General features: G+C 42.8%; 3 protein-coding genes across 8 annotated transcripts; all 3 read right to left on the reverse strand.

Annotated features, from left to right (window-relative positions):
- Nucleotides 1–14495: 14495 nt before the first annotated feature.
- On the reverse strand, nucleotides 14496–39062 carry AXIN2 (axin 2). 2 transcript variants are annotated; one of them, XM_088065526.1, is made up of 11 exons: nucleotides 38942–39062; nucleotides 36981–37911; nucleotides 31033–31173; nucleotides 25875–25977; nucleotides 23845–23985; nucleotides 23197–23693; nucleotides 22908–23087; nucleotides 22405–22623; nucleotides 21806–21901; nucleotides 20333–20500; nucleotides 14496–16293 (listed from the first exon to the last, which is right to left on the reverse strand). In XM_088065526.1, exons 2-11 carry the CDS (start codon nucleotides 37802–37804, stop codon nucleotides 16167–16169), a joined length of 2496 nt encoding a protein of 831 aa, XP_087921652.1. In that variant the 5' UTR covers nucleotides 37805–37911; nucleotides 38942–39062; the 3' UTR covers nucleotides 14496–16166. The 2 variants fall into 2 exon arrangements, with proteins under 2 accessions (XP_087921652.1, XP_087921651.1); XM_088065525.1 differs by having other exon boundaries at nucleotides 22908–23090.
- A 6470-nt stretch (nucleotides 39063–45532) lies between these two features.
- Nucleotides 45533–219606, reverse strand: CEP112 (centrosomal protein 112). Of its 4 annotated transcripts, XR_015774320.1 has the most exons (28): nucleotides 219524–219606; nucleotides 218724–218844; nucleotides 217608–217798; nucleotides 216759–216904; nucleotides 211372–211462; nucleotides 209074–209148; nucleotides 201449–201490; nucleotides 201233–201310; nucleotides 189666–189752; nucleotides 187759–187858; nucleotides 186484–186602; nucleotides 185373–185516; nucleotides 183005–183159; nucleotides 182584–182701; nucleotides 181490–181585; nucleotides 180629–180688; nucleotides 178074–178153; nucleotides 163467–163602; nucleotides 160173–160280; nucleotides 149032–149214; nucleotides 122284–122514; nucleotides 106867–106929; nucleotides 102579–102728; nucleotides 80360–80449; nucleotides 67787–67888; nucleotides 65242–65300; nucleotides 64313–64369; nucleotides 45533–45579 (listed from the first exon to the last, which is right to left on the reverse strand). XR_015774320.1 is itself a non-coding variant. In XM_014255886.2 (27 exons), the coding sequence occupies exons 2-27, from the start codon at nucleotides 218821–218823 to the stop codon at nucleotides 64366–64368; spliced, it is 2805 nt and encodes a 934-aa protein (XP_014111361.1). In that variant the 5' UTR covers nucleotides 218824–218844; nucleotides 219524–219606; the 3' UTR covers nucleotides 63978–64365. The 4 variants fall into 4 exon arrangements, 3 of the variants coding, with proteins under 3 accessions (XP_014111361.1, XP_014111359.1, XP_087921537.1); XM_014255886.2 differs by lacking the exon at nucleotides 45533–45579 and having other exon boundaries at nucleotides 63978–64369; nucleotides 181490–181582; XM_014255884.2 differs by lacking the exon at nucleotides 45533–45579 and having other exon boundaries at nucleotides 63978–64369.
- A 3653-nt stretch (nucleotides 219607–223259) lies between these two features.
- On the reverse strand, nucleotides 223260–230115 carry APOH (apolipoprotein H). 2 transcript variants are annotated; one of them, XM_005526659.3, is made up of 8 exons: nucleotides 230003–230115; nucleotides 228753–228929; nucleotides 228074–228170; nucleotides 226678–226754; nucleotides 225949–226137; nucleotides 225175–225354; nucleotides 224508–224705; nucleotides 223260–223687 (listed from the first exon to the last, which is right to left on the reverse strand). In XM_005526659.3, exons 1-8 carry the CDS (start codon nucleotides 230064–230066, stop codon nucleotides 223617–223619), a joined length of 1053 nt encoding a protein of 350 aa, XP_005526716.1. In that variant the 5' UTR covers nucleotides 230067–230115; the 3' UTR covers nucleotides 223260–223616. The 2 variants fall into 2 exon arrangements, with proteins under 2 accessions (XP_005526716.1, XP_014111362.1); XM_014255887.2 differs by lacking the exon at nucleotides 228753–228929.
- Nucleotides 230116–243029: the final 12914 nt, after the last annotated feature.

Genomic DNA, 243029 nt, shown 5'->3' on the forward strand with positions numbered 1-243029 from the left:
AGAGGTGAAAGGACCATGAGTGGTGTGGGATCTCACTCCTGATAGTGTGGCAGTGGGATGGGGCTCCCCAGGACATGGCTCTGTCTGAGCTGAAGGCAAAGCTCTGATCAGCACATGAAGTTTGGGTGCCAGAAGAGATCCCCTATTCTCTGGCTTCACCTGGAGGCACCTCAAAGGAGCATCAGCTGGGGCCACCTTGAGGTGTGCTGGCTGTAAGGGCCGAGGACAGAACAAGGCCTCCCCAGGAGCCTTGGGCTGGAGGGGCTTTGTCCCAGACCTGCTAAAAGTGAGGTTTAGGTGGGTTTTCAATGTGGGGTTCAAATTCTTGCCTGGCCTTTCTGGAGCATCAAATGTCGCTGAGCCAAATCCCTCCCCTGATGCAGGATCTCCTGATGCAGGATCCCATGATGCAGGATCCCCTGATGCAGGATCTCCTGATGCAGGATCCCCTGATGCAGGATCTCCTGATGCAGGATCCCCTGATGCAAGATCCCCTGATGCAGGGTCCCATGATGCAGGATCCCCTGATGCAGGATCTCCTGATGCAGGATCTCCTAATGCAGGATCCCCTGATGCAGGGTCCCCTGATGCAGGATCCCCTGATGCAGGATCTCCTAATGCAGGATCCCCTGATGCAGGGTCCCCTGATGCAGGATCCCCTGATGCAGGATCTCCTAATGCAGGATCCCCTGATGCAGGGTCCCCTGATGCAGGATCCCCTGATGCAGGATCTCCTGATGCAGGATCTCCTGATGCAGGATCTCCTGATGCAGGATCCCCTAATGCAGGATCTCCTGATGCAGGATCTCCTGATGCAGGATCTCCTAATGCAGGATCCCCTGATGCAGGATCCCCTGATGCAGGACCAGCCTCTCAGGGTCCTGTGGGGTGGCAGCAGCACCAGAGCTCCTCAAACAGGTCAGTCCTGGGATCCCAGGCTCTTATCCCAAGGGATATCAGTGGGTCCATCTGCCCCTCAGTGAAGGCTGCAGCATCAAGCCTCAGTCCTGTGTGTAACCAGAGAGGGAGGTTGTGTTAATTAACCTCCTAACGTGTGACCAGGGAAATTTCACCTGGAATATCCATCCCCTGAGCACCTAAAGAGCAGAACAATGTCAACAAATTGGGAGGGATTCAGAGAAGAGCAATAAAAATGATGAAAGGGCTGGGCTGATTTATGAGGAAGGATTAAAAGAGTTACATATGTTTAGTTTGGCAAAATGATGACTAAGGGTGGGATATGGTGTCTGTCTGCAAGTGAGAGAGGGGTGTAAATACCCCAGGAGGATGGGAATTATTTAGCCTGGTTCAAATGGGAGTAATAAGATTAAATAAAGGAAATAATCTTTGTGGCTGGGTAGAAGGAAAAAAAATTTCAAAGTTAGAACCCAGTTCCCATGTGGAATAATCTCCCTGAGGAAATAGGTGAAGCCTCAGGACCTGAACTGTTGGAGAGGAGTTTGGGAAGCAGAGCAGAGGGGAAACAACTCGTGAGGTGGAAATGCCAATTGCTGTGTGTGATTTCAGCCATGCCATGAGAGCTGTTAGGACTTACACCCACCCATCAGCCAGTGCTTTGAAAAGAGAGGGGGCAGAGGGGAAAAAAACACCCCAACCAACCCAACAAAAATGGTACAAATTTTCTACATGCTTAAAACTGAGGATTCAAAAGGGAAGAAGTTCAAACCATTAATGCAAACTTCCCAAAGAGTGCCACTGCCAGGGAAGGATTGTGAAATCCCATCCCATGGCACGATGGGGGAAAGAGTGACCTGGTGCATGCACAGCCCCTGAGTTTCCCCAGCTCAGGATGGGCTGGGAACCAGCACAAAGCCTTTAGCAGGCTCCTGGTTACCCTAATGGCTTCTTATTTGCACAGGGCCTAACAATAATTAAAAGAAAAAGTTTTCCCCCCTGTAATTGTGAAAAGAAGTAAAGAGTAGGGGGAGAAAAAGGTAATAATATGAAGAGAGCAACTCCACGTTCCAAACAAGAACCATATGTTGACTTATCATGGGAAATATGTAAATACAGGCTGGAGCTGATCCGGAGCACATGTTGTTAGTCATGAAGCAGCTATTTAAAATTCCACGGCTGGATCATTAACTTCACAGTATCCTTTATGGAGGACAACAGAGGGCAAATAATCAGAGTGGCACTGAAAATAGCCTTTTTTTCTGAAGAAATCTCGTTCAGCTGGGTTTTATAGGAAGGGTTATATAGGATCCTTTGTGATCTGTCAGCTGAATCAGAGAGGGCTCTCTGTGCTGGTGAGCTGGGATGGATTTCTGCTGCACCACTGAGGTGTCCTGGCTCCAAAATTCCCTCTGCATCCTCGGGAATGGTCCATCCTCATCCCAGCTGGGAGCAAAGCAGGAAGGGCTGACTGATGGCTCACCCCTGGTGAAGCGTGGTTCACCTGGAAGGATGTGGTGGCTGATCACACACAGGAAGGTTTGTCCTGAGGTTTCTCTAAAGCTGCTGTTCACATCTTTGCTTTGCTGTGTATTTCCTTCGTCATCCCGGGCAGGTCACTCCTGCCTCTCATCTCTTTCTCTGCTCAGTCGATCCAGACGAGTTCTCTCTGGGGCCAGCAGTGATCAAAGGAGGGCTAGATTGAAAGAGATTCCATAATTAGGGAAAAAAATCATAAAATGCAAGAAAGAGATCCTAGACCCCAGAGAAGGCTCTGCCTTAAGCAAACGCTTTAGAGCAGTGAAAGGATGGATTTAGACTAACGCAGTCCACGGGATCAGCATCACCTCGTCCCTCCTGGGCTGCACAAGGACAAAAACCTCCCACAGATTGTTCTGTGCCCCCTATTTTGGTGTTTTTGTGCAGCAGCATCTGCAGAGAGGCCTGGGCAGAGGCAGGGTGAGAGGCTGAGTGGGCTGCAGGGGTTAAAGACATCGCTGTATAAATTGGGACCAAACCCATCAGCATCCTCTGTTTCCATCCCAGAACACTGTCAGGAAGCAGCTGTTTGCCAAAGTCTTGATTTTCTCGTGCTTGGGTGTTGTTCAGTGGTTTAAAAAAATAACTAAAAAAAAAGAATCTGTTTCTGTGTCATCCTGGACAAATTTCAGAGGCCAGCTTGGTCAGATGAGAGCTCAGCAGTGCCCAACATGAGCTCCATTTCCAGCAGGGAGGGAACAGGGACAGCCCCAAACAGGGATTTGGGTACTGGCTGCTCTCTGGGAGATGCTGTGTTAGTGGTCCATGGGATGAGCTTATTTTGGTGGAGATGAGAAGGGCTGAACTCAGGAGCAGCTCAGGCCTCACCACAGCATCTGTCTCCACACACCTCAGGGGCTGCGGAGAAGTGCCAGCAGGATTTTGGTGCAAAAGAGACCCCATGGTATTGGGAAAGGTCTCTACAGACTCTTTTATAGGGGGCAGAACAACCTGTACCAGGATTTCCCCCCAGATTTAAGTATTTTGGCTGTAGTTTGGAGGGACAGAGGGAAAGGGAACAGCTTGGCCAAGGTGCTTCAGATCTGCTCTTGGCATCTTCAGTGAATGCCCTGACATCCCCAGAGCTGCCCCAGCATCGCTCCCAAGCCCTCATCCCACCTGCAGCCCTGAGGGCATCACCCAAACCCCTGAGCCCATGTCCCTGCACAGCTCATGTGCCACCAGTGCCGTCCCAGGGCACGGCTGGGGATCAGAGCAGACAAGCAGCACAAGGACGGGAGAAGAAAGGAGTCTGGAGGAATCAAAACCATCAAAAAGTTGTTGGAAGAAGGGTGAGCTAAAGGAGAAGCTGAAAGGAAGCCATTAATATTAATTCAGGGAGATAACAGGAGTTCAATGGCCGCATGAAAGAGCAGAGAAATCACAACTGTAAGTGCAGGAGCCACTGGGGAAGACGGGAGCTGCTCTGGGATGCTCCCCACTGAAACAAACTCTGGTTGTAAATCTGGAGGGCTGCAGGGAGCTGCAGGGAGCTGATGTGACAGGGGAGGTCCAGGAGAATCAGGGCTGCAGATTGGCTGTGTCAGCCAAAGGGATCAACTTTATGGGTGTCTCTTGACTCAGCTGTGACTTACCAACCCAGCTAACCCAAGTTACTGCTCAGAATTCAGGTTTCCAGCTCCCCTTGTGCTGTATGAGGGCAATCAGCAGTCCCAGGGGTCAGTGCAAGGCTGGGACCCTGCCTGTGCCCCAAATTAATGGTTAATTAATAGTTAATTACGTGCAGAGCTGGAACCTGCTGCACTAGGGGTGCTCCAAGCCCCAGGATGAAGCCAGTGCAAGGTGAGGTCTGGTAATAACAACCAGCTTGTCTTAGAAACCCACCCAAAATACACCCCAGCCTCTCCTGACAGTGCAGAGACCCAGACTGGAGGAAACTCTCACCTGCCAGCAGTGTCAGCTCAGGGTTTCTCTTTGCTTCCCTGCAGGATGGGGTGCCTGAATTGCCTGGTTCAGGTGTGTTATCCAAACTGCCTCTTGCTTTGTCCCCAGAGAGTGCCCAGCTGTGAGGCTCAGGGCCTCCAGGGAGCTGCTGTCCCTCAGTTTTAGTGTCTGATTTCCTTCTGACTGTCTGGGTTCTGTGTCTTGTTTGTGTTTTATCTCTGTTCTTGACCCTGTTTTCTGCTCAGCCCCCTCAGTTCCCCCAAAAGAAACATCGCTTCCTCTTATTTTATTATTATTAGGATTTTCCTGTGCTTTTGCTGCTCATGTAAAAGTCCAAGTGGGGTTTGGAGAAATGATGAATGGATCTGTAGGAGAGGATTTGCCAGGCTGGGGACCAGGGTGTGGTTGTGATGCTGTCAGGAGCGTGTCCTGACCCTGTCCCCACCCTGTGGCCAGCCTGGATCACAGTCCTGGCTTTATTCTCCTCTCTGTGCACATTCAGTCTAAGTGGGAATCACGAAACTGGCATCTTCTGTCTTCCCAGTGCTGAACTGACAGCCTAAGCCTGGCTTATTTTATGCCTCTTATTAAATATCTTGAGAGGAACTTTGTTAAAAGCTGTTTATATATAGCCCACAAATACAGCAATTCCCCAGTCAGGCAGTGCTGGCAGGGTTCCCATTGTCCCTTTTGCAGCAAAACGACATGAAAAATGCAAAAAGTTCACAAATATGAACCTTTGGGCATGTTAGCAACAGCCCCAGCCCCAGCAGGGTGTTGGTGTGGGGCAGGACACGTCGGTGTGTCCCTCCAGCCCCAGGTGACAGCAGTGGTGATGGGGTTGAGATGAGCCAGGGGTGATGTGGGGCTGGGATTTGCATGGCAGCCCAGCTTTTAGGGGCCTGTGGGGCACAGGAACCGTCTTGAGGAGCTGTGGATGAGCAGGCAGGAAGCTGGAATTGAACCACTGGCTTTGGGGTCTCCTGATAACAGAGTTTAAACTTCCATGATATTTTGAGAGGAAGCAATATTTGCTCTTCTGTTGTTTTGTTGTTTTTTTTTTCTTCTTGTGTTTTGACAGTTTTGTTTCACTGGGGCACTTTTATGAGGAGCTTTTTATTATTTTACTGTGTTATTCATCTGCATTTTAATTGCACACAATAAAACTTGAAAGCTCCCAGCAGAGAAAATCCTATAGTACTTCCCATCCTGTCCCACTGGGGATGAATTGCTGGGGTCACATCGTTTGTCAACAAACAGGGCTGAATCCTTTCTGAGAAACACTGATTTTCCTGAACTATAAAAGTGACAGCTTTTAATTGGTGTTTTCAAATGGTTAAATTTAACCTGCCCTCGTTTTGGTGTGTTTGGAACGGGTCTGGAGGCAGGATGAGAGAGACTGAGAGCACCAAGAGTTCTTGGTGGAATGTGTCATCCCAAAATCCCTGATAAATGTGCCAAGGGAGGATCCTGTACCAGCTCCCCTCTGTGTCCTGCGCCACCAGCACTGCTGGGCTTGGGTTAACTCTGCAGAGAATTGCCTAAAACCCCTTCACATTCATCCAGTACAGCTGGGTTTGTTCTCTGAGCTCCAAACCCCAAAATTCCCACCTAAATTCTTCCGGGTAAATCCCTGAAAAGCTCCCCTGTGAAGCTCAGAGGGGATTGGAGAGAATTCCTCAAGGGCTGAGCCCACCCTGAGCCTGGTTCCTCACCCACACATCAGGATTCCACCCCACAGGCCCAGCAGAACCAGCTAATTCTGCAGAAAACAACCCAAAATTCATCTCTGTCTCACAGTTTAGGCCATGGAGCTCCTGCTGGTTCCCTCACAAGCACATCAGCATCTTGTGCTTGAAGGATTATGGTCTGTAAATCACTTTACTCTCCACCTCTCCGTGGCTCTCCCTTGCCTGAGTGTTTCTTTCTCCATGTGATTATTAAAGGAGAAAATTAAAAAAAAAAGCAAGTTAAAGTTTTCATGCAGAAAGGGAAGCAGCTCAAATTGCATCCAGAAAAAAAAAAGAAGCTGTTCTTCTATGAAAACATCATCCCTCCGTTCCTTCTGCCCTCCCCAGCTGATATTTAAGGGATCAGGAGCAGCATTGCAAGGCAGAGTTTAAATCAGCCCAGCTCCATGGATTCCTGCACCTGTGTTTCTCATCAAACCTGCTACCAAAAGGACTGGTTAAAAGTGCTTTGATCTGACTTTAAATATCCCCAAACATCAGGAACTGGAGGTATTTTAATCAGATTTTACTGGAGCTGCGCCGATTTAAGGAAAACAGAGCCCAGAATTAAGTTCATATTTCCCATCAGTCCCCTGGAGTTGGGAAGGAGGAGATTTTTGCTGGGAGTGGGGATGGCAGCAGGATAATTCCAGCTCTGCACTGTGCCTGTGCCTGGCTCCAGGAGCATCTTTGGAGCAGCACTTTGCCATTGGCTGTGCTTTTCAGGAAGAAATTTTCTCCTTTCTGTAGTTTTTGTTTGTTTTGGTTTGGTTTTTTTCTTCTTCAGTTTCTTTCCCCACTGCATTTAAGATCTGAGTTTAAGTATAAAGCAGGTGACACATTTTCACATCACCCTCCACAGCAAACATCTCAGTCCAGAGGATGCCGTTCCTTGTCCTCAGGTTTGAACGCAGCGACTCCGACGCAAAATCCCGAGTATGATTTAAATGCTCAGGGCCTGATCTCACCTCGACCTGCCCTACTCCATCACACACACCCTCTTCCCTCGAGGGAGTCCTAGAAATCCTGTCTCCATCCTTCCCCATCCTGCTGCACCCTGCAGCCCTCCGGGCACGCAGAGCTTCTCTGGAGCATCTCTCATTAGCTCCCAGCCACGTCTGCAGGGCAGGAGGGAGCCACAAACTCCAGCAGCCCCCAGTTTGCTGCCTCACATCCTCTTTTCCCTCCTGTCTGATGTGTTTTGTGTGAGGGTTTTGACAGGACACTATTTTTAGCTCTTTTTCTCCTGCGTCAGAGGCACGGCCGATGTCACCTGGCAGCACCCCCGTGACTCAGAGCTGAGGATTCAGCCTGGAGAGCAGCTTTAATAAGGAGTTTATTCTCAGGCTACCTGCTCAGCAGATGTTTCTGTTTGTTTTGGTTTATGTTTACTTTAATTCTGCTCCTAATGTGCCTTTTATAACATCTTCTGGCAGTAATTCTAGACCCTCTGTTGTTCAAGGCAGAGCCTGGGCGGCTCTGAGCTGTGTTATCTTCAGATCTCTGCAGTTAGACTTAAAGAACTTGCTAAAACACTCAGCTGCAAGCTTTATTTCCCAGGACAGCCCAGGATTTTCCCGGTGCTCCTGTGTGCCTGCTCTCCTCACCCTTGCAGGAATTGTGGCATCTTGCTGTGACCCTGGCCAACAGCACCAAGCTGCAACACGCTGCAAATTCCCCTTCACTCCTGGATAAAAACCCTTCACTTTAAAAAATAGGAGTTTTTTTGGACAAATGAGGCTGGCTGAAGGAGAAAGAGAAGTGTAAGCACAGAAAAGAATGAGCCTGCTCTAGATGTGGTGGTGGGCTCTTCAAAAATGAGATGCGTGCCCAGACAGGGCAGGCTGAAGGATTATCTCCCATCCTGAGGGGAAAAAAGAAGATTTTTTTGGTTTCCCAGTGGCCAATTGTTTGGAGGGACATTGGTGGAGAGCTGAGGCTCAGATGAAGGCTGGAGGGTTGGCAGTAATATCAAAAAGGCAGTCGGAGTCTGGGGCCAGCTAAGTTGTCATTTCCTAATTCTGCTGCTGCTGTCATCCAGCCTTCTGGGACACTGCAGAGTCTGGAGTGAACTGTTAAAAAAGTATTTAAAAAATCGTGGCAAACTCTTATTCCAGAGTGGTTCTCTCCACCACAGCCCCAGCTCAGCCTCGGATATTGTGCTAAACTTCAGTATCTGATCCAAAAAAAAAAAGAAAAAAAGAAAAAAAGGAGGAAAAAAAAAAAAAGAAGATAAAACACATAGGTAGAAATCAATGGAGCCTTTAAAGGCTGTGCTGTGAAAAAGGCTGCACTTCGCTGTTGTCTTTCTGAACCCTGTGAAATGCTGGGAAACTGTTTTTAATAAACAAGAGTTCAAACAGTGGGGCTCCGTAGCCAACAGTCACGCCTTAAACTCTAAACTTTACATGAAAACTCTCAGATCCCTTTGAACTCTTTTTTTCCTTCCCTGGCAGAGGATTCCAGTGTTTATGCATTTTTTTGAGATTGCTGGCGGGATCATGAGGAGGGTTTTAATATTTTTTTTAAACAATCTCCTGCCTTCAGAAACCATTAATGCCCACTAAGAAACATCAAGGCATTGCTTTGAAGTGCCTTCTGGCTACAGCCCTCTTACACTCTTTGGTTACTGTGCAATCAAATAATTAAATGGAGTCTAAAAAAATTTGTTTTACCTGGTAATTAAACACCCCACACTGGACAGTTGTGAGTGGTTTTAAAGGCACTGCAAATCTACAAAGACTTGGAACACAAAAGTGCTCCTAGAATAAGTGAGTAGACATTTTCTCCCTGCTTTGGCAACCTTTCACACTGGCAAGGTGAGAGCTCTTCTTCCTCTTCCCCTCGTATCCAAGGTCAGGGCAGTGAATCCCCGAGGAGAAAGAGCAGAGCACAGAGTCATAAATTAGCAAAGCTAAACTCTTGAACGTATCTTTTCTTTTTTTCTTTTTTTTTTTTTTCATTTGTTTGTTTGGTTTGGAATAAACAGCAAGGAAGAAAAAAAAAAAAAAAGCTGGAAATAGTATTTTGGCTACTCCATCAAATGTTGGCTGTGGGGCCAGCAGCCATCCCGAGGGCCGTGGAGCCCAGTTTGGACAGGAGCTGTGTCTGCACAGAGAGTTTGGCTCTCGGGAACGCCGGGACAAGGATGCCACACCAGGGCTGGCAGGAGCTCCAGCTCATCCTCCTCTGCAAGGCTGGGCAGGAACAGCTCGGTGACAGCTTCCAGAGAGCGGGGTGGGAGCGCAGTGGGTGGGAGGGAGCCGCTGGCCAGCAATAATTCCGTGTCTGGGAGGACAGGGAGAGGGCAAGAGCCACCTCCTCCGCTCCCGCGGAAACTCCTCTCCCTTTGGATGGGAGCTCTCTGAAACCTGCTTGTTCCACTTCCCAGAAGTTAGCTGAGAAAGTTTTCTCTGGTTCCAACCTAAATTGGCTCTTCCTTCCTGGAGCTCTGCTTTGATCTGGGCATTTGAATCTCAATGCAAAACCCCGGAGCTTTGCCTGGTTTCTGCATGGCAGCACCACGGGGAGGGTTTAACCCCTCCACAGCTGTTCCAGCTGGAGTGGCCTCCTCACTGACCATCACCTGTCTCCTCATTATTCCTGAATCACCTTTGGATACCAGCTGGTTCCACAGCATCATTCCCAGGAGCAGTGTCCAGTCCCAAACCTGGCCTTTGCCTCTGTCCTGCAGGGGTTGGGGGTGGGTTGGTCCCTGGAGGTGAAGACCTTCAGGTGCCGTGTGACCCTTTGTACCTGCAGAGGGGAGAGTTTGCTGTGGAATGTTTTGGAGAAGGATGGTTTGTTTGTAGAGACCCCAGAAACCTTCAGGGATGTAAGAATTGCAGGGAACAAGAGCTTTGGAATAGGCACAAACCTTCTGTTCCGAGCTCGGCCAGGCTGCTGCGGCCACCTGTGAACACTTTGAAGGGGTGGAGGGATTTTGGTGGGCTCCATGCTGTCCCTGTTTTAGGGCTGGATGAGACCTTGAGGTGCCAGCTGGGCTCCCTTGCTGGGACAATGCTGAGGGTGCAGCCCTGTGACAGGGGCGAAAGGGAAAAACCAAGGCAGGTAGGACCACCCCTGCCATGCACCCCATTTATCCTTTGACTTTTGAAGGATCTGGGGGGGAATGAGAGCTCTCTTTGAGCCAACACAGCAGAAGCAAGAGGAAAGGGAAGGCGAGGAGAGCTGCCAGGGCAGTGGGAGAGGGAGCAGGGAGCCGGGAGTGCTGCGACTGCAGATGAGGAGGCAGCGCGGGCGCCGTGCATCAGCAATGACAAGGCGGTGGTTTCAAAGCAGGACCAACTGTAGGGTTCAGAGATGTTCCAGACTCCTGCAGGGCCCAAGACAAATGTTGAAAGCCAGGATTCCCAGAGGGTCTTTCTGTTTTATTTTTAAAAAATAATAATAATAAAAAAAGAAGATCTACCTGTCAAATCTTATCATGTGAAGAGCTGAATTAAGGAAGGCAAGACTTAATGGGCTTTCTTCCCTAAAAATAGATCTTCTCATGAAAGAGATGAAGGGCATTGCCCAGGGAGGTCAGCCAAAATTGTCTGAAATTATGCTATCACCTAGATCTGATGTCCAAAATTAGCCTCCTCTCTCACTCTGCGAGTTCAGCGCTCCCTGAAGATTAAACGCACCACAACACTCATTTAATTTAAAAGAGAGGCTAAAACATATGGCAGGCCGTGGTTTAAATGTTAGAAAAATTCATCCTGGGACTCTTCATTATGATTAGTAGCATGCTAATGAGGGCGAGGGGCAAAGGAGTGTGTGCAGGGCTGTGTGGGGAGGCTGGGCAAGGCTGCGGGCAGGAATCGGGGACGTTGCTGGGAAAAATGGAAAGGACCTGAACCAGAGCTGCTCTCACCATCCAGAACTAGTCTGATCTTTTTTCAGAAGAGGAAGGAAGATGATTTGCCTTAAATAATTCTCCAGCCTCCAGTGTGTGGGTGTTTTCTGGGCTCTGTGATTAAGAGAGAGCATTTGAAAGCAATGGGATAGGAACCTCATTTAAAGACAGTGTGCTCCTTTCTTTTTCTTTTTTTTTTTTTTTTCCTTTTTAATTAATCTGAGGTTGCTACCGGAATGGAGTAGTTGGATGAAGGTGTTTGAGGAACACGAGGTTAATGGAAGGTGAAAGAGGAAGGGAATAAAGTTGCCAATATGAGGCAGGCAGAGTGTGAACCAGCTGACTCATGGGTTTGGAGGGAATAAACTCCCAAGCCAGGGGGGAGAAAACAAACCCCAGGGAGACCTGAGAAAGGCTGGGGGCCACTGGACATGGTCCTGATCCCAGCACCTGGGGAAAGGAAGGAGTTTCTGTGATACTTCACCCGTGCAAAGCATCCTCCCAGTGCCAGTGCCCTTCAAAGTAACGTGTAGTGTCTCTGTTCATGAAGGGAGGGGGTTTTATTTCTCATTTATTTCATGTGATTTCAAGCTCATGATCTCAGGGGCAGTTTGTGGATGTTTTGCACCCTCTGGGCCAGGGGATGCCAAACATTCAGGGTAGAGAGAGAACAAATCTGTCACTGTGATCAACCCAGGCCAGCAGAGAGGCCCACCAGCAAGGGCTGGGAAGTTTTGTGCATCCAAATGCAGCCTGGTTTTTGCTGAAGAAAACCAAATGCAGGCTTCCAGGGCTCTTGCCCCCTCTCAGAGGGGAGAACCAGCCCTGCAGCTGTCCCTCCCCACTCAGCCCATCCCCACTCCCCACTGCTTCCAGCCTTGATTTGGGATGGAGCAAGACCGTGGTGGCTGATCGCCACACGCCCCAACAAATTCCAGCTGTGAAACACTTGGGAAAGTGTTTCTTCTTCCCAAAAAAGCACCTCAGGCCCTGCTTATGATTCCCAGCCTCCAGGCTCCACATCCCAAATGCTCCCAAGGACTGTTAAAGGTCCATCAACACATTTGAATTGGGCAGTAACCGGGGCTGGTGTTTTTGTTGGATGGTGACCCGGAGCCAGCACACGGCTTTGAAGCTCCTCTGGCCACCACTCACCCCGGCAATTATCCACCACAGGCTGAGGCCACCTACCTCTGTGGGTGCTGTGAGGCTTCAGGAGCCTTTCTGAGCTGCTTTGAAGACAAAGAAATGCGCTAAGTGTTAAGAATCAGTGTGATTTGAGCGTGTGGAATGGTTGGGGATCACTCGCTGCAGCGCTCGAGCCCTGCTCAAGTTTGCTCCTGCAGAGCAGAGCTCTTGTCACTGATGCTTCTCCTCTGGAAAGACCCAACTCAGGACATTTTGGGTCCATCCTCTGGAAACAGACACAAATCTGGGACATTTTTGGGTCCTACCTCTGGTAAAGGACCCAAACTGAGACATTTTGGGTCTCTTTCCTCTGGAAGTACCCAAACCAGGACATTTTGGGTCCATCCTCTGGAAAAGGATCCATGCCAGGATATTTTGGATCCCTCCCCTGGAAAAAGACCCAAACAGGGGTATTTTTGCATCCTTTCTCTGGGAAAGGACCCATGACAAGATATTTTGGGTCCTTTCTCTGTAAAAGGACTCAAACTGGAACATTTTGGGTCTCTGCTCTGAAAAGACCCAGCACAGGATATTTTGACACCACAAGCAGCTCTGTGGGCACCTTTTTTCTGCATGAATTTACATAGTTTTTGTTAAACCTGATAAACTTCAGCTAAACTTGAAAAAAAAGAAACAACCCACTTGGGTCAAAATAAGGTTCTTACTCCCTCTCAATCTTCTGTACTGTGTAAAAAAAAATTTGGTTGGATGTTACTTTCAAGCTGTAAGAGCAGAACTTTCCCACGCTGCCTCCCCATTTAGCAGGGAACATGCCAGACCTGTAATCACGATCTTTATCCCGAGACAAGCTAAAAAACAAAATGTTTCTGAACTGCTGAAGGTAGGTGAACATTTTTCAGAGTGTCACATATTAAGGTGGTGTCTAACGAGCTCCATGTCCCACTTATAATTGAAACAGAAGAGAGTATTCACTTTTCATTCATTTTAAAAAGACTATTCAAATACCCTTTCATCTCCACTAAACAGCCTGCCATGTATTTGAAGCCATTTTATATATTGTTTCTACAGACATCCAAAAAAACAGAGGTGAGTATTTTGGAACATTGATAGAAAGATGCAAAGGCTTGTGAGGCACTGAATGGCTTCAAGCTGCCTCAAACACATTCATCTTCCCAAGAAGAATTAGGCACAGTGTGATTCATTTTAATAGCAGAAGAAAAATAATACTACGATGTAGTGCTAAGTTCCCAACCTTTGATGGTAGACTAAAAAAAGAGAGAGAGGGGGAAAAAAAAAATCTTTCTTCCCTTATGTTGTTGAAGTCTCCCTACACCCATCCGTTATGTCCAGCTTATCAATTAAGATGAACCCCATGAACTTCAGATGGTTTTTTTAAAACAAGGCACCATCCATTTAAATGTGTAAAACTGCCTGCAGCTCCCTTGAACTGCAGGATTCAGTCCCCAGCTCTGTGTACTCAGTGTGAAGTTGAGCCCTTTGATACAAGTTTTACTGATGTTTTAAATGAAGTCTTCTCAAACACACAAAATAACCCAGATAATTTAAAACCTCATAGAAAAAATCGGGTGGAGAGAGGGGAGGAAGAAAAAAAAAGAAGCCCTAGTCAGTGCCATTGGTGAGGCAGAAGCAAAGGGCTGGCTCTGGTTACCAACAGGACAGACCAAAAGCAGCTCCACAATTGCCTTCCCCGCATTTCTCACTCGAGCCGGGGAAGGTCTGGGCGACAGCTGGGAGACAAATCCATCCCTGGTATGGGCAGCTCCCCTGAGGAACAAATTAAGCTCATTCAGCTATAAAATAGGGTTTGTGCCACAAATACGGGTGAGAGCACGGGGAGGAGCTCCCTGTGCTTGTCCTGCTCAGCAGCTCCCCACAAACCTCGCCCCAGTTCACCTCGGCCAACGTGGCCACGGGCGCTGGGGCTTTACAGAGCTGGGGATTATTGCCCTGAACTTCACAAAGCTGAGCTTGCTCTGGCATGGGATGCAGGAGAGCAGTCCCAGCTCAATCCCATCTGGGGAAGGCCGTGACCACCCCCAAATCCCAACACCAAGCCCACCACGTGTGCCATGACAGGAGCTCCAGCCCGGGGACCACCACATCCCTGCGGATGTCACACCCTGGCTCCATCAGGTGAGCTCAGCCGTGCAGTCTGGAAGCCAGACCAGGTTAAATTTGCAAGTGAGGTACCTGAAGGAGCTGTAAATTATTTAATCCTCATACTGAAGAGCAGCTCCAGCCTTTGCCTTGCCTCCCTCCCAGCAGGAACAGCCCCTGCCAAGGCAGGGAGCTCCCCAGCTCTTTCCAGCTACCACCACAGATGAGAAAAAAACCCCTTTTAGGGCATTAAGGGTGAAAAAAACATCAAGACAATATTAATTTGAAAAATATAAAATTTTAATAAAGGCTACATCTCTTAATTACAATAATTATTGTACCAAGTAATTTTTTTTTTTTTAAATGAAACTCTTTATAATGCATAATTTACAGTATAAGTAGAACAAAATGCCATGGCAAAAGTCATGAGTACAGGACTTGTAATAAAAGGCATAAAATATATTTATACATAAACCCCTTAAACAAGCAAGGGAAAGCTTGAACCCTGAATATAGGGCGACGCATGGTCTGTAACACCATGCAGGCACAGGTACTGTACTGATTAAATTTAAAAAACACTAGAGATAGTGTATTAATATTTCCACCATACATTTTCTACAATATATACAGACTTACACAAAGTAGCAATGGCAAACAGAACGCACAGATTAACTTAATCAACACAAAACCCAACTGTTGAAATGCAAGGTCTTTCTCGGGGAAGGGTTGTTCTGCCCCAAAAGAAAACCCCACCCCGCAGAGCTCCAGAGCCTTCACCCACATCTCCCACAGCCTGTGGGTGTTCAAGGCGAGGCAGAGAAAAAACCCCAACCAAAAAAAAAACCCCAACCAAACCCCACCACAGGCAGACTGACACGCTCCACGCCGAGCCGAGCGCGCCCCGTCGCAGCGACGCCTCCAAACACGAGTAGTGCTAACACTGAACAGCTAAAAACCTTCAGCTCTGTGGAACCCACACGGGCTTTTAACCTCCTGGCGTGCTAAATACGGACATGGGAATGGGATGGCTCCTTCTACAGCTCTCCCAGGCTCGGGGTTTTGTTCTACCTTGGGCAGCACTGAGAGCAGCAAAGCAAAAACCTCACCCCGCCGAAATCCATGGACAAAATGACCTGCTGTTGTTATATTGCATCTAAGTAGAGTTAATGCTTAAGACCTTTATTTCAAATTAGAGCAGCATAGATTAAAATGCACCGGTCTCTAGATGAATGGATTTTTATTTCGGCTTTTATTATTATTATTATTATTATTAATAATAATATTATTATTTCTTTAGAAAAGTTTTATCTTCACTTGGAGAAATACTGGGCATGACCTCACTCCTTCCCTCCTCCCCCTTCCAAAAAAAAGAAAAAAAAATCATCATGAATGCGCTCATCGCCAAACTCGTAAATTTTAGATAGTGGGGAAAAAACGTAAAAAAATAAAATAATCCTTCCTCCCCTCACCCCACATCCCAGCCCCTCTCTTCTCCATTGTTAAAGCAGCATATCCAAAAACTGGACTTAAGGGAAAACAGACTGTTCAATAAATATCAATAAGGATTACTGTTAAGGTAAGCTATACACAGTTTCTCTTAGTCCATAGATTTCAGATCCCCAGGAAATCATATATTATGTATGGAAGTCTCTCAAACACGGTCTGCATCTCCAATAGCCAACAGTGGTCATGTTTCTAATAAATAGTCCAGGGTTTTTATCATCTCAGTACCCAACTCATGAATAATAAATGCCATTTTTTTCCTCTAAGGCTAATTCTGCAAAGTCTTCGTAGACTTCACTTTTTTTTTTTTTCTTCATTGGTTCAAAACTTTTCCTTCAGAGTGTTGGTTTGGTTTTTTTTTTTTTATTTATTTCCTCTTCCCTTGTCATCACTACTGTTGTGTGTCCAAAGACTTTCCTAGGTTTTCTTGAGAAGCACAGATGCCATCAATCGATCCTTTCCACCTTCCCGAGGATCCTTCCTTCGTACATGGGCAGGATGGTTTCGTCCTCCCAAACCTCCTCAAACACCGCGCCGCAGTCGAACTCGTCGCTGGCCTTTTTGAAGTAGTATCTGTGGCAAAGGCAATTAAAACACAGGGTTTAAAAAAAAAAATATATATATAAATCAAAGGTAAAAAGGCGAAGGATGCTTTGCCGGTTCTTTTATAACCACAAACATTTCCAACTTCTCCCTCCTGAGGATGTTCCTCCAGGAACACCTCAGGGGTGCTCAGGTCTGGTGACTTGAAAGCATGCCCAGGGATGTGGTGGGATGGAAGGAGCAGGGCTGTGAATGCTCCTCAGGGGTGACAACAGCCTGTCCAGTGAGTAGATCACACACTCTGGCAGTGGGTATCCCCAGCCATAAAGAAAATTAGAAAGCGCGGTGCTTTCTGGTCAAATATCTCATTTAAAAATAAATAAATAGGATTTCAAAGCCAAGCATTCTTAAGGTTCCCCTCTCTCCCCACCTTATTTCTTTCATGTGTTTTCTTGTTTCAAAGCTGAAGCCCAACATTAAAATTAGCAACTGTTATTAAAAGGATGGATGAAAAGCAAACCATCCCAGTTTCCTGCAATGCAGGAGCTGAAACTCTGCGGTGTTCCCGCTGGAAAAAACATCCCAGACTTGGAACAGCCCCACTCCCGGCTCCAAGCTAAGGGACACAAACTCCTGCCTGGCTTCCCGAGGCTCAGGAGCATTCTGAGAGAGGCTGGTCCAGCCCCTGGGCCGTGACACGGGGAGGTCAAGTAGCAGTGTCCTGCATTCCTGCTCTTTTGCTCCGGGTCGTTAGATCATGAAGCCAACGCTCCAAGAGACAAAAAGCACCCCCACCCCTCCTGTGTCAAACAGTAAGGACCCCTCTATTATCCTGAATTAGACCGTTCAGCTTCTTGATTAAAGGTTCCTTTTATCCCGTTTGGAGCTTTCTTCCTTCTAAGGCTGCTTAATTGCATATGCACAAATGAAGGGCTTCCATTCAGAGGGGTAGCATTTAGGGAGTCTGTCCGTCTGCCGCCCAACACCTCCTTGGAGATGCCTGCTTTCCCTTGGAAAAGGCCTTTGCCATCTGATTGCCAGGGACGGAAAATATTCCAGCAGATGGATTACAAAGAAAAACATGTATGTATCTATAAAAAAAAATACATATTTTTTAAAAAAATTAACCCCTCCCCTGTAGTTTCCAGTCAACTTGGGTTGGCAGATGTTTGCCAGGGAGAAAGGGGTTTGTAATTATGATTTTCTTTAGGATGGCGAAGGACACCAAATGAAGCTCACTTTTACTGCTAAAACTGGAAGAGCCACAGCAGGGCCTTGGAATCTGACATTTTTATTTAGTGACTTGTTTTATGAGGCACTTCTGAAATAACCAGATTGCCCTGCAAATCTCTTTATTTTCAGGGATATCAAAATTATTTTGGTAGGGGGATAAAAGATGCCCTCGTTTCAGTCAAAGACATGAAACCACCTCTGATTAGCCCAGGTACAGTTAGGATGTATTTTTGTGAAGGCATTCCAAGCCAATTCCAATTCCAATTCCATGAATTAACACATGTTGCATCTTTAATGGCTCAGCGAGGAAAAAACATATTATTTGAGTCCTTCAGAGCCTGCACTCAGGGAAGTCAATGGCCCAGCTCCCACCAACTTCCATGCTGCAGGTCAAGGCCACAATTCCCCAGGACAGCAGCCTTGAAATAAATCCAAGAAACCCAAGGAAAGTTTGAATGAATTACAAAGAACTTTCCCTTCCCTCTCCCCTGTCCAGATAACAGCCACTCTTCCCAAGAACTTCCTCCCCAAGCCAAAGCCCTGGCTGTGTTTACAAAATTTTTATTTGAGAAAACACGCTATGACCTTTTACATAATTACAACCTTATTTCACAGAGAAACGAGGAAAAATAAGAAAAGGAGGAGGCAAAGCAAAAGGGAAAAAAAAAAAAATCCACCCGCACAACATCTTCAAACAAGTCACTCTGCTCTTATTTGCTCAGCAATGGGCTTTCCATTGAAACATATTTTATGTGGCAAGCTTTGCTCCTTTTTTTTTTTTTTCCTTTTTTTTTCTTTTTTTTTCAATTTTATTTTTTGGGACATCTGGCACCAATCGAGGCACACGGGCCTGGCCTTGCAGCTCCGTTTTGAACCGCTGCCATCCCCAGATTACCCGACACCACCCACTTTTTTCTGTGCATGTATGTTTGTTTTTTGTTAACGCCATCAGTATTAAATCACTGCTTAATTCTTTTTTTTTTAAATTTTTTTTTGGGGGGTGGGGGCTGTGGGGAAGCCAAGGCAGCGCTTCCCCGGCGGGGCTCTGGCATCGCGGGAGCCCGAGGTACCCGCCTCGCAAACTGATCCAATCAATAAAGAATTTGGAGAGTGGAGCATTTCTGCATGTCTTTGTGCATTAAATGAAAGGCAAGGGCTTCAAAGACATGCTTATTAAATGTGCCTTAAAAAGAAATCAATGCCAGATGTGACCAAAGCAGCCTAGTTAGTGCCTGCCCGTAACACACACGCTACTCCGGGCACTGCGGACCTCTCCCCTGAAGGTCACCCGCAGTTTCACTCAAAGTCCAGCCAAAAGTCAAAGCTTAGATCAAAATGATTCCCTGGAGGTACACACATTTGTGTAATTAGTTTCACCTTGTGTCTGTGCAAGATAAAATACTGGGCACGTACCCAAGTTCCTTTTATAAATTTCTGTATTGTCTTTACCCAGGTGTAAAGGGGTGAGATCTAAGCAAAACGTTGTTTCATCCTTGTCAGTCACTTAAAAACATTTTCTAAAGTAATTACAGTCCGACAAGGCACAAATAATTGCACCTGGAGGGGCTTTTGGGCCACAGAGTTTTTAGAAGCCTAGTCCTGCACTTGGGCATCACATGAAAAATGTCACAGAAAACCAACAAGTATTAAAAAAAGTTGGGTTTTTTTGGGGAGGATGGAACTACACAGCCACTGAGCAGTGGCAGAGCAGTGGTGAGGCCAAGGAGACTGCCTGCAAATGAGGAGCACCATGGGACAGGCTTTAGGGGCTGGAAAATGGCACAAGGGTGCCAGAAGCCCAGGGACTACCCTGCAGGGTGTCCAGGTTGGGTGCACTTGCAGGCTGGTGCCATCCAATGGCAGCTGGGTGGGCTGCAAAGATGGTTTGGAGAGGAACTGGAATATTTCAGCCCCACTGTGCAAGAGCCATGGAGAGATCCCAGCTTGGCATCCCCCAGCCTGACAGTGCCCAGGGCCACCCAGCCCTGGCCTGTACAGGTGGGCTTTCCACACCTTGAGAGAGGCCAGTGATGGGGCAGGGAGCTGGGAATTCCTTGTACCAAACCCAAAATGACCATCTGCAGGTTAAAAACACCAGCTGGAATGTCCCTCTCCTGTTCACCCTGCAGGAGCAGCGGCCAACAGAGAATCCCAAGAGTGCCCAGATCCACTGGGAAAGGGCAGCCAAAAAGAGCCAAGGTGAAGGTACTGCCACAGCTGAGCAGAGGCAGCAGCAAACTGGTTAAACTGGGAGATGGGAGCTAGAAACCAGACCAGCAGGGTTTGTTGGAGTTTCTGAGGAGGAACTGGGTATTGTTGGTGGAGCTCTCCCTGCAGGGCAGAGGTTTTTTTTTCCCTTCTAATGAAAAGGGAGTGAGCTCCATCTCCATGCCTCTCAGCAGCACCATCCCAGCCCCTCACTGACCCCACTTATGGCCACACTATTGCAAAAGAATAATCAAAAATTAAATTATTAAACAGCAGGCAAAGCAGGAGGCCAGCACCCAGGTGAACACTGACCCCAGTTTGGAATCTGAATCCCACTGCTCCATGCCTTTGCCACAAAGCCATCCCAGACTATCGAAGCTTTTTGGACAAGGGCTGGAGCACAGGTCCTAATGTAACTGGGAAAAGGCTGGGGAGGAAGGGAGGGGTGGCCCTGCAGCCAAGGCACCTCTCTCCATCTCCATGTTGCTCCTGCTTTGAGTGGGAGAGACTAAGAAGATCCACAGCCTCTGAAAATCCAAAGTGCCACTGCAGCAGCTCTACAAAATATCTGCTAATTCTTTTGACTTGCTGTAACACACTAAAGAACAACCAAATCACACATTCTTACCTGTAATTTCCCTTTTTGCTCAGCTGTTCTTTAAAGTGCCCAAGTGTCAGGCTCTGGGCCTTTAACATCCTCCTGTAGGGAATTTCTTCTCCGCAAAAAAAATAGGTGACAACCAGCTCACCAGACTGAGAGGTGTGAACAACTGGCAGTTTCTTTGGCTCTTTGTGACTGCAAAACAGAAAGCACACACAAAACCCTCTATTTTTCCATCTGAGAACAGGCTGTTTCACCTCACTCCAACCAGCAGTGGAGCTGGTGAATGCTGTCAGAAATATCCTGGGTGTGACCTGAAAATCAAATATTCCTGTGCTGCCTGGGAATTTATTGGGATGTGTTTGCACAGCCTTTTGCTGGATTTCCACAGTGGGAATCGTGGAATGGTTGGGATTGGAAGGGACCTTAAAGATCACCCAGTTTCAACCCTCTGCCACGGCAGGGACACCTTCCCCTGTCCCAGGACGCTCCAAGCCCTGTCCAGCCTGGCCTGGGGACACTTCCAGGGATCCAGGGGCAGCCCCAGCTGCTCTGGGCACCCTGTGCCTCCCCACCCTCACAGGGAACAATTCCTTCCTAATATCCAACCTAAATCCACCCTCCTTCAGCTTGAAGCCACTTCCCCTTGGGATCATGGCAGAGGGGAGCTGAGGGATGAAGGCTGGGCTCACCCTCCCCAGCAAACCCCAGGACTGCACCCCCAGGATTTTAAAAGCTTCCTCCTCATGCCCAAACCCTGCAACCACCAGGCCCCAAAGCAAAACCCTCTGCCAGATGCTTCACCTCAAGCACCCAGGTAACCTTGTTTTTCCCAGTGAGGATAAAATTAACTGGATTCTGTCCATTTGCACCCAAGCAACGCTTCTTAAAGAATAATTAAAACAATATTACCCAGCAAAATGGCAACACTCTAGTGAATACCATGCAGCCAAATCTACAACTGCTTCTGAGGCAATGTACACTTGGCATGTCAAAAGGTCACAAAGTGTTAGTCCGCAGTAATTTAGTCTTCCTAATTTGTTCTAAGTCTTTGTAGAGTGGTTTCAGAAAAAAAGCTGCTAGCAAAGACAGCTGGTGGACTTAAGGTCAACCAATTAAAAATGAAAGGCTCTAGTCAGGTGGCTCAGTCTGGACTTCAAACATTACTCATTGCTTAAGATGAAGAGGGTAAGAAAGAAAACTTTAATTATTTAGGCCATTTTAGACCTCTCTGTAGCAGATTTCTTGTTAAAAGAACCATCCTGTAATTAGACTAATCCAATCTTTGTCCACTTTACAGGAATGCAAGTTAAAAAGAGCCAGAGACAAGATTTGAAAATGTTTTGTTCTTTCTTTAAGAAGGATGTTTGAAAGATGAAATTTCAGATATAAGAATTTCCTCTCCTTTCAAAGTGCAATCCATTTAATGAAAATATAATTATTATATATATATATATATATATTTATTTCCCAATCCTTTTCTGCATGTGCAATACTCACTCTTCTGTCGTTAGACTTGCATTGCAGAAAGGGGAACTTCCCCCCTGAATGGCAGCGGAGTGGTTTCGGTCCCTCTGCTGATTTGAGGTTGAACATCTGAAGTGGGGAGGGGAAAAGCAAGTGGGGAAGAAGGAGAGGAGGAGGGGGAAAAAAAAAAAAAAAAAAAAAAAAGAGAGAAAGAACAACTTTAAGAAAAAAATTGTTGAAATACAATTCGTCTTAATTGAAGTCTCCTGTGGGTCGTTAAGTTCGCTCTTTGCATCAAGCCTCACATGTTGTAAACAATCAAAGGAAGAATTAAAAATGCTGTGGGCTAATTTATCCTTCCATACCCAAATGAACGATAACCAGTCCAATTCCCCACTTGCTATGTAGCTGGAGCCTGTCCCAGAGGAAAAGCGGGCAAATTACAGCCATCAAAAGAGTGGAAGTAATAGCCTCGGATTCCGACTGTTTGTGCCGGAGCATGGCGGGGCTGGAACAGGGAGGCTGTCACACGTCCCCATGGCTGTCCCCCTGCCTGGACGGGCAGGACACATCCACGTCCACCCTCAGCAAACCTCCCCCAGCCCCGTTTGTCCCCGGGACAAGGACGTTACCGTGGCTTCTGCGGCTTGGAGACCTCGGCCAGGCGGCGACACGCTTCCTCCAGCTGTGCCAGGGTGTTGGGTGGTGTCAGCGGGGGCATGGCGGGGTCCTGCACGAAGGGGTGCGCGGGCTGTGCCCCGCGGGGGTGGCTGCCTGTCCCCCACGGGTGGTGGCGGCCGGGGGCCCCCTTGGCGCAGTCGGAGCTGTAGGCCTTCTTTGTGCTTTGTGTGCTTGGGGAAGGGAAGAAGTCGGGTTAGAAAAGCTGGAAAATATGACTTTAATAGCAGCTCCTATTCTGCTCGCTCCCTCTCAAAAGTCTGTCATAACATGAAAGGAGGTTTATTGCCAAAAACATGACATTTTTGTGGTTTTTCTGGTTCTGCGGAACAGCTTTTATATTAAACCGGAGGAGCAAAGAGTCTCATTTGTTTTTAGCGATTGTAAAAATAGACAGCCCATGTAATATATAAATATTTACCGGGAGCGATATTGCTGTAGACAGCTGCGTATTTACCTATGGGTCTTGTGCTTATTTTGTCTCTCGCTCTCCAGCATCCACTGCCAGACGTTCTGCGCCCGATCCGCTTCTCCCCCCGGGAGCTGCACCCCACCGGGGCTGGGCAGCCCCCCGTCCCCGGCCACCGGGGCCACGCTGTCCGCTCCTCGGCCCGGCCTCTTCAGCAGCGTCCCCGTCCTGCTGGTGGCAACAAGGGACACGAGCCCACGGTCAGCCCCCGTCCCCACCAGCCCCACCGCAGCGGGATGACGGCTGATGGTTTGGGGTGGGTGATGCTGGCACTTACCCGAAGGGCTCCAGCGGAGAGAGAGGGGGGTCAGTGTTTTTGGGGTGGCCCTTGCACTTGGGGTAGCAGTAGTAGTCGCCGCCCGCCGGGCAGCAGCACTGCACCCGCTGCGCCGCCTCGGCCTCGATCTGCTCCTTGGTCTTGGGCACGGTGTGGTGGTGGATGTAGTGGTGGTGGACGTGCTTGGTGGTCTGCTTGGTGACGAAGCCCTTGCCCAGCAGGGCGCAGGCGGCCAGCGAGGCCGTGCCGGGCGGCAGCTTGCCCGTGGGCAGGCGGTCGGGCGAGCGGGCGCGGGGGCTGTGCCGGCCCACACCGGGCGATTGGCAGCCGGGGGTCTTCAGCACGCGGGAGAGGTGCTCGTCCAGGATGGCCTGGGGATCCTCCTCGTAGCTGCCCGAGGGCAGGAGCGACAGCGGGTGCTGGGGGTGCTGGGGGTTGGCCGTGTCCCGAGCGCTCTGCAGGCCGGCGGGGAGCTCGGCGCCCTCCTTCTCCTCGTCCTGCCAGACAAGGGATGGCAGGGAATGAACGGAAGGGGCCGGGAGCTGGCGAGGCGCTCGCCGGGGCATCCCCCCTGCCACCCCGTGGGCAGGGAACGGCCCCCTCCCGCCGGCCGGGTGGCACGCGGAGCTCTGGGAACGCTAATCCTACCTCCTTGATCTGCTGCAGCCTCTCCTCCAGACAGTCCATGGTCTCCTGCTCCTGCTTCAGCTTCTCCAGCCGGGAAATGAGCTCGGCGGCGAAGGCAGCTGGCTCCACCGGGGTCATCTCCTTGGGAAGCCGGTGGGTCCTCTACAAGGAGCGGGGACAGAAGGCACAAGGCAATGTTTAGCGGGCGGCGCGGGGCGCGGGCGCTTCGCCGCCGCGGCATCGCCGGCCCCGCTACGCTTGTTGTGTCTCCATGTTTGGATGAAAAGACGACCGCAACTAGGCATGGGCTGCTCTGGATTTTTATGAGCTAGTGCTGTGGCCTCATGGAGTGACATCCTCCCCACCAGCGTTTGCCTTCGGCAGGAGCAGTTGGTCGCACTCTGAGGAACCCCGCTTGTTCTCTCTGTAGTACAACCAGCCCATCAGTAGCTACTCTGAAGTAGAAAATCTTCAAAGACTGTTGTCAAACATCAAAAAAAATAACAAAACAAAAAAAAAAAAACCAACAAAAAACCTCTGAGGTGGGAGGGAGAGAGACTTTAACTAAAGGAATAAAGTGAGTATAAACAGAAAGGAGTTGGAAATTAAAAAAAATAAGATGGGGGAGAAAAAGGGAAAGGAGGGAAAAAAAAAAAAAAAAAAAAAAAAAAAAAAGAAGTCAAACGGTTGCAGATCAGAGAAGTGCTGGTAATTTATTTCCTGGCTACACACTGGGCACCTTTGAGGTAGTGTTGTCTCAACAGTGTCCTAGATCTCTCCCCCCCCCTCTCCATCTCTTTGTACAGAAAATGAAGAAAGCTGCTGCAGGCTAGCGGTGCTACACTGCTGAGCTTGGCTGCCTCAAGCAGATCTATCAAGGGAAAAAGGGAACATCTCCAAATCAAGTGCAGAATATAAAAAGGCAAAACGCGAATTTCTGCCAAAAGAAGCAAACATGGCAGGAAAAGGGGAGGAAAAGAGGAAAAAAAAAAAAAAAAAAGGAAAAAGAAACCACCCACTTGACTCTGCCCTCCCTCCTGCCATCCCCACACACCCCACTCCTCGCCCCCACTCTCCCTCTTTTTTCCCCCCACCCCAAAAGCAGAAAGCTGAACTGCCAACTCTTTCACATACTACCCACCAGATGAGGTGGGGCCTCTCTCCGGCAACCACTTAGCTCCAGAAATGATGTGAGGGTAGAAAAAGGCCACTCTGCTGGAAATTGTCACTCTTACACAAGCTGGCTCTATTCAGTCCCTGATCAAAGCACTGCCTTACAGAGAAAGTCGATTTGCACGCCCTGGGACAAAATAATCTAATTTACAAGCTCAGGCTATAGAACTTTCTTTAGGAAGGAAGGGGAAAAAAAAATACCAAAAAGAAAAACCGCATAAACCACCCCCCCACCTTCCACCAGAAATATCATCTATGACTTCTTGCTGCTTAAGACAGCAGAAAGAGGAATTTTAGCATATTAATCTCAAGACAAGATAAGTTTATACTTGTCTGTGTAAACAGTTTATTCACTGCAGGAATCGAGAGGCTGCAAGTCAAATGAATTAGCAAGTCAGCGAGTTAATTTTGAAGAGCAGGGCAGCACCGTGCATCGGATCCCCTCAAAGCCAGGCATGGATCTGCTGCCAATTCTCATTTTTGGGAGATCCTGCTCGCCCCCAGCTCACAGACAGACACCCAGCTCTCGCAGCGATGCGCACGAGGCCAAGGCCTGCTCGGCACTGTCAGGGTGGTGGCCAGAGCCAAGGCTCCCACTAGACCCAACTGGGACATCTCCAATTGGGATTTAACCACCAGGACAAATTCAGTGCCCCTGAAAATTCCCGGTTAGTAGCTGGTTTCAGGAAGAACCCAGACGTGACCGTGCCCAAGCAGGGCTCTGGAACGATGCTGGGAGCACGTGGCTCCTGCCCAACACCTGGCAGCACCCTGGGATGGAAATGCTCTCCTCCCCTGCTCCCTTCCCTCCACCGGTGCCTGTGCCCAGCCCATTTCCCACAGCCCACCCAGACCCTGCAGCTCCCTCCTGCACTCACCGGAAAATGAGGTAGAGAAACTTGACCGTTGGCCTTGACGCTCCGGTGCATTTCCCGCTGGAGCTGCTTCTTGCTCCCAATTCTGTACGGGGGGATCCCATCTCTGCACATGGAAGAGAGGCCACCGTCAGCTGGGGCTGTCCCCATGCTCTGAGACACTTCTCCATCCCCTCTGGAACCTCCCAGGCAGCCACAGGCCCTCGCTTCAGGATGTCACCTGAAGCCTCAAATATCTGGCGGTGTGGGAAGAGCCTGTGTCACCAAAGGATGCACATGGATGTGCAGTAATTAAGCAAAAGCTGAAGGCAACTCTACGTGGGCAGACATCCAAAGATCCCATCAGCTTCACTTCCAAGGCCCTTCCAACACCACGTTTCTGCTCCTGACCTTTAATTTTCGGTTCTTCCCCATCCAATTACTCTCTCCAGGACCACAGCGTTCCTCAAGCTCTGGAACGCCCCATGAACTGCTGGCACAGTGGAAATGAGGAGGAGGCTGAGGCTGGATGGCCATCCAGAGGCTGTTCCCCATCTCTATTCCCATTTAAGATCCAGGATGTTTCCCCTGCCCTAAGGCTGGCCAGTACAGGACACCTCGAGGCGTGAACATGGTCATGGCCTCTGCACAGGACACTGCTGCCCACAGCCACCCCAGCTCCTGCCAGGAAGCCACGAGGAGAGACCAGGCCAGGAGCTGAAGGCTCTCCAGTGGGAACAGCCCCCTGCACATCCCACTCCAGGCACCACAAGGCATCTTCACCCAGCCACACAAAGAATTACCCCAGTGAGGATGAAAGGGCCTTCCACAGACAGTGGGGCCAGCAGGAAGAGCATGCCTGGAGATCCTGAATGTCTAATTCCACCACTTCCCTCAGACTGCCTGAAGAACCTTGATCTCCGCTGCCATCCCTTTCATCCACCTGCCCCCACACCTGACTCATCTCCTGAGAGGAGAAAATAACTCCAGCCCAAGGAGGAGCAGACAGAGCTGGCCCCACGCTGCTGCCAGAGGAGCCAGCGTGGCACAGTGTCCCTGAGTGTCCCCTCCCATGGCCATGGGGATGGTGGGCACACAGCAGAACACCAGAGACACCGTGTCCCTCCCCTGGGGGAGGATGATCAGATGCCACCACTCAAAGCTCGAAGCAGGCGATGGCAGAGCTTTGTGAAGATCTTGGCTAAAGCCTTCAGTTGCCATTAATGAGCAAGACGAAGCTGCAAAGCCTGGACTGAAGGATCAGAACAATCCCATCTTAACAAACTTGGGAAAGTCTTTGTAATAAAAACGAGCATGCTGGGAGGCCCTTGATGCCACAAGATGAACACCTCCTCTAGACACAGTTTTGGAGCACATGTGACATGGAACATGAAAGGAGCTGATTGTCCCCATGTCCCCACTGCACAACACAGGGCTCCAGGAGCTTTCTGGAGGAGCAGCCCAGCACACAACAGCCAACACAGCCACTGGTGGCCACCAGGCACCTCCCCACTGCTCCCTGAAGCATTTCTGCTCCACAAACCCGTGGGGAAATGGGGCGTGGGGCACATGACATGTCTTAGCTTTGGGGGAGGATGGGGGAAAAGCAAATCTAAGGTGAAGACAGAACCACCTGTACCTTCAGAGATGTGTTTGTTAACTGGGGCTTCCCGAGGCAGGGGTCTCTTAGGGAAGACCTTCAGCACAGGGAATGCCCAGTGAAACAGGCATTTCAAAGGTAAGTGAAAATGAACCCATGGGATGAATCCCATTAACACATTCCGTGGAAAAGGAGGTGTCCTCTGTCCATGGAGCCCAAGAGGCCAGCTGGGGAGGAGCAGGGAAGCAGCTGAGGGGTTGTTTGTCCACCACGAGGACAGGGACCAGGGAGCCCTGCAGCCCTCCTGCATTCCCCACCTCCCTCCAGCCCTGCAAGCACGAGATGCTGTCCCCAGCCCCTCTGTGTGGCACACATCTCCTTGTGGGGTATCCCCAAGTTCCCAGCTCCACAGGGATCATCTCTGCCCAAAGGGACAGTCCTGGGACAGGTTCCTCGCTTTTAAGATTTGCCCTCATTCAGGTTGAAACAAGAACTGCTCCTTCCCCCTAAAATCCCTCTGGTTACAGCAGAGAGCCCCACATCAAACCTCCAGCTCCCTGCTTCCACAGCCCTGCCTCGTCAGAAGAGTTCTGCAACTTGTAACAACATGCAGAATTAAAGAAAAAAAAAAAAAAAAGAATTAAAAAAACCCAGAGGTATTTCTGTGGGATGGGAAGGCTGTAGAGCAGCTTGGGAAAGTCAGCCTGGGGAATGGGAAGGGACCTTAGCAGCCACTTTGCTGAGTGCTGTCTAAACCCTTTCCTAGAAAACAGGGGGGAAAGGGACAAGGCCAGGGTTGAAGGGGTGACCAAGGAGTGACCCCTGACTGCAAGAGGGACAGATGGACGGAGCTGGAGCCACCTGCAAGAGATACGGGGGGCAGGGGGGAACCCTGATGCAGCAGCAGAGCCCCCAAGCAGGGGGGATTTCACCTCTGAAATGGAAGAGCTGACCTTGGCCTGAGGTTTTGGGGCAGGCCAAGGGTTAACCCCAGCTCTCCAGGTGCCACCTCTCCCCCTGCTCCAACAGCCAACATTTGCACTCACTTTCCTGGCTACTAAAAGCTGCCGCTGAAGAGCTGCAGAGTTGAGGCACTAAATAGTAGAGTTTAATTATAAACATTTCAGCTAACCAGGCTGGGGCTAAGCCAATCTGTTTCTGGGGGAAACACTAGTTTGAAGTCTTCTACCCAGTCAGCTGCCATTTAAGCTGAGCCAATTATCTTAGCCTTTTGACTCAGATGTGCCTGACCTAACCTGAATGTAGTTTTACTGCTGCTTTGAAATATCAGACTCATGCGCATATGCATTCACTCCCATCTTCATTTGGCAACGGCTCTGAAACAAGCCTCTGATCTTGCCAACATCAAAAGCCTGGTTTGTAAGATAAGGTAATATTTGAAGTTTGCTCAGCAGCATTCCCCTGTGTCCAAAGTAAATCCATAAATAAGATATAAGCAAATAAAAAAAAAATCCCCTTTCCTCACCCCCCCCCACCAATCAAGAAATGGAAATAGAAATTTGCATGATGCTTTGTGGCTACTACAAAATATATAGGGACAGACTGATCCCTGGCTTCTGGAATAAAATAAAGAAGGCAGATTATGCATTATTTGGAGATTTCTCCTCATCCCAGTGCAGTTCAGACTTAGATTTGTTAAAAAAAACCAACAAACTCCAAACTCACTTTACTGCTATGTCTGACAGACTTTTCCAGAACAAGTTTTTCCTCTTCAGTCGATACCAATACGAGCCAAAAGACCTAATTTGCATTGGCACTGCTGGAACAGAACGAGGCCCCCGTTCCAGGGGCCAGAACCCGACAGGCTGAGCACCTGGGCTCAGCTCTGTGCCCCCGACACCTCAGCTCAGCCAGTGCCAGCTGTTCTACAGAGGTGCTGGCAGCAGCCCTGCTCCTCTGCAAAGCAAGTTTTACATCAGCCTGAACTCCAAGGCCAGCCTCCAGCAGCAGCAGCTCTCCCCTGGCAGCCCCAAGGCCGGAGCGTGGCGCGGGGGCTCGGCCGCCCGAGCTCTCCCTGTGCCACCCCCGGGCTCCCCAGCCTGGAGCTGTGGGCAGTTTAATCAGCCAAGCTTCCCCAAACTCTCACAGCCTGCGCGGGCCATTGTTACGGCAGGAAAAAACAGGCAGCTCCTTTCAGGCGCTGCTTTATGGGGAGCTCCTATTCACTTGTTCAAGCAAATTTCAAAGCGGGCTGCTGCCCTCTCATCCCCGCTAAGCTCCCCTGGACTAACAATGGGCTGAAAGCGATTCAGTTAAGCCTTTCATCCACCATGCACTTTATTTCTCACTCAGTGCTCTCATCTGTATAAGGCCTACAATTGGCATTGCTGTGAAGAGAGGGTATAATCCTAGCCCTGTGAATCCCAAGTGACCCTACACTGGTCCAGAAATGACTAACCCAATGAATGCTCTGTTGACACATGATCACATACAACCAGAGCCAGTAAGAAGAAATAAAGAAGTCACCCTATGATTCAGCTCTTTTATTTAATGCCAATATTGTTCAATAAGGGAATCTGCTGGGACAACAAACTATTTTTTTCCGTAATATCGGTTCAAAACACACATGTGTGTTAAAAAAAAAAAATAAAATAAAAAAGGGCTTTTTGTTTATGCATCGAGGATTTTTGGTAAATCCTGTTTTCCGTTGTGCATCTTCACGCATGTTGATTTCAAAAACCAGGCATTAAAATCTCTCTGAGGAGCACACAGGGACCACTGGACACGTCTGACACAGACACTGGGGAAGTTTCAAGATGAAAAACCAGCAAGGCAGCACTCTGCTTGCAGGTGGGCCCTTCTAGAGCACTTAAGTGAAAATCATGAAATACAAAATCTGCCTTTTGCTCAGCTGAAGAAAATGGTCCTCAGGAGCACTAAGTGAGCCTGACTGTCCCCTCTACAGAAACAAAAGCACCATTTCTGTCCTGCTGGGGAAAGCAAACTGACAGTCCATCTGAGGAGTCCACACTCCTCAGCAGCCAGGAGAAGACAGATCCTGCAATTCCTAGGTTCAGCCACAGCATCTTCTCTCATGCCTGTATGCTGCTGAAACACCCACACCTGATCCATGCAGCTCCATCCAAATGGCCCTTTGAAGACTGCCCCAGCCACACTAGATGAGCAGCTATTTGCCCCTTCAGGTCACTGGCCCTATTACTGTACATTCTGACATTAACGACAAACGTTAATTACAGAAAGTACTTCCTACAGGAAGTAATCTCCTCTTTGATGACTGATAACTACTTAAGGAAGCCTGGCCTTAAGACAAAGGCTCAGGGAGATTCATTTGCTCCTTGGGTTAGTCAGGCAGCACCATGGGCCAGGGCAGAACATGTTTGCTCAGCTGCAGTTGCAAAACGGCAAGAGAGGGATTCATTATTTCCCTGCATCCCATACCTGCGGCGACGGCGCGAGAGAGGGAGAGAGAGGCTGCCGTGCCCTGGCTGGGGCACACACCCCCTTTGGGTCGAGCAGGGTGATGCCCATCCCTCCCCTAAGCCCCACGGGGCTGATTTAGAGGTGTCCCACCCCAAACTGTGGCCAGCACCAGGTACTCACACGCTGCTGTCGGTCATGGACATGGAGTCATCCGTCAGGGCATCGCTGGAGATTTCGCTGTCGTTGGCGCTGGTGGCCGGCGCGAAGACATAGCCCGAGTTCACGTGGTAGGGGTTAACAGGGTCGTTCCTCTTGAAGGACCTGGCACAGAACAGCAATCCAGTTACCACACAGTCCTGGCCTTCGTGGCAGCACCATCCTCGTGGGAACCACGTTCATCATGGCCCAACCTCTTCAGAACCAACCAACCATCTGCTGCTCAGACCTCAGCCAGCACACTGCCCAAACCAGGACACTCGGACTAAACGCACCCAGAGCACAACTTGAAAGACTTTGAGCATCTTCTAAAGTGCTCTAGAAAATCCCAGGAAGTGCCTCTGCATCCTTGGATACCCCGAAAAACTCAAGTCCTTAAGGTTTGATGCTGCACTGCTGAGGTCAGCAGGAGTTTTGCTGTTGGCACCCACAGGTAGAAGTCCAAGAAGTTCACATCTCGAGTCCCACTGAAAGTCACGAGGAACCAGCCACCAATGCTTAGTTCTACTGTGAAGACAAGGGTTGGGATCCCCTTGGAAACACGAGTTATTGGTATCTCTGTTGCCTGAACCAGGAGAACTTCCTGGAACTACACAAGGCAGGGCTGAGATCTGCTGCCCCAGGCTTGGCCTCCCAAAGACGGATGCCACCTTCCTGGCACTATAAAAACACACAACAAAAAGGCCCAGCTTTTAGGAGAACTTCCTGATGGGTTTTTTTTTGCGTAGAGTTGGGCGGGGAAGAGAAGGATGGATGGGGGACGTAAGGAGAGGCCAGCACGTTGTATTAATGGGCACGTGAATTACTGACCCCAACAGCTCTGGGTTACCCAGAAAAGCCAACCCAAAGCCCAGCCTGGATGTTTGAGCTGAGCACCCAGGAGCAGGTCAGTGAAGAATTCATGGGCAGTCACATGGGCTGTGATGGAGCAGGGCCAGGTCACCATGGCAGGGTCACTGCACGGCGGGGCCTGAGGGCATCCCCCTGCCCACTGCCTCCAGCACTCCAACTTCCCAGCCAGGACCAATATACAGATCCTGGCAGGTGATAAGGGGATTATGCAGGGAGGTTTGGAAGCCGAATGTTAAGGTGCACATTTTGTTCCTCTTCCAGGGCAAGATGGGGTTGTTAAGCTTCTGCCTTTGTATATCAAAGCAAAAGGCCTTGTCATCTGATAAGGACTGCTGATTTTAATAATTAGGGCCACTTACCCAGGACTTGGGGGCCTAAGGAATGTGCCAGCAGGCTCGGCAGCTTTTTTTTAATGGGCTTTCCATCTCCCGCCCCCCTGGGGCTGGAGGGACCAGATGGGCTCAAGTGACAGCAACATCCTCCCACCGCCCCGCTCTCAGTCTCCATCCTCATCCCTGTGCCCCCATCACCCCGTCCCTCCTCCCCCAGCACCAAAAGCAGGAGCCTCAGCGAGGCTAAAGTTTGTAAAAAATAAGGGGAAGGAGAAAAAAAAAAAAATTGAAAAAAGGAGGGGGAAGGCTGGTGGGGAAGATGGGCCTCTCTGGTATGAGCAGCGTGGGGCTGGCTGCAGGCAGGTATTCAGCCCAGCCAGAGCTGCATTCCTTTCCAAGGAGGCCAAGGCATTTCTGATGGGGAGATCAGGATGTTAAAAAATATATATATCTGGGAAGAAGAAGAAGGGAAAAAAAACAGATAGTAAGGAATGCCACAGGAAAGAAGTTAAATCTTCAAAGATAAATTAATTCCACATGTGGGTGAAAGCAAAGTTATCCTGCTGCTACTACAAGAAAGTCCCTCTAAAAACCATGGAGTCTTCTGCTCCAGGTCAGAGGGATGTGCAGTCCCAGAGACCCTTCCTAGAGCCCTGGTGGGATTTTGGATAAAGGTGTAAGGGATGCTGCTCTTCCCACAACTTGATTTGAAACCATCTCGGCTCCTGAGAGCGCATCTGAGGACCACAAAGGCTCAGGATGCTCTGAGAGGCTCAGGGGTGTGGGTGCTCCCCAGACAGGAGCAGCACCTTGCTGGGAGGTGTCTGTCACCCCTGTCACAGCCAAGGGCTGGATCTGGCTCCTCTGGCAGGAGGATTCCTGCAGAGGCTGAGCTGGGGGCGGAGGCAGCAGGTCCGTGTGGGTATGGCACAGGGAGAGGGAGGTGTGTCCAAACATATAATTAGAGAAAGTGGCCGGAACTAACTCATCTTCCCAGCAGTGCTGCAGCATCATTCACCTACCAACACCTCGTGGACAAAAAAAATAATAACCCCTAAAGCTGACATATATTTCAAGTCCTCATCCCACATCCAACAGTGCCCCACAGAAATTTCCCCATCCTTTCCAAAAACCAGTGGGGGCCGTTTTGCTACCTTTAACATTTTTTTAATTTTTTTTCCTTTTCCCCCCTTTTTAATTTGACCACCTTACTCCAGTAATTGCAGCCAGATGCATCAAGTTGCCTGCGAGGGTTTTAAATTCCAGGGAAAGCGGTGGTCTCCTGCCACAGATGCTGCACACACAAACACAGCCCAGCTCCAAACTCAACATGCAAAGTGTTTTCAGCTGTCAGGTAGCAGTTGCTCTGGAGCTTCAAGGAGAATGTCTGATGTCTCTCAGCCTATTCTTATCTTGATGCGATGACACACAGCATGTAACGCTCCCCCTCTCTCTGCTATGTTAGGCAATGGCCATATCAGAGGTATTATAATGCCCTGAAAATTTCAGGGGGGCTCCAGGTCATATCCCCTGTTAGAAGAGTGAAGTTTGGGTGTGGGGGGTGTTTTTTTATTGTCAGATTGCTTTTAGAAATAAAAGCACTTGGGCAAGTCAAACCACAGGCTTATACAGAGAGAGAAAAACTGTACAAGGAGCAGTTGGAGGCAGCACTGAATCTCATTAAGTATTTTCTTGGGACAAACATCACTGGGCAACCATGGGTTTGAAAACATTAAAAAAAAAAAACAAGGCAAAAAAAACCACACATGCACAAACCTGAAAAAAAGTATATTTTAACACAACTATGTAAATCACAGCTTCCATGCTCTAACTGTAGAACAGTGCTTGCAGCATAGCTTTACAATGGCATCATTTACTTCAATAATTGAAGCCAAACTTGGTTCCAATAACTTCACACACAAGGAGCTGCACCAGCGGGTCCTTTCAAAGGCCAGGAAGCACGGGGAGCCGGCAGAAGGCCATCTGCAAGCCCCAGCCTTCCCCCAGCAAGGCCAGTCCCACTGATGTTGGAGCCTAATGGGAGGCAGATGAGTCCACCTTGGGCTGAACAAGCCCACGTTGCCCCGGCGGCACAGCAAAGGAAGAGGCGCTCGCTGTGTACACAAAGTCGTGCGTGATAAATTTAGAAGCGCGTATAAATAATAGCTGGAATTCCTGGAGCATGGGGCCAGGTCCAGCACAGCAGCGTGGGGAGGCCAGTTTTAACCACACCACAGCCCAGAGGGGAGAGGAGTCGCCCGGGAGGACAAGAGGGAGGTCCTGATTTTAAAATATTCCCTGTATTAGGGCTCCAAATACACAGCCAGCAGTTTGCTCCCCAGCCAGCTGCAAACTCTGTGTTTTCACTTGACTTCTCCTGTTCCTGTCCGTCACCGGCGCTGGGGCCAAGCAAAGTCTTTCAGCTTGTCCGTTTGCTGCGGTCTCCCGTGGGTTTGCCGTGGGTTTGCCGTGGGTTTGGCCGTGACCCCGTGCCCTGGGGTTCCCAGGTGCTCTCCCCTGCACACACCAGGCTGGCCCCACACCGCTGCGCTCCCACCGTCAGGTGGGCTCAGCCCGGGGCTCGCGCCTTTCGCCGGGATAATCACATCGAAACCCACGGGAGCCTGCACGGCCCTTCAAAACCAGAGCACACTGAGCAGAAATTCCTTAATTCCAACACACACATGAGGGAGGTGTGGTTTGGCCACTCACCAGGAAAGACTTTGTGCGAGCTTCAGCTCCAATCCTAGCCGCGATCCTAAACGCTGAGTGATGAGAGATAACCCATCCATATGCTCATCAGCTTCGAGCACATGCACGCACAAGTGGCTTCACAAACGGGAGGAACTGAGCAGCATCTCAGCTTGACCTCCCTTCTCTTTGCATTGAGATCTCTTGGCCCCATGGAGAGCAAAAGCTCCTGGAAATTCAACAGAAGGTGATCAAAGCAAAACGCACTACCTAATGTCCTAGGAGGGTAGATCTGACATGTGAGGAGCAAGCTGCATTAATCCCTGGACAAAAAAAGAAAAGAAAAGAGGGGGGGAATAAAAAAAGAACAGGAAAAAAAGCCCAGCACTAATCAGGCAAGCAGCCACGGCGCTGCAAGAGCTCTCCTGGACAAGGCACATGTGGGTTTAGCACGGCCTGCAGCTCTGGTAGAACATACAGCCAAGCCCTTCCAGCTCTGAATCCCAACAAAGGCTCAGAGATAAAAGCATCAAACATCCCCCTCCTGGAAAGCCAGCGAAGGGCAGCAGTTCAAACCAAGTTCTGGAGAACAGCAGATGCTCAGGCAGAACCGCTCAGGCACGAGATGAGGATCCCAAAGCCCAAGCCCTCCACGGAGCAGCTGCCAGCGCTGTCCCCCCACAGCCCCCCGGCAGGAGGGGTCCGGAGATGGAGCATCCCTTCTGTCCCCACTCCAGCACCTCCATCCCGCCGGGCCGGCAGCACAGCCTCCGGCACCGGGAGAGCCCCAGAGAGGCTCTGGAGCATCCTCCGGGGTACGGGGGACCCTGCCAGCATCCCCCGACACAGCTGGAAGCTCTCCGGGGGCAGGAGAGGAGCGCTCCAGCAAAGCCTCCCCGGGAGAAGCCTGATGCCCTTTGATGTCCATGAATCACAGACACACTCTCAAAATTCCTGTAAACGACATGTCAAACACTCACCATACCAACCCCCAGGCTGCCGGGCCGGCGGAGGAGAGCGCACATCTGCAGCAGAGCCCTCTCCTCTCAGCCCTGATTCAACAATCCACATTTATGGCAAGGGTGGGGAGAGGAAAGAATACATTTTCAGAGGATTATACAACTCATCATTTGCTCATCAGAGTCTCTCGTTCCCATCCCCCCCATGCACTTGGAGATGGGCTCTACTTTCCTCACCCTCACACCGCTGTACCACCATTTCCAACAAAAGAGAAGGGTCTGGCACTGCAGATGCACCCCGGGACCAGGGCACAGGGACACCCTGTCACTGCCCACATCCCTGTGGAGACAACCACCTCCTAACGAGGTCAACCCTGAGCTCACGGCCAACACCAAAGCACCTTCCAAAAGATCTATTATGCCACACCTGGAATGCCTCTACCACCTCAAACACTCCAATTTTAGGTATCCTCCTGTATGCACTGGCTCAAAGCCACCCTAGATGGCTCTGACATGACACCAACACCCCGCGCCACGGAGAAGCTGCACATCACACACACACACAGAGTCAAAATAAAAGCAGATTCTGCCCAAGTTGCAGAGTTTGATGCAGTCAGTGCACACATTTCCTCTTCCACAACCGCACAATTGCTTCCCACATAACCAACATGGTTAAACACCGGTTGATGGTGGAGTTGGGGAACTGGTAGGTTTCATTATTCATGTGTCTCTATGATCCACTCCACTACTGCTCTTAATAGGTTTGAAAGTTGAACCAATAATTAACGTATGTCCGGAGGACATAGTTGCTATGAAGTTTTTGATCTATAAAAGAACTGAAAGAGCCAATAGGTCTTCAGAGCACAGGATCCTGTTTTCTTCTGTAGAGGGGAGGAAAAACCCCACACTCAGACAACACCCCACAAATTCCAGTGTCTGGAGGTGTGGGGAAGCAGCTGTGCTGCCAGCCCTCCAGGAAGCCCTGCCTCCCCTCGATTCCCACCCCAACAACCTTCTGAAAAGCACTCTCAAAGTCCTTAAAGTTAAAACAAAGCACAATTTCCAGGGGTTCCCTTACCTGTATCCGTTCTCGATCGTTTCCGTGGCTCTGACATTCGCTGTAACCCTCAACGTCTTGCTGGATAGTCCAACTACTGAAGGCAAGATTTTGTTTTTAAAGTCTGCACAGCTCCATTCCTCTTCTTCATTCAAGGTCGGGAGATAACCACAGACAACTTTTAAGCTCCCCAGTCCATTGGTGTTCATGTAAGCGGGATTCTCTCCTCCACTCCGTACATATTCGAGGTATATATCAGAAGTTAAAAACATCTGGTAAGCATTTTCCTCCATCACAGTCTGAATCTCAGTCTGTGCCTGATCAAACATGATGGAATCTATCTGCTGCTTCTTGATGCTGTCCCTTATGTAGGTCTTGGTAGCAGGTTTGAGCTGCTTGGAGACGATGCTGTTGTTCTCGATGTACCTTTTGTAAATAGCTTTGGCTACTCGTAAAGTTTTGGTATCCTTAAGGTCCATCTGCCTGAAGCCATTGCAGGCAAACCAGAAGTCTAAGGTATCCACACATTTTTCCCTTTCCAGAAAGGTCCGAAAAAGATAGGCACCATCTTGATCTCCCAACAGGGAATGCAAGGATTTGGTCCATCTGGCCAGAGGGGAGTCTGGGGACGCGCTGCCCTCCGGCTCCCCGAGCCCGTTCTCATTCCTCCGCGGGGCAGGAGGCACCGGCATGGCCTTGAAGCTTTGGCTTTTGGGGAGAAACGAGCTGCCGAGTTGCGGGCATGGTGCTTCTCCTTCCTCCCCCGGGACAGGGGGTCGGGGGGCGTCTTCCCTGAAGCTGCTGCTGGGGTCTGGGAGGTGGGCGAGGACCACGGCGCTGCTCATGGCTCCGGAGCTCGCTGGGGAGAGGGGCTCCCAGTTGTTTCAGGAGCTGCCTTGTGCCTCTGCCTGCCTCTGCCTGGAGTCAGCAGGGGATCCTTGGAGCCTCCTCTCTGCAAAGGGGAAGGGAAAAAAAAAAAAAAAAGAAAAAAAAAAAAAGGGGGGGGAAAGAAAAAAGGAGTATTGATCTAATCAAAACCAGATCCTCCCAACATCAAAGGCAAAAAGTAAACAGGCTTTTCAACTCCTCACAGTCAAAAAAAAAAAAAAAAAAAAAAAAGGAAGAAAGAAAAGGGGAGAGAGAGAGAGGGAGGGAGGCAGGGCAAGGGAGCGCGGCTCTATCGCCAGCCCGATCGCGACTATCAGATCCGCTCCGCTGAACTCCCGGCGCACTTTTAGCGGGGCCGGGGCCGGCGCGGGGGTGTCAGCGCAGCCCCCCCGCAGCCCTCGGCAGCTCGGGGCGTCCCTGCCCCGGCATCTGGTTTCCATTTGCCCCTCACCCCAGCCCCGCTCCCCCGCCCCGCGGGTGTCCCGTGTGTCCCCCCTCCGCCAGAAGCGATTTTGGGGCGCTTCTTTGCGGGAACCGGGCTGGAGCAGGGATCCCCTCCTTCCCAAAAAAGCACCCCCGGGGCTGGGTTAAGGCGAAGCGGTCGTACCTGGGCGCTGCGGGGCATCCCGGGCCCCCCGCATCCCCCCTGGAGCCGAGGACAGCAACCCCGGCTCCGAAAAAGAGGCAATAAATGGGAATGGGGGGTCGGAGGTGGGCAGCCCCCAGCCCCGGGCTTCCCGCCGTGCAAAATAATAATAATAATAATAATGATAATAAAAACCTGCTCCAGAAATGGCGACGGGCTGGGAGGAGGGAGGTCGGAGGGGGAGGAAAGGGGGGGAAAAAAGTCCGGAGCGACTTGGAGGCTCCGAGCCGCGAGCAACAGCCGAGCCCCGGCGGGCACGGGCAGCGCGGAGGCTCCGCGCCCGCGGAGGGCGGCAGCGCGGGCACCCCTCCACAAGGATATCGGGGAAAAAAAAAATATATAAAAATTTAAGAAAATAACTGAAATTAGGAGGGGGGGAAAAAAAAAAAAAAAATCCGTATCTGGAGCAGAAGAAGCGGCGGCCGCCGCCCCCGAAGTTGCCACTCACCGCCGAGCCGGAGCTCGCTGCGCGCCCGCGGCCCCGCCGCTCCCCGCCGCCGGCAGCGCGCAGGCTGCACCCGCTCCCCCCGCCGGCCTTCCTCCTCCTCCTCCTCCTCGCCTTCCTCCTCCTCCTCCTCCTCCTCCTCTCCTCCCCGGCGGTGCAACCGCATCGGAGAGCATCGGGAAAGAGGGGGGTAAAGGGAGGGGGGGGGGGGGGGCTGCGAGGGAAGGAGCCCACTGCGATCCGCGCCTCCCTCCTCTCCCTCCCTCCCCTGGTTATTTATTTTATTTATTTTAAATACAAAAGCGCAGGTCCCGCCCCCCCCCCTCCCTCCGCCCCCCGCCCCGGGCTCCCCCCGCAGCATCAAAGCGCAGCCCGGCCGAGCGGTCCTGCAAGGGCGGTAGCGCACTAAGGGAAAAAAAAAAAAAAAAAAAAGAAAAAAAAAAGAAAAAGAGGTGAAAACAGTCCCCAAAGAATTTTAAAAATTAAAAAGAGAGAGAAGGAGAAGCCGGGGAGCACCCTCTGCTCCTCCCGGTGCTCCCACACCCGGGGCATCCCCGCTGCGAGTCGTGCTCGGGGGCGGCTTCAGCGCGGGCGGGGACGGGAGGAGGAGTGCACAGATCAGCGCTGCTGAGGAAAATTAAATTATTATATTTTTTTGGGGGGGGGACAGGATTTATTTTTTTCTCCCTTCTCGCGGCATCCCGCGGCGGCTACAGAGTTGCCAGGACCTTATCAAAGGGAAGCGATCGCTGCCGCCGCTCCGCCGCCTTAAAGGCGCAGGCGCCCCTTTTCCTGCACCGCCCCGCGCATCCCCCGCGCATCCTCCGCGCATCCCCCGGGCATCCTCCGCGCTTCCTCCGCGCATCCTCCGCGCATCCCCCGCGCATCCCCCGAGCATCCTCCGCGCATCCCCCGAGCATCCTCCGCGCATCCTCCGCGCATCCTCCGCGCATCCTCCGCGCATCCCCCGAGCATCCCCCGAGCCCTTCCCCAGCCCTGCAGGGCAGAGGCTACTCCCCGGCATTAAAAACTTTGCTAAAAGTTTTCATGTCGGGGAGAAAACTGGGCTGGTCTCCGTGTTATTATTATTATTTTATATGTATATATATTTTATGTATATATATATAATCTGCGGGCCTGTTTTCGCTCTGCAGGCTAATTAAACAATCCCTGATTGCAATAGAACTGGCACAGCAGCCAAAGCCCGGCCGCAGTTGTGTTCCCATCTCCGGCCCCAGCTGTTAAATATTAACCAGGCACGGAATGGAGGGTTTGGAACTTCATACAAAAGGTTTTAATTAGGGGTTGGCCCCCAAACCTGCCCTCCAGATCCAAGGAGCCTCCTGCCCTCCTCCTCCTCAGCCTGCTCCGAGGCTGGACCTGGGGCTCCACAGTTCCCCCAGCAGCAGAGCCCACCTTGGTCCAGCTGGCAGAGCTGCTGGGGTCCAGCTTGGCCGGAATTTTGTCATTATCACAGAGTCACAGACTGGTTTGGGTTGGAGAGGATCTTAAAGCTCATCCTCTTCCATCCCCTGCCATGGCAGGGACACTTTCCTCTGTCCCAGGCTGCTCCCAGCCCTGTCCAGCCTGGACTTGGGCACTGCCAGGGATCCAGGGGCAGCCCCAGCTGCTCTGGGAATCTGTGCCAGGGCCTCTCACCCTCACAGGGAAGGATTTCTTCCTAATAATCAACACAACTCTGCTCTTTGTCAGTGTGCAGCCACTGCCCCTCGTCCTGTAACTTCAGGCAGGGCAGGTGGCAAAGCCTTTGGTGAAAGAAAAGGTTCCACCTTTGGTGAAAGAAAAGGTTCCACCTTTGCTGTGCCTGAACATCACCAGGGCACCTCCTGGGAAATGCACCTCGCTGGCCCAGCCCCTGTCCCCAGGCCGTGGGGCCACACCCTGCCCTGTCCCCACATCTGGGGACACCACACTCCAGAGCTGCCCATTCCAGCCAGCAAAGGCACCCTGAGCCCCAGGGCTGGAGCCCAGATGGGCCCTGCTCCCAGCACCACGGCCGGTCCCAGTGCCTCACCCCGCTCCCTCCTGCCCTGCAAAGGAAATCCCAGGGGAATGCTGGGGGACAACCCTGGCACCCCAGGGATGCTCCAGTGCTGGTCCCAGGGACTTCACCTGGTCCTAAATGTGAGCTCAGAAACCAGGGCCATGACCACAGAGCTGTCCCCCTTCCTTCCCACCCTTCTCCGTATGGAGGAGCTGCTGGTTTGCACCACCCCTAAACCCACAGCGCTCCCATTCCTCCTGCTCCAGGCCCTGCTCAACCCCCTCTGCAGCACAGCAAAAAGCAAACACCCCAGGAGGCCGAGTGTCCTGCTGGCCCTGGACATGATGTCCTTTGAAGCACAGCTCTGTCCCCCATCCATCCAATGCTGAACCCATCCGGGAGCCTCGCACAGCGCCACGGAACTGACCGTGCCCAGACTGGGCAACCTGGGCTAATAATGAAATAACACAAGGGTGAATTTGTTGTTGCTGCCCAATTACACATTTTCCAGGCCTGGGAATGGCCACCACTGGACATGGAAAGCAAATGTCCTGCCAAGCCCACGAGCTGAAGAGTAAAAGCCTTTTCAAGGCTCAACAAGCAGTTATGAATTATTAGTATTATTAATATTTTTGCTGCTCATAATGCCAAGTATCAGCGTGCCATGATGCCAGATGCTACTGAGCCATACAACATGGTCCTTTCCTGGGAGAATGAACAGCCTGCACCCCTCTGGGCTCCCTGGGATGGTGACAGTGGTGTCACCTCCAGCCCAGGATCTCCAACCATCAGAAGGTGACTTGACCACCTCTTTCTCCTTAAAACTTGCTTTGAAACAATATTGGATAAAAACCTCTCCAAGTCCCATGTACTGCTACAGCCCAGAAAATTAAGCCATTATAATGGAGGCTGAAAACCTCGGACTCATTCCCTTTGGAAGAAAAATCTCATTAAGTCTCATTCATCCTATTTCATAAAAATGTCATTTAACCAACTGGTTCTCTCCAAATCCCCTTGTGCAATAACGCTGCCCTGGGAGAACAACCCAGAAACTCAGGCAGGGACTTCATTTACCAAATTACCCGGGACTGCAGATGCAGAGGAGCAGCCCACCCAAACACCTGCCTGAGCCAGCATCCTCCTCATGCCAGCCACCAAGAAAGGGACACTTAGGGAAGAAAAAGAGGGGAGGGCGAGCCCCTGGGGCCGTGGCTTTGTGTGCAGGTGCCCAGGGAGCAGCTTGTCCTGCCCAGAGCGGTGGTGGCCCCGTTCATGTCCTGCATGTCCAGTCAGGGAGTCTATTTTCTCCTCCTGCCAACAGGGAAGAGTCACGTAGAGCCTGGGATTTGAAAGCAATCTGATGAACTAGGCAGGCGGTGGCAGGTACAGGAAGGTCTTCCAGAGTTTTCTTCATCTTTATCAGCTTCTGGAAGTCCTTGTTCGCAGATCTACAGGGAATCTCTGTGTTCAGGTAGCAGCTGCAGTCATCAAGAAAGCAGAGTATCTTTGAATTTCCTTCTGATTTTCTTGTCTAAACTTGAATCTGAATTCCCAGGTTGAACAGAGGGAAAATTAACTATTTATATTTTATTTGTTAGCCTTCCTGCATCTGAGATAAAAACTCAGTTAAATGAGGGAGAAAAGGACTGCAAAAAGCTGTTTAAAGCAGTGTCCTCCAGCCGTGCTCAGCCCTCCTGGTGCCCAGCAAAGGCCAGACACAGCCTGTCCCCTCCTCTCTGGCTGCTGCTGTGTGTCATGTTCACAGGCAGCAAAGAAGCTTGAAGTCAGATTGTGGCACCAAAAAGGAATAATTTTAGATTAAAAGAACCAGTTCACAGTGAAGCTACACAATAAAGAGAAATTAATTTTTTTTTTTTTTTTTTTTTTCCTGAGAGCTTTTTGTAGGGCAGGTAGTAAAGGAGGAAAAAAAAATAAAAAAAAAGAGGGAAAGAAAAAGGCAGAGGGGCTGGAATGCTCTGGGAGCTTTGCAGATGTTCCAGTCCACACTCCCTGGGCTCCTCCTGAGTGCACCCAGCTGAGCTGGCTCCTGTCTGCCCACAAGGCAGGTGCTTTGCTCCGAAAAAGATGCTCCAGGTTGTTGTCTTCCTGCAGAACCCCAGCTCAGACAGCAGCAGTGCACCAGGGCTGTTCTCTTGGTCCCTGTAAGGGTCTTTGTGGAGGTGACAGAGGACAGGAGCTCGATTAAATCAAATCCAGCAGCCCCAGCACCTCAGAGCGACGCCCACACTGTGCTGGGCAGGAGCCACAAACCAGGGCACCAAGGCAGAGTCCTTCCCTGTGCACAGGGAGACACCGTGGGCAGGGAACTCATGGACAACCTCAGAAAACCCAGAGAAGCCACCACAGCCTGTCCAGCCCCCACTGTCGGGCCAGAGCTCGGTGCCTGACACTGATTGTGCTGATGAACCTCTGCTAAACCACGGTGGGATCATTGAATCAGAATCCCAGAATCACAAACCCTGGTTTGGGTTGGAAGAGACCTTAAAGCTCCTCCTGCTCCACAGCCCTGCCATGGACAGGGACACCTTCCACTGGACCAGGTCCAACCTGGCCTTGGAAACTTCTAGGGTGTCACAAGGACGGTGGTGGAGAAGGAGGAAACATGAAACAAACATGCTGAGCCCCCTCCTCTCCATGCACAGCCCCCACTGGGGGTCAAATCCCCCCAAGACCCCTCCCCTCCTGCTCCCCACTCCATCCCTGTGCCTGCCCTTCCCTGGCCAAGCAGGAGGGCAAAGCCCTACTTACTCTTCCCACCTCGGTGATTTAGACCCCAAGCCAGAGCAGGCCAGGGGCTCAGGGTCTAAAAATCACTTTTCCAGCAGGAAAACTCCCCAGTGACAGGCAGAGCCCAGGGAGGACCCACAGAGGGTGGGATCCAGCCCCAGGAGCGTGGCTGATGTCACCCTCTGTCACCGGTGGTCACGTTGATAAGAGATCAAAGGCTTGAGACTATTTCAACAGAAGTGCTGGGAACAGTCTTGATCAAAATAAGAGGAAGGCCCTGTATACAGAAGACATGAGAGGTTTGCAACCCACATGTGAACCTTTGAAGTTATTCTCTTCTCTTTTTTTCTTTTTAATAAACTGTTTAACATCATTAGTTTAAGAGGTATGAACCCGATGGGCTGTGTAATCTCCAGACATACTGCAGGGACGGGGTATTATCCACACAAAGACACGCTTTTCCAGTGGGGGGAAAAAGCACTGCCAGAGATACTCACAAATAAGACAAGAAAACACACAATTAGTTTTGTGGGATTTGAAGTTCATTTCATAAACTGACACACTTTTGTTACCGAGTATCGCCAGATAAGTCCGATACATTTTCTCTCCTATAATCCTTTTACCATTTCCATTCCCCCCTACAGACTCTTTTCCTTGATGTTTTGTTCAGTGCACTCCCTGCTATCTGCACACGCTTGCCCAGATTTTTTAGACTTGAAAGGGGCACCATATCAGCATTAACCATTCCAGGAGAGCTGATAAAACACACACGAGCACTTTGCTATCTATTAACATTTCTGAACTCCTTCCATCACCTGCACAGAATAGTGATTGAAGAGAGGGTGGGGGCAAAAGAGGTAAATGAGAATATTTATGACTAACTTCCCATGATTTATTTTTTCCACAACCCCTTCCTCACCGTGCACAAATGAGGTGTCGCTTTCTCTGCCACCTCCCTGTTGGAGTAGCAGGGACAGCAGGGCTGAAAGATTCCCCATCCCTGGAAATGTGCAGGCCCAGGTTGGGCTGGGAACAACCTGCTCCAATGGAAGGTGTCCCTGCACATGGCCCTTGAATGGAACATTTAAATCCTCCTGAATTTTTTTTTTTTTTAGTCAAATACAGATTTTTTTGATGGGAAATTGAGCACTGCAGTGGCTCTTGGGGATGTTCCCGTGATGCCATGGCAGAATGATGAGTGTGGGTCTCCTGTTGTGTCTGTGATGACTCCTTAAAGTCCAGTTCAGGACCACATTCCTCCTTTTTCCACCTCTACTCACTGCTCCTGCTAAACAATGGTGATTCTGGGCTTCTTGAGTGCACAGTGCCAAGGAGAAGCTGGATCTGAAGTGGTTCAAAGCCCAGTTTCTCCATGCTCTAGCCCTGTGAGTGTTTATGGAGTGACTTTTAGACATCCCATCATGCAAGAAATCAGCTCTACACAACTTGTGAGCATCCATCACCCTGCAGGGACCAACCGGGCAGTGGGACAAACCCTCCCAGAGGATCTGCTGAAAGCATCACCAGACACCTTGTCTCAGGCAGCCTGGAGCTTTATCTGCCACACAGGCTCAGAGCTGAGGACTTCCCTTCCAGCCTGAGGTGCCTCAGATCCACCCAGGTGTGCCCTCCTCCCTCCCACCCACCCGCGCTCCCACATCGCCCTGCCAGGACCCGAGAGGTGCTGCAGGAGGAACGCGGGGAGGTGACAGGAGCACCGCTGCCAGCAGGGCCTGGAGGAGATTCCACTCCATTCTTTCATGGAAACAGGAACATTTTTTCCAGGCATGCTCAGGGAAGCCCTTCTCCTGCGTGCACAGAGGGGTGTCCTGGCTCTGGATGCTCCTGGAGGAGAACACAACGCGGGGCTGATGGTATCTTGGCCTGACTGCAGAGGAAGGGAAATATATGATGTGTTACCAGCCTGAACTGATGTGATTTGGTTCTGCAATTTAATCTGGTTTGTTTTCTGGCTGGCTCCTATGGCTGTGTAAAAATGGCTCCTTGAAAACCCAACTAAGGATGAAGCGCACTCCCTGCAAATCTCAGCGAGGGAAGGAAACCCAAATGTTTTGAGTTTAACTATTAAACATAGTTTCCAGCCAGTGTGCTCAGAATTTGAAATTAAACAAATGAAAGAAACATGTTTCATTGGTTTTATGTAGGCAATAATGTCATTAACAGGAAATAAAGAAATTGGGCTTTGCAGCTGCAGCATGAGGTTTAACCCTTCCCAGGCAGCTCTTGGTGCTTGTGGGGCTGCTCAGCCTGCTCCCACCCTGCCTGCTATTGGGCATCCCAAAAAACCTTCCTGGACCTGAATATCCTGATCCACACAGCCCTCAATGCAAGATGGTAATGGGAAAAACAGGAGGAGAGACAACGGTTAGGAGAGAACAGGCTTTCCTGACTAGTGGAAAACTTTCAGATCATAAAGTCAAATAAAACTTTTCACTTCCAGGGGTAAAAAAAAAAAACAACAAACCCAAGTCCTTTGTGCATGGTTATTTTTAGGTGTGCTGTCAGAGTTGAGTACCCTGAAATTATACCTGCTTTGGTTTGTTTCTGCCTGTCCATTCAATTCTCAGAATTAAGGACAGTGAGGGGTGTGAGATTCCAGCCCCCTGGTGCTGTCAGGAGCTGGGTGATGCCTCTCAAAAGCTGGACCAATCCTGAGGCCACAAAAGAAACATTAATTTTCTTAAGGATGTCTCTGTTTCCAGGTGTGAAATGCAGGCTGGAGAGAGGAGGCTTTGCATGGAGAAAGCCTCACCCCACATCCTCAGGTCACCCCTCCTGAGCACCTGTGTCCAAACCAGCACCAAATTATTGGTGCCATTTCATCCAAAGTCACATTTTACTGCTCCCCCTTCTCCCACTTTATCTACATTTTTTTTTTTAGTTGATTGTATCTTCTTCTGCCAAAGCCCCATTGATTGTATGAAAAGGTGTTTACTTCCACTGTGGGAACCTCCACCATAATCCTTAAATAATTAATATTGGCAGCTTTGTTTTCCCTTTTCATTAAAAGGAAAGGAAGCTTGGTGAGTGTGAGGTCAATCTCTCTCCTGACCAGACCCAAAAAAGGCTGCTTGGACATACATTTCATTAATGATTTTTTTTTCTTTTTACAAGAAATCTTCATCCTGGGGGAGACACCATCAAAATACTATTTCAATCTTTTCTCCTTTTGCTTTCTAATCGTTTCACAGAAGCCTGGAAATTACCCAATATCCTTTCTCCCCATGACAAACTGGGGGGACTGAGAACCCCACACTATGGAAACTCAGGAGAAACTGAAGTGTTACCAGACCATTTCTGCATCCCCAGCCCCAAACATGCTTCTGGGCTTTTCCTTCTTTTCCCATCAGGCCTGAAATTAGAACACTTTGGGGTTTCTTTAATATTTGAAAACAAATCTAACTCAAATCTCCTGTTATCCTGAGAGCATATTCCAGGCTTTTTCACACCACAAGTGAGAGTTCCCCCCACTCCTTTTTTTGGTGGCATTCACAGGTGTCTGGATAATCATTTCCCCAGCACTCCTGTTCCTCCAAGAGCCCTTCCAGGGAACAAAACCCATCCCCAGGAGCATCCTCTGGCACTGAAGCAGCCCCAACCTTGCTGCTATTCCCTGGAAAGGGCCAGCACATCCCCTCCACGTGTCTAATCAAAGCCCTTCTAATCAAACATGCAGATCAGCTCATTAATGATGATGCAGGGGGAGCCCCTGGCAGGGGAAGGTGACAGTGGCAGGAAGCACTGAGGGGAGCAGGAGGTTGCTGTCACCTCCTAAGTCCCAGCTGCTGCTTCCTGAGATAAGTTTAGTTTGTAAAGGGAACATTTCCACCTGGGGGAAGCCCTAAAAACTCCTAGAAAGCTGTAAAAGCTGAAATCCTGCTGTGGGTAACACAGAGTCAGGTTGGCTACGGGACAGCCACACTGCTGTGGTGTTTGACACCTCCAAAAAAATCCAGTTCTGAGGAATTTATCAGAGATACATTTAGGGTCTGTTCACCTCTGTGCATGGAATGGAAATAAGAGCTTCCACACCATCCCCTTGCAAGCTGGAGGGAGAACACTTACCTCATCTCAATCATGGATGAAGGAGTTTGCTTGGAAATGGAAAATAACACTTTGGAAATCATGGAAGTAACACTTTGATTATGATCCCCATCCCATGCCTGGCTGCTTAAATTAACTGAGAGCACTGCCATGATGTTTGTCTCTCAGTGGAGGTCACTGGGATGATGATCACCTCCTGCTCCATGCTGGCCTGGGGGGTGGCACAGGAGGGGAGCAGCTCCAGGGACACGAACTGGCCACAGGGACAGCGATTCCTGAGCACCTCAGCTCTGCAAGGGCCTGCCTTGGGCACCTGTGACATGTTCCAGTGCTGGGTTCCAGTTATCCACCCTGTCTGATAATGGACTCAATGAAACAACTGCTGAAATAGCTGATGATTCTTCTTGCCATAACTTTAAACAATAAAATTAGATAAATTTCATAGATTTAAGCAATACACCATTGTCCTTTCATTACACAGGCACATGCCCAAGCCAAGAACAGAGAGAACATCTTATATTAAATTGATTTCAGCTCATGGAGAATGTAATATCGGAGCAGGCTCAGGACAGAGCTATTTAACACATTTAAAAGGATGTGGTTTCCACAAGCTCAGACATGTTGACATCTGCTCTTGAAGTGAACACGGATAATGAGGCTCTCCTGTGATACACCTGACACCAGCCAGCACTGGGAATGTGGATCTGTCACTTGTGGCTCCAAGGGAGATGACAAAACCCCTTGGTCAGAGATCTGGGGTGGTCACTGAGCCCTGGCCTTCAGCCTGAATAACCCCCTGTGCTCCAGCTGGGATGGCTCTGCATCTCCACACTGGAGCAGGGGGACTTCAGAGCTGTCCCAGGAGCAGCACCCCAGCCCTGGCAGTGCCCAAGGCCAGGCTGGAAGGGGCTTGGAGCACCCTGGGACAGTGGAAGGTGTCCCTGTGGCAGGGGGTGGAACAAGATGAGCTTTAAGGTCTCTTCCCATCCAAACCCTTCCATGATTCTGTGACCACTGGAGCAGCTGCAGTCACAGCTGAGACACTGTTAAACACCCTGGAGTCAACCCCAGCCCTTTGTCCTGGAGTGCACTAAAATAATAACCTGCCTAATATTGCCATTACACCGATGCAAATCAGGAGGAGAGGATTGCACCACTATAAAACCTGCTACACACCAGCAAGAAAAAAAAAAAAATCCAAGTAATTTTTCTTCTCTTGATGACTTTACAGAGGCTGGGGAGGCTCTCCCTGACCAGCGAAGTTGCACAGAGCCTGGGCACCAGCTGAAGTGGCAGCAGCCCCTCTGCAGAGGGGAGCAGGGATGTGTTTTTTGGCAGCAGGGCCAGCCCGTTTCCTTGGGCCACCCCCTTCATTGTGAATGCTTCAGGCATTAGCTCAGGGAACTCACCCAGCTAAAAATAACCCTTCCCGCACAAAAAATAGACAAAGAAATGGCTATTTATACCCTGGATCAATTCCTGGGCTCATTCACCGTGTGGCCCCTGCAGTGGCTGCCCTGGGATCAGGCACAGGGAGTTGTGCAGCTGCACCAGCCCGGGGTGACCACGGCCACATCCCCGGGCACGGGGGGCACTGACCCCATTTGGCTGTAAAACAACTCAGCATCCACAGATGACCTTTACCCCTGGCCTTAGCAGGGGCTGGAGATGGGACAACTGTGGGTGTTCTTATAATTTTCATTTTAGTCTCTGTGTTTTCAGTTTATAAATATATTTTTTTAGGTTTGTCTCGCCTGGCTGCCCTCCCAGCTGGGTCAGGGCTGTTCCTCTATGTGCTGTTCCCAAATTTTTGGGTTTAAATGCCACAGAAAGCTTCAGGGCCAGCTCCAAAGGCCCAAAGAGAAACAAGAGGACAGGCCAAATAGTTTGATAAAACTCAGGAAGAATCCTCCATCCTCATCTGCCTCAGCAGACAAGTTTAAATATGGATAAAGACAGTTGGAGTAATATGGATGTATTTTTTTCCCCCTTGTTGTTTTCTGTTTTGACTCCTTTGGAATCATTCAAAGGGAGGTTCAGGCTTTGATCTTCTCTATTGGCAATATTTTCTTCATCTAGATTTTTATAGTTTGAGAAGAGATGTTACATGCTTGCAAGAGAGACTATCAATATGATGTGGGCCTGAACAAAAAACCTGGTGTCGGGTTCTCCATTTGGAGTGTTACCTCGAGCTTTGAAGTTTGTAATGATTCAAAAGCATCTAGAGCTGCTACAAATGTTAATAAAATTAAAGCCATCTGAAAGTGAGGCTTGCATGTGCCTTTGAAAGTAGGTCTGTGATCAGTTATTACCCTCAATTACCTTGTTGTCCACTCTTTTAGCTCGAGGTTAAACTCTTAACACTTTGCTTTGAAGTGGTTATCCTTTTATCTATGACCGGACTGAGGAATTTAAGGGCAATAATCAATGAGAGCTTCATAAGAATAAAGGGGAGACAAGGCAAGGAAAAGAGGTGTGAATGTGCCCTTAACAGCGGGCTGGGGGTTCGGGGGACACCGATGGGAGCCTCGGGAAGAAAAAGAAAAGGAAAAAGGAAAAAAAGAAAAGAAAAAAAAGGAAAATGAGGCGAAAAAAGTGGGCATGAAAGAAAAAAAAAAAAAAAAAGAAAAAAATGGAAATAAAGGAAAAAAAAAAGAAAAGAGGAGCCCCAGCAATTTCCAAATCACTGCTAAAAATAAAGCAAAAGCACCAGCCCGGGGTGGGGCTGGGCGTGGGGAGCACGGCGAGGTGAAACCTCATCCAAGGCGAGGAGAGATAGGATTAAAGAATTGCCTTAATCACCCTTTGATGTGTGCCACAGCACCGCGCCCTGCACGGACGGGACACGGGACGGGTGTCCTGCGCTGGGGACCCTCCCCGGCCCCAGCAGTGACCCCAAAACAAGAGGTCCCCAAGCGCTGGCAGCGGGCGATGCCCGGCAGGACACGGGCGATTCCTTCTCTGGAAGGATTCCATGGCACACAGGATGCTCCGGAGGGAATCCTTCCTGCAGCAGCAGCATCCCTGTCACCTGCGCTGTCACCTTGGTCCACCTGGACCACGCTGGTCCTTGGCCAGCCCTCCCTGCTGCCAGCACCCACCACAAAGCCACCGTGGGATGCAGCAGTCCCTTCTTGCAGGATGGCAAACCCAGGGAAGGAGACTCAGAGAATTCACCTGGCCCTGCTGTCCTGGTGCCATCCCTGTCACCCCCTCCCGGGCTCCAAGGTGTGAGGCAGCCCTCTCCCCACAGAGCCACCGCCGTGCTTTCACCGGCAGGGAAAATCACAGCAACACTCCCAGCCAACTCTTTTCCTTTAATTTTTTTTAATCCGAGGTGCCTAAAGCGAGGTGTTGAAACGCATGTTGAGTGCACCTCGTTTGGCAGGGGACCAAGCCCACATGGCTTGGGTTTGTGAAGTCCTGAGCACAACCTCGGTGTGTGCTCAGCATCTCCCAAAAAACTCGCGCCGCCGCGCTTTGATCCCGCGCCAACCTTCGGAGCTGCGTGTCTAATTTAAGGTGCTTGGGTTGGAAAATGTTGACAATTATTGTTACTCTAAAATTAAATCAGTGCTTAATTATCAAAATTGATGGTAACTTAGAGTGGCGTTTTCAAGAGAGCCTCAGGGAGTCAGAAGGAGATTTTCAAAGGCGGTTTAATGTCTCAGGGCCACGTCTCCCTCTCCGTACCTGCATTTTCTTACTGACTGCTCCTGCTTCAGCACCTTCTTAAGGCCACCCGAGTTGTGCTGAGCTCTCTGCCGAGATGCTACAAGGTGGACCTGAAACCATGAGCACAGACCAAAACCTCCAGCCCTCCAAATGCACTTGGCTAATTCACAGTGAAAAATCAATTGGCTTTGGGTGCCTAATTCTCCTATAATCCTTTAGATAATCCCAGCTTTAGGCTTTCAGATACCGATAAAAAAACCAAACAAACCCCACAATACAAGAAATTCGTGCAGATAGAATAGAAAACCAACATATATTTCATATAACTTTCAGATACTCTGAACTTGATACGAAGTTGGTTGAGGACAATAGCAATAAAACATTGCTCAAGAGAGAGTAAAGGCACAAGGCCGTGAAGCCCGAGGCTGAGAACAGAGTTTCGTAATTAAGTAGCCTCCAGACAACGATTGTCATAGGCAGGCATTGCTCAAGGACCCAGCCATTATTGCTTTCATTATAGTTTTTCAGGAGAGGATCTTTTTCTGGCCTGGCTCCACCTTCATTCAAAGCTCTCAGTGGCCCCAGCCACTAATGAGAGAGCGTTGATTGAGAAATGCTAACGAAGCCTGCACAGACACGGAGCGAGGGGTGGCTGTGGAGCAGGCACGTGGCACTGGGGGTCCAGAGTGGGGCTGGTGGAAGAGGTGGCACTGGGCAGGGCCATCAAACACCACATCTGGGATGAAGAAATGGAGAGAGGAGGTGACAGCTGGTGGCCAAGGTGCTCGTGCTGCCACTGCCTAGACAGGAGGGTCACTTGCTGGTTCAGTGGGGTCCTGCTGGTCTTGTCCATCAAATCAGTGGAAAATCTTCTGACAGGAAAGGTTTTCCAAAAAAAACCCCTGAGACAACTCAAAGAAAATCCTGATAAACCCCATACTGCAACTAAATAACCTTCTTTTTTTAAACTGGGCATAAGAAGGGAGGTGTGGTTTTTACTCTCTGCATTTCCCAGCCCCAGATAGCATCACCCATGGAAGCCTGGGCAAGGAGAGCATGGGGGATTGCAGGAGCTCACAGTGGCTGGGCCATGGCAGTGTCACCCAGGCATGTCACACCACCGTGCAGCAGGTCACTGCTGCATCCCAGAATTCCCACATCCAGGGGTTTGAAACTGGAATTTCAGCTTTGTTACAGAAGGGATGAAAAAGGCCTGAATTAGAAACTCCTCTCTGCTTGTAGAAAATTTTGATTTCCCTCAAATTTTGACTGAAAAGATCCAGTTGATCACCATTCCCCCAGCTGGTGCTGAGTGAACCCCACAGGAATCACAGGATTAACTCCCATCCCCTGACGTTACGCTGAGCATGACCGTGCCTGTCTGCACTTAACTGCTGACCTATCTTAAACATCCCACTAATTAATATGCTGAACCAAGGTCGTGTTCCAACACGGTCTCGTTTTCCAGTGAAGGGAAGAGCCAAGGAGGATTAAGAACAAATGGGAGCAGCCCAAGATGCTTCCTCACACCCCAAGCCATGGCGGCTCATTGCTCTCCACCTCAGAGCCCTCCATGCACCAACCCAGAGGACCAGGAGGGACCCCTGTGCCAGCTAATTCTGGGCTAAATTAGCCAAATCTCAATCTGTGGGATTAATCCCGAATTGTGGCAGCAAAGCCAGGGCTCAGCCACTCGCTCCTGCTCCAGCTGCTCTGATCTTTGGCCAGTTATCAGCACCTGGATGCTCAGGGAAGAGGGAGGTGATCCAAGGAGGCATCAAAGGAATAAAGTTCTCCTTGTTCCTGTAAAAATGCTGCTGCTGCTGGACAGGCTGCCTGGGCTAGGTCAGGGCACAGCCCAGCTCCTGGGGAGGCTGCTCAGCTGCTGGAAACCCCAGCCCTGGGGAGCAGGGCTCATCCCATAGGAGGGGCTGGCTGCAGCAACACCTCCTCTTGCACTATGATTATTACTCAATCTCTTTTTCAGCTCATTATATGGAGGAACAGAGTCAAACACAGCAGAGAAAAATCTCTCGGCCCTACATGATCCCAGTCCCTCTGAAAGCAGCAGGATGGCCAAGCACACTCCCCTGTGAGCTCTGCTCCTGACACACACAGGGGGAATTCTGTCTCCCAGGGGCCAGGAGTGACCCAGGCAAAGGCTGCAGCCCATGGTGCCAGCAGCCCCAGAGCTGCTGCTGGGCTCACAGGTGCACAAACCCCACCTCAAAACCTCCCCACACCCAGGCAAACCTTGCAGGGAGGGGAGCTCCTTTCTTAATCCTTGAGAGAAGGAAAGAACAGCACTCCCAAAAGCCCACCTCCTGAGAGGAGCAGTGCCTGGAGCCACAGGAGCCCTCACAGCCCTGGCCCCATCACACCTCCAGGGAGGGAGGTCAGTGTAGCAGCAGTTTTCCCCAGCCAGACAGGAGTCATGGGCTGATGAAGATGAATCAGGGTCTTTTAAGGCTTTAATTCATTTTCTCCTCTGCTCAAGACAAAGGGTCCTCTCCAGGGTCTCCTCTTGATGGTCTCCCCCAGCCACCCCTCCTCCAGCACAATCCCTCACACCAGATCTTCCCTTTTCCTCCCTCCAGCAGGTTTAGGAGAGAAGGCAGATAACAGGAGAGCAACTCCTCTAACATATAACAGATAACAGGAGAGCAACTCCTCATGTTTTACCCCCTCCTGTAATGTATTGCCCCAAAACCCCTCCAGGACACACTGGGGCAGACTGGTCCTAATGGGAACTTCTCCTCACCCTGATCCACGACCCAACACCGCTGCTCACACCAAAATTCCCACCTCAGGTGTCCCTGGGAAAGAGCAGGGGACGACGCCAGGCTCCTACAACACATCCCTCTCTCCCAGGGGGGAGCAGGGCTGGGTGAAACCCCCTGGATCCCCCCGGAGCGGCAGGGAAGGAGAGGCACGCCGCCCTCCGCGAGGTTTTGTGACTCCGGAGAGTTGGCAAATCCCCGGATAAAAGGGGAAATATGTTCATAATAAATAAGGCTGAAGTAACACGTTGCGAAATATTTACTCCCTCGGAAAGGCGGCGGTTTGCTTTCAGTGGAGCTGCATCTGATCCTCTGCCAAGCGGGGCTGAGCGCCTGCAAAGGAGACTTTGCTGTGGTCGGCCAGGGAAAACCAGGTGCCCAAAAAGTGCAAGCACAGGCACACGTGAGCAGGGGGAAGATGGGCACAGTCCCAGGGGTCCCCAGCTCCCGAGAGCCCCACCAGTGCTTCTGTGAGCAGAGCCGGCCTGGAGATGGAACTTTAATTTTAATGCAGCTGATCAGATGTCAGTGTAGAGACTGAAGGAAGGAGAATAGAGGGGAGGAAAAAAGAAAGAGGTGTTGATAAAATACTTGTTAGAAAGAAAATTGGATTAGTGGTGCCATTCTGGCCATGAAGTTCTTTGAGCCAGAGAAAAGAAATAATAATCTTGTTCCCTTTTTTCCCTGTCTCTCTGCAGCCCACTGAAGGCCTCACAGCCAAAACATCAGTCCTTCTAATCTTATTTTCTTTTTTCTAGCGTGTATTTTATTAACCCCTTTTCTCATTTAACTGCTATGAATAGCTCAGTGGGTAACATCCTTCTTAGAAAGTGAAAACCTCCTTGGAGATGAGGTGCAAGGAGAGAAATGCAGACAAACTTCCAGCTCCCGCACTCAGAAGAAAAGCCCCCTCTGTAATCCTGTCTGGTGAATCCCAACATTGTACCCCAAGGTAACTGCCAGCTCCAGGTCCTTTCTTTGGAGGAGGAACAATCAGGGAATTTATCTGGACACACCAGGAGATTGCTGCAGCTCTATAAACTCTGTGGATGTGGAGCGGAGATTAGAAAATAAATAAACGCCCTTGCTGCTTCTTGGGAAAGTGTCTGTGTGTGTGTGTGTGCATCCAGCACCCTAAAGTCAAGTCAGGCAGCTGAATTACCTTTTTACAGCTTCCCTCTAGACCAGCTTTCCTTTACAGCTTCCCTTGCCAGCTCTCAGTCACGTCCAGTGAAATTCCCAGTATGGATTGGGATGCTCATGGGAGTGAGCCCAGCACTCCTGTGCCCAGGCTGGGGGCTCTGGGCCTGGCATGTCCTGCTGCTGGCACAGGGGCTCCAGTGGCTTTATCCCACCAGCCCAAAGCAAGGCTGGATTTCTCCTCTCACACCCACTGCAGGATTTTGTGCCCCAAGTAAGACGTGGGATGTCTGGAAGCTCAGGACCAGCTTTCCCACAGCAATATCGATGTGGCCAAAAGGGGAGAAAAACCATAATTAAAACATCAAATCCAAAGGAGACAGTCCTGCCCTGAGCTGCTGTAAGTGGGAACAGAGATTTGGCCTCTCCATAAAAGAAAATATCAGCCCCAGCAAGCTTGGCTGCTGCCTCCTTCCCTGTGAGCAGCAAACCTTCCTGGGAGAGGAGCGGGATCCAGCCCCACGCGATATTGGTGTGTTATTTTCCTTGACAGCTGTGGTGCATAGTGGTAAGTGCATGTTTAATTCATTCACAATTTATGGTGTAATGAGAACAATGAATGTGTCTGAGGGAATAATTGCTTCACGGCGGGGATGCTGGAGAGTTCAAGTTGGTTGGCACCTGGACTTTGAATCGGGGCTGCCGGGGATTGGCTCCGGCGGCCCCACAATAGCCCCGATAACAAAGCTGTGGGGACGGGGAGGGGGTTCAAAGTCACCCCAGCCGAGCTGCAGCAGCCTCCCGATGGCAGGGGCTGGATCCCAGCCCCGTTAGACCTGTCTGGCCCCAGTTACTGGGCACCCAGGGAGGTTTGTGCATGTGGGAGCTGCTTTCCCAGCCCGTGTTTACAAGGGAATTCTGCTGCGCTGCAAATCCGTGTCCCCGGAAAACCAGCGCTTCCCCCACCTCCCTCTAGGACCTTTTCACTGCTTGGTCCTGGCTGTGTCTGCCAAACCCTCCTTTTGTTGGGGTGTGGAGAGGGGGTTGACCCTTTCCAGTGTCCTCAGCAGCCACATGGAGTTTCAGAGGCCTCAGAGGTCAAGAGCATCCATATGGAGGGCCCAGGAGCTCCGTGCGTCTCCCAGCTGTCCCCACGGCAGCTGTGCTTGCAGCCCCCAAACAAAGCTCATTAGGGGGCTTGCTAGGACACTCAGGGGGTGCTCTGAGCTGTCCTGGAAGAGCCCTGAATCACAGCACTCCCAGGAGTGGGCACCACGTTTGGCTCCACGTATGAACAGCTCCCATCCATCAGATTGGGAGCAGGGAGATCCCGTTATCCATCATGGGCTCTCTCCCACACCGCTCAGTGGGGCAAGACTTTGAGCCAAAGAGATGCCAACAAATCATCCCTCAAGCCTTGGTTCATGCAGGGGGGTCTGCAGCAGCCCCTTCCACAGCTCCCAGTTCTTGGCACCCAGCAGAAATGCAAATGTGATTTCTCGAACAGATGTGCCAAAGCATGAGCAACAAATCTTCCATGCCTCAAATCCACCCCAAGGAGATCAACAGTCAAGATGGGGCTCTTGGACCCAGCATCAGCTCTGGGGGGAACAGGCTGTGAGGAGCTGTGAGACTGATGCTGTTATTAATTATTACACCATTATATTGGGGAGCTGTGCTAGAGACCATCAGCCCTCGAGCTTTTCCATACATGGACCGTGCAGGATGGAGCTGGGTCCCTGTTCTCCTTCTCCAGATGGGAATGCCACGTGCTGGGGATGGATTTGCCTTGGACAGCTTTCAGAAACGCTGAGCTGAGAGCCCTGCTACGCATTAGCTCCCATGCAAAGATGTTTTGAACACGTATGTAACACTTGGGACTAAATGGAGGCTGCTTTAAGCTGGGACATCTGGGTATGAGCAGATGCGGGCCAAGCTGGTGAGCAAATCACTTCAAGAGCTTTCTTTTAGGGACTGAAGGCATTTTTCCATGGGGTTAAGTGGTTTAGGTACATAAAGTGGAAGGACACCTAATTAAGATTAAAAAGATCAAGGTTTTAGGCTGCTGTGTCCCCTCAGAAACATCCCACCTATCTGCACGGTGGAAGCAGCCACAGCTGGGAGTGGAAGACAGAGCTTAGAAGCATACAGAAACATGAATTTGTAGTCCTGACAGAGAACCTTGTTTTATCCCATCTACTCTGAGGTTAAACACGATGTTCTGTCAAGCCACACGCGGAGGAAAACACGGTTTGGCAGCGGCGCCTCGCTCGCATAACCGCGTTAAACACGGCACAGCTCCGCAGGCCGAGATCGCATCGAGAGCAGAGGCTCCCGACTTTCATCTGTGCTCAGGAACATCCAGCAGGCAGCACTGCTGTAAATACATCACTCCTCTGTCCCCCCTGAAATGCTCTGCCTTGTCACTGCCCTGCCTTGACACTGCTCTGCCTGGCAGGGAGAGTAACAGGGCAGAGCGCTTACAGAGGGACCAACCACATCTTCACCTCTCCATGGGCAAGAAAGGGTTAAACCCAGAGGTGACTGCAGATGCGAAATGTGAATTTCACCGGGGTTCACACCTTGTCCCCCTGCTCCATCCCCTCCCGAAGCTCAGCTGTCAGCTGAGCCCCCCCAAAGTCCCATCCCTGCAGGAGGATGCAGAGCCGCCCCATCCCAGTCTCCAGCACAGCCCAGATGACAGGACAGGATACAAATAAACCCACCCATAATTGCACATCGTTAATTACCGAGGGTGTTTGGGTTTCTTGGAGAACATTAGGTTGTGAAGACGCTCAATCAAAGAGCCCTTGGGGCACTCAAATCAAGGCAAAGCATCAAAACCCAAGCGCTGTTTTGAAAACACAGCTTCAAATGCGGCGGGGGGAGGAAAGGCTTTTCCCCCTGCCTGCCCGGCAAGGAACGCACCCGGGACGGCTCCTGCCTCCAAAAACCGGGGGCAAAGGCTGTGACCTCGGGGTACAACATCTGCAGGAGCCTCCGGGGACTCCCAGCACTGCTCCCAGGGTGATTCCAGCCAGGCTTTAACCACAGGCACTCACCGAGGTGTTACCTCCGCTGGCTTTTCCCTGCTCTTCTCCCAAACCCAACCTTCTGTGCCCGAGCAGGGCGGATCTGAGCTTGCCCCTGCACAGAACTGGTTTCCACCAGCCTGGGAACAATTAGGAGAAGAATCAACTTAGGGAGAATCTTCTGTTAAAAAAAAATTGTGACTGATGACTGCAACCTCTGGAAATACTTTTAGCTATGCTGGCCTATGTATAATACATAACTATGCTTTTATAATGATGGAACAGTACTGCAGGTGAGGTGTGCAAAGAGGGAGTGAAAACAGCAAAAAGTGACACCAAAAAGTAATAATCACAAATTAAAAAGAGAAGGTAATTAGTAACACCAAATTTAGGGGAGGAATTTCTGATCACAGTCAGGAACAAAGATTTCAGTAATATTTACATAGTAGTTCTTTTTCTAACAGAGATGATCTTTTTCAGCCAAACCCTCTGTATTTAAAGCAGAAAATTAATTCAGAGAAGTTTTAAAAACTGTATCCCTAGGCCACTTGTCAGTCCCTTTCAGTCTTCAGGTCTCTAAAAAGAAGTTTCTAAGCATCCATGCAGCTATTTCACAGCTTTGCACTCATATGGGTATATGTACATTTACTTGAAAATGGCTGTTATATGAAAACAAAGAAAAAGAAAGATCCAGAGAGATTTTCTCACATCAGTGAGAAAGCTTCTGGGAGTTGCACAAATTAAAAAATATTATTTTAGTTTACACTTGGCATTTCTCACTCTCTTGCTCACAGCCCTGTACCTTGCACTGATCACACTCCTGGAAACAACCCCATGGGTCAAACCCAGCATCTTCTGCCAACACAGAGGGACCACCAAGCACTTCCCATCCCATTCTCCTACAGGATCACCACAACAGCATTTGTTTTCCAAAGTGGCACCAGAAAAGCACGTTCACATCACAAAGCTCCAGCCCAGCAAAGCCCTGCTGTTCCTCTGTGAGGATAAAAGTGCAGTGACTGGGGAGGGCTCCCTGAGGTGCTCACCTGCCTCCAGGTGCTGACACCCTGAGGTGACACCACACCAAGTCCTGCACCAGGCTCAGCATCACAGGCCAGCTGAGCACAGTCACAACAGCTCCTGAGAGCAAAGCTCCTGCATCCATCCTAAAATACGGGTTTGCATTGCCTGGAAAGAAAGGATCGGCCCCCACTAGAAACATGTGAAAGGAAATCATTTACAGCCCTTACTGGAGCCACCAGAGAGGTTAAATATGCTGATTCCACCAGTACACCCCAATGAAAATCCAAAGAACAAGCCCACTCCACACAGAAAGCTGCTTCTACCCCACCAACTTACCAGGGATAAGAACTTCAGTCACCCTTTGTGGAGCAGATGTTTGCACCAGCCTTTCCACAGTCACCCAACAGCAAAGCTGCCACCAAGGGCTGTCCAGGCAGCTCACAGGGTGCTGAAGGATTTTTCAGGCAGGAAGATGGTGGAGATACGGTTGGACTCAGATGATCTTAAAATTCTTCTCCAGCCTGAATGATCTGCCTTCTTAGGTCTGTTTTTCCACCACCCTCAGATGCTCAGTGACAGTCTGACTGTACAAAAACTGACTCTGTAAAATTTAGGTGAGAGATTTAGATGGGCTCTGAATTAAAGGAATCAGTCAGACTGAGAAATCCCTTTCTAAAAACTCTTGCTCTGGGAGAAGATTGCTCAGCTGTGGTCCTGAGACTCACTGCCACATCTTCAGTGCCATCTAAACCTCAGTGAACGAGTCCTGCACTCTCCAGCACTTCCCAGTAAACAGCCAGGGGTGGTCTTACATCCTTAATTTCAGCCCAGGATCACTTCCACAACAGGTTTCCTATGGATTCCAGGGTTAGAGTTCTAATGAATTCCTTGAATCCTTTCTTTGGGTAAAACTGGCAAAGTTAACTTCAGTGTAAGAGAATTAGGACTCACAACCTTATTTTGAAAAGATGGTCAGCTCTGCCTGGTATTAAACTTTTATATGAGGTTTCAATGGGAGAAGAACAAGATTCCTAAAGTATAAATCTTGAATAGATTTTATAAAGGTGGAAGTATTGTTACAACATCGCTGCCCAGCTGAGATAAAGGTGTTCCTTTACTTTGCTCATTCTACCAACACACATTTCCTTGTTTTCAGCCCCCAGTACTGAGGCTGAATCATGTGTTGCCATATTTAAAGCTCATCTCCATTCCCACTAAGCTGTATGTCCATGGATAATTTGAAACAAACAGGCTTTTGGGACCCAGCTCTGCAGATAAAATTGTTTTAGAGAGCTGCTCAAAGGTGTCAGCTGTAAATCCTCCTTGTGTGAAGGTGAGCTCTGTGTCCACCTTCCCAAGAGTCTGCTGGAAATACTGCCCTGAATGTTGGACATATCTGGGTTGAAAGTTAAGGTTTCCCATTAGAAGATGGATTAGGAAAGAAAACATCTCTTCTCCCAAGGATGCCTGAAAGGAAGCAAAGCTCTTATGACCCGTAGCCATAAATTCATGGCATGAACTATCCCACAGTTCATAAAGGGATGAAAAGAGATTGGGATTAGGGATGGCAGAACAAGGGCACGACACTCTTTTTGTTCCCTGCTTCTCTGTCAGTGAAGGAGAGACCAACTGTGGCAGCAAATGGTAAATAAATGATATTTAATCCAGGGGTTTGCCTTATTTACATTATGCATAATGCAGATAACAGCACAGAGCTGCTCAACCGCTGTGTAAAAGTGCTACAAACTGCTCCCACATGCAGCACACTCCCTCTTCCTCTCACACAAGACACGTTTTTACAGGATCAGACCCTCATTCAGTTCTTTCAATGCTTTTTTTCACAATTTTTTTTTTCCAATTTAGGGAATAAAAGTTTTATTTAATTATCTTTTTTTTTTTTGTAGCTTGAATTGACCAACTGCATATCATCCCTTGGCTTTATCAAAGAAACCACCAGTACCAGAGCACATCTAATTTTAAGAGGGCTTTAGTAGGCAGACTTAAAATTGATCATGCATTTTAGTTTCAGTAACTTGCAATTTCTGCCTGCTTTGATAGCACACTTTAAAGAACAAGTCTTTAATGACAAAGGCTTAAAGGAAATGACCTTTCTGAAGAAAATATCAAAGCTTGGAAAAGATAGCTCCTTGGGAAAAAAAAAAAGGCTGAATTAAAATGACCTTGTGTTCTGAAACTTCTTCATACAGTATCTGACGTCTTACTTTTCCTTTGTACCCTCCAGAGGGGACCAAGGATAATTTAGCAGTGTGGTGCCTCCAGTCCATTCTGTGATTTGGGGAGGACTTGCAGTGCAGTAAGAGAATTTAAAAAAGAAAAATAAAAATCAGATCCTACAGAGATTCTCTATCAAGACCTCTCTGCATCAGGATCAAAGCTGTGCACGTTTTCCAGAAAATTCAATAAATATTTTCTTCTAATCACTATAAAATATTTTTTTTCTGTGCAGCAAAATCATTTCTCAGTTTGAAACCACCACAGTCAGGAGAGATTTGGGTGAGCACCAGGAGTGCCTGCTGTCCCCAGCACAATTAAAGCTCTGTTGCAGATGCAAGCAGAAGGAGGGACCTTGTATCCCTTTTCTCCCAGCTGGGCCAAAAAGGAGCATTTTTGTTCCATGTAACACAAGAACTGTGAGTGGCACTGAAATAAAGTGTCACCTTGATAAGGGTCACCTCCCTTGGTACTGGTGAAAAATGTTACGGTGACTTTTTTGGGGGGGGGGTTTACAGGGGATGAAACAATCTTCTCTCACGGAGCAAACTCGGTGAATTAAATAAATATAAAATACAAACAACTGAACCACACTGAAGCTGGTTTGGCCAGAGCTTGGTTAGGGACAACAAAGCCAACTCCTGGCAGCTGGCAATTCCTTACCAATCGGGGTGAGAGAGGCAGAAAACAAGAAATAACTGTGGAAATCTTTATAATCCTTCAGCTTAGACTGTAATTATTACTTGTTACAAAAATGTTCAGTTAACAACTACAAGAGAATTCCACCTAAACTTATATTTAAATTCTTACAAGGTTCATAAGCAGCTTCAAAGTGGTCCTCAAGATGTAGCTGCTGCTGGAGAGAGTTTCACATGGGTTTTGAAACCCCCTGATTGACCAACATCTATCTTTCTCAAACTGCTTTATGACCATCAGCAACATCAGAAACCCAATTCCACCAAAAAGAAGGAAATTCAGGAATTCAAGTGGCGAGAAGAGTGTCCATGTGTTTCTTTATGGATGTTTCCTGATGTCAAAAGCACTAAACCCACACGGATTTAATGCAAAAACACCAGCAGAGAAGCAGAATCAAAGATGCCTCATTTCCCTCAAGCATCAGAGTTGTCACTGTCCCCATCTCTGCCATTTGGACACGGGGCCATGTGCAGTGGGTACATCCCAGTGCCCACAGCCTGCTCCTCCTGCAGAGCCCAGCCACCGCTGCCCTGCACCTTTCAGGAGAAAAACATTTTACTGCCCACAATTAGCTCAATGCATCCCAACAATTCCTGCTCCTGCATCTCCCAATTCCCCCAGGCAAGGCTTTGTGGCACCTGCCACAGCACCTCCTCCTTTATCAGAGAAGCCTTATCTGTAATTAGAAGAATCACTTGTTGATTCAAGGAAGGTGCAAAACCTGCCCAGGCCCTGACTGGGCTGACAAGCAGCGCAGCAGCCAGAGCCGGAGCTGGGTTTGGCACAGCTGCCAGGAGGAGGGGTGGATGGAGCCAGCCTGCCAAAGCCTCTCCTCCTTGATCTCGGTGCCAGGAGCAGATAAGAGCCCAGCTGGTGAGCTGGGACTTGGCAGCACAGCCGCCTCCACCACGGCACTCAAGGGAGCGGGACCCTCCAAACTGCGCCCGGGCTGCGGCGTGGGAGTACTGGTGACACTGGTGAGGTGGGAGAGGTGGCCATCCCCACCAGCAGGGCCTCCCTGGTGCTGCCAGGGCCACAGCTGCACTTGGAACAGGAATTCCTGGTCCCTTCTCAAGCACTTTGCCTTGATCCCAACACCACCAGCAGAAGGGTGCCCAGGAAAACCAAAGCCACTCTCGTGCCAAATGCACACGTTCCAAAGGCTCCAAGGGCTGGAGACAGCAGCACTGCTCCATGGCCGGGAGTCAGGGCCAGCCTGAGGCCTGACCAGCTCCTTCAGCTTCCCATTGCCCCTCAAACCCCATCCCAGAAAACCCTCTGGAATCCGCTCCGACTCCCCGGGATCGGCACGGAGAGCCGGCGCGTGCCCTCGCTGCACCGAGGCCGTGTCACTCGTGACTCCTTTCCAGCAACACCCATGGCTGTGTTATCAGCCCATGAGCAAGGAATTCATTCCCTTTTCCCAGAGTATCCAACCCCACCGACAGCCAGAGCTGCCTGCAGTGCCACCAAGCTGCTCTCATCCCTTGAAACACCACACACATTCCCACTTTACAAAACCACACAAAACTCCCCTGGCTACTGAGGTGAGTGAGATGCTCAAGCAGGACAATAATGTCAAAACAAAAAGATAAGAAAATAAGAATATTTTAATATTATGTAAACACATGGACACAGAACAATGTTAAAATATGTTGAAATATCTTGGGCAATAATAATAGAAAATGGGATTTTCTTCATGTTTAAAAGTGAAAAAGATGGTATTGGAAAGGAGTAACAAAAATATTAGTAGAGCAAAGTCTACTTGCTCGGTAAGCGAGCTCAGCATGGTGTCAAACCGTGTATCAAAAGCATAAATCTGTAATAAAATAATGATAAAAAAAATAATGGAAGGAAGATACAACAAAATCCAGGCTGGCATGAGCTATGAATATGTTTTCATGAAGTTCATTTTTTTGTGCTAACAAAAGAACCACTAATCTTTGCATTAAAATTTACAAGAGCCAAATCTTCAAACCTATTCAAAGCAGTCCATTTGGCAATCACAGAGATCCCACAATCCATCAATGGTTACCTGAAAAGGAAGAGATTTCTGTCAGTTATACCTCATTATTTTTTTTATAGAAACACAACATGCTGAAAGCAGAGCTGGGTCCAGTGGGCAGCAGTTCTGGAGCTTTCTATTTATCTAACAAAGTTACCTATGCTGGACTTATTACCAAAATCTATGACATTTTCAGTTTCCAGTTAGCTTTAGCTAATTCCTGTTAACAAATAATTTAGGATTAATATTTTCACACGACTCTCACACCGTTAACCTTCTCACAGTCGCTTAAATATCTCACAAATGCTGACACTATTTTTATGAGCACACATTCTTAGCTGCAGAAACCCTTCATGTGAGATATGAAACACCATCAATGTCTAAAAATACAGTAAAGATGGAGTGGCTTTCCCAGGAAGTTTCCCTGTACTCACCTCTCCATGTGAATCACTTACTCTAAAGGCACGGCCAGGCTTTTTATGGCTGCAGCACTTGCCATAATTTATATTGGAGGGTGTAAATGTTTCAAAAAAAAAAAAGAAAAAGCTCAGGCTCATGGAGATCCGGTCCTTTGAAGATGGGATCTGTAATATTCTGCCTTGCATCATTGTCTTCTATCTTTAAAGGAGGTGGCATCACTGCAGAGCCGCAGCTGTGCAGGAGCCGCCTCATCCTCGACGTGCAGGCAAAGCCCAGACTTGCAAAGCACCTGCAGCTTCTCTAATCTCGCTCTAGCACTACTGCCTGAGCACTGGGGAAACCTTCTCTGATGCCTGTTTACTGAAAATAAGGAGCTTTTAAAACTGCACCCATGTTGGAGGGTTTGAATTAAGCCATAAAACTTCAAGAACTGGGACCCACAGGGGTGAAATGGTACAAATGGATCAAAGATAATCCCGTACTTTTTGGCGTGGTAGGCGTTCAGGTCTTCCTGGAGGACTCTTTTCTGCAGAAAACTTACCTGTAAAATACATCCCACATGAAAACAGGGTACAAAATTCCAATTAATATATTTGTGCTCATTTCATAAAAGGAATTTTTCTGATCTCACCTGTCTAAATAAAATGCAGTAATACTTTAGCTGCATAGAAGAACTAATATTTTATAGAAGACTTCTCTTGGCTTCTCTGGCTGTGCTCTAGCTGTGCACTCTCTACTCCTTCAGGAACAGTTAAACCAGTTGTTAAACCCAGCTGGTGGCACCATCTGGGTTGTGCAAGTGCTTGGGAGCTCCCGTTCTCCTGGCAGCTCCCATGGGATTCCTGTGCTCTGATCCCTGCACTTTTGCTCTTGTGATGAAGGTACTCACCTGTTCCCCAAGTGTATGAGAATTAATGCTTAGTAACACACTGCATCCCCTGTTGGCCATCTCACCAGGAGCACACAACCAGGCAGCAAATCCTTTATATTTAGCAACATGTTTAGAAAACTTCACCCGAGCCTCAAGTATTTTCTTTTCCTGCTGTTTATTTTTATCCCCGCACGGTGCTTCTACCCAGCCTATCCTCTTCATCCTCCTCCAACAATAAATAATCCTGACAGGTGCAGGGATTCCAGTGCCCTTCTTGTCTGATGTTTTCAAACAGGAATTTCAACAATTTTCAAAGAGCAGGACACCTGTGCTTCAGAGAGAGCCCAGCTCCCCGAGCTGCGCGTGGAGTCGCAGCCAGCAGCGATGGATTTCTGGGAGAGCACCCAGGTTTTCATGTGTGGAGTTACTTTTACTCCTTTGAAATGCTGCTGCTGCTTACAGAAGCTCTGCAGGTGGATATCAGGTTCTATTTTTTAATTTTTAAAACTCATTTAAAGGTGTGGTAATTCTTGTATTAGCTCAGAGTGATGCTTCCTACCAGGCGGTGTTCAGAGTCCTTTTAGGAGTCTTTAAAAATAGCTTTTTACTATCAAATGGAAATAGATCTCCCCAACAGACCCTTGACTCTTTATTTCCCAGAAATATTTAAATGAAGAAGAGCATCATTTCCATTAGGGATCCCTTGAGGTGGAAGCAGAATGTTTACTACCAGAGTGCTGAAGCTGTGTCACTCCTTGCACACAGAAAAGTTGAGTTTCCACTGTGAAAATTTCCTACTTCCATTGAAAGTGGCCTCTGCCACGGGAAGTGTCTCATGCAGAGCAAAATATGCTATGGGATAACTCTTATGCATTGCAAAGAGAAAAAAATGGGGAAAAAAACCCAAATACATGAAATTACCAATCATCTCCACAGAGGTTGCATAAGAAAGAGAAATGAGATGTTGTAGATTAATAATTTCTTGAAAAGTGGTCCTGAAAACTGGCATGAGGATGTGATGATAATGGGCCTAAACTTGTACTCCGTGTCCTCAGGTTTCTGCTCTTCCCAGAGCTCAGGGCAACTCTGAGCTACCAGCTTGGCACTGTCCTTGTCCCAGCTCTTCCTTCAGCCAGGACAGATCCCAGAGCCCAGATCCCAAATCCCAGATTCCAGAGCCCAAATCCCAGATCCCAGATCCCAAATTCCAGAGCCCAAATCCCAAATCCCAAATCCCAGATCCCAAATCCCAGATTCCAGAGCCCAAATCCCAAATCCCAGAGGCCAAATCCCAAATCCCAGACCCCAGATCCCAGGTTCCAGAGCCCAGTCCTTTCCAGCTTGGTTGCATGCACACTCCTCCAAACACTGGTGGCATTTTCCTTGGATTCCCATTATTCCACAGCAATGATCACCCTGCTTTATGGCTGTTTATCCTTCCTCACTGGAGTTCAGGCAATGATGACATTTTGTTTTCTTCCAGCTCCCCATACACTGAACAGAAAAGCCCCAAATAACTTCTGTGGGAACCAGGGATGAGAAACACACCCAATTAATCAGCAGTTCCCTATTTCCAATGACATTGGATATTAGGAAACGTAGTAAGTCTAGTTTATAGAAATGATACTGATTCTGCATTTATCTAGAACTGATGGTTAGCAATACTCAAAAGATTACAGAGCCTCTTTATACAGGAAAATGTAAAAATATCACAATGACCATTTAGACAAATATCTTCAAAAAATACCCAATTTGCTTTATTACATAGGCTGGAAAGAAAATAAAATTATTTCTAATCCTTTTCTTTGCCTGTTATAGGCAGCCTTTAAATGATTCCTTCAGGAGAAACAGTGCAAGGAAGATGAAAGATAACTGTGAGCTGTATCTGAAAGGCTGAGGAAAAACCCCTAATACTGAATAAAGCACAGGTTTTCCTGGAAAAATAGTCTGGGATCAAAAAATACAACATGGCAGCTCTCAAACTGGAGGGGAAAAGTTTTGTGGAATATGACACTAAGTGAGAAGAATGTGGGTTCTGCCTTAATTTGGTTTTGACACTTATTTGGTATTTTTGGCCAAATTTCAGATGGTCATAACCTCCTGTCTAGGAGAGAGGGCTTTTACCCAACCCAAAATGCTGAAGCATAAGAATTTACCTGAGATTTTAAAGATGAAATGATGTCTTCAAGTTCCTTTTTGGAAGATGCTGGCATCAGCCCTTTGAGTATTTTTTCATATTCTTCTCGTATAGTAATCAACTGTAACAGAACAAAGAGATATTTATATAGAGATGGCTGCTCTTAGATGCTGTAAATTTTTTGCTTCTTTTGCCCAAATTGGAGGTCAAATAAACACAGAATTAATTGTGGTATCAAAAGGGAGAGGGAAGGAGACAGAAGATCAGCAAATACCTGTAAAGAACAAAAGAGGTAAAAGAAATAAAGGCAAAAGAAAACATAAGAATAAAAAATATATATGGAGAGGAAAAAAAAATCAGAAATGAACATGCAATAATTATTCTTCAATCCATCTGAAATGAGCACTTAGGCAGACACATCTTGCAAATTGACAGAAGTTTTCTGGTTGTTCTTGGGATCTGAAGCAGGTCGGGGGGGGACATTTGTCCATTGCTCCCTTAGACAAGGTGACTTACTGTTTCCCAAAACGTATTTTACAAAATTTCTCAACTTCTAGGTGCTTTTGGTGGACTTTTTATGATTATCCTTCATCCTGCAACTATTTTTCATTGCACTTTGTGTCCTCCTCAGCTTCATGGAGACTACAGAACTTTCAATGAGTAAATCTGAGCATCTCAGGCCCCAAAACGAGGAGGTTCCTACAGGGGGAAGTTTTCATCTGCAACTTTATTTAAGAGATGCTGAGGAAACAGGATTTACAGAGCAGAGTTACATGAAGAGAGATCAGATGGAAGGGTTGTGCTTCTTTTCTCTGCAGAGTGGTTGGATTTGATGAGTTTTGACCTGTGATGATTCGGTTCAGGTCAGCCCATCACGTTCCTACCTGGCTGAATCAGGGCCTCACGTGTGTACTTAACTCCCAATAGGATTAACTGCTTAATTCAAATTAAGCAAGGACTTTGGTGTTTTTCTGGATTAGCAGCTGAATATGTAAATAAAGGATCAAAGGGCTTCGATATCAGATTAACGCATAAAATATCTTGAAACTTTCAAATAGAATTTTTATTTCCCCCCCCCCCCCCCAACACCATTTGGTGTTGGTTTTTCATTCCCAAATGGCTGAAATCCACCACTACAACCACAAATCCAACCTGAAGGAGCCACGAGTTCCAAATTTCAGCTCCCAGAGCTCCCACACGTGAGAACCCGAGGCCGAGTTCATCCCGGCACCATCCCATGGGAAAAGCAGCTCCCGCCAGAACCCGCATTATGCAGAGTGCAATTATCGATACAAAAGGAATAAAACAATCTGATGAAACGTTAGGAAAATTCTCCCTCTGAGTCACCCCGACAGGCAGGAGGAATCGCCAAATCTCTATGCAAATGGGCAATTAGAGGCTTTCCTTGGGAACTGCAAGGAAGTGATGCCACTATGCAAATCTGAAAGGAGAAAAAAAATAAAGAGGTGAGACAGGAAACCTCGTTTGAACTTCGCTTGTGTATAAGCCAGAGATCAAAATTTATGTTTTTGAGAGCTACACCAATAAATTCATGCTACTATTTCTATCAAGGCTTCCAAAGTTATGCATAAGTGGTCTGCCAGGATAAATATTTTCTGAGCCAACAGCTCATTTGGGTGGGGACCCTGATAGAGCAGAAACATATATTTCAGTTGATTCAACATGTTCCATTTATTCTTGGTGAGACGAGACCAGAAACAGGCAGCCAGAGCAGCAAAATGCTTTCATTTCCTAAATTTTGATTAATAATGATCTGTTTAATGGGTAAGAGGATCTGGATGATCACCTGGCTAAGATGCAGATGCAACAGAAGTTTTAATACAACTCTGTGAGGGAAACAATAATTTTCTAATTGTGCAAGAGTTTTCTTGCAACCAGGTCACTGGTTTTAACAGTTTAATCTGCAGTTGTCCTCTAAATAAATGCTTTCACAATGCTGGGAACATTTGTCATTAACTTTGCAGAGCAGCAGAGGATAATTCACTTTTGACAAAGGTGTTTCTTGGAAAGCCAGGAAGAAATATTGTATTGTGCTTAAAATATGGAGATATCTTAGAGGGTCAGCTGAGAATGGAAAGAGAAAATGAGAAACAAGCCCTGGTAGCTGCAGTTTGGCTTGGGCCTGATCCCTTATTCAGTTTCAGAGACAAGACATACACTTTTTTTTGCAGTGAAACCTGTTCTTTTGGATACAATTCCAATTTGTTGGAGCAGACAAAACACGCTACTCTCAGCTCTGCTCACTGGTAATTGCATCACAATAAGATGAAAATAAATGCCCAGCTGTTTCCTGCCGTGGTATGGTAAACAACCTGCTGGTATTTTTGGCTGAAGTCACTATCAAGGTTTATTGACCCAAGAGATTAAAATAGTGCATGGCAAAAATCTAAATCACTTCTTACAACTGAAAAATAACATCCAGTGGGCTAATGGGTACTCATTTTAATGGCAGAAGGTTTTCATTTTTTAACACTTATTTTTCACCAATGAAAGCTCTGTCTGCAGGGATAGGTTTATTTGTGCCTTAAAGGCTTTTTTGTTCTTTTATAGCCTCAAGCTGCCTCCCTAGGATCCACAAATACTGTGTCTCCTCTTGCACTCTTGAGGGATGTTTAAAATTGCAATTCTTCATCCCTCAGGAGGCCTTTAGTCAGCTGGATGAGGATGGCTCTATTTCATTTACTTGTGTTCGTTTTTCTTCGGTCCTGAGAAAGCTTTCTTCTTTTTTTTTTTGAAAATTTCATTTTGGTGAGCTGATTTAATCCTTGAACCCCCAGGAAGGTTTTATAGCTTTTAATATTAAGCTGCCACACTGGTCTTTGTTTATTCAGGTTGGTGGGTAATATATGAGGTTTGGAGTTTGACCATCAATCATCTCTGGTGTCAGCGGAAAGCTGAAGTTGCCACACATAGCTCATGTGTCACGTGGTGAATCAGTAAAAAAAGAAGAGACAAATAGTGACACAATTATATAAAGGGGTGTAAAAAGCAGGGGACTTGGAATTTCACAGACTACACTGAAATTGTGTCGGGCACTGACCATTCTCAGAGAGAGAAAAGTTGGGTTTGATGCCCAGAAGAGAAATATCCAAACCTGAGCTTTCCAAACCAACCAACCCATGCTTATCAGAACAGGGAGCATAAAGAAACTGCAAAAGAAACTCAGAAGTAAATGAAGGGACCACAAAAAGTTATTCAAGTTCCTTTAAAAAAAAATCTTGTCTTGAAGGGCATGAAGTTAAATTTGTGTTTGTGTCAGATAAGAATCAAAAGATAGTTGCCTTAACCAGGGTGTTGTGGCTTTTTTAGTATCTTAATTTCTGCCTGTCTATAATATTTATGTAGGATAATGTGTGCCAGGGAATACTAGGACAGTGACCAAAAGGTATAATTAGGATCTTTTAGTTGTTATCAAATTTTCTCCATGTTTCAGGGTGAATAAAATGAGAAAAGTAATTTCCTGTCTCTCCTAAATCCTTTCCTGTATCAACAGTTGTGTGCTATAATGCTGTTTAAAAGAAAAAACCTCTTTAAAAAGGTTATGGATCTGTTCTGCAACATCTCTAAATGGAGATAGGAAAGATCTGCTGCAATAAATCTGAAGACAGATGAGGGTTCCAAAAAGGTAAAAATAACCCCTTCAAAGGTAAAAAGAACCCCTTCTTAGGGAGATAATTTAATCCCAGAATAAAGTCTCCTCCTTCTAAATGAAGGTGGTAATAATAATAATAATAATAAGAATAACAATAACAACCATAATAATAATAACAATAATAATATTGCACAGGTCAGCTTCATTCAGGTGAAGGAATTTTCTGGAAGTGCTGTGAAAAGGGCAAGTAAAAGACAAAATATTACAATGCCATCCCAATTAAAAACAAACCCTAATCAACAGAAAAAGAATCCACCAAAAATAAAAACCAAAATGCAAGCAAAAAACCAAACTAACATACAAAGAATGATTAATCACTTGTTGTTTGTGTCCTCCCTAGTTGCAGGGACTCCTCCTTTGCTTCTCAGCACTCCTGAAGTCTAAGTGAGCACAGCTCCACTCCTACAAAACCTCTGTGAGTCGAGATGTGCCCCTTCCTCCCTCAGCTGGCCTGGGGGACGCTGAGCAATGTCCCCAACCCAGGAACAAACCAACCAAAATTGGCAATTCGCTTAAATTTCAGATCCCTCCGGCCTCTGTCGTAAGAGAACATTTAACTGGAGCTTGGAATCTTCTGAAATGATTTTTCCTAAAGAAGAATCCAGTGATGTATCAATTGTTTCAGTGAAGAGCAAGGTCTGCACATTTGTCTTTTCAGAAAATCACCAAACATGATTATCCTCTGCTTTCGAGTCCACATCCTCTCTGGTTTCAGACAGAGGGAATTTTGACTCTCACTGTGCAAGGGCTGTTGAAATATGGTTCTCCCAGATTTAGAGGAACAGCTTGCAACTCAATACAAATGTTCTCGAGTTCTTAAGAAAAGTAATGAACGCCATAAATCCCAAGGATTTGGCTCGGCTGAAAACAGCGACCGGGCGAGATCAGCTGAGCAAGTTATTTTGTCAAGTGAACACCATGTTGTTCTCCACTGAGAAAATCCTGCTGGAGCACCTCCCCAGTCCTGACAGTTCCAATAAAAGATAAATTGGTGGCATAGCCATCCCCTTTGTGTGTCTGTCTGTAGCCAGTAAACCATCCCAGCATCCAAGACATTTTTGCCTTGTTGTTTTACTGACCCACAAGGACCTCCAGCCACTGAGTTTGCTGTTCCAGGTCATTTTTTTTCTCTTCCCAACCTGCATCGAGGTGGTGGCTTTTTACTTCGATGGTTTGTGTTTCCATCTCTCTTTTCCAGAACAAGATCTCCCACCTGGAAAATTCTCTGATTGTAGTTAAGCAATCTGAGTCCATATAATTCATAGCTGCAAAAGAAGCTTTTGGAAAAAAAAACACCAATGGGCTGCATATGGCAAGAACAGCATTCCAGGGACTACACAACTTGGAGAGGAATAAAAGCTTTCACTGTCAACACCATGGAACAACCAGGAATGTTGTGGCTAGAAAATTCACGCTGTTCTCTCTGCCTTCCCCTCTCCAGGGCTCTGCTATTGTTCCAGCTGGGATTTGGAGGATCCTGGATTTATTTTCTTCTCCTTCCAGATGACTCACGGCAGATGCCATCTTTGTTCCCCCAGCACTCTTCCCCTCAGCTCCTGTCAGTGCCATCTCTTTGCTGGCCCAGGAGGTTGGGGCTGCAGCAGGAGGGCTGTCCCCTCCACGGGGTGAGGGGGACACGGGGGGAGACCCCACTGACACCCCCTGATCCAGAGGAACCAGACCCAAAGCAGCCCAGCTGCTGCCCTGTGCTGCTGGGCCAAAGCTGAGAACACGGGATCCCAGAACATGCTGGGCTGGAAGGGACCCACAAGGATCATCAGGTCCAACCCATGGGGCTGATTTCTGCCTCTGGCCGTTCCTAATGATCTATCAGGATAATTGAGTCCGAAATGAAGCTCTGAGCATCTCTGACACCACATCAAACATTTCTGTGTTTCAGTTTTACATTCCAGCACGTGTCACCTTCCACACAATCCCTCCCAGCCGGGAGTGGGATCACTCCCATCTCAGTGGGGAGAGGTTCCAGTGCCCAATCCAGGAGCGCTCCCCAAGGCCAGCGAGGTCTGACAAAGCTCAGCAGCAGCAGGATCAGGACCTGGATTTTCACACTCACCATGTCAACAGGCAAAGCTCTGTAGGTAATAATCAGAATCTACTTTTACCAGCACCATTTCCAAGAACAAAAATCTAACCAGCATCTCAACTGGAAAAGCATCTGCCAGGCTTGCAGAGCCTCAGGGCTGGCCAAGGATGGCCAGTGCAGAAGAAACACAGCTGCACTGCCTGGATGGAATTCCCATGGATGGCATTTGGTGCTGATTAAACTGATAACCAAACACTACTTTAGACTATACATGAATATACAGGTAAAGATCACCATAAAGTTGGCCTTTCCCAGTCCTTTTCAGCTCCATCTCCTAGAAAAAGAGACTGGGACAGTTCCCTTATTGAACAGGCATTGCTGGGAGCACAACTGGAGATGAGGTTTGGCTGCTCTGTTCTTCTGTCATCCACTGGCTCCTCCAGACATTCCCGTTTCTTTTTGCTTTTAATTCCCTGCTTTAAGCACCAGTATCACTGTTCCTTGTAGTCCTACTTTAACAGCTTCTGAAAGAGCAAGTTCCCTTCATGGGTAATATGTAAGCAAACCACAGATGCTCCAATATGAGGTACTGCCCTCTTATAAGGACAATCTCCCTCATTCACTATTATTTAAGACAAAGAGCAAGAAAAGTGACATTTTAAAACACTCTAATTCCTGCATGCTGCCATATGCTCCTGTTCTCTTTTGGTAACAATTCCCTTTTCCCTTTCGACTATTTGTCCTGTACTTTCTGTTTGCTGTCTTGCTCCAGCTGGCCGCCAAGCTCCAGTAATTCATTCTGTTCTGTTCAGGAGGTGTGTATTTGTGTATTTTCCAGTTGTGTCTGATTACCAAAGCTAACATTTGATCACTGACTTCCACACATGCACCACCATCCTCGACTCTTTTCCCTTTGACAGCTGCACAGTTGGTGAGAGCCTCCTCTCCCGCAGCTCCTGCCATATGGAGCTCCTGGGAACTTTTAACTCCATTGATTTCCACCTCCTTTCAAATCCCACCTGCAAAGCTGTTTTTCTGTCCTTGAATCTCAGCTTCTATCTCCTCCTGCTAATCTGAAACCTCATGCTATACAGAATAATTTACTATATTCATTGTAATTCTCTTTCCTTTCATAGCTCGCCATTAAAGGAAATAATACACAAATATAAAATGTGGCAAATGCAAAATGGTGATTTATCCTAACAATCTCAGTCTTAATTAAAAACTGAGGGGTGCTGTTGTATCAAAGTGATTAATGAATATATCAATGGATTTGAGCAAAAGGTAGACACCTGCTAAGGTAAAAAGTGGTAGAATTGGGCTCCAAATAATGTCTGTGGTAATTTATGGTACCTGAAGTCCACAATGCCCCATCCCTGGAACTGTTCAAGATTGGGCTTGGAGCAACCTGGTCAATGGAAGGTGTCCCTGCCCAGGGCAGGGGGTGGGAATCTTTAAGGTCCCTTCCAAGCCACACAAAATTCTATGAAATCCACATTGCCATACACCCATGGAGCATCTATATCCATGAAACGCCCCTGACAGAGGCAGAACCAGGATCAGAGGGATTCCTGCCCACCAGTCTCCACTGGGAAGGCTGAAAAGAGACCCAGAACCCCCTCAGAACTGGATGCTGTGCTGTTTGTGAGAGCCTGAGCAGTGCTCCCACTCCCTCTGGATTCTCCAATGCTTCTCTGTGGCTCTCCAACATCTTCTTTTCAATAAAAGTACATTTGAAATTTCCTCACCACAAGTAGTTAGAAAAGAAATCCTTCATCGTGCAGATGTGGAACCGTCAGATTTTCAGCCTGTGGGGAGCTATGTCCCTCTGCCTGTTGGTCACCTGCACTTTTCACAAGGTTTTATGGTAGGAAAAGAGCTGAAACACACAGGTCCCTCCTGGCCCCAGTGCTGGGGGTGTCAGCAGAGCAGTGCATGGAGGAGATGACAGAAGGTCCCTCCTCAGCCACACAGAACTGCTCAAAAACACTCTTCAAATCCACCCATCTGTGCTGGTCACAGGCAGAAACTGCAGAAGCTATTTTAATGTGACAATATTTGGTGGTGCAGTTCCTGAAAGTCGCAGTGGAAATTTCTTCCGGGTTCTCACTCTTTTCCCCGTGGCTCCAGAGGCTGCTGAGCCCCGGCAAAGGCTGCTCTCAGTGAATCACTGCTGTGGTTTAAGATCATCCACATCCAGGCTGGGCTTCCCATTTCTGTGGGAGCAGAAATGGGTCTCTGGAGGAGCAATTCTGGAAGCGTTTCAGTGACGTGGGTTGAAGCAAGTGGAGCAAACGGCAGAATTTCACCACCACCTCCAGCCCCTCCTGACTGCTTGGATCTCAAAGTGTCCCTTGGCTTGGTGACACAAAGGCTCCCTCCACCCTCCTCACCTGCAGCTGGCCACAAAGCCAACCTGGGCTTTTAGATATCCTCATCTGGAGCTTATTTGCCTGATTCTGGGTGACTGTATCATGTTCTGAGGATGACAACACTGGGACAGTCTGGGAATTTGAGGCAGGCACCCCAGGCTGCCATCTGATGGTATTTAAAACTCTCTGATACCTTTAAAAATCACAGAATCATGGAATGGTTGGGGGTTGGAAGGGACCTTAAAGATCATCTCATCTCAATCTCACTGCCATGGGCAGGGACAACTTCCACTAGAAAATTTCTAAGAGGAAATATGGCCAAAAAGCTCTAAACTAAAGAGCTAATATTACTCAAGTGTTCCAGCCATCAGATTAAGAACTACTTGGGACTCATACCATCGACATCAATGTCTATTGCTCATCTGTGTCTCACTGATTCCTTGCTCCCAGCTCCACAAATCCACTGGCAGCAGCACTATTCCCACCAAGGAGAAGGTGTGGCAAACCTTAGAAGTTTCTCTGTGCTACACAGCAACTGAAATTTCAGAAGGATGCATCACAGCACTCATCTGAGAACAAATATATTTAGTTGGCATGGAAACAGTAAGTTGGGCTGAATGTGGTAAATATCCAGCAGTCATAAAAAAAAAATAAAAATCGAGCAAGTCAGGATAATAAACATTAGAAATGAAAACTGGCTGAATGCTTTTCAATCATAGGTCTTTTACAATTATCACTCCTGTTTTCATTTGAACATGAGTGAAATCCACTTAAACTAAGCTGCTCCATTTTATGCCAAATACTTCTATAACATCCTCATTCAGATAACTCCTTTCTCTTTTTTTTATAATCTGTTTGAGGAAAAAGAAATTAAAGGGCTGAAAACTTCCATTGCTATTTTCCTTCATTTCCTCAGCAATATTAATGAATTGAACATAATTGATTTTCTGTCTCAGAATCTCCTTTAAAACTCTGTTTATGACTTGACTGTTTGGAGGTATCCCTGTGGTTTGAATATCTAGAGTGTTGCTACTTCAGTTGTTCGCAAACACGAGGAACTTTTTTCTCCTCTGTTATCCAAATTTTTATATCATACTCAACCCAAATCTATGGCTAGAAACATTAGGACAAGGAATGAAAAGAATTCTTTTTCTGAGAAAATTCTTGTGAAAGACATATTCTTGGAGCTTTTAAGTAAACTGAGTTGGGGTGATTATCCTTCAAAAAAGTATTTTAAATGAAATGAATGCTAAAGAAATCTAGGTAGTGTAGAAAAAAAAAAAAGATCACTACCATGAATTTTCATATAGGCCCAAATTCAGCAAAACTTGTTGCACATGCCTAAATTCCTGGGTTCATTAAGCCCTCAGTGATGTGTGTCATTTTTAATTACACATTCACAGGATGTAGTCTCCTGTATGAACAATGGAGATTCTTTAACTCTGACTGACAAATGCACAAAGCCACAGGACCTAAGAAATAATGTTAAATAGGAAGTCTTGTCTCACATCAGATCCAGGCACACATCAGAGACAACCAAAGGACACATTCACTCCACAAGTACACGAACAGGAACACAATGGGATCACTGGGCAGGAAGCTGATCCCACATTTATGAAGGATATATGAGATATAAGAAACTTCACTGCTGCTTTGCAAGGAAATTGTTTGGACACACCCAAATTTGCCAGAAACCTTCCCAGGCTGCTTTAACAGTCTTGTGACCATATCTATTCAACAACAACAATATAAATAGAACTATATATTACAGTTTTCACATTTACTGCCAGTTTATCACTTTCCATGAATACAATTATTTAGGTCTCAAGAAGCTGGACATCTAATTTTTCAAGGAAATATCCAACATTTCGACCTGAAGAAGGATGAGACAGCTCTGGGACTCCACTCTCGAAGTGCAGCATTACACTGGAAAACCAGGACAGAGACAGGACAACCTTTGTGGAAAAAATAAAATTATTTAGGCCAGCACTTTTGAGAAATGGGATTGGAACCCATCATCCAGAGATTGTTGCCATATGGCACCACTGGTGAGAAAACACAGACACGAAGTGATTGCACCGACCCACGCTGTAAAATGGGAGAGAAAAAGAAAAGAGGAGTAAACATGAGTTCATCCAAGAACACAAAGTATGGGAATGGAAAAGCTCCATAAAAACATCAGCTCCTCTCCAAGTGCAGTGCCATGCTCGCCTCCAGAACAGCTCAGGGCTTGCTGACAGCCCAACATCTTTTCTCCCCTTTATTTTTAGGAGAGTTTGTCTCTGTGGATGATTATAATAACGAAAGGTTAAGCCTGTGTGATCACCAGAGGGTCACTGTGACAAAGAGTTAAACTTTGTGGCTCTGTCAGTCACTCTTACAGGCTGAGGAGTTATGAGGACATTGCACTGGAAAAACGGCCAACATGGAGCACTAAGATACCACCCAACAAGCCATAACGAGAAACAGCTTTTTAGTTTCAATTAAAAGCACAACAAAATGTTTTTTCATGTCTCATTCATTTGTTTGTTGTTGTTATAGAATCAAAACACGAGATTTTTCCTTTTAATGAAAAACAGAAGCTCTTTAACCCTCTCTCCTCCTTATTTATAGACATGTAAAAGCTTGGAAAAGTGGCTTCTGTAATGGTGCCAGCACAAATCTCCATGTTTTATGCAATTCTGATTCACACAGTATTTGGTAAAAGCAGAAAGCAAGTTACTGCCCTGAATATTTCAAATCCCTGACCAGCTGATGAGTTGTTAACTACTGTTAACACTTGATGAACATGTTTACAGGTAGCCTGGCCAAACCCAGTAACTGGAAACATGTCAGAGCTGTCACTTTTGCATTTTTCTTCTGGAGAGATAAGCAGAACTAATGAATTAACCGGTCACAGAGGAGACAAGTAACAACTTCCAAAATGCTTGTCTGCAAAATCGACCGAGGCCACCTAAAGCAAAACAGCTTCAGTGGCTCCAGCTGCTTCAGAAAGTCCCAATGGATGAAAGGCAGGGACAGGACCATTGAGGAACTTGGATATGAGCTCTACCAAATCTGCCAACACATCAAGCTCAAAGATGGACAGCACAGTGTAACTTAAATAACATTCCTGTTCCATTATACTGGGGAACAGGATGTTAACATCTGAACTAGTCCTTCACTAATTAAGTCTGGACAGGAGAGTTCTGTAGGTTGGTTTGGTGCAGATGTTCACGTGGGAGGAAACTTTGAAGGCACCCTGTGAATCTGCATGTGCAGCCTTCTACCTCTGTATTTCATGAGTCACTTTTTATTTCTTCTGGATCCTTCTCAAAACGGGTCAAAAAAACCAAAACAAAACAAAAAAAAGCGCAGCAGAATGGCAGTGGCAGAGACTAAAGAAAAACATGAAAAAAATTAGAAAAGGACATCCCTCACAGCGTGCAGCCAGTGCTGTTCCCTAGGAGGGACAACCATGCTTTAAAGAGCTGATTTTCCTCTTTCTCTTCCAGGAGACTCTGAAGCCAAAATGCAATGTTTGTGGGCCAGCTCACTCACTACACCAAACTCCTCCAGTGCTGCAGGCACTGCAGTTCAGGATGAGCCCAACATCTGGACTTGGGAGGCAGAGGGGGGACAGAAGGGAACAGCTCATCACTGACACTCCAGAGAGGAAATACATCAATTAAACACCAAGGGTGACAGAGAATTGCCATGTGCCAATAGGATGACAAAACAGAGGAAAAATACATTTGAAATTAATGATTATTAATCTTCTATGCCCTCCCCAACTGATTATTCCAGCAGGTATAGAGTTAGAAATGCTTTATGAAGGGTATGTGCTGTTGATACTGTTTACTCAGCACCAAATAAAGTTCTCAAATGCTTCAAAACCTGATTAGTGTTAGAAATACATAAATTCCTATCTGATTCAGGCATTCATCACCTGCATATTCTCCTGAATATTTTAATTTAATCTGGTTTGAATGCAGTTCATTGACTTTCTGTTCCTTCACTGCCTGCAAACACGTTTTATTTTGCTCAAAGCACACTAAATAGTCCCTGACTTCACTGGAAGTGTCCAGAAAAAATTTAGCACTATTAATCATCTGAAACTGTTTACAGACATGTTTGGACAATGAATGCAGAAGATCAGGACTAAAGATTATTTTTAGCTGTTATTGTCCAATTATACTTCTCTTCATACAAACCATTAAAGAACAGGTTCAGATAGTCTCAGAAACCTCTATTAAAACACTACAGTCAGCTGCAAACAGTCAGTTCAAAATAAATGCATCATTTAACAGCTAGAATAGCTGAAATACCAACTTGCAATAGAGAACAGCAGATAAGTATTTGCCTGAAGGGTTCAGACAGTTTGATTCTCTTTTATTACCAACAAAACAGAAGAGAAAGCTAGCTGAGAATTTTGCAGGGAAATATGTGCTTTTGCTTTGAAGGAAGGGATTCTTTTTAACCATTGCACCTCTGTACTCAAGGGATGGGGACAGCGTCCAGTACCTGCTCCTGGGCCTTCAGCTCATTGCGCTGGAGCCTCCTCTGAGCATCATAAACCTGCCCACGGTAATTCTCCACCTCGTCCTGCAGGGCCTGGAACAACAGCAAGGGATGAAAAACACACGTGAGAAACGTGGGATGGCAGCAAAACTTGCAGGTCACAACGAGCTGGGGAAGGAAGTGGAGCACTGTGAGTCCAGCTGAACTTGGTGCTAAGACATGACAAAGGCAGCTTGGCCACTCAGAAGAGTTACTTGGCAGAGGTGGGACCATTGACTGAACAAGAATAGTAAAAGTCCTATCTTATTATAGGCTGCACATCCTAAAAATAAACTATTTTTATATCTTCTTAATGACTTCATGCTAAAAATGTAAGAAATACCATCAAAGGTTGGAAGGCCAATGGAAATATTGCAACATTTGCATCAGCAAACGTCCCAGGTTTTTGTTGTCATCCTATCTGCACAACCTGAGCTTCCTCAGAGCAGTTTTGCAGTGTACCAACAGGTTTTTTTCTTTAAGCCAGAATAATCCTCTCTCTGGAAAACAATGTCTGGAATTTGGAGTGGAAATGTATTCCATATTACTGATATGGGATGCTGGCTGAGATAAGGAGCTCCCCTCCTTCCCTGTAGTCAAATCTGGCATGTGATCTACAAATGAAGTATAAATGGCAATAAATAAAAGGAGTAATATGATCATGTCACTTACCAAAACTACCCAATCTTTATTTAGTTCAGAAATAATCACCCCTAAACCGAGCTCATAAAATGCATCGACAAATTTATTTTGTCATGATTGTTCTCCTTATATATTTATTTTTATTCCAGCAGTTACTCAGAGCCTTGATCTTTTTGTTACATGCTTAACAAAGGAACAGCGTGCCCCAAGGAACTGATAGTCTGTGTTATTTCTAACAGATACACACCAAACAAACAATACAAAGTTTCAAAGATTTTTTTTTTGTTTGTTTTGAAAGTTTCCTCCTCATTGTTGGATGTTTGAATACACGCTTAACATTTACTTACACATTTACTAAAAGCTTAGTGATGTTGTCAGCTTGAATAAAGGCATTGTTAACTGCAAGTGCTGACTCCAGGCAAAGTGCACAATGTGGATGGGGGATTGACACCAACACAGAGGCGGCTGTAGCTGCAGAAAGGGAATATTTGGAGTTATCTTTTGTATGGCAGGAAATTGGGGCATTGATACCCATCAGTGAAAAGCAGCACGGGGCTGGGGCTCATGCTGCAAATGCCACTGAAGGAGTCTCCAGGGCTGCTTTTAAAAAAGCTGGGCTGCACAGAGACCTTCTGCACAGCACCCTGGAATCACAGAGTCATCAAGGCTGGAAAAGACCTCCCAGATCATCAAGCCCAACCTTTGAGCAACCCTACAGTGGTCACTCAATCATATCACAAAATGCCACGTTCACTTGGTTTTTGAACACTTGAGGGATGGTGACTCCACCACTTCCCTGGGAAGTTCCAGTTCCTGACCACACTTTCAGTGAAGAAACTTTTCTTAATATCCAACCTAAACCTCCCTTGGTGCCCCTGCCTTCCCCTTGAGAGGAGAGACCAACGACCCCACGGACTCAGGGAGCTTTGCAGGACCTGCCATATGGTTAATGTTTGCTTTCAGCAGCCCAGGGTACCTGTGCACAACTCAGGATCGTTAAAAGTCCTCGTGGTGCAAAGATTTAACAGCAAAAAATGCCTTGCTCTTTTCCACAGCACTGAAATCCTGCACTCTCCAATAATTTACAGGATAAAATTGCTATTGAGATAAGATAAGAGGACTACTTATGATAGATCTTGCACGCTGTTTTGAAGTGATGCCAGGCATTAACTTTAAAGTCTTATAGCTGTAAGTCTGTTACATGTTCTGATGCCAAAAATTGTAACCAGACCCAAGCATGAACTTCAAATCTGCCCAGGGACTTTTATGCTATCACAGCTTCTGAGAAATATTGAAATCCAGGCCTTGAATACATAACCCATCTTCAATACTCAACAAGCCTTGCAGTACAGGAATTTGCATTAATATAATGAAAAATATGTGGGAATTATGTGGGAATTGGAGGCTTTTTGTTTGCTTTTTGTACATCTATCTTGTGAGGTAAAACACAAACAAGTGTAAAAGGTAAAATGAGCAATGTAGAAACGCAATAAGGAGTAGGGTCGTTCCTCGTACCAAGAAGATCACCAAAAACCCAATTAATTAGACAAATGTCCTGCCAAAACCCCAAAGTGTCCATTCATAACCAGGCCAGGAACATTCCTGGAGCACATTTTGGATAAACTACAGAGTATGACCCATCTTCTGCTCTTTCAGGATCAGCTTTTCTAGCCCAGATGGTGAAAAATAAGGAGGGAAGAAACCTCATCACACATCACTCTTCCTTCCCTTGTGCTGAAGAATAAGTTTGTCTCTTTCACAGGACTTTGAAGCTGGCCAAGAGATAACATTTCAATGTATAAATACATGTGTTTAATATGTATAAATATATGTTTTTGTGCCAGAGAACAGATTTGTATCACCCCCATCTGCAGGTCCTGAGTACAAAACTGGATCCCAAATTGATCCTGCACGAGACAGCAACGCCGTGGTGGCAAAGAGTGCCCTGCTCCTTCCTTCCTTCACTTCTCCATTCTTAATTACAATAAACTTCTGCAGAGGATAAAACAAGAGGTTCCTTTAAATCTGAGGGTTTGCAATGCATCTGAAAGTCATTTAATTTGGGAAATTCAGATAACACAACCTTTGTTAGATTTACCTACTCTAGATAGTGTTTGCCAGCATGGAGCACACATGTTTTATTTCATTAGGAGAGCAGAAAATGTCTTAAATTTAAATTTAGAAATAAGGTATTTTTACTATAGCATGTAAATACAGCAAACTAACAACTCTTCCAGTTATCCATTCAACATTTGTCCAAAGCAGAATTTACTGTATGAACTCACAGATTTTTCCAATCACATCATAACTGGCTGTTGGCAGGTTTTGTATTGGGATGGCAGAGAAACAACTCAGCTAACTCCTTGGATCAATCACAAATACCTTTAACTGGAACCTTTTTGGACTCTTCCTGTGCTGCATAAATTCCATGAGTAATTAATGTTCATTTGAGTACTCCAGCTATTCTATGAGCGCAATGGCAAAAAAAAAGTAAAACCAAAAGTTCAGCATTTGATCAAAGCCGTGCCAAAATGAAAAAGTAACATCAAAATCTCATGGTTGCTGTAGATTCCTGCATGTGATTAACTCTGAGAATAGCAATTAGAAGTAAGCAAGTTTGTTGGCCGTGATTTTAATTTTCTAGGAGGGATCATGAGAGATGTCATGAATAATGCACCGTTTTGAAGATCACACTGAAAATTCTCTCTGTAGTCAAAAAGCCTCACATGCAGTGGCCAGAGCCTGAATGCTGATGGTGATTCCTGAAGCTACCAGAACCTCAAATCTTTCTTTGAATCAGACAGGGGAGCTTTAGCCATGTAGAACACTCTTAAAAACAGCAGAGGACTTACCCCAGGTACACCCCAGAACATCTCTTTTGTAAAATTAAACAATGTTTTGTTTTGTTTAGAAATGCAGTTTTTGTTCTACTGCTTCAAAGTGACACATTTTGCCCAAAGAGCAGTGGAGCTTATGATTAATAACTGCTGAGATGAAGAAAAAGGGATTAAAAATAAAAATCTGGGCCGACTTTTAAGCATCAGAGGCTTTTTTCCCCCCAAACAGAAAACAAAACTTAACTTATTTAGTTAAATTTTTCCAGGTTCAGATGAATTCCTGTTCCTCAGCTGTGCTAAGCTGACTTGCATCACTCTTATAAAGACAATATTCTTTTTTTTTTTCAGTTAAACGGGCTTTCAAATGCCATGTAAACATGTTTGCTGTTGAATGTCTACACCATACCTGACCTTGGAAGTGCTTTGTGTTGGCCAGAGAACAAAGAAATCAAATGTTTTGCTTTCCAGCCCAGATATCCTACACTTTGAAAAGCTCTTAAAAATGTAAATGAGATAATAAGCTCCACTGCAACAATGTGGGTGAATTACAGCTGGAGAAAGGGAAAACTCATTTGATTTATTTCTAAAAATGGAAAGGATCCTAAAATAAAATCATGTTGTTTGGGTCTCAGGCAGCATCGAGAGGCGGGAAGGGAAAAGTAACGGCTTTGAGAAGGCGCCGCTGGAATATTCCGGGCGGATTTTGGGACCTGGAGGAGAGTTTGTGGATGAATCCATCCCAGGCACTGTGATGCAGAGCTGGACACTGATGTGGAAGGAGAAAGGAACCTCTGAGCTGCGTTTCTGGGTAGGCACCATTTATTCCCCTTATTATGCCACTGTGGATGGATTGTGTCCAGCAAAACGTTGAATGGAGTTTATTTCAGACCCAAGGGAGCAGCACACGTGGGGTTGGTGCCTGTGGAGTTGGGCCTGTGAGGCTCCAGGAAAGCTGGGATGACACACAGGATCAGAGGAATTCCGTGGGATACCTGAGGGACAGACTGAGGCTGGGAAAAAAGGTGATTTAAAAAAATAAAAAAACAACAAAACTTGCAAAGCATAGGAGAAGGAGCCCTAAAGAGACAAAAAGGTGCAGTGCCAGCAGTCCAAAATCCCTTGCTAAGGCATGAATTAATTTTTGGTGTTAGTTACAGGGCTTAATCTAAATCAACTAAAAGCTGGTAAGAGAAAGAGCTTGAAGAATCCCAGGAACAAGTATGGAACAGGAATGTAGGAAGGATTTGGTGTTTAATGTATGAAAACTGATTTGATTATCCTTTAACCACAGGATATTTTTTGAAAGTGTTGTATTCCCTGAAAGAAAAATTACATAAACAAAAACAATTAAAATTCCTGATTTCTTTGTATTGATTACAACTGTGAAGAAACTATTTACAAATGTGAGATGTTTTCCTTCTTTAACCTGAAATAATTTCCTATTTTTGTAGGAAATAGGAAACTGTCTGAGAGCAGAAAGGTTTAATTCCTGATCCCATCACGTAATGGGAAGCCATGGATCACAACCATTTATCTCTCTGCTCTGAGGGCTGAATAAATGACGCTTTCAAAAAAAAAAAAAAGAAAGAAAATTTCCTAAAAACCATTAAGTATCAATGTATTTTCACTTTGGAACAGAAAAGTTGCTGCTCATCCTGGTCAGATTATGCCAGATAATGTCAGAGCCTTTTTTTATTAGAAATGTGTAATTTTTATTAGCAACTCTGCACATATGGATGTGCATCTGTATCAAGAAAAGCTCTCAAAATTTATGACCAGTGCAGAGTAAAGCTACCACTAAAGGTAGTGAGAGTTAGCACTTTTCATCTTCAAAGAATTTTTCAAATGTTACCAAATTAATATAATTAGTTAATGAAAGATGCAGTAATAAAAGCTACCCTAATTACCTACTGTAGTCTTAATTATCTCCTTACTAATGCCCACAGAAGAAGGCTTCCACTTTACATCCTCAAAACATGTGCCAACAATAATTCTGAATACAGGCCTCTCTTCAAGTGCCTTCTAAATTCAAATTACATCCATTGATGTGTTTTCTCTCCTCACTCATGAGAAGAAAATCTCTGGAACTTTGAGAAAAAAAAAAACCAACATGTGAATGATAATAAAAATTAAAGAGAATTTTCTTCCAGAAATACACATGGATATGCTTTAAAATTTTGTCATTAAAACATTTCATTTTCAAAATCTTTCTCTCTCCATGAAGCCAGAATTATGGGCTGTCTGGGCAAAAACTTCTTTACATTAAGTGGTCTCACAATTTAGAGTCAAATACAACTCTATCCAGAGGAAGCAGCCAAGAATCCCATCCAGACTTTTAAAACCAATCATTAATTCTGCTAAAATATTTCATGGAGATAAATAGATTTATCTGGGTTTATTACTACTATAAATAAATCGGGCAAATATATCTGTGAATGCCACTGATGTAATGCCATGAGTCAGAGCAAAACAAGGGTGTTTTAAAAAGTGAAATAGAGATGTTTGAGTCAAATTGTTGGGGCATCCTCAACGCTTTTTGGGTTTTCACTGAGCTCCTGCCCATGCCACTGCAAACAAAAACCTCTGTACTTGGAATTCTCTCTTGGTTTTGGTGCAAAGCAAAGGAAATCTTCTGGTTTTAACCTAATACATATGTCTGCTGTTCACATATGGCAAAATTCCTTTCTGGTGGGAACTTTTTCGCTGTTGTTGCAACACACTATATATCCAAAAAGTTTCCTTTGATGTTGAACTATTGCTCCACGACTCATTATGCTACTGATTCAATATGAAAGGCAAAATTTCTGTGGTTTCTGTTAAAACAATGGCTTTGTTTTTGCAAACAAAGTTTTCCACAACCTATATGCAGGGGCCAACATTACTGCAAGAGGAAAGAAAATCTATTCTTTTACACAGAAAATAGTCACGGTGTTTAATAACACAAATTATTTCTTTATCCTATAGGTACATTACAATTGCTATTATGACTGTACAGAAAATTTAGCTTTATTGCTCCTCAGGAACAGAAATTAAAATACCTTAGGCAATATTTGACATCTCTCTTTCCTATTTTACTTTCACTGACCTCCCAGCCTGTTACCATCACTCCAGCTTCGGGATCTGGTGAAATTGGGAACAGCTACGGATGGGTGGGGAAAAGGGAAGACCTGCAAAATCTGCTCCTCACAGCATCCTACTCTGCAGTGACAGCAAATCTGTGACTCTTCAACAGCCTAATATTTAATTTTAACCACTAAACACTATTTCATGAAGAGTGAACATGAATTACAACACGGAATGAAAATGCAAATTGTTAATACCTTAGTAAATGTGTCCCTACAAGAGTTGGTTGCCCATTTTCTGCTGCCATTATGGGAAAAAAACCCCAAAAAACCTAACATTTTCTTGGTCAGGAATCAGGCAAAAGGCATAATTTCCAAAGGCACAGAATTCAGCATGAATAATAGGAGAGCTCCCATTTTCACCATGGCACATTGGTAAGTTTGGCTCACTTTGCTGATGTTTCAAAATGGGAATGGAGATCTTGCAAAATTCTCCAAGCTGGGGGCTTTGCCCATCCCCAGCAGCCAAGGAGCTCCCTGTTGCACCAGGCTATGGCTTCAGAGATTTGCCAGCAGGAGATGCCCCTGGGAAGTCTAAGAAATACTCCCCTTGAGGGACTGTGGGAAGAAAGAAAGAAAGAAAGAAGGAAAGGGGTTCAGGAAGAAAAAGAGTAATTTGACTCTAGGAACAGAATCAAGTGTCTCCAGCATAGGGGGAAAAAAAAATAAAGCAGGTAATTTAACATAAAAGAAAAATATATGCAAACATTTTGCAATGTGGCAGGCTCTAATAAAAGCTATGTTCACTTTTGACAATTCATAGGCAAGAGACTGACTGGCAGTACGTTATAAAACTTGGGATCATCAGCACCAGCTCCTGAGCAGTCCCGTAACACTTCCACATCAGGCTTCACCTGGTGTCTTCTGGAGATCACCTGAGCACTCCTAGGATTCTCAATATGCCTGTTTATTCCTGCTTTGCTCCTGTAAGATATTGATGTGGTTTCAGCATTTTCTGTACATAGCAAGTTGAGCTGACCAAAGTTTTAATATCATTTTCCTGACTAGTCTTTAGATCTGTTAGAAGGAATTGTTCCTTGTGAGGGTGGTGAGGCCTTGGCCAGAGAAGATTGGCCAGAGCAGCTGAGGCTGCCCCTGGATCCCTGGAAGTGCCCAAAGCCATGATGGATGAGGCTTGGAGCAGCCTGGGACACTGGGAGGTGTCCCTGCCATGGCAGGGTGGCCTTTAAGGGCTCTTACAACCGAAATCTTTTCAAGACTCCATGATTCTAAGATACATCCCTAAAATACCTTGATGGCACCAGCAGGGCTATTTGTAGACATAAAATTAGGCAAGGGCTTAAGCATTTTGCTGAGTCAGGGTTTCGCTGCAGGACATTATAAACTCAATTCTTTTGAAAGGCAAAGGATGCCATAAGGTCCTGCAGAGATAACAGTTCAAAGAAAACAGCAGCATAAATTGTAAAGTCGGGCATTTTTGTCAGGGGGAGGCAAGGAGGGAATTGTTTTTGCTTTGTTAGAGTGGCTCAGGTGACAGGAGGGAAAGGGAGGCAAGGTTCAAAGGCTGTAATAAATTGGCTTTCATCTGCTTTTCTCAACGGGCCACAAAACCCAACAAGCACTTGCCATGTCCAAGCACGGCTTTGTCTATGACCGGGACACTTTGGGGCTGTTGTGATGAAGCCAATCAAAAGCCTGTCAGCTGGAAGATTTACTGCAAAACTTACCTGGAGTATTCTGGAGTTTACTTTAACACTGCTCCCCCTTTTTTCTCAGCCTGCACTCAGTGTCATGGCCAAGAGCAGAGCAGAGGCTGCCAAAAGGAGAAAAGCCCTGAACTGTTTCCCCCCTGCACTCGCCGAGGTTTAGGCAGAAACACCAGTGGTGCACATTTACCAGATAAAATGAATCTTTTAAACCCAAAGACACCATGACATCTTAAGCGTACACTTATGAAGGGAAAGTTCAGAACTCCATTTTAAACCACTTATGAGAGGATTTACCAAGATTCTGCCTAATGTTCAGCTGACGCTTTGTCAAAAACATTTATCACGAAGCTTTTGAAGTTTCTTAGCTCCCCCCAAGTTATTAAAACTTGAACTGCAGAGTTTGTTATCAGCCTCAGAGCACACACAGAATACATCAGGTATTTTTTCAGTCAACCTTTCAGTCTGATTTTGAGACTATTATACAAAATACAACATTCCCAATCAGGTTAATGTCTGACAGATAATGCTGAGCGGGCGGAACCGCTGTGCCTGATTGATCCACGAGACCATTTTCATTCCCTAATTTGCTTTTTATTAAACACTTTGGAATCAAAGGGAATGGCAAGGAGTCTGCCATTCTCTGAGCAGGTTTCCTGTGAAGACCTGATGTCAGCTTCAACATTTTCAGGCAACTTCTTGAATTTTTGATGCTCCGTCGCAAGAACGTCTAAAACATCCCGTCAGTGCTGCGCTAGTGAAAAACCGCTATTGTGAATACAAATTAACCAGAAAAACATCTGGTTCTGCTGCTTGCTGTACTCCTAACAACACTTCTGCAAAAACAAACATCAGAGGTTCAGGCAGAATTTCCTGCAATGACTTGGAGAACGCCTGATAAAGCAGATTTATCAATCGCTGGCTGAACGAGGCAATCTCCTGCTGCCCGGGGCTTCATTCCCAACCAAGTTTATCACCAAGCTGCCACTTTAAGTGGGTGTTCGGATACTTCACACCTGGAGCCAGCCCAGAGGCTCCAGCAGACCCCTGGTGCTCTGCAAATGTCTCTTTAAAATGCATTGCTCCTCACAGATACACGAAGATCTGGAAATATAAACATTTCTAACAGGTCTTACAAAACCTCTTATTTCGTTATGCTCTTTTGAAACAGAAATATGAAAGGCTCAGATATTTCTAATCAATAGGGCAATCTGATTCCCAGTAAGAAGGAAAGAAAAGCTATTTAGTTTGTGCAATCAAGTGCTCAGTATTGCTGCAATTCTGCCATTACATGAAATAACACACATTTTCTTGCACACAGGCACACACAAAGAAATCTAATAATGTCTTTTTACCTTTCAAAGTAACCTTAATCAACAAAATTAACTTGCAAGGCAAACCACTGCTTTTTGAACTGAACAAGAGCGAGCTTGACTCAACACATGTGAGATGTGAGAGGCAGCAAAGTAATATCTGCTAAAATTATGTCTGGAAGCCAAAAATGGGGTGATTCTTGACAGGGGAGGATGCACACTTGGAAACTTGGAAATTCTTTCATTCAAAGTCTTTAATGACCTCCAACCCAATTACATTTGCAACAAGACATGACAATGCAGTTGCTCCTATTTAAAAGTATGAGTGAAAACGGAGTATTTTTGAAGCCTGATTCTTTTTTTTTACTTTTTAATCATGTTGAGATGAAGCTCATTTACTTAAAAAGAAAAAATGAAACAGAACGTCCTCTGCAGCTGGTCAAACAGATTACGAAACTCTAATCTCAGTAGCCTGAGGAAAACCAAAACTGTTTTTCAAGTATCTATTTTATAGAGCATTAGCTTTATACTTTTTAAAAGAGGCATTAACATAAGTGATCAGAACATCCCAGAACTTTCTGATCTAGTTAATCATATGACGTTATGACAGAGATTCTTGCTGTCATAATGCCAATGTTTCTAAACATTTCTAAAATCCTTTAAGTTTTTTTTTTTTTTTTCCAAATTAGACATGGGGAAGATCCATTTCAGTTTCTTCAGAAGTTTTTCTGTCCATTTTAGAGCTCTACAAAAGTAGTGCAGAATATTTTAAATAGACAGACACATACACACATAGCAAGGAACAATGTCAGGCTCCATGACCTATTTAAATATTTCTGATAGCTTTTTATACAAAACATTTTACTCTAATTCCTGCATAACTCATTTCTGGGAGTCCTCACCACTGTATTTCTTTAACTCGGTTGTATTCTTTACAGCTGAACTGGAATCATTGATAAAAAAAATCAAAATTTGTCTAGTTTAAATTTATTTGGTTTGTTTCCCTTAAAAGCAATTTTTTAAACATTCAAGCCCATGCTGCATTTTTTGGTGCTAATAGTTTCTCCAGTACAGGTAAGAATAAGGTGTAATTTATACACAGGCAAGCTAGGAAGAGGATAAGAGGGGAAAAACACTCACCAAAGCTATTGCTGTGCCTCAGATATCATTTTAGTGGGGTGTCAAGAGCTCTTATCACAGTTGTGACAAAGCAGATTGATTTCCATTGAGAGATTTTGAGCTTTGTTTGTTTGTGGGGTTTTTTGTTAAGTCTGTTTCAAACCAGTTTTGAGCTGAAACTCTGCTCTCTCAGTGTGAAGAGCTCTCTGCTGTGGCAGAAAAGTCTTAGATGAAAATGCACAGGCAGGAGAGAGCTCAGTCCCACACAGCACAAGTTCTGTTGAGTTAATTCTGACTCTAACAGGCAGCCCCAAGATATCCCCCTCCTTTTGCTTCCCAGGAACACCCACAGGGTCCTGACAAAGCAGCTGAAATACCCCCAAAAGGCACACAAAGCTTTTTAAAAAAATATATGTAAATAGTTCTGAACATTCCTATATGGATGACATTGTTAAAATGCGAAAGAACTAAAAATAACAGAAAACAGATCAGGTTCTGAAGCACCACCAGTTTCTCATTTGTGCAGCTACACATTAATGTCTCTCAGCCAAACTGCACAGCTACTTCGTGCATCCCAAAAGCTTCCCCTTAGCACAACTGAGACAAATTGCAGCAAAAACATTATATGGCACAGTGTGAAAGATCTAAGAATTGCAGTATTGGTAGAGTTGCATAAATCTCAGTCTAGTTCAGATCTGATAGGCAAGCACAAACGAGCTTGGCCTCTGCTGCGATGGAGAAGGGACATCAGCTCTTCACACCCACCACTAAGGTGAGTTAGAAACAAAAATGAGTGTTCAGCAACACCAAACTTGATCTGCAAATGCACATTTCCATACAGTGATTATGAACAGACATGAACATTGAGTAGAAGTGATGTGTTATTCTAGCAGCAGGAAGAAAATGACACATCAGGTAGGAGTCCCTCCTTGGAGTTCAGAGCACGGCTGTGGTCAAAGGTGTTTCCAGGCAGACAATTAAAATCTACTGATAATATCCAAATTGTTAAATAGTCCTCAGTAATTGCTATTCTACCTTGCTGAATTACAAGTGCAAAACTGGAAAGGATGATATTGACAGTAGAAACAAAAGTAAGAGGAATTTAAGGGCAGCACACAGAGCTGTTTTCTGGAGCCGGAGTGTCAATACCCACCTTGCATTTCTCCTTCCAGCTGCCTGCAGAGTCCTGGCTTGGTCCGGTGGTGCAGGTGTTCCTGCAGGTACCTAACATTTGTCAGCCTGAATTTTTATTTATACAGTTCCATTCTGCCCCTGCCAGGCTTCTCAGTAAGCAAACAAACTCACTTTTCATGTTCAGTGTTCTTGTTTGCGCTTTTACCCTTTCTTACATAACAAACCTGGCAGAGAGCAGAGCAGGGAGAGCACCCAGGGCTCCTGCTGTGGGTGCAGGGGGTTGGACACTCCTTGTGGGCATCATCCCTCCCTGAGGCAGCACATCCTCTTCCTGGGTCTCCTCCAGGTGAGATCTGGGTGTGGAAAGGTGGGAGCAGGCTGGCAAGGGAGTCATGCTGGCAGCAGGAATGAAAAAGCCACGGAGGACCTTGGTACCATGGGTGGGGGCTCACGGCTGTCCCTGGGCACTCAGGTGGAAAATGGAAAGGAAAGCATTACAGCACTTCAGGGTTTAACATATTTTCAACAATATAAGTTGAAAAGAGAGATAGCACAACCTTCTATTGAAATGAAAATGTGCTGCTGAGACAGCGACTGTCAGGATCCTGGATGGACTCAATGATCTCAGAGGTTTTTTCCAGCCTTAATGATTCTGTGAGTCTGGACCAGCACCACTGCCCACCTGGCAAGTGCACAAATGATGTGTTTTCCTAAACCACAGGATATCTGCATGAAGTTTTAGTGCTGCCATGTGCTAACTAGTTATTTCCCTAGGAAAGGGACTGGTTTGTTTTCCCTTGATCTGGTTCTAGAAGAACTTGCATCCACTCCTTTTTCTATCACAAATTATCTGATCTGTTTTCAGGACACGATGAGTGATGCTCTCCTTCCTCCCCACACAAGGCTTTATTCCTTTGGGATGATCTGAACTGTGAGAGAGCAAGCCCCAGGGCAAAATTGAGCTGGGACTCCCTGGCAAATCTCAAGAGGGAAGTGAACAGGGCATTGCATGTTTTGTCTTCTAAGGCCAACATGGCCTGGTTTGAAATCCATGATCTCATGCCATGCTGGGCCAGGAAAATGGCCTATCCAGGGCATGGGTTTCCAGCATAAAATATAAGTGAGGTGATCTGATGTGACTCTATTCACCTGCCAACAGCCCTGGCAGAAAAATAAACAGGTTCTGGGGATGAGCTGCTGCTGGAGGCAAAGCAGGAACCATTAGAAGAGCTGCCCTGACCTGTGAGGAACTGGTGTTTTTGCTTTGAACTTCAGCAAATCTTAATGAACTCTTCATAACTGGCAATCTGGAGTTTTCGCTGATGATTTATTTCTCTGGAGGTGCCAAATGCAGGAGACAAATTCAACACTGGAAATACAAATTTTGGGTCTCACAGTTGGTTGTCCAGGCCGGTGAAGGCAGTTCCAACATCACTGCAGGTCACTCTTTGAGTTGCATCAGGAATTAGATTTGTACATGAAGGCACATCAGTGCTGAAGAATTTGGTTTCATAATTATTAAAACATGTTGATTTAATTGAAGTTATTGACTTCAGTGTGGTGAAGGCTTAAACTAAAAATAAGCAAACAGTTTTATTAACAGACTAAGTTAAAAAGTGGTTGTGTCCTCCTCCTTACCAGGAGTAGTAAGGTTTTGGTTTTGCTTGATTCATCCCTGCTTTACTGCTCTTCCACTCCTGTTATCTGGCAGTTTTGGAGGGGATGCTGCCAAGAAGTTCATTTAAAGTCCTACATTTTATCCTGTAGGCAACACTTATTTCAGTTTCCTGAGAATAAATTCCATAGACAGACCCCTGAAGAGGAAAACAGGTGAACTCTCTCTGCCCCATAAATCAGTCAGGCTTCCTGAAGAGGCCAAAGATAGAAAACTACAGATGCCTGCACAGAAACACCTCAGAAAAAGCTTCAGCCTTGAGGTTCACAGTCATCTCCATAAGCCACAAGCACTCAGTCTTCCTCATGCATATTTTCAAGGGTCAACAAATCAAATATTTACTGCCTCAGTGAATACTGTTCATCAGTGAATCCTGACATGATGGTGCGAGAATCAGCAACAATGAGCTGCTCCCAGGAAAGGCATCCCACTCTCCAATGCAGGATGGAGGATGGACATGAAATCCACATGCAACAGGCTTGAATAATAAAGTATATTTTCAACAAAACTAATCTAGTTTTCCACCTTCTTATCCACACGTGCTGTATGAACACATAGAGGCAAGTTCCCTGGGCTGAAAGGCAATGAGGTGTACAAACAGAAAATATTCACTGTACGAATTTCAGTGGGAAAAGGAGCAGAGTACAACACACAGAATAGATGTTCTCCTGCTTCTGGACTCCAGTGCTATTTTGGCTGCCAACAGTACACAAAATTTCCACTGAAGGGCAAGTCAAACCAATTTCCCTGAGGATGGAGGCATCCGAAAACTCGCTGAGGTTATTCCATTAGTGCCTACGCATTCTCTAAGCGGATGAGCAGCTTCACTTTGAATCTATGTCAAACCACAAAGACTGGCTGATAATAACATTCAATTAAAATGATCTTTTCCCTCTAGAACAAACTGGCTAACAGCTGGGCACAATGGGGTGATTGATGCTGCAAGGAAATGGGATAGGTTTGTACCGAGGAGCCAGGTCAGGTTTGGTGACAGTGTTTGTAGGTTTAACCTCTTACCCAAATCTCTGAGATGAAAAAGCCACTTCTGCTGAGCACACAACTGTGAGAAAGTCAGAGCTAGAGCTGGCAAACACCAAGCTGAGCTAATTAGACAGGTGTTTTGAAAAACCCCAAACTTTATGCTCGACGCGTATTTGGACCTTTTGATGTCGTACCTGGTGCTGTTTCACACCACTGGGGCTCCAGAGAAAGGCAGGAGCTGCTCCCCTGCTTGGCTCTGGGGGTGAGTTTGCCATCTGATCTGCTGAATACACAGATAAAAGTCGCCACAGACTTTTTTCCCTTTTCAAGTGCAGCACTGTAACTTGGAAAGCTCTTTCATTCGCAGCTCCGCTGATGCAAGAAAGTGGCAGCAATATGGCAGCTCTGGCTGCTTTCCTTTTGTAGCTCTTTGTAAGTAATCTTTTAATGCTAACAAAACAATAGGTATTTTCATTTTGGATGGAAAAGACATTCCAGTTACAGAAAATTAAGGCAATGCCTTTCAAAAAGTCTAAGAGTGGTACTGACCACTTGATTCTTCTCCTACCCTGCCTTTAAATATTGGTAAATAGTTACCATGCACAGGTATCAGATTCTGCAGGTTTCTCTTGTTACACTTAAGAAAAGCCCAACTATTATGAAAATGTTGAAGTTTAACAAAGATATTTCTATTTCCCTGTGATCTGCCATTCAAAAGTGTTAGCCAGCCATTTTTTAAAAAACACTCTTGATATTTGATCTTCTTGAGTTTCAGTTACATATAAAGCTGGAGAGCCAGCAGAAAATTCTAAGTGGAATCTGAAGATTTCTAAAGTCAACACTCATTTTGGCAGGAACATTTTAATGCACAAAGCTGAAATCCTCAGTGACTCTCTCCTGCTGATATCCCTGGAGCAGCCAGCACAAAACCAAAAGCAACCTAGAGCAGAACACACGGCTCTGCAAAAAAAAGGATGTGGACACAAACACTGGAAGTGATGTAGGCACAATGGGATCAGCCAGGGCAACCTGACGCTGTTCCAGCTCGCCCCTGGGATGAGCCACGCCGTAAGAGAGATCTCTCAGGGAAAAGAGATGTTGATAACAAAGCAGGTCCACATCCCCAAAGCCCTGCTTGCCAAAGCCTGCAACTCGCCTTGCTGTGCCAGGCTTTAAAACCCTTCACTGCAGAGTTATAAACGGCTGTGGCCCGCGGAAGGTTTGCTTTGAAGACGTCGCTTTCCCCTTTTGTTGGTGGAATCCGTGGTTCACACAGATTGTGTTTCCACCTCCACGGCTGGAGAAGCCCTGCAGTCAAGGCTGTTCCAGGAGCAGGGAAGGAGGCTGCGTTCCAGGAACTCACTGGAACTGGAACAAAGCACAGCCCTTGGAAAGCCTACACAGCCCTGTGCACAGACTGTTTTACAGATGCCCTGTCTTTGGACGGCATTAGACACTTGTTTTTATCTTTATCTTTTTTTTTCCCCCCTTCTCCAGTGAAGTCCCAGACTCTGGAGAACAGGCTCTTCCTCCTGGGCATTCTGCCTCCTAACTCCTGGGTATCTCCCCAGCTCTGTCTTTTTTAAGCACCACTTTCTCCTGCACATAGAAGTCCTTCTGCTCTTCAGAGAGAAAAACATCTTTGAAATGCAGCAGTAAACTCTGAGCATCACAGCAGCCTTAAAAAAGCTGATTTCCATTTTCTTATAACATAGTTCTAAACCTTGTCTGCCCTTCTTTACGAACTGTGTGGGCTTATATCAGTATTACTTAACACTTACTAACAAGAGTGTTTTGTCTGCACTTTTTAATTACCCAGGACCCCTCTCAGTGTTATTACTCCTGTCTTGTCAATTAAAAGCAGTGAATTTTATGGCTGGTTTTGAATTTTTTTCTCCATTTTTTCAGTGAAAAACTAGTGTAGTCCACATTATTAAAAGCAAGACAGTTTAGCTGTATATGACTTCATATTTTATTCTGCATTCATAGAATCTTTAACTCCATAATGTGGAGACAGGTAGCATCCCTTATGGGGCTAACAAGTTAAAAAAAAGACTTCATGCAGCAAAGTGCCTTCTGGAGGGAAAATAAAACACTGAGGACAACAATGATAATGTAGGAAAAAGTAAAAATACCAACTTTTAAAACTGCCAGATAAATCTGGACTGCAGTTCAGAGGAAAAGGCAGGCACTAGCTCTAGTCTTTTATAAAACTTGTAAGTCTGATTTTGCTGCTGGCCATGGTAAGTTCTTCAATGTGTTGAGACATGAAAAGTCAAGAAAAATACCAGAGTGCAAAGTTTGCTGCAGGAAAAAAAAAGATGACTCAATTCTTTGTCTCACAAAGCATGTCAAAGATATTATAAAGTACTTACAGATGCTCAGCCATTCGGATTGCCTGGCTGGCCAAACATCTGAAACCCTGTAATTTTGAAGAGAAGGTACTATGCTTCAGACAATGAAATAATTTCTGTGGCAGCAGAAAAAGAGAGATGGTTTTGAAAGGAAGAGTTTTTTAAAATCAGAATTTCAGTTGTGATAAATAACTATCTAAGCTTAACATTAAAGTCAGCCTATTTTAATTATAATTTATACTGAATGTGTCAATACAGGCTTTTAAAGATAACCAGGTAATGGAATCATGAGACAGAGCAGAAGCAAGAGTTGAAAACCTCAGGGATAAACCCTCATCTCTCTAACAGAATTTGGGTGAAACTACTATTTACATTAACAAAGACTGTGAAAAACAGGTGCCTCAGAGTTTGGACCCCATGAAACGGAGAAAGTAAAGCCATAAAAGACATGCAAATTTAATTTACCCGTTCTTTTAGAAGACATGACTTCCTCTGCTGATCAAACAGAATATAGGAAGCTATGAGCAAGATAAAGTCATTTGCCTGGTAAATTTTAAGGTCTGCTTTCCAAAGCTAAAGCACCAGTGCTGGTGCCTTGTAATTCCCTGCTAATAAAAGCCACTGCAGAGTTATGAGTGTTATTACAGGCTAAAGTCAATGACAAAGAAATAAAGATCCATGAAAAAGCACTCCATGTATTTAACATCATGATGGTCCCTTACAAGTCTTTCTTTCACCATGCCAAATGGTTTATCATGGTAATGTTTAGGCACAAAGGCAATTAGAAGGATTTGAAGTCCCTCTGGAGAACTTTGTGACACGCACATCTCCGAGGCTCCGCGGTGACTGACAGCATTTGGCACGGCCGTGGCCACAGAACCACCACCAACAGCGGGGCATGTTCTGACCAGATGTCTTACAAGACATGAGCCAGTGCCAACAGTGAGATGCTGACCTCCTTTTTACAGGCACTGCTAGCTGAAAAAAACAAACAAAAACGACAAAAAAATCCTTCATCCAAGGCAAAATAGAAAATGCAACAAAATATCTTAAAAATTGTAATGTGGGTCTGCTGATAAAATTTATTCTGAGCTGGTGGCTGAGGTTGTAGGGGTTCATTCTGCCACCTCAGTGTACCCTGGGGAATAAAGCAAGTCAAGACTCCCTAACCAAAAAACCCTTGACACAATGTCTTTACCCTAAGTTTTAGATTTCCATTTAGAGTTTACACTAAGCTTTCAGGGTTTTATTCCTCTAATTAATGTCCTTTGTGCTATCACTCACACGAGGTCACAGCCTTCTGAACCACCAGTCTTTACAGCCTTCATTTCCACCTTTGCCACAACCCTTGGCTGAAGCCAAGGCTTTGCCTGCCTCTGTCTCACTTTTAAAGCAGGACTAAAAATGCTTCTTCTCCAGATCAGGGCAGCTTAGGTTGGGTACTCTCAGATGCCTCTCCTCCCTTAATAAGCACTAATTAAGGGCATTTAAATCACTTACATTTACCCTTGCTTGGGATTTTTAAACTAATAAATTAGAATTATTTTTTTTTTACCAACTCCAACACTGGTTCTGGCAGAATACAATGCTGGTCTTCCAAAAGGTGTTTTGAGGACAAAAAATTAAATATCTCTGCGGGGCTGCAGTCACTCAGTTAATGTTCCCAGAAACCTAATGTGCTTTTCCTTTTATTAAAGAATATTATTTGTAGTTACCAGTGGAATTTGCTAATAAGCATTAGCAATGTTTATTAATGGCTGATGATTAAATAGAACTACAAGCAAAATTAGCTTATGCATCAAATTTTTAAAAACACAGGGTTTTTGATAGAGAAATTTGGTATTTTTTTTATAGTTGTATGGAGGAAATTCACTGTGTTGATAAAACCCTCAGTACTTCACAGAGGAACAGATCCTCTGGCTCCAAGATATATTTAACAAATACAGGATGTCAGGAATACTCAATGCCCACAAAGGCCCAGACAATTTAAACCCCAAAATTTTTCCCTTTGTTCTGCTATGGCTATAAAACACTTTGATTTTTTTCCCCCTCTCAACATTTTTAAACATAACAAAGAAGAACAACAGTTTCAAATTTTTTCAGATGAAGGGGAACATTATTATAGGCCATTCTTTCCTAGAAATCTTTTAAGTCTTATTTATTAACAGAATTAATCTGATCATAAGCTGGCTGACATACAAAGTGTTGAAATATGTCATCTTCCAACCATGCTTAGCTAATGAAATTTTGGTGTTAATTCAGGGATTTAACAGAATCCTAGAATCTGTAACAGGAATCAAACAACAATTGTGGTTCATCTGGCAAAAAAAGCATAATTTTGCCCCTTTTCTGTTGTGGGTTTGTCACTGTATGCTCTCCATCATCCATTTCTTTCCAGAATCTACTTTTTGATGTGGAGTCCCCACTTGGCCACCAACTCCAGCATTAAAATGCTCTGAACATGCTTTGCAGTTCCAATCCCAGGAAATGTTTTGTGCTTTCAGTCCCAAGATCCAAAAGGATTTAATAAAAAACTAAACTTTTCATAAAAGCCTGAACAACCAAGGCTGGGATTTCATAAATAACCTCAAGGTATCTTTATGATGCCACCAACTTCTCGTTCTGCCCAGTCCAGTAACCAAAAGCAGCAGAGAATTTTGGTAAATGCTCTGACCATTGGAATTACCAAGCTCCAGGCTGCTGTGGGTAGATCACTACAAGGATGCAAGAAACATAATTAAAAAAAACCCCAAAACGTCCTTGAAAGTTTTGTTTATTCTTTTTGACTAATATTTAAGACACTACCTTAAAAAATACTGAGTTGAAGGAGATGCATGCAATTGTGCAATAATAACAAATCAGAAATCTCTTACTAGAAAAGAGAGTCAGGAATTTGAATTAACATCAAAATCATGTATTATGGCATCCACATCTGGATATCACTTTACTGCCTAAATCCAAAACTTCTCTGAGAGCCAGTCGGTTTCTGCAAAAATGTATTTCTCCCTTTGAAAGGAAATAATAATTGGAAGGTCTTACAGGAAGCCACCCAATACCAATAGAGGAAATTGCAATCTGTTCCTCAATGTTAGTTTAAATCAATGTTATATTTAGCAAAGGCTGTTTTTTAATGATAGTATTTTCAATAGCTTTTACTACATTGAGTCTCCTCAAAGGATTACATTATATTAAAAATTGCTTTGTTTGTAGAATGTTTCTTTAATCATCCCTCAAGGTCTTCAGCTTACCCTAGGTTAGATGTCGTTCCCCATCTCCAGGACATCCAGGATTCCATTTTCACCAAAACCCTTTTTTTTCTTTTGCCCCAGGCTAATAAAAAGCAAAGTATTTCTGCATATGCTTGCCTAGAAATATGTGTGGTTCTTAAAAATACGAAGTGATCAAATATTAAAACCACCTTTTTCTGTTTCCAGAAGTATACACAGCATTTTAGCTTCCTAGGAATTTTCTGCTTGGGTATCTGGATTTCAGTAAATTTCCATTAAATCAGTGGTTTCAAAGGAAGGTTTTTTTTTAAAAAAAAGTACAGTATTAATGATACTAAACAAAATTCAAAAACTCCAAGCAAAACAGCTCCTCCAATTTCTTCTCCAAGTTGACAAAATCTTTTAAAACATACTCCCAGCACCAGTGCTAAAAACTCCCTGGGACGCTGCTCAGAAATCCTGTGGAGAATTTCTCAGTGGTTTTTATGGATTTCATTACGTTGTGAGGTAATAACATCAAAATGAAGTTTATAATAGATTTACATGCTGAAGGGTTTCATACCACCTATAATCATTAGTGTTCAAAAACTGGTGTTGCCAACAGCTGAATTATTGCATTGAATGTAATTTAAGAGAATCCAGAAATTCAAGAGTAGCGTTTGCACCAGAAGAAAAATGATGCTTAAGAGTCTAAACTATGTTTTTCCAACATGTAACTCAAGAAGGCACCATGATAACTTGAATTACAGTGTATTTCTGACTCTGAGGAAGATGATTCCGCTGTCATGGGGTTTCTGCAGACCTTGGTGGCCAGTGGAAAAGTGAATTACAAACAGTCCACGTTCCTAAGTGGTAAAAATTCACCTGTACCTGAAAACAAAGTGATTTACCTGTGTTCTATTTGCAGAACCAGGTGATAAAATAACTTACCTGTGGTGATTTTATCTGCACAACACATTAGAGCCAACATTTTTATAGTTACATCTTTCACAGAATGATCAGAAAGAAATTTTTTTTTTCAACAAGCACAGCAATAAAGGCAGACATTTTCCTTAAGAAAATATAATGATAATTAAAAAATTGATGAAAGAAAGGAAAAAGCACACTCTGCAGATGATGAGACATTAATGATAACTGAATGCAAGTCATTCCAGTATAGAGGACAGCATTAACTGCACCATTATCCAATGGATTTCCAACATTTAAAAACTTTTGTGGTATCTTTTAGGTACAAAACAAATGACATAAACTGTAGGAGTTGATTTTTTTCATTAATTTTTACATTTAATAATGTAATTCTTTGGTATGATTAAATGTCTTTACAAAGGAAAAGGAATTTTCTTCTTCTATACAACTTCTCATGAGGTGTTGTCAAACAGAGCAAATGCCAGTTTCAAAATTTTCCTATTGCTCTTTACTGCTCTGAGAAGAAAACATATTTAAAAACTATTTCTGCTCACTTCTACAGGTGAGATTCTCTGCAGCCACTTTGAGTCAAGGTGTCAAAGCAGCAAGAACACAATCTGCTTATTCAGTCTCTTAAAACAATGAGAAAGGCCAAAGAACAGAATTCTGATGCAAAATATGCATAAATCTGTATAAAAATAATATAAAATATGTATAAAACTACAGGTAACAAATACTTTATTCCTTTAACATTCAGCACAGACTTTGCTTGTATTTTTCAGTGGAAGCTAAGGACAAACTTTCCTTCAATGTAGCCTTAAAATGAAAGTTGGGAAGGTTTATGAAAACCAGGCTGCAGCCCAGGCCATGCTGCTGCCTCACCCTCCTATTTTTCAGCCTTCCTCTCTTTCAAGCCCTGAAAGCACAGCATAAAGGTGCTGAAAATACACCAAAACATCATGGCCAGTACAAAAAGAAAGAGAACAGGAAAGATTCAAGGGTTTGGCTGACGTGGATGGATTAGATTTGCCAAATCCAGGCATAGGATCAGCTAAAGGAAAGGGAACCTGAGTCATCAGCTCCATCAAAGACGAGGTCTGGGGACTTCTGGGCGAGCTCTGTGTGAACAGGAACCATCCCTGCATTCAGAACTTTTAATTACCCTCACCCAGGCAGCAGCATCAGCGACTGAAATCCCCAGATTACCTTGATTGCTCTGTCATTATCTGTCATCAGCTGCTGCTTCTCATCTTCCAACTTCTGTGCAACTTCCTGGAGCCGCTGCTCCGCCGCAAGCTGCTGCCGGCTGTTCTTCTCTGTCAGGGAGGAAATGGTTGTCCTCAGTTCAGCTATCTCCTGAAAAGAAAGCAGCATGTTACAGCTCCCCTCAATACAAGACATGTATTTTGCATGTTTTTTTATATAAACACGGCATTGGGAAGCTCTGCTGTGCAAGCTGGATGTTTGAAATTAGCACACTGCACACTAGCAGGGCACGGAATTCCACGCAGAGAAAAGGAATAGAGCAAGGCTGTAAATGACAAGAACTGCTGAACACAAAATATTTGGAAGTGTTTTCCACTGTGGCATTCCAAAATATTTACTCATGAGAACAAAGCACATCTGTGATCTTCAGACTGGAGCCTGTTCCCCGTCTTGCACCGCTCTGAAAGTGGGAGTGTGAGTTTACATTGGGATGCTGCTGCTCCTTTTCCAGGGGGGATATTTTATAGCTTGATACTGCTGAGAAGAAAAATGCCCACATTCACACACTGGACTGAAATTTAAACCTGACAGTGAAATTTCTGAGCTGCTGAAAGGAGCAGATTTTGCTGAGCAATGCAGCGAGGACTTGACTCCACATCCAGGACCTTCATCTAGACCTTTTAGGTGATTCGCTTGTCATTTGTTGAATTGTATTTGTTTTACCTTTTTCATCACTGGGGAAAGTCATAACTAACCCTGATCCTTTAGGCATATTTACAGAATTTTATACTGACATGTCATCACCCAGCAAAGCACTTAAACACGTGGGAGAGTCACTGACTTTAATGTATATATTCAAGCTTAAGGTTAAGCTGCTGTAGCAGCATATTATAGAATAATTCTAAAAACACTTTAGCACACAGACAATCCAGGGAGAGATGACCAGGGTGCTTAGGCTCTGCCAAACCTCCTCACTGGCAGAGAAACATTTAACTCTATTAAATTACACTGTTATTTAGGAAAAAATAATAGTTAAAAAAACCCTAATAATAGGCCAGGACTAGTGTAAGAAGAACTGTGCTACAAATGAAGGTACAAAAATAAGTGAGAAAGAGGAAAAGGCCTGATTAAAACCCTGTAGTACATTTATTTCTCTTTACCTATCTGAAAGGCCCAGGAATTATGTGTAAAACCTACATCTGTATTTCTGTATTTCTTTTCTAAAAAAAAAAAATAAAAAAATACATATTTCAAAAGATAATACCCATCAAAAGGAAGGGGTTTTGAGATCAATATGCCAAAATTTAGAGATTATCTGGGTAGGGTGCAACTCTTTAGCCAGGATGAAGCAGTGTCTCTGGGTTTGCAGCTTAGGTAATTGTTTAGAAGACAGACAATTTGCAGAAATGTGGTTTTACCAGGTGTGTAATGTGCAGGAGAAAGCAGAAGAACGCAATGGATCATATAAATTATTAAGATAATAACTTGAACCCATCCAAAACTACAGCATTTTGTGTATGTCCCATATTGTCATTTTAAAAAGAAAACAAAGCAGCAAACTCCTCAATAAAACACAAACCTGAGATTTAAAGCTTTTACTGGATGAGACTCTGGTCTAGCCCAGGAGTTCTGAAATGCAGGCAAAGAAATTTCAGCAAGAATTGATGAAGAAAGATCTGCTTTGTGCAGTACTTTTCAGAGCAAAAACTTCTATTTACTTTGTATAAACTTCAGAGGAAATTTCTTGAAATATCTTCTCTGTGTGGGTGTTAAAAGTGAAGGTTCCAAGAGGCCACAGAGAGAAAGATTGGACAGATGTTGTCAGCAAGGCGACCACAAGAAAAGTTGCAATCGACCAATTATTAACAGTGAGCTACAAAAAAAACCCAAACCCAACCACGTCCAAGTAACTTGGGGGATTTGATTTAAACCCACACAAGTAAAGAAATTCAGACATCAGGGTGAAACTGTTTTATTGAGCCAAACAGCTCTGACAGATGATGATGTGTTGTGTCTGTCCCAGAAAGTGCTGAGGAACTGGGTCCAGCTCTCCCCAGTAAAATATCCCAGCTACAGCAAAGCCACCTTAATACAGAACATGTCCCCAAACCTTGAGACTATTCTGCAGGGAAATAAATGTCAGCCTGACAAAATTTATTATGACATTTAGGTTAAAGAGTTGTTACCTTGCCCTACACTACCTACAGGTTCCTGCTGTAACAATTAAAGCAATTTCCCTCATCCTTTGCTTAAAAATTCAGAAATGGTTCAGTTATTCCAAGTGTCTTTAACAAATGGACCAAGAACCATTTTTGTATTGACATTGGATTGTGTCTGGCATGGAGAGGCTGCCTTGATTCCACTCACATGTGGGTGACAAAGACAAAAGGAAAAATAGAGGTACCAATGGAAGGGATCTCTTCCTTCAGGTCTGATATGAATTAAATGTTACTTTTTGAGCTTTAACCATTTCCTGGTTTTCAGGTTCAGATAGAAAGATAAAAGAAAAAAAGAGTTTTTTTTGTTTTCCTTCCTTCTTCCTTTCCTTTCCTTTCCTTTCCTTTCCTTTCCTTTCCTTTCCTTTCCTTTCCTTTCCTTTCCTTTCCTTTCCTTTCCTTTCCTTTCCTTTCCTTTCCTTTCCTTTCCTTTCCTTTCCTTTCCTTTCCTTTCCTTTCCTTCCCTTCCTTTCCTTTCCTTTCCTTCCCTTTCCTTCCCTTCCCTTCCTTTCCTTCCCTTCCCTTCCCTTCCTTCCCTTCCTTCCTTCCCTTCCCTTCCCTTCCCTTCCTTCCCTTTCCTTCCCTTCCTTTCCTTTCCTTTCCTTTCCTTTCCTTTCCTTTCCTTTCCTTTCCTTTCCTTTCCTTTCCTTTCCTTTCCTTTCCTTTCCTTTCCTTTCCTTTCCTATCCTTCCCTTCCCTTCCCTTCCCTTCCCTTCCCTTCCCTTCCCTTCCCTTCCCTTCCCTTCCCTTCCCTTCCCTTCCCTTCCCTTCCCTTCCCTTCCCTTCCCTTCCCTTCCTTCCTCTCTCAAAAATTACTAAATTACTAATTTTACATTACTAAATTACTAATTGTACATTACTGGAAAGGTATTTAGGAAACAGAACATCCTCTCTGATTTACCACAGAATCCTGGAATTGCTGAGGGTGGAATAGACCAGTTTAAAGCAATATCACCCAGAGCTGGTTGTTCAGGATCAGCCCAGTCAGGTTTTAAGTATCTCCAAGGATGGAGACTCTACAACTTCTCTGTATGCAAATGTGTAAAAATACAGGTTAGATTTTAGTAATAGAATTTAAGATGTATTTACCAATTATTCTGATAAAGCAGTGTGAAAAAGTGACAGCCAATAAATGTCACCACTGAAGTCACAACTTTGGACAACAGCTACAGAGGATAAGGCTCAAAGGAGCTGAAAAGCTGAAATCAAGAGTTTTAAATATTTTGAAGTGTCAGTAGAACAGTAAAGTTTGCAGTTTCTTGTTATGGTCTTGCTGATCACTCCTGTCTAGTTTAGAGGCTGCTAAACCCTTCTTTGTAGTGTTTTTATTGATTTTAAAAGACTGTTATTGGAGTATTGGCTGCAGACACACTTTGCAGTGCAAGGCAGACACTGCTATGGCTGGGAGCAGTGAGGAGAATGACACCTCCACACAAATCCTCGTGGCAATTTTCTTCTTATTAAAAGCTTAACTTCTGGTTGCATCTCCACCATTTTTCACACTTCAGTACTACCTGTCAGTCAAACTGAAAGCTGAAGTATGTAAAACCATCCAGCCTTACCATTTTTAAGTATATATGTAAATTCAACACTCATTTTCATCTTTTGAGTTCTCTCAAAACCAAAAACACAAGTCAAAACCAGTCTGCCTCCAGACACTGACATTCCTCAAGGTGCTGTCCTGGGCAGAAATGCAGAACTGGTGGGGATCAATGATAAAGATGAAGAAACCTTGGCCTTTAATATGAAATGCAAGTCCTGGCTGTGCAACTGCCCTGATTCTCTGAGACGTGCTGGCTGATGGAGCACCTCACCTTCCTTCCCACTGGCTGAGGGAGGACTTGGTCCTCTGGGGTCCTCAGGAGATGAAATTCAGAACTCAAAAAAAACCCACCTGTATTTTCCAGCTTAATGCCCTGTGGTTTTTCAGTTAAGATCTGCCAGAAGACACTGGATGTTTGACTTGGTAACGAGCTATGACTTCTCTTGGTTTTCAAGACCAGAAGTAACTCCACTTTTCATCGAGCTCCCAAGTGGAACAGGTTCACCTGAGCTGTCTGCTGGCCACCTACCTGCGAGCACTTGGCCAGTTTCTGGCGGAACTCCTCCTTGGTGTGCCTCAGCTGGCTGTTGGCCTGGAACACACACAAAAGACAGCCCGTTAGCTCAGACACAGGACGTGCACAGACACTCTGCCACCGGGCCCTGGGCTTGGCACCTCCTCCACATGCCTATCACCGAGCGCCGGCCCCGCGCCAGCCACAACGCCCTTCTGTGGCAGCCAAAAAACCGCCAGGGCTGGGCTTTGATCTCGGGCCAACTATTCATCACTTAAAAGAGGGGAGAAATTGTACCTCTGCTGCCAATTATTAGAAAAACATAAAGAGTTCTGCGGATTAATATAAAAAAAAAAGAAAAAAAGGAGAGAATGAGTGTGTGAGTGTGCGTGTGTGTGTGTGTGTGTGTGTGGGGCAGGGGAAGGAGGCAACACACATAAATGAGTTTATCAGGATGAATTTGTTTCTGAATAGAGGGGGAAAAATGAGGAGAAAGTCCCAGGCAATGTGACATGGGGGATGCAGCTTGACCTCTCAGCTTTGTCCCATTGCTCTTCCCTTCCTAGGGAAAAGTGGGGATTACACTGAAAATCCACCCAAGATGCAGCTGAACTAGCTTGGACATACAGCTCTTTCCTTACCCTAGCTTTTTTTTTTCATAACTCAAAGCTAAAGAATAAACCAAACTGAAAACTAGGCTGCTTGGTCATATCAGAATCCAACCAGCAAATGTTTCTATAACCCGAGGAAAAGTAACTCTTAAGGTTTTTTTTTCCTCAAATAATTTAAGTTCAGAAATAATTTGATAATAGTTACATTAATAAAAAAGTAAACGCAATTTCATTTCAGGAGAGAAACCTGATTTGTATTTTTCTTGCAGAAACCAGCCCAGCCCCACCACGCTGTCCTCAGGTGAACTGCTTGGCGCTCTCGTCTTCTTGGCTCTCAAACTTGAGGACAGGTGTCTAAGACAAATATTTTCTTAGGGGGGACAGAACATCACACAGCTGAGTTCTGAAGCAAATTTAAGCTGATTAAGTTTTCAAAATCTATCTGACCTCCTGCTCAAACCTTTGATCTGTCGTCCTTAGTTTTACGGCACCGCGTCCAACGCCCAAATGCCAGCTCCCGCCAGCCCCTCTTTGGGGGAACCAAAAAAACCCACAGGGGCCCCCAAAGCCTCTGAACCCTGTGTGCATCCAGCTCAGGCTCCATTTCTGCAAACACCAGGGATTTCAGGCAGGCAAAGAGTCTTATTGATTTTACTGGGCTATAAAATCGAGGAGCTTAGAGCCACGGAGCATTTGCGGATCGTCATGGTAGGGCTGGAATCATCCTCGGCAATCCGGGCAGCTCTGTAAGGTGCAGCTCAGCATAAGAATATTACAGCCAGTTCAAAGTAATCCTAAACTTTACATGAAATTGCAATTTCAGATCCTCAATCCCTTCAAATTCCAAAATTATGAAACATATGGGTGTCTCCATCTGGTTGTTGGTACTGAGGAATCTACTAAAAAAAGTTATCAAAACCAATTATCAAATTTGTGCATCATTTTTGAGATAACATTATGGCTTGGTTTGGTTATAGACAGAGATAATGGCAATACACTTTGGTCTGAACCAGCATCTCGAAGAATTCTGGAGCACCAGACAAATTAAATTTCACTTTTTCTCTATTAATCACTCAAAAGTGAACCACAGCCACTGTAAGGGCCCACGGTGGGGGTGGATAAATAAAAGGAATGGTGACACAGCAGCAGTTATCCCAGGGAGCTCTGTCCATGCTCCGTTTCTCTTGTACTTGGGCTGACCCACATTAACACTTGTTCCATTGTACTGCAGCCTTGTTTCAGATGATGTCTTACCACCACTGCATGTCATAAAGTGACTGAAACCACCAGTTTATCTTTAGAGAAAAAAAGTAAAAAATAAATTACAGCAATAGCATAAATTACTGTTACTCCCAGAAAGGGAGAGGGACTTGTCAGCAAGGCACTGCACAGATCACGTTACAGCTGCTCTCACTCAATTTGCCTGGGGTAAAAGTCCTCATCTTTCATAGAAGCAGCTTTATAACCTCCTGAACCCACAGAAGAAATCCCAATAAATAATAAAAAGCCACTCATGAGTTCCATAAACAAATTACAATTTGTTTGCTCGCACTGAGTGGAATCAGGCTGACCTCTGAGAGACAGGACAGAGGTGATTCAAAAGAAAGATACTCTGAATTTCATTGTTTTATTCCTAACTAAAGGCAAAGAAAGGATATCCTAACAGTTTACTTAAAAGGAATTGAAACATTTTATTTTATAATGGCTTTAACAACTTCCAGTTAACAAAATATTTATAAGCTTTGTCTCCCAGTCACCAACAAACCATAAATTCTTGCATTTTCTTTCAGTCCCAAATATTTGAGTGGTCTGAATTTCAGAGGTACTGAGCTCCCAAAGCTTTCCCTGGAGATGGCACAAGCACAGCTAGATTGGCTCTGGTTGTCTAAAACTGATAATACTAGCCCTGTGGCACTAAAAGCTATGGACAGTCCCTGCCAGTACCTTAAAGGGTCTTACAGGAAGGCTGGAGAGGGACTTTGCACAAGGGCATGCAGTGATAGGAGAAGGAGGAATGGCTTCCCACTGATGGAGGGCAGGGTTAGATGGGATATTGGGCAGGAATTGTTCCCTGTGACGGTGAGCAGGATGGCACAGGGTGCCCAGAGCAGCTGGGGCTGCCCCTGGATCCCTGGCAGTGCCCAAGGCCGGGTTGGACACTGGGGCTTGGAGCAGCCTGGGACAGGGGAAGGTGTCCCTGCCATGGCAGGGGTGGAATGAGATGGGCTTTAGGGTCCCTTCCATCCCAAATCATTCCATAATTCTGTGGCTCCTGCTGACTTCAGCTTTTCCCTGAGGTCTGTAACACCCAGCAGCTCTTGCATCATCACAAACCACAGGAGCAGCTCTGATGAAGGCAGAGACCACAATTTACAGCACAGAAAAGATCCAGCTCATGGGGCTGCCTGGGCACCCTCTTTTCCACTGCCATCTTTCAACTGCTGAAATATGAAGCTTTGCCTTTCTTAAAACCTGCAACTAAAACTAATTTAGTACCTCTTTATACAGGCTGTTGGTTTGCAACCAAGGGAGACATAAACCACCTTCCCTGGGGCAGAGGTAGCACTGCTAGACACAAAAAACACCTTTTTACTCTTTTTTGTTCTAAGACATGAGTAAATACACACAGAGCTGTGTACAGGGAGCATCAAGGGGGATTTATATCACATTTATCTTGATAAATGAGAAGGTTCACACTGGTCTGGTGCAGTTTCCTGGGTTCCTTCTTTTCCAGCTGGCTGCTGGGTGCATGTGCTGGAGGAAGCACAAGCTGTTTCTGAATTATTTTAAGGGCATTCCCTCCCTTTCAGGTTAGGTGCTATTTCAGAAACATAATGAATAAGAATCCAAGTGGAAGGTGAACATTTGGAGGGTCAGCCAGTGTTCATTAAAGTCAAGCTCTTTTTATAGCAGTGGGCAGCACTGCAAATAGAATTAATGGTCTGAAACCCGTTTTCCGTGTGTGAGAGGTGGCTGCTGAAATCCCCCACTTGGCAGAAGCGTGTCAGAAGTATCAACTGGAATATCCATTTTTATAATGAAAAAGGTTTAAATTGGATAAGCTGCAGAGGAATTCCACTGATTCAAAAATGAACTCCTGTTTAGTTTCACACAGTTAATACACATTTTAGCTAAAATTATCTGATTATGACGATTTTACATGCGGTTGTTTTATATTACGGAGGACTTCTGCATTAAAAAGATTATGTCCTTGTTGCAGTTAATTGGTTTTAAAAACCAAGTCTAATTCTTTAAAAAGCCTTAAAGCATCATATTGTGGTTGCCGAGCAAAACTGCATTGACTTCAACAAAACATTTCACGTAAAAATTAAGACCCATTATTAGCACTCCAGATGTGGTGTCTGAATTAATGGATGCTCTTCTAACACAGCCCCATTTCACTTTCTCCTTTCATGAAACACAGCAGCATCAGTAAAAGAGCACAGGATCTATGAGAGCATCACATCACAAAAGCAAACTGTGTCCTGCCCTATCACCAGGTGTTTATAAGCTGTTTTGGAGGTGTGAGGTGTATCACAGGGAACTTTTAGTTCCAGTTCCACTCGATGGAGCACATGCCCTGAACAACCCCAAGGTCTCTCCTGGGTCCATCCCTGCACTCTGGGGTTGGCAGCCACATGGACAATTCCATCCTGCAGCAACATCCATGGAGGCATTTGGGATGCCTTGGATATTTATCAGAAATGAAGCTGTTCAGAATCCTCGAAACGTTACAAATCTGTGCATTCTGTAAGATACTGGGGATAAATTCTTCCCTGTGAGGGTGCTGAGGCCCTGGCACAGGGTGCCCAGAGCAGCTGGGGCTGCCCCTGGATTCCTGGAAGTGTCCCAGGCCAGGCTGGACGGGGCTTGGAGCCACCTGGGATGGTGGAAGGTGTCCCTGCCATGGCAGGGGTGGCACTGGAAGAGTTTTAAGACCCCTTCCAACCCAAACAATCAGGGTTTAGTGATGGGCTTGGCAGTGTTGGCTTTATGGTTGTACTCAATGACCTTAGAGGTCTTTTCCAACCTAAATAATTCCATGTATTCTCTATCTTTCAGCTTTGGAAACTGCTCTCATAACTAGAGTTTTATACATATATATAGACACAAACAACACCACATTCACTGATAAAGAAGCAGCAGATTTAAGAACTTTTTAGGGTAGTAGCTATGAAAGAATCGTTTTTCAAAATGCCTGCAACTAGCTAAAAGTGGCCATCCATATGCTGATCCTCCATAATTAGTTAGATAAAAGTGTAAGCAAACTTTAAAAAAAAAAAAAAAAAGAAGAAGGGGAAAAAAAAAAGGAGGAAAAAAAAATCAAAGGGTGGGGGAGAAGAAGAAAGAAAACTTGCTCCAGGGAAGAAGCAACTGTTCTCTGATGTGCAGCAAGGAATTTAACATCAAAGAACTAATGTAAATGGGGCCCATTTACCTCAAAAAACAACACACCACTCCACATTCTGGAATATTTCTATTTTAAGTTTGACAGCATTATGCTTTGTACCAAAATTCAAGATTGTGCAATTTGATAGATGTCAGAAGAGAACGACCTTCAGAATGGCTAATGGTGGCAATCTTTGTTATTAAGTATGTTAAAACTCTCTGCACAATATCTGCTTAAACTTCAGAGATCAGCAGATCACCTTTAAAGTCCATCTGATTGTACATAAAAATTCCATTTTGACTCAAAGCCTGAAACATGCATTTTCCTTATGTGCCTCTAACACTGACAGTGGGTGACTTCCTACACCAAACTCCTGTTCTTTCTCCTGCTCTCCCTACCAATCAGACAAAAATGAAAGCTGGATCTCAGTTCAGCAGTGAAAATAGCACACCAGTTCAAATATGTAATCTGAACCACCCAAAAGACCATTAAAAGTAGTTGAATACCCAAAATGATGTTAACAGAATAATTAGTCAAGCACCAAATGACTTCAAGGGTTTTGAAAATGAATGATAGAAATCCTAAAATCCTATTAATATTCTATTTTACATTTCACTTTTGGAGGTCTACAAATCTTTTCCTTTTTTTTCATTAAACATACATCTTTAGGAGAAAAAAAAAAACAACCCTCTCATTCATGTGTGAATTACTTTTCATTGGGAAAAACCCAAGAATGAATAGAAATGACTTTGACAGTACCTGCACAGAGAATTGCCTTTCTGTGGGACATTGCAGAGCTGTGCTTAATGGGGGCCCACTGAGAAACTGCTTCTGCAAACTGTGCCTTAGGAAAATTCCAAATTCCAGACTTATCATTTAAACCAACAGAGTATTTCTAATAATTCTGAAATTATGCAGAGCAATTGAATACAGGCATTTTAAACTCTCCCAGAAAGTCTTCTGTGGGGCTCCAGCTGCAGGGTGGCTGATGCCCATGTTACACCAGGACATAACTATTACCTTCAGCTAAATGGGTTTATTGAGCATCTAAATATTCCCCAGCATCACTAATGCTGATTTCCAGTCAATATTGCTGACAGCCAGGCACGTTATTTAAAACAAACTGGCCTAAAATACAAGCCTTGCATACAAGACAAGGATTTAAAACCAGATTAACAGCCTGGGGTTGCCACATGCAATTGTTGAATGTTTGAACTACCCTTTACAAAACTGGTGAGTGCATCAGGCACTTCAAGGGCTGGCAGAGAATTGTGGTTTAATTTGAAGTTTTTCTGGGACATTTTGCCAAGAAATCGCTGGGTGTGATAAGTTCTGGGCTGGGATCACGGACACACAGGCAAACGTGGCTGATTTTCGTTTGATTGACTCTCATCTGCCATCTCTGAGATAACTTCTGGTGAAATCAGTGTGGTGTTTTGTGGTGACAAAGATCCCTGCAAATGAGGAGATTCAAATGATCGTCACAGATGTCACTGCTTCTCATCTGCCACCCATCACACCGAGCATCTGGGGTCGAGATTTCTCATTATCTCCCTATTCTCACCAACTTTGGGGTCAGGTTTTATATTATGGCACTTCCCACAGCTCCAGACTCAAATGAGATGGAGTAAACCTGGTGAAGATGGGGAGACTGCAACACTCTCCACTTTAGGGTCCCTAAATCACAAATACATTCCTGGATTACCATTTTTATATTTCCTGCTTCTGTTCCATCCAACTAAACAAAGATGGTTATTTAAACTGAGTTTAAGATGTTAAATCAGAAGTGCTGGCATGTCCTTTTTCAGAGCTTTAACAAAGAAAAAGGGAACCCAACAGAACAAAGAAAAAGGGAAGCCAAGAGGAATTATTTAAGCTTTGACAAGCTGCCTTTATCCAAGAAATGCAGGCACCTCACTCCTCTCATGAGCTTGGGCTCTCCCATGCTCTGACAAAAAGAAGTTTCCAGAATCACTCAGGCCCAGATGTTTCTGGTACCCACAAAACCATGAGGGGACAGGCTGTGAAACATCTTTAAAGATGCAAGTCAAAACTAGAGCTTCCTCCACACGTAGAAGGCAACATCCCAAGATGTGATGCTTTAACTTGACTCAGTTAAAGATGATTTCATCTGAGCTTTACAAAACACAATTCTCTCAGAAACTGGAGATTTCCAGGATCTGAGAACCTTTACCATTATTTATCAGCTAAATTCAAAGGCCTTGATTTTTGCCAAGGACAGACTTTAAGGCTCCTGAAATAATTATAAAAGTATAAGAATGAAGCTTTTAGATTCTGCATTGCTGTTTTAAATTGAATTTTGTGGCAAGGACAAGCATTTATTAAGAAGACAATGAGCAGAAAAACATTCTATGCATGCATCATTTTAAGACAGAATCTTTGCTATTAAATAGAAGAAAAAGTGGGAACAAAGGACAAACTCTGTACCCCTGAATTAACTTGGCATCACTAAATTAACTCAGTATCACAAAGTAAACCTCGTATTTTGAAGTTACATCATCAGACAAGAGCCCTAACAGAAGTTAAACTTCTACATTTGGAAAGACAGACACTGAAAACACGTCCAAATCCCCCCAACAAATCTATGATCTGAAGCCATGAGTGCTCCTTAGCAAGATTATGTTGGATTACTTTTTGTAGTTTTAAATACAACAAAGCTTCTCCAAAAGAGCGACAACTTCCCGGAGCCAGAGCGCGTTACTGAGCCGAGGAGAAACTTCCCAAGTCCAGCAAAAGCCCAATTAAAAAGAAAATGGAACATATTGCTCCATCATCAAAGCAATTAAAAACATAAATAAGGCATTGGAAGGCTCTTAACATTCCCAATGTTTAATTATTTATCTGTTCTCCGTCCTGCAGCTGTAGGTCAGAATTAACTCCTCTGAAATGAATACAGGAGAACTCTTTTGGGGATTTGTACCTTATTCATTTTCAAGCAAACATTCAAATTCATTTCAAATTCACACAAGAACTGCAACAGTTTCACCTAAATCAGATTTTCTACAAGTTAAACACCCCTCCTACACTCAGATGTGATTGTGAAACTACTTTGATCTCTGTTCCCAAATTTATTGCTCTGTGTAATCCATGACAAAATATAATGTGATTTACTGTATCTCTATATGACAGCCCAGCAGCTGACAGAACTTAATAATTTAACATAAGAAAAAAAACCCTTCTGGCACCAAAATATACAAATCATAATTGAGGCACTTTAGTATCACGTTACAATGAAGCACATGCAGACTGATCATAAGAACTTCAAAACAATTAGAATTCTTTCTCACCCATTTAATGAAGGTGGGTTTTACTCTGTGACATGTTCTGCAGCTGTAAGCAAGTCGTTTTGGAGCACTTTTCTTTCTTCATATTAATGACTCTGAAGGACTAATAACATTGTTTTACCCCTTCCTTATTTCCCAAACACTCCTTCTCCTCCAAAAAAAAGAAAAAAGCCACCTGCAGCTTTTCTCTTCATTATAATGATATGAAGAAAGAGCAAATGAGTGTAAACAATGTCTTCAAATCGTGCCAGTATTTAAATACACAGTTATTATGTTTTACATTAGTTTGGTCTTGATCACTGAGCATTTTTTCTAAATAAAGCTATTTGGAAATCTGGTTTTTTTTGTTGTTGTGCTGACCTAAGCAGGGATGTGATGGACACGTCCCATGGGGCACCTTTTGCAGTGGCTTGTGCTGACTCTGGGGTTTGGGGGACCTGAGAAATTCTTTGTGCAAAGGATGCATCACCCCAAAAACTTCCAAGCAAAGTAAGAACGTGGAGCTCGTGGATAGAGGAGGATTTTCTACTTCTAATTCCAAGGAACAAACACCAGTTACTGCTGTTGGCACGACCAAAACCATGGAGACGGCTGCAGGGACTGGGATCCAGGAGCAGGGAATCCTTCCTGTCACACCTGACCAGGAACCCAGACCTCACTCAAGAATTCTGAACAAATCTAAGAATGAACTTGTTGAATGAGTTGTTAAAATAAAAAAAAAAAAAAAAAATCCACCAGCAATCTCACACTGCAGTCAGCAACACACTGGAAAACAGCTGATGTTTTCCAAATATTATCATGTACCCAGGAGTACAAGGATAAGTAAAATTGGTAAATTAGAGAAAACTGGACCTACAAGCAATCAGCCTTTTCCAAGACACAAGGTATTGGGGGAAAAAAGGGAGAGAATGAGGTCATGATTCAACTGGGCTTTTAAAAAAATTTAATAAAGCTGAAATAATAAGAAATTGTGCATTACAAGATAAAGTCGGTGTGTTACAGGTTGTTTGGAGAGTGAAGAAAGGCTCGGGAAACGATCGAAAAAATAATTAAAAGAGTTGTTCTGCCACTGGCAAAACCTCAGCATTCACCTTTTCCACCATCCCCAAGACTTTGTGAGTCTTGATCTTATGAATGCACTCCAAAGGATAAAAGCTGGAAGTTCAGGGATTGAGAAGAGGCAGCACGTGCCCAGGTGCTGCAGAATGGGGAGGGCTCTTTGGGCACACGCTTGAAAAAGAAAGAGGAAACAGAAACCTCAGAAAAGCTCCATCTGTGAATGCTTCTTCAACAGCTATTTTAGATTGATACCAGTTGGCTAAAAACCCACCAAACCCTAAAAAGCCCAGGCAAACTTCTCCAACAACTACCCAGCTACAATTGATATGACAGAACACAAATAAAGCGTGCTGAAAGATGAGCCACATGATTGAGCTCTAATTTTAATCATATCAGTCCTTGACCTGCTGAAAGCCATCTTTTTAATTCCATATTTTGTCATAATTTATCATTTGGCTCTTGTCTGGTTCTCATTTCATAAGAACACTGCTTCAATCATTTTCATTTTTAACCCTGTGGTGCTATTTGTGAGTGCAAATAATGGTGCCTGATCTCCCTTCAGACATTAATGAAGATATTAAAAAGTGAGCCTGTTGCTCATGGGTGCACATTTTTTTTCCCCACAGTGAGAATTAAACCAACTTCTCCTGGCTCCTAACTCTGGAACCAGATTTACAAGTACAGCTGATGAGCAGAAATCTGACCTGTTGTTTCCTGGATTGTTTTTTCTGAGTTTTTATTTTCATTATTTTTTTTAAAAGAGATTGGAGCAGAGTAACTCTTTGAATAACTGCAGCTCTTGCTTTGAAACATCTCCAGTAGGGAGAGTGCCATAAATTCTGTTAGATCTTATTTGAGTGAAATATCCCTGAGATGATTCTACCATCTTTTTCTTCATGTTTGGCTCTGCTGATTGAAGACCCTTCCAAATGGCTCCCCTGAGGGATGATGCAATTCCTGTGACCATGTTCCTGGTCCACCACCATCCTGCTTTTTCTTTGGAGGAATCAGAAGGAGCAGTGCAAAAAGGGACACACTCCAGAGGAAACGGGTTTTAAAAGGATTTGTTGAAAGGTACTATCAAGACAGATTAAATAATCCGTATTTTTTCTGCTAATATACATTTAAAATATTTCCTCTTTGTGAAATACATTTCTTCTTGATCTTTTGGCATCATGTTTTGCTTTTACTCGATCTTTTGGCACCACATTTCTGGTTTTGCTAGGTTTCCTCCAACAAAGCCAAGTGCACTACACTCATTTTTATTAATATTAGCTGGTGAATCACTATCACTGTGTCAGAAACATTCAAGAACCAAATGTAATTTAATGTACACAGGCTCTACAAAACAAAAACAATAAAAATACTGCTGCTCTGGAACAGAGAGATAATATCAGAGACAACAGCTCTTGGATTCTAATGAAAAAAATTAAGACTTGGGTAACATCCAACTCTTCTTGGTAAGAATTGGAGGCTCTTTAAATTATTCATAGCTGGGGCCTAAGTTAAATAATTGATGTAATAGACTCAAAACAAGTTTAAAAAAATGGCACATTTACAACTGGTAGGGATCCTGCCTGCATTCAGCAAGGAAACAAACAGGTCTGCATTACAATTAGACACAATTTAATGAGATCATTACACTTGGGAGGAATACACGTCCACGTTTTATGGCTGACCTATTTGCCCTGATGTAAATACCCAGGGAATCACTGGAGTGAGTGTGAAAACAGCTCCTCTGAGTGCTCCCACAAACAAAGTTATCTGCAAGTGTGGCTTCAGCCTCCAAGTTAATGAAGTGAAAGGTGTCAGATCAAAGGTTCCATCGCATCCAGTTCTCAGAAGGTCTTAGGGACAAAGATGGAACCATTTTTGGTGTTAATGAAATGTGGAGTTGGCAGAGAAGAAGCAGAGCTGGAGAGACAGGACCCAGACATGGGAACTCGTGGAAGGCGTGAGATGCTTGTACTTTAGAAGCAGAAATAACTGCTTAGGGGAAACTCAATACTTTTAATCAAGTATCTCTTGGAGTATCTTTCATCTCAGAAGATGTCATATTCCTTCCCTTCATCTTGTGTGTCTTTGCCAGTGCTGAAGAGTGTGACTTCATCTGCACCAGTGCCAGAACAGATACTGTGAATCACAGATATTCCTGCGTATGCAGCATGAAAATATGCCCAGGGAGTTACATCCAGCTGGGCTGTTCCAGGGCTGTGCTGGGTGAGGAATTAATCCAGCATCACAGAGCCTGATGCTGAAGGAGGGACTGAAATGTCCCCTCGGGCACATCAGCAGTACCATATTTGCAAATTATATGCAAAAGTTGCTCAGAAAAGAAGTATCCAACTATAGGACACTGTCTGAAGAGTTTTGAAAAGGGACCCATTACAAAAACATTATATTGCAACAAAAATGTTATATAGAATAATTATTCCTAATTAAGGAAGTAGTCACTTAAAGAGTCAACTTAACTTTCAGGTCTCCAAGTATCTGAGTTTTATGTGGACTTCAAAAAGGTCCAGGTAAAAACTGTAAACAGATTTGATTTAAAATCACAGAAATCTCAGAGTACAACTGACATTGACATCATTAAAGTCTACAAGCAGGGTCAGCATGGCTCTGGCCAGGTTTGATGCCACCTTGGTGTCCCATCTCTCCAGAGGGAACCACTTCACAGCTTCCTTCCATCAGAGCAATTGCAACCCCAAAAATAAAGTGTTTAATTTGTTTTGGGGTTTTTTTGACTATGGCTTTGTCCTGTAATCAAATATCATGTGTGCTCAGTACAGTCAATACACAAAAATGTAAATTACTTCTCCACAAGAAAAGCAGCACAGAAAGAGAATTAGATGTTCCTGGAACCTGAATAAACCTTTAACAGAATGAGTCAAAATATCTATTTAAATATAGAAAAGAAGTCAATAAAAAGCTAAATGTTGAAAATTATTTAGAGAGAAAAAAAAAATGCCATCATCATCTTCTCCCACTCCAGTTTACTCATGTGTGCTGCTCAAAGGGAGCTTTTTTATGAGATATTTTCAGTGTTCCAAGGTTGCTTCCTCTGAGCATTGTTAGCCTGTCCAGTGCTCTGCTCGGGCTGTGCTTGCTGAGCGCTCATTTCCTCTGCCAAGAAAATCCCACAGAACGTTACAAACAGCGGCGGCCAAGCCCCACATCTGCACACACTCAGACTTTGTCTCCTGCTTTCAGTCACTCCTGGCAAAGCTGGAGCTGCTCCCAGCTCTGTGCACTGCACTGCACCTGGCTCAGGAGTGCCCCAAGTGCTGCTGATGCAACCTGGAACTCACCTGGCCCTGCCCAAACCTGGCATCAGCAGAGCCCAGCTCCAGGGCTCTGTGCTCCCAGATATCCAACAAGCATGGAATGGGTTGGGTTGGAAGGGACCTTAAATCCCATCTCACTCCACTCCCTGCCATGGCAGGGTCACCTTCCCCTGTCCCAGGCTGCTCCCAGCCCTGTCCAGCCTGGCCTTGGGCACTTCCAGGGATCCAGGGGCACCCTGTGCCTCCCCACCCTCACAGGTAATAGGGCAAAATGCTTTGCAGAAAAATGATCCTAAGACTTCTGTCAGCTCCACCAGGTCTGCACAGAAAGTGCTGAAAACACATCAGGACCTTACAGGAGCAAAGCAGGAAAAAATGTGCACAGTCCTGACAATGTCCTGGGAACCTCCAGCAGACACCAACCCTGACAAACCCTCAAAGGTTAAGGGAGTGCTCAGGAACTGACATCACAATAAACAATGTCCCAGCCTTAAAGCTGAGATTTTTAAGCAACAAAAAATTAAAGACCTCAATAAATTATGTGTCCCTAAATATCAAAAAGCTCTCTACAAACACCAACAAATATTTGAATGTTCAGTGTGCCTGTAATGAACTCTTCCTTTCCCTGTCTCTGCCCCTCACTCTTCTCATCCCCAAGGACGATGGGGAGGGCAATGCCAGAGGAATCCTGGATCTTCTTTACCCATTTGCAGTTCTGTTTTTCTTGTCACTGAAGTATGAATCATTTCTTTTGTATTTCCTCATGTTCACGTTAACAATCCACAATGCCACAAAGCAATCCCCACAGAAATCATCATTATTCCCAGAGCAGATCACAGAGGAATGAGATCCCTCACTTGAGAATGGACTGACCTTCAGAAAATCTGGCCAGTCAGATGTTCCACGCCTAAACTGTGAAATTCAGTTTGCCATTGGATTTTTAAGCAATCTTCACAGAATTGGCACCAAAAAAAAGTAAATTTAGAGAACAATTTTTTCTCCCAAATTGTCCTAAATCTCCAGGTAACAAAATCTGATAGAAAATCTTTTCATAAAAAGGTTTCAAGGCTCCTGCTGCAATTAAGATGCTTCTGTCCACCCCCTTGGATAAAATCATCAAGGTTCCACGGACTAAGATCAAGATTTGAACTAAATTAGCTGAAACTGCTACTTTTGAGCTTTAAATGGAGTTTGCCCTCTAAGCTACTTTGAGTTTTGGATTTTGTGGCCAGTTTCCACAGTTCTACAACTGCAAGACAGAAATGAAACAGAATGGGGAATGGAGATTGGAAGTAATGCCAGGTATTTTCACATGTCTGTGAAAGACTTTTCAACAGAGATATTTTTTACTTCTCCCCTCCTATCTTTTGCTCAACATGTGCTCTTCAGATTAGGGTAAAAACAGGGAAGTAGGTTAAAGAAAAAAAATACAATAGCAGTTAATATAGCTTAAAATTAGCAAATTTTTTGAAAAATAGAAAAAAATCCAACAAATTAAAGAAAACCAGTATTTCTGACAGAAATGACAATTCAAGACTATTAGAGATATTGCCCTATGAAGGATTATTTGTAACTTTAATTTGAGGATGTAAAGAAGTTAACTTTTCTTTTGCTATACTACACATGTAAAAAAAGATCAAAGAAAGAAAAGAATTGAGATTCAAATTCCATTTTTAAGCAAAAATGACAATGTCTTCCTGAGTTAAAATTAATCCTTTAATGATGAATTTCAAAGGTTTAAATACTTTCTGTGACCTTGGCTTTAAATAATTATGCCAAGTGGAGCTTTCCCTACATTCAGAAAAGATTCTGAATTGTTGATCACAGCCATTTTAATGGCTTCAGGCTGGCTGATTTCCAACATAATCCTCCGAATGCTCTTTAAAATTACAGACCAAGAACCTGACGCAGGTAAATGAAATGTCACTTGCACAAAGGCTGCTCAAACACTCCATGCAGATTGTTAATTTGTGCCACTGCACATCCCCTTGCAAGAAAATGTGTGATTTAGTGTCTTAATGCAATGTATAAAAGAGACTTCAGCAACTATCTGCTTACACATACACAGAGTCTACCATAAATATTAAGTAGGGGTTTTTTTTAGTTTGGCTTTTGAAATAAAACTTGCATGTTTTAGCTCCTAACTGGGGGGAATACTTGAATTCGAGACAGGGGTCCAAGGGATGCTCAGCAAGCAGGAACATGGGCAATGACCCCACAGAACACAACAGGAGGGAAGCCTTGATCAACCTGAAACATTAATTTCTATTTTCAAATCTTACCCAGAGTCCTTTCTCACTTGATGTACACCACAGGCAAAATTAGAGTAGCTACTGTGAGCAACCAGACACAATTTCCTTGCACCCTGAGCCTGAGTTTTTCCCTCCTTAAGAGCTCACCCTCTTTTTAAGGGAGAAAAAGCTTGGCTAGGCAGAACCACCCTTTCCACAGTCTCTACAGAGGAAGATCAGCCTGCTCCTGGCTGACTTTCCTGTGAATCACCTGTGTTTTTGAAGTGCTGTTGGCTCCTAAGCACCTCATGGCACCTTCCATCCCTGCTGGAGGTGCTGCCCAGCCCCAGCGTGTCCAGAGCAAAGCTTTTCATCCCAGAACCCCAGAACACCCCCCACACGTGCTATGGCTCTGCCATCCCATGCTCTGCTTCTGTCTTTTCAACTCAGCTGACCCCTAAACATTTTTCCTTAGGGAAACTTGGCTCAGCTGACCTTTGGGGTGATCACTCCCCTTTCACCCCACGGAGCTGCTCTTTGCAAATCCCTTACCTTATTCAAGACTGCCTCTGTCTCTGCTGTGTGCTTCATTTTCATGTCTGATATCACTTTTTCCATCTCCATCCTCAGACTGTTCAGTGCTGCCTCCTTGTCTCGAGCTGCCTTCAGCTTTTCCTCGTCCCGCTGGAGGCTCAGGTCCAGCAGCTGATGGTTCCGCAGAGCGTTCGCCTGGATCAGCTCCTCCCTCAGCTTGCGGATCTGGATCTCCAAACCTGAGATCACCTGAGAGAAAGAGCAAACAAAGTGACAAAACCCAAACCCACAACACAAAACCTACTTGGTTTCCTCCAACAGGCTGTCAGCAGGGGTAGGAGCAGACTCAGAGGATGCTCTGTCCCTTTTTCCAGCCTCTCTTCTTGCTCTTCCCTTTCTCTTCCTGCACACAGATAAATACAGCTCCCCCTGCCCAAAGCATTGGTAAGATGGACTCTTTTGGAGGAGAAACGGAGCTTGGGGCATATAATCACTACATATCCTACCCATTCCTTCTTTTTTGTCCTTAAGAAATGATCTGCTGCCTTCTAATGAGCTATCAGAGTATCATCACTCATTTATCAATCACTGCTGGCCCCTAATGGGAGAACACAAAGAGGGAGGGATGGAAGTGACAGGAATAAAGCTGTGTCACACCCAATTCCACAGAATTCACTCTGCTGCTTTACCACAGGAGTAACTACACATTTATTACTTCAGATTACACTTGCATGGAACTCTCACTAGTTACTTTTCTAAGTCCATTTCCTCTGTGAGTTCTTCACTGGAGTACAGGAGCATCACATCTGGGACATAAAGCACTGTCCTTACAGCTAAGTGTGATGGATGACACTGAAAGCACATCCATGTTTTCATTCATAAATGTAATTTTGAAAATGAGCACTTTCACTACGAAACTCACACAGAATTTCCCCCTTTGTCCTCCCTGTTTCACAAGAAACTTTGCAGTTGCCTGGAATTCTTTCTGAGAGGATGTGACAATACTAAGAGCAGAAACTGATGTTCTACCAAGTAAGTGCAGGTGACTCAGCTCAAGCTTATTAAAGGTTTCACAAGAAAATCTGAGGAAAAGCAGTGTATATTTAAAGTTCCCATTGTCCTGGAATGCCAGTTTCTCTCCAACTACTATTTTTCTTCTTCAGACATTTTTAATACACTCTCTGTACTCAACTACACCATTTGTTTTCAGCCTCTGAGAACCACATTACTACAAAAATTTGAAAAGGAAACATTTGTTTCTGACCAAAGTTGGGACATGAATGACTATCAGATCTATTGCCTTGTACATTAATCTCCCAAGACAGACTCCTATAAATACTGTGATCTGAGAAAGGGCAAAAAAAAAAATCAAGACTTGAAAGTTTGCCTATTTTCCAAGCTATTTAGACGATATGGTGTAATAAAAGACATTGTCTCCCTTCAAACCTTCAGTTTGTCCTTCAGCTATCCCAGCTGTAACATGTATTAAATAATATCAACCATCTCAGAAACTTATTTTGCTTCCATGCTTTCTTAATTACTCACTGGCATTAGTCCCTACTATGTCAAAGGTAAGAGAGTGTGTGTGGAGAAGGAATGAGAACGTCATTTGTATACAGAACTCCACCACAGGCCACATATTTCAGCCCTATCAGCATTATCTCAAGCATATGTTTCATATACTGTAATCTGTGCTAGATCCTTTCCTTCCTTTCCTGAGCTTTTCCTCTACACATGTTTAATTTCTTATTAAATCTGTATACAGAATAAAAACATGGAAGTACATTTCAGTGTATAATTATAATCCGCAATGTACTTTTATAATTCTTTCGGAAAATGATTTCATCTCCAGATCACAAGAACATGACAGCCTGCCTGGCTTTTCCTTAAGCAAAGCAGCACTAACTCCATGAAGATAAGAGCTGCAATTGCTGCTGGGTGATATGGTCTGCGTTCCAAACTGACACACGGAGAATTTGGGGTTCTTAATAGCTGCCCCAGTGCGAGTTCTGCCTAAAATAGCCACAATTATCTTTTCATCTCTGAGAGTTCTTTCTAAAAGCTCATTCCCCTACTTTCCTCTTTTTTTTCCCTCATTTCTGTTTTTAAAAAAACCCTTATTTCAATTACACCCCCAACACACACACATAAGTGAAACTAAGAAATGACATTGCTCAGAAGTTCCCTAAAAAGTTTGTTAAAATATTTAGGATAAGAAATCAGGGCTAACTTTTTATAACACAACAAAAATTCATTCACAAATGATACTATAAGCCAAAATAAAGACTGGGTGAATTCCTGTTACACTTTTTAAGCTTTACTTCCTTCTTTGTTCAATGGTTCTTATACAAAGTCATTAGAAAATGAAACACAATCCAGTGTTTTCTGTAAGGAAAAAGTAACAGCTCCCAGCCTTCGGATCCAAAAGTGGGGACAGCTGAGAGTGAGCTGAATGTTATAGGTAAAGCAACAGCAATTAATATGCAAAGGAGTATTAATGTTGGACCTAATAGATGGCAAAAGCAGATTTGGTTCTATTAGGGAAGAAGAAAGACTCTGAAGACGGGGTGATGGCAGCGAAACTAATATGATTAAAGGAGTCCCTTTGGAGCAACTTCACCGCGAGTAAGATGATGTTAAGAGACATCTAATCTCTCCAAAGTGACTGGAAAAAGCTTATATTGGGGATCACAGACACAGTTCTTGTCAATTACTTTCAAATAAGTCCAGTTCTCACAGCCAGATTAGTTTTTCCCATAAACAAAGTCAGTGGCAGAAGCAGCTTACGCCCAACTCAGCGCCTGAGACAACTTTGTGTGACACGGATATCTACCCACTGCTGCAGGAAATGAATCCCAAACTTTCCAGCACTCTGCTATTCCACATGCCAGGTTTAATAAACTATTATTAGACTTAAATGTAGGCAAATTAGGGGGAAAAATAAAAAAAGCCCCAAGATGACTTAATTCTCAGTTGCAAAAAATCCATGAAATACAAAACTTATGAGCAACTGTCTTTTCTTAATGATTCTGTGGGAAAAGAAAAGCTGCAGTTACAAAATCTCACTTCTCAGGCTGGAGATCCAAAGGCAGGAAGGTTTCTTTCTAACACTGAGTCCTCTTTCTCAGTCTTGGCTTCTCAAAGTCTCCTCTGGCTGCCCAAATCTCTGTTTGGGAACCAAATGGTTTGCATGGTCCAAACAACTGCTCAAGTACAAAAGCTGCTGTGAGAAAAAACCACCTTAAACTGCCTATCTAAGCAAATTATTATTGTGCTAAACGAGGATTAAACATAAGAAATAAAGGCTGACAGTATGTAACAGAGCCAAAATGTTACTGCCACTTGCTGCCTTTTCTGGATTGAAGTGTTGTAGTCTCTATTTTGGTGGTGTGGGTATGAGCACATGAAATAAGAGAGATCTGTATCTATTTTAGAAAGGATGCAGAAGTTTGCAGCAATTCCCAGGATGGCCATGCCACAGGACCATGCCCCAAACAAGGGAGCATTTGGTAAAATGACCATTAGTTCACATACAGGACAACAAACAGAAGGACAACACCAGCTCACACAGTTTCCCAAATGGAACAAAAATACATAAACTGTGTGACAGAGATTTCATAAAGGTTTAGATGACATATTTGTATGTCCCTTAGATGAAGAAACTGCTGGCCAAGGTGGTGATTTCTATTTCTGTTTCAAAGAAATAACTTAGAATTCTAACTAAGAATATCTGTGCTGAAATAGTGTCATAAAAAGGGTGGGTCATAAGCCCACAGCAATTTGCCTGCAGGGAAAAAATAGACTTGAAAGAAAAAGAAGAAGGTTGGTCACTCACTTTGGCCTATTTAAAATGCCAATAAATGTACTGCGTGTTATTTGGAAGGAAAACATGTGCTCTTCATTTTAAAAAGTAAATTGCATAAGAAAACATAAAGTTGGCAAAAAGTTTAAATTAAAATCTGTTGCTGATGTCTGAAACTCTGCTCCACTTCCAGGCAACAGGGATGAGAAATGGACTGAATGACTACGGCCCAATTAAAAACAATAATAACACAAATTCCCTTTATTTTCCAGGAGCTCCTACTTCACCCCCATGAAGCATTTCCTTGGATCAGTTTCTGAGGAAGAGGCTGGAGCATGACAACATCTTCACCCTCACGGAAAGAGCACACGGAGCTCGCTGTGTCCCTCCTCAGCGCATTACACACCCGACCACATCCACCCAGCGCTCAGCTCCAGCAGCCAGGGCGTTTTACAGTCACAAAAACAAGGCAGTGGAGAGTGAAGATGAAATGCACTCCTAATTTATTCCCCGAGGTGCAGATCTAGAGCTGCTGAGGTGTTGTTTCAGCAGATTACAGTATGTGACTAAGATGTGCCAGCAGATGAAGCTCTCCTTGCTCTCCTTGCTGGGAGCACTCGGGCTGCTGGAACAGAGCATCACTGTTAAACACCCCAGAGCTGCTCAAGGGGCTCCTGACAGCTCCTCAAGCTGAGTTTCAGAAGTTTTCTGTGCTGGGTTAACTTGGCTCCAGTCAGAGATGACTGCACAGGGCTCACTTTGCTGTGCTGAATTTTGCTGGCATGTAACATTTTAAAAAACCTACAACAAACCCCCTGAACCTCTGAGCAGCAGCACTGGACGAGGCTGGATGATCCCAAAGATCCTCTCTAGGATAATAACCTCAAATATCAGCCTGTAAGTCCTATTTGAGCACAGATAAGCAGCTTCTGCCTCTGTGTGCCAAGACCTTCTCAGCATTTGCTCCTCCTGAGAACACTGAAATGAGCAGTGTGTGCTGGGGAACATCAGCTGGGCCCTTCTGAAAGGGACATTTGTCTCTCTGTGCCTGCCATGGGGTGACAGCGATGGATGAGGCATCCATAACATTTGTTATTGGCCTCTGGATTACTTTTGAAAGGAGATCAGTCCCGTCAAGGGAAAGGCAGTCTGCAGTAAAAACAAATCTCACTTTGATGATGAAGTGAAAGGAAAATAAGGAATGAAGTAGGAACACCCAGTGATTCAGTGGTGACAATGACTCCCTTTTTAGCCATGAGCAGGGCAGTGTCCCAGAAGAGGGGGATGAAGTGTCCTGTCCCAGCCCCGCAGTTTATTTACTGTAAAACACCTCAGAGGGGATTATCTGCTGAAAGGGGGAATCCAAACTACTTTGGCTTTCTTGTGAGTAAACAAAGCTTTATCAAATGCTGGCAAACAGATCATACAAGTTTCTATCCCATCACAAAAACAACCAATGCATTTAACATAAAAGAAGTCTGAAAAATAAATATTTGCAGCTCTAAGCTTAGAAAAAAAGTGTAGCTATACGAACTTCAAATGTGTGTAATGTTGATTTATGTTTAGAACAAAATTGGTTTATATTAATGAGTTTTTCTACTGCAGCTTCTGCGAGGGACAACAATCCTCCTCTTAACTGATTTTACTCTGGTTTTCAGAAACTATTGTCATGATTTTTACCCTCTGGACCCTGCCAACCAAAGGCCAGGCACAGTCCTAATGGCTCTCTGATCTTTCTGTCCACAAATCATGCTACTGAGTCTGACTCACCGGTCCCACTATACCTGCATTTCTCCATGCCAAAGGAATTCTAACTGGCCAGTCCAGCCAGCTGGCAGCTATTTGTGGCTCCTTTCTATTGAACTCAATCATGTCCATTTAAACAACTACATTAAAAATATTTTCTATACTATGGCAATTTCAATTAAAATATGTAAAGAATTTATTACCCTTTTTCTCTCCTGATTCCTAAAGTCAGCAACTTGCCAATATTATAAATACTTTATAAGATGAGATTTCATTTGCAAAGAAAACTAGTGGCACATTATCACATGGGTAATGATGTGGCAGAGCACAAATTCGAAGGAATAAGTACTAAACAGCTATTTAGCTTTCACAGCACAATCTGTTACACTGTCAAGTTTAAATGCCTTTTGGGTAAGAACACACAGGCCCATAAATGTGGCATTTAAGGGAGCAGATAAATGAAATGGTGTGAAACGAAGTGAAAATGAACAACAGTTCAGTGACAAGCAGGTTGGGCTCAGCTCCTAAGATCACTCCAATAGCACGGGGGCTGTGCAAACCTTTCCAGGGGAAAACATGGAAATTAGCACCCCCACCATTATAAATAGTCCTGGACAGTGGTCTAAGACTTCCTGGAAACACTAAAATATCACTTTCAATACTCAGAGATGCATTTTATTGAATGCTTATATAGTATTATGTGCACACTGAAGTGTTCTTGTTCTTGAGGGGAAAAAAAATCTCTCCAGAACATTGGTTTTATTGCAGATTTTCTTAAAAAGGAGCCACCTTCATCCTACTTACATATATATTTCTCTCTATATCTCCTAGATTTGACCACACTGCAGTGACAGGGTGAAGTTATTAATACGTTCATAAGTGAAATGTCCTCAGTTTATAAATCAGGTTGGGAATTACCAAGTTTAGGTCTTGGAGGAAAACTGACACAAAACCAAAGCTGCACCCACTAATCTGCAGCTGCACAGCACAAGGGGAAGCTCTTCAGGCTCACACAGATGAATGTCCAGTGAAAAGAAGCTCAGTAAGAGCAGTGCAGTGACAGCCGAGGGTGAAACGTGTGTAGTTCAGCAGGGTCAGATCTCAGGCCCCACGTTCCAGGATTTATGCAAAGGTCTATCAGCTCCATCCCCACACAACCTCAACTCCTCTCACCTTTGCACACTGTACTTCTGACATCTCCCTTGAAAATACCCCCTGGGATTTGTAAAGGGAGGTGCTGAGCTGCAAACTGACATGTTCATTTCATTAATTTTAACAGCATTAAGCTGCTTTTAAAGGTTAACCCTCCTTGGTAAGATTCCTTATTTGGGCTATTCCAGCACTGTGTGAGCTCTGAAAAACTCCTCCAACATTTATGAATCTGATAAAAGTTTATTCCTACTAACCCTGTGTATTTGTATCTCCCAGGGTCTCAGCTTGGTGTGGGGACTGGTTTAACAGCTCCCTACCTGTGCAGTGCTGCTGGAGGGAAACACCACTCACCTCTGGCATCCAAACCACGGCCAACACCCCCCTCACCCAACCCCTGCACTGAACACTGGCCCAAGGAAGGTCCAGCACCCTTCAAGAAAAGATTTTACTTTTTAGCCATGTATTTGCTCTGTCTTGTCTAATACTGTTTAGCATTTCCTGAAACACACTGCAAGTGTTGACTCACAGAACAACAGTTACCTTCTACTCAGCTCCACTTCCAACAAAATTAATGAAAAATGAGTCTGTCTGTGTCATTCCTATAAATAAACACGCCTAGGCAACAACTAACAGGTAATTTAACCCCCAAACTGTTCACTGACTCTGGACAATTTGGGGGTTAAATAACCTGTTAATTTAACATTTATTAACATAAATTTACCTGACTCTGCCAGGTATTTCTGAAGGCTGAAAAGAAACAAGCAACACACAGGTATCAAAAAGCTAGTAGGGAAAAGTTGCACTGAAAATATTGGCCTCACTCTGGTTTCTACATCTTAGAAAGGGGCAGCACGTTTTTGAGATCTGCTGTGACATGGCATTAAGCAAAACACAAATTTTGATGATTCTTCTTCCCAAAAGAAGTGCACTGAAGTAGATCTGGACTTTCACGGAAGCCAGTCTAAATCCCAGTGAATGTAAATGGCACTTAAGCTACAAACTGGGCTTAAAAAAAAGGAGAGGGGGGAAGAAAGAAAATCAGACATCCATTTGAACAGCTCCACAAAGAGCTTAAAATTAACGGAGCTTATTTCCACTTCTTAATTTACATAAGTACATTTGATTCCAATTTAGTTAACGGCAGCTAGAAAGCAGAACTTCATCTAGGTTGGTTATTGTCACTGCCTTCCCAACAAAATGAGTTTTAGTCGAAGGGAAGAGCCTTGAGCTTACACGTGTAACAAAACAATGCAGAGAACTGGTGAGCCAAAGGATTACTCACCGAGTTGAAATTGAGATAAATGTAAATACATTTTCCATTTCACTGTCCTAAGACCTGTAACAGACTTGGCCCTCTTGCCTTGGAGACTGATCCAGAGCAGTTTCTCCTTCCCTGATTTACTGTATTTGCTTTGAAACAGATTAGTGAGACAAAAATTAAAAATTCCACCTTCCTTCTCCTCTACTTTTATCTGATGAAAGGAATGTTTACCTTTGTATTCTTCCTTGTTGCAAACAAAATTATTTGAATAATACTGCTAAGGGACCTGTGAGGAAAGGACTAATTTCCTTCTGTCTTTCTGCCCAGAATTTTAATGGAGACACTCAAATGGGCACATAACAATCTACATAACTGCATTAATGGAAATTAAATTTGATGGAGATAAGAAATCATCCATAAATACCTGTTTAATACACTGATCTTTAACTTGTGAGAATAAAATATAAATAAAATGCAGAGTGGCTAAAAAAATAAAGGAAAATCCACATGTTAATACCAGGTTTTCTGCATTGTACAATTCACAACAATCCATCCCTAAATGATGATTGATGCAAGTGACACCAAACATCTTCCCTGTTTTTCTTTATGAAAAACTTGAATTTCTGCATTTCAGGCTTGAAAGGAAAATATTCCCTTCAGATGAATGTTAAAGATATGTTCAGTTCTGAAACAACATCGGAGTAAAGCTTGTTCTGAAAGTGAGGAAAAGCTGCTGATATTTAAGGATAGGAATTTCCTGCAATGGAATCCAGAAACGGAGCCTAAAGATCTCTGCAGTGGACTGGGAAGAAGCAGCTGCCAATCTCAGAGCATTTTGTGTCCAGCATCCCCTAAGTCAAAGCTTTTAAAAAACATTTGCATTTAGATTTTCCACACATTAAATTTAAAAGCATTAACATTTCCTGAACAATGTGTAATGCTGATTTAAATGCAGACATGATGTAGTGCAGATTTAAGGATTACTACATTCATCTCCATGAGGCAGCAAAATTAAATGTATTATAATTCCCAATTTGCCCCCAGAAAAGGAATGCACTGCATTGTCTATGGGAATGTCTTTGCCTGTCAACTATAGAAAAGATTTCACTGTAAGTAAAAGAGCCAAAAGAACCCCATGCCTCAAAAAACCACCTAGAAAAGCATCACACACTTTTATTTTGGATGCATTTGTTGCTCAAAACACGCAACTTTTGAATATTCCCAAGTTCCTCACACATCCCATAAGGGTTTTATGATGACTGTAACAGAAATGGCACTGGACACAAAACCTGACAGGACAAACTAAAGACAAAATGCAGATAAAAAGCCTCAGTAATCAGCTGTCCATGCATAAAATATCTGCTAACTTTAATTTCTGAAGTTCACACTTGTAGGAAAGCCCACTGTGGACAGCAGCTCCTGTTCAGGCCTCTGCCAGGACCATCTCAGCAGGCACCTGAGGAGGGCTCCCAGCTCAAACCTCTGCCCTCACTGTTACTGAGGTGAAAAAGAGAAAGTTTTCAAAACTCCAGCATAATCAATCACAAGAAGCCAACTAAGGAAGCCAATGCTGTCAGTCTCTGGGCCAACAACAGAGGGTCTCAATGCACCACCTGCCCTATTCTGCTCTGCTCAAGGATGCCAAGCAGCAGGAACCTCTCTCATTTCTGGTGTCACACTGCTACAGGGAAGGTGACAGCCTTTAACCAAACATGAAGTCCTTGTTCTCAGCCTCATGACTGGCAATATGTGTGGGCAGGAATCCTGAAATCCAGCAGCTCCAGAAATAAAGGTTGTATCACTCACAGGTTTAGATTTGAAAGAAATAATCAGCTTCTGACTGTACAGATCCCTCATTTCTGCATGGCAGCAACAGCTGCAGTATTCCTGTTAGTCAGTTGTGGTAAATTCTCATCCTCACATTAGCTGCTTACACAAATAAGATGAAAAATTACACACACAGCTCCGACTTTTGGCTTTTTCCTTTTCAAACCAACTTCTCATTGGAAGAAACACATTCTAGTAGTCTATGTCTGGAGACAATCCTGATGCAAAACATGTGTCATCTTCGTCTGAGGAGGAAAATCCTAGAGAAGGTGGTCTTAAAGCACCTCAGGCATCAGGCTGGAATTGAGGCTGGAATTGAGGGCATCAGGTGCTGGTACCTACTGCCACCCCCACCCAGCTGATGCTGCTTCAAGTGTCCCTCTCTGCACCTTCACCCTCGAGGGCTGCTTGCACAATTCCCATCATCTCCACAGTGGCTCTCCTGACTTCAGAGACCTTTTGGAAGCCTCCTGCTCCACAGCTACCAGTTCAGAAAGATGACATCAACCATAGCATGATCTATTCAAAACAGATGAAAACTGTGCCTAACATTCCATCTCCTGAAATCGAGAGGGTTTTTGGCTCAGTATCTTCCTCTGGCACCTTTCTGTTGATCTCTGTCCTTTTCATCCTTCTCAGTTTGTCCTTGAATTCAGTTGATGTCACTTCGTTTTCTGAATGACAAATAGGCCACTGCATCCTGGGGCAGGAATTTCTTCAGATTTATTTATGCAACTGTTTTGGATCGACTGTACTCTGAATAAATATTAATACACAGTTTAAATATAAAAATCTAAATACATGCTAAACATGCCAACTCTGTGAAACAGCAGTCAAATAAAATAACCCATTTATAAAGGTCCATGTTTATATTTATTACTCTCTCAGATAAAAACCAACCCCAAAACACAACCTCAAAATTGCACTAAGAAATCAGGGAAAATGTACTACTCCTAAACTGAATATTCTGTCAGGGAACAACAGCTGTGGGAAGGGTTTGAAGAAGAAATTGCTGACTGGAGGCAGAGTACCAAATGGAGCTGGCTCCTTTCTGTACATCAGCCTTCTAAGGGGACAGAATTTGCAGACTTTTGAAACCTGCTGCTTTCCTTCTCTGGAAAGCATCATTGTTTTGTACAATCTTGCTCTGTGAAAATAAAGAAATCATGTAGCACATTTTTACTAACACAAAGATCAGGGATTTAGTAGAGAGATTGTTCCTTGGATACCTTGAGATGGTAGTTTTGAAAAATGGTTTCTGATGCACTTGTGAGACAGAGATTTTGGCTCTCCCCACACACAGGCCTAATTACCACATTAATGAAGGCTATGGCTATAAAGGAATAGCAGGGCTGTCTCTGCTAAACCTTCTTCAAACTCAGGCACAGAAAAACAAACATTGCCTTCTGTATAAATGGCTGCTTTAGGAGCCATCACTGATTAATCCTGCATATTCCCTCGCAGTCTCTGATGCCAAAGAAACCTTATCACAAGGGTTGGTTTGCACAGCTTCAGCAATGAGAGTAATCCACTAAGTATCCCACACAATACTCAGGTAGAGCAGGTAAGAATTAATTGGTACCTTTCCCACCCACCCCCCCCAGAATTTCTGATGCTGAAACTGTTTTCCCCTTCATTGAACCAGCTCGGCCTAGACTGGCTTGTCCCGCAGTGACATGTATATTGAATACAAATCAGACAGCAGAGCTTTAAATCTGTGTTGCAGCTCTCATTTCCAATTCGAGAACTGTACTATAATCATAAGCTTCTGGTGGATGAAAGGAAATCAGCTCTCTGAATATTAGCTAATGCCACATTTGCAAGTCCTGAAGAGATCTGTGCTGTTTAAAAAAAAAAAATAAAATAAAAAAAAAAATAGATCATTTCTCGTGAACCTATATATATGAATCGCTTTGTACTGCTCGACTGATAGAAGCGATGCCTGTGCTGGGATTAAACCCTTTTCATCATAAAACCTCATCTGGTTCGGAGTCCAAGTCCATCAAACCTTTTCCCTTTAAAGTCCCGCCTTTGATTCTACATCAATTTATTCAAACCGCAGCTGGGTGGCTGAAAACGAAAGGACAGCATCATTTAAACCAACCATGTTCCTAACTTGAAAGAAGGACTATAATTAAAAAAATGGGCATAAAAGAATGGAAATGGGATAATATTTTTTAATGGTAGTTCAAAGGCCGACAGATGTCAGAGCCTTTGAAGATGTCAGTACACTGAGCAAGGAGTTGCCATTAAATAGTTTGCCTGAGAGGTGAAGCAGCTTTTTAATGACTGAAAAAGCCCTTGCAGACACATCCTTGTGTTTTTAATTTGTCAGAGTTTCTGCAGTATTTTCTGATTAATGACACATGATTATAACTGCATAGCACACATATTTTTATACTTTGTTAAATGAATACTTTATTCTACATTCCTCCAGTGCCAGATAAAAACAGGAAAGCTTTACTACAGAGTCCAAAACTATTCAGATTGCTCAAATATTTATGGTAATTTGAGGGGATTGGCCAGATCCAGAGCTTCTATGTGTTGCTATCTTTTGTTCTTTAATGGAGCTATTACTACTGCCACCACAATGTGCATGCATTAAGTGAGCATGTGACCCAGTAATGCATTGTGCCCTTCTTGTGCCCTAAACAATCAGAGCTTTCATAATTCACTGATGAACAAAGTCATCAAATCAAAATAACATTTAGAAAAATCCCAGGGCTGATCCTGAACAATACAAACAATGACTGCCAGTGTATTGTAAGTGGAAAATAACTTTTCCAAGGGAAAAAGCATATTGCTAGGAAACCTCATGTTCAGAAGAAAAACACCAATATTTAGAAATGCAGATAAAATCCCCATCTTGGGCTGAGAGAAGATGCTCATGCAACATCCTTCATCTCTCTTAACATACGCAAATTTTTTCTATTTTCTCCACAAATGGAAAATGTAGTAGCCTGAAACATGGGGACAATTTCTTTTGCTGCCAGAAGAAGCTCTCCCATCACTACAACAGCCTTTTGTGGATGCCTGCCAAGCTGAGCAGGTACAGCCCAGGGACAGCCCAGCCCTGGGCAGGGACAGGAAAAGCCTGTGTGCCCTACCTTGTATCACACCTCAGAGCATCACCCACATGAGATCACAGTCATTACAAGGGAATTTGATTAATGTGCTGCTCATTCTGCTCTTCCAGCCTACATTCAGCTTGTAATTGGATCATAAATAGAAATGTGATGGACTCAGCTAAAAGTGTGCAGAGACTGGAGGTGTTGTAGCAGAGCTTTGTGAAATGAGTTGCTGCTCTGCCCTGAATATTGACAGGATTTCCTAAGTAGGAATATTTGTCTTGTTGCAATCCATACCCATCAGGAATCTCTGTGTAACACCCCCCTCAGCAACCTCCTGGAGGGGAGGGAGGTGGCTCTGAACACTCACTGCTCCATGGATCTGCAGCAGGAGATGAAGGAAGCCGTGAGCCAGGGGTGTTCTGCTGTGTGTCCCAAACACTGCACAGTTATCCTGCTGCAAAAGCAAGCACTGCAAAGTTTGGAAAGGAAAAGAATGTAGCTGCAGAGAGAAAAAACATCATTCTGAAATGGAATTCCCCCACATGTATTTACTGAACGGAAACAGAGCCCTGCTAGGAAGAAGCATGGTGGAGATAGGATTCCACTACAAAGCACATGGAATACTGGACATCTCTGAGTACAGACAATTGTAACCCCATTCCCAACAAACCTGCAGCCTTCCTCCTTCAGTCATCCCACAGTTACCTTCAAAGACACTTTTATTTAAAAAGCAAAACAAACCCTAACCTACCACACATCATTAGCCCACTTGACTTTATCATGAATCTCATGTAAGTTTGGAAACTCAGTCTACATTAATGTTACATTACACACTTTGGCCACTTTTCCTAGAAAGCAGAGGACACGTGGGAGCAGGCAGGAAGCTGCTCAGCAGGGTGGGGTGGAGCAGCCCCTGGGAACACCTGTCAGCCAGAGAAGAGCTCATTCCCTCTTCCATCCCCATCTCAGGAGTTGGGCAGGTCCTGGATACCCAGGGTGCTTGGGCAGGGACATGCTCTGGATGGAAGAAAGCAAGGAGAAGGATCTACACATCCAAAAGGCCCTTGGTGTCATTGCTGTAGAGAAATCTGTTCAAAATTCAGTTATTATTTTGATACTGTGGTAAAAATAGCAGAATAAAATGTTCAATTTCAAGCAGTTATGGCTGAGCTGAAATAAACCTTCAGAGAACAAAGAAAAGGCACTTCTTTAAGCTGTGGGAGTTTCTACAGAATTCCAAATTAATTACACAAACTAAAGGAATGTTACTCACAAAAAATGCATCAGAATTCTGAATAAGCATTATAAAGTTCTTCTAAAATAGGAAATATTAGACATCCTGAAAAAAATGTTTTGCTACAAGCCCCATACAAGCAGACAAAGCTGAGCCATTCAGACTCTATCCATTAGAGGGCAATAATACATATACACACACTCAGACATACATACATATATATATATATATATACACATACACAAACACACTCCCTCATGTATCCCAAACTGATTTTAGCAAGAAAAAATTACTATTTTCTGTCTAATATTACCAGTGGTATATTGACAGCTTGAGTCCTGTTCCCTCCATTCTCCCTGCACTCCCCAGCAACAGCACCCAACAGATAAAAGGAACAGTAACAAATTATTCTTTAAATTTGCTTTCCCATGAAGGAATCCATGAAATACACAGCCTCAGAAGGCTTGCAGTTAGTTTTATAATAGTTATAATATTATAAATATAAGAATTTAGTTATTATTAAACTTGAGTAGGCTGAACAACCAGCATGTCTGTAAGCACAGGAATCATTACAGGGGTTCCCAAACTTTGAACAGACAAAAGTGTTCTTCAGGTGCTCATCTCCCACCTCAGTCAAACACTTCTCCTTTTCCTCACAGTGACACAAGAACCCCACAGCAGCAGCCACTGCGGATGTGGCAAGGGGCCAGCACACTTCAGCTGTCTCTCAGAGCTACAGACAAACCATGGAAGGGCGTTTTTAGATGTTATTAGAGGCACTCAAAGCAGGCAGCTCCTGTGTTGTGTCTTCTGCTTCCCTGCTCCAACCACGCCAACCTAGAGAGAAACCAACTGCTGAACCTCGTTTATCTCAGGTCCCCAACCTTCTGCTGCCCCCGTTTGCAGCATCCCACAAGCACAATTATGATACCAGCTCTCAGGGACAGGAACTGTCTGCTGTTCCATGTTTTCACTAACACAACATAGACTCAGACCCCCGAGAGGATTCCAGCAATACAAATAATTACCAGCAGCCCCTAAACTACTGCTTGTCAACATCTCATTAGTTACAGGACTGCTGGAGCTCACAGGCAGCTGGATCAGTCACTTAATGACCAGTAATTCCTGTGAGCATCCACACTCCACTGATTTGTGTTTGGGGTGGCATTTTTCCTTTGGTTTGTTTGTGGGTTTTTTTGCTTGTTTCTGTTTTGTTTGGGTTCTTTAAAAACATATTACTCTGCAATTACCAATCCCTACTCCCTTAAAACCAGCAATTCAGGTAACAATGTCATCTACCAGCTTCATCAACACTGTCCAGCAGTGTTTTCATCCACTGCTGGATAAATACGAATTTTATATTAAACTAGAGGTTTAATTGAAGATCAGAATTTCATAAGGCCCAAGATGAAGATGTAGAGTAACACACTGGTCCTTTTGCTACCCCAGTCAGGACACAGGTGCCCTCCAACCCAGAAATCCCCAAGGATACTAAATACAGCAGGAGAACATGCAGCTTCCTTCAAATCTTCCAGTGTACTCTGTGTTTGCAGCAGCTGCCTTTCCAAAAATCACTTTCTCCACTGTTTCTCTTTTCTAAATTCGTTTTACAGATGCCAGTTCAGCAGAAAGCACAGTCTACAAAAGAACTCAAGCTGTCAGAGACAACTTTAGAAGAATTGTATCACCCGTGTGGAAGATGGAGTTCACTCTTCGTGGGATTTTCAGATCTGCTCCAGGTGAAAACACTGTCAGAGGGTTTTGTCCCAGTTTTTGCCTTTTTTTTTCCCCCTAAAACTATCTTAGTGATGATTTTATGAACTCTGAAGAACAACTTTGAAAACAGAATATTCATGATCAGTCCAATATTTTAGGGGTCAAAAGTGAAGTTTTCTTATTTGTGGTATTTTAGGAGGACTTGCAGACACACGAATACAAATGACTCTGAGACATGTAATTGCAGTTTGAAATATATTGTTTTCTCCATTAAACAGAAATCTACAGCATCCCTGACATCGATTCCTGTCATTTTGTCATGATAAACACTCAGGTATTAAGTACCTTCCATATCATGCAGCCAGGCATGATTCCAATTAGTGCTGAATAGAAGACAAAATGTCAGCTTAATAAGCTTCAATTTGCAGAGTCTTTGAACACTCGATGATATCATCACTTTGCCAATCATTTCTTATACTTTGGCTGCTTTTTTTCCATCTCACCCTCCCTGTCAAAAGGAAGTCTTTCAAATCCACAGAAAGGGAAGACATGAACAACGTCAGTCATTGGTCTGACTGAGCTAAAAGATCCAAAAATGACTCCCCAATACATCAACAGAGAACTATGATGTGCACAATATTCCCTCAAAGCTAATTTGCTGCCAACATGTAGAGTAATTGGGGGAAAAAAGTCTACTTTAAAGTCATACTGTGAAAAATATTTTCTTGCATGAAATCAACACTAAAGACCTTAAATCACTGTCACAGTCTGTGCCACTCGTTCAAATGAAGAAACAGTTTTTGTTCAGGTAAGGTGACAATCATTTCTTCAAAGGTGGCTGGGCCAAGGAACAGCTCTGCTGTCTGACTCCATACTGAAAATAATCACCATACTTTAAAATAATGGATTTTATTTCTAATTTGTTTCTTAAAAAAAAAAAATTTCAAAAAGAGAAAGACAAATAAGACAAACTGCAGAGAAGGTATGCACAGTTCTGTGAGCTCAAATGTCTGAGGCCAGCACAAGCCCACTGCCCTCAGCTGAGGACTCATGTTGTTTTCTCTATCTGGAATATCCCCAAATGCAGAACCTAAAATCCCTGCTCTTATCTGGGTGTGAGGGAAAACAGAAACACCAAATGGCAGCAGAAAAGACAAGAGATAATGACTCAGGAGGAGACGTGTGGAGCGATCCCAAGGACCACATGGGCTCTGCAGGGCTGTGCCAGGGCAGCTGCTCCTGCCTGAGAGCCCACAGTTCAGAGGTGGGGATGGGAAATGGGATCTCCTGAGCCGGATCCCAGCAGGATTCTGGTGGTCCCAGAGCACACAGCCAGTGCCCCACGGGCTGCACCACCCAGGTCCAACAGTTGGCACCACACTGTGCTGTCCCACCTCCCTGCTGGCACATCCCACAGCAGCACAGGAGCCCTTTGCTGGCACCTCTTTGGTATTCACGGCTCAGAAGTGGCAGGGGACAAACCCCAGCCCAGCCCCTGTGGGGTGTGGTGTGCCCAGAGCTCTGCTGGGAAAGGGGATGGAGCAGCTTGGAAGGGGATCTGGGATTCCTGGAGCTGGGAGCACACCGGGCATGGCACTGGGGTGGGAGCAGGGCTGAAGGAGCACACAGCATTTGGCTGCCCTTCCTTGGGATGGGATAGCAAATTCCCTACTTCTGAGGCAGCAAAGACTTTGAGGAGCTGCTACAGACACCGGGGTTGGGCCAGTGGGGAAACAGCTGCAGAGATTTTAGTGGTGAAATGCTCAAACCTGTGTCCGAGCCAGAAACATCATCCCAGTCCCACCATAGGGGTCTGGGGCTGCTCCCCCTCGCAGCTCCTGTTCCTTAAACAGAGGAAAACCAGAGCAGGCTCCCATTTTTCTCCCTGGCTAAAGCAGCATGTTGAGGAACAGGCAGAGCAGTGGTGGGGCACACAGGGCAGTGCAATTTGCCATAAGCATCTCAGCTGCAATTTGTTACTGGTTTTCCACTTGAAGGTTCCTTTATAATACTTTAATGTGGGAGCGTGCGGAGCTGTATGGATGGGCTCATATTTCTCAGCTGACATATCTTCAGCCAAAGTATGTCAGCTACAGGAGAGGGCAAGGCTTTGCACTGGCTCTGGGATTTCTTCTTCCCCCATCAGAAACCACATAAAAGAAAAACACAAATAAATCAGCTCTCCAAAATCGCTATTTATTACCTCATCATGAAACCATCTACTGGACCCTGCAGTGGTATTGAGTAATATCATTACTTAAACCATAAAGAGGTTGTATTTATTACTCAAAATTGGGAAAATTAGCATCCATATGGATCTTATTGTTTTACGAGTGGTATTGCTGCCAAAACAAGTGGTGTTAACATTCCAAACTACAGATTGTCACCATTTCTCGCCCAGTGTCTCATTCTTTCACTTGGTATTTAAAATACCTTTGAATTGAGGAACTGAGCAGATCATAGAATCTCTCCTATCAAGATATGTATCATTTAACAGCCAGACTACTGTTCAGAACTTGATTTATGGTGGCAGTGAGTGAATGGAATTAACATCTGATGACCTAAGGAAGAGAGACTAAATTGATTTTGGATAATCTTTCTTTAGAAAAGGGATGAGAGAAAAAAGCACACTCTAAGAAATTTAACTATTTAATTTGCAATACATAGCACCTTAGTAGGTAATCACAGACAGGACACCCTAACCTCCATCCCTGGAAAAATGATGGCGTAAAACTCCATGAAATTAATTTCCAAGCACAGGAAGCATAAAAGGGTCACTGGGAACAGTAAGCTGGATTAACCAAGGCAAGGCAGGCTTGAATAAAATCATTGTCTTCTGCAGTGAAAGGGGAGAAGTGTCAGTGTAATTTCTCTTGACTTCAGCAAGGTTTTGATAGACTTTAGAGGATCTGTGTAAATTGAAGGGACACGGACTGGAGGGATGAGCAGAATGTGAGCAGAGACCTCTCTCCAGTGTGAGCAGAGGACTCACAGGGTTTGAACAGGAGGAGTCAAGAGTCAGCCAACAATTGGCACTTCTCAGAGTTCAGATGAGGCTGATAGAGCTGAACATCTGCTCCAAAGCCCTGGATGACGACACAATGACTCTGTGCCACACTGTGGATGGCATTTCCTGGGTAAGGAGGCAGTGTGGAGAGCAGGGTCCCATCCACAGAGACCTCAAACCCTGCAAGCTGAGGAATGGGCCACCAGGACCTGCAGGGAGTTCACCAAGCCACGTTTATTCAGCCTGGAGAACTAAACACCAAAGAGAAACTGATTTGCTGTCTTCAACTGAACATAAGGAATTGTAGAGAAGACAGAGGCAGACTCCTCTTGAAGGAAGGGCAAGAACCTACAGATCCAAATTTTAACAACAGATACTCCAGCTGCATATCCAGGAAAAGAGATTTATAGCTGGATTTATATACTGTATCTATAAAGCACTGGAGCACATGGCTCAAGAAGGCTGTGAAATCTCCACCAGTGCAGGTTTTTCAAAACTCAGCTGGACTTGGCCCTGAGCAACATGATTTGGTTTTGAAGTCAGACCTGCTTTGAGCAGGAGGTTGGGCACGGTGACCTCCAGAGGTCCTTCCAACCCAAATTATTCTATGATGCTGTGAAAAAACTCCAGAATGAATGCTGGTCCCCCATTAGAGGATGTCCCTTCAGCACTCAGGGGAATGATTGAAGTGGATGGCACTGCTGTTTTCCAAATTGCTGCACTTGTTCTATGGACTAGGAGAAGTCAACTTCCTTCTATTCAACAACTGTCTCAAACACATTACAAGGTGACATGAAAAAGCAATTTTCAAAATAACTAAAAACTGTTAATTAATTTCTGAGCAAGCATTCCCTCCTCTGTGCAACAGACATTTACTGAGTAAGTTTAATTATAATATTTGGAACAATCCAATATCACAGAAACTACGCTCTCAAGATTTGGACAAAATTTGAAACAATATCAATAAGCAAATTCAGAGTCTGGCTTTGCCATGCACTGATCTTCACATAGAAAGCACAAGCTCCTTCAATCAAATCAAGAGATCAATCACATCAAAATCAAGAGATTTTACTGTAAATCGATCATTTCTGCAGACCAACACCATATTTTTGCCTCTCAGCTTAGAAATTACATGACACCACCTCAAATGCTGCAGTTACTACCTGTTTGTACTTGATTATTTCTGACTTCAGGATTCCTTAATGTAACTTTAATGTAAGAAATGATTTCACACCATGTACAGCTTATTTTCTATTAATGTTAATCATTCCTTGCAGCCATCACACATGAACCCTGCCTGCAAAGCCACACCCAGTGGATGTGTTAAAACCTGGCATAAAGATCCTTTACATCTCACTGATGAGCAAAACTGATCTCATTTCTATTCAGAGAAATTAATCTATGTTTATTAACATCAATGCAGGAAATAATCACTTCTTCCTAGTCAAGGAGTGATGGTATAAAATAAAATTACTGCCATACAATCTACACTTTTCCCCTAGACAAGTGGAATTATACACTCCACCTTCAGCTGCCAACATTTAAAATGAAACCAAAAAAATATAAAAACATTGATTGTAATGTTATAATAACTACCAGATATATTCTATTTCATATTAGAGAAACAGAAAGTCCATTTTGTTGAAAAGAACTCCATCTCAGATTCAGAGTTCATATTATGTGATGAGCTAGTTTCTATGGCAACTGCTTTCTCTTTTACATACACTGTAGACAGCACAAAATGTCTGTTGTCTCTTAAGTTATCTTAACATTTTTAATCAGCAGATGATAATTTGTGCACTATTATGTATGCCTTCCAAAAAGCTCTTTAAATATTTCAAGTGCTGGGCAGACTGAAACATAAAAGGAGAGAGTGAAGTCACACCTTCCACCCCAAATCCCTCACAATCCAATTTCAGTCCTAATAAAAAGAGTGAGAGTCGAGGAAAAATGCTGGAGACATCAGAGATGATCACCCACTATGACACAAAGACACTTTGAAGGGTGCATGAAATGAGGAAGTGGCAGATGTTCACAGCTGGATCAACAGGTGTTTGAAAGGTGTCCCCCAGCCCGAGGCAGCAGCTCATCCAGAGTGGGACACAGGAACACAAATGTGGCAAGGTGGATTCACCTGAGCAGGGATGGGGATGTGCTCAGGAGACCCAGCCCCTGATGGGAGAACACTGAGCCTGCACTGGCTGCCCCAGTCCAGAGAAAAGGCTCATTTGTAACTCTTATCTCAAAGATTACACCAATGCTGCAGCCCAAACTCTCCCCACAGCCCCCCTGCATTTACTCAAGTGAAAACCAGCTCTGTGGGTTCGCAATATTTGAGTATTTCCACAAGAAACTGTTGCATTTGGCCATTTCACAGCAATGCTGAGTGAAAGCCCAGTGTGAGCATTGCCAAGGGACCCACCACCAAATCCCTGATTTCAGCAGATATTCCCCATCAATGGGATCCATGGCAGCCCTGAGCCAGCAGACTGTGAGTAACAACCAAGGAAAACCACACAAGTGCAGCAACGAATATTTGGTACTTTAAATACTTTAAATCAACAGTCATGTTCATTATCCTGGGCTGACTGGTGCTAAATTAAACATGCTGCAATATAGCCAAAAGCTTTTGTTTGGGAAAGGCTAAAAGGGAATGGCTGTCTGTCTACAGGAGCCTGACTGGCAGCCCAAGAACCACTCTCCAAGTAAAATACAACAAACAAATATTTAGGTTGCAACTCCAGGATTCAGATTGGCTGCAGAGAAAGCCTGCGTTACAAACAGCACATTTCTTCTCATGCCAAAGACATCTTCTGCTAAGAAAAGGAAAGGAAGTAAAAGAAAGAAAATGAGTCATATGACTTACTTATTCCAAATTGTAAACAGAAGTGATTTCAGTAGCACCGTCAGCATCTGAATATTTCCCAGGCTATCTGTACCTCTATCTGTACCCTCCAGATCCCCTCAAGCAAACTGCTTCCACTGATACTGGGAGAAAACCATATGGGACCTGGTGTCTGGAGATCTTAAAGCACCTACATGAAGCAGAAGAGTTGATCAGTGATTTATCTGTAGGTAACAATAGGTTCTTTCAGATCAAAGTTGAATAGAGTCTCCTATTCTGAAAAGAATGCTCCCTAAATCCTTCTTATTAACATAGAACTGCAAAGTTACTGTTGCAGCAGTATTTGTGTACAGACAGAACCTGGGCACGTGTTGGGTATTTAGCTATCACTAAACAAGTAGGTAATGTTTCTATTGGGTTTTTTTCTGTATTTTCTCTTGTCATTAGTTGACAGAGCTCTGCAGCAGACACACAGCAGCACAGCCACCCTTCATACATCTATGGAGCCAAGATAAATGTCCTCTGTTTCCCTCACTTGGCTGATACACTAATTATCTACACAGAACCACAAACACAGAACAAGAACCTGCTGCAATGAAAATAACTATCATTGCTGGAATAAAAAAAGTGATTGCTATTGTTTTTTTATTTTAACTCCACAGGCTCACATTAATTCAGACAAAGCCAGGTGCAAAGCAATAGCTGCAGAAAGATTGTTGATCCCAAGTGCAAAGAAATACATTTCTGAAGAGGAGATGCCAGAAAAGAAGTGATGAGATGTGCTGTACATGGGACACCAGGGGAGGAGCCGCCAATTTCTGAGAAGGGAAAGCAAACCAGGATGGTAAAGGCCAAGGGGATCATGGAAGGTTCACAAAGCAAGAGAGGAAAAAATAAATGGATCCTTCAGCCATGGGATAACACCTTATTAACTCTTCTTACCACCTCCAGCCTGTTTGCTGGGGTTTTTGTAACAAGCTCTGCTCTCAATGTTTGTGTTCACACAGCTTCAGAACTACTCAAGGGTTTTCTTTCCCAACCAATAAGGGTTTCTTGAGAACCCCAAGACACCCCTAAAGAGCACTGATCTCTTAGAGCAGCCTCATTTTTGAGAGCACAAACGTTGCCTGTTAAAATTAAACATCATGCCATCAGTGACACCCGCGGGCAGAACGCACCCGAGCGCTCCAGCTGCTCTTGACCCAATTATGACTGGATGAACACAGTGGCCTGGCCAATTATCTCAGAGCAGAACATGGAAAGAGGATTCAGCTTCCTCATGGAAACTTTCTTTCCTCTCCTTTAGTGCCAAGTGCTGTATTTGATGTTATGGGGGTACATTTTATTTCTTCTTCTTCTTGCCCAAAGGTCAACGGTGGAAGAACAAGCAGGAAAATGATCCACCCCTCTACAGCAGCTGGAACATGGAAATCTTTGAGCTGTTGAGGGCATGTGGCAGATGCTGGGGAGAGGAGGACATTCAAAGGATAAAGGGGAAATATGAGGGCACAACTGGCACCACAGACACCTCAGCCCCTCCGCTTCAGTTATTAAAATTTCCTAACCTTGCTATTTAATTTCACCGAGGAAACTGGGTATATCTTCTGTGACCTGAAGTCTTGCTTCAGAAAATCACTGATTCTGTAGCAAGACTGCTTTCATTAAAACAAAGGAAGGTTTCCATCATGCAAGGAGCTCCCTGTTTTGTGATCTCATGGATAAACGAACATTACTTAGGGAGTAATGAATGAATGAGCAAACTCAAGAATGCTCCTAAAGAAAATCCAGATATCTAAATTAAACAGAAGTAATGATTCAAAACTACCCTTAAAAAAACCATAATTCTGTGTGATTAGCTACTGTTTAAAGAATAACATTATGGCAGTTCATAGAAAATGTACAGGATTTAAAAGCCTCCAAGAACACAGCATGGCATAAAAGCCTTTGTACTGCTTTGATTTTTATTGACCTACAAGTCAATTTACTCCTCCCCAAGCATTTCAACCCCAGGTGAAAAAATCAGAGCAAGATTCCTAGAAATGGAGAAATCCAAGCGGAATGCAATCGTTATCCAGAAATTTATCATCAACACAAAAGATGATACGCTTCAGTCAAATTCCATTCTTGAAAATATATTAGACTTATCCTTCAAAAGGAAATAACATTGTTTTACATTTAACTAAAATCTGGCAAGGTACTCAAGTCTTAATTTTTTTACTCTAGTTGAGATTAAAATGTTAATAAATGTATTTATATTGGAATAAAATCTAACTATTTTGTACAGTGTCTTTCACAGTATCTGAAGACCTACGTGAAAGTAGAGACCTTGGATATGCAATAAAAAAACTAAATTAATCTTCACAGTATTAGTAAAAGAAATTGATCTGCAGTGCTCAGTCATAGCTGTCCTCAGGAATATAGTGAGAAATACGTATTTTAACCATGTATATTAAGAAATACATATTCTCTACTCTTTCATGTGGAAAAGGATTTAAGAAAGACTTCCAATGAATATCTTTAATAACGGTGCTTTCACATCATTCACCCAACACTGAGCAGATAGGTCCTTCAAACCAAGCTACTCATACGTGATTAACGCTAATTATTATTTAAATTTTTTAAATAACCCAGCAAATCCACTTTTCATTTCGCCAAGCAAAATGGCCTCCGCTCCTATTTCATCTCACCTTCGCTGGGGCACAAAGCATTCCCAAAAATTACTGCTGTCAAAGATGGTTCCAATTTAACAGGTTTTTAAAATGCAGCATTGTTAAATACCCATTAAATGACTGAGTTACCTTCGTAAAGCGCCTGACAAATGTTCCATAAAGGACATTGGCCGTTAGTCAAATCAGATGTCCAAAAAACACATTTTTAGTAAACATATGCAAAGATTAAAAAAAAATAAATTAAAAATCTGTGCTATAATTCCATAAGAAACACCAGTGTTGTCTGTTGAACTCACTGCGAAGACAGAGGTGGATTTGAATACAAAGACCACAGGAAGGAACGAAGAGCAATTTATTTTCTCAAATGGAAAAATCTGTGTCCTTGAAAGCTGTGAGAGTCTCACTAGAATTTAAACAAACAATAGCTCTTCTAGGCAAAGCAACTGCCTTTTTTCCCTGATTTACATGTCATTCTCATGGCAGCAATGTTCAAATGACTGTACAGGGATATTCAAACTACAAAGAAAAGCTCTGTAAAAAGGCCAAACTCTGCTTCTCAGACTGTTCAGATTCCCTCAATAGCTGTGAAAATTCCCAGCTTTCCACAGAGCACCTGTAGTAGCATCGCTGATCCCCCTGCAAACAGAAAGCACAACCAAACTTGGGGCTCCAACCTTTGCCAGAAATGACCCCCAAGAGCACAAACCAGAGCTGGACTTAGAGACACCTCCCAGTTCCCAGGATTTGCTGAAGAGAGTCCCTCTCCTTTTGTAGTCAGTGTTACAGAGCGACACAGGAACTGGGACGAGCACTGGTGTGTAGACAGAATAAATCCATATAATTCCAAAACTGCCTTTTTTTTTAACGTGGGAGTTACAGCTCTGCCTTTGTCGGCAAAAACCAAAACAACAGCAGAAATTCAGGTGAGAGGAGGCTACAACTCTGAAAAGACACTCAAAAACAGATCCAGAGCTGAGATGAATCTATCTTGGGCCAAAAGAAAAAACGCAAAGATAAAAACCAATCCCTTGAACCATTTAAGGCTTTGTTCACTCTTACAATGCAGCGGAAAATAAAAGGCGAGGTTGAATTTTTCTTTTCAGAGGCCACCTGAGTATCCCCTTCCCAAGATTTCTCACAAAGTATATCCCGCTTTCATTGGAAAACCACAATGGTGGAAATGGAGAAATAAGTCCTGGCTTTGCAATATACTCTCAACCTCCCCCAAGAATCCGTTTGCTCCCTAATGGACTTCCTTAAGCCAGATTTCGATAGTCTGAGTCATCCATAGTGAAAAAACAAATGATTTCAAAAGTAAATTTTCAATTCAGTTTCATTTAGCTCCATTAGAGGTGTTAGTAAAAGCCACAGCCTACCAGTCTACAGGAAAGTACAGTGAAAATGCCTCTTAGTCTGAGCCTAACATCTCATAGGGAAGGTGGTGGTGAGCGGAAAACGTGTCATTAAAGATGCTTTACCAAAATGTCCAGTTTGGGTATAAAATAATCCATGCGTGATAAGCAATTCTAACGCTGATCAGGAAAGATTATTTTCTATAAACTCTTTGGACTAGAAAATCACCTTAGTTTTTAGAATATTGCCATTGCAGGCCTTTTTAATAAAGGCTCTTAGGAAAATATACCACGCCATCCTTACAAAATACATTGAAAAAAAGGGAGTAAGATGGTTTTTGAAGTGAAAACTCATAAAGATCATTTTCCATGCTGACAGTGTGCATTTCATCCAGAAGTTTGAAGAGTCAAATGCTACCCCAGCTGGGGGTTATTCTGCCAAATGGCTTCCAACAGTGACCACAGAGATGGAGGATGGGAGGGGTGCGTGTGTGTAGGAAAATAAACGTGATGGTAAGCGACCCCAAACCCACATCATCTTATCAAACATCCGACACACGGAACCAAACGCACAATGCAAATCTAGAATACAAAAACTGAAACAAAAAAAAACATGAACAAAAGGAAATAAAGCCATCTGTGAGTTACCTGCAGAGATTTAAAACAAAAAAAAGGACACGAACGAAGCAGATATAATTCACATGGATTTGCCCAGGAAGAAGAAAAGGAGGGGTGAGTGTGAGGGCTGGGGGGGAAAAAGAACAGATACCTTTTTTTCTTAAACAAATCCATCATGAAAGAAAATGAGACAAGATTATAAATAGGCCGAGTTATAGCGCACCATGGGATTTTTAATCTGGCTACCTGTGGTTTTTGCAGTTAAAGCCCTATTCAGTAGTGGGAAGGGAGGGGGGAAAGCGGAAAAAGAAAAAAAGAGGAAAAAAAGGAAAACGAAATCACGTTTATGTGCCAGTTTCGCAAATGCTCCCCCAGTGAGCACCACCAACAATGCTGGCAAACAGGAAACACTCATTATCAGCAATTTCTAATAAACGGACGCTTTTCAAGCGTTATTGATCGTTACCTGGCCGTCTCGTTTCCTGCTCTCGTGAGTTTGGCTCTCGTGCTCTGCCATGGTAGCGCAAAGCTGCTTCTCCAGTTTCTCGATCTCCCGTTGATGGTCTCGGACCAGGCAGTCCTGCACTGCGTTGTGCTGCTGGAATAGGTGCGTCTTCTCCTGTTCATGCTCCAGCTTCAGCTCCACTATCTGATTGGACAGGGAGGAGTACAGTTCATCAATAGAACATCCTTGTCGTCATGACAACTCGTCTACAGCTTAATTTCCCCCTTAATTTCATCAAGTTGGCAATTTTATTTTTACGTCACTATTACCTCACCTCTTAAAAAGCCACCGTTAGCGTGACAGAATTCCTCCAGACAATCCCAACAATGGAGACAACCGAGCAAATCCAGCGCATCCTTACCCAATTTGTTGGTACAAATGTCGGAAGCGGACAAAAAAATAATATAAAAAAAAAAAAAAAAAAAAAAAAGGAAAAAAAAGGGGAGGCATTGTCGCATTGTGTGGCGGGTGCCCTCGTATCCCGCTGCTGCTCCTCAGCAGGGCTGAGGATCCTAAATGGTTAATAGGCAGTCTGCTCGCCCCTTCACTTAAGTATACACACACACAACCCCCCACCCCAGCAATTAAAGCTTTGCAAGATTTCTTTATGATTTCCAAAGCAAACGCTCTTCCTGCGATATTCCTCAACGCTGGCGCATAGAGTTGTCTTTTTTTTTTTTCCCCCTTAAATAAGAAAAAAAAAAGAGCAAGAAAATTATAAAAAAAACAAAGCTCTATTATCCCGTTGTCAGCTACGCTATCCCAACATAAACAGATGTATGTGTTCCAGAAGGGCACCTGCTGTGCCGCAAGCTTGCACCATGATTTCATAAGAAGCCCTCTATTCTCAGGAGCCGTTCCCAGTCCGCACCACACTGGATGCTGTGACCTTGGCCACTCTTAGCCTCTCCCCGCTTGCCTGAATGGCAGCCCGAGACCAAGGGCCTGGTTGCTGCAGCTTTGATATTAATCCTCCCGCCTGCGCACAAAGGCACCCTACCTGGCCTGCACACTGGAGCGGCCAGGCCGCCTTTGAAGCAGGTGATGAATAGGGACGGCAGGAAGCCGCTTCCCCACTGAACTCCGGGCCACACAGCTGCTAAGAACAGTCACTTGGATTTTTCTTCAGTTTTGGTGGATTTCGGAGAAGGAGGAAGGGGGGGAAGGAAGGAAAATAACAAAAAAAAAAAAGAAAAAAAAAAAAAAAGAGAAATCTCTTATCGTGAACATGGTGGGGTATTTTCAGCATGAGAAAGGAAAAAAAGAGCGGACGGGAGGAGCCGCTGTGTGAGCGCGGAGAGCGCTCGGCACCTTATCTTAAAGCTGTAGCATTCAATTCTGGAATGATATCAGCTGGTTGCCCAGCTTCCGCGGGGAAAATTTGAAGCTAAGTTAAAATAAATGTTAAAAAAAAGGGTATTTTCTCCAAGTGCAGATCAGCGTGTTGCAGGTTTAAAAGGGAAACGTGCCATCCGTGCTGCAGTTGGGAGCATCCTTCCGCAAACGGAGCGAGGAGAACAGATGCAATATTGCACGGTTTAACATATCTACATTATTTAATAACACTAAAGAGCTCATTAAGAGATGCCTGAAGTCCCTGCAGGGGTTAACCCCTCACATTTTCCATGCTGGGCCTGGGATCCTCACACAAAGTTCTTAATGCCAGGTTTTTGCCCAAGGTTTCTGTACAAAACTGGCTTCTCCCAGATGATCGCGGTGTCCATCCTGTGCCTAAGAGAAAGAGCTGTTGCTCCCTAAAATAACTGCAGTCTTAGCCTGATTTAGAAGAAAATATGTTTAGTGTTTCCTCATAAATCAGACCTGATTAAAAAGAAATCGTGCAACAGGAGAGGCCTTTCCATTCAGACATTTTGTTGTCTTAATTACTGGGTTTTCAGCCAGTTGTTCCATGTAGGGCTGGGTTAAGGCAGTTTGCTGTGGGGAGCTTCAATTACTGGAGCTGTCACTTTTTTACCAGAAGACCCAGAGGGAGCAGGGAACACATCCTGCTTCTCCAACCAGTCACACACTTTACCACACTGGCCAAAGTAATTAGTTTTGTTTAGTAATTTCTTCACTTAACAGCATTTATAGGCACAAAGTTTTTTAATTTAACAGGTGGAATAAGCAAAAGGTTCTTCAGCAGGAGGGGTGTCCCCCCAGCTGGGAGGTGGAAAGAAAAAAGGCTGGTACCATGAGGGAAGGTGTTTTACAAAAGGCAAATTTGTTGAAGAAAAATTTTAAAACTCCCCTCATTTAAAGCTACGTATTCCCCATGACGGCTTTGGTTTGATACTTTAAGATGTTTCTGGCAGGGAGCAGAGGTGGAGAAACAGGAGAGGAGAGAAAGGATGAGGACGAGAGCACTCTCATCCCTCGAAGACCTCCAAATCCATCTTCCCTAATGAATATTAGCAGGTATTCCACGTGTGAGTGAGCAGCCATCCCCTGCCCTGGTGAGCACTCTCTCAAGCTCCTGCTCTCCTCAGAACTGATGCTAAGCACTATGGCTTATCTTCCACTCCTCCCTCTATCATTCGGGTATTGTTATTGGGTTGTTTTGTAAAGGGAAAAAATAAATTAACATATAACAAAAAAATGGAAGGAGAAAATCCATGCTGCTTTTCAGCAACAACAGGACTTCTTCATCACAGGAAACTGCATGAAAACTGTATTAATTCTTCACACACCAGACAGATTCAGTCTCCTCTTTGAGGCAGAGAGTGCCTTTATGAATGATATAACAAAACCACTTCAAAAATTCTGTCGTGTTGAGATCTTGCTGCATCTACCCCTCGGTGCTGAGCACTTCATCAGATCACATTCAAGTGTCTGCTCCAATGCAGCACTTCAGTGTCCAGAGGACAGGCACTGGTAGGTGCTACACATTTCAGCCAGACAAGCAACACGACATCCACAATGGGCATTAGGGGCGATGTTGAAAAGGAACATTCATTAAATAATCGTGTGTCCCCCATTACCATAATCACAGGGCACTCATTGTGCCTTGGATGTTTCCTCATCTTGTCCTCCCAAAGATGAAAATCTCTTATTCCCTTCCCTGCACATCTGTTCCTGTCTCCAGCCATGGACACAAAACCAAGCAGGAATGTCTGTCTGACCTGAGAGAGCCTTTCTTACCACTGCTGTTATCAAGTACCACAAATATATGAAAATTACGATCTCTTCTTAGCTGAATTTTTCATTTTTTAATTATTTCCACACAGTGTGATAGAACAACATTCAAAACAACAGCCAACAGGTGATTTATATCAGAATTACATTATTTATTTTAAACTTAGCTTTTAATTATACTATTACTTCTAAATTTAGCTTTTAACCGAAATTTAAATTTCCTTACTCTTGCAGAGAAAAGGATGTTAAGAAGAAAACAAAATTCTTAATAAAGAGATAAAAAAGATTAACACAAGAACTGTGACAGTCTCTTGGTGCTCACTCACACACGCTAACAAAAAGGTGCCAAACAAATCTGGCAGCGTGGTTCGTACTGCTTTAGGACAACTTGCTAAAACAAGAGACAATTAATACAGAGCCAAGGTGAAATCCTGCTGCTGTTAGCACGCCTGAAGAACAAAGATCGACAATAAACAGCCCCCTGGTTGCAGGAGATGTTTTCAGAAGCCAAAGATTTGTAATATAATCAACGCCAGCAAATACCTTTTGAAAGTCCCTAATTTAGACAAGGCCTTCTACTACCCAGATTTTGCTTTTACATCACACGCTAAGTTTAGGCTTTTCAATTTTAGAACAATTTCAACTTGTTCTCAAGAACAAGCACGCCTTTGAAATTCTTTTTAGAGTCCCCAAAGGAGGGAAAGGAAATTAGTTAGCTCACTACCCCTTTGAAAAATGTAACTGCTACAATAAATATTTGACACCAAAGTATGAAAATTCATGTAAATTTATGTCCGCAATTCCAGAAATATTTTAAGTAACACCTATATAAAATACGGTTTTGCAAGGCAGGATGATTTTATAAGCACTGTTTTGGCATGACTGAACTGAGGGCTGGAGAAGCCACCAATGTATTGCACGTGTCACAGCAAAGAACTGAGCTAAACTCACTCTGCAGCACACCTACGGCACGTCTGGTTTCACTGTTTCTATCCTACAATCATTGAAGTGTTTGTAAATCAGGTGTTTGCATGATTACCCCAGGCAGGGCACAGCAAATATATCTATCTATCTATAAAATATCTATCCCCAAATAACAACTCCAGCAAAATAGAGCATTTTCTCTCTCCTAAGCCTATAAATAAATGTGTGTGCTCTGTGAGGATATGGGGATTACCCATCTCTGCAAATACTGCTGCTAAATCTGATCTTGCAGGCTGGAGGAGTGAGTATTAATCACCCTGGGGTCTGGTTTAGCCTAACTTTGGGCAGAAAAGGAGCATCTTCACTGCGAGTTAAGAAAGAAAACCAGAATCCCTTTTACCAGAGCTCCTTTGCAGCAGGTAAATTAAATACATTTTTATTGACACTTTTTTGGGGGAGATTTTTGTCTAAGTTGACACATGAAGGTCTCTCAAGATACAAGGGCTGTAATGAGCCAAGGGCAAATGAGACAGTGAAAAAGACATCTGTGCAGAACCACACTTACCACTGAAGCAGTAGGTACACGTGGGGTAATGTACATGACTTCCTATTTCACTGCAGGCTGCAATAATTTAATTGGCATGACTCTGTTTTCTGTAATACTTATACCTTTTCATCAACCACTAATAATTATTTTTTAACTGCAAACTAAGAATTGCGAGAAATTCTCTAAAAGAAACAAGCTGGTCTTTAGCCAAACTGCAGTTTGATTTATCCTCTCCTAAAATTATGTACCTGAATGGTCTCACTCTCACTATATAAAATTATATTCCTGATCTGTACATTTTTACTTACAAAAGCTTTTCAGAATGTTAATATTTTTAAAGTATGGGCAGCACAAACCCTACCTCAATCATTCCATCTTCCCAATCTTCTGGCATGAGTAAATTTGTTTTTATATCACAGAACCACAGAATTGTTTGGGTTGGAAGGGATCTTTAAAGTTCATCTGATTCCAAGTCACTGCCATGGGCAGGGAGACCTTCCACTATCGCAGCTCGCTCCAAGCCATGTCCAACCTGGTCTTGGACACTTCCAGGGATGGGGAGTCCACAACCTCTCTGGGAAACCTGTGCCAGGGCCTTACCACCCTTATGGCAAAGAATTTTTTAATATCTATTCTAAATCTGCCTTCCTTCACCTCAAAGCCATTCCTCCTTGTCCCATCACTACACACCCTTGTGACAAATCCCTCTCCAGCCTTCTCGTAACAATTCACTGGAAATGGAGCTGCATCCCTGTGATTAAATCCAACTTGGTGCCACGATGAACATCAGGAGGTCCCTCCCCAGCCCACCCACACCACAAACCCACGGCAGGCTGCAAAGAGAAATATTTCTTTCCAGCTAACAGACCTTGAGTCACTGCAAACGCCTGTCTGCAGCAGGCTCCGGTGCAGGATTTGCTGTATATAGTCTTTGTTTAGGGATTCAGTTTATCCAAGGACCTTCTCTGAACACAGAGCTGCCTTCCCAGCCGCTCGCCTGACTCGCTGTTTACCGCAGGCACCCGTTTGTGTTTCTGGAATCGCCTCCCTCTCCCTCCTCCCCTCAAAGTGGATTCTTTGACTACACAGGGAGCTCAGGCTTTTAACTCTGAATCACACACGAGTCAGATGCCTGGAGGAGACCGTGCAAATACCCATCTGTCTGGTTAACAATTCTGTAAACAGCAATGGCATCATGAGAAGATTTCCACCCACTCTTCACTTGGAGGTTAAATTTGTCTCCTTTTCCCATTTGTGAGTTTTAGCTATAAAATGAAAAGTTGATGTTGATTGAAGAAAGTATTCCTCAGATATTCTGCACAAATGGTATTCATCTGTGTCTTAGGATGGTTCAAAGGAAACGTTTATGCATCCTAGATTAATTTATTAAATGAAATTTATGCAGCTTGTTGCCGATGACATGAAAAATTTAGAGCTTCTACTAACGTGCTCATTTGGCCTCCTTGCAAGAACAGACTGTATTTCAATTATCTTAGAGTACAGACAAAGAGGAGAGGAACAAAGCTTTTCACAAAGACTCTCTCCTCATAACTAAACCAGCATACTAAAAATGGATTGTGGATGTCGGAAAAGAAATGGCCAGGTTAATGTACAGCTAAGAAATGCTTGGGACATTGGTCTGTCCGAGGAATTGCAGATTTCAAACAGGGTTTTGCAAGTATTTCCTTCACTTGGGTGGGTAACACATTGGTAAAAGAGAAGCTAGAAAACAGAAAATGAAGCATGAGGCCAGAAGGAAAGCTAGGATGGAAGTGCAGTGGCAGGAGCTCTTTAACACAGCAAGGGTATGGGGACAAAGAGAGCTGGAGGTTGAGCTTGTTATCTCCATTAGTGTTAATTACTAAATTAATGTTTTGCCTGAGAGAACCTCACTCTTTTCTTTAAATTAACCTCAGTTGAAAGTTAGAAAAGACAAAGAGATCTACAGAATATTCCTCCTCTCCTCTCAATAACACTTCCCTCTGCTCCAGCACACTGCTGAAACAAGAACAGTGTCCCAGCAGCACCTCAGATATTGTCCTTGCTGCTGGCAGGTAACATCACAAACATGCTCTTTTCCACTTTTAACCAGCTATTTTGCACTTCTTTACCTCACTTCCTTTATTATAAAAGGCATATTTAAGTTCAACCACACCTTTGTCTTGCTCCCAACTTAAAGGCATTGTCTATTGACTTGACTTTTGCGTGATTTCAAAGTGATTTCATTAAATACCCAGGAAAATATTTCTGAAGGTGTCTCTTTCTTCCCTATTTGGATACATAGGACAAGATGACAACTCTAATTTCTTCATAACTTTTACAGAAGTCAGAACCCAACAATAAATGTCACAAGAAAGGATTTCCTGAGATACAGGGAGATTCTTCAGCTATCATGTAACAACTTTCCACTTTCCTATGGAAGCATGAACAATTATTTTTCAAGGGAATAAACACCATTAAAGATGAACCAAACCAAAAGGATTATTTATATATTTAGGTTGGCAGCTAATCTCAGAGAGTACAGCCATAATTCATCAGGTAACCCCATCCTCCTATCACAATAACTCATCAACTGCTTCACTGTGTGTTCTCTCCCTGCTGGAAAATATAATTTCCTAGGCTTTGGCTCTCTTGTTAATCTTGCATCTCATTTATTTCACATTCATTCAGTCACTTCAGCAACTGTTTACAGCAAAAAATGGGTGTAACAGTGATCACAGTGATTATTAATGGTTTGGGCTTTTTTTTCTAAAGGACAAGCTAATGGCATTTAAGCATTAGGAATATATTAAATTCACTGAAAGTGTTCCATTCTTGACAATTTATGAAAATCTGCTTGAAACCAAGGTGTGCATGTACTTGAGTGTGCTGGGGAATGTCCCTGTCCCATCTCTGCCATGGAACCACCACTCCCCACGAGAGATGTGCTCTCAGAAAGTGCTCAACTGACAAGGATATGGGAAAAAAACCCATCAAATTCCTTAACTTTTCTGTCAAATTTGACTAAAATCCATTACTGAAAAGCCTAGGCACATGCTCTTTCAAACATTTGGCCTTGTAGAAGATGAACTCATCAGAAACAACTCGCAGGTATTTTGAGCTAAATTGAGGATGTAATTAGAAAGAAGGGGGAAAAATGAAAAAAAGAAAAAAAGAAAAAAAAGGGAGTGGGTGCAAAAAACCAAACAACCTTTCTTCCTGTGCTGACAGTGCCATAAAGCCCAACTACAGATACTGCAACCATTTCAAAGGCAGGAAAGGCTGAGGCCTTCACTGTGCTGTCCACTGGCTTTGAAGTGCCGAAAGCAGCTGCTCCCAGCAGATAGGAACTCTGGTGCTGCTGGAGTTATTTTTTTTCTTCAAAATATACTTTCAAATCTAACAGCTGCAAGTAGAACAAAGTTGAGCTAAAGTATATTTAAAGAAGAAAAAAAAAACCCCACCAGTTTCTCTCCGAGACTGTTCTCAGTGGATACTTCAAAAGCAAGTGGCGCCGAATCAGATGAAGCTGGAACCAGGAGGGACATGTGACAGCTGAAACCAAATACTGCAGGATCCAAAAGTTCCTTTTTGCTTTATTAATGGATTTGAGTGCATTTGAAAAGCTAACAAAATATTAACTGCATTAATTTTTTTTTTAAATTTATTTTTAATTGTTTTCTTCCAAATTATTTTTGAAGCAAAAGACAAAGATAAAAAAAATCAATGTATCAGGTTATTTGTTGGCATAAATATCAGATAAATATCAATATATCAGTATGTCTAATCTGCAGGCACAGCAATCTTTCAGCCCCCACAATGAACAGCCCATGTTCACACCAATAATTGTTTTGAAATCAGTATACAAGCAGAGTCCTGTGACATCAACCACTCAGATAAAGCAGAGAAGTGAAACCACTGCTCCAAGTGTCTTCCAAAATGTCTCTCACATTGGAGAACTGGGTAACACATCAGTTAATTTGGTTCTTTATAACCAATCTGATTAAAATCATGGTCAACTGAATTGCTCAGGCTGCCATCAGCACTACCCCTGCTGCTCACCATGACAGCCAACAAAAAATAAATCTGTAGGGCAATTTCCCTTCTAAGCCTAAATTTCATTTGACAATTAGATTCAGACACTTGAGGCACAACATCTCAAAGCAATCACTACATTTCTCAGGTAGCTGAAATATCCTGGTTTTTGGTTGGGTGTCTATTTCCACCTGGAAGTCTGCTGGAGCCCTGTCAAAATGTATCCCCACTTCGAATTCACTGCTCTATTTAAACACTTTCAATCTGTTCCTAGCCAAGTAACAACCAAAGAAATATGCAGTAAAAGAAGGCAAGGAAAAGTCTTCTTTAAAAATGGCTTAGAAGCTCTGAAGCATAAATAGAGAGCAGTGCAGAGAAACAGAAGTTGGAAGTACAGAAAGGAAATTTTAAGAGTGGAAGAACTGAGCTCATCCTGCTCCGTGGTGGGGCAGGAGGGGCTTTGTGCTTTCCAAAAGAACCTCATTCCCAGTGATAACCCCCCGCAATCTGCAGGAAGGGGCATGTGTTCTTCATGCTCACCAACTTTCAAAGGACATTCCAGATGAAGTACAAAGAGAAATAAATTTTTTAAAAGGGCATAAACAGGATTCCACTGAAAATTCTTCTGAGGCTCTCATTGTTTAGCTGTTTAGCGTTGAAACCCTTGGGTTCCAGTGATGTCTCATAAAGCTTAGCTGTTCTTTCTTACAGTAAAGGCAGCTATCCTAAATAAAATAAATGGGAAACACTAAACATCCCAGTGAAAAATGCTTTCACTGGTGTTTACCACAATATCAACATTGTTATAGAATAGATTCACCAAATAAATGTTTAACTCTCATATTAATTTCTTGCTTTGTGGGTTTTTTTGACACAGTCTCTGGAATGTCTGAATATAAGAAGACACATAAAATTAAACCATGACAATATGAGACATTATAATTTGCCTTTAGTGTGCAAAGTTAGCTGAGCATTGGCAAAAAATTTTATCCATGGCTTGGTGGATGTTACCATAAATAGTAAAAAAATAAATTAGCACTTGTAGGTAGGAACAGGAATGTTGTAACTCCTGATACACTGCAGGTTAGCATTTATCTCTACAGATTAAAATCTGGGATGGGAAAATGGGAATAAAATCTTTGAATAAATGCTTACTTTGGACTTTAAAGATGCATTACAAATTATGAGAACTTATTAAAGAAAAAAGTGAGCCAACCGTATCACTAAAATGATGTGAAAGTATGATTAAATAAAAAATTCCAGTTTGAGGCAGATGTCCAACTGACCCTGACAGTCCCATCGCCCTCCTTTCAGTGTGTCCCCAACACACCAAACTTCCTCACCTTTCCTGCACAAATCTCCAGTATCTGACTATTTCTGAATCACTAAATGCAGGAATCAGCATAAATAACATCCCCCAGTTAAGCTGAACACCTGTGAGATGTCCCTCACCCTTCCAGAGGCCAATGTGTCACCTCTGTCAGGTGGCAGCACAAGTGGTGACGTTGACAGTTCTGAGCGAGGACAGGGAAAATGCTTTGATCTGACCCAACAAACTCCCTTCTGTTCCAAGAGCCACACACAAAACACACCATTGTTCCTCCCCAGCACAGAGCAGGGGTCTCTCAACACCTACCAAAGTGATCTTGTTCCTTAATTCCCTGAAAAAGCCCTTTCCAGATGGACCAGAGCAGGCCTGGCACCAAAGCCAACCACAGCATTTTATCCTCTCACGGCACAGAAGATAAACAGAAATGAAACCACATTTCCCTGCTGGATATGCAAGCTTAGATCCACACAAGAACAGTGATAAGAGAGAACTTCCATGGATTAACCACCTCATTCCTACAAAGTACTAAAAACCCCCTTTCAATCCTTCAGCAGGTGTTACCAACAAGTGCCACTTTAGTTTTGTCACCAAGTCCCAGCTCACACCAGAGTCTGGTGATGCAGCTCCTTAGCTCCCAAGTCTGTATCATGCAATAATTTCCCTTCTTCTGCTTTTCCCCCTTTTACATTTCACAGCACTGCTGCACAAAACTTTCTTGTCTCCACCCAAGCGTTTCCTGAGTATTTCCCAACCCTGAAATTACATTACAAAGAAGAAAATCACCAAATCAGTGGGCCAAAACAAGCATTCGTACCGAACACTCCCCGTGTCAAAAATGATAAAAAGAACAAACCACTGTTTCTTGACAAGAAGAGAAACAGATAATGCATGAAATAATTGAACCTGGTGATTATGAAAATAGGTGTTGCCACCTGTAAGCCTGGGAAACAATTTGAAAGAGTCGGAGGTACAAAGGATTGTGAAGAGGAAACAAAAAGTATTTTCTGTGTAGGTTCTCCCCCTCCACCTCCATGACAAAACTCTGCATATCTAGAAATCGTGTTTTTATAGGAAAGACAGCAACACACAGTGACCTATAGCTGCAGGAAGGGGTGTTTTCTCCCCTTCACCTGGAGGAGCAAAGCAACTGACCTGTTGTTCATATCTTTTCTTGATCTCATCCAACTGCCAGGAGAATTCTTGGGCTTGCTTTTCCCGGAGCAATTTTGATCTGCTCAGATCTGCTTCAACCTCTGCTATCTACATGGGAAAAGAAAGGGAATATTTAATCTATTTTTTTTTTAAAAGGCATAGCTTGAAGTGTTCTGACATTTCTACAGTTGTTTGTAAACCATCAAAGAGGAGAATATCACTTGTTGGGAATGATAACAACACCATTTGTACATGGTGAAAATGAATATTCAGTCTCTACAGGATTATTAGTGACTCAAGGACATAGTGATCACTGTTATGCCACTCCCTAATTACAAAGGATTGGCTCAGTTTTTCACTCCACAGTGCTGAATATCCCATTGAAATTAAGTGAATATTTTCTCTAAGACATATTTAAGACTCAAATATATTTCACTTAAAAATACACTGCCTGTGGAAATTCAAGGGAAATCATGTGCGAGTCAGAGCATAAACTACACATTTAAAGCGAGTTTACATTAAATCAGAAAATAACTTTAAATAACTTAAAAGAGAATTATTTGGCTGCAAGTTAAGTCCTCTGAAGATAGTCATCGCCTATGAATAATGAGTCCCACAGATTCCAGCACGCAGCATCAAGGAAGCAATTTCACAACTCAATTAACAAAGGCTTTTGTATCAAAAGCACAACTGTTAGCTGTACATCAGGCATGTTTCCAAGGGAATATATATAAATATATATATGTAACTCTGCTGCAGTGCACACTCATCAATGACTTTTAGATCTAGATCCCAACAGAAGCATTGAATAAATGGTGTCCCTAAAAAGAAAAAAAGAAGTGGAGGGGTTTGAAGGACCACAAGCCCATCTGCTCCACAAAAAGAAATCCATGAATTTCTGAACCACAAGCCAAAATCCTGCTTGGCCTAAGGGAGTGCTCAGTGTTCAACAGATGTCTGTGCCAATTGGCCTGGACATCACTCCCCAGCCAGGAAGGAGGAGAAAAGGCAGCACTCGGAGTGGGAAAAGAATTTTATTGCAGAGTACTCCAGCAGGAAAGGAAGGGACTGAAGTAGGAGCAGTTGGCCAAATAGGGAAAGTGGAAAAAGAGAGCAGTGAGGAGGTAGCTCCTGAACCTCACTGCTACTATCTGCCATTAAGAAAAGGGACTGCAATCAATGTTTTATGAATAATTTTCTTCCGGCTCCAAACTTACTCAAATTGCATGTCTATGGCTATATTTCACTCAGGTCAATAAAACCCAGAAAAATAACAGATCTTGTTACTGCACTAAAGGAGGGTTTTTTTTTTAAAGAGAACAAAAATGTTCTAAAAAGTGAAATAGTAAAACCATATGCAAAGATGCTTTAAATCTACTGGCTTCTGCAGTTTGTTCGTTAGGTCACGTTCATCTATTTCCAACAACTGCAACAAAGGCTCTTGATCATTATTTGCCAAACCCAGGAAGCCCCAGATCTACAGTACCATGACATAGTCTATGTATTATTTCTCTTTTTTCAGTTACCACTGGAAAAAATGCAGATTTTTCAGTTAAACACATGCCACTCACCCACCAGTGGACATCAGGTGACTCTTAATAATCACAAGCTTGACAAAATAGGAAGCAGATGGCAAAATAAATGATATTATCATAGTGCCAAACTAAAGAATCAAATATTGATTGCAATAACTGATAATGACCCCATCCTACTTATCTCCATAATTAACTTTATCTCACACAAAAAATGGGTTTAAAGCCCAGTATTCCTAATGTAGATAAAAAGACAGTGTTGCTATGGCTACTGCAGTTGTTCTGTAAGTAATACATCCAACCTCTCCACAAAACATGGAATTTTCCAGTATGTTTCAATGAACTGGGGGATTTATCTAAGAGTATGTGGATGCAGAGGAATGAGAAAGGCCAGAGCCATGAAGAGAGAGCTTCAGCAGTGCTCCTCTGATGTATTTCCTTGGACCTTGGTTCCTGTAGAAAAGAACCATTCAGCTGTACAATATCATTTAACATTTCTAGATTTTAGCACCCAAGCAGGGAAACCTCTGGCTGATTCATGGAGTACAGCAAAATGGATTTGCAGAATTTCCCAGAATGCAGCAATATTCTGAAAGAAATGTACTGACATTTTAAAATTACATTTGACTATCTTTTCCAAATTCTTTTGCACTTTCTTATGTTTTGGATTGGTTTTCTTTGCTGAAGGTTTTTTAAGTGAATGAAATGATTATTAGCCTTTCTAGAATTAGACAACATTCCTTCTGGAGCAGAATTAGGATATTATTTTAAGTCATCATGAAGAAATTGCAGGAGGGTCACACAGTACGGAAAATGTCAGATTAAAACTGTAGGATTTGTTGTATTGCCCTTGTGGGTCTGGTTTGCTGAACACATCTTGCTTTCATAAGTTTGTCCTTGCTCATTTTTTAATTTCCAAATTCTATTATTCGCTGTCTGTGTGGGTCTTAAAAATATCAGCAGTGAAGATTTTCAAAAACTTTGAGAACAACAAAAAGGGAATTTCCTCAGTCCTAAGGCAGCACGCAGCCGCCCATTCCAGTCCCAGCCTGCAGCACCCTCCTGCCAGCAGCGAGGTTTGGTCAAGGAAGGTGAGGTTGGAACTTGTAATCCAGAATTACAAGTTGGAGTTCTGTCTGGAGATCTCAACCACACAAGGAATTAAAGAAATATCCCTTCTTTCCCCCTTCTTTTTGGTCACCTATTGCTTGTTCCTCCTTTCACTCCTTGGGCTGCTTTTATAAACTCCCAGGAGAACATTTTAACTACTGTTTGCTCTGTAAGAAATTTAAGCCAGTAAAATCCCTGATTTGCAGGGACAGAAAAGTGGATTTTTCCATCCTCTGCACATGACTGCCAGCAGCCACCACGGCTCTGCCCCTGTTTGGGCTCAAACTGATTACAGGAGCTCATTAACGGAGGACAGAGTCGCTGGGAAAAGAGTAGGAAGAGACACATTTAAGTGGGAAATGACAAGCGTTGTTCCATAGGGTGTATAAACTAACACTTTATACTCTCACTCCTGAAAAATCCCTAATCAGTATCATAACTGCAGAAATCTTTATAACAATGACAATTCTGGCTTTGTCAGAAAGATGAAACACCCGCCACCATCCCTTTCTGACTCGCTGCAAAGACACTACATTGTGAGAGATTTTGATGTAGCACTCTCAAGTGGAGCATGTTTCTGGCATTATAAGATCAGAATCCGCTATCCCACTGCGCCAGAGTTTCAGAAAGGCTGGCATTGTGACCTCCTCACCCGCTGTTTCATTTCAGCAGAGTCTTTCTCTGAGTTCAGCTCCACCTGCCGCTTAAACTCCTCCAGGGCAGCGCCTGCCTGCTGGGCCTGCAGCCTCTGTACCTCCGTCACCCGCCTCAGCTGCTCCTCCTTCTCCCTAGAAAGTCACAGAAAATTTTCAGAGTTCAAGTATCAAATAAAAGAACAAGTGTGCTGGTGTAAAAGAGAGGCCTTTAACCCGATCAGTTTAAAATAGTATTCAGATTTCAATTTCCTGTCCCAGCTTCTGCCCAACTTCCCTTTGCAGGGCTTTGAAGAAGGCGATGGAAGGCCGGAGTTATTTTCGCTTTCTCCGATTGAATTTCACACGCCCAAACACAGCGTCCACAGCTCACAACAAAACCTCCACCTTCAAAGTCTCTCTCCACTTCAATGGCTCTCTACCCACTGTGGAACCCCCTTTATTAATCTCATCTAATTAATAAAATTTAATAATAGTAATTATACATAAATAATAACAAGTTAGATTTCATTAAACTAGATTTAACACCTCCCAATGCTTAAACTCTTTTTAGCATGATTGCCTTTCCACGTTTAAAAAAAACAAACAAAAAACCCCTCAAAAAATAAAAACAAACAAGAAAATTATCCCAGCTCCATCTTCACTCAGACAAGGTACAGGATTATTTCCTGCTTGTCATAAATCAAAATGCAAAGCAGGGTAATATGTGACATGTGGTTCTTTCTAAATCTATTAGAAAACCATAATGCTGTGATGTCTATTCAGCCTTTACAGTACTGACAGATGTTAAATCTCTGTGCAAAGATATTTCATATCAACAGCCTATACTATTTGACATATTAAACCTGATACATCTATAGAAATCAGGCTGGGTTTCTTCAGGCTGGGTGGTAGATCAATAGTAATGATTCTGAAATATTTTATGTACATTCACATTTACACAGACACATGAAAAGACACATTCACCATATTGACACAAAACAGACAAAAATTTGGGTAACTTTAAAGTATTTCAGAAATTTTGATGCGAGTCCTCAAATATTAGTAACTTTTATTAACTTGTCAGTGGTTTTGTTATTAACTTTTTGTGACACGTTCCTATTCCCACAGGTCAGCAGAGCTGCCTGACTTTGTGTTCAGACACTGGAGAACACGATGGTGGCATTGAGGGACAAAGCTGGCTCCACCCATGGCTTGTAATAGAAGACACATTCAAACAGACCTGGGGCTGACATTTTCATTTTCCAGGCAGAGGAAGTACCTCACGATAAATTTCCCATTTTGACAGAAATTATTTCCATATAAAACAAAGAATCTGACACATAGAAGACGGAAAAGCCCAGCTCATTCATCTCGTCTGTCACCTTGCCAGCACTGGAGGAGCTGCAGCACTGAGAGAGCCTTTCAGAAAGGTCAGGAAGCTGCCAAGCCCAAAGTTACAGTATTCACATCCTCTTCTGTGGTTTGCAGACCAGACTTTGACAATAGGACAAAGAACATAATCCTACATCTTCACAAAGTGGCTGTTTGCAGTGCAGGAGAGCAGGGTAATTCCATTAGCAAAGAGATCAAAGAAATGCCACAAGCCCTGAGTCAGTACATTGCTGTTTCCTTCTAGAGGGTTTTTTCATGATGCATATTTAAAAAAAAAAAGTAAAAAAATTATTTTGGTGCCTCACTCACAGCTGATGGAATAATTGAGAATAGGGAGACTGCTCTTCTCTTTACATAAAAAGGAAAATACCTTTCTTCCCCATCAGAAACAAAATCCTGTATCACAATTATGGTGATGATTGTTTTGGGGTTTAGAAGACCTGTGCAAATTATCTTCAAATTTGCTAGAGAGCATCCATCACCCCTCCAGATATGCTTTGTTTCTACAGCCTCATTGATTCCATTTCCTACACTCCTTTGAGGGGGAAGCACATCTGTGTTAATCTAAGCCACCACATTCCCCACTCATGAGATAGTAAAAATGACTCAGCAAAAAAAATCACTACCAAAATCAACATTTCTTTCCCCATCCAAATGGCAAAATTTTAAGATTTAAATTCCTTCTGCAGAAGATCCAAAAGATCCAAATTCCAAGCACAAAACTCCTTCAGGATTTCTCAGAATGGACACACCAATGACACCTCCATAGCATCAAAATGTCTCATGGTTCAGTTATCCATCTGCTCCTGCTGTTTGGCTCAGTTATCCCCCAAATCCCACATTCCAGGGAGCTGCTGAATACAGTTTTTTTTTATTTTACAGCTGCTGGACAATGAATTACATTAAGCACATCACTGCTCTCTCCCACAACACAATCTACCTCAGAAAGAAGAATATGTAAGAGCTCTGCCCACATTTGTTACCTTGGAGTGGGGAAAGCGTCCACTTCTCCTCCCAAAGATCCATAAATCAGCAATGAGCCCTGGATAAAAATCTCCCTCCCTGCAAAATACACCTAAGAATTCCACTCCACACTGGAAGCAAAACCAAAAATCAAAGCTTATTCAAACACATCCACACTGCCAAGTGTCACAAGACACTGGGACAACAGCCTTGGTCCAGTCAGATGGAAACACAACAAATCTAAACATAAAAGGACAAGACATTGGTCCTCGTGTTCTTAGTGAGGCTCCAAATTTATGCATCTTCTTCCTTAGGAAGATATTTTTATTTTGAAATATTATGATGTAAACTTCTAGGAATGTGGTTTTATGTACCTTCCTTTCTTTTAAGGACTTAATCCCATGAATAAATGCAACATCTCATTATAAGCAGGAAAAAAACTTCATTTTTAAGGATGTGAGAGCCATCACTCTCTATTTTTTGTGCAGTTCAGATTTGTACAGAAGCTTAGAAAACCTGTACAACAATGGCCCTCGGTTCACAAATATAAGAAAAGCTTCACTTTTTTTCCCAAGACACCAAGCAATGTGCCTTGCATGAAGCACTAAAATATTCACTTTGAAGATTATTTTTTTCAGCTGGACTAGTTGTGGGGCCCAATACAATTACATCATTTAAATCCCCTAAAGCTCAGCCGGCCTGAATATAAAAACAGGGTGAATTTACTCTTTGCCCCCAATTTAAAAAGTAAAAATTCCTTTTGTTTCAGTGTATAAAGAACATGGCAATGGAATTAGGAGTCCTACATGACCCAAACCATCTCAGGAAAAGTTGACTGTGAAGTCCAGAATTTCAGTTTCAGAAATCAGCACCCTGAAGTGCACTGATAAATGGGAAATACAAACATCTTATGTGCTTCCTCTTCATGCTTAAACATAAATATTTGCCTTGCTCTGTAAAATGTCTTCCAAGAGGTAACAACTGAATGCAGTGAGACTTTACATCATGGCACTAATGAAATGTAGGGCAATTCAGGGCTTAACAGGAAAGGTTAATTAAACTTGGGATGTCCCAGCAAATATTGGAGGAATCAACACTTTCCTGGAGGGTTCCCAGTATTCCCTGAACAACAGCAAGGGCTCAGCAGCAGCACAAGGAGCAGGAGATGCACCTGGCTGGGTCACAAAGTGCCAGCACACTCGGAATCCCCACGGCTGCATGGGGACAGAGTTCCACATCCCAGGAGCAAATCCACACCCAAGCTCCCTGTGTGCTGTTTAGAGAGATTTTCAGTGACATGGAAAATAGTAATAGACTGTGAAACTCCTCATGTTTTCTTATAAAATTATACCAGGCTTTAATTCACAAATTAAATTATATTCTTTTCCAGGTTTTCAAAACCTGCTGGCAGCACAGTCCATTGAATCCCAACTGTAGAACTGGGGAACAGAAGCAGAGAAAGGAATTTCTATAAGGATAAATTTTGCCACTGAATAAGCTTCTAAAACTCAAATTCTGATGGTCTCCACAAGAGGGACAGGCTCCATCCCTTGTCTAAGTCTCTCCCAGGTTGTTGTGACTCTGGGTTTATGCCTGGAGATAATCATGAATCCCAGAATATCTCGAGTTGGAAGGGACCCATACTGAGTCCAACTCCCCACTTCCCACAGGGCTCCTTAAAACTGAATCACAGGAGTGAGAGAAGGCTGAGGTATGGGAAAAGCAGAGTCATGGCTGAGCCTGCAGCCCCACTGACGATGCTGAGATCCTGCTGGGAAAGGCCACGCTGTCCTGCCATTCCCATATTACACATACTCTAATCCTATGTATTCAGATTTGCTGTCCTCACACAAGTCTTTGCCCATTCTTTCCTCTCTTTCCTAAATATTACTACTTCTGAGGGAAAATTACTTTGCTTCCCACCAAACTGTGAACTATTCACTTGCTGGAAGGCAGCTAAACAAGTATATTTTTGTTTCTACACACCTTCCTTTTTATTTCATGGCATTAGAAATAAAAAATTTACTCTCACTAATATGTTCTGAAACAAAATCAATTATCACCATTTATATAATTTGTTTAGATTCAAAAAACCCTAAAATAAACCCTATATAAACACTTTTCCAAAGGAGATCACAACTGCTTATATAATACACAGCAAATTGTGTAGCTGAAAACACAAACTGCATCAAAACATACCCAAATTTCCCATGCAAAACAAAATTCAGGAATTTCATCTTAGTATCTTCAGTGTCTACAGATATGAGGACCCATCCAGTGTACAGACACATTCATTTGACTTTACATGGGGAAATTTAGCAGATCCACAATCCTACTCCTGATTCCAGAGAGTCCTTCACATGGAGATGCTCCAGTACTGCCAGGACTCCACAAAATTGCAGCAGTTTAATTAATTAATTTTATAGCCAAATGCAAGACTCATGCTATCAATTTTTAGTGCCACAACCAGTGAAAACCACTCCATGCAACAGCCCCTCTGACCTGACTTCTGGCATGGAGATATTGCACTACAGAATAATGTGTTCAATAAAATACCACATATGTGTAAAAGAAGGGATTAATGAGTTAATTGTTCCAGAACAACGCTTCAGTAGTAATGCCAAATCTGTGAAACACACAAAAAAATCAATTTTGCTTTTCCTGCTGTGTTTTCAGCACAGTAACTTTGGGTCTAACTGCACTCATCCCAGCTGGGGCTGGAGCATCCCTCTGCACGGGCTGGGATTCCCACAAACAACGAGGAACAAGCAGGGCTCCCCTCCCATGCCAAGCATATGGAATATGTGCAGAACACTCCTTCTTTTTGGTGTGGAGAGGAAGAGAGACAGTGTGAAGTCATTCAAGCGGAATGATAGCTAAACCAAAGCCAGATCAAAGCAGCAAAGAAGAAAGACTGAAATGTGAAGCTGAAATATTTATTACCTTCAAAACATCATCCCTATCCTGTCCCTGGGCACTTTAATATTTCGGAGTTGTTAGAAAGCATTCTAACTTGTTTCATCATTTCAAAGAAATAAAGCCAAACATATAAAGCCAAGAAATAAATATAAAGTGTTCCCCAATTTTAAAAATAAGATGAGCTTGTCTTTATGAGAAAAAGCACAAACCCACTTATAAATTGTTTACAGCTTGCATAATTTGAGATGTTAATATCAAAAACTGAACTGCGTTCCTTCAAGTAAGCTCCAACAATGGAAGATATTTACAATTATTGTTTTAAACTATGTACTTATGTTTTAAATAAATCATGAGAGAACATTAACAAATTAAATCACTCCTTAAAGCTATTAATGAATTCGGAACAAATAATACTCCACGTGTGCAGTATCACACTGAAATAAGAATAATGCATTACATTCAAAATTAATGGCTCACAAATTAACTAGACATTGGTTAAACACACTAATAATTATTATAACTATTTCTCATTACAATAATGACAGGGCACTGTTGTGCTAGGTGCTGTGCAAACAGAATAAAACAGCAACTGCCAAATGATGAATGTGATGTGGGTTAAAAGGCTGGGCAAGTGTTGTAAATGTGGCTGGAAAGGAAAACTTGGTAATTTTGCTCCAGACTGCAGAAACTGTCTCCAAGATTTAGATCCACTGCATATATGAAAGAGCACAGAGGCTCAGTTATCAAGGGAGGAGGATTAGAACAGAGATTAAATAGTCACGGCTTTCCCATGCTGAGACCACAGCTAAACCTCAGCAAGGACAACACGGAGGGGAGAATTAGAGAGACAGGTGTAGATAATGGCTTAGAAAGGGGAGACAAGTCTGTAATTAAAAGGTGGCCCAGAAAGCCAGCACAGACAGCAAAGAGATTCATGAGGTACCCAAAGAAGAGGAGCAGGGAAGGCAAAGATGGAGATCAGAGAACAGCACTGTGGCACTGAGAGCTGGGGGGCGAATAAAATAAACCATCCAAGGACAAACTATGTGAGAAACCACCAGGACAGGACAGAGCCAGGCAAGGAGAATCACTTAACACTAACAAAGCACAGCCCAGGCTGTGTGGAGAGTGACAGAGCCAACAGTGGTTGGCAAACCAAAGATGCCGAGGATGAACTGCCAGGACTCTTAAGGAGGTTCAAGGGCTCAGAATTCACCCTGTCATTCTACTGACTTAAGGTAACTATTTTTATGGTTAAAATAATTGGTTAGTTCAGGATTCAGAGTAATAATATTCATGTTATAGTAGATAATAAAGATAATTAATTCTGGGGAACCATGAGTGTCTACTTGGCTCATTGGTTTCGTCCAAGAGGACATGGACTGTCACAAATTTCTTTTCCTTAAAAGTACTGTTTGAATTATCAACTTCAACTCCTCCATGAAGGTTGGTTGTACTGCTGCTGAAGCCCAAGGAAAGTTGTACAAAGTACATAAAAAGTAAAAGCAAAATTAAGATGATGTAATTGAAGTAGAGCGATCACAATCATCGAGCAACAACAAGGAACGAAGTTTCTCCTTGTACTATTTTGTAGATTGTTCCTAAGTGACCCAAAGGAGGTGACAGCCTGAAACATTTCATGCTTTTTAACGATCAGTAATTGAATTCAATCATCTGTATGACTTTCTTTAGCCAACTGAAAGCTTTTCTCATTTTATCAATGTTTTGGGCATTGTACAGTGATGTGAGAGGGAAGCCTTTGGAGAAACAAGGGGACAATTCTGCCATTAGTGCTGATTATTTGTATATTCATTAGTCAATGCGACCCTGATAATCATCAACTACATTAATTATTAGAATAGCATTTTACAGTAATTAATGAAGTGCTACAGCATGATACAGCAATGCTCTTCACCTCACAAGGCAACACTTTTCATTTCATAAGCTGTGTGCCGTATCAAACCAGTTTCATAGTTGTTATCACTAAAAAGATGTCATGTGATATCTCTGTAACCATCTTGAGGGATGTAACAGTCCCAGAGCCAAGGATTAAAAATCAACTGTTACTTTTTTTTTTTTTTTGGTACAACTGGAGCCTTCCTTTCAAAACATATTTCATTATTGCCAGTAGGTCTCCAGAGAAATGGGGGGAAAGAAAATGAAAGGCTGTAAATAGTTAATAGAACACTTTATTTTTGCTTTTAAGTGAGACTATTAAACAAAGCTACCACATTTTTCAGCCCTCTGTTCATGCTCCACGTTGTGGCCCCTAGAGCGAGGGTTAGGGAATGTTTACAATATGCTGGAAACTTTGACTGGATTTGCTCTAAAAGGTTTCAGATGCTCAAGCACAGCACCAAGTGGAGAACAGCTGCTTGGTTTTCCACTGATTCTTAAAGGAGAAAAAAAACACCCCACCCCACCCCCCCAAAAAAAAAAACCAAACCAAAACCCACCCCACCAAAAAAACCACACAGTTTTAAAGAGTAAAACTATATCCCAACTCCTCAGCTACATCACATTACTGCTGTTTTTAAATCACAGATGTAGCTTTTTTCATCATATTACAACTGCTGTAACAAGACAACCCTCAACATTTTAATAAAAGATAATGATGAACACAATGAACATGAGTATAAACTCTTAACAATGCTCTTTTATTGCAACACTTGGAATTAAAGACAATGCCTGCTCATAGTCCTTTAATTATTTCCGGCTCTAAATAGTAATAGCTTTTCCATTCTGACAAGAATTCTCTCCACACACAAATACTTCATTTTCAAGGAAAAATGGAATTAACTGCAGGAAAACAGCTACACTTAGGCAATTACCCTGAAAATATTGACAACAACAACAAGCAATTACTCAGAATTTGGATTCAACTCAGAGGAGCGAGAAAGGAAAAAAGAAATAAAAAATTAAGTTGTGGTTAAAACTATCACTCCCTTTATTTATTTATCATTGCATTGATGATTCTCAGGCTGTTGTGTTTTGCTGTGTGCAGTGGCATTTCTGATGCACACCACTCCAAAAAGCCCATACAAGAGGATTTGAAGGAGCAGCTGTTTAAATATAAAGTTCTCAAAGGGCTTGATAGAATCAAATTCTCAAGATCCACTGTAAATCACAGGTTTTTTTCTCCCAAATGTAACTTCTGTGTATTTTGAACAGCCTAAATTTTACTTCTTTTCAAAATGTTGGGATTTAAAAATTATGCAAATGTAAATTGCAAATAAATTAAATTATTTCCACTGCTGTTTATTCTACCTCCTTCTGCCAGCTCTCTTCATATGTCTATTTTTCCTTGCCTTCATCTGTTTCCCTCTTTATTGGGTCAGCAGCAGATTGTTCCCCATTTATTTCTCTCAAATCTATGTCCTCTCACTTTTTTTACACTGTCCCTTTTGTGGTATTACAGAGAGAAGAAATATTAAACACCATGGATATTTTGCAAGATATAAGCAATCTTAAGGACTAGAAGACCCTTACATAAAACTTCCTCTGCTAAAGTTTGATACATTTTTAGGCACTTTAGAATAAAGCAAGAAGAGCTTTTCAGATCAAACAAGCCCAAGTCTTCTCTTTGTGCATCAAAGAGAACCATACAATGAAAAATGAGTCATTTCTCATCCACAGCTGTAGGAAAGGACTCTGCAAAGGACAACCTCTCCCTCTGCTCATTTTTGCCTTGTCCCCGTTTCACCAGTGCAGGTGAACTGGGAAACCCCAGGCAGAACCAGTGGCTGCTGGAGGAGGCCAGGCAGGCTCAGAACAGCAAAACCTTAATAAAATACTGAGGGCAGCATGAAAACAGAACCTCATCAACTCACACCATCCCACTGCACCAGAGCAGAGACCTTGTGGAAATCAGGAGAGAAGGGAATTTCCTGAGCCTTGGAGTCACTGCTGTCAAGGCATTCCCTGTTGCAGCCTGAGGCTCCAGGACAGTGCTAATTTCATTTTAACTTCTGCTTTTCGCAAGGCTGATATCAAAGCCACTCTCTGAAGGCTTTACAGGTATCAGTACCAAGTTTAAGACCACAGGAGAAGCCTGAGAATAGCTCCAGCTCCATGGATCTGGCTCAATGTCAGGTAAGGAATGACCCAGAATAACCAAAGGACTGGCAAAACACACCAGGAGATGACAAGTGAATTTCTTTTTGAATAAAGAAATGACTGAGGTTTCAAGACAAGTAACTGGTACCAACAAAAAATATTTCCTTCTCCTAAAGAGCATTTTATCCACCTTGATTTAGGAAATCTGAGTAGAAACACGTTTTCATCAGGTATCTCCTGTGAGGCAAAAACCTTGTAGTAGAAATAACTGTGCTAGATACAAAAACTGAAATTTAAAATATAAGCGAGTACCACTGAACACCTGACAAAATCCCTAGAAATAGCAGCCCAGCATGGGGAAGCACAGAGCATTGCTCTCACACTGGAATAATGAAAAGCACTGGGAAAAGCTTTTTTAAGTCTGCAGTGAGGAAACTCCATGGCACCACTTCCAAGGAGAAATCAACTTCTTCTCCTTGACCCCCATGTCAGAAACCGTGTGCAGGTACACAAGTATGTATGAGAAAAGAAAGGCAAACTGTTTTCATTCCTGCATTTTACTGAACATCTGCAGGCACCACCTTCACATCACACCATGACTGGATTTGGTCTGCCACCTAAACCAAACCCCAAAATACCGTGAGAACTGTGTGTGCCTTAAAAACTACTGTGAAAACTATTGTGAAATTCTGCTAATAGACAGAAGTGGTTTTAACTGGTTTCTAGAAAGTTTAGAAGTTTAGCCCCTCTTTCTTCCCCAGAATTTTAAACAAGTTCAGACAAGGGGTAGAGAAGCCATGGAAAAAAAGAGGTGTTGGTAGTTCCTTATGTAAACAAATAATTTTATTAAGTGAGTCAGAATGAAGCAGCTGCTCAACATTTGCTCTGTATCATCTCCACTTGCAAAGTGCTGAGATTTGGCTCCATAGACAGACTTGAAAAAAAGAAAGGCAAAGAGTGAGAGGGAGAACGTTGTGGAGCACTGGAGTGCAGATGTGTGGGCACTTCTTGATGCTGCAGTGCTTAACTACAGCATCTGCATCTGTACAGGAGTTTAATTTAATATCATTTAATATAATTTCATTTAATTTCTCCTAATGTGACTTCTTAAAATTTGTTTCCTTCCCACACTACAGAACTGAAGAACAAGAATTCAGGAAACGTGTACTTCAGGAGCATATGAAAATATTATTTGTGTAAGAGGCAAGCAAAGCAAAAAGCATTAAATCAGATCCCATAATTACCACCAGCACATAAGAACTGTCACAACCTTTATCCTGAAGAAATCAATGTAGTCTGCACTTCCCAAGAGGGTGACAGACGATCACAGCCTCAAACTATTCAGGATGTTCATACTTCAGTCCAAAATCTCTCAGTCTCAAGATGGACCAACTTTATGTGTCTGTGCAGCCACAAAGGTGTTATCCCCATCCCTGGAAGTGCCCAAGGCCAGGCTGGACAGGGCTTGGAGCAGCCTGGGACAGTGGAAGGTGTCCCTGGGATGGAATGGGATGGGTTTTAAGGTCCCTGCAACCCAAACCATTCTGGGATTCTTTCATCACAAACAAGTGTCAAAACCAAACATCTCAAAACTGAGCTGGCATTGTGGTTGTAATCTTCAATAAAATGAGGATTATTTCCCTACAGCAAATATATATTCCTCATAGTAAACTAAAAGTATTGAACAATCTGCTACCAAAATAGAAGCAGAGGTAGAATAAATATATTGAATGAATAAACATTCAAATTCCACAGAACAAGACACAAGAGATGATGCTGAGAGCTGTTTAACAATATTGTATAAAGTCAGCAAGACCTTTTCTTTCTCTTCCATGCAATTTCTTCAGCAGCAAATGGGTACAGATTTTTTTTTCCCCTCATTTATTTTCTGTTTCATTCTACTCAGTTTGTACTGTGACAAATTATATACCTCTATTTCCTACTCCTCACTGTGAGAGATAAGAACAGCAGAGATTCAGCCTATTTGCAACCCACTCTCATGACACATTTTCAGCAACCAAACCACAGGGACTAGAGAAACAACCTTTCCCCCCAAGTAATTACAGAGAAGCTTTTCAAGAAAACTTTGTTCTTATAGAAATGCCATTTAAAGGACATTCCAGAAAAGCCCTTACAGCACTTCTTAGAGTAACTTTTGCTATTAGGCAATGCCTGTGACATGCACTGCAAAAGTAAATATAAATTTTATATCTACAAGTCACCACCACGAGTTAGGAGTGTTGGAGCAATTCTTTTGCAAAAGCTTTGCTTTTGACAGATATTTCTACCATGAACTTCAGAAGAAAAAAACCTTCTGTAAACTATGTAAACCCCTATTCTGTACAGAAACTGTGGCAATACTATTTTTTTTTTTTTGGAAGTGAAAGATACTTTCAGAAATGTGGATTTTACTATTCCACACAATGTCTCAAATCCCTTTCATTCTGCAGTGGTGTGGATACGTTTGAAACAGCAGCAGCACTGTTTGCTGTCACAGCACTGGAAAAATAGTGATAATAATAACAAAAATCCCCCCAAATGCCTGCCATTTCCCTTTCCATGTGCCTGCAGCTCAGCAGCTGCTCAAGATATAATCCTGTGGCCATTTCAGAATCAAAGTGCATTCAGATCAAAGTAGTTTATGAGAAATCACTGATGCACCTACTGGGTTCTGAGCTGTAATTCCACAAGGCATCACTTCTGTTGAAGATGCTGAACTGTATTTTCACCCACCTCATGCAAGACGAGGTTGTTTTCTAAAGATTTACTGGGTCTGCCTTAGCTTGCAGTTACTTAATTTCATTCTGCAAGTAGTTAAAGAAATTCAGCAAAATGAAGCATTTTTAGGTAAGATAGGGGATCTTGTGGATTCATATTAATAGGAAGGGATTGCTAAAAAGAATAATTTTTGCAGCAATGGAAAAGAAAAAGCCATAAGGAAGCCATCCATTTCTGCCACAATAAATACTGTCTTTTCCCATTACCTACTTGTATATCATATAAAAGCACAAATATGAAAAAACATCTTAGTATTGCCAAGACACCCTGGTGCTAAAATGAATGGCTTGAATTGCAGAAAGCCCTGCAGGACTGGCAGTTCCTCTGTCCTGGGCACCTGAAGTCTGTTCCACCCCTGGTCAGAAATGCAGATGTCAGACCCAGAGCTGAAATCCCAACCAGCAGAATATGAGCTGGGCTGGACTAGGGCACTGCATTTCTGCAAATATCATATTTTCAGGATCCTAAATGCATCCTCATAGTTCTGCCTTCTGTCTCCAGCCAGTTTATAAAAACCGGTTTATAAAACCACACTTGAAAGCTAATTTTTATTTCTATTCAATTACTTCTTAGCATTACTAATTCCATTATTAATCTTGAAATTAACCCCAAACCCCTGCTATAAAACAATCAAAAGAGCAGTAGTATAGAGTTTTATTAAACTATCTCCACAATTAAGTATTTTCCATTTCAACTGGGAGAGGTATACATGATTTAATATTAGAATTCTCTACATTATTTTCAACACCCTGAATTAAGAAAATTAAATTAAATTAAAAAGCATAAGAGAAACAAAGTGCCATAGAACATGGAAAAATACCCTGGAAAAAAATACAGTATCATAGAATATTCTCATTTAGAGGGGACCTACAGGAGTAGAAGCAGTTTGTATTAGGAGACACTTTGAAAATCATATAGGAATAGGTATTAATCACTTGCTGTGGGGGAAACAGCAGATGATTTTCAGCCTGTGGAACAGTCCCCAGGGCTTTTCAGCCCCAGGAGCTGACCCATCCCCAGCTCTGGCCAAGGGATTGACCCACAGGAAATGCAAGGCTGGGACTGAGCTCTGCCAACATTGTTTTAATTCATGGCCCTTGGAGCATCACCAGCACTTTGGGCTCTTAAAACTTGAGTCTTTCAAATTCTTACTCCAACTCCAAACTACACCTAAGCTTAAATACAGCCAAGGAATATCTGAAATAACTGAGGACATCCTCAGCTCCTGCAAGAGCTCCTCGAGTCCCAAATCCCCATCCTGCCAGGATTCACGTGGGGATCAACCCTGAGCAGCCAGGGCTGCAAAGCCAGACTGGTTTTATTAACATCAGTAAGACCAAACTGACACATTATTTGAAAGATGTGGAAGAAAATTAATGCAACTTCATTATCAACAAATCTAATGGTAAAATACTAAAAGATAAAGTGCAGTTGATAACGGTTCAACCACCCCAAAATTATAAATAATAGTCAGTGTAAAGAATTTAAAGATTAAAAGCTGGAGTTTTTATTAATGTCTGCAGTGATTTAAGATAGTCTCTATTTATGCCAAATACCTCAGAGATTATAGAAATAAAGAAATACAGACTTCAGCCCTGTCACTTTTATGGAATAAAAGTATCTTTACTTCCCTCTCCCAGCCTAGATAAGGTACATTGTGATATTAAACTGAATACTTTTAGCAAATAACTTCTGGTTTGTTTCAGAATAATCTGTTTCCCCTAGAAATTACTTTCCATAGCTTTGACTTTAAACTGGATTAACACATGGCAAGAATACTTCACAAAATCAAAAATGGAAGGAGCATAGCAAGAGCTGATCTTGTCCTCTGTGCATCTGCTGTACATAAACCATTCCCTTGCTCAGAAAACATCAAACTTGGTGCATCCTGATGAGCTGTTCATGGACAAAATCAGCATAAAAACCTGTTCCAAGTTAGTTAATGAAAGCTGTTTGTTTGCAGAGCACTTCTCCCAGCCTTACATCCATGTGAAGAACAAGTACTCCCACAAAGAAGTGTTGTATCAAAGAGGAAAAATCTGCATTAGACTTGTAATTTGTGGATATTAAACATAAAATATAAGATCAGAAGCACCATCTATTAAATTAAAATATATTTTAAATAAATACATCTTTCAAATGTATTCTGTTTTCTAGAAGAGCCCAAAGCAACAATTATTTTTTGCTTTTTGTTTGATTATTTGCTTCCTATGAATACACTCTGAATTGAACCTGGGCCCATTTATTTGAGAGTGCAAGACCAGCTGACATCATTAACCTCAATTCTATTTCCTTCCCACCACTTAAAAGTCAACAAATTTGGATAAGTTGGTTCCTACTTTAGTTGTTTCATTTTTCTGGCTGATCAGAACCCTGAAGGGTGCAGATTTAAAACAGGCAAAAAACTATAGGAGGGCAGTTAGATAAGATAAAGCATAAGTTTATTTAATAAATAAATACTAATAAATATTTAAAAATTCCAGGGCTAGTTCAACAATTATTCCATATTCACTTACTTCAGAGCCTGTTCCAGGTGACGAATTTTCTTTTGAGCATCCCCTCTTTCTTTATCCAGATCATTCTGAATGCCATGAATCTGCCATTTAAGGAAAAAAAACACCCTATCTTTTAGCCCAAACGATGTCTGAATTAAAATAAATCAATGTTATTTTAAATTCAAAAACCTATTTATTTGCATATTCTTTTTCCACTGGTGAAGACAACCATCCATGGATTTCTAAAATTAGGAGAAATACAAAAGCAGGGATTAATAGAGAGATGAAGTATGAGAATGTAGCCAATGAGCTATTTTCCTTCTCAAAGTGAATATTACTGTCTAGAATAAAGAAATATCAGTAATCACATAAAAAAGGAACTAGATTTTCTTTGGGTAAGTACAGAGAAGCAGATAGGAATCTGCCTAAAATAGTGACCTGTATTCTCCAGGGTGCAGAGCTCCTACTCACCAATTTGTGATCACCCAAAGTGAATCATTTCTGATCAATTCTTACAATAAAAAGTATCAAACATAAATAGCTCACATAAAAATCCTAAAGAATAAGAATAATAGCATAATTGGCAATAAGTACCCTAAAAATAGTTACAAAAACATTTGAATTTGGCAACTTCCCAGGTGTGGTCCAAACCATGCATTTTTGTAATGTTTTTTGGCAAGGGCAGGTTAAGTCCAAGTGTTTGTACATAATCCAAGAGTTGTATTGCTTTAGAATTGCTCAAGGAACAACGTGGGGATGGAACATACAGGAAATCCTTTATCCACCTACAGTCACTTGTAATGTTCCAGGCTGTTAAGACACTACAATGAAGAAGAAGTTGATTTACTAAGTGTGTAGGCCAGTGAAAAAAAAAAAAAATTCAGAGATTCTCTGCAAGGAGCAGTTCCATGGGGGTGTTCACTCCAGGAACACTTAGCTGGGTTCCAAGAGCCCCCAAATCCATGAGCTACATCTATCAGAGAATAAAGAAGCTATTGCCAAAACTGGTAAAATTCTGTATTTTCAACAGGTGGCTTGAGAATGGCTGTCAGGAATAATCTGTCACTCTTCTGATGCTGAGCTGGATGTTTGGAAAACAAGCAGTAGATTATTTATAAAAAGCAGGTGTTTCCTTGGCTTGTAAAGCCATTTAGCCTAACTGGTTCCTGATCCAGCAGATAAGCACTTTTAATCAAACAGTGACATTTAAGGTTCCTACCTATGATTTGTTTGATGTTAAAGTATCCTCAGAGGCAGCAGCCACTGCAGACTCATAAAGATTATTAGATAATGGGTAGGTTTTTAAGTGAACAGACTGCAGCAGAGACTTCATGATTCCTCTACTTGTTTTAGTATTTTATGGGCCAATCCATCCTGGTTTATGGATTTATACCCGTAGATCATTCAAGGGTATTTTTCTTCTCATCCTTTCACAAAGATTTGAGTTTGAAAACAGTTACAGCAGAATTTATGAACAAACTGATGTCAAGTTATCTAAAAAAGAAAGGCTCTGCTTCCTTGTTTACTGATGCAGGATTCCAGCTTCCCTCCCTGGGCTCACTGGTTGGAGGCACTGCTGACACGCTCTCAGCCCATGCTTAGGAGCTTCCTCCCAAAAGATCCTCAAACCTCAGTCAAATTATGCCAATATATTTTTTATTTTGGCCTGCAAACCACTCCAATCCTGGATTTTTCTTGAGTTCAACATGTATAAAACACACAAATTGACTAAAAAGACAAATGGAGGCTAGGTTTAAACCAAGGCAGATCCTGGAACAAAGAATGTTTTGACTTCAAGTCAGCAGAAGGAACTAACTCAAACCAAAACCCCTCTACAATTCATGTCACAAGTGCTATTACCAAGTGACAAGTAGCTGGGATCACAATCCATTATTTTATGTTATAAATTTGCCACATTTGGCAATGACATGTTTGAGTAACACATCCTTTCAATTAAACAGGCATCTAAGGCACCCTCTGGCTGCACATGAGTTGCACATATAATGTCACTAAAATTGAAGTTTAATTTGAAGCCTATTGATGTTCCGAGTCTAAAAGAGCAGGCAGGATTTGCAAAGTGCTTTAAGATGAAGTGTTTCTGATGAAAATTACATTTTTTACTTTAAGTTCCTGATGTAAAAACAATGCCTGTTGACAATATCTAGAGAACACATGGAGAGGGATGGAATAGAGATATTCTGGGGGAAAAGGAGTATGGGAGAACACATGAGCACTGGCAGAGGTCAGGCCAGGTTTCATTCAGTTCATTATCCTTTCAGTAACAGCAGCTGCCACCACAGGACAGGCTCCCAGGAGCACTTTTTTGGGAATGCCATCCCAGCCTCCATCCCTTGGCAACAGAGGTGATATCCTAAAAATCAGAGGTGATACCCCTGGCCCAAAACAGCTGTGCTTAAAATCTTCCTTCATTTTGTCCAAATATTTTCCCAAACCTTGTCAAGTGCTTGTATTCCCAAATTTACTGTTTGGGGGGTTTCAAAATTTAAGCCTTTAAGTCCTCTACAGAACAAAAGTGGAGGGGTGCAGAAGATGGGAAATTTTCCTGGAAATATTACCTGTTTCTCATATGCACGCTGCAATTGAAGCTTGTCCTGCTGAACCTTGTATTCTTGATCCTGCAGAGGAAAATAAACAAATAAATGTCTAAATAAACAAATCCCATTCTTCTTCCATTTCAGAGCATTCATCAAACACAGCCAGTAGCTATCATATAGAACAGTCCATTAAAAAAAATAAAAACCCACTTTCTATCATCATGAAAAAATTCTCTGACATGGAAAAAAATTTAACCAACACCAAGTAACACAACTATCTCAAAAGTCATGATTCATGTTTGCTAAAGAGAAACAGCAACTTGTTCTCCTGAGCTATTAAAATGCCATACTGTACTATATCAACTGTGAAATGAAAGACACTGGAAGAAAAGTAGATGCCAAAACTCAGCCAGGACTGATACATGATACAGATGTGGAACTCATTACCCTGAGATAGAAGGATTAATTTACATGCCTACAGGAAGACAGAATATTGAACTGAACTATTAAACAGTGGAAATTAAAAACAATTTTGAAACTTTAAAAATGTTTACAGTTTACAGGAAAATAAAAGATATTCATCATTCTTTGACAGGCTTCTTTGTAATCCACCAATACAGGTTTAAACTCTTTAACTTAACATGTGATCTACAAGAAACAGTCAGAAAACTTCTGTGAAAATTCTGCTTTTACCTCTCTTTTGGCCACACTTTTTAAATCAACCTTTAACCATTTGTGACATTTCATTTATTTCCATTAATAAAACAGAAACAAGCAACCATGGTATATAGAAGTGCATTTAAGGATGGATATCTAAACATTTAAATCAGTGGATAAAACAAAAAGAGTTGGTCATTTCTGAGAAAGAAAGTCAGGGCTCACCCTCAGCTCTTGCTGCCTTTGATGTTCACAGTCTTGCAATTGTTGTTTCAACAGAGCCATTCCACGCTGTAATTCTGCAATCACATCAGATGTCTGCTGGGATTTAACAGAAAAAGCAATTTTTGTCTTGCACTCCTCATTAGCTCTTTTGCATCTTTAAATTTATTCCTCTAATAAAAGAGAAATAAATCTCTTTTATTTAATCTCTCAAATTAGTGAATCTAAACCACTACAGTTTCCAAAAAATTGGAAAGATTATCAGCTTGGGAGAAAAAACCTGTATGAGTTTATGGCTCTGGATACATCAGTTCAGGCCCTCTGGAGAGCTTAGAAATGGAAACAAAAGCACAAAAAAAACACCCCATTAATAAAAAATCCCTACTGAAATCTACAAAAAATTGGTAGAAAGTAGAATACTTTGTAAAAGAAACAGAGTAAGGTATCATCAAAGCTTAGAGAATTTCAACAAATAAACACCAAACACCTCACTTGTCCTATGGCTCTATGGATTAATAAATGGTATTTAAAACTTGAGTCTTTTCTACAATTATTTAACTTTAAAATCACGTTAAATATGTACCATCTCTGCACCTATGCACATCAGCAGGCATCAACCTGACAGATGTTTTTCCAGAAACAAACCAGAGTTATTACATTTTGGGTGAAATTTACACTCGCAAAATATAAAAGTATTTCCTTAAACACATAAATATTTAACACAATGTTCAATACTATGAAGCCTGCAGGACTGTTTTTTTTTTCTGGAAGAAGTATTTTCTGCCATGGAAGAGGCTTTATGAAAACATTAAGTCTTTAAGAGTGTATTTAGAATTTTTACAGGAGCACAAACAAAATCAGGATCTGAATCTGGATCAGCTGTAGAAATACACACCAGAACAACCAACCAACTTCAGATGATTTTTCAGTCAAATTTGGGAATGAAAAATTAAATCCCAATTTTATTTAAACTTACACTCATGACTAACTTGGGGAACTGAGCAATCCTTTGGATTTATTCATAAGCATCATATTGATAGTGAGGAGAGCACTTAGGAAATAAACCCCATTTTCCTGTCTGTCACACCTGAGCATACCTGAGCTTGTTCCTTCTTCAGAAAATCTCTATCAACTTCAAATTTACTTTGTAGCTGCTGAACTTTCTCCTTGTACTCCTGAGTAATCTGGTCCTTGTCTTTCTGAAGTAAGTCGTACCTACAAGGAGCAAGCAAACAGGATATGGAAATTGCTTTCATATTTTGGCATTTTACCTGCTCAGTATCAATTCCACATGCTTTTGTCACAGAATGAGCTGCTCATAAATAATGGAAATAATGGACACTCCTCAAGGTGGTTGTTTGGGTCACTCTAAACGAGTTTGACACCAATAAATACATTTTCATGAGAGTTTTCTAATGTCAAATGCCATTCAGTGTGTTACTGAAACAAAAGCCATAATGTTTGCTTCTGGAAATTCCATATTCTTAGAAGTTAAACCAGCAATTGTTACTGAATTACCTTGCTTTCAGGTCCTGAAGTTGGGAGCAGACCTCCTGGTAACGCTGTTCTACCTCAGTCTTCTCCTGAGATAATTTCTGACGCTGTAAATTACTATTTTCAGCCTCAACAGTCAACTGCTGCACACGGGCCCCCAGCTTTTCCACTGTCTCATTCTAAAAGAACAGAGAATTACTGAGAAAAGCCCAGAATAAATGAGGGACTACCCCAGCTGTTATTCAGTAGCCTTGAGCAAGGAGGTTCTCTGGTGATGCAGAGACACAAGAGTTACAATGGCAAAGCTGTCATCAGTCATGACAGTAAATTCTATAGTGCGTATAAAAATAAATAAATCTTAAAAATATGGGTGTTTATTCCCCCTCAAAGTGACATCTATTCTCCCTTATGCAGAACAGCATATGCAACTGATTTCTAAATTACAAATCCTTTAAAATGGGACAGAAGACAGTATTTCAATGGAAAACTGCAATGGATGATAATATACATAAAGCATTTTTAGATTTTCCAGTAATCTCACTGCAGTAACTTTCAGTAAACTACAAGCACCTTTCAAGAGTTGTATCTTTTCCCTGGAACTTCATCTCCTAATATAGACAAATTTTAAAATGAGCAGAGTAAGGACAGGCAGGTACTCTAGGACTTCCCATTCTTCCCTAAATTTATGGTAATAGGCAGAGAAATGAGGCAAGAATTCCTCTGGAGGCTGGGGTCAGAAAATAAGACCCAGAGTAGGTTTCAAAGTTATTTTTTAATTAACAAAGGCTTGAAGGTGAGGGAAGTGGAACAGAAATTTCACCCACTCTCAAAGTACAATAAAAGTGCCCTGTGCAGCCACTGCCCTGACTGTCACTGGAGGTGACACAAACCTGAGCCAGTGCAAGAACCCCACACAGACAGAGAATCACCTGAATGTTCACCTGAGCTCTGGCAATGCCTGCAGAGATTGCACAGCCACAGCACGGCAAAATTCTCCATCAGTGCCAAGCTGCTCACCATGGGTTTGGTTTGCTGGGGACAGAGGGTTGCTTGCTTTGGGGGCTTGGGGTTTTGATTTGTTTTGTGGTTTTCTGGGGTTTTGCCATTTTTTTAAAACAGGGTAATTTTTAATATATCACTGAATATAATTCCTGGCTGGCCCCATGACCCTTAAGGAAGCTCATCCTTGTTCTGGGCACAAACCCCTCCTTATCAGCTCTATGGCATTGATGAAATTGTTCAGCCAATTCCACTTGCTAACAGCACTGGCATTCCTGACAACATGAAACTCTGAACAAGGAAACTCTGAAATATCAACAGAAAAAAATAAAAAAATCAGGAGAGAGAAAGGAGAGAGAAAAAAAGAAAACTAATTTCCAGTGACAGTCTAGTCTTTCATCTTAAGCCCTGCCTTGAACTCTACCTTGTTTAATTATTAAATCAGAAGCTGCTCAGCAAGATCTGTCTAGTTTTGATGGTTCTTAAATTCAATCCTGCTGACAGACTGTGTCCATTTCTCTCTGTATTTACTGTTACCTATGACATGATCTGAATGTTAATTTTTAAATTCAACATTCATTAATAAAGGAATAAATTTTGTTTGACATTGTCTTTTCACTCATTCAATTTTCCTCATACCTCATCCTGATGAAAAGTACAGCATGCTTTTTTGAGGTTACTTGTTAATTCTTTTGCTTTTTGCATCATTTATATAACAGGCACAAAATCCAGATTATACCTAATTACGCGTTTATAATTACTCTAGACAACAAATGCAATAAATTAGAATAATCAATACTTATTTTAAAATCCTTTTAATGTCATCTTTCATCTAACAGGAGCATTTGCTTAGTCAAAGAGGAGGTGGGTGAGTAAAAAATCATGTTTCTATGAAAATAGATGTAATATATAAATGGTCTACAAACCTGAAAAGACAAAAATTCTGCTAAATTGAATTAAGGACTGATTCTAAAATATCAGTGTAACATTGATTGAAGGGCTGTACCTTGCTTAATTTTATCTGGGGAATAAAATCCTTGATTGCACTGGCTTCCAGGACAGTGTCTTCTCCTAGAACAACTGCACTGCACTATCAAAAATAAGGATGTATGTGCATAAATAACAGAATCACAGAGTGGTTTGGGTTGAGAGGGACCTTAAAAATCATCTGATTCCAGCTCAAAATCATCTGATTCCAGCTCAAAATCATCTGATTCCAGCCCAAAATCATCTGATTCCAGCTGTGACAAGGCAGGGACACCTTCCAGCATCCCAGGTTGCTCCAAGCCCCATCCAACCCAGCCTTGGGCACTCCCAGCCCACCTGAACACACACAGAATTGGAGTATTTTAAGAGACACCTGCTGCTGTGACAGGTTTACAGCCAAACCTACAGTTGACTGTGTCTGCTGCAAATACTCCTGCTCCATCTTGGCCAGCCGGGCGTTGGTTTCCTCCAGCAGCTCCTGCATATCTTCCGTGTGCTTCTTCCGGATGCTGAACTTCTCCTTCTCCATCTCAGCCACGGCATCCAGGAGCTGCACCAGGAAAAAAGGCACAGAGTGACAAATGGCATCTACAACTGGCATTGAGAAGTGTTACATTATTATAGCACACCAGCAGAATCACTGGAAATCCCAGGTATTCACACTTCTGTCCTCTCTGAAAATATTTTTTCTCTAAAACAAAAAAAGATTGTGGCTGCCCCTGGATCCCTGGAAGTGTCCAAGGCCAGTTTGGACGGGGCTTGGAGCAGCCTGGGACAGTGGAAGGTGTCTCTGCCCATGGCAGGGGTGGCACTGGATGAGGTTAAGGTCCCTTCCAACCCAAACTGGTCTGGGATTCTATGAAAAAAACACCTAACACTGGAGCCTCAAGATCTTCAGCACAAAGGACAATTTGCCTTTAAGAAGGCAAGAATTAAACCCAACTTCATTTCTACATGCAGGGATGCAAAATAATTAAATTGAACAGCAAACTTCATGAAGGGGGGTGGGTTTGTCCTTTCTGTGACCCCCCCCACTCTGCTGAGAGGGGGAAGCAAGACAAATACTGACAATAATCTGGACAAAGGTGACACTGTCTCACAATAAACCTGCTCTTCCCTCTGCTTTGCTGCTGTCTTGAGTTGAACAATAAATAAAAATACATTGAAGAATTCATGACCCATTGCAAGACTATAAGTTCAAAGGAATCACCGTGACAGCAGGTAGCAGCAGGTTTATCCAGATTAAAATTCCATGTCAGGTCAACCAGAAATAAACACTTCCTTAATACATCCAGAGACTTGCCAGGAGGCCAGATGAACCCCAGGAACAGGGTGACCAGCTGGGTGTAAAAGCATCAGCAAAAAGAGTCTTGATTACTTCAGGAAAAAAATAAAATCAGCTCAAAAAACATCCCTAAAATGTATTCTGTATATTTATTTTTTTGAGTGACAAAACATATTATCCTGCAGATAAACACTGCAGGAGTCTGTCAAAGGAGGGAAGTACTGTTCATTACCCTTTTCTCCCACTCATTGTTCAAGGAATCATTGCTTTGCTCACACAACTTCTTCAGCTCCACAATCTGCTGCTCTTTGGCTTCTCTCACAACTTGGGACTCACGAACAAGGGTCTGAACTGTTAAAAATGGGAAAAAAAATAAACAACCACTCAAGACCTTTGGGATTTTTCAGTCTTGGCAATAGATACAATCAGTTTATGTCAGTTTTCCAACTGACCTGGCTTTCTGATGGTTTTTGACTCTTAAATTCTTAATGCATGTGCTGCTTTAAGATGTAGCACTTAGATTCTGTGTCATTACAAGGTGTGCTCTCTTTTCTACTTTGTTTACAGAATATTTCAGAGAGAGTTTTCCTTCCTGAAGGGGTAAATATACATCAGCAAAATTCTGCATAACCTCAAGAAAATAGTTATTTTAACCTGATTTCATGAGCATCCTTAGGAGAAAAGGTTCTTGTGAAGGTTGAATGCCCAAGATACCCATGAAAATGAAGTTCCCCAATTTAAGTGATGGCATCACCATTAGTGGAAAAAGCAGGTCCATATTCACACTTCCACTTCATTTTGAGGATTTTCATTACCTGCAACAGTGTGGCCAACTCCAACTCAACCTGTTCCAGCCAAGAGAAACCACCAGCCCACAGAGAGAAGCCCCAGATCCCTTGTTGGAAAAATTACTTTCCCAAGGAGAAGGAAACAAAATACATGGAAGACTCTCCCTTTTTGTAGCTAGATTACCAAACTCCTGTATTATTTTCCAGTGTGGTTTAGTCCATGGTGCAAATGGATTCCAAGGAATTCTGAAGGAAACTAACACTGAGAAACTGCTGACAAGCCGCTCTCAGGGTGAGTTTTGTACTCGTGACACACTCAAGACTACTCATGTTTGAAATCTCCTGCCGCAATAATCTTAAAAATAACCCATTGTGGTTTGATTAAAATGTACTGAATGTATAAAGAAATGAATTTTGAGCCAGGGATTCAAAAAAAAATTGAAGTGGCCAAAATATTTCAGTGGCATCAAAGAAACTTTTTTTGGTGACGCTCATAAAACCTGTTTTCAGTGTAATAGATCACAGGCCTCTTGGAACACTTGGGTTGGAACAGCAGAGACAACTGGACAAGAATCTCAGAATCTAAAGGAAAAAATTAAATCAAGTGCTGAAAATGATGAAGAAAGGGATGTCTGCAGAAGAAACACACAAGCCCACAGCCACAAGAGAATGCAGTACAATAGCACCACACAGAAGACAACCATGAGGATAAAAATCACCTTTTTTCTCCAGTTTTCTTATTGTCTCCTCAGCTTCTTTTTGTTTCTCTATGTAGGTGGACTTCAGCACATCTATTTCATCATTCTTTCTATCCAAAATCTGCAGAGAAAATTCAGACTATTTTACCATAAGTCCTAAACATTCCAAACTACAACCAGTGCACAAGATGCACCATGGTCTGCAAGAAGTGCTCAGGTCATGCAGGAATAAATGACTGAACCTAAATCATTTTTCCAGCTACAGCAACCAAGCCATAAACAAAGGACTGGTTTAGACAAATGTAGGAAAAAGCAGATTAAAAAAGGAGTTTCATGTTTCAAGGTGAGGTTTTTTTGCTCTCTTTTAAACCTGGGCAAACCCAGCATTGCTGTTGTGCTACTGCTGCAAATTGAAAAGATTTTCATACTTATGTTGCCTAATAGTATTTAAAAGTATCTCAAATTCTCAGCAGATTGAAGAAATATTTTAATAAGTTGGTGAGCTTCATTGCAGTCTTTTGTGCTTCACCAATTGAAATTACTCACATAGATCCCAAGGAACAATGGTCTGGAACAGAGCAAGTCTGTGAGGGTAACTACACCCACATTTCTGTACAGGCTGAGTTTGGAAATAAAAAAGCTCGAATATTTGCACACTTTGAGATAGTATTTTAATTTAAACTTCGTGTTTAAGATAAAGATTAAAGTCGGAGAAATTTTATAACAGTGCTCCAAATCTCTTATCAAACAGAAGCTTTCATCTTAAAACAATATTACTCCATCTGCAATAAATGTTTTTTGTCTTTAAAGATTAATACGACACTATTTAACCTTTTCTAAAATATCCAGCATTATTAAATGACTTCAAAAGACGGAATTTTAACATCAGTTAGGAAGGGATGACAACTCAAGGGATGAGAAAGCATTTAAACTATTTCTTATTCTCACAAAGCTGTTTCCTTTAGACTCCCAGCTTTGCTCACTGCTTCTGCTCTGAGGCCTTGAGAACAGATGAGCCAAATGTGCACCTGACCAAATATTAACATCCTCTCAGGGAGGCTTTGATGTGTCACAGAGCTGTGTCAACCAACTTCCTCCAAGGCTGTGACTCAGTCTTTAGGAAACAAAGCAGAGGCACTGAGTGATGCTGAGCTTACAGCGGATCAGCACGGCCAGGATTGGGATTCCTGCTCCATCCCTGGGATCAGAGCCCTGCCAGGAGCACCTGGCACCTCACAGGGCTTCACCCCACCTTTAAACCTGGGATTAAAATAACAGCATGGTCTGGGTGGGTATAATCCTGCCAGGAGCGGTGTTATGTGACTCAGTAAAGACAAATCCAGTGTAACCCAGAGAGCTGGTGCCGTGTTAGTGCTGCAAGAATTCAGAGTGCAGAAAATCTAAAAATGCAGCAACATAAATAAAGGGGTGTTTGGCCTCTGCCTCTGCTCTGAGGGTGTCAAAACAGAGACAGGACAGCAAGCACTGCTGCTGGATGAGCCTGAACATATATGATATATCCCTGGCTTTTCCTACTGTAATATTTTGCATTTTGTCCATGAAAAATTAATTTTGTTCACATTCTTCTCTAACACAAATGTTTTCTCTCGAACAGAAAAATCCTGAGTTTATGATTTCCCACACAAGTTGTTATGCTGGTAAAATAGGTTGTCTTGTTCTAACAAACAAACTGCCTTGTATTTTCATCTCCTTTCTGCAAGTGTTTTGCCCTTCCTAAGTATATGTTACCATAAAATATTCTGCATTCCTCTCACTTTATGCCAACTGTTACCTACAATTTGACTTCCACTGAACATTAATTGCAATTGTGAAGAAGTTAAAGAACAACTGATAAATATTTATGATAATCATAGTCTCTATTGTTGTTTAATACACTGCTTTTGGAAAACAATACAAACACTTCTTACCTTTTGAACATCAACATCGTGCTTCTGTTGTAATTTCAGTTTTTCTTCGTGAAATTTACCTTCTGCTATTTTCATTTTCATTTCCAGCTTTAAAAGCAAAACAGAATAGATGCATAATTTAAATAAAGAATAAATTATACCAATGACCTTTTCAGTCAGTAAATAACTTTTTAGTTATTTATTTATGTCTTCCAGAAGGCAATGGGAAGTCACCAACAAAGAAATCTTATGAAAAAATCTATATTCAGTTTCTCGATATTTTCATAATTTGATACAATTGTTACAAAATATGTCATCCTACAACATTTCTTCAGAAAAATGGATTTGTAGGATGTTTTAGTTGGCAATAAACACAATTGCTACTGCCCAGAACAAGCTATTGTCCTCAATTTAAATAAACAATTAGGAATAAAACTTTCATATTTCTGTTAATATACCAAGTTTGGTAAACTCATTTTCATTTCTTCAGGCAGGTGTTACATTTACACAAAGAATGTCCTTTAGCCCAGATGCAGGTTTGTTTTTGTTTGTTTTCTATTATTCATGGGGTTCACATTATAAACACATTTCCTTTTAAAGGTGACTTATGATGGGATTAAGGATGGGATCACAGAAATACATTTCCTGTTCTGCCTTGTTTGTTCAAAGCTGTACTTGAACCCCTCCAACACAAAAATACATTGCCAATTCTTACTTAAGAGTCTAAGTTCTCATCTTTCAAGTATTTTTGAATCTCTTGCATGTTTTCAGTACGCCTTTAAAGGCTGTCTTCAGGACAGCTATGAGAGGAATTTCATGTTTCTCAGGATTTTCTAGAAACCAAAAGTGACACCTTGAGTTCAGACTCGGGCTGTTCCACTCCTGCATCTATTAACAGTCACTGTTCAGAAAGCAAAGTGGACTGAAAGGCTTTTTGAAGACAGACTCTGGTCCCCCTCACTTCAGAAAGGGAGGACCAAATCCCTCCAGGAGGTGACTCTAAGCGGTCTTTGGCCAACAGAAAACTTTGTGTTTGACTTTCTGGTGTTCTAAAAGGTGCTGAGGTGCCCCCACCCTGAGGCTGGGCACTGCACTCCCGTCACCACCCAGCCACTTCCAGCTCTCACATTTTTATTTAGCTCAGCTCAGAACCTGACTTGTAATATCCCAACTCACAAACCCCAAAGGAATTGACAGCGTTATTCATTCTGCCTTTATTCTCCATGCCCTTGACTAATCAAATTTGCCAATCAAGCATGATTCTTTATCTCACACAGACCAACACTACACACAGTACAAATTATTCTTTTTTTCATATGACTCATTTGTCTTACAGGTTTGTTGGAAGCTGAAAACATCACAACGTTATCGTGACTTGAAAACGTGAGGTACAAAAATCCAACTCAACGCAAAAACGCTGTGCAGGAAACACAGAAAGCTCCTCAAGAAGTGAAAAGAGAAGGAAGAGCAGAAAATTGTTTCATTTTCTGAACTCATCAGCTGATACCCAACAACCATTTATTACACCACAGATAAAGCAATCCATCTCCCAACTGTTTGCACACAGTCTTATGCAAATTAATGGAGGAGGAAAAAAAAAGGTTGACAATTAATCCAAAGAAAATAAATCATATTCTCAGCTGTCAGCCAACTCTTTTATCATCCCAAAATAAGCACCATGATAAAAATGCATCTTCTATTCATGAAATCTATGCATATGTATATATGAAAAGAAATATATGCATATATCACTGCAACAAAGTGACATTAGAGAAGAAAATCTTAGTACCAGGTGATGAATAAGTGTTGATTTAATAAAAAGAGCACAGTAATCCACTTCCAGATAGACAGCTTGTGAACATGCCATAAATAAATATGAAGGCCTTGTAAAAACACAAATACCAGAAACTAAACATGAAAGAGACTCCAATCTACTCGAATTCCATTAAAAGCTCATGAATGACTGAGGTACAGCTACTGCCCTCACACAGCTACTAAATCCACACAAATTACATTTAAAACTCATTAATAATGTCAGAATGTCTTGGCTGACGGAAATGAATCGTCGGTGGTTTGTATCATCTGTGAGCTGGTCTAGGTTTTATTGTTCTGTACACAAATAATATAAAAATAAATCAAAATGGAGAATTTCACTTGCATTAAAGATGGACATCTATATTTTCAAGTTGTTCTCAGTCACAGGACGTTTTCCCCCAGGCTTACAACCCTGTACTTGAAGCTTGTTCCCACTTCTCATGAATCTTCCCCTTAGCACCACCCTTGCACTTGCACCAGTTCCTATCTATTTTAGCTCATTAATTCATTCCACTTCCACCAGAACAGCCATCTCTTAAAATGTCACAGTTTTGGGAATGCTTTCCAAAAAGGAGAGTTAATTGCAACCAAACAACTGGCAAAAATGTGTCCAAGGTACAGAAATCAGCCCTTAATGAATGCAACTGCTGTAATAACGAAGTAGAAAACTCCTCTGAATATTAGAAATAAAATAATAAAAACAGGTGAAAAATCACAAAGACCAACTCCTCATCAGGTGAGGGCTGAAAAGGGGACACCTTGAAAAGTACTCAAGGTCCTCAACTTCTATGAACTTGATGAAGTTTCAGCACCCCAGGCACTCTTCTACCCCACCTGCTTCCTCCACAAATTTCCTAATTTTACCTATATGTATAAAGAAATGAGAGAAGTCTCATATTAAAGTGTCTGAAATTCAATAGTTGATGTGCACATGAAGTTTTCAGCTAGTGTTGAGAGAAAAGCTGTATTTGTACTGAGTAACTGGTAAAAAAAATAAATTAAAATCTGCAACAGCATTTGAATTTTGTAATGGTCCATAGTTCCAATCCCACATGTAACTTCATCACAACAACTGGAAGCGTTAATTTGAGCATTTGCTGTAAAAACAATGATATATTGGTTTAAAAATCCTACACTCAATTTCTTGAGCGGAAAACCACTGGAGAAGCCAGAAAACATGAGGACAACACCACAGCATCCTATGGCAAAGCCTGGAAGAATGGTTTCATTTCCAAATCTGCTTTTTGACCTACCCTCTCTCTGAGGCAGACTCCCAATCTCACCGCATACGTCAATAAAAAATTGAGTCATGTAAACACATTTTATGCAGTGATCTCATGAAGGCTGGGGTGGAAGCAAAAGGACTCAGCTCTCCCCAGCTGGGAGTGAAACGCCTCCCTTCCATTTGAAAGCTGAAGCACATCATTAAATACTAATTTCAATCAAGGAATATCTTTCAAATTAAAGCCACACCAAACCGAGGTGGAGCCTGTCTGCAGATCCCAAATGTCAAATTTCAGCTTGTCCCAATTTCCTGTGGAACAGCTCTAGGTAACTGCATGGGCTGCACTTCAGCTTGACTTTATTTATTAAACATGTATTAAGAAACAAAATAACCTACAGCAGTACCAAAGGCCTTCACAAGTTTTAGAGAAACCAGACAAAAGCGACTTTTCTAAGTCATTCACTTGGTTAAACGCAACCTACGGCGCTCGTGCTCGTTGGTTTTACTATCTTTTATCACCAGTTAAGAGGCAACAGAGAATATGAAATTTATGGCATATTACCATTCAGACAAGGAAAAAAAAAAGTGTAGATATTTAGCTATAGTTGGGAAGTTTGCAACTATGTATGAAACGCAGCCATTGCTGTTGGCTGAACATCATTCCTTTGGATTTCTGTCATTGTTTATCCTCCTCTCAAAGAGAATGAGGCAATTAAACCCTAAGGCCATGTAAACAATACTGATGTCAAACATCTGTGCTGTCCCTGTTATTTAAAGCCATGAAGGGTGGTAGCTGCTTTTATGTGCCTAGTCACACTTTCTTCCTCATTTAAAAAAACAAAACACCACCAAAAGCAGCACATTGTTACCTGAAAATGGGGTTTTGGCATATCACTGATTCCACAGCACAACCCAGGTGCTAGGAATAGTTAATAACTGGCAGGCTTAAACTGAGTCTAATTTGCAACTGTCATAAATTTCCAGTGGGGGGGGAAAAGTGATCTCTGCTTTTTTTGTGACTGAGGACAAACATTCACCTTGTCCCCATTCACAGAAATTTGTCGAAATATTGAAATACCTGATTTAAAAGCAAATCAATAGGTGGGTTAGCAATATGAACCACTGAACTCCTGCCCACTTGTCTTCATTCCAGGGCTCACCCTCAGGCCAGGGGAGACATCTCAGAGCTTTAATTTCCATCAGATTGGGGGTTTTGGCTATTTGACAAAACAGAACTTGTTGCTTGCCAGGTTTGGTTTTTTGGTTGTTTTTTTTTTTTTCCAGGCCTATGAATATATGGGGGAGGGAGGGAGGAAGAGAGGAAGGGGGAGAAGGATGTAAACAATAAATGAGAACTTCAAAGTAAGAACTAACAATGCAGAACAATGACTTGTATATCTTACAGTACACGACAAAAGTTATTTGTCTTGGTGTTCTGCAGCTGCTAAAATGAATCACTGCAGAGCACACAAAGCTTTGATATTTCCACAGAAGAAAAAGGTTGCTTAAAAAATATCAACAAACAACTCAAACTTTCTACTGAATTGTGCTTACTCAATTTTCACATGCGGGGTTAAAATAATAAATATTGATAATTTATACAGTGTTTTAAACCATACAGGAAGGCCAAGACAGAAGAGACTGGACTTGCAAAACAGTCAAGATTTATTATAAATACACGCTGACTTCAGACTAAGGTAATTTGGAACAGTGTATTTCACTTCATCATTAACAAGCTGTCTGATCTCATTGTGTAATTTCTGTATCACACTGTGCCCTCAAAAATTTTTAAGATTAGCTTTGAGGTACATTAATACTTTCCACATTTTACAGAAAAGACTCAAAGTATTTAAAAGAAAATCTCTGGTACGAAAAACAGGAAAAAATATATTTCATAACAATACATTTGAAGAGAAGTTTCTACAGTAAAATGTAAATTTTAATGATATTGGAATTAATCTTCCATTTTCAAATGGAATAGCTGAAAACTTTGAGTTCAGTTTATAGGACGTGGAAAAAATACTGTTTACTTCCTACTTCAGAAAATAAACAAATTTATAACTACATTTTGAAATAGTCCATCATTAACCACTCCAATTACAGCACTGAATATCATCAATAATTTTATACAATCCAATGACTAAGGTGAAATAAATGTCTTGGACAGTCTGTGTTGCAAAGAGCTCAGGAAACCAGAGATGGACTGAAATAAAAACAGCATCAAACAAGTGGAACAGCCAGAAATTAGAATGTAAAAAGCCCCTTTATAAACATGGCATTTTGCCCAGATTCAAAGGTCCCTCCACAAAAGTCCATGTTTATGGTCTGGACTGGATTATTTGACCTAACAAACATTTATAATTCCCATCACATATCTACCCTTCTTTGTATCTTTGCTCTTTAAAAACATTACAATTGCTACTTCAAGTTGCAATATTTTTACATTTTACTCTTGAATGGGAAACTCGATATCCACTTAATTAAAAAATTATTATGACATTGCCCCATTCTTATAGCCACTAAAAATTAAAGGTTTTGTGCTAAATTAAATCTTACCAGCTTCCCCCATCAAAAAAAAAAATCTGACTATTTAAATGACACTGAAATTAATACACATTTGCTTGATACAGAAAAATAACTGAATGGACAATTGTTCTTATTCATATGTAAATGCCATTAGGCTCTTTCAAGAGAGAACAATGTATTTTTCATGGATTTCCAGTTGAGGGTGGTGGGAAGAAGGAGAAATGCACCCAGCTCTGTATCCCAACAACTGTAATAACTGGAAATGGTATTTGTGCTCTCAAGGATGTTTTCTCTGGCCATAATAAACGTAACATGGATATTAGCACTACAACACATCGTGTTATTGAACAGCTTTATTTGCAGGGTCCCACTTCCACGTGGAACAAATGTTTGCCCCAGTGGGAGACACCAACATCAGCAAGGACCAAAAAAAAGTCCAGTAGATGTTTAAAAATTCAGAAAGCTTAGCCACAGGAATATTAAACACAGTTTCATAAAAGACAGCTCAAAAATGCAACAAGTTGTATCTTCAGTTGCCAGCACTGAGAACAGAACGCAGCTGAATCTGTGAGCATGCAGGAATCACACACATTTCAAAGGTATTGAGTGAAATATAAATATAACAGTGGTACCACTTGAGAATTTCATGGAATTCTGCACAGTGCCCAGTCCAGTGAATGAGTCTGAACACATTGAGTCACCAACGCTGACTTTTTCTCCCCAGTGTTATTCCTCTCTTTTTTTATGCTGTATTTTAGCAGCTACTGAACTTTTTATTCTCATTTCAAGATCTCCTAAACCAGCCTCTAAAACTGTACTCCCACCTCCTTTTCACCAGGGCAACATGCAGCAATAACAGTGTACAGCACCTACTTTCTCCAGTCAATATCTTTTTTCCCTTAAAAATCAGAATCTATACATGAAAAAAAAAAATCAAACTTTCTTCCTCCCTTTTTTTTTTTTTTAAAGTGAGAGACACTTTGAGGTAGAGATTAATCATGAAGCAAAAGATTAATTCCCAGCTGCTTGGCAACCATCTGGACATTCTACTGGTTAAAACACTAGTTTGAATTGCTAACCTACCCCTTTGATCTTTCTCAACGTCTCCAGCCCATATGTGCAATAATTAAAGACATAGTTCACAAACTATTGCAAAAAAAAAATAATAAAATAAATAAATAACTGTCCATGTACATCTAGATCTCCACAACCAGCCTGATTGGTATCAGGAATTATAAATCAGCAGCCAGTTTATGAAAACATGTCTCATCTTGACATCCACTGTGTGTCTCACACCAGTCTAGCAATAAAATAAGGTTTGGGGTTTATAACATTACATTCTGAGGAGTTATCAAAGCAAAGCAGGATGTGACTTCCTCACAAGGAGCACAACGGACAACTTGCACATGTTTTTGGGAGCAGGACATTAATCAGCCAGGAATTATGTTAGCAGCAGTCAAGATTGCTGTGATTTTAAATATGAACGAACAGATTCCTCCTCAGGACATTTACTCAGTGGTGAGAATCAGTTTACAACTGGATTCTCCATATAAATCACACCCTGCATTCAAAACAGACATGGGGGTCGTGGAGAAAAGGAGAAAATTCAAATTAACCAGAAAATAGTTGCTGTCACTGCCTGAAATATTTTCAAGGGGAAATAAAACAGTGTTTTCAGAAGCAAGTTGTCACAAGAAAAAAAGTTACAGAAAAGCAAAAATCACAAAGAAATTATGTCATATCTGCCTTTTCTTGTCCCCTCATATGGGCCACACTTGCGTGAACAGTAAGCAACACATGTTCTTACATTTTAACAAGAATATTCACCAGAATTAAAAACCTTAACAATCTTTACCCTGGGAAATCAGCATGATATTTATGAGCAGAAATATGGCTTGGACAGTCCCCAGTGAACAGGATGACAAAAGGGAACAGCAAAGGAAGAGAAGTGGAAGAATAGCGGGATAATAATAAAAAAAAAAAATCCAACACACGAAGCTCCAGTTATTTTTAGACTCAGGTTTTGGGCCCATTCAAATGCTTCCACAAAGTTCATCAAAACCACTCTCCTCCTGTTATTAAAAAGCACAAACAGCCCCAGCACATATCTGAGGAGGCTCCTTGAGCTGTATCCAGCTCGCCTGATTCCATCCACAGATGTTTATATATCCATCCACTGAGATTTAAACTCTAGAGACACACACAGACACGAGCACACACTCTTAACTCAATGTATTACACAAGAGAACAATACTGATGTGTTTTGTTACCATCCTTGGAATATATGAATAAAATGCTTCTTTTCAATGAGGAAAAATATAAAATCTGTGATGTAGCTAAAGGCACAGTAATGTTAATTTTACAGTGGTTTAATTACAAGAGTCCTTGTTTTAGGATATTGTCTTCATATTTGGCTTATTTATTGCTTGTATTTGGCATGAATTCCATATATTTAAATACTTCACTATGGAACAGGGCAATTAAGAGGAAGAAATCAAACCCAGCAGCACAATGCCCACTGATCACCATCTCCTAATTGCAGGGACTCTTATCTTCAAATATTCTTTCCCTTCTCTTTTCCATGCTAACACCAGCCAGTTTTATTCACTCTTCCTCCTGAGTTTTACAACTTTCTTTCCTCCCTGCATTCTTTCCCCTACATTCTCTATATGGTCCCTCTTGGGGGAAATCCATATCACAGCCCTCATGCAATTTGCTCTGTTTCAAGTTATAATCTCCTGCCAGATAAGTGAGAAGCACAGTAAATCTGCTGCTTTCAACACCTTCCACCCAGAGCCCTTTTAGCCAGACCATGACTTAACTATATCAGCACTGCAGATTTTATCTTCATGGAAATATATCACTAGATCCCAACACTTCTGGTACAATAAAACCATATAAATGGCTTGATGATCTTTATAAACAAAATTTGTGTCAAGCAGTAAAAGGGAGTGCTCATTCCCAAAATAAAAGGAGAAAAACAGAAATAAAGATTGCAAAGATGAAGGTCCTAAATAGCTTTTTAAAAAAGGCTGCATCCTAAAGATAAGACTTCTTGAGTCACAAACCCATAAAACACTCTTCACTTTCCATGTTACTTCTGGTCCTTGATCCATGAAGATGCATTTTCAGGGAAAAAAAAACAACAAATTAGGTCTTTTTCCCATTCTCTGTGTTCTCTGATATCTTACAGCAGCTATCTCACCTCTCCTTTTGCTCTGGTGTGCTCTCTCTTCCTCATTCCCCACCCCAAACTGCTGGAAGTTATCCCACAGGTGTTCTCCCAAAAACCCAGGCACTGCCTTCCCCAGAATTCCTCCTCCTCCCCCCAGCTGCACAACCATTTAGTCTGGGCTGCTTTAGCACACACGAAGCTGGAAAAGCACCAGTGGCTCCAGTGGCCAAAGGCTTTATCACTGGATTCCCAAAAATCAAAACAGAGGAGCGACAGGAGCACAGTGATAAAATCAACAAAAACATTGGAAACGCTCAATGTTCTCAGTTAACCCAGAGAGATGAAGCTTCAAAATTTATTGCATAAAGCATTGAGCTTGCCAGTTTGTCTGAAAAATAAATAAATTAAAAGCTGGTACACAACTCAGTATAATTTTATTCTAGGTATAACCTTCAACTGAAAAGTGAAAAGTATTTCCAATACGCCTCTGATTTGTTTAGGCTTCCTTTGTTGAGATAAGATAAATAAATATCTTTGCTTACAAAATAATAAAATAGAAGGAAATTGAGAAAAAAATGCTAATAATAAACAAGACTGACAAAATGAAAAATTAAGAAAGTGAACTTCTTTAAAGAAACACCAAAATGTCTTGAAGTAGTATATCAGATAAACCAGTTGTTTGAGAAAGGTTAGAAGAAATCAGTTTATTAACATAGCTGATTTTATTTTCTCATTCCAGAAGAATTCCAAACCTGTATCTTAGCAATGCTACTGAATCTGTTTTTCTGAAAAATCACAAATCAGACTTTTCCCTTCCCCTTCCTCTGCCCCGTGGAGCTCTGGGTGACACAGGGTGGCCAGAGGTGAAGTTCAAAGGGACATTTTCCCTTTTTATCAAGACAGGCCAATCACCCCATCTGTCGTGCTTTGCTGTCCTGCTGAACATGGATTTATTCCTGTTGGGTTGCATCTCCCTTGTTTAAACCCATGATTTTTCAGTAATGTCCATTTCCCAAAAGGTTTAATCCATGTCAGAAGTATCTGGGGAAGAGAGATGACTAAAAGCCGCTGCCTGATGACACCGGCGTTCTCGCAGGGCTGTGATGTGGTTATCACTGCTCATGGCCATGTGTTCAGCATTACAGAGTCTAAACAGGTGCAGGAATGCTTTATGAACAAAGGTCTAAAGGTTAAAAGCAAAAAACCCCACAGTTATCCTATTTTATGTTCTCCCCTTGTACTACAAAGACGTTGAAAACAGTTGAAGGTTCCCCCAGACTTTTTTGTACAGCACCATTTCTCTGCTAATACATTCACGTTCTATAAATGAGAAGGACTTTATTCCTAATTGAGCTTCACAAACAAAGTAAGATGAAAACACATTTAAGTTTTCTCGTTAATAGCACGCACATGGTGATTGTGAAACGCTGTCTGTAACCTTTCCAGTTCAAACCAGCACCATTAGCAAAAAGTCCTGGATTTTTTAATGTGTGGCTTAGAGGATTTTTCCACTGAACTAACGAAGTATTAACTGGGTATTTTATGTATCTCCTTGGCATGCATTCCTGTTTATTTAATTTGAAAATATTGTTTAAATGACAACATTGTGCTTTCAATTTATTTATTTCTTGGGCTATTTTCACATCTTATGAAACCTTGCCTCATCCTGAGGCACTGGTGGTTTGAACATTGTCAATACAAAAGAACAGTCAATAGCAAAGCAGAGAAAGTGAAAGGCACGTGGATTCTGCAGCTGCTTGGCTGAGCATCGAGTGAGGCAGCCAGGTAGCACCAGAAAACTTTTCATACACATTATTTTATTAACAGCTGAAGGATCTGCTAACCAGTTTTACCCTTCTCTGTATCTCTGCTAAAGATGTTTTCTGAATCGTCATGAAAGTATCTTCACGACAGTCCCAATCCATGTGTCCTTACAAGACACCAAGGAAATGGAAGGATATTTTCCTGCTTTCCCCCCCAACTCAGACATATTTGGGGTACTTTGTGGGTTTAGATCCTTCTGAATAGAAGGGAACTATGTACATATGTCTCAATTTTCCAAGAGCATATGGCTGAAATCAGAAATTTTAGATGAGACAAACAGAGCTGAGTGCTGAATTTGGTTTTTTTGTTGGTTTTTTTTTTTATGATTGGTTGGTTTGGTTTGGGGTTCTATTCCTTGTTTTCCAAATGCCTTTTCCTAACCTTCAGATTCCTTTTCTGCCCATTAATTCACTGTCTTTCAAAAAAAGAAATGTGTTAAATAAAATCAGCAGCTTATGACAAAATACCTCAGGCAGTCGACTTCCTCAAAGCGTGAAAAAGGTGAAAATGACCACAAAATTTTACTTTTACACATATTCAAGGCAAAAATACATAGTGTGAGAAAATTAGATAGCAAAGCTTGGACAGCAATCTCAGGAATTCACAATGTTAGAAAGAAAGATATAAAGTAAAACGCCGTATGACCAAAAGAGGATTTGAGTTCATGGAGGAAAATACAGAAATAATGTAGATCAGAAATAAGGTCAAAATCTGCTAATTTTGAAAGGTATATGGAAAGTAAACAAAATCAAATCACTAAATCAAAGGTTTCACTGCCTCTATTAAAAGGTAATTTGGAAAATTCCTAGAATTCAAACTTCTCTTCACTAAAAATTCTTTCAAAGGATCGGTAAATGTGTTCAGAAAGTCCTTTTTTTACTCCCTAAATAACTGGGAAATCCATGAAGTATTTCATGACAAGCCCTGTCACTTCAGCAAATTTCTCTTCCATGCAATTTTCTGCTACAGTAACTTCCTTGTTAATGCCCTTTTTCCAAGGAAAATGCCTTAAAAGAATCCTACCTCTTTCTCCTGCATTCGAAACAGCTCATGGTTTTGTCGAGAGGGGCTGCTCTGTCCAAGGTCAATTTTAGGTGTCATCTATTGAAGAAAAAGTTCAAAACAGCAAATGAAGTCAAAAACAGTAAATCCAAGTACAATCAATCCCAACCAGTGATTAAAAATAACATAAAATGCTTGTTTGCCCTTCTGAAATATCAAGGGAATAGAAATACCTACCCAAGTCACCCGTTTTTCTCGCAGATATCTGGGGTTTTCTATCTGAAAAACAAGGCAGAGAAAAATCAGCAGGTCAACAATGTCTGATTTAGTCCAAGATATCATAACTGAACTATATTGAGCACAGGAACTGCATCACTCAAAGAACCACAGATGAGATGACAATGTACCTTAAATGTTACAGAAACAGGAGATCTTTCTAAAAGATCACTTGGTTGGAAATCTACTCAGCAATTTTGATAATGTAAACGGACAAAAAATTGCACTTTTTTCCCTCCCCACTCTTGTGGTTGTAAAAATTCCATCAATGCATATTATAAAAATATTTGGCAGCTACATACATAGGCTTATGCAAAATATTTCCAACTTTATTGGCTAAATTCTCACTGAAATCAGTGTAAAGCTACAATACATTTACAGATTATATTGACTAAAATCTGGTGCTTTTGAAAAATTACATTTGGGTGCGTTGAAACTAGAGCCACACATGTAAGTTATAGAGACAAAACATAAGGAAATAATTCATTAATATGGCTACATAATTAAAACAGTTCTCTTAATCACTATTTTTAAGAACTGGATACAAAGCATTGTTCCCAACCCACTTCCTCTATCAGACAGTTCTATCTTTCTCATTTTCTCAGACGATGAGGGCTCAAACATCACATCACAGAGAAAGCAGAATGCCCAAAAAAAGCTTTCAAGGGTATAATCTTGTAAAATGTGGCAGTGAGATTTGGAATAGGAATGAGATGGCAGTACACATTAAAAAAAAGAAAATGTTGTAGGATTAGGTTGATCTACGAAGCATGGCAAATATATCAAATGCTTGCACTTTCTGCAGTAGTATGAAATATATTTGTGTGTTGAATTTATCAGTGGAAAAGAGGCTTAATCCCTCTGAAATTTCAATTTGATACAGTTATTCATTTCCTGTCCCAAAAGGTGATGTAGGATTTCTGTGTGGTGTTGAGTTGTCATATCTCACCCAGAAGTCGTTGCACATACTCACATTTAACACATACATTCAATTTCAATGAATGGCATTATCCAAATTTTTAATACAGAAGCAGAAAGCATCAGGAAACCAATAATTTAACAATAACCTATTTATTGTCAGGGAGTTTACTAAAACAGACTAAACTTTCTTTCACACAAAGTACCCTGTGTTGGCATCCACGGGCAGCCACCAGGGAATGAAGGAATCCTGGGTGCACCCAGTGCCACAAAAATGAGGAATTTTGGACACAGAGGAGATTGTGAGGAGAGGAATACAGGAGAGGGCTCAGCCTGGAGCACCAACCACAGGAAATCCAGTGGAGGGGAAGGAAAAGCAAATCAATAGAGAAGGAAATAAAAGGTATAGAAATTCCAAACTGGAAACATTTCGGAGGATTTTCTTTGTCCTACACATTTGTACCTGCAACAGGATTTTCTACTTCCATTTTACTGCTATTATGTTCCTCCTCCCACCTCAGTTTGGCCACTTCCCCATCCAGCCCACACTCCTCATCACCCCCAAGGCTGAAGGTGTTTGCCAGAAGCTCAAGGTACTCCCCAGCTTGGCATCACTGGGAGCAGTGGAAGCCTTCACCAATACCTGGTAGAATCTGGAGAAGGCTGCAGAGCCACATTTCAAAAGCTTAATGATTTCCCAAAGCCCTGTCTCTCGTGCAGAACCACCCTTTACTTTGGCTCTTTTTAAAGCTAAAAATTGTTGTAAATATTTACAATTAATTAAAATCCTTTGTCTGCCCATGACATTCAGCTGTTTGCAGCCTTCACTTCAAAACCAATCTGAAAAGCTTAGGTACATCCTACTTGTTTATGGGAAAGAAGGAAAACGTTTCTCTAATACTTTGTAGGGCCCAAGTCTTGCATTTTTTGATTTTGTAACAGCAGCCATATGTGCTTTGAAGTTAAATGTTCCCACTTTGTTACTTGTTGTGGATTATATCCACTTAAACTGATCTGTAAACATTTAATGCCTCAACATTCATTTTTTTCATGCCGGTCTTCTGCAAAACTTCTTGTTCTCCAAATTAGACCACATTAAAGAGGGAATATCACAATAAAGAATGCCCCAAAAAAGAAAAAAAAAGGTCTGTATTTATGAGAAACATGCAAATTTAAAAATAATAAGCAAAAGGTCAAAGACAAGCCAAAATGCATATGTATGAAACTGAATGACTGCCATGAGAAGAGCAGTAAATCACATGCTTTTTTAAGAGTATGAACCAAATAAATGTCATCATGAAAGACATCTTTATTTGAACTAGAACTGAACTCTAATTTGTAAATACCACTTCTTAACAGAAACGGTATTTTGAATGTCTTTGTAGAAAAGATTTTGGATTCTCCTGTTCTATTAGGCAGTCTGACAAGGAATCACGTTTCAATTCGTGTGGAGTGCAACGGTCACCTTCTCCTCCTAAACCAGAGCTGTGAAGGTGTTGGGTGATCAGATCCCCATGAAGAAATCCCCATCACCTAACAGAGATAATCTACTTCATTAAAATATATATTTTTTCTTAAATTGAAAAAAAAGTATTGCAGAAACATACATAAAAATAAAATTCTGAGACTGCATTTCAGGCAGATGAGCAATAATCTGTAACTTCAGTATTTTTAATTTCTATTTCAGTATTTTTAATTTCTATTTATTTTAACAACACTTAAGTCATCAAAGTGAAATATTTATGAGTTATACAATTTTAAAGCTATCAGTGAGTGAAGCACTGACAAAAGTTGAAATGCTTTCCCCCAAAAGCAAGGACAGTGCAGGAAAAGCACAATTTTGAGCTTTAACTACCTCCACAAGTCCCATCCTCATCAATTATATTCCATCCCTCGGGCTGAAAATACTGTCCAGGCTTTCTATCTGTGCACTATATCCCAGTCCAGAAACTCCCACCAAAGCTTTGCTCTTTTGCTCAGTAAATACCACAACAATGACAACACTGAAGTCACGGTTCCAAACTACCCCTCCAAAGTCACGTTCCGCTCTTTGGAAGATGTTTATCCAGGGATGGTTATCTCCAATAATGCCCAACTGCAGCCTGTGTCAGTCCACTCACAGAATATTGTAAATATTAAGATTCAGAGAACAAAACCCCCACACTTGCATCTGCAGGCTCATTGTACATTCCCCTTAAGCTTCATCAAAGACAAAACGGGATTGTTTTCAAAACAAGGATGACAAAAACACACATGAAAGAGTTAAGAACACTTAAGACTTTGAAATGGTAAACAACTAAACTGAACCTTGCCCTAAATTCTTACTTTAATCTACCAAACCCAGCCAGCCAGCATGTTCCCTACAGAAATAACTGCTGAGTAGCTTCAGGAAATTTGAGTAAGGACATTCTTATCTAACATCATAATTTGTAGGGAAGTTCACTTTAATGCTGCTGCTGCAGTCTTAGTGGAAGGACATTAAAGCACATGAAGGCTGTTTGTCAGCATGGAAGTTGAATTTATTTTTTGAAGTCGCAACACCACTTGGAGTTCACTGTGGGAAAGTTTTTCCAGCACTGCTGCCCTCCAAGGCCACAACATATACAGTAGGTATGTTTATAGTAAGCAGCCAGACTGAGAAACCAAACAAAAGATAATCAAATGGCTTGTGCAAAAATGGTTGAGCTTAACTAGACTGGAAAGACACAGGCAGATGTGAGCCAAGCACACAGAGCAGGCACAGCATCCACTGCTGCTGCAGCCTCCCAGGAATTCCCAACGCTCCATCCATTTAACCCTGTGTTATAACACTTTTCTCCAAGGAAGGAGAAAGGAACGCAGCCACCAACCACTGAATTTCTTTGGTCTCAGCCTTCTCAAACTTTTATTAGGCAGCAACATTTCCCAAGACAAATTCTTCTGGGCAAGACTGAGCATCCAGTCAGTCCCACATCACTTGTGGTAAAAGCTAAAGAGTTAATTCTTGTCCTGGCTGAATTCCAGTGATGAAAAATTGTGTTCTCCCTGATTAAAAAGCCCTTTGCTGTTTCCCCAGGGTACAATCTCTTTGTGTGCTTTCTACCTAAAATGATGTGCTGAATTTCTCGGGATGTTTGAAAGAAATGCTTTGTCACACCTAAAATTGGCTACAATTTGGAGACAAATGAATCTGCATCACAGGCATCATGAAAGACAGAGTGAGAGACAGGCAGGTAAGGCAAGAATTTGCAGGCATTTAATTCACTGCTGTTCCTTTACATAACTTTATTTTTTTTATCCAAAAATTATGTTTGCTGACAATCTAAAAAGCTCAGCTAAAGAGAAAAAAAGAAAAGGGAAAAAAAAGGCAGTTTAATTCCATTATCCAGTGAGGTTCTTTTCCAGACACTACACATATCTTCCACAATATTAAATTATTTTTGAGACATAAACAGGAGATGGTCACCTTCCCCCTCAGTTATGAAGTGCACTAGAGCTGCAACAATATGCAGAAATTTATTGACAGCTGTTGATGAAATAAGACCACAGAATCACAGAAAAGTCTGGCCTGGAAGGGACCTCCTTAAAGTTCTGATTCCCCTAGCCCAAATTATTTTTATTATATTCTAAGATGGCTGAAGAATGACAAAGAAAGTTCAAAGTACCAACATGACCAAAGATTACTGGTATTTATTTGTCTCAGCTTCTGGCTCTGAAACTTTTCCCCTCAAACAGCCACACAAAAGGATTTCTGCTTTTCTGCATTGCAAATGCAGCTTCAAGGCATGAACACCTGACAAAGGACAGTCCCCACATCAATTTAGATAAGAGACAATACAGGCTGAGAAAAACACATTTTATAATGTATGTAAAACAAGTGTAAATTAGTATTCCATGTATGAAAGGCAAATTTATCACAATCAAAACTCAACTTTTTTTTCAAACATTTACTTATGCCTGATTAGAATCTAAAGAACTTGAATAATAAAATGTTTGATAGGGATAATCAGGAATGCTGCAAGGAAAAGAGGAAATTTCTCTTATTACTCACAGAAAGTAACAATATCAGCAAAGTAACACAACAGATTTACTTCTCCTGTAGAAAACGTTATTATTAAGAATATCTGAAGTCTTCAGATTAGACTGTTAAGCTTTGACCTCTCAGCTTAGTAAAGAAATCATAAAAGCATTTCCCAAAACTTTTCACAGTATTTTTAATAATAATATTAATAAAAAAAATAATCTCAATCACTGATGTCGGTATATTATGAAAACTGAAAATATATCCAGAATGTGACCTTAAAAATACAAGAGCTTTGAAGAAGAGGAAATTTAGAATATATTAAAGAAGCAGAAGGCTGAAAGATGACAGTAAAATTAAATTAACAATTTATAACTCATCACTTCAATGCACACAAGCCCAAGCTGGAGCAGTGGAGGCTCAGCAGCACCTCACAGCTGGAAGACACCAGGATCGTCCCACCAATGTGTGCACCCAGCTGGGTATTGGCAGATTCTTGGATAAAAGGATGGCCTCCATATAAACTTGACTGAAATACTCACAGCTTCCTAAAATTCCAGATTCTTACCAAGAAAAATCCTCATACAAAGATTGGTATAACCAAAAAAAACCCAAGGAAAGTTTAAAAAGCTTTTCAAGACAACAGCTCTTCAGCCCAGGCAGCTCAAAGTGAAAACCATTCTGTATCTCCTTTCCTATCTACCCCCACTACTGAAGTATTTTTTTGGGTCAAGGGTCTTCTGTATCTGAGGTGGGATCATAGTAAATTAAACGATTTGAAGCTGGGAGTAGCAATTAAAGGCCAACAAGATGCTCCCATAGCAATTTAAATGCTTGCAAATAACAGCAGCCACATCTGACACTCAAACCTTACAGATTCCAATGGGCTGCCATCATTTAGTGGGATTTTTTTATTTTTAGCAATGACATATTCTTTTAGTGTGACACTCCACTTAAAACTTCCTGACCCTTTCAGAACCCACTGGAGGCCGTGATCCACAGCAGGGAAACGCTGTTCAGCACAACCCCTCACAGACCTCTCTTTTACAACCTCCAATCCTCTTTGTCAGGTAACTCCCAACAAGTCTTATCAGGCAATCAAAGTCTCTCATGAGCGACTTCTTTAATTACCATCCCTGGAGAGGAGACTTGAAAAACTGATTTATGTGCCACGGTAGCCAATTTGTTATCCAAGGGAGCTCCCGTATCAGCAGAGGATCATCACAGTTTAATAACCAGCCATTATCAACACAACATGATTGCAAACTGGAATTTCAATTAGGAAAAGAAATAAAATACAAATAAAATGACAGAGATAAGAGATAAGCAGGCAGGCAGATCGACACTGATATAAAAATGCAGGATATAAAGAGATCCTTTGTCAGCATCAGTTGGTGTAATTTGTAAAATGGCCATGAGCAGGTTCTCCCCCTTAAAGCAGCTTTAAAAGCTCAAGGTATTACAAGCTTCCTGTTCATATCATCCAATGGATAAATACAGCCCAAATATCCAAAATCTGCAAGTGATTGCACCTTTGTTTCAGGCACCTGTACAATGCTGACACTTTCACCCATGTCCACCCTCAGCTTGGAAAAAGCAAGAGAAACACCAAGAAGGACAGAAAATCATTCATATCCGCTGTTATCATTTCTGATTGCACTGAAGAGAACTTGGCCACCCATGAAAAACCTGGACTGTAATAGGCAAGATTTTTAAATGCTGTCATATCCCTCTGGACTGACAATAGTGTAGAAAGAATAAAGATCATTTGGCAGCTGATTCAAATGACAACATAAAAATACGTGACTATGTTTCAAAAAACAAGGCTGAGCTATTTTGTTAAACTCGCTCTCATCACTTCTAACTTTGGCTGCAACTCTGTGAGCTTTCAACCTGTGAGAATAAGCACAAGAGCAGGAAGAAAAGAAAGAAGAAATCTCCCTGTAAAAATCAAAGTGATCTTAATAAAACTAAATTGCTATAAGGTTGTTAATCCTAATGAAATAGGTTAAAGAATTGGTGGTACAAATGAAAGGGTTACAAAAAAGACAAAACAACACAATAGAAAAAATACATTAAAATACAGCTGCAGAGAAGAGGTACTTCATTGTCACCTTAGAATTATCATGGAGTAATACCACAGAAAATACAACCAAAGGGAATAAAGTCTTATAAGAGTAACAAATTTGAATTATTGAAAGGGAAAGAAAGAGGTGAACATATAGAAAAGCCTCCTTTCAAAAGGAGGCCCACCGAACAAAAAAAAACTGAGTTGTATTAATGGCTTGCAAATTCTGTATTGGTTAAAAAAATAAACACAGAAAGCCAAACTCTTCTTTCATTTATACAAGTATAAATAAAAAATAATGCTACAGAATCATCAAGAATTAGTCTGAATTTCTACCAGAGTAAGACTTGGTTTTGACCAGCAGCCATTATTTTGCCTGATTTATGAGTAACCATATTAAAGGTGTGAAGATTATTATTACTTAAAATTTAATATTTTCTTTTCATACATTCATAAATAACCTTTCCAAGCCCTAGCAAGTATTTCTAAAAGACTGATTCCTTCATGAAGTTTTGTTGGCTAAGCTCAGAAAGCAAACTACACTACTGAGAAGTGCTCACTGCAAGTTAATAAATACGTAAAGTACTCAGTTTATTTTACCCCAAGATTCCAACTATTGAGTCGTGCTTCAAGGTCATCATCATCCAATGAAAAGTTTCTTTTGTGCTGATCATCCTAGAACATAAAAAAAGTCAAAGAAAACATCAGAATTGCTAGCAGATACATAATTCAAAATCAAACTTCTCACTGTCCGCGCCATAGCTTCACTGAGCTTCCTAATAGTGTCACAATACTTCTGATAGCTTTCACCTAAACAGCTCAGTTTCCAGAAGACACTGGGCTGAGAAAGCAGTTCAGAGGAAAAATTAGCCTGGCCCTCCAATTTAATGTTCTTCTTTATTTATTTCCAAAGCAATGGTCTCCTTTACAGAGGGTGACTTTATTAAAAAATCCAAAATACTCCATTTTCAGGCATCAATTCATCTCCACAGTTCCTGTTATGGGGATAAGCCAAAATTCAGAGATCACCTGATCAGCCTCCTATTAAAAAAACTGATTTAAAAATGAAAGGAAACCTCAGCAAGGCAAGGATGGTTATCAAAGCAGAGAACAGAGCAGCTGCTGCCCAGCTCCAGGGTATTCCTGATTTCCAGCACCCAGCCAGGCTGCAGTTATTGCTGCTCCAAGAAGAATTGTCTCTCAGAAGAGAAGTTTTTCCTGTGGGATAACAGTAACTACCAACATTTAATGTATCTAATGGGGAAAGCTGGTAGAGAACATTTTCCTTGGCTGAGGTATTTAGAAAATCAACATTTAAGCCCGAATGATTTTGTCTCATTAAGTGAGGTTTGTGTATGGACCTTCTTTAAATCTCATTTGTCACAAGCATCCAGTGACCAGAGCTTGGGCTGCTGTTAATTCACACTTAGTTAAGGCAGCTCTTAATGTTTCTTAAAAGCCTCCCTGCTCCTCTACCTGGGCCTGAGTGATGCCAGAACATCTGTGCATCCCTGACAATGGAACAAGGTATTGTTTGTTCCAGCCATCCAAACATTATCAAACTGACAAAGCAAGAGAGGATTATTTCACTTAAAGGCCCTTTTAAAGCTGTAATCATAGGAGAATCCAGTATATGGAGCTGAAGAACACTAAAGTGCAGTGATTTGTCTAACACTGACCTGGAAGCTGCAGCAGAGCCAGCAATAACAAAAAAAAAAAAAAAAAATCTTAAAAGTAAACAAATCAAATCAGCAAAACCCCCCCACAAAACTTTAAAGCCCCAAATCCAGGTTTCAACTGAAGAATATAATTTTTTTTTTACTATAACTCTTCCACAAGGAGTACTTCCTGAAGTAAAAATAAACAGCAAACCAATAAGGAGAAATGTAGTAAAGCCAGCATGTGGTTTTCTTTTTAATTATGGCATTTCTGTATTTAAATTCCATTTGTATACATACAATCAACACACACATAAATGCATTCACAGCAATCAGAGCCTAGAGCACAGACACTGATTTTTGCCCACTGAGCACCTGTAACCTGCCCTGATAAACCATCCCCTTGCTAATCCTCTATTCCAGATGCACAGCAGAACACAAATTTCCTCAGAAAAGAGCTTCCAGCTTATCCTATTTGCACTTCATGTCCTCATAAATTCTCAACTGTGCCCAGCTGCAATCTTTCTAAACTATTCATCTGATGGAATCAAAAATGAAGCGTGGGCAGAGCTGGAGGAACAAACAGGAAATTCAGTGTTCACAGAGGGGTGAGGGTTGTTCTAGGTGTGGTGAAGGACACTGCAAAGCCACAGAGCACATTTTGGAAGGTAAACAGCACATTTCTTGGTATCACACATTTGTCAGGAGTAACTGTCAGTGCAAAGCTTGCAATTAAATAAAAAACATCATTGAATATTTTGGACTCAAAGGGTTTCAGACAAAGCCTGTTCAATGCCCTTTCATCAGTCAAAATGTTCGTTGGGGAAAGTCTGATGAAACAAACTGTCCAAAATTCACTCTTTCAGAGGTCAACCCTTACTGAACAGAGCCAGAGGCATCTCTGCAGCTTTCTTTAATCTGTTATTGCAAAATACAAGATGATGTCAATGCAGGCACGTTGCCAAGCCTGGGGAAAACAATGCAGCAGACTCTGAAAACACAACACTAAACAGAGGTCAAGCATTAAGATGAACTGAGAGCATCCTACAAGAAATTCTTTTCCCCAACACTGGAGAGGACAGATTTTGATGAGCTTTAGTCCTCCCTATCACTCCCTCCCAAATGTCTGCACCTTTACAGGGATCATGACCCACACAGCAGGAAATAACAGCTTTACAGGGATATTTAAAAGCATCTCAGGGAAAGCAAAGCTTTAGGACAAAAAGGAGAAGCATCTTACAGACAGTGACGTGCCTAGGTCATCTTCATCTGTCCGGTGAGGAGAAAGCAGACAACAGGACACTGCTGATGGCTTCTCACCGAATCTTTCCCTGTTATTATTAATGACAAGAGGAAGCAGAAAAATTCATTTTCAGCAACTTGTGCACACAAAGGATGTTAATCACAGAATAGAATCGGCTAAAATATACACAAGAAAATACAAGATGGAAAGATTTAAAAAAAAAGGAGAAAAAAGAAAATTTTCATGTTAAAGGCAAACAAAAGCCATAAGTGTTCCCTTAAAAAAACACCACCATAAAACCCCACACCAAAAAATACACTAGAAATATTGTGTGCACGTCAGTACATTAAAAAGTATTCTTTGCTTTTCTTTCACTACATGACCCAACATCTCCCAAAGGATTTTAGGATAAATTCAAGCTAAGGAGAGGGCTGATCTAAGAGAACATTTTTGAAACAAAATGGCTAAGAGTATGAAACAACTTAAGATGGAGTCCAGTGACTCAGAGAAGAAAGAGGAATTAAGGGGGTGGTTGGTTGCACCATAGGGGAGACTTTTAAGAGTAAAAAAATAGGTTAGAATAAGGTAAATGATCCTATAACACAAAAAGGGCAAGAACAACACACACAGCTCTGTACAAGGGCAGTGGCTTGAAAGGCTAAGGTGGAGAGGAACAAGTCACAAAGACTATCTTGGTTTCATTTCATTTCTGTTTTATGGACTAAAGTGGAATTTATGGGGGATGGTAAAGAAATGCCCACAAGACAGTACACAAGCACAGCAGGACCAAGTGCTCTGTCCAGCAGAGGGATTTTCTGGAAAAGCTATTGTAAATAAAACACTTGAACAAAGGGAAATGCAGATCAGAAGATAGGTGAAGAGAATTGTCACTGATGCACCTGGTCACAGGCATTCCTCAGCCACAGAACAGGGGGAAAAAGAACAAAATAAAGTAAAAGTTATAAGCATTTGTTAGATGGGATGATACAGCAAAAGATCCAAAACAGTAGTGAAACACCTTTCAGCACATCCTACACAGGTATTAAGGTAATTAAAAACTCCTGTTGCTCCCTTCACCTTCCTATAACTGGCCATTTAATATTAAAATCAAATCAGAGCATCCAATACCTCCCTTCCTTTCCATCTGGCAGCAAATGAGACGGCTGCTATGCCAAAAAGACACTGAGATGAATGAAGTGTTTATGAACAGAACAACAACTGTTGGATGTACAATATAAACCAGTCACTTCTAGGAAGACAAACACAAAGTTTTCACCAAGCACAGGGCCCCAGCTTTCATCAGAACAGCAGGGAACAGAGAAATACAACAACTGGGAGCCTACCTTCCCTTCCAGCACCAATAAATCCATATAAACAACATGTATGGATGCACAATAACAATTACAAAGCAGTAAATAGTTTAGATAAGCAAAGTCTTAGGGGTAAAAAAGATCAAAAGGAATATGATAACACAATGACTGCCTCTTGCATTTCTTACTAAGATTTCATTTGACACAAAATTACCTTTAATTAAAGGGAGATAAATCTTTGCCTGTGAGTAAATCTGCCCTTTTATCAGATTTCCTTTCTGAGCAATACTCAGGTTACCTAACAATGCAATAAAGTTCCAATTGTTCAAAATGAAAGAAAACAGAATTCATGCCCTCGTCATTCAGAGATTCAGGAATATCAACAAACACACAAGCCAACCCAAGCTATCTGTAATATTTTCAATTTGACCAAAGGGAGGACAAAAGTCTAGATGCATTCTTAGTTCTGTATCTGATCTTTTGAAGAGGAACTGAAAAGGAAGCTTCTTTACTTGATAATACAAATACAATTTGAAAATATTGTTAAGGATGAACACAATTTTGCTCATATCAAGTGTGCACCACCTGTCCACTCCCTTTTCCAGCCTCCTGCTAATACGAGTCAGGTCCAAAAAGCACAAGATTAATTCTTTTTCCTCCCACTGCAGGTGAGTGAAGGATGATCAGAGTTTTGACATCATCCTGTGATCTCCTGCTCCATCCCAAGCAGGGAGTGGGCACAGGAGGAGGCAGAAACTTGCCGCTAATAAATGAGATTAGTAAATATTCCTCCTAGGAGCAAAGTGAGGCAAACTCACTGATTCCTCCTGGTCCAGCATGACTACACACCAACCTTTAACAATGTTTTCAGGCACACTCTATAAACACAGAGTAGAATTTTCCTGCGGGGTCAGAAAGCCCAGGTTTCTGTCCAAACCAATCTAAACATTTCTCAAACCAACCTTCTCACATTTCAAAATTAAGCTGCACCTTTCCAGCCCCAGCTGGTTGGATTTATTCACCCACACCCCAATTTGCAAGTAAGGTTTGTCTACCTAAGGTTTTTATGCAGGCAGAAAAACAACTTCATACAGAAAAGTCAAAATTGTCCAACACAGAATTATCTGCATTGCAAGATAAAAATCACTATGAAAAGAATTTCTCTTTGGGTCTTTGAAAGGAGAGAATCCTGAGATAAAGAACATCAAGTAGTTACTCAAACATGTCTCACTGACATTATCTATTTTGCCTTGAGAAAATGTTGTAGGAACTGAGTCATGGCTAGAATGCAAAATTTTCATCCAACTGCACAAATTCCATGCCCATGGATTCAGTTTTCCCAGTGCACATTCAGAGGAGAGAGACAAATACAGTGGAACTCGGTCACCATCTGCTGGCTCTACCTACAAAATGCACATCCAGAAATATTTAATATATTACATTGTCACCTGCACTGATTGCTCATCCAAAACTGTAAATACAAAAAGGATCTATATGCTGGATATAGGTAGTATCTTAACATGGTCACATTTAAGTAAATATTAAATATGTAAATATTTTGTGTTTTTCAAAACAAAACAGCTGAAATATTTATCTTCAGTATTTTTCTGCAAAATTTTCAAGGAAATTAAGTTTCTTATTGCTGTGAAGATTAATTTATGTAACCTACAGAACTATCAAAATTTTCCAACATAAATTCAGATTTCCTTAGACACAGCCCCACTCTTGGTTCAAGCATTCACTGGCAGAGCTGTGCCTGTACATCTGATTTTTAATTCCCAGAGTCCTTTAAACCAGTAACATTATTCAATTACATTTACTTGCTTCTCCTGGCATGCAGTAATTTGCAGTCCAGGGAATAATTTGCAATGCAGAGAGAACTTTCCAGAGAACTCACCAGAGTCTTGGGAACCACACTGATCACCAATGTAGGCATTACTTCATTCCCTCCGGATAAAAGGGGAAAAGTGAAATAAAGCTTCACTACACCAAAAATGACTTTGGGAATTTTGCCAGGCCAAGCTGAATCTTAGGTTCAGACACTGAGTGGGAAAAGACATCAAATTCCCAATATTCTACTATGAACCAGGTAGCAAAAGAGAGAAAAACTATGGCAAAGAAGGGAGGGAATAGGTGGAAGTGCACCTCAAGTGGGGACCAGCCCCACTGGGATGAAGAGGGAGGAACATGTAAATCCCACCCCAGCTGACAGTACAAGTCAGGAATTCAGAGTAATAAGGTGTATTTTTATACCACAAATATGGCCTTGTAGAGGTATCAGTGTGCTTAATTTGGCCTAAAAGGGGAGAGTTGTGCTGGTATTTTATTGCTGCTAACACCCAGAGTGATACTTTGACTTGATGTTGCTCCCAGGGGCTGACACAATCTGGTCACACCCAGGCCAGGTATGCTGACATGGCACAACAATAACAAAAATTCATCCAAGGTCTCAAAAAACATTTGTAAAACATGATGTACTCCTTGCTTTCATAATGTCAAATCTATTTTTTTTTTTTTTAATTAAGGGTATCTGGACAGCTCCTCCCAACAATTCTCTGTAACACCAAGCCCAAAACAGTAATATCATAACTCATCTGGAAATTCTCCATTCTCTGCCTCTGGTTCTTAAACCACAAGTCTGTTATCAAAACCACAGGTTCTTAACAGAGCACAAGTGCAAGCAACCAGAAGAGCCCCTAATCCTCAAAAAAGGAGGTAAAGAGACCTCAGACATAAGAGTAACTTCTTAAATGATTGTTAGAATTACACACAGTTAATGGATACAGAAGAGTTGCATGATACTCAATATTAATGTGATTTAACTTGCAAGTGTCCATCTGTCACTTGTCCAAATCACTCCTGAAAAACTAAAAACATGATTGAAAAACGAGGATAAACAGCATAAACATCAGTGTGCCTACAAGAGAACAGCTAATGGTGGCCACGTATGAAAGATGTAAGCAAAAACATTAAAAAAGCATTGGACTTCTGAAACTAAACTTAAACATATACTTCTAAAAAATGAAACAAAACCAGAGGCAGAGGAAACGCTCACTTCTTGTATAGCACCTACTGAGCTTTGACTAATATTCACTCCATGTCTAACAGTGCTTCCTTCACCAAGGATTTCAGAAAGGTTAAGCATTGACTTATGTTGATGTTAAAATGGGCAAACAAGTGGAAATTACATCCATGACTGAAATGCAGCCACATAAAGAAAAAAAAGATCTTGATAATCAGTGCAAAGTTGCACTAAGTAAGAAAATCCAGAAAGCAAATACTTAAGAATGGTAGATTAAACTAGAATTTACCTAAGATTCTCACAAATTAGGACAGAACAGAGCTGAAGTTTTCCAAGTGTCCAAATGACCAACTTGTCACTCCTTCAATACTGCAGGGACATCTTTCTAAGCCAACAGGAAAACAAGCCTTAATAATATGACACATTTCACCCCTTCTTCCCTGCTGTAAACTGCTCTATTCTCAGCTGCCTGGGACCCAGGATGAGGTTTAAGCTCACTGGCTGCTGCAAATCAAAAACCTAAATCTTGCTCAGCAAAACCTGCTTATCTGCAAGGAGCCACTATTCTGTTTCCTCTAAAAAACCTGTGAGCAACAATCATAGAACAACCCCTAAATCTACCATCTGTATGCTTGTTTATATCTCTAATTTATTAGGGGAAAAGCCATTAAAAACTATTTGATAAAACAGCTGCTTTCACCATCGTGGCCTTAGACTACAGATGTAGCCTTTGACTTTCCACATTAAGTGTCTGGAACTGAAAGGAGGAGGAGGACAAGAGGAAGGAAAAGGGGATAGAGGGATGGGAGATGGAAGAAGATGTAAAGAAGTCAGAGAAGAAGACATAATGGAGAAAAGTAAGAACAGAGCAGTCTGGAAGTTCTCATTACATTGAAGCTGTTCCCAGAGTTTCTGTATATAAAGCACAAACACTGATGGTGAGTCCATGAGGGAGTGCAATAAACTCATACAAACTGAGACATCCAGAGCCTACATCTATTAAATAAATAAATACAGATCAAACATTGCTGAAGCAAAGACAGAAACCTTACCCATGTGCAGGTGTTGCTGAAGATGAGCCCTCCACAGAGGATATGTTACTGTCATGGTTTCCCAGCTCTCCCACCACCCACTCAGGTAAGCAGTCAGCGCTGCTGTTCCGAAATCTTGGTGAAATTGGTTCATCAAAATAAACGGACTAGAATGAGAACAAGTGCAAAATCAACATGAGAAGATATATACACAGACACATTCTTTACACCCTTGATGTCATTTCTTGCAGGACTATCTGCAGTAGAAACACTCGTTTTCCAGTGAAGTCAGAGAGGTGTGCAAATGCCACCTTCCCAGCCCATGGGAATCCACAGCAACAGTGTAAATATTCTCCAATATTTCTTACAGGGTGGGTAATTGTAGCAAAAACTGGCATTGTTATATCACTGAAGCTGATGCCAAGGGTTGACACAGCATATTCAGCTCCTCAGCAAACAAACTGGAACTTTAACAATGTCTGTGTGAATTCTATAGTCTTCTCAGGCTACTGAAGTCACCACTTTCAAGAGCAATTTTCCTTTCACAAGAGATATCTACTGATTAGGACAAAAGAAAGCCTCCAGGACCTTTACATTTTTCCAAAGAACAAGAAAAAGATTACTTTTCTGTTCCTTCAAACACCTATTTTCATTAGCCTTCTAACCAGAATTTTGAAAATACAGGTCACAAAAAGTTTTTCCCATTGGAAGGTTTTCCGACCATCAGTTACAAGAAATGCCTTTATTTATCACAGGGAGTTCCACTCAATCCATTCAGAATCGTTTGCCACATTTGTGTCAAATCTAAGATGGAAAAGCAATTCCAGGATACATTTTAGCAAGTTTGTCTCATAAAGAAATGACACTCACCATGTAGGCAGGCAAAGTTCTCAGCATTCCCTCCTCTGGTTTTTGGCTGAAGGGACCATCCAGAACTCCTCTCTGCAGCATGTGGAGCAACAGTTTTGCATACAAGTTTCGATTCTCCCTTCCCACTATTCCTATGCCTGTTCCTGAGGGTTTGCAGAGTTTTTTAATCCATAGTGAGCATCTTTTTCTGTCTGCAAATATAGATATACGTGGTCACTATACATTTTCAGAGCAAATCAAACACATGAAGAAAAGAGAAGCTATCACTGGTCACCAATTTTGTAGGTTTCTCCCTTCTACACCAAAGTTTAAAACAAAACAAACTCCCAAATGACCAAAGCAAATAAAAGAAATGGTTAAATACTTAGAATTAAAGTCTTTAACAATGGTTCAAATTTACATATTTCACAAACATTTTCTATAAATTCAAGTTTACCAGAAGTTTACATCATTTTTGGAAACAGCATGGAATTGGAAACATCAGGAATTCTGCACTCACTGCAAGAGCTGTCATAAACTACAACTTACAGCTTGCATGAGCATGCATGAGCTTTAAATACACAATAAATCCTCATCCATTTTAAAAAATAAATCTCTATTTACACAAGCTTTGCTACCAGACAAGGAAATTATTCATTTGGTTAAATGTTTACACATAAAGCTCTTAATTTGTAGGGTTTGTGCATTTAATAATAACCAGCTTGTTGTAAAAATTAGATTTATACAACACCATTTATTAATTGATCTTCCTATTATTACACATTGATCTTCCTATTATTACACGTTCCTGAACAAATGTTAACAACTTTATAATTAAAAAAAAAAAAATGCTATCCCAGAAGCAATGCCCTTTAAAAGCTTTTAGTTTCCACTGAACTAGGTTTTTAAAGATAGATGTTAATGTATTTATGCAAAAGCACGTTTACATCATGAAAACAAGACAGAAAACATTCAACCTTAGAAGTTGTGCAAACCTCCCCGTCAAAAGTGTACCTTGTAATGTCAGAGATTAAGTGCCTGGCTAAATTAAGTGATACAACTACACATAATAACTGCCAGTGCCTAGGACTTTGTTATTAGTTATTAGTGTTTAAATGCACATTTTACCATATGTACCTGAACTATGCTGCAGGTTAAGCACATAGGGCTTCATAGCCACAACAAAGCGATCAAATTCCGCATCCAAGCTTTCCTTTATTTCGTCTTCACTGCTCATTTTGAAAGCACACAAAGTAACCTGCAAAATTAATGACATTGATGTAGAAAAGGTCAAATACTACATTGATGCAGAAAAGGTCAAATACTGTCTGTCTTCATCTCAGGCCACACAAAGATGTGCTTAGAAGAATACAGGAAGTGAACCTACATGTCTTGTTATGGTCAAATAAACACGAAACTAAGATTCTTTGTAAATAGCAGGTAGGCAGTGTAATCTACAAGAATGTGCTTGTTTAGCTTTGAAACTGAATAGCCAACCGCACAATAAATATATTCATTACACCCAATTTGTATAAAACACCTCAAGGCGTTTGTGTGATACCGCATTCCTAACCTGGTATTCCTTGTAATCAGAGGAGTTTCTTTTAAGAGGGGGGAGAAAGGAGGGAAAACAGCAAGTAGAGCGGTAGTTACACGTAACAGGAGCAAAGATGCTGTCAGCACTGTTTTGAAGGAAGCAGCACCGCGCAGAGCAGCGCTCTTGGCTCCCGTGCCGTTCACTCCCCAGCAGAGCGGGGACCTTTCCTGGCACGTTCCAGCAATGAACGCGTTCCTTTGCCAGCGGAACCGCACGGCCCGGGCCCGCCCCAGGGCCCTTCCCTGCGGCCAGCCCGGGCCGTGCCCCGGCCCGGGGCACACACGGGTGTCCCCGGCAGCCCTCCCTGCCCGGCCAGGCCCCGCGGGCCCTTCCCCGTTACCTCGGGGGGCCGCGGGTCGCGGTCGCGGCGGGGGAAGGCGGCGGCGGCGGCCGAACGTTCAAACCGGCCCCGCTCCCGGCGGCCCCGGCCCGCGCGTTTCCGTTTCCGCGGTGACCGGGCCCGGCCCGGCCCGGGCGGCCTCAGGCGGGGCATGGGGACCCCGAGCACAGCCCGCGGGGGTGGGACCGGGGTGGGCTGGGGAGTTCTTCGTCCCCAGGAACGGGGAAAGCTTTTGGGACTGAGGAGTGCGAGGAAGGTGCTGGTGGGACACCGCGGGAACGCAGTCACAGCTCTGAGAGGCACTGGGCTCTTCCCTCTGGTGACCGGGAACAGGAACCAGGGCACGGCTAGAGCTGTGCCACGGGAGGTTTAGGCTGGATTTTAGGAAAAGGTTCTTCCTCCAGAGCGTGCTGAGCACTGAACACGATCCCCCAGGCACGGCCCCAAGGGTGCCGGAGCTCCAGGAGCGTTTGGACACGGCTGCCAGGGATGCGCAGGGTGGGATTGTTGGGCTGTCTGGACAGGGACAGGGGTTGGACTCGATCTTTCCAGCTGAGATAATTCTGTGATTCCTGCCCGAGGTGATGACTGTCACCACAGCCCAGCAGTGCGGTTACCCCAATTCACTGCGCTACACCCAGCGCTCTCCCCCAGTTCACCCCATTTGTGGATGCACTCAGACACGCACGCCTCCCCAGCACAGCCTCGGGGAGCTCCGAGGGAGAAACGGGAGATGCCAAGTCCTGCACCTGGGTTTGGCCGATCCCCAGCACAAACACGGGCTGGGTGAGACGGGCTGGAGCAGTCCTGGGGGAAGGATTCAGCTGTTGGTGGGAGAGGAGCCCAGCGTGGCCCAGCCGTGTGCCCTGCGCTGAGCCCGGCGTGGGCAGCACGAGAGGGAGGTTCTGGCCCTCTGCCCCTCAGCTGAGACCCCTGAGGCAGAGCTGTTCCTTCAAACACCGATTTGAAGGGCAGAGCTGCCCCAGCCCTGGGCCCAGCACAGCGAGGACCTGGAGCTGCTGCACAAAGCCCAGAGGAGGCCGTGGAGATGCTCCAAGGGCTGGAGCCAGGCTGGGAGAGCTGGGAGTGTTCACCTGGAGAAGAAGAGGCTCTGGAGACACCTCAGAGCCCCTTCCAGAACCCAAAAGGAGCCCAGGAGAGCAGGAGAGGGACTGGGGACAAGGGCTTGAAGGGACAGGACACAGGGAATGGCTTTCCACAGCCAGAGGGCAGGGTTAGATGGGATTTTGGGCAGGAATTCCTGTTCCTGTGAGGGTGGGCAGGCCCTGGCACTGCTAAAAATCTCAAATTTCAAATAGTTGGCATTTGATATATACTGGAGCACGAGATACTTTTCAGCTCTGTTAAATCCATGGTAGATCCTCGCAGCAGAATAAAGCTGCTGTGTTTCTGCATGTTTCCTTCAGATTTGAATGCATCTTTGTCATACTCGTCACAAAGTACTTTGAAAAACTGAATTTGCTGGAATGTGATCAAAAAGAACATGAGGCCAAGCAAAATCAATGATTGGAACCCCTACTCCAGGAGAAATTTCCTGAGGGAATAAATCCAGTTTCTGGGTCTGCTTCCCAAGGCAGAGCAGGGTGGCCAGAAAAGTTGGAGCCTACCTGAAGTGATTTGACAATTGCACAACTTCTGTCCAAAAAAAACAGAAAGAAAAATAAAATATTGAAGAAATGACTGGGGTCTTGTCTCCATCCAAAGCTGCAGCCTGGACGTGAGGAGCACTGATGTGCCCTGACCCTCCTGAGGAAATCACTGTAGACACATACAGAGCACAAAGGTATCCCAACCAGAATACAGAACAAATTCCCAATTTGAATTGTAAAAATACAGTCATTTAAGTAAAACATATTCAATACTTTTTTTTTTCACCACATTTTACCATGTTCTCTTATCTCTTTAACTGTCTCGGCAGGTTGCCACAAGTAACATGAACACAGCTTAAGGCATTTTTTTCAAACATTTCAAAAATACAGAAAAAAATAAAAAAGAAGGCAGGTTTCACTGCCTCATACCAGCTTCTGGAACACTTTGAGTTGCAAGACGTTATTTTTCAGCCCTTCTGAGCAAATCTTTCATGTCTGTAAAGTTGTGATTCACAAACACCTCACTACTTCAAAGAGTTAACAGATATTTTTTCCTCCCTCTTCTTGCTTCAGGAGAGTAGATAATAAATTCAGCATGTGAACATTGACTCCTAAGGGTGATCCTTTCAAGTATTCCAGTGCTTCACATCCAGCGAGGAAGCAGGGCCAGCCGATTTGTTCAGTCATTATTCTGCTGCATGGGTAAGTAGAACAGGGAACATTTCCTTGGAAGAACCTCAGTTTTCCTGGGGCAGCTGTTTTTGTACAAAACACAAGTTATTTCAGGGGCAAGCAGCATTTGGGTGGCAGTGAATGCTAAGCTTACTTACGCCAACTTCACAGGGTTTGCTGTGAAACACAAGTTAATATTAAACTGTGTTTGGTATCTCAGCAACTGTCCTGAACATCCTGATCCCAGAGATGGATCCACACCATATTTAGATTGGATTTCCAAATTAATTGGCTCCTGCCAGCTGAGCTATGGATGTGTTAGGAGTTATAGGTGTCTTGGCCTGCAGACATCATTTGAGGATCTCACCTAAACGTGTTCAGAACCAAAATACGACACATGATGCACCAACAAAATACCCATTTCAGTTGCCTGCATAAATTTGTCTGTCTCTGCATTAGAAAATTAAATTGTTGCTGAGTACAAAGTGCTAAATACTTAATAATAGCTGCCTCAATCTCTCCTTAAAAATAGGAAGCATAAGGATGAATTATATCAGTCATACTATTAAAATATTCATATGCAGCCTTACAAAAAAAAAATAAAAAGATATATAATTAGAATATGTTCATAGTTTTAATGGAAGCTCTACCATCTTACAAGTAGCTTGATCTTAATATTAAATGGTCCTTTTAAAAGTTCTGCAGTGGATTATTACTGTGGAGCTCATGCTTTTTATCAAAGAAAGGCTTTTAAACTGCAGAGGGAACCCTGTATGACTCATGACAATTTATTATAAGTGTACCACAAATATTTCTCTATCACTTTCTAGTATGTTGAAATTATAATTACTTTTTCTGAAAGAAAATACAGACATAAGCACAAAATTTGCCAGACTGGATCATAACAGTGAGCTGCCTGTATCATAAATCAAATTAAAAGTATAATTTACTTCAGAGCTACTTAATGACCAGAGATCAGAACTGTTGCTCAATGATGTACAGTTCTGTTAAAAAAAAAAAGCAAAAGATAGAGAACTGAAGCAATTATATTGCGTAATATTGAAACAGAGGTAAAAATTAACAGTGGTTTAAAACAGTTTCAGGTGAAGTTAGAATCTCAAAAATGTAAATAGTCTTACTAACTTAAGCAAATTTTTTTTTTTAGAAATATTAAAAACCTCTTTATCTGATGCTATTGATGTTTAAATCATGGTTGGATACTTGTCTTCTAAACTCATTTGGAAATCTCAGTCTTTCTACTGACGTAAATTCTGGAAAATCCCAAGCTCGTGACCCTCTGCTATCTATAATTAAAGGTCCACTCCCTGTCACAGGGGAGTGGTAATGGAATCAGAACCCAGTAATTACTAATGAGTAAGGCCTTTTGCTATAAATCGGTCCAGAGCTAAAGGATCTGATTGATGATTAGATAATATTAAATAAGAACACACTAGTGGCTGAAAATCACTTTATTGTAAAGTAACTGCTGTTGAGGAAGTCATTTACAGTTGCATAAATGTTGGATATGTGGAAAGAGAAGCAGTAGTGCAGGGATTTGGAAGAAGGCAGAGACAAGAGAATGGAAGTTAATGGCTGAAATGATGTGTTGTAGCTTGTGGAAGAGACTGGTGGGGATGGTGGGAGGGAAGAAAGCATTCACAGAATCTGGAGTTCACCTGGAAATTTACACTCACGGGACCTGAGTTATTTACAAGACCCAAGTTACACTCACAGGACCTAAGTTTTCCTCTCATATGTGGAATGTTCTGTCTCAGTAAGGCAGAAATTTAGTACTGGGTTATTTCTCTGCTTCAGGCTTCATCTTCACATGCTTTCATGTCTGAGGGGTCTTTCTTCACCAGACTTGAAAAAAAGCCACGTTCTGTTGGAGACAAGTGAAGAACTTGGGTTAAATTCTTGAAACGTGACAGCTGAAAACAACAGCGAGGTGAGCAGTCAATCTTTGAATCCTAGTGAAACTGTTGGAAATGTTCCTTTATTTTCTATGTTAGTAAAGCTGAGCTATGTGCATCAGAAGCCAAATGTGAGGAGAGATGTTTTCATCATGCATGGCTGTGCTTTTCCTTTGCTTACAAATAAAAATAAAACTTACAAGGAAAATTCTATGCAAGCAATATTGACAAAACAAATGCGAAACATTTCCTCTTGCTAACAAAGTTGGTAATGTTTATTTATTCTAAAAGCCTTCATGCCTGTGAGGCTGCTCTTCCAGCACCAATTCCTCCTCATAGCTCTCAGCTGCTTTTCAACACTCGCTGTCCAAAGTGTTTTCCTGATCAGCATAAAGTGGGAATAATTCACCAGAATACAAGGAATATGTCAGGTTCTGAAACCTGCAGCAGTGTTCAGGCTTTTTATCCCTGAAAAAGGTGCTGATCCAAGGATTTGTGAAATCCCAGAATACTTTAATGGCCTTTTCTTTGGGCTAGTAACATCTTTAGGTAACATCTTCTAGAACAGGATAGGAATTAAAGCAGGGCTCTGACACAACCAAAAGAAAATTCTTGCTGGGAATTCTCTCCTCAGGCCATTTTCTTCCAAAATACCCAATAAGTCAGATACCAAATAATTCCTATAGCCACTCAAGCAGGTCTTGAAGGTGAATTATGACATTGTCCCCCACACTCAAGCAGCTGCAATTTCCACCCCACCCAGTGGTTTGTGAGCAGCCTGGCTCATACCTTTAAAACAGGCAGGGAGGGTGAAGTTGCCATCCACACACTCCACATCTACAGTGTAGGCACAGGATTTTTCCTTGTTCTTGCAGAAGAAGGATACAGTTTCTCCATGCATAATGCCATCCTTCAGGTCATTCTGAACTCTCTTCTTCTCACCATTGTACAATACTACAGCTTTCTTAGCTGGGATTTTACATGGTGCTGGAAAAAATCCGTTGTAAGGAACAGGTTTGAAAAGGGGGTAGATTAGATCTCATCAGAATTCTGTATAAGTGACATTTGGGAATGAAAAATTATCCTACATATAGACAGAACTTCTGCTGGTATTAAAATGCTGAGGAAATTCAGACCCTGAAGCGAAGGGTCAAAAGTTTCCAGTGAAAATCCAGCCTCAGTGTAATTTCTAATGACATGAAATAGGAAGAGGAGAGGAAATACTCAGACAGAATAAAGTTACATGGCTGATTATTGAAGTCAATCCAGATACATCATGTCATGCAACATTCAGTGTTGGGAGTGGGCTTAGATTATCAGGGCCTTGCAATTCCTTTTTTGGCTTCCTTTTGAGCACAGCTCTCCCACAGAGCAGTGGCAACTCAACAGTCAGAGCAGTGGTCTGCTGGAAGAGTTCAGTTTGATTCCTGGTTTTTATGGGATGGGATGTGCTCACCTCTACAGGCTGGCTTTGTGGACCAGTTTCCAGTGTTCTCACAGCGGGAATGCTTGGATCCCTCCATCACATAGCCGGGCTGGCAGCCAAAGCTGACACTTTCATTGTAGTGGTACGTCCTGCGCACAGCAAACTCTATGAACCCATTTTCTATTCCTATTGGAGTGGGGCAGGTGACAACTGCGGGACAGAACCAAACCCAAAGCTTTATCAGTGTCACAGGTCAAAAAGACAGCTATAAACCTGAAAAATGTATAAAGACTTTCAAGGTGGTTCATTGCAGCCTCTTTCACAGGAAAACACAGCCAGGGAAAGCTTAAAAACCACAATGAATAAATTAACATTACTTATTTTAAATACACATCTTTTGCAATCTGTGGTTATAACATGACTTAAACGTGGTGTAATTTAACTAAAAGCAAGGAAGTTTTTAGGACTGAGGGTAAGGTTGGCTATTTCTTAGGTGAATCTGAGCACCTAGAATCAAATGTTGGCTGCACACTGGAGGCCAGGCTCAGGTTCCCCACTGTGCACCAGGTTTAGCAGGGTTTGTTTATATAACCTTTACACCTGCAGCAAATATTTTGTCAGTCCCATGTTATGTGCCATGGGTTAGCAATCCCCTGCAATGATTACAGAATTCAGCTGCAGAATAATTGTGCTGTATTAAAACAAAATATTAAAATATCAAAATTAAAATAGTGCTGTTCATTTAGTTTTGTATGTGCAATTCTCAGGAGTATTTTTTGGTGTGGATAAAAGAAAGTTACTCACCCTTGCACACTGGAATGCTGCTCCAGGTGCCATTGGCCATGCAGGTGGCTGTGTCATTCCCAATCAGGGCGAGAGGAGGGACACATTCAAACAGGATTGTGTCCAGGAAATGAGAGACGTTTCCAGGATTTAGGCGGCGGTAAGAGAGGACCCCAAACTCCGGAAGCGAGGGAGGTGCACAGGTCACCGCTACAAAAGCACAGCATCCAGAAAATTAAGGCTTAAAGATCAAATAATTGTAGAATCAGAAGAGCAGCATTCTTAAGACTAAATGAACCCACATGGAATCATAGCTGGCAAAACATAATTAAAAGTGTCAAGGGCCTCAGAATATGGAATTCATGAGTTTTGCTGGATTTTGCAGACAATATTACTGCTTTTCAGTCAAGTGTTATTGGAGGATAGGTTATAGTAAAACCCTGCCTAAGCATAAAGACATGACAATATCCTCTTTTTATAAACAGGGAGGAGGAATTTGAGTGGATAAGCATCTTACCTCCAGCTGTAAATAGCATCCCTGATCCCGACCTTTTGTTCAGACCTTTAAACTGTATTTCTCTAAAACCCGCACATATAAAACCAAACATGCAGCATTGTGCTTGATTTTCCCAAACCAGCTTTTGCACAGCGCTGGAGGAGACTTCTGAATAAAGGTGTATATAATTCTGAGCAATGGAAAGGAATATTTCTGGAATAGGAATAAGGATAGTTTTTTATTGAAACACATACGTTGACACTGTGGAGAAGTTCCAGTCCACTTTCCATCTGCCATGCACTGGCTCGTTCTTGAGCCGACGAGGTTGTAGCTGGAAACAAACAGACCTGGTTATCAGAGCAGGGAGATCAATCAAAGATCTGTCATTTCTCAGAAATAAGAATCCAGCTCTGAAATCTTTCTCTAGTTTAACAATTCCTGACTTCAGAGGAAGTTTAGAATCAGCTCTGAAAAACTGTTAATATCTAAATATTGTAAAGCCCCAGGCAGAAGTCTTGATACAACAAGATGCTTTGTCATTTTAACTTTATATTCTGTTTTACATATTAATTTCTACAACTGATTAATACTATGGATGTATGTAAATAGCAAATGTTGATCTATGATTGCTAATGCAAATGTTATGGTTTCTTGCGAGGATTTCCCAGTTAATTATGGCAATTAGGATCAAATATTGGAAAGAACTCAGTACTCTTAAGAACTAAAGTCACCAAGATGCATTATTATATTTTAATCCCAGACATTTTAATTTCCATATGCACATTACATACTTCTCTCCCATCCTCTATATTCACACTATTGACATCTACTCTGAGTTTTAAAGAAATATTCAACATATGTTTGGCATTTCAATATCACACAGCTGAAAACCAGTAAATTAGAATTAACAAAATCAAATTGAGTCCCATTGCTACACTTGTTGTCATAGTTGAATTTATTTATTCCTTATCTCATTTCTCTTTTACAGAAAGAAGTTGTTGAGGCTGTTGACACTTTTCAGTGAGCTCTAGGCTGTGTCTCACCTGTGACTTTCCAGGTAAGCCCTCTTTCATTGATCACCCAAGTACAATTAAATACCTACTACTATCAAATGCTTCCCTGCATTTACCACAACTATTTTTTTAATTGCATCCTTTTTCCTAAAGCTAATGAGTAGCCCTGAGGAAAAGTGCATTTACTGCAGGTAAGTTAGGATTAACCTCATGTTTTCATTTACTGAGCTTGGAAAGATACAGAAACACAATTTCCAGTCTTCAGAGCCCAACAGCGTAACTTTGATGGAGATTATCTACTCTCTGCTATAGGATTTCATCTCATGATGTAATAAGAGGATTTGAAAAGCAGGGGAAAGCAGCCCAGAATAAATTTTTACATAAAATCTCTGCTATTTTGGTGGTTTCCATATTTGTAAGGCTTTTCTTTTGGAGTAGCAAAGCTCTATAATGTTATAGCCAAGACTGAACAGAGGTGGATCACCAGTCAGGATTTTTTTTAATGATTTGTGAAATGTAAATGAGTTTTTATGTGACATTTTCAATATAGTTCTCTGTCCTGCAGTGTATGGCAGTGGGTGATACTACAGTGTGATTTAGGTTGTTTATTTAGCAGCATGAGGAAGGGAACACTTACCCTGGATCACATGAAAAAGTTACAGTACTCTGGTACTGGAACTCTTCAAAATCCATTTTCCCATTCTGCAGGGGTGGAGGAGGGGGACATCTTTTTGCTGTTTATTAAATATATATATAAAAGGATAATATTAACTCGTAAGGCATGAAATGATAATTGCATTATGATGGGAACAAGTAGATCATAAGGGCTCATCCTGGTGGCTTTCACATTTCTCCACTCCCGTGTACTACATGCCACAAGTCTGGCTCTTCTATGTGTCTGTCAAAATACAAGTTTTTGGGATTAAATCTTTTTAACACTGGATTGTCTGAGGAATGTAAATTGTCTGCAATGAAATGATGAAAATGCCTCTGAGGGGTGCAATAAATGCAGGGGTTATCAAGCAGCACATGCTGTTAGGGGGCAAGCTGTGCTGGGCTGGGGCAGATGAAGGTTCACCCTGTCCAGCTCCAGTCTCCATCCCCATCCAGGAGCAGGGGCTGAAGGGCAGGTGTGGGACACAGATGGGAAGATCCTTCCCATCACCACCCCTCCTCCACACCCTGCTGTCATCCAACGAGCGAGGGAAGAACCACTGGAGAGAGATCTGTTTAAATCCATCCGATTCCCCCATGGACTCTAAGATATCCTTTCCAGATCCATGAAGGCAGGAGCAGGAATTGCTGTGGCTACTCACGGAGGCAGAGCAGGGTGTTGAAGGGCCACTTGCCCGTCGGGAGGCAGGTGTACTTCCTCTGCCCACTGTTGGGCATGAACCCGGGCCGGCAGGTGTACTCCACTTCCTCACCCACTTCATACACCTTTTTGTCTACATTAAGTGTGGCAAACAGCACTTCTGGTGGCCTGGGACAGACTGGAGGAAAGGAATTTACTAGAGATTGGGTAGAAAATAGGAGTTGTTTTTATTTCTCAGCTTGAAGCAGAGGATTCTCTATTGTCATGAGTTATAGTATCTCCCTGCCCTGAGATGTCCTTTTGTCTTCCTGAGGCAGGTGATGGCTGCCCTAAGTATTAGGCAGGAAAAGAAATGTGGTGTTCTTCTTCTCCTCAGGAGCTCTGCCAATGGTCCCAGTTAGATTTTGTGTCACTTTTTAAACTAAAATTTACTTTTCCTTCAAAATAGATTTATGAAGGTGGTGCACAAAGTGAGTCAATTACAGTAAATTACCTTGGACAAAATAGGGTGAGAAGGACTTAGAAGCAAACAAATGCCTTTCATTTTTAAGTTTGGTGGGGGTCAGCTTGAAATCAGGTATTTTTTCTTGTAATTAAATTTCCTTTTTTCCAATTTTTCTGTTCACTGGGGTAGGCCCAGTGTTCCATGAGACAGCTCTGCTTCCCAAACAGCTTTAACACGGTGACAGCAGGAGCATCTCATCAGCCAGAGGGTGAGAACAGGAGGGAACAGCGAGAGAGGAACGGAGGGTGCAGGCTGAGCTCCTGCTGAGGACATGGAGAGAGGCTTCTGCTGGCATCGAGGGGAGAGCACAGAGGGACACGGAGCTCAGGATGGAGAAATAAATGGCAAACACGGGGAGAGGGGACATGAGGCAGTGCCCAGAGTGGGGGAAAGGAGGAGAAAAGTGAGGCAGGAGCAGTGCAGGCATGGAGGGGTGAGAGGGTGAGCAGGGATGGAGCAGGCTCATTCCTGGCACACACAGTTCCCCCCTGGCAGCCAGGCAGCCTGAGTCCCACAACATCTCTCAGCATTTCTTCTGCTTTCCTTCATTTTATGCTTTTGTATACTCACCACAGGAAGAGACAGAGGAAAGAATAGAAAGGAAAAAGAGAAGAAAAGCTTTCAGAGAAAAGCCCTGTTCAAAGCACTTGACGAGGGTTATCTAGAGGCTTTAAAATGCTGTTGTTTTCAGTTTCCCCATTCCCACCTGAGGATGGGATTGTTATTAGCAAGTGGAAGACACTCACCTTTGGACGCGAGGGCGCAGTGGCTCAGAGCCACAAGGCACCCGAGCAGTGCCAGGGGGTGCATCCCTGCCAGTCCCCGACGTCCCGAGTGCGCCCCGGGCCAGGGCTCTGCCCTTAAAAAGCCACAAAAGGATGGTTACATATTAACTCTTTGTGTTTATTCCCATCCCAGTAAACAGAAGAGAAAAGCTTCCTTGTGTCGCTGCTAATAAAGGCTGAAACAACCATCACATGTTGCGTTTGGGGCATAATGCAGGAATTCAGATGGCAATTTCTGCTCCACACAGGCTTCTCTCTGGTTGTTTCTGCAGAGCATCTCCTGTTGGGACCGATGGTGCTGGAGCAAACAGTATTCTCAGCATCTGTAGAGGATGAGGATATTTGGAATGCAAAATTGGGTTGAATAATAGAACTGTCACTCCAAGGCTCATGTTTATCACTGGAGCATGGACATTTCTGTGTAGCAAAGACTCCTGATAGTTATAGCAAAATCATTTCAAGGCAAAATGAACCGTTTTGGAGTGACATTGGTATTGTAATGTGCCCCCAGTGATGTACCAACCTCATGCCAGTTTACACAGATGATGATCTGGTCTGAAACTTGGGGCTTCAGGGCCCTGTTTGATCTGATTCCTGTTGTCTTCCAATTACCAGCTAACCAAAGGCAGCAGAGACAGTGCTCGGTGCCAGCACTGCAGGAAGCCTGAAATGATGATTCCTCTTCTTATTTGTGACAAGGGGGTCATGAATCATATTTTTGGGTGGCATAAAGCCTTGTTGTGGCACTGCAAGTTTGGAGCATCAAGTCAGAACTCGACAGGTATCAGCTGAGGTTCTGATCACTGCAGTTCTCCTAATTTAGCAGATTTCAACTGCAGGAGCATCTGAAGAGCAACCAAAATAACATTTGTGTAATGATTGTTCCACAGTTTGGTGTTTCTAATCTAAGTATCCTCCTCCCCTGCTGACTCACAGCCTGTGAGGGGGAGTGAGGGACATTTGAAGCTCTGAGAGAAGTTGGGTTATGTCAAGCTCTTACTGCTGGGATCTCCAATTGTTTGTTTTGTTTTATAAAATTTCTCTGTTTGTATTTGAAACATGAATTTTAGCCACAACATTAAACAACTGGGAACACGCTATTCTTCTCAGAAAGAAAACGCTGTGAATGTCCTGCTCAGAGTATTTACCAAATGCACGGTGCCGGAGGGCAAAGTACCACTGCTAAACCAACAGAAAAAGATTGACTTCATTTTCTGTATTTACATCTGATTATTTTTCCATTTGTCGCAGCCTGCTTTTTCCTCCTCTCTTTCACAAGTAGATTTTCCTTTCAAGGCACGCTGCTTTAATGAACTTTATTGCCTCTGGCTTAAATCCTGCCAAAGGTGGATTTTTATCCTTTTGTGTGTTTAAAATTCCGGGATTGGATGGGAACAATTTGGGGCAGTTCCCACCGCGGGCAGCAGGGGGCGCAGCGCGCTCTGCCTTGGACGGGAAAGTTTTCCCTAAAAATTTCTGGGGAAGTTTTCTGTACTAAAATGAAAAAAAAAAAAAACATTGAGAAAAAAAAAAAAAAATAATTAAATTACCTACACATTCATTTTACATGAATTTTGTATGTGAAATTTTACCGATCTTAAAACTGAGACTTAAAACTGCATGTGAAAGGGACAGGGGAATGAATATTTATGTATATAAGTCCATAATAACTGCCAAGGTTGTGATTCTTCTTGAAAACTTAATTGTCTGCAATAGGAAACATCTGAAAGTATGTTCCAAATAACTGTGCATGTTCAGAAGCTGGAAAAGGACACTGAGTTAATCATGAGACTGGAGCCCCTCTGCTCTGGAGCCAGGCTGGGAGAGCTGGGGGTGTTTGCCTGGAGAGGAGAAAGCTCCAGGGAGAGCTCACAGCCCCCTGCAGAGCCCAAAGGAGCTCCAGGAGATCTGGAGAGGGACTGGGGACAAGGGATGGAGGGACAGGACACAGGGAATGGCTTCAAACTGTCAGAGAATAGGTTTGGATGGAATACTGGGGAGAAATCTCTCCCTGTGAGGGTGGGCAGGCCCTGGCACAGAAGCTGTGGCTGCCCCTGGATCCCTGGAAGTGCCCAAGGCCAGGCTGGACAGGGCTTGGAGCAGCCTGGGACAGGGGAAGGTCCCTGCCCATGGCAGGGGTGGCACTGGATGGGTTTTAAGGTCCCTTCCAGCCAAAACCATTCTGTGATTCTTTGATTCTATGATTCTATGAAAATGTGACTACTCTGGTATGGATTCACCTTGGAACAGCATGAGCAAAACTGACCCAGTTCTTGCTGTGATTGTGATTGTGTGCAATTATATACATCAGCTGGTTTTCCATCAAATCCAACCCATTCCTTTCACATGCGAGCTATTTAATATCACAGCTCCTGCAAACCAAAGAATGAAGCAGAATTTTGTTTCATCAGAGACCACATAAACACAGAGCAGAGTGGTGGTCTCTACCCCAGATAATGTCACATGCTAAGGAAAGAAATGGCAGCTGCAAGCAGAGAAAGCAGTGCAGGAACGCTCGGAGGAGATATCAGCCAGCATGATGTGAGCCAGATCAGCGTCCCAGCAGTCTAATTATTACCTGGGGTTGTGCTAACACAGCCTGAAGGGAGAACATGCAGGAGGATGTGAAAAAACTGCCTTTGCAGAAGTGGTGCTGCCCAGCTAAAATGTGAAGTGCAGCAAAGCAGAGATCAAGAGTGAATGTTTGAAAAGGCAGCAATTAAATGGTGGAGACTGGCATTGCTGGTTGATCAGAGGGGTTTGTGCAAGGAACAGGAGAGAGGAAGAGGATAAGCCAGAAAAAGCCTTGAAAGTGAAGGTAAAAATGAAAAAGAAGGAGAAAAAAAATAGAGAAAAATTAAAGAAACCTCATGATGAAAGCAATCTGTGCAGCAGCATTGTTCATTGACACCAAGATCAACTGGAGCTGTCAGGACAGTAGGAAAAGACATTATAATAATCAGAACACAGAATAATAGGATAAGCAAAGGTTTTCAGACTGGAATTGGTGTCTCCTGTAGTTATTATGCAGGAAGTTTTCAAGACTTCTTGACTGAAGGTCAGTGAGGTAACAGTTCCCAGCTAATGAGCCAAACCTTCTGTCCTCCCCCTAACCTGTTGTTCTACTTCTCTGCTTGACCCTTTCCTTTTCCTGGTATTGTAGGATGTGTCACTCTGCTCCTGCCACAGACTTGCTGGGGGTCTGTCCTGCCTCACAGTGAGGGCTGGGTCTGCACTGCCCTCTCTTCTCAAGATTTTATGGCTTTCTTCATCCACATTCAGCCAGGTCAAGATGCAGCGGATTCTCAAATCAACAGGAATGTGCTGACTGGGGACACTGAGGAAGAATTTTAAAGAGAGGCCTGAGTGAAGCCATCCCTGTGAGCCAACCCCTGCTTGCTGCAGGTTTCTATTTGGCAGGAAAGCTGTATTTGGGGCTGCAGTGGGACCAGCAATCTCATCCTTCTCCCATAAGGATCAGATACTCAGATTCCAGCTTTTTTCCCCACTGTTTCTTTTGTTCCACCTGTTGGTGACAGGGTTGTCATGTTCAGCCAGCCAGAAGCCAGGATCCACTTGCAGTGGATCATTTTCCAGTGAAATATTATATATATATATATATATAAATAAATGTATTTATATTTTTATATTGCCTGGAAGGTGTCCCTGCCCATGGCAGGGGGTTGGAACAGGATGATCTGAAAGGTCCCTTCCAACCCAAACCATTCAATGATTCTCTGATATTGGAGGTAAACATGCAGTAACAGATACTGACCTGACAGAGTGTCTTGCTCACAGAAAAAGTAAAGAGTGAGTGTATAATTCTTAAAATAAATATTTTCACTTTCGAGGTAAATTACATTTCTAGTTACCCCTGATGTTTCTGAATTTTTTTCTGAAGTTAGCAAAATAATTATGATTCTGGTTCTGGATCTTAAATCACTTTAAGTACCCACTGTGATTATTAAAATCCCCATTCCTGTGTGAATCTGAGATGTCAGAGGGCTGGCACTAACAAGTGTTCCAGGTGACAGCAGGCCTGTGTTCTCCTGCAGAGGCATGAAGGTGTTCCAGTTTTCACATACATTAAACTCACAGTGTACAAAACCAGAGAGCATTTTACAGCTCCTTCCTCCACTCCGCCTTCTCATTTCCTGCACAGAAAACCCGGAGAATCTCTCTCACAGTTCTGCTGTGACCCAAATATTGTGAAACAGTCTGTTCCTCTGATAAATTTATCTAAATGCTGTCTAAAAAAATCCTGTGTTAAATTTCTTCCTTGGGAATGTCTAATTATGAAGCCTCGGGGGCAAACTATTCTCTGAGAGTTTGAATCTTCAGGGAGCAGATCTGCAAGGGACAACTTTTGAGATGCGAGTGTAAAAGCACAGCATGGAGGCACAGACTTTCTCTCCTTTTTTTGGCTAGTCACACCTTTTTGCCTTCCCCTCAGTGCATTCAAGGGAGAAACCATCAGAGAGAAAAGCCTCAGAGCCAGGGTGCTCTCCACACTCAAGCCAAACTGCTTCTCTTCTCCCAGCAAGCTTGCAACAAAGCTTTCAAGATTCTCTTCATCATTATTCTTCCACTTTCTATTACACCAAATGCCACAGATTTCCGTGACAGCAGCATCTGACCTATTTTTTATTATTATTTTTATTATTTTATATGTATATAGATGTGTACTACCTGTGGTCGTCATCTTGTTTACAAGCTGGAGAGAGGTCAGGCATGGTCAGGATCTGCTGCAGGTTCTCCAAGGAGCACTCTGTGCTGCAGGAAAGCACTTTACACCGAGTACATCAAATGTTCATTATCATTTTCCCACCCTGTGCTCCTGCAGAGAATCCTGACCAAGCTCACCCTGGCGTGACCCCGAGGGAAGATTTGTGTCCAGCCCTCCCTGGCACGCTGCCACGGCGCTATCCGAGAGCACAGGCAGCACCAGATTTATTTCCTGCCACTCTGTGCCTTTCCCAAGTTGCAGATAAGAGGATCAGCCACAGAGAAGCTGCGTGGGATATTCATCCACGTTAAAACCGAGCAGGGAGTGTCTGGGATCGATGCCCTGCCAGAGACTCCCAATCAATCGACAGAGAGATCCCGGGATCTGTATGAACCGCGGATATCAGCTGGGAAATTCTCCCTGGGCACGAGTCCAGAGTGTTCTGGATGATTAAATCTACCTTCTCTGTGACTCACTTCCTGTGCACTGTAATCAAAAAGTGGATACTGATCTCCCTTATGCTCCAACCCAAACCCTTCCCACGCTGGTCCAGGTCTTGTCATTGGTTCCATCTTAAGCTTTTTTATAATGGGGTTTTATCAGTGTTTTAATATGTGATTTGAATCAGTTTATATAAATTTAACAAAATTACAGGATTACCATTTTTTTTCCCCCAGATCTTTATTAATCTACACGAACAGTTGGCTGAGTTTTTTTCTTATATATTTGTATAATATATAATATATAATATATAACACATATGTATTATATAACATATAAAATAAAATATATGTTATATATTTTTATACATTTTTGTCTAGTTCCTTATTTTTAAACATACATATGCTTGTATTCTTAGCAAGTTACTCCAAAGGGGGAGAGTCCTCATTTCACTGTTGACTGACAAGCCTGAAAAATCTAAAAACACAGTCTCAGAACTGAGAACTCCATGAAATGTTGGATCCAGGGGGAAGACCAGTGACTCTTTTGAGCTGATATTTAAGAGTGCTCTGGAACATTTAAACACAAGTGGATGAATTTAGAGCTAATGCCATGAGTTTGTGGTGAGCTATGAATTTTTCTAGAAACATCGTGCTGCTGTTGAAGCTTCTCCTCCACCTCTGGGACGAGGCTGTGCCTGATGCTCGTGGCATCATTCTGTGTCTGGATCCTGTTTCAGATCCGTGCTGTACCACAGAGATGCTTCTTTTGTGCTGGGAACCATTAGGAAGATCTCGATAAACTAATTTCCCTTTGTGCCAGCCTCTAATCTTCAGCAATAAATCCAGGGGGAAGCTTTCCTAAGAGGAAGCAGATTTTGGAGGAGCAGATATCAATAACTGGAATCAGGTTTTCTGAAGGGCTCAAATCTTATTTGGACAATGAAATGAAGGCCATGCTTTTAAAAGTGCTCACTTTAATAAAGTGCATTTTTGGTGTGTTGGTTTCTTCAGAAGATGCAGCTCTGTCTTGTGGTTTCCAGAAGGCTTTGACAATCTGGAAGTCTTTGACTCAGCTGCTTTGACAATCTCCACGTGTGTGTAGCTCTGAAAATTCGGATTCTGGTGGTGTAATCTGCACCATCAGCAAGCCAGGCTCTTCTTGGAGTTTTGCATTTATTTTGTAATCTTCTGTAAAAATAACAAAAATAAATATCAGAGGTCATTCTTCCTTTATTCATTGCACATGGAGATTTTTTTCATTGCCCAGGAAGACAGAACGATGCTTCCAGCATTTTGGCAACAGGAATGAAATAAAATTGCAATAGTTCCAGCATTGCCAGGACTGATATCAGTGACATTCTCATAAATTCAAGTTTTGAAAGGAGAAATTGTCCAGATGTTTTGGAAAGAGCAGATCATGAGCACTTTACAAAGTGAAGAATATTTATTACAGAAGTTGAAAATGCACATAAAGCACAAGTATGTTCGCTGTGTATTTTATTTCTTTTTAAAATTATTTCTAAGAAAAACATCAATTTTTTCCCTCATGACATCTAATGGTGTGGTCATTAATGATAAGGACATTTTTTTCCCATGGTTATCAGGCTATAGTCAAGTTAAATATTATTCCTCTGTACAAGTTGGCTCAAGCACTGTCCAAAACCTTTTTAAACCAAGCTGCCCAGCTCTTGGCACAACACATCTGGAATAAAAGCCATGGGCACTTTCATATGGGATGCCTTTTTTCTTTTTTCTTAACAGCCTTGTGGGTGAGATGTTTGATTTTTAAAACTACATTTTCTGTAAGAAAACTCTTTACAATGCAATTCATGTTGAAATCTGTAAATAATCTGTAAATAATCAATAATTATATTTACATCCAGGTAGAAAATTTGGGCTGTTGATGTCACAATAGCTTGTGAACCTGAATGGCAGCATGAGACTTACTGTGGGTGACCTGAGAAGATGTTCCCTTGTTATGATATGTATTAGTCTGCTAATCTTTGCAGTCTTTAATCCACAGTACTGCATTAAAAGACCAAAAATAGTCTCCACTGTCATTAAAGGACTGTTTCTGCTTTTCATTTTTTTTTTCTTTTTCTTAAATGTAAATTTTAGTGGGGAATGGAATGAATGTTCAGTGCTGACAAACAGAATCCTTCCTCTCCTCCCTTCTCTGTGGCACAGAGGTTTTCCACACTTCATTTTTCACCACTCTGGGCTTTGGAAATGTTTTTTTGAAATTAATGTTAGCTTGTTTTGTGCGTCAATGTTGTCACTTCTCAGTCCTTCTAAATTAAACAAATGTTTTAAAGCTGTGTTTGTCCAGCCAAACTCTTGTCATTTCAATTATTAGTGTTTCCAGGAGTGTAAACACTTGTGCAGAGCACAGACGGACGTGGTATAATTGGAAATCTTACCATTGGAAATGGCATTCTGCTTTCTCTGCGTCAACATGTCATAATAGAATGGTGGCACAGGAAAAGAAGTGAATATCCTGGGTATTCCAGCTGATACAATTTTGTTTTTCTCTTACATTTATTCTCTGGAATAAACAAAATGCAACATGAAAGTTACTATTTCTTTTGTCTCTGATAAATGCTATTGAGCTGTCAGAAATAATAAGTTGAAGTATGATATACATAATAACAATTTACAATTCATCTTCACAAGGCAAAATTCTACTCTTGCAAAATAATCATCCCTTTCAATTGAAGATTTGTGGGAGTATCATAAATAAAATAGCCCACACCTTTCTGGTCACGTTGAAATGGTGGGAAATTTCACTTTGACTTCAGTGCCAGTGAAGACAAAGCACAGCCTCAAGCTGGGGAAGTTCAGGTTGGACATCAGGAAAAAATTCTTCATGGAAAGGCTGGTTAGGAATTGGAGGGGGCTGCAAAGGGAGGTTTGGGGTCCCCATCCCTGGAGGTGTCCAGGGAATGTCTGGACATTCATGGCCACTCAGTGCTCTGGTCTGGGGGCAAGGCGAGGATCTTGATGGTCTTGTTGGTTTTTTCCAGCCTCAGTGATTCCCTGATCCTGTGTTGTTGTCCTGCTCTGCCCAGAGCTCTCTGCTGCTTCACAGACTGATACTCTGGAGCTGATGATTCCCAGCAGTGCAGCAGCACAAAGTCATTTACTCTTCATAGCAGTTTAACATCAGAAAAGCCCTTTGGAGGTTCCAAAAGTGTCAGGAGAAGGTTTCAGGACAGATATATTCTGCTTGTCAGGGCCTCACCTCTACAGAGGGCCTTGACCTGCAAACTTAAACCCTCCAGGTACAGCTTGCACTCCAGTGCAAAACCTGGGGGGAAAATAAGTTTTTGAGGGTAATTTTTGTCAGCTGGCAGTGTGAGTGTAATTTTTTTTTTAATTTTTTTTTTTTATTTTTTAAGGCCCCAGAGATGGTGATGGGGCTGGTGGCTCAGGCAGGGCCCACCAAACCCACCCAGCGCTTTGTCTCTGGCAGGTGCTCACCCAAAGAGAAGTGAGAAAAGTGAGCACGATACTTCCTCCAGAGATTCTCTCACTTTCTGACCATTTTCCATTCAGAGAACTTTCTGAGCCAGCTGTGGGCTGTATTTGGCCTGTGATATCCCATTTCTGCCTGTCCCAGGCCACCCCACTGCCCCGAGCCCACGGTCACACCCTGCACCAGCGCTGCTCCCATGTTTGGTTCTTCTGGGCAAGCAATTCCAGGGGTCAGCTGGCCCTGGCCAAACCCACCTACTTTGTTCCTTACAAACCTGTGCCCCATGTTTCTCTAAATAAATCACAGAGGCTCCCTTGTTTAGCTGGTACAAGAGCAGTTTGTTTTTTCCACATGGTTTGAGCGCTTTGTTTGTATTTCAAAGTCTCAGTCTTTCTGCTTTTTTTGAGCGTACAGTTGAAGACTGAAAGTTTGCCTACACAAGAGAATTGTTCTGATGCACTCAAAAGAGTGTGAATTCCTTTTTGGAAGAGATATTCAAAATTGTTCCAGAGTGATTGCTGGTGGGAAGGACAAAATCAGCAAAACAACAACGACAGCAAATACTCCAGCTGAGGCAGAATTTTTTGTTTGTACAATATGGAAAGCAACAAAATCCAGGAAACATCCCAAAGGACCCCCATCACTCTTCAGTGTGTAACAGCATCAAGCTCTGATTCAGCTCTATAACTATGAGAGATTTTACCATGCTCCTCATACTCCTGAGACATGAGAAAAGAAAGCAATGGGTTGTCACTCAGTATTCTGATAACTCTGATATAAAAAAACCTATTTTACACCAAATGTTCTGTCTATGATCAGCTATTTATTTCCAATTCTATGGAGAGCTGCTGTGAGGATAATGCACAAGCTATCTGCATGAGAAATGGGTTTTGCAAGGCCTTTCAAGGAAACTCAAGTTGAAATAATGGCATCATTTATCTGTCACAATGGGAAGAAGGATTTTCCTGATTAGGACATATTGATGGACTGCAATTTCATCCCTGGGATATTATTAATTATCGTAAGATACCATTTTTCTTCTCCCCAGAATTTTCTCAGAAATACTCTTTCTGTGACATTTCATCTCTCATAGGACTCTTTTTTCCCCTGTACTTAGTGTTCTTTTTGACTTTGTTTTAATGCAGTACTGGCCTGAGTAAACAAGCTGTCTGTCACATGGAATAATTTAATAATAAAACCTGTCTCATGACCCAGGGCTTCCCAACCTGCACTCTGAGGAACCTTGAGGGGAAAGGGGCAGAGAGGAGGACCAGTGTGACTGCAGAGGCAGGGATAAAGTTGTGAAAACTCTAAACACAGAAAAGATACAGAAAAAAGATGCAGAAACCGGTGCTGAGAGAAAATTATTTCCAGAAGGCAGACAGGTTCTTACAGAAATGTGTCTATTTATGTTACCACAGCCTACCTTTTTCTATTTTTTGGAAACATTTAAGGTATATTGTTGCCAAAGCAGGGGTAAAAACAATAAACAGGGGTTTTTTTGTTGTTGTGAATGAATTTGTAGTAGGATCTGGAAAAACACAGGACTGGTCAAAACATGACAAACTTAAGAATGGGAGCTTCAGCATTAAACTTGATGGGTGATTTCAGACAAAGAGAGAAACGAAGTTGACATTGCATGGAAAAAATAAGTTAGGAAAACCTGGCTCCTCGATTTATAGTATGAAGTCTGTGAATTAATGGAAACTGATAACTGCTTTTGACCTAATTATGGCAAGTAATTGTCCCACAATAGTTGCTGGTGGAGATGTCTTGTGTGCTGGCTTTGTAGAAATTCCTTTGGAAGATGAAATTGAGCGAAGCAAATAATTTTTAGGCAGCAGTGTCGCAATGATCAGATCATCCTTCCTAAAAGGGCTTCGGAAAATGGACACCTGTCCTTCTGACTCTCTGGAGAGGGAAGAGGTTGTGATTTGCTTTGAAATGTGAGGAGGAATTGGCTTGTGAACTTCCTTATAGGCCTCCAGCAGGAAGTGATTCCTGTTTGTTGGGTATTTCTCAGAAGCAGGAAATAATAAAACAGTCACAGTTGCCAAAAGAGTTGATGAAGATGTTCTCCCTGGCTCTCTTTGAATGGATCTGGGGCAGAAAAGAGCCTGAATGCATGCTTCCTTTTTTATTGCTTTTTGATTAAAAAGTGATGCAGACGGTGGATTGCTGTTCCAGAAGATGAGTACAAGCAAAGACATTTCAGGAGAAACCTCTGTCAAAATGAACCCAGGTGCACTCCGAGACCTAGGGTGGTATCGATGAAAATACAGAAGGAACTTCAGAAGTTGTGCTTGTTACAGCAATAATCAAATTCTTTAGAAGAAAAAACCTGATAAATCATCCAATGGGAACTTCTGTCAGGGACAGTCTGTAGGATATTATCCAAACAGTCATACAGGAGTACATTTGCTATGAGAAGACCCCACAAATGGTGCTTTGGAGTCAGGAGCTCTGAAGATGCTGGCCAGGAGATTGGAAAAGCTGTGCTCTGATTTAATGACCATTTATATGCCTGAACACAAACAGGGAAAATGCTGACTCCTTGTCCAGATGGCCTGAACCAGAAGCAAATTGCAAACACTCCCCTGGGCAGAAGTGCAAGTCATGAGCTGCTGGGGGAATGTGCTCATTCAGGAAGAGGTGGCAGACGTCTTTCCTCCAGTTATTTGCAAAGGAGGGATGAGTTCCTGTATCACCCACAGAACATGAGTGCAGAGTAGGAAAAATGAGTGTCCAGGCAATTAAAAACCTCCCAGCAAGAGGAGCTGATGTCACAGCAACACATCCCAAAGGTGTCTGGGAGTGAAACATACCATGCCCCTATAGTATCACTTTGAGAGTGGCCTGGTCATGATGACAAAGCCTGATATTGAAGATAAATATAATAAAAGCTCTGTGTAAGTGCTGTGTATCCAAACTGCAGCAGTAAAAGGAGTTATGTGTTAAATACAGTAGGGCAAGGACGTGTTATAAGGGTTTGCCTGGTTGTCTGGTCACACATAATAGAGAATTCCTTTGCCTAGTGTGTCTAGTCACAATGTACAAATAATTGCTAGGTTTGAGATGAAATAGATGTGTTAGAGGAGACAGTAAAGCAATCCCAATGTGATCCTGTAGTGCCGTGACTGGTGCCATTTGGCTCTTCCCTGGGGCCTGACACAAGCCTGGCACACTCGCCAATGTTTCAGTGAATGAATCTGGTCCAGAGTCACTGGCAGGAAAGAAATTGGAATCCAAAATGATTCAGCAGGTCTGTGAGATTTTAAGGAACAACAAAATACGCAGATTTCCCCAAACCTGATGTAATCCAAGTTGTGTTCGTTTCAGATTCCCTGGTTTTGGTGGCTTTGTGATACAGCACAAAAGGAATGGAAATAAACACGTTTTATATTTCTTGATAGAGCCCTTAATGAGAGTACAAAATGTTTCTTGGTGCTCCTCATGCTTTGGCATAAGTTGATTAAGGCAAAAAAAATCTATTCCCTCTGAAGAGGAAGAAGAAATTTGAAACATGTGCAGAATAGGTGGAGGCCAAATTAAAAATCTTTATATTTCATTGGATTTCAGATCAAATTTGGAAGTAGTTGCTCACAAAACAAAATCCATGAAGCAAGGGCATATGGCATCAGTTTCTAGGGCATCTGGTGTGATTCTCTAAGTTTAGAGAAAAGCTGGGCCATCCCTGTCATTGGTTATTTGGTGAAATGCCATGGACATTCCAGTTCTGCCAAGTTGCACCCAGAAACTGAGGCTTTTAAATTAAGATAGCATGTAGCAAGTTATTTCTGTTCTGTGATAAGTGTCCTTGTGCACTTTTCCCATCAGCAGATAAGACTTAATTTGAGTTAATTAGCTGGCTTTCTTTCTTGTGAAATAAAACATCTTACACATGCTTACAGAGACAGACGAGCACATAGATATACTGGGATAGAACTTTTAATATGCATTTATTTCCCATATGTGTAAATTTGTAACCACGGGAAAAACATTTATTAAAAACAATATGATTAATACTTGGCTTCTTTATGTATATATTGTGGTTTTACGTTAGCATAGTCATGATTTTTCTGAGTGTATTAATATGAGAGGATGCCATGGGCAGATGTTTCTGTATCCAGGGACTTGGGAATATTTTGTGTGTAATGTGAGTAAATGAAAATGAACAGGTCTATTATTTTATGCAACACTTGATGACATAAAACCAAGGTAAAAGTCTGTTGTGTATGTGCTGAATGCCCTAATTAGCGAAAGAGACTTGGTGAATGTTTCCTACACTTTTTGGTGAGGATATTTGTATTGAAATAAGAGATGCTGAGGGATATTTACATTGCT

Source organism: Pseudopodoces humilis, chromosome 21 (genome assembly GCF_049639895.1).
Source record: "Pseudopodoces humilis isolate 2021_Gansu_Grassland_sample_001 chromosome 21, ASM4963989v1, whole genome shotgun sequence".
Classification (NCBI taxonomy): Eukaryota; Metazoa; Chordata; class Aves; order Passeriformes; family Paridae; genus Pseudopodoces; species Pseudopodoces humilis.

Coding starts and splice junctions, on each gene's coding strand:
- AXIN2 (XM_088065525.1), bottom strand. CDS start 37,804: ATGAGCAGCGCCGTGGTCCTCGCCCACCTCCCAGACCCCAGCAGCAGC. Junction 25,978..31,032: donor TCCATGACCGACAGCAGCGT/GTGAGTACCTGG, acceptor TTCCATGTGCAG/AGATGGGATCCCCCCGTACA. Junction 23,694..23,844: donor GGCTGCAGCAGATCAAGGAG/GTAGGATTAGCG, acceptor CTTGTCTGGCAG/GACGAGGAGAAGGAGGGCGC.
- CEP112 (XM_014255884.2), bottom strand. CDS start 218,823: ATGAGCAGTGAAGACGAAATAAAGGAAAGCTTGGATGCGGAATTTGAT. Junction 209,149..211,371: donor ACCTAGGCACGTCACTGTCT/GTAAGATGCTTC, acceptor TTTATGTTCTAG/GATGATCAGCACAAAAGAAA. Junction 181,586..182,583: donor TGAAGAAGGAACAAGCTCAG/GTATGCTCAGGT, acceptor GTTAAATCCCAG/CAGACATCTGATGTGATTGC.
- APOH (XM_005526659.3), bottom strand. CDS start 230,066: ATGCACCCCCTGGCACTGCTCGGGTGCCTTGTGGCTCTGAGCCACTGC. Junction 228,171..228,752: donor CAACACCCTGCTCTGCCTCC/GTGAGTAGCCAC, acceptor TTTAATAAACAG/CAAAAAGATGTCCCCCTCCT. Junction 223,688..224,507: donor CCTCCCTGCCTGTTTTAAAG/GTATGAGCCAGG, acceptor TGTCTCCAACAG/AACGTGGCTTTTTTTCAAGT.